This window comes from Ovis canadensis, chromosome 18, assembly GCF_042477335.2.
Source record: "Ovis canadensis isolate MfBH-ARS-UI-01 breed Bighorn chromosome 18, ARS-UI_OviCan_v2, whole genome shotgun sequence".
Lineage (NCBI taxonomy): Eukaryota > Metazoa > Chordata > Mammalia > Artiodactyla > Bovidae > Ovis > Ovis canadensis.
The window spans coordinates 41,313,071-41,531,282 of NC_091262.1; the positions used below are offsets into that span (position 1 = coordinate 41,313,071).

Consider the following 218,212-nt stretch of genomic DNA (forward strand, 5'->3'; position numbering starts at 1 on the left):
GCTGGGAAAGATTGAAGCCAAGAAGAGAAGAGGGCAACAGAGGATGAGATGGTTGGATGGCATCACCAACTCAATGGACATTAATTTGAGCAAACTCTGGGAGATGGTCAAGGACAGGGAAGCCTGGTGTGCTGCAATCCATGGCGTCACAAAGAGTCAGACATGACTGAGTGACTGAACAACAAGCACAGATTGTTCTGGTGGCCCACTACCCTGATGCCCTTGGCTCATCACTTTCCCCACACCCCAGAAAGCTCAGCCTTACCAATCCAGTCCCCAGGAGCTCTGAGAAGGCAGGTTCCTGTGCAGGGTGCAGTGCTTGTTCCAGAAAATGCTCTGTATGCAGCCAGCTCAGCCCCTAGTTCAGCCTGGAAGCCAACCCTGAAGTACACCGAGGGAGCCAACCTAGGACCATGGGGACAGGGACAGGGATCCCAGAATATGGGGTGCAGGGTGATGTCTGTTGATGCCAGTGAAAGTTGCTTAGTCATGTCCGACTCTTGGTGACCCCATGGAATTTTCCATGCCAGTGTACTGGAGGGGGGAGCCTATCCCTTCTCCAGCGGATCTTCCTGACCCAGGAATTGAACCAGGGTCTCCTGCATTGTAGACGAATTATTTACTAACTGAGCTATCAGGGAAGCCCTGATGTCCAGTTGATGCCAGAGCCCACTTGAATTTTCGGTCATGAACTGACCAGCTGCTCCCTGCAGCAGGCCTGGTCTGTGCCAGGCAGGGGTGGGGGAGGGTCCTGGACTGCAGTTGTGCTTCCAACCCACGGTCACAGCCCACCAGGTGCAGACACAGAACGGGTTTTTCCGTGATAACCTCTTGTTCTCCATAGGCTACATGCAAACTGTGAACAAACGTAAAGTAGCAATAACAAAGGAAGGCCTTGCAGGTGACCAAAGATGCCTTTTCCTAAAGCTCCATCCACACTCTCCAGGCATTTCCTGATGAGAGCTTGTTTTCTGTGTCATAAAGGAGGAGGAGGGGTGGGGAGGGAAGCCCCCTGCATACACTGAACTGTCAGGAAAACATGCACGCATTTTCAAACAAGTCTTTCTGGAGCCCAGTCTCGGTGGGAAGGAACATGTTCCCTAGACGACTGTGGTTGTGCCTTACAGAGGTAGTTCCTGGTTGCTCACAACTCCCTAGACAGCAGCAAGCAAGATGGAGCCACTTCCATACACAATCGTGTGCTAAGAGCCTGAAAGCTTCAAAAATATCGATGGGAAAAAAGCAGCCATAGGTTGTGACATCGGTCCTTTCCAAGCAGGGCCTGGCATTCAGATAGCCCCCGTCTCAGGAACCTGGGATCCCTGGAGACCCTCAAGAGGTCTCCAGTGGTGAAGAAGGCGGGGGTGTGGGGGGGGAACCAATAGGTTTTCCCAGTTGCTTGAAAAGCAAATGTACTAGCCTGTGTCCACAAACACAGCACATCAACCAGGGGGAAAGGGGCTGTACAGATGGGGCCTCAGCACCGGGTCCCGCTCCCTCTGCATTTTTATCAGGTAAAAAGCTCAAACTGAAGGCAGTCAGGTGCAGTGCTGAGGGTGTGGGGAAAGTGCATATAGGTGTGCACTGGGAAAATGACTTGGTTACCAGAGTGAGAATTCTAGCACCAGCAGGCTAACAGGATGTCAACGAGAATGTGACCGCAGCGGAGCCACCAGCATGTGCCACTCCAGACTGGGACAGACCCATCTTAGCCAACCAAATACTGAGGGGATACAGCCTGGACAGCCTGGCCTGCAGCGGATCTCTGGTGCAGGGAGTTGACCAGAGAGCTGTCTTTGAGTGGGTTGGGGGTGGGGGATGTGTCTGGTGGAGGGAGTGTTGACTGGGAGGACAGAGGCTGGCCAAGCATTTCCATCTCCTAGCACTGGCCTGCCAGTGGCCCACTGTCGGGGGGAGGGGTTCCCAGCACAGGCAGAGCCTGCCAGGACTGCCAGATAGGGATCTGGATTCTGCAGGGGAGCCTGACCGGGAGGCAAAATGAGGACACTGTATTTCGGAGAAAATCCAAAACTATCTCCTCGTGGCCTTGGCAATCCTGATGGGATGTAGACTGGCCTTTGCTGAGCTGGGCTCAAGGCAGAGGGCCTTGAGATGCAGGCTAGACTGTGCAACTTATTCCAGGCACATGAGTGGCTCAAGCAGCTCCCCAGTCAAGCCTCTTCTGTCCTCTGGGGAACTTTCTGCCATTAGCACCACTCCTAGGGCCTTCCAGGAGGAAAGCATATTGACCTGGTGACAGCCAGGGTCAGAGATCCTGCAGTAGTGGCCCCGAGAACAGCAGGTGTTGACTGAGAAGCATGGGGACCATTGTAGTTTAACATCGTGGTCACCCTCATTTAGGAACGCAGCTCCACAGGGGTGAGTGGCCCCTGAGGTGAGTCCTTTACCCCTGCCCCCTTCAGGGTGTCTTCCATTCCCGACACCTATTAATACAACGTGGCAACGAGCTATCTGTGAATTCCACAGGCGTCCTGCGTGAGTACCAGCAATAATTATCAATATGGTTTACACAGTCAATAGGCTTCTCCTTGGACCTCCCAGGAAGAGTCATCAGCACACACACCAGCCACACAAGGGCTGCCGCTTGGTGATCCATTATTGCTCTGGGAAAATGAGTATCAAACTCTGGCCCTGATAGATATAAGCTACTCCCCTCTCTGTCTGTCTCCTGCTCTTCCTTTCTTTCCTTTTTATTAATTTTTTATTGATGTATGGTTATTTTACAATGTTGTTAGTTTCTGCTATACAGCAAAGTGATTCAGTTATACATATACATATATCCACTCTGTTTTAGATTCTTTTCCATATAGGTCATTACAAAGTATTGAGTATAGTTCCCTGTGCTATGCAGTGTGTCCTTGTTGGTTATCTGTTTTATATATAATGCATGAGTCTTCAGTCGTGTCTGACTCTGCAACCCCATGGACTGTAGCCCTCCAGGGTCTTCTGTCCATGGAATTCTCCAGGCAAGAAGAGTGAAGTGGGTTGTCATTTCGTATTCCAGGGGATCTTCCTGACCCAGGGATCGAACCCGAGTGTCCTGCATCTTCTGCATTGGCAGGCATATTTACCTGCTGAACCACCTGGGAAGCCCCATCTTATGGATAGTACTATATATATGTCAATCCCAATCTCCTAATTTATCCCTCCCCCCTTTAATAACCATGTTTGTTTTTTACATCTGTGACTCTAATTCTATTTTATAAATAAGTTCATTTGATCTACTTTTTTAAGAGTCCACATACGAATGATAGCATATATTTGTCTTTCTCTGTCTGACTTAACATTTGATGACAGTCTCTAGGTCCATCCATGATGCTGCAAATGGCATTATTTAATCATTTTTTATGGCTGAGTAATAGTCCACTGTATGTAATAGCCACTCTCTCCAAGCCACGGTCTGGGGGATTTCTTCTGTGAACGTTCCATTTGGGAACACAGCTGCTAGTGTTCCACTTTGACTGCAGTGGAAGCACACACCCCAAATCCTCTGTGGCGGGGGACACGGGGTAGGGAGGCACACCCAGCAAGTGTCAGAGATGAGATCTCGCTGGGGTGGGGGGTCGAAACTTCCATTATATATATATATATATATTCCTTTTTTGGTTTTTTTGGCTGTGATAAATCTTCACTGCTACACGGGCTTTCTCTAGTTGTGGTGAGCAGGAGCTACTCTCCAGCAGTGGTGCTCAGGCTTCTCATTGCCGTGGCTCCTCTTCTCTTCTCTTGTGGAGGATGGGATCTAGAGCACAGGCTCAGTAGTTGTGGTGCACAGGCTTAGTTGTTCCAAGATGTGTGGGATCTTCCCGGACTAGGGATCACGCTGATATCCCCTGCTTGGTGGGCAGATTCTTAACCACTGGACTGCCAGGAAAGCCCCTTCTACTACACATACTCTTATGAATGCAGCAAATGTTAAATAATTAAAAAAGTTATTTGTTAAAATTACCAAAACGTTTTAAATAGCATAAATAGGAATAGGGGTAGTTAAACAAACCATGTAACATCCAGTAGGTTCCATATCCACTATATTATTAAGTCAAAAGGCAGGTTATAAAGCAACATGCAACGTATAATCTCATTTTTCTTTTTGGCCATGCCATGTAGCTTGTGGGATCTTAGTTCCCCAACCAGAGACTGAGCCTAGACCCCAACAGTGAAAGTAGAGTCTTAGCTCTTGGACCATCAGGGAAGTACCCACATTTTATTTTTTTTTTAATGTTTTTTATAGCTATGTAATTGTGATTAAATATTTATAATCACAGAAAAAAAAACTCGTAAAAGAAAAAGCTCAAGCATTTGCTATCTTTAAGTAGTGGAAAGCATAGGTTACTTTTGCTTACTTATTTGGCTAATTCTCTAAATTTCGAAACTACTCAGGTATAATGTTTGGAGAGATCTCTAGTCTTTCCAATTCTGTTGTTTTCCTCTATTTCTTTGCATTGATCACTGAGGATGGCTTTCTTATCTCCTTGCTATTCTTCAGAACTCTGCATTCAGATGGAAATATCTTTCCTTTTCTCCTTTGCTTTTCCTTTCTCTTCTTTTCACAGCTGTTTGTAAGGCCTCCTCAGACAGCCATTTTGCTTTTTTGCCTTTCTTTTCCATGGGGATGGTCTTAATCCCTGTCTCCTGTACAATGTCATGAACCTCCGTCCATAGTTCACCAGGCACTCTGTCTATCAGATCTAGTCCCTTAAATCTATTTCTCACTTCCACTGTATAATCATAAGGGATTTGATTTAGGTCGTACCTGAATGGTCTAGTGGTTTTCCCTACTTTCTTCAATTTAAGTCTGAATTTGGCAATAAGGAGTTCATGATCTGAGCCACAGTCAGCTCCCTTTCTTGTTTTTGCTGACTGTATAGACCTTCTCCCTCTTTGGCTGCAAAGAATATAATCAATCTGATTTCAGTGTTGACCATTTGGTGATGTCCATGTGTAGAGTCTTCTCTTGTGTTGGAAGAGGGTGTTTGCTATGACCAGTGCATTCTCTTGGCAAAACTCTATTACCCTTTGTCCTGCTTCATTCTATGTTCCAAGGCCAAATTTGCCTGTTATTCCAGGTGTTTCCTGACTACCTACTTTTGCATTCCAGTCCCCTATAATGAAAAGGACATCTTTTTTTATGTGTTAGTTCTAAAAGGTCTTGTAGGTCTTCATAGAACAGTTCAACTTCAGCTTCTTCAGTGTTACTGGTTGGGGCATAGGCTTGGATTACCATGATATTGAATGGTTTGCCTTGGAAACAAACAGAGATCATTCTGTCATTTTTGAGATTGCATCCAGTACTGCATTTCAGACTCTTTTGTTGACCATGAGGGCTACTCCATTTCTTCTAAGGGATTCCAGCCTACAGTAGTAGATATAATGGTCATCTTTGTTAAATTCACCCATTCCAGTCCATCTTAGTTCGCTGATTCCTAGAATGTCGAAGTTCACTCTTGCTATCTTGTTTGACCACTTCCAATTTGCCTTGATTCATGGACCTAACATTCCAGGTTCCTATGCAATACTGCTCTTTATAGCATCGGACCTTGCTTCTATCACCAGTCACATCCACAACTGGGTATTGTTTTTGCTTTGGCTCCAGCCCTTCATTCTTTCTGGAGTTATTTCTCCACTGATCTCTAGTAGTATATTGGGCTACCAACCTGGGGAGTTCATCTTTCAGTGTCCTATCTTTTTGCCTTTTCACACTGTTCATGCGGTTCTCAAGGCAAGAATACTGAAGTGGTTTGCCATTCCCTTCTCCAGTGGACCATATTCTGTCAGAAAATTTTCTTTTCTTCAAGAAAATTAGAGATACCAAGGGAACATTTCATGCAAAGATTGGCTCAATAAAGGATAGAAATGGTATGGACCTAACAGAAGCAGAAGATATTAAGAAGAGGTGGCAAGAATACACAGAAGAACTGTACAAAAAAGATCTTCACAACCCAGATAATCACGATGGTGTGATCACTCACCTGGAGCCAGACATCCTGGAATGTGAAGTCAAGAGGGCCTTAGAAAGCATCACTACAAACAAAGCTAGTGGAGGTGATGGAATTCCAGTTGAGCTATTTCAAATCCTGAAAGATGATGCTGTGAAAGTGCTGCACTCAATATGCCAGCAAATTTGGAAAACTCAGCAGTGGCCACAGGACTGGAAAAGGTCAGTTTTCATTCCAATCCCAAAGAAAGGCAATGCCAAAGAAGGCTCAAACTACTACACAATTGCACTTATCTCACATGCTAGTAAAGTAATGCTCAAAATTCTCCAAACCAGGCTTCAGCAATACATGAACTGTGAACTTCCAGATGTTCAAGCTGGTTTTAGAAAAGGCAGAGGAACCAGAGATCAAATTGCCAACATCTGCTGGATCATCAAATAAGCAAGAGAGTTCCAGAAAAACATCTATTGCTGCTTTATTGACTGCCAAAGCCTTTGACTGTGTGGATCACAATAAACTGTGGAAAATTCTGAAAGAGATGGGCATACCAGGCCATCTGACCTGTCTCTTGAGAAACCTATATGCAAGTCAGGAAGCAACAGTTAGAACTGGACATGGAACAACAGACTGGTTCCAAATAGGAAAAGGAGTATGTCAAGGATGTATATTGTCACCCTGCTTATTTAGCTTACATGCAGAGTACATCATGAGAAACGCTGGGCTGGAAGAAGCACAAGCTGGAATCAAGATTGCTGGGAGAAATATCAATAACCTCAGATATGCAGGTGACACCACCCTTATGGCAGAAAGTGAAGAGGAACTAAAAAGCCTCTTGATGAAAGTGAACGAGGAGACTGAAAAAGTTGACTTAAGCTCAACATTCAGAAAACTAAGATCATGGCATCCGGTCCCATCACTTCATGGCAAATAGATGGAGAAACAGTGGAAACGGTGTCAGACTTTATTTTTGGGGGCTCCAAAATCACTGCAGATGGTGATTGCAGCCATGAAATTAAAAGACGCTTACTCCTTGGAAGAAAAGTTATGACCAACCTAGATAGAATATTCCAAAGCAGAGACATTACTTTGCCGACTAAGGTCCGTCTAGTAAAGGCTATGGTTTTTCTTGTGGTCATGTATGAATGTGAGAGTTGGATGGTGAAGAAAGCTGAGTGCCAAAGAATTGATGCTTTTGAACTGTGGTGTTGGAGAAGACTCTTGAGAGTCCCTTTGACTGCAAGGAGATCCAACCAGTCCATCCTAAAGGAGATCAGTCCTGGGTGTTCATTGGAAGGACTGATGTTGAAGCTGAAACTCCAGTACTTTGGCCACCTCATGTGAAGAGTTGACTCATTGGAAAAGACTCTGATGCTGGGAGGGATTGGGGGCAGGAGGAGAAGGGGATGCCAGAGGATGAGATGGCTGGATGGCATCACTGACTCGATGGACATGGGTTTGGATAGACTCCGGGAGTTGGTGATGGACAGGGAGGCCTGGTGTGCTGCGATTCATGGGGTCTCAAAGAGTCTGACACGACTGAGCGACTGAACTGAACTGAACTGATGTTTAGAATGAAAGACATATAAATACCGATGGCTGATTCGTGTTGATGTATGGCAGAAACTAATAGGATATTATAAAGCAATTATCCTCCAATTAAAACCATAATTAAAAATATTTCAATAGCAGTTTTGTGTGGCTAAAAACTTGCCCAAGCTAACTTGGGAGCACCTACTCCACCACCGGGAGATGTCCACCAGCTTTCATAGCAGTGCCTTCCAGGAGAGCAAAATTTGGACACACCCAAAGGCCCCCTCGTGCATCCACATAAGGAGGGACACGTCCACTGGCTGTCTGCGCATCTGTGCTGTGACCAATGCAGAATCGAGGACATTAACCTTATGATATCCGAAAACACTGCTGCACAAAGAAGGCGAGCTGCAAACTGGAAGACTGCTGTAGCGGCCAGCTTGTGAAATCTGGAGAGCACCTGAAGCCATGACCCTGCTCCTCTAGCATCAGCATTGGTACCCATATCCTGGAATCCAGAGGACGAGGGGAGGGCAGGCTCAGGTGGCTTAGAAAGGCCCAAGGGCTTTCACAGGTACCTTCAACACAGCATGTATTTAGGAGCTGAGCTGGGTGGTGGGAGCTCTGGGGTTGTCAGCTTCTCCATATTTGCTTCAGGTGTGAAATGTTGGACAATTTTACATTGTCCACGGATGGGGCCCGTGTGTGTCATTTGGGCTCCTCCAGCAGGTCAACAGGCTGTGCCTGTTCCAGGAGGAGCTCTGCTCCTGAAATATGGGTGCTACCAGGGGGTCTGGCACCGGGAGCATAGCCACTGGCTGGGACACAAGCCATAAGCAGTGACCAAAAATAAAAATAAAACTGTGAGAAGAGGAGGCAGGCACTGGGATCCTCAGAAACAAAAGAAAGATTCATTGATATGAAACTACGGAGGATGCGGCCCTGAGGTCAGGAAGGGGTCCTGTTACCTGCTCTGGTACCTTGAAGCATCCACCTGGGGGGTGGGGGGAGCTGTTATACTTATCGTTATTCTTCTTCTTCACCCACCCCACCCCCAGCCCCTCTGGCACTGTGCTGTTAGGTAAATATTTGAAACTGGTCTTTTTTCCCCTTCTCGTATACAATAGGGTATACAGGATGCATGCTCCTTACACATGGGCTATAAAACTAATTGCAAAAGTGCCAGTGAAAATGCTTTACAAAGTAAAACAGCAAAATGTATTTACTCTGTGGATCATGGCATAGTGAACTTTGGGAGTCATGTGATCATAGCTTTCCTGTTTAACAGTTATGAATTTTAATCAAAGTAATACATATGAACAAGATTAAATAACCAAATGTGCATGTGTGTGTGCATGCGCTCACGCGTGTGCATGAATGCTGTCACGTCTGACACTTTGTGAGCCCATGGACTCTACCCCTCCAGGTTCCTCTGTCCATGTGATTCCCCAGGCAAGAATGCTGGAGTGGGTTGCCATTCCCTTTTCCAGGGGATCTTCTCAACCAATCAAATCTAACATCTCCTGTGTCTCCTGCATTGGCAGGCAGATTCTTAACCACTGAGCCACCTAAACAACCAAAGAATACCCTCCCAAAACGTAGTGATAAAATGTTTCTCTCTTCCCCACTCACCCCTGACCCTCCCCCGGAAAGTTCACCACTCCAGGGATAAGCCTTTTATATCATTTCTGTTTTTAAATATCTTGTTGGTTATTCCCTAAAGCCTCAGGGGAACATTTATCTATCCTCAGGTTTTTGTGATTAACGGGCTTCCTGATATGAAGGCAGAATCTTCTCTGTGAACCTACAGTCATCCTCATCTTGGACCATTCCAGGAAGATATTTTTAGCATCCAGGGCAAATTGGGTGAGCACATTTTACACACCAACAGTAGTTAAAAATCATATCTCATTTTAGTTTGCCTTGTATCTGGAACTTAATTTTGTAGTATACCTGTTTTTCTCTGTAGTTTTTATTTTTTAAAATTAACTTATTTACTTAATTTTGGGCTGTGCTGGGTCTTTGTTGCTCATGCAGTCTCACTCTCTGAGAGTGGGAGCTACTGTTCGTGGCAGTGCTCAGACTCTAGAGTGTGGGCTCAGTAGTTATGGTGCACAGGCTTAGTTGCTCTGTGGCTTGTGGAATCTTCCTGAACCAAGGATCAAACTCATATCCCCTGCATTGGCAGGCAGATTCTTAACCACTGGACCACCAGGGTAGTCCCTCTCTGTAGTGTTTAATGCCTTTCTTCCTTCTTGTTAGCAAACTAATAAGGTGCCTTGGCCTGAGCCTCAGTTTTAAGACCTCCTCCCCAGCCCTTTTCCTACTCTCACCCCTACCTGGCTGTGCTGAGCTGTCAACTCCGGGACTTTCTTTCCTGCCCCAGGACAGTAATTTTGGAGTCCAAATACCATGTTTTTCTGTTTTCTTTATCACTTTGCTGAAAAACATCCTCTAGTAACTGTCCAATAAAGGATGTGTGGGAGGCTTGTATGTTTTTGAATCCTTGAAGGTGTGACAATACTGACATTCTGCCGCATACGTGACTGGTAATTTGGCCGAGTACAAGCAGACCTCGTTTTATTGCATCTCAAAGATATTTTGATTTTCACAAGTTGAAGGTCTGTGGCAATGCTGCATTGTCAGATGACAGCATTTTTTTTAGCAATAAAGTATTTTTAATTATGGAAGAGGAAATGTCAACCCACTGCAGTATTCTTACTGGGAAAATCCCATGGACAGAGGATCCTGGCAGGCTACAGTCTGTCCAGAGGGTTGCACAGAGTTGGACACGATTGAGCAACTAAACAACAAACAATTTTTAACTGTGTGTGTACAATGTTAGACAATGCTATTGCACACTTCCTAAAGTATAAATATAAATTTTATATACACTGGGAAATCCACAAATTCATGTGACTCGCTTTATTGCAGTATTTACTGTGGTGGTTGGATCTGAACACTCAGTCTTTCTGAAATCTGCCTATATGGGAAACTGGGTTCAAAATACTATCTTCTTACACCCAGTGCTTTTGATGGGAAGTCTGGTCCCACTGTGATTCTTGCTCCTTTGCAGTGAACATTTTACTTTTACCCTCTGGAATCCCGCTTGAATCATGTTCATTATGTCCCAGACACTGTTCTACACCCCTGACCTGTGCCAACAAGCTTGATTCCCACAATAGCCGGTTTACAGATGAGAAGATAGAGTTGTCTTTGGACAAACACCATCTGCATGGCTGAAAGGAGAGCAAGCCTGTTCCGTGGCCACAGTGGGGAGAGTACACTCTCAGATCAGGGCACCTTCCCTGGGGAATCAAGCCACAGGCAAGACTGGGTGTTCGCCCCACCAGGGAGTATGTGCACTCATCAAAAAGCAGGGCACAGGGACTTCCCCAGTGGTCCAGTGGTTAAGATGCTGCCTTCCAATGCAGGGGGGCGAAGGTTCAATCCCTGGTCAGGGAACTAAGACCCCATATGCCTTGCGGTGTGGCCAAAAAAATAAATAATTTAAAAAAAAAAACAGGGCACAGATGGGAATAGCTAGCCTTAGAGGGTCTAAGTTTTGTGTGTGTGTGTATTTTTTTTTAAGGTAAAATGTCAAATAGTACCTATAAGATACTACCACTTGTGTAAGAAAGTAGAGGATATTAAAAAATTTTTTGTATATCAGTTTTTGCAAAAACAAGTCATGTGACTGTGGGCAGAGGGGATTTGAGTGGTAGCAAGATTTCTCTAGGTGTACTTTTTTCCTATAACAACTTTATTGAGATATAATCTATATATCATACAATTCACCTATTTGATGTACACAGTTCACTGGATTTTAGTATATTCCCAGACACATGTAACCATCACTACAAGGTTAGATCATTTTCATCCAGTCTGAAGGTGCCCCCTGCATCTACTTTTCCTTCTCTCCTCACTGCCATCGCCCTTCTCTTGTCTCTTTTTGATGTTCCCTGCCTCCCCCATTGGGCTTCCCTGGTAGCTCAGCTGGTAAAGAATCCTGCTGCAATGCAGGAGACTCTGGTTCGATTACTGGGTCGGGAAGATCCCCTGGAAAAGGGATAGGCTACCCACTCCAGTATTCTTGGGCTTCCCTCAGGCTCAGACAGTAAAGAATCCTCCCACAATCCAGGAGATCAAACTCTCTGGGCTGGGAAGATCCCCTGGAGGAGGGCATGGCAACCCACTCCAGTATTCTTGCCTGGAAAACCACAGAGGAGCCTGGTGTGCTACAGTCCACGGGGTCTCAAAGACACGATGGAGTGACTAAGCGCAGCCCAGCCTCCTGCCAAGTGTCTGCAGATGGCTTCTAGGTGCCTGGGGCAGCGTCTGATACAGGAGTAAGTTGTTGTTATTGTTGCTCAGTCGACAAGTCAAGTTCGACTCTTTGCAACCCCATGGATTGCAGAATGCCAGGCTTCCCTGTTCTTCACCATCTCCCGGAATTTGCTGAAACTGTGGGAGTAAGTGCCTAATACATATTCACCCAAGTTCACCGAGTGCAGGTATGAATAAAGGACCATGTTGAAAGCATCGCTTGGCAGGTGAGAAAACAGGCTCCTGAGCTTATTTAGCCAGTGTCATCCTTCCTCCAACCCCCACCCCTACCTTGTGAACCCCCTGGGCCTCCTCCTTCCTCCAGTCCATGTCTTGCCTTTGACTCTGCGCCCAGACAGCCCGAGGTCATTTCCCACAGAGTCGAAATTGAGAAGGTGCCTGGGGTGGGGGAGAGTGTTGAGGGAGGCCAGGGCCTGGAGGTCAGGTTAGGGCAGTGGTGTGCTTGGCAGACAGGTAGGTCACCTGGCGCTGGGCCCAGGCCACGCCCGACGTAATTACCTAATTACCGTAATTACCAGACAGGAGCCAAGCTTGCTGCTGTAAGGCGCCCATGGGGACTCCATGAGCAAGGCCTGGGGCGCGGCGCCTCCGCTCCCCTCGGGACTCCAAGTTGGCTTCTGAGCTGAGAAGTCCAGCAGGCCGCAAGCCTGGGGGCCCGGCCCTTCAGGAAGGGGCACTGGGGCGGCTCTGAGGCCACATCCCACATCCCACTCGTTTGTCTGTTCTGGTTCTGGCAGCTTCTTGGGCCTGGCTCCCCTTCCTGGCAGGCGCTGCTTCTGGGTTCCCGGCTCTGACAGCTAGCTAGGCAGTCACTCGACCTCGCCAGGCCTCGGACTCCTCATCTTTATGGGTTCGTTACCAGGATTAAATGAACTGACCTGTGTACACCTGGAAGCCAGTTTTCTTAATAACATTATTAGGGACCAAACCCGATTCTTGGCACCTCATACATGCAGAGGGATGAACTTGACAGATGAGGAAGGGGGGGCAGAGTTTGGGGACCAGTGTGGGGTCTGCAGACCCCTCCTGGGGTCCCCACCCCCTCTTCTATCTGTCTCCCTCCTGCCTTTGGCAAGACTCCTCCCAAGGCTAACACCACCTTAAATCTGCCATCCTGGCTAGCGCCAAGATTGTCTTCGTTTCATGCCGTATGGGGCCGCAGAGCCGTAATTAGCCTAATAAGGAGCCTGCTGCACGCACGTCTGCGCTTGGGCTCCGCTCCGACAACTACCCGGTAATTTGCCAGACCGCTTGACTAAGGCCTTTGCCTGGACAGGTCCCACTACTAACCAGGCCAGGTTCGGGCGGGGCTGTAATGATGTTATTTTTCAGGCTTCCCGCCCCCACGCGTGTGAGAGCCCAGCCCCAGGGAATAAGCTTCAGGGCACCGGGCTGCGAGGACCTATGACAATCGGAGGGTAACTCAGAGCCAGCTTCTGGCTCTGGTCTGCTCAGGTGGGGAGGTGGGATGGATAGTGGGGAGCCGCCCGGTGTGGGGGCCAGCCCTTCAGCCAGCACCTGGACTCCCATCCAGTGCCTGTTATGGGCAGGTGTTCAGGGTGGCTTCCCCTCTTCCCACAATGGTGCAGGAATGGCCTTGGAGGAAGTGGCCAGTGCCCACGGGCTGTGCAGCAAGTGGCCAGTGCCTCTGGGGGCTGCTCACATCCCCAGGGCCCACCCAGGACCCTCTGAGCCACCTTTGCCCTGGGGTCACAGTGTCAGGTACGTTGCCCGCAGTCTTCAGACACTGGAGAGACCAAGCAGAAAGCCCAAGTTTTAGAAGCCACAAGTCAGGAGGTAGAGACCTCACCATGGCGCCCATCTCCCCGCCTGCCCAGGGCAGCCACACATGCCCCCGTGGGCAGAAGGGCCCTGTAGCCAGGCCTGGGAAGCACAGGGCCCGCCCAGATGCCTACAAAATGCTCACTCACTGGGCTCTTTGATCCGCCCCACTGGGCAGGCCTGCATCAGCAAAGAGGTTTCCATGGAGACGGTGCTGAGGGAGACAGCCCCACCCCCAGTCCTACCCCGAGCATCTTGTGTGTTCCGGGCAGAGCCCTGCTCGCTCCCCTTCCCAGCCTTCCTGGAGGAGGTGGCGCCAAGCCCCGCCCCCCCTCTCCCTGGGCTCCTGGCTTACCCAATCCCCCTCTGACGGAACAGGGCTCCCTTTGGAAATGGAAGGGGTCCCTCAGCCCAGCCCCTCCTGAGAAGGAAAGCTCACCAGGCTAGGTATCTGCTCCCCTGGATTTTCTGGAGTCCATGTGCCAAACCACCAGAGAAGCGGCCCACGCTGGTGCCGGGCTGGCCCCAGGAGGTCCCGGCTGCTCCGGGTCCAGGCCCAGGCCTGCTGCCTTTATACCCAGACCTGGCCCAAGGTGCTGAAGACTAACTGCCATCCACGGGCTGGGTGCCAGACAGGGGTGAGCTCTGAGTCAGAGTGGCTCACCTGTGTGCATGTGCGGGGTGTGCCTGCTGCACAGCCCAGGGGCGCCAGCCACTGAAAGGGAGGGTCCTGTGGCCCAGGGAATCGTCAGGCCTCAGGCCTGGCCTGTCCTGGCACACCAGGCAGGGAGGAGCTGAGAGCCTGGCTCTGAGCCCCATACCTCCCTGCCTGGTCCTCTCAAGGGGCCTTTTCCTGGATGACCTTCACAGCTTTCATGATCCCTTTGTTCTACTGTGCTACCCATGGAGAGGGTGGTTCAGACCACCAAGCATCCATCAGTGTGGCCTGGACCCACAGGCTGCTTAAGTGGTTCTCAGTACCTATCAGGGGTGGTCCTACTCCCAGGCCACCCTCCCCTCCCTATGCCTGGGGTTTCTCACTGGGAAAGGGATGTCTTCACAGTCATTCTCTCCCAGCATCGCTGGAGTGAGGGCCACCTTCACTATTTTTTTTTTAAATTCCTCCCATACTTTTTTTAATTTTAAGATTAAAAAAAATATGAACCATTTTTAAAGGTTTTATTGAATTCATTACAGTATTGCTTCTGTTTTATGGTTTTTTTGGGTTTTTTTTTTGGTCACAAGGCATATAGGATCTTAGCTCCCACCAGGGATTGAAACCCCACCCCCTGCCTTGGAAGGTAAAAAGTCTTAACCACTAGACCACTGGGAAAGTCCCCCACCTCCACTTTCATGCTTGTATTTTAATTGGGGAAGGGGCAGTAAACCTCTAAGCCGGCATGTCAGGTGGTGATTAGGATGAAAAGAAAACAATAATGAAAAGAAGGAGACCTGAGTGGAGGGGGCTCAGCAGCCATAAAGGGGTTGATCAGGAAGGCCTCCCTCAACAGGTGATGTTTAAATAAGGACCTGGATCAGGTGAGCTAAGGAGCCTATCAGATACCTGGGCAGAGTTTCCAAATAGAGAAGGGCAAAAGCAAGCTGCAGAGGTTGATGAGGCTGGTGAGAGGAGGGCAGAGGGTGACGAGGCCCATGGGCTAGGAAGAAATGTATCTGGTCTTAGGGTTCAGTTCAGTTCAGTCACTCAGTTGTGTCCGAATCTTTGCAACCCCATGAATTGCAGCACACCAGGCCTCCCTGTCCATCACCAACTCCCAGAGTTCACTCAAACTTATGTCCATCAAGTTGGTGATGACATCCAGCCATCTCATCCTCTGTCATCCCTTTCTCCTCCTGCCTCCAATCCCTCCCAGCATCAGAGTCTTTTCCAGTGAGTCAACTCTTCACATGAGGTGGCCAAAATATTGGAGTTTCAGCTTCAGCATTTCCTTCCAATGAACACCCAGGACTGATCTCCTTTAGGATGGAATAGTTGGATCTCCTTGCAGTCAAAGGGACTCCCAAGAGTCTTCTTCAACACCACAGTTCAAAAGCATCAATTCTTCAGCGCTCAGCTTTCTTCACAGTCCAACTCTCACATCCATACATAACCACTGGAAAAACCATAGCCGTGACTAGACGGACCTTAGTCAGCAAAGTAATGTCTCTGCTTTTGAATATGCTATCTAGGTTGGTCATAACTTTTCTTCCAAGGAGTAAGCGTCTTTTAATTTCATGGCTGCAATCACCATCTGCAGTGATTTTGGAGCCCCCCAAAATAAGGTCTGACACTGTTTCCACTATTTCCCCATCTATTTGCCATGAAGTGATGGGACCGGATGCCATGATCTTAGTTTTCTGAATGTTGAGCTTTAAGTCAACTTTTTCACTTTCCTCTTTCGCTTTCATCAAGAGACTTTTTAGTTCCTCTTCACTTTCTGCCATAAGGGTGGTGTCATCTGCATATCTGAGGTTATTGATATTTCTCCCAGCAATCTTGATTCCAGCTTGTGCTTCTTCCAGCCCAGCGTTTCTCATGATGTACTCTGCATGTAAGTTAAATAAGCAGGGTGACAATATACATCCTTGACATACTCCTTTTCCTATTTGGAACCAGTCTGTTGTTCCATGTCCATCCAGTTCTAACTGTTGCTCCCTGACTTGCATATAGGTTTCTCAAGAGGCAGGTCAGGTGATCTGGTATTCCCATCTCTTTCAGAATTTTCCACAGTTTAAGATGTGGTGTATACATACAATGGACTATTACTTGACCATAAAAAAGGATCAAAACTGGGTCATTTGTAGAGATTCCTGACTTAGTCTCTGTAGATGGACTTAGAGACTATCATACGGAGGGAAGTTAAGTCAGAAAGAGAAAAACAAATAATGTATATTTAACCCATATATGTGGAATCTAGAAAAATGGTAGTGATGAACCTATTTGTAAAACAGAAATAGGGATGCAGACATAGAAAATGGACATGTGAACATGGGCAGGGAGGGGACTGTCAGATAAACTTGGAGAATAGCATTGACATATATACACCACCATGTGTAAAATAAGTAGTGGGAAGCTGCTGTATAACGCAGAGGGTGGGATGATGGGGGGTGGGGAGTGGGAAGAAGAAAGTTGGAAACAGCATTATCATCTATGTGTGTTATTGTTATTTAGTTACTAAGTCGTATCCGACTCTTTTGTGACCCCATTGACAAAGGCACGCCAGGCTCCTCTGTCCATGGGATTTCCCAGTTAAGAATACTGGAGTGGGTTGCTATTTCCATCTCCAGGGGATCTTCCCGACTCAGGGATCGAACCCACGTCTCCTGCATTGGCAGGCGGATTCTTTACCACTGGGCCACCAGGGAAATGGGAAGGAGGCTCAAGAGGGAGGGCATGTGTGTATACATATATCTGACTCATGTTGTTGTACAGCAGAAACTAACACCACATGGTAAAGCAATTTTACTTCAATGATAATAATCATAAGAATAATGAAAAAAGGAGAAGACATGTATATAATCTCACCCAGGGCCTGGCAGAGCTCCTAAACCTTTGGAATGTCCTGAGTGGTGAGTGTCTTCTGTTCTTCATCAGGAGCCCTTGGAGCCCAGGTGAATTTATGCTAATGGGGTGACTGAGGATGCGGTCAGCATCAAAACCAAGAATAACCTCTTGGTTACTTGGAACTTGCAGCCCCACCCGCTGACCCCTGGGAAGAGGTTTAGTGAAAGTCATTCAGTCATGTCCGACTCTTTGTGACCCCATGGACTATACAATCCATGGAACTGTCCAGGCCAGAATACTGGAGTGGGTAGCTGTTCCCTTCTCCAGGGGATCTTCCCAACCCAGAGATGGAACCCAGGTCTCCCTCATTGCATGCAGATTCTTTATGAGCTGAGCCACAAGGGAAGCCCAAGAATACTGGAGTGGGTAGCCTGTTCCTTCTCCAGGGGATCTTCCCAACCCAGGAATCGAATCGGGGTCTCCTGCACTGCAGGCGGATTCTTTACCAATTGAGCTATCAGGAAAGCCTGGGAAGGGGGTTGGGGCTTCAGATTAAGCTCTATAAAAACTCTTTAACGAGGAGATGGGATGAGCTTCAGGGTGAGTGAGCATGTCCACCTGTTGGGGTGTGATGCAGCCCAGCTCCACAGGGACAGAAACACTGGCTTTTGGACCCCTCTAGGCCTCCCCCAATGTACCTCCTCACCTGTGTCCTTTAAACGCCATTTACATTGAACTAGTGCTTGTAAGTCAGTGTTCCTCTGAATTCTGTGAGCAGCTGTAGCAAATTAATTGAACCTGAAAAGCAGGTTTTGAGACCCTCCAATTTATAGCTAGTTGGTCAGAAGCACAGGTGACAACCTGGGCTTGGGACTGTCTGAAGTAGGGGCTGTCTTGCAGTACTGAACCCCTAACCTGTGGCATCCGGTGCTCTCTCCTGGTAGATGATGTCAGGAGGGAATTAAATTTGTTGTAGGAAGGGGGACCCCTTCCAGGGCTCAAGAGTAGGCTGTTGTCTAACACTCGGAAATGAATTGTCCGAGGAGATACACATGCTGAAAAAGCAAGAGACTTTATTGTAAAGAGCTCCTGGGCAGAAAGAAGGAGGTTAAGAGAACCCAGAAGGACTGCTCTGCCATGTGACTCCCAGTCTTACATTTTATGGTGATGGGGTTAGGGTCTGGGTTGTCTCTGGCCAATCATCTTGCTCGGCACATGAGAGGGGACCTTGGGCTTGGGACTGAATCTTCTGAAGAGTTGACTGCCTCACATGCCTCTGGGACAGTCCTGTGCATGCGTGCTAAGTCGTTTCAGCCATGTCCGACTGTTTGTGACCCCATGAACTGTAGCTCTTCAGGCTCCCCTGTTCACGGGATTCTCTATGCGAGAATACTGGAGTGGGTTGTCATTTCCTTCCCCAGGGGATCTTCCCAACCCAGGGATCAAACCTGGGTCTCCTACATTGCAGGCAGATTCTTTACTGTCTGAGCTGCCAGGCAAGTGGTACAGAGATGCTGGGCAGACAACGTGGGCCCAGGTTCCCCTAGGCAGCCACAGATAACAAAGGCCCTGGAAAGGCAGCTTCAGTCAGCAGTGGAAAGGCTCAATGAGGGGGTGGGGGGTAGTGGGCGGTGGAGGGGGCTGAGCTCAAAGCCAGCAGGACCCAGTGCTTCCCTCCCCCAGCCAGCAAGCACATGTTCCAGACAACCAGCCTGGGATGGGAGCTCTACCCCCCACGGCAGGAAGCCCAGGGTGGAGCTGGGGAAGCAGACACTAGACAACTTGTTATCTGGAATTCTCTGCAGGGCAGGCCTCCCAGGGAAGGAAGAAACACTCTGGCCCAGCCCACAGCATTGACAGGGCCTCATCCAAACAAGGGACGGGAAATGTGGGGAAGCTGCTGTGGAAAAATCTTGCACTGAGGGGTCGGGCCAGCATCCCCGTGACCCATCCTTTCTTTCTTGGGGACTCTTGCAAGCCCAGCTCCTTCCACCAGAACCGACGCACAGGGCCCAGGCCCCAAGGAAGGGAGGAAGGGTGGGTGGTTTTCCGTTTACTTTCTCTGCACAGCACTGTCGTCAACTCCACCGGATGGCCTCCCCTGGCCCCAGTGACGTCTGGGGACACAGAAGTCCCTGATTCTCTGAGGGCTTCTTCTGCTGGGAACCACCCTGGGGGAGAACCTCCACTCCAGGCTTGGTAATGTTTTCAAAGCTTCAAAGGCTGCAATGAAACCTGGTGCCTGGCAAGTGATGGCTCATTAACTCTGGCCCCATAATAATTTTTTGTAATTAATTTATGTATTTTGGTTGGGCTGGGTCTTCATTGTTGTGCAGGCTTTTCTCTAATTGCTGAGATCTAGGGCTACTCTCTGGTTGTGGTGCGTGGGCTTCTCTTGTTGCAGAGCGTGGGTTCTAGATCACACGGGCCTCAGTAGTTGTGGTTTCTGGGCTCTAGACCACAGGCTCAGTAGTTATGGCACCCGGGCTTACTTGCTCTGCATTGTGTGTGATCTTCCTGGATCCAGGATTGAACACACCCATGTCTCCTGCATTAGCAGATGGATTCTTTACCACTGAGCCACCAGGGAAGACCCTGGCCCCAGAATTCTTGTCTCTAGATAGAGAATGACAGGCCCAGAAAGGGTGTCATCATGCTTTCCAGCTGCTGCAACAAAGCACAGACTGGGTGGTTTATGAACAACAGAAATACACTTCTCACTGTCTGGAGGCTGGAAGTCTGAGATTGAAGTGCCTATAGGGTTGGGTGAGGGCCTTCTTCTGGGTGGCAGACTTCTCATCGTGTCCTCACAGAGGCAGAAGGGACAGTCTAAGGAGCTCTACATCTCTTATAATCTCTAATGAGTAATCTCTAAACCCACTGATGAGGTCTTCACGACCTAAGCACCCACCAATAAACCATCACACTGAGTGTACAGATTCCAACATGTGAATCTGGGGGGGACAGGATGTTCAGACCATAGCAAAAAGAGGTAGGGAGTGACTGGGCCATCTGAGCTACGGACAGTGGACTGGCTGTCTTCCCAAGTGCCCGGGGCATGCAGGCCACTGGAAGAGTAAACTCAGGGTGGCGATATGTCGCCTGCCTGGGCTCCCTCAGTGGGCCCCACTATATCTACTCTTTCCTTAATGGGACCCTTGATTTTGAGAGTGATACATGGCTATCTGAACCAATTCTGACCAATGGGGTATGAGTGGCATCACCAAGAATAACTTCCATCCCAGGAATTGGGTGTTTTTTCTTTTTAATTTAATTCAATTTTATTTTCCAGGAAGTAGTTTTAAAAGGATAGGGCAAGTCCTTCCTCCCTTTTTATCCTTCTGCTGCTAGAATGTCAATATGATGGCTGGAGCTGAAGCAGTCACCTTGGGCCATGAGATAGGAATGAAAAGCTGCACGTAGGTGAGCCTGGGAGGGGTGGAGCCAGAGCCTCAATATGCTGCAGCCTCCTTAACAGACCTTCCTTCTCACACATGGAGAAACTGGTGTCTTGTTTAAGTCACTGTTGTTTTGGGATATCTTTCACTCACAGCTGAAGACAGTCCTAGCTGCTATACCACTCTCAGAGGTTTTAGAGTGAATTATATTTCTTTTTTTTTTTGCATTGGTTGATTGTTTAATGTTAAACCAATTGTGCATTCCTGGAATTAACCCAAATTAGCAGTGACATATTATTCTTTTTATATATAGATGGACTGGCTGATATTCTGTTTAGGGCTTTTTTTTTTTAACTTTACAATATTGTATTGGTTTTGCCATACATCAACATGAATCCACCACGGGTGTACACGTGTTCCCCATCCTGAACCCCCCTCCCTCCTCCCTCCCCGTACCATCCCTCTGGGTCATCCTAGTGCACCAGCCCCAAGCATCCTGTATCCTACATCGAACCGGGACTGGCAATTCGTTTCTTATATGATATTATACATGTTTCAATGCCATTCTCTCAAATCATCCCACTCTCTCCCTCTCCCAGAGTCCAAAAGACTGTTCTATACATCTGTGTCTCTTTTGCTGTCTCGCATACAGGGTTATCATTACCATCTTTCTAAATTCCATATATATGTGTTAGTATACTGTATTGGTGTTTTTCTTTCTAGCTTACTTCACTCTGTATAATAGGCTCCAGTTTCATCCACCTCTTTAGAACTGATTCAAATATATTCTTTTTTAATGGCTGAGTAATATTCCATTGTGTATATGTACCACAGCTTGAATTACATTTCTCATGAAAAAAATCATCCAGTGATTACAAGTGATCTCACTGCACAGGAGCACCATAGCTAAGCTCAGGCAGTTTACTTAGGGATGACCCTGGTCTTGTCAGGGACGAGGCCTCCTACATGTGGCCATGTTACCATGACTGTGGTGACAATGGTGTGTGTCTGTGACTTGTTCAATCACTCAGTTGTGTCCAGCTCCCTGTGACCCCATGGACTGCAGCACCCCAGGCTTCCCTGTCTTTCACTATCTCCCAGAGTTTGCTCAAACTCTTATCTGTGGAGTTGATGATGCCATCCAATTATCTTGTCCTCTGTCATCTGCTTCTCCTCCTGCCCTCAATCTTTGTCAACATCAGGGTCTATTCCAATGAGTTGGCTCTTTGCATCAGGTGGCCAAAGTATTGGAGCTTCAGCTATAGCATCAGTCCTTCCAATGAATATTCAAGACTGATTTCCTTTAGGATTGACTGGTTTGATCTCCTTGCAGTCCAAGGGACTCTCAAGAGTATCCAGCACCACAGTTCAAAAGCATCAATTCTTTGGCGCTCAGCCTTCTTTATGGTCCAACTCTGGGACTTACAGGCGCACAAGAGAAGGAAACCAGCTCAGGTGTCCAGGGGCAGACGGAGCACCCTTTTACTCTCCTCCCCTCTCCAACCCCCTGGAAATGACAACTGAGCACCATCCCAAGCAGACCTGAGGGATGGGTGAGGGGCACAGGTGAGTAACGGTGGGCTCCTGCCTGACATACTTTCAGAAAATAAAGACAGGCATGACTGTATAGATTTGTAAGCCAAGGTAGAGGAGACTGCAGCTCAGCCCATGTGCAGGAGGCAGCCTGGGTAGAGGTGCTAGGCTCCCCACCACCTGGGGAGGCTGCAAGCTCAGTTTGCAATTGATGAACAGGACTGTCTGGGGGCTTTCCTGCAGGGAAGGGAAATGATGGTGGAGGGACAGACCACAGAGCCTCAGGGTGAGCACTCCACTTGCTTGGAAGCTCCACCAGAAGGCTGGCATTGTCCGGTTTGGGCTTATAAGTGACCCTGGGGTATCACTGGCCAGGTCTCTGGGGTGAAAAGGCCCAGGCCCCTCCACTGAAGGCTGTGATGAGTCACTCTTTGGACGGAGCCAGAGCCAGCCTTCCCAGGAAGGGGTGAGGCCTGCTGAGGAAACAGCCCTAGACCACAGGGGAAGCCTTGCTGGCTGTCCAAACACCTCAGTCTCGGATGTGCAAACTGGCAACTGAGAGAAATAGTCACCACAAAAGAGAAGGACCCAGATTAACCAAGTAAGAGCCATCCTAGGAAGGCAGATAATAAAGGCGATGAGCAGAACTTAGAAATCATGGTTAATATCTCAGAGATGTTTGAGGAGGTACTGCATTCACAAAACAAGAACAGGTAGCCAGAAAAAGGAAAAGTCAAGGAACAAGAAAAAGTTCAGAGAGATTAAAAATGTGATTGTCATACAAAAAATCAGGAAAAGGACTGGAAAACAGAGTCAAGGAAACTTCCCAGACTAGGGCAAAAAGATGAAAAATATGAGAGACAGTTAAGAGTTGTGTGGTGTCAGTCCAGGATGTCCAAAATATGTCTAATAGCAGTTCAGAAACTAATAGGATTCAGCTTAAGCAGTGCTTAGGGAGAAATTTATAGCTTTAAATGCCTACATTAAGAGAGGGATTTCCCTGGTGGTACAGTGGTTAAGATTCTGTGCTTCCAATGCAGGAAGCACAGATTCTATCCCTGGTTGGAGAATTAGATCCCACATTGCCATGAGGCCAAAAAAAAAAAGAAAGAGGAAAAAACCCTCCAAATCAATAATCTAACATCTAATCTTCCAGCTAAAAACACTGGGGGAAGAAAGGAGCGAAATAAATCTTAACAAGGCAGAAGGAAAAAAATAATAAAGATTACAACAGAAATTAGTGAAACAGAGAATCTAAAAATAATAGAAAATTCAGTGAAACCAAAAGCTGGTTCTTTGAAAAGTTCAACAAAATTGACAAACCTTTAACTAGATTGACTAAAAAAAAAGAGAGAAGATTTAAATTACTAGAATCAGAAAGGAAAGAGAGGACATTACTACCAACTTTATGGAAATAAAAAGGATCATAAAGGAACACTATGAACAGCTCTATGTCAGCAAGTTAGAAAACTTAGATGAAATCAACCAACTCCTAGAAAGATACTAGGTACCAAAACTGACATAAAAAGAAATAGATGGGGCTTCCCTGAGGGCTCAGTGGTTAAGAATCTGCCTGTCAATGCAGGGTACACAGGTTCAATCACTGGTCTGGGAAGATCTCACATTCCTCAGGGCAACTAAGGTGCGCACAGCTACTGACCCTGTGCTCTAGAGCCCGTGTTCTGAAACAAGGGAAGACACCATAATGAGAAGCCCCAGCACAGCAACAAACAGTAGTCCTGGCTTGCCGCAACTAGAGAAAAGCCCTCGCAGCAACGAAGACCTAGCACAGCCAAAAAATAAAGAAAGAAAATTATTAAAAACTCATTTGCCAAAATCCAACACCCCTTCATGATAAAAATTACTCACAAAGCTAAGAAACAGAAGGAAATATCCTCCACCCAATAAAGGCATCTGTGAATCACCCACAGGTAGCATCGTACTTGGTGAAAGACTGGACCCTTCCTCCTCAGATCAGGACCAAGACTGCTTTTGCCACGTTTATTCAAAGTGTGCTGGAGACTAAGCTGTGTAGCTGTCCTCACTGGACATAAGAATGCCTGGTCAATCATAAAACCATTTCAGGAAGTGCTTCCTGGGAATGCCAGGGGCAGAAATCCAGGGAAGGGGGACCAGAAATCCAGGGAGGGAGGAGGGACTGCTGGGATGCGTCTGGCTGGTGTTGAACGCTTATAGTTTTTTGTTTGTTTTGAGGTTATTTTTTGGCCATGTAGCATGTGGGATCTTAGTTAGCCAACCAGAGATAGAATCTGTGCCCCCTACAGTGGAAGCCTTTAGTCTTAATCACTGGATCACCAGGGAAGTCCCTGAGAACTTATGTTTAAAGCATTTTTCTGGATGTTATATTATATTCACAATAAAGAGGGAAAATAGGAGGAGAGAGATGAGAGCAATTGTGAAACCCTTCCATGCCATGTTATTGGAGGCAGATGTGGAGTTGAGACTTTTTTCCCTGGTTCATGGTCATATTTGAAGACCTCTTCCCCACCCTGACCCCCTCATCATCCCCCGGGAGAGGGGACCCTCCTGAACATTGTTCCTACATCGCTGCCACCCAGGCAGACACAGCCTCTGACCCAAACAAGACGTTCTGTGCTGGCCAGCCAACCATGCCCAGCTGTCCTCCTTAGACATACGTCTTCCTGCCTCTTCTCAGGCAAAGTCATCCTATTTTTTGTTTGTTTGTTTCTAATTTTTTTCCCTTGGTTTTTAAAATTGAAAAAAATTTTTTGCAAGTTCGTCTTAATTGGATGTTAGGTAGTGTGGATTTTACCAGATTGGAGGCTTGATATTTTTGTATTTTGAGAAATATTCTTGAGGTTTTTATTCTAAGATGCAACTAAGTTACTCAGAAACTTTTTGATCTTTTTTGGTCTTGCTTTTGTGATTTGTCAGGTGAGTTTGGAGCTGAGCTCAGTCTAGACTGGAGAGTCTGGTTTAATCCTGAGCACCCACCCACTCCTGCTACTCAGTGAATCTGTTACTTAGTGAATGTGAGGTTCCAGTCTGGCTGGTGGAGGTGGAGCCCCATGTGAACACCCAGCACTGGTCTCTTCTAACAGTGCTCTTCACAGGCATGTGCAAGTGCCCCCAGGGAGCACTCTGCACACCCCCACGGCTCTGTCTCAGCAGCAGTCCCCTTGGGGTCCTCTGTCCTAAAAACTCTAGCTGTCTTTATCTCCTTGGATGTCCAGCTCCATCTTCTGAATTTGGGGAGCCCTCTCCATTCATCCAGGAGGCCTCTTGTGTGCTCTGCAGCCCATAAACCTCTCGGGCAGTGAGTGGGGCCACCACAGGTCTCACTCATCCATTTCCCATCTCCCAGGGACCACTGTCCTTCCTTGACCAATGTCCTGCTGTTCATGAGCTTGTCTGGTTGTGTTGGTAGTTTCAGGAGGGACGGTAAATCTGGCCCCTGCAGCTCCATCCTGGGTGCACCCATGGCGGGTGGGCTGTACCTCGGGTGGAACAGGAGAGAAGGTTCTGAGCACAGGGCAGGCAGGGGTCTCAGAATTTCTCTCTGCTGCCTTTTTTCACAGGCAGGAGTTGGAGAGGGAGGAGGCCTGAGGAGACAAGAGAGTACAGGGGAGAGAGGAGAGCCAGAGCATCAGGGGACCCTGCGTGATGTCAGTAGCACAGAGGCCCAGAAGCCCCTTGACCAGAGGGCCGGGCGAGCCCCAGCACAGCTCTGGCATTCAGGCTGTGGTCCATGCCTAGGTGGGGTGACCAGTCCTCGCTTTTGATCGCCAGGGAAACATGATTCCCTGGGTCTACCCCACTGAGATTCCCCTCTATAACCCTTCTTTCAAAGTCACCCCTCTTCTCAGGCCCCAGTGCTGGATCAATCCATCCAAGGCCAGCCTCTCGGCCTTGGTCCTGCCGGCCTCTCTAGTTCACAAGCCTGAGAACAGTCGTTTGTTTGGGTAAAGCCAGAATCCCTCAACAATTCTCTGTCCTGAAATTCTCAAGAAGAACTTGTTTTTTTTTAACTTGAGCCTCTGCCTGGAAAATCTGAGTGACTTCAGCAATGAAACCCTTGACAGCAGTGCGTGCATGCATGCTAAGTCACTTCAGTTGTGTCCAACTCTTTGTGATCCCATGGACTGTGGCCTGCCAGGCTCCCCTGTCCCTGGGATTCTCCAGGCTAGGATACTGAAGTGGGCAACCATTCCCTTTTCTGGGGGAATCTTCCCTACCCAGGGATCAAACTCGGGTTTCTTATGGCTCCTGCAGGTAGGTTCTTTACCACTAGGGAAGCCCCCAGCATCAGTAGGATATTCAAATGAACCATACAGACCACCGGCCCCCACCTTTCTATGAACTTCATCAGGACGTGCAGGGCTGTCTGTGCTGAGGCAGAAGACTGGCCCACAGGAAAGTTCAGCCTCTGCTGGTGGTGGCCTGGCTTCTTGTCCTAGTGCTTCCACAACATGGGACAGGGCCCAGCCCCTATTCTCCCTGGACAGATGTGTCTGGCTGTTGGTCTCCTTAGACCACATGGCAGGCCCAGTGACCCCACGCCAGGCCGAGACTGCCTCCCTCTTGGGGTCTCCCTTGGCCTGAGCATACTGCAGGGCCTGGGAATGCCGGCCTTCCATCCTCCTTCCTTCGCTGACCTCCAGAGGACGAAGACAAGCATCCAGGCTCCTCTGCCAATGGTGGCTGCCCCATGTTCACTGGGGCTGTGACAGCCCAGTGCCCTGGTCAGCACTGGCCTCTGTGGGTGAGTGTGCTTGGTTTCTCCCTGCTGGTGGGTGTGCTTGGATTCTAGAGTCCTTGAGGGCCCCAGGGATCATCAACTAAGACACACCCACACTGGATGCTCAGCCTGAGAGGTCTTCCCAAGCCCTCAGTCTGGACGCAGGCTGGCCTGGCTGGAGGAGGGCCGACGCTGATCGTCATCTTTGGCCCTGAGCCAGTCCCTCAGGGATGCAGCCACCCCAGCTGCTCCTGCGCATTCCATGGGGGGTGCTGTTCACCACAATCTGTGTCTCAGCTGCCCTCCACCCTGCAGGGTTCCCAGGCCCCAGACAGCTAGGAGACACAGCTCCTCACCTTTCTCCTTTGAGTATCTGCTGCATGCAGGGAAGATGGAATGAGGCCCAATGAGTCCTACTGCAGGAAATTATGCCTGTCAGAGGATGGAAGGCCAGTATCCTCCTAACGGCTGGTACTGGAGCCTGGGGTACCGCGCATCAGCTCATTGCCTTGCAGCTTTGATCTTGTCCCAGCTGGCATCTTGATCATCCCCATTCCACAGATGGAGAAGGAGGCTCAGAGGGTTTGTCCACTTGCTCAGACTCACACAGCCAGACAGGTGGCAGCCAGCACGGTAAAATGCCAGGTCAGTCCCAGCAAGAGACAGGCAGGGAGGGTACACAGAGGAGGTGGCCTTGACCTAGGCTCCAGGGATGGGCTTGCAGACGGAGAACAGAGAGGAAGGGCGGAGAACAAAGGGCATAGATGAATCAGGGTGCTGGCCATCCACTGAGCCTGGCCCTGGGGTATGTGGCAGGGGCAGGACGGGCTCAGGTCTGGGTACCACCCCCCTCCAACCCCAGGTCGCAGGGGTGTGGAAGGTATTCTGCTAGGTAGTGACTTCCTTCATAGGGCTAGACCTGCTGGGGCCTGAAGCTGGTTATGAAGAAAAATCTAGAACAGGTTTGTGGGTGAGTCAGTAGCTGGGAGCACACAAAGAAACAGGCCTCTTGGAGGTCTTCCCTCAGCATCTGCAGACGGGGTGGCTGCCCACACCTGCTTGCTGGATGGCCAGGACCACAGTGACCCAAGGACTAGCCGGAGCAGGTTTGCTGTGCTGCAGGGTGCCTTCCTGCGGGATCTGGCCTCACTGTTTTGTCTACAGTACTGGAGGGGGTGGGGGAAGGGATGCTGGCCCAGGCTACATCTGAGACCTTGTTCCCAACCACAGACGGGGCGGGTTGGTCGGAAAATATTCCTTTCCTGAGACATAGAAGCTCAGCCTCTTTGAATCACTCGGCCACTTCCTTCCTGTGTGTGTCTTACGCACACTGGCTGGGGGACCGGGCGGGTTCAGGGTGTGTTGTTGTTGCTTGTTTTTAAGTTTATGTCTACCGTCTTGTTCCTTTTCAAGTTGCACGCGAGAGGGGTGGGGTTCGTCCTAAGAGGCCTTTGTCACTGAAGCGGATGTCGGAGATGACTTGGGTTTTCTCTGCAAGTGAAAAACCTCTGCTTGTGAGAATGAACAGGAAGGAGGGTCTCCTTAGGGCCACAGGTAAGGACCTTCACAGGTGACATCATGCTTAGTCTCAAATCAGCCTCAAGATGCAGGTAAGACAGGTAAAGAATGTGAGGACCAGGGAAGCTGTGGTCGCATCTTGGAGCCACTGTTTCCTGCATCTTAAGTCCAAGTTGTTCCTGGACATCCATGGGCCATGTCAACATTCCCTGCAGTGTCTGTGCCACCGGGCACCCAGTCTTCCCCCACCCCTCAGCCCCACTCTGCTAAATGTGTCTGCTAATGGTTTCCTGAGATCAAGGGAACTTTGGCTTGCTAGTGTTCCTTTCTCTTTAGGTAAACAGAATACAAAGGGGTTTCTCCAACATCCTTGGCTGTGACTCACAGGAGATGACACAATTCACATGGCAACCCCATATACACACACACACAATTGTACACATGTATATATGCAGGTGTGTATAAACATGTGTACATGTGTAGACAAATGTTTATCTATAACAGAGACAATTTTCACAAGAAACACCGCTGTATGTGCCCCGCACTCAGCCTCTCTGTGATACATGCACATCTTCTGTATAGTTGCACACACACAAACGTAAATGTGAATCTATAACTGATGTAAAATTTACGAAACATCAACTCACCCTGTGTGTGATACACTTGATGTGTGATCCACCCCATTTCCTGCCAGCTGTCTCCTACTGAACTGTGTCCATACATTAGAAATCACAGTTGATGTGTTGATGGTTAGCAAGCACTGAAAGGGAAGTGGTTGTGTTGGTGGGCCTCATAGTCCCGCACCCGATCCCCTGGCACTTGCACTCCATGCAGTCAGGGATACCTCCTTGCCAACGCTTGTTGTAGTTTGATTTTTATTCTAGTTGGATCTAGTCTAGTGAGTGTGAACTAGTATCAGTTGTGGATTTGATTTGTACTTCCCTGTCAGTTAATGATGTTGAACATCTTATGACTTCTTTGTTGAAATATCTATTCAGATCCTTTGCCCATTTTTAATTGGGTTATTTGAGTTTTTGTTGTTGAGATGTCATGGTTCTTTGTATATTCTGAATGCAAATTCCCTATCAGATACACGATCTGCAGTTTTTTCCCTCCCATTCTATGGGTTGTCTTACTTTTGTTGCCTTTGCTTTTGATGCTGTATCTAGTCTAACCCAAGCTAATGAAGATTTATTTCTGTTTCCTTCTAAGAGTTTTATAGCCTTAGGTATTTCATTTGGATTTATGTTTCACTTGGAGTTAATTTTTGTATACCATGTGACACCTCAACAACTGATAGAGTCATTTCCTAGGCAGGTTGATAAGAAGTCTAGGGGGCCCCAAGGAAAGAGGGGTCTGGAATTCTCAAGGAGGAAGAAAGGACAAACCTTTTTTCCTCTACATTCCTTAGGATTATATAACAATAATGTATCCTGCCTGAGGACAGTCTCTGGATTAAACCTTCTGGCTAATTCTGTTATCTTAAAATGTAAATTATGGGAGTAGGCCTGGTCTTACAAGGATTATATAACAATGTATCCTGCTTGAGGACAGTCTCTGGATTAAACCTTCTGGCTAATTCTGTTATCTTAAAATGTAAATTATGGGAGTAGGTCTGGTGAGGTCTTCCAGACATTTTTTGGATTCATTGGAGAGTATATAACTCCATTGCTAACTCTAGCAAGAGGGGTACTCTTTCTACCCTCTTTTGATGTCTGTGTCAGAAGCTTTCTCTATCTCCTTTATACTTTAACAAAACTTTATTACACAAAAGCTCTGAGCGATCAAGCCTCATCTCTGGCCCTGGATTGAATTCTTCTCCTCTAGAGGCCAAGAATCCTGGCGTCTTTGCGTGGTTCAACAACAACCTTTCACAACCAAAGGGACTTCAACTGATTGGGTGAGGCCCATCTGTTTTCCAGAGGATAATCTGCTTTACTCAAAGTGTACTGATTCAAATGTTAATCACATCTAAACAATATGTTCACATATATATCCATATATACATATGTGTGTATATGTGTGCTTAGTCGCTCAGTCATGTCCAACTCTTTGCGACCCTTTGGACTGTAGCCTGCCGGGCTCCTCTATCCATGGGATTCTCCAGGCAAGAATACTGGAATGAGTTGCCATGCCCTTTTCCAGGGGATCTTCACAACCCAGGGATCAAATCGTGTCTGCTGTGTCTGTTGCATTGCAGGTAGATTCTTTACCCATTGAGCCATCAGGGAAGTCTCTCTCTCTCTCTCTCTCTATATATATATATATATATATACACACACACACACATATGTATATACATATATCAAGCCCCCATACATATATATATATGCTGCTGCTGCTAAGTCGCTTCAGTCATGTCCGACTCTGTGCAACCCCATAGACGGCAGCCCACCAGGCTTCCCCATCCCTGGGATTCTCCAGGCAAGAACACTGGAGTAGGTTGCCATTTCCTTCTCCAATGCATGAAAGTGAAAAGTGAAAGTGAAGTTGCTCAGTCGTGTCCTACTCCTAGCGACCCCGTGGACTGCAGCCCACCAGGCTCTCTGTCCATGGGATTTGCCAGGCAAGAGTACTGGAGTGGGTTGCCATTGCCTTCTCTGTGTGACCTTGCAAAGGGACTCAAAACAGTGAAGGCAAGTGACAAAGGAGGGCTTGTGACCAAAGAAACAAGCTCATCAAGAAGCACAATTTCAGGCTAGGGCTGTCCACTCACACAGTGGGCCGCGTCTGCTGCTGGAAAGCAGGATTCTGCTTCATTTTCTTAATGATATTTTTTTTGATGTGGACCATTTTAGAAGTTTTTGTTGAACTTGTTGCAATATTGCTTCTGCATGTGGGACTTTAGTTCCCTGACCAGAGATCGAACCTGCACCCCATGCATTGAAAGATGAAGTCTTTTAAATTTTTATTTATTTATTTATTTTTGGCTGCGCTCAGTCTTCATTGCTCTTCAGGCTTTTCTCTAGTTGCAGCAAGGAGGGGCTACTCTCTAGTTGTGGTGCATGGGCTTCTCTTGTTGCGGAGCACAGGCTCTAGAGCACAGGCTCAGTAGTTGTGGCACACAAGTTTAGTTGCTCTGCTGCATATGGGATCTTCCTGTACCAGGGATTCAACCCATATTCCCTGAATGGCAGGCGAATTCTTTACCACTGAGCCACCAGGGACGCCCAGAAGGCAGTCTTAACCAATGAACCTCCAGGGAGTTCCCAGAATTCTGCTTTTGATGTTGTATTTGATATGCACACAGTTAGCTCGCATGGGTGGAGAAGTTCTCATCCGGCATCTTCATCCGGGCTCACACCAGCCAGGACACCCAAACAACACACACACTCTGCAGAGGGGCGGATGCTGCCTTGGAGTGTGGGTGACCAGACGCCAGTTCCCTGCCTCACTGTTCTCTTTTCCTAAATCTGGTTTCCACCCCTTTTCAGATTGCTTTCCACGTCCTTCTATCATGCATGTGTAAAGTCTATTCACAACTTTATCAAAACATCTCTTTGGGGAAAAGTGAGCTTGGGAAGAAAGTGTGAACGTTGAGTCCTGTTTTTCCAAAAGACTCTCCATCTGCACCCCCACTGGACGCAGAGTCATTTTCACGAGCTGCTTGGGAATTTCCTGTTTATTTACCCGGACTTCCAGACAAACCGGGACTCCGGCCCCGCCTCCCCCTACTGCAGTCAACTTGGCGCAAGGAGATGTCTGGGCCGGGGAGCTAAGAGTGACTCACCTCAAACTTTCCCACCCCAGCGGCCCCTGCCCACCGTGGACTGCAGCAGATGGAGGCTCCGGGCACCTGGAATCAGAGGGAAACCCCCACAGGACACCTTCCAGCAAGAGAGAGGAGACAACCAGATCTCAGCCTGGAACAGAGCAGGCCTGTCGCCCCTCTATCCTCCCTGCCGCAGAATTGGGGGGTGGCTGTGGAGGAAGAACTATACCCCCCTTTCAATGGCTAAGTCAGAGGTCTCTCTTGGTAACAGTCACATCGCACTTGAAAATATGTGGGTTATTTTCAAATATCTTTTGATATTAATTTCTAATATAATTTCACCGTGATAAGAGAACAGACTGTATGATTTCATCACCTTTAGACCAGGAAATTTTTGCACCTTGTTTTACGCCCCTGGATATGTTCCAGTGTCTCCTGATTTATAGTCTATGGGAACTTGAATAGAATTTGTATCCTGCTGTTGTGTGAAAATTGTATAGATCTTTATTGTATTGAATTGGTTCATGGTGCTTTTCAGATCTAACTATATGCTTCTACTTCTCTGTCTTTTCTTTCTATTAATTTTTTGTGAGTCTGATATTGAAACTCCAGTTAAAAATCTTGATTTATTTACTTAAAAAATAATTGTAATATGTAGTGGAACTATATGTGACTTTGTTCTGTATTTTCCAAGTTTCCTGTAAATGTTATCATACTTTCATAATTTAAAAAAGAAGAAAAAAGAAACGTGCCCCTGAGATGGGCATAATGTGTACACAGGAGATCCCCAGAGAGACCAGAGACACCTCCCTGGGCAGACATGCTAGCAGGCATGGACATGCACATGTGCACACACATGCGCACGCACACACACACACAGAGGCACTCATTCCCCTCAGCCAAGGCCTGCTGTACACTCACTTCCTTTTCCTTCCATGAAGGCCACATCACAGCCAAGCTTGTGGCTGCCCTGCCAGGCCTGACATTGGTAGTCTTTTCTCTCAGAGGCTTGCAGGCAAGACCATCAGACATGCCAGCCTCACCCCTACATCCACCCTGGGGGCAGGGAGAGGGTTGTAGCAAGGGTTGGTCCCTTCCCTGCTGCTGCCCCTCCCCTTGCCTGTGGCCTCTGAGCCCATTTTGAGCCCCTGCTGCTCTGCTCTGCTATTTCTCAGACTTTAGTAAGTAATTCCACAGTTAGGAGGGAGCAGCCTCCATGGTCCAGGGCTGCAGAGGCCAGGAGGTAGATGGTCTCTCGGAGTATGAAGCCATAGGGCCCTCAGCCAGCGCGTCCTGGGTCGCCCTTCCCCCAAGCCCCACCAAGCTCACCCTGCCCACAGGCCTGTGGCTGGCCGAGCAGTCCAGTGACGGGTGATTAGCAGTGGCAGGTTCTCTTCAATTCTTTCCTTTCTCCCAGGTTGATTTCCATCTCAAGAGAAGTCCCAAGATTCAGAGGATTCAGATAGGAAGAGAGATGAATTCTAGGAACGGAGTTTTTGTGATGGTTTAACGTCAACATAAGCAGAGATGGTCCTTCTCCCACCTCTGTGCCTGGGTAGTTGAAGGGGACACCTGTCCCTCAGGTCACTAAGCTGCGCTTGCCAGAGAAAATCCTGACGCCCACATGCTGTGGTCTCAGTTTCTATGTGACAACCCTGCACCCACAATTCCTACCTTAAGCCCTAATCTCCTAGGTTATGGGATGAAGAGGGGGCCTTTGGGAGGTCATGAGGGTGGGGTCTTCATGAATGGGATTGGTGTCCTCTAAGGACAGCACAGAGGAACTTCCTTGGTGGTCCAGTGGCTAAGAGTCTGGCTCCCAGTGCAGAGACTGGGGTTTGATCCAACATGACACGTCGTGCGGCGTGGCCAAGGATAAATAAATAAATAAAATACTAGGAAGTGGGCTCTCACCACACATGACCCTGCTAGCACCTTGATCATGGGACTTCCCAGTCTCCAGAACCATGAGAAACAAATCTCTGTTGTATACAAGCTGCTCAGGCTCTGGAATTCTGTACTAGCAGCCCCAACAGATTACTGCTGCTGCTGCTGCTAAGTCGCTACACCAGTTAAATTTGAGTGGAAAATCAATGGAAAGCTGTTGTTAGTGTAAGTATGTTCTAAATATTGTCTTCATCATTGATAAGAAATTCAGATTCAACTGGGTATCCTACATTTTATTCTTTCTAATCTGGCCACCCTACCCAGACCTTCTGTCTGAGGTTCGTTTCTCCTCCAAGAAGCAGCTGACTGGCAGATGCGTGCAGCCCTCTTCCCTCAGGCCCTCTGCCCTGCCAGGGGTCGCTCCTGGTGGGTCCTGCCCCTTTGTCAGTCCTCCCAGCCCTGCTGTTCTTCATTCTGCCCAGCTGGCCCTCCCCACCCCGTCCGGCCCTGAGCCTCCGGGGACTGGCCTCCAGTGCTCCTGAAAGGTGTGCACCCTAGCCGTCCCTCTGTCCCTGCTGTCCCCTGGCCTTGCCTCCAGCTCCTCCACCCTCTCTGGGCCTCTCCTCCAGCAAAGGTCCACCGAGCACTTTCTCAGCTCCAGGCCAGGTAGAGCGGGGAGCAGTGGGGGGGAAGCAGCACTCCAGGGCCCAGGCCATCTACAGGGTTTGCAGAGGGCCTTCTCCTTGCTGTGTTCTCACATGGGGGGAGGAGGGAGGTGGAGAGAGGTGGAAGGAGAGAGAGAGAGAAGCAGCTCTGGCCTCTTCTTATAAGGACCTTAATCCCATCACAAGCTCCTCACCCCCATGACCTAATCACCCCAGAGGTCCCACCTCCAAATGCCATCATATTGGGGCATAGAATTTCCGCATATGAATTTTGATGGGGACCCAAATATTCTGTTCATCACTATCTGTAACAGAAAGCAAAGACAAAGGAGCATCGCAACTATTACCCGACCACTTTCAGGAGACAGGGATCCCCAGCAAGCGTTCTTCACAGCCAGGTTCTGCTCAGGGACCCGCTGCCCTCTCCTGAGGCATGATTTTCACCACCCATCCTTGGGCATCTGGGAGTCCAGGGCATCCACAGGAGATGAAACCCAATGGGTTTCATCCATGGTCACAAAGCACCTGCCATATGGCTGCCAGAATCACATTACCTGCAGCAGGAAATAAGCACAAGCATTGACCAAGTGGGAAAGGGCCCTAGGGGTGTTTTTGGAGGGTGGAAGTGGTGGTGGTGCTGCTGCTGCTGCTGCTAAGTCGCTTCAGTCGTGTCCGACTCTGTGCGACCCCATAGACGGCAGCCCACCAGGCTCCCCCGTCCCTGGAAAGTGGTGGGGAAGAGCCTTCAAAAAATATTCAAAGGTTAAAGCTACTTTTAAAACATTTTTCCTTTAGAGGCAGTGATTTGTGATTATATCTATTGCATCTCTCTTTCAAGCACCCAGAGAAGAACTTTTTAACACATGGTATCAAAAAATCTAACTGATGGCATCGATCATTTTTAAATAAAAAGTTGTTTTTGAAGTGCATTGCTTGGTGTCATTATTCATTTTGTTTCTCAGCAGGGAAATGAATGGATCTGGCATATCCCCAACCCTCTCATTGGTGGCAAAGAGATTGGTCTTTGTTTTATCGTAAACAAAACGTTGAGGACTTCCTTGGTGGTCCAGTGGTTAAGACTTCACCTTCTATTGCAGATAATAGGGGTTTGATCCCTGGTCAGGGAGCTAAGATCTCATATGTTTTGCAACTAAAAAACCAAACATAAGACAGAAGCAAAAAGAGACAACTCATTGGAAAAGACCCTGATGCTGGGAAAGACTGAAGGCAGGAGGAGAAGGGGATGGCAGAGAATGAGATAGGTAGATAGCATCACCGACTCAATGGACCTGAATTTGAGCAAACTCCGGGAGACAGTGGAGGACAGGGAACCCTGGCGTTCTATAGTCCCTGGGGTCGCAGAGTCAGGCATGACTTACAGACTGAACAACAATTGTAACAAATTTAATAAAGACTTAAAAAACAATCCACATCAAAAAAAATCTTTTAAAAAAATTGTGTGTTGAGTCCAAACTTCTGATTTAATTACTGTTGGGTGCACCACAATCCGTTACATATTTCAGATCACAGAGCACAAACAGCAGCGAAATCAAGACCTACAGAATTAACCAGCCAAAAGATTAGGTTTGAAAGATGTGCATGGTTGGTTTGCTAAAGACAAATTGCAGAGGTTTTTGTCCCTCTCTGTGCGTAGGAAACAAAATGATGAAAACCCTGCTGTGGATCTTCTGGCAGGCCTGATGTCTCAGGAAAGGGGACTTTGCCTGAGGGACCCTCCTTCACAGCCTCCCAGGAGCCTCAGGTCCTGACCACCAGGGGGCAGAGCTGGGCACGCCGTGGTGCCTATGTGGCCACCTAGTCTGTCTCCAGGGTGGCTGGCAGGTTACCTTCCCTCTTTTCTAGAAGAAAATACAAAATTCACATGTAATCTCCAGCTGGGTCACCTGTGAAGGGCAGAATGAATACGTTTACTACTGTAGATGTTTAAAATGATTAATCAACAGATTTAGAATTAGTCACCAATCCAAAGGACATCTTAGCCCCCAGTTGGGGCAGTGTCATTTACACTTCCCAGGACTCTTTCCAGGTGGCACTGGTGATAAAGAATCTGCTTGCCAATTCAGGAGACATAAGGGATGAGGGTTCTATCCCTGGGTAGGGAAGATCCCCTGGAGGAGAGGAAATGGCAACCCACTCCAGTATTCTTGCCTGGAAAATCCCATGGACAGAGGAGCCTTGTGGGCTACAGTCCATAGGGTCGCAAAGAGTCTGATACAACTGAAGCGATTTAGCACAGCACGCATAGGACCCATCACCTTTTCTGAGTCGCTTGCTTGTCCTTTGGGCTCTCTATCCTCTCCTCCCAACCCTCCTCCTCAGGTGGCCAGGCTTCTAGAGGCAAAGGACACACACAAATCCCATACATTCCTGAGTCCCACACACTCCTGACCCTGTTTCCACACTGAGTGGTCATTCCACTAGCTGTGCTGCTTTTACTGAGATCTGTGAGTCCAAGCGTTCAGACCACACATTTGGACCTACTGGATATCAGGGCTCTGCCAGGGCGGAGGGGGCCCTAGGAAGGCAGGACTATCCCCATCACTTTGCCAGGGGGCCTTGACCACTTCCCTGGGGCTTGTTCTAAGGCACGTCTCCTGCCAGAATGGGACCATGTGCCAGCCCTTGGTAAAGAGTGCAGACAGTGCTATGCATAGTCATCTGTGTTCCACTCCAACAGGCATGGGGCAGAGACAGCGGAGTGCAGTGCAGGGTGGGCCATGCTGTCTTCCTGGGGGCAGCCTGGGCTGGGGCGAGGACTTGCCTTTGGGGCCCCCAAGCAGGTGTGTCATTGACAGGTGGAGATCCATCAACCCAGATAGGATGCTCCTTTTGGCCCCCCACCTCTAGTGCAGGCCAGCATCGCCAGCTGCTGGACACATGGCCTTCCTAAGACCCCCAGCTTCCCCTCTCTCTCCGGGCATGTCTGGGACAAATGTGGAACTCAGGGCCGGTGGATGGCGCTGTGTGCAGCCCAAGGTGGATGTTGTTACTCTCAGTGGGCCATGGTTTCTTGGTACACAAGCTGCCATGATGATCCTCTGTGGTGGTGTAAGAGTGGCCAGGCCATGCCAGGACATCCCCAAGCCTCCTGCAGGGGCTCCCTGAAGCCTCCCCTGGTCCTGGGACCCAGGGTGGAAGTGGCCGCTGCCATGAAGCAATTGTCATTGTCCATCCTCTTGCCAGGAGCTTCTACAGTAATCAGTCACTGCCCCTTTCCTGACCCCAGGGGCAGGAAGCTGGTCTGTCTTCTTCCCAGGCAGGTCCCCAGCGTGAGTGTACCCAGCACAGGGCAGTCTCCTGGTCAGGTCAGGTCAGTGTTTCTGTAAGGAATGCTCACTCCACCTGCCGGAATACCCTTAACCCCTTCTCCATCTGATGCCACTCTCCACTCCTTATCCAGGGATTCCTGCTTGGAGCCCAGTCGGGCTCTGGGAAATGCAGAGAGGGTCCTCAGCCCCATTCCCTGGGCAGCTGCCTACTGGGCTCATCTGGCACACAGGGGAGAGCTCCTTTTCCACATGGAGGGGAAAGGTGCCATCACACCCATGGGTTGTGCCCCCTGGGCATCGGGCAAAATCAGACAGATGTCCTGATGTCCCAGAGCCAAACATGCAAGCACGGAGATGCGCTTGTGTGAGTGTGGCTAGGGCAGAGAACAGACGGAGCTCAGCTTCCAGGAGAAAGGGAGTCATGGGGAGAGGGCAGAGGCAGGAAAGACAGATGGCACAGCTCTGTGCAAACACACCACAGGGCCTGACCAGCCCTGTGCTTCTACACACATGCCCACTCAGGTGTGTAAAAGTCTGTATATGCCAGGAGTCCACGTCCACCCGGGCTGCTCCAGGGATGGGGTTGGTTGGAAGGTCGAGGGGGCTATTGCACAGGGATCCAGAAAAGATGGACTGGGTATGCTCATGTCTCAAGTAACCAAAACCATTACTGGTGGGACTGGAAATCCAATAAACATATTTAGAAACACTGTTTGGAATTTTTTTCTTTTTTTGGCCTTGCAAGATGTGGGATCTTAGTTTTCCAGCCAGGGATTGAAACCACATGCCCTGTGTTGGAGGCATGGAGTCTTAATCACTGGATTACGAGGTAAGTCCCTGGAAATTTCTAATAAAGTGAAAAATATACTTATTCTGTGGGCCAGGAATTTTGCTTCTTTTGTATTTATCCAGAAGAAATGAAACCTAGTGTCCACAAAACATGCACAAAGGCACATGGTGACTTTGTTCATAACATCCCAAACTGGAAGCAACCTGTTCACTAACAGAAAACTGGATACACAAATTGTGGTACAGTCACATTGTCCAGCCATAAAACAGCTACAGATGACCAAGACCCACATCAGTCTGGGTGAATCCCCAAAACCTGTGCAACAAATGAGAACTGGCCCCAAACAGGACATATTTGGATTCCCTTTGTGTGTCTGTAAGAACAGAGCAAATCTAGAACGGCCTGGATAAGAGCTTATCCAGATAGTGTCCAGGGAGTAGACATTTGTCAAAACGTGCCCAACTGTAGTTGAATTTGTTACAATATTGGTTCTGTGTTTTGTTTTGTTTTGTTTTGTATTTTTGGCCCTGAGGCATGTGGTATCTTAACTCCCTGACCAGGTCTCTAACCTGCACCTCCTGTATTGGAAGGTGAAGTCTCAACCACTGGACCACCAGGGAAGTCCCCATTTTTTGGATTTTGAAGGCAACCTGTGAGCCATTTGGGCCTCCCAGGTGGCGCTAGTGGTAAAGAATCTGCCTGCCGATGCAGCAGGTTCGATCCTTGGGTCGGGAAGTTCCCCTGAAGGAGGGCAAGGCAACTCACTCCAGTATTCTTGCTTGGAGAATCCCATGAACAGAGGAGCCTGGCGAGCTACAGTCCATGAGGTTGCAAAGAATTGGACACAACTGAAGCAATTTAGCACATACACATGCATGTGGGCCATTTGGCTGTGCCCTCCAAAGGCCTTTACCAAGGAACCTGTAAGGCCACCAGGTATGGGTAGAGGCCCCTGACTTCATCTCCTAACAGACCCAATGGCACTCAGTGTTTGAGGCCAATAGCGAGGCTGCAGGGAGCCCAGGGGGCAGACCACAAAGCAGAGAGTCATGTTCTGGACAAAGCCAAACCCTCCTCTCTGCACATGACAATTCCTCTTTCCAAGAAACAGCTCCTGGCTACTACTGGGTCTTGGTGGGGACTGAACGGCTGGCTGGGATGTCAGCGAAATGCAGTCCTGAGCTCAGTGCATGATGGACTGAGTGTGAGCTGGCCCACCCTTCCATGAATTCGGGTCTACATGGCGGCATTCTGTCATCTCACAGAGGTGATGCATGGGAGCCTGAGAAAACCCAGAAGGTGCATGGCACTTGAGTGAACAGGTAGCTCAAACCCTGCAACATGTCCTCTTGCTTGTGAACTATTTTCCCTCCATTGACACCTCCTGGGATGTTCCCAGGGACCAGATGGTCAAGGCAGCATGATTTCAGATTGTTCTCCATGATGCACTGGCTCTGCTGAGAGCAGGCTATGAGGGCATGACAGCCCCAATGTCAAGTGTCCCTGGAAGAAAGCAGGGAAGGGAAACCATCCCCATGGATGGAGCTTGAGCAGAATGACTGATTATTGCTTTTCTGGATTGAAAGACGGCCAGAAGAATTAAAGTACGCAAGTGATTCTTTCCCTTCCCCTACCACTTTGGAGACCTTTGGCAATGTCTGGCAACATTTTTGTTGGTCATATTTAGGTGGAGGGAGCTACTGGCCTCTAGGGGGTAGAGGTCAGCCAGGGACGTTGCTGCACTTCTTATAGTGCACACAGGACTTTCCCCTAAAAAAAAGGATGGTCTAACCCCAAATGTGATTAGCGCCACTGTAGAGAAATCTCGATCCAACATATATATATATATATATATATATATATATATATATATATATATATATATATACATGGCTGAGTTCCTTCACTGTTCACCTAAAACTAACTCAACATTGTTAATTGGCTATACCCCAATACAAAATGTTTTCGGTGTTAAAAAAATAAGATTTAAAAAAAAGAGAGAGAAAAAAGAAATCCCAATCCACACTGATTTATGGGTAGGGGAAGACAGTTTACTGGATGGTCAGGAACTTGAAAAGAACAGGATTCAAAGGTCTGTGACCAGCAGATGTGGTAACAAAGGAAGACATCTGTAAGACAGCTCTCTTAACGTATGGAAATATTATGTCCCATGTTTATGCTCATTACAAATACCTCATTCAGGGACTTCCCTGGTGGTCCAGTGGTTAAGACTCCAGACTTACAGTGCAGGGGGCTCAGGCTCCATCCCTGGTCAGGGAACTAAGATTCCACAAGCCCAGGTGGCCAATTTCTTTTCTTTTTTCTTTTTTTAAAGAAAGAAATAGAGAGATCTCAGGCTGCCACACACTTAAGTCACAATCTGCTTTAAAGATTCCAGGGGACTTGTGTGCATCTTACAGTTCCAGAGGCCTTCAACCTGAGAGGTAGGCTGTCTGGAGATGCCCATTCTGCAGTCCCTGGCAGTTCTGATGATGTGTGAATGTCGCTGTTGAGTTGAGGGTGTGGGAGGAGGTTTTGCTTATGAGATGGAGCCAGTGCTCCTAAAGGTGCAAGTGGACATCCAAGCCCGAATGCCCGCCGCCGGTACGAGGCTCGCGCACTCCTTGAGCTTGAGCACCAGCTCGGTGGGCAGCCGGCCGGTCAGGCCCCGCGAGCCCCGCGAGCCCTCGGCCTCTGGCCTACCCGGCGGCCGCTTGATCTTAAAGGCAGAGAGGGAGGCTTCGCGGCGCCACTGCTCCTGAAGCACTCCTCCGCGCAGATCAGGTAGTAGCCGATCACCTCTTCCTGGAATTGGTGCCGGTGGCTGGTGAGCAGCAGGCCCGCGAAGATGAACCTTTGTTCGCCCTGCACGGCGGCGCGCAGGATGCTGAGCTCAGCTTCACGTCCATGCTGCACTTCCAGCTGTCGCCTGGGGCCCGCCGCCTTGTACGTGGGCGACGGCACGGTCTTCTCTAAGGACACCCACGACCACGTCACGATATAGCCCAGGATCTGGACTCTGGGGCCACACTGCCACCGACTGACACTTGTGCAATCAATAACACGGGGACCTGCCTTGGGAGCCTGTGAAGACGAGATACACGAAAATGCTGAAGGAGGAAAGCGCCCCGGGGAAGTGCCAACCTGTCCTGGGTACTGACTGTGTGCCAGTCATGCCCCTCACTTGCTTTCCTCTTGAAACTTAAAAAGTACTGGTTACGGGACTTCTCTGGTGGTCCAGTGGCTAAAACTCCGAGCTCCCAGTGCAGGGGTCCCAAGTTGGATCCCTGGACAGGGAACTAGATCTTGCCTGCTGCTACTAAGATTCGGTGCAGTCGGTCAGTTCAGTCGCTCAGTCGGTTCCGACTCTTTGTGATCCCGGGGACTGAAGCACAGTCAGGCTTCCCTGTCCATCACGGACTCCGGGAGCTTGCTCACACTCATGTCCATAGAGTCGGTGATGCCTTCCAACCATCTCATCCTCTCATTTATGTTTGACACGGTGCAGCCAAATATAAATAAACATTTTTTAAAACATTGGGTAGGAGAGCAATTGTTTGTAAGCTGCTTCTTTTTTTAAAGCAAATCCTTTTTCCTGGGGCTTTACTATTGAGATCGCGCGCGGGAATCAGTCAGATACTTTGAGCAACCGGAGGCATATCGAACATGGGTCCTCCCTGAGGGTAGGGGGGTGGAGTTGCAGGGGGTGGAAGGCACCTTTCTCACTGCCTTCCCCTCCCGGGAGGAGGAGAAGAGAAGGAGGTGTGCCCAAGAATTACTCCCTCGGTTCCCAGCTTTTCTCAAGGACCCACACAGTGTTATAATTAATTCCCCTCCGTGGCAGCATATCGCGTTCCAATCTCGGCAGAGAGAGTTTTGGTTGTGACTTGCCTACGGTTTGTTTTCTGCATAGGCGTGTTTATGCCTCTCCTTCTGGAGAAACTAAGGGGACAAAAACTCCCCTAGCCAGAGCGCGCGCCTACGTCCCGACCCGCCGCACACAAGCGCACAGGCACGCGTTCCAGACGGAGCCCGGGCGGCGGCGACCGAGGGCAGGCCTGGGAAGCCCCGCGTGGAGGATGCGCCCCGCCCGCCGGTCCGTCCCGGCGCGCGCCAGGCTTCCCCGGGTCTCGGAAGGGATCCATAAACGCGTCACATTGATGCACCTGCGAAGAAGGTCCAGCTTAGCTTCTAGCGACAGGATCAGGATCGGTGTTTGTAGAGAGGCACACTGAGTGAGACGGAGCCCAGCTCTCCAGCGTGTACCCCGGCCGGCCGCAAGCCGGCCAGCCCCAGGCACCGCCCCCAGCCTCTCTACAGAAACCTGAGACAGCCTGCCGCCCTGTATGGCGCTCGGGGAGGCGTCATAGGGTAGGATCTTATTAGGCCCGCCCTGCGGGCGTTATCCCACCCCTAGTCCAGCCCAGTGTCCACTGCAAAGTGCAGAGTCCCTCAGAGGGATCCCGGCTGGAACGCAAAAGAGAGAGACCTGTGTCAGGTGGCCCAGGAGGAGACGGAGGCTCAGAGCCTCTGCAACCCTCACTGAGGACAGGAAAGGGCCACAGAGACCAGATGTCTCCATGATTAAAGAAACTGTATGGAGGGCTTCCCGAAGGAAGCTCCAATGCAGGAGCCACATGTTCAATCCCTAGGTGGGGAAGACCCCCTGGAGGAGGAAATGGCAACCCACTCCAGTATTCTTGCCTGGGAAATCCCATGGACAGAGGAGTCTGGTGGGCCACAGTCCAGGGATTCCTAGAGTCGTGACTGAGCGCACACACACACACACACACACGCACAACACACTGATTTAAAGGGAAAATTCATTAAGTGATGCTAGGTTTCCAATTGAATGATTGCTTAATTTCAGAAGATAAGAATGCCCAGAAAGGGCCTCCGTGTTGGCTCAGTGGTAAAGAATCTGTCTGCCAATGCAGGAAACACAGGTTCAATTCCTGATCTGGGAAAATCCCACATGCAATGGAGCAACTAAGCCCAAACCGCAGCTACTGAGTGTGTGCTCTAGAACCGGTATTCCACAAGAGAAGCCACCACAATGACAGGCCCTTCCACCCCAAGTAGAGAGTAGCCACCGCTCACCACAACTAGAGAAAAAACCTGTGCAACAAGGAAGACCCAGCACAGCCAATAAAAATAATAAGGAAACCAAATGGAGGTGTACACAGAATGTCTGCATCTGTATGAGCATTGTGGCTAGAGCCTTCAAAACCACCACTAGCCGTTTTAAGTATTTCCTCTTTACTGTGGACACTAAAGAACAGTTGGAGACATCACCTGGCTGAGACGTGGGCTGAAAAGCAGGTGCCTTCCTTGGGCAGCAGACCAAAAAAGCTGTTACTGCTGCTGCAGTTTCTGAGGAAGGACCTGGGTCAGATGGAGTACCACACATGGTCACCCAGGAGGGGGCTTGGGGCCAGGCCTGCCCATCTCCTCCCAGAGAAGGGGAGAGAGGGCTGGCGGCCCACCTGCTCCTACATTCATTCATTCAGCAAATGTGTGTCGGTGCGGGACCCAGGGATCCAGGAACCCTGGCCAGAGGAGCTCACATCCTGTACCCAGGACAGGATAGACAGGTGGCACACTGCTCAGCTGTCAGGTGGTGAACTGCAGACCTAGGGAGCTTTGGCAAGCCTTTCTAGGGCAGGCCAGCCAGCAAGCCTTCCCATGAGAGAGTGTGTAGGTGGATAAGGCAGCGACGATGAGAGATGGGCCCCTCTCTGCCGCGATGGATTGATTTAGGCTGGGGGGAGGAACCTGGGCCCACATCAGAAAGGCTGGGGTGGAGGCCTGTTTGCAGGTTTGTCTGGGATCTGAGGGGCCCTTCTGGGCCTAGTGAGATCAGCACCCTAGTGATGTGCTGACCCCTGCTGTCAAGGGCAGAGAGAATGGGGAGAGAGAGTGGGAGTCACCCCATTTCTGCCCTTGAACCAAGCAGCAGCCTCGCTGGGGGGTGGAGGGGCAGGCTGTACTAAGATGCCCTGCAGACCCCCTGCACAGCAGGCCCAGCAGAGCAGCACAGCCCGGAGCCTGGCCAGGCCACTGCTTGGTTTGCTGGAGGTGGGCTTCCAGGCTCTGTGCCAGTCGCTGGTGGAGGGAGAACTGGGTGTGAAATTCTGCTGGGGATGGTACACGTGGGTGCAGGGTCTTGTTGCAGCCTCACACAGGCCCTGCCAGGACCTCCACCAGGAGGTCTCACCTCTGCTGTCCCACTGGCTCAGGCGGCAGGTGTGGCTGGGCCCATTCATCATTGGGGAAGTGGATGAGGAGCTGACAGCTGGTGAGGTGAGGGAGCCTCCCTGTTTTGGGCTCACCCTCACCTGTTCCTGCCCTGGAGCTCCTCTCTCCCATCCTGACTGAGCACCTGGGGTCTTTTGCATGCTGCTTCCTTTGGCACCAAGAACCCCATCTCTGACACTGAGCCCCGGGGCACCCCTCCAGGAAGTGGGACCCGGCTCCTGCTGAGGTTTACCTAACATCCTCTTCCTTACTTCTCCTCCTCTTCCCCATCCCCAGGTGCTGGCCTTGAGTCTGTCATTTCCCCAAGATTCATGGCAAGTGTGTCACAGCATAAAAAGAAAGACAAATCAATAAATAATAAACACATAAAAATCCAAGATCGAATACCATGAATAGTGGATTTTCTTGTAAATCGGAAACACTGGCTCAGTGCTGCCCTCTAGTGTTGACAAAGTTACATAGATAATCCTCTTAACCAACTCATCCCCTCCCCATGCCCTCCTCCCATAAGGGAAAAACAGGTTTGCCCCTGGATTTTCCTTTCCAGGTGGATGGAGCTGGGCGGTACTGTGCTCAGGTTTGGAAGATAGAGGGCGGCTTGCCCTGCCTCAGCCGCAGACTGGCTAGGTCCTGCCTCGGTGTACTGTGACACACAGGTCGCCCCTCCCAGGGCTGAGCTGCGGCGAGTCAACGCCCAGGGAGACTGCCGGCTGGTTCCCAAACAGCCGCCCTTGGACCACTCCCAGGAGCCACTCCCAAAGTTCCAAGAGTCACCAACAGAGAGGGTTGGCCCAGCATCCCACCCGTGGGTGGGGGCAGAGGGTAGAGGCTCCCTCTTTAGATGGGGCGCATGGCTCCCTGGAGCGCTTGGTAAAGGCGAACGGACCCAAGGACTCTTTATTTTTTTCTTTTGAACTTTTTATTTTGTATTGGGGTCTACCCGATTAACAATGTTGTGATAGTTTCAGGTGAACAGCAAAGGGACTCAGCCTTATGTATACATGTATCCATTCTCCTCCAAACTCCCCTCCCACCCAGGCTGCCACATAACACTGAACAGAGTTCCATGCCGAGCACTCTAAATAAGCATCCTCTATGGGTCTAATCAAGGCTATGGTTTTTCCTGTGGTCATGTATGGATGTGAGAGTTGGACTGTGAAAAAGGCTGAGCACCGAAGAATTGATGCTTTTGAACCGTGGTGTTGGAGAAGACTCTTGAGAGTCCCTTGGACTGCAAGGAGATCCAGCCAGTCCATTCTGAAGGCGATCAGCCCTGGGATTTCTTTGGAAGGAATGATGCTAAAGCTGAAGCTCCAGTACTTTGGCCACCCCATGCGAAGAGTTGACTCATTGGAAAAGACTCTGATGCTGGGAGGGATTGGGAGCAGGAGGAGAAGGGGACGACAGAGGATGAGATGGCTGGATGGCATCACTGACTCGATGGACGTGAGTCTGAGTGAACTCCGGGAGTTGGTGATGGACAGGGAGGCCTGGGGTGCTGCGATTCATGGGGTCTCAAAGAGTCGGACACGACTGAGAGACTGAACTGAACTGAACTAATGGATCTTCAAATCAAGCCAATCTGGGAAACACTGTTCTAGAACAGTCATCTGTTAGGAGCAGTTTCTGTGGGTTCCACATGGGTTTGTGACTGTCATGCATGGCAGGTGATCCAGGGGCAGCAGGTACAGGTTTCACCCTCTAGCACATTTTGCTAGGGGTGTGTTTTAAACTTCAAATTCATTTTATTTTATTTTGTATTGTCTTTAAAGGAACATCAAGTGGGGTTCGACCTCAAGTTAAACAGTGTATTTTGCTTTGTCTCTCAAAAGGGTATATCATGCTTTAATTTAGCACTAAAGCATCCCATCCGTGAAGGAAAACCTAGAAGCAGAGACGTATGAGCCCACAGGGAGATGTGAAACAAAAGTTGACTAAACTCAGGGTAAAAGCAAACCAAAAAAAGGTTAAAATAATTTCAGAGATGAAATCCAGTTATAAGGGAGCAGAGAGAGAACAGGGACAGCCAGCATAGTAAGGACTGTAAAAAATGAAAATTAGTAAAATGAACAAAAGAGAAGAGTAATAAACTAAAGTGAAAGTGAAAGGCGCTCAGTCATGTCCGACTCTTTGTGACCCCGTGGACTACATGATCCATGGATTTCTCCAGGCCAGAATACTGGAGTGGGTAGCCTTTCCTTTCTCCAGGGGATCTTCCCAACCCAGGGATTGAACCCAGGTCTCCCACATTACAGGCGGATTCTTTACCAGCTGAGCCACAAGGGAATGAAGTAAAGGCTAAAGGCAAATGGCACAGAAGAGACTAGAGGTAAAGAAGGGCTTCCTAGGTGGCTGCCTATGAGTGGAGGAGATGCAAGAGACACGGAGATATGGGTTCAATCCCTGGGTCAGGAAGTTCCCCCGGAGGAGGAAGTGGTAACCCACTCCAATATTCTTGCCTGGGAAATCCCATGGACACAGAAGCCTGGTGGGCTACAGTCCATGGGGTCGCAGTGTCGAACACAACTTAACAACTCAACAACAACAACAATCACCATGCCCATATATGGCTTTATCTCATCATTTCAGAAAAAATTGCTTGCACACAAATGTAAATACTAAAAGAATTTAAAATGTACAATCCCCTTAATATCCTTTCATTAATTAAGAAGAAACAAAATGAGGGATATATGTACAAAGATGGCTGAAATACGTTGTTGTACAGCAGAAGCTAACAATATTGTGAAGTAAGTATACTCCAACAGTAAAATTTTAAAAAATAATTAAAAGAATAAAATAAAAATATATGATGTCTGTGTTGGAAAAGAAGAGACAAAAATGGTTAGCCATCATAGAGTGATCTTGGATATTCAATCAGGGAAAAGCGGAGGAGAATCAAGAGCAGCACAGATGGCAGTTTTAAAAGAGAAATCTAAGACCAGCACTCACAGATTTAGCCTTTCAAAAGACAGAACTTCTGATGTAAACAGTCGATCTACACACTGAAAGGGCACACTGTATATAAGGAAACTGTCCTAATATAATTGACACCACGATATAGACTCATAATATTATTAAGTTTTAAAGATAAAAGAGAATTATTTGAATATGTTAGCTACAAAGAAAGTCAGGCTGGTAACATACTTCTTGGCAGCCAAATTCAATGCCTGAAGACACAGGGGGCCACATTTACAAGATACTGAAAGAAATAAAGAGGTGTGAGCTGAGAAATGTTTATACCCATCTAGGCTAGACTGCAAGGAGATCCAACCAGTCCATTCTAAAGATCAGTCCTGGGTGTTCTTTGTTGGTTTTTTTTTTTTGAAAAGCAATTTTTATTGAAGAATTTGGAGGGAAGGTCTCATAATAGTAAAAATACTAAAGTTGAGTATTAAAAAACGCCTTGGTGTAGCGCAGCGTCTGGCCAGGAGGCACACAGGACGCATCGATGGCCCCTGCAGAGGGCGCCGGGCAGGGCCGGGGCGACAGCGGGAGTGAATCTTCCAGAAGGACAAGTGCTACCAGGGGGAGCCATCGGGGAGACGGTCCCAGTGGGAAAAAATATGGAACGCGTCACGAATTTGCATGTCATCCTTGCGCAGGGGCCATGCTAATCTTCTCTGTATCGTTCCAATACAGATACATGTTTAGTATATGTGCTGCCGAAGCGAGCACCTGGGTGTTCTTTGGAAGGAATGATGCTGAAGCTGAAACTCCAGTACTCTGGCCACCTCATGGGAAGAGTTGACTCATTGGAAAAGACTTTGATGCTGGGAGGGATTGGGGGCAGGAGGAGAAGGGGACGACAGAGGATGAGATGGCTGAATGGCATCACCGACTCTATGGACATGAGTTTGAGTGAACTCTGGGAGTTGGTGATGGACAGGGAGGCCTGGCGTGCTGTGATTCATGGGGTCGCAAAGAGTCAGACATGACTGAGCGACTGAACTGAACTGAACTGAGGCTATTTCTTCATGGATAAAGGCTACGGACGTATCATTTAAAAACATGTATGAGTTCTGGAAATACTAATCAAATGGATGGATCTTTCATGAGAAGATTACTAGAAGATGAGTTCCAGTGGGTCAAGAAGGAATGGAGTTTTGGTAAAAGGCAGTTGAAGCAAAGGGTGCATCCAACCACAGGGGCCAGAATGGGCAATGCACCCATGTCCCCACAAGGGGGAAGCAGACGGCCAGGCATAGTCTGTGAACAGCATGAACGAAAAGGATGTAAAATTGACACACATGAAAAACAGCTTTCATGCAGAAACAAAAGCCGGATGCTTTTGAATTGTGGTGCTGGAGAAGACTTTTGAGAGTCCCTTGAACTGGCAAGGAGATCAAATCACTGAATTCTAAAGGAAATCAACCCTGAATATTCTTTGGAAGGACTGATGCTAAAGGACTCATTGGCCAATACTCTGGCCACCTGATGCATACAGCAGACTCATTGGAAAAGACCCTGATGCTGGGAAAGATTGAGGGTAGGAGGAAAAAGGGATGACAGAGGATGAGATGGTTGGATGGCATCACCAACTCAATGGACATAGTTTGCAAACTCTAGGAGATGGTGAAGGACATGAAGGATATGGGCATGCTGCAGTCCATGGGGTCACAAAGAGTAGGACACGATTTCATGACTGAACAAGAAACAAAAGGAAGTTAGAAGACATAATGAAAGAGCATATTTCATTTATAATGTTAATTAAAGCAAAAGTATTGAGAAGTGAACTTGAGATGTGTGAAACACATATATGGGAAAATTATACTATCGCCAAAAGGCACACAAGTAGACCCTCACACACTATGTCCTAAATGTGGAAGACTGTACTTATTGTTTCTTCCTAAGCTCATTTGTAGATTTAACATGATCCCATAAGAAATAGAAGCACTTTTTTTTCTTCTTGCAGTCAGACAAGCTGATTTTAATGTTCACTTGGAAAATTAAATGAGAAGCTCTATACGGTAAAAGACGCTTCTCTAGTGGCTCAGATGGTAAAGAATCTGCCTACAATGAGAAGACCCAGGTTCAATTCCTGGGTCGGGAAGATCCCTAAAGGGAATGGCTATTCACTCCAATGTTCTTGCCTGGAGAATCCCATGGACAGAGGAGCCTGGTGGGTCCATGGGGTATCAAAGAGTCAGACACAACTGAGTGACTAACACTTTCACTTTCATACTGTAAAAAAGAAAACAGAAAGATAAAAGTGTCAATAGTACATACACTATGAATTTCAGACACAAGAGATCAAATTGACAGTATTATGAGAAACATTGGCCACAGAGACAAAGGGTGAGGGGTTCAGAACAACCCCCAGGGACACGGGCACGTGAGGCTGGACTCTAGACTTGACTCCATTCACTATTGCCACCTGCTCCCCTCCCATCACTGCCTGAGCTGCCACTCCCTTTATGTCCTAGCCTGGCATTCTGGTCTGACCCACCAGATCAGGTGCTAATTCCTTGAGGACTGGGGGACTCAGGGTGGGAGGTGCTGGTTGCCAGGGAGCGGTGTCTTTGGTGACAGGCATGGGGCACCTGCTCTCACTCTTGGTGGCACGACTCTTCCCACCAGATCTGAGATAGAAGGAGGGCATGGAGGCCTGTCCCCACCCACTGAACCCATCCTGCAAGGTTCAGGGACTGACTCAGTCTACTCCAGAGGTGAAGACTGGCAGTCTGCAGGTTACAAGTGACCCACAGGTGGGTTTTGTTCAGCCAACACATTGTCAACATTTGTTAATCAGGCCTTTCTGCTTAAAATCCAGATTTCTGGTTCCTTTTTACATAAAGTCAGAAGAGCTGGTGGTGCTGGGCCTGCCTGCCCGGCAGTGGCTCCCCTGAGGTCAGACCTCTAGTCTCTCAGGCAGCCCTGATCCCTTCACATGTCTGCCTGGCCCTGGAGCACCAAGCCCTTCCAATGATACTTAATTCCTTTTCAGCCAACCAAGACTGAGGACAATGCTGGGCCATCATCTCTGGACCTCCCATCTCTCACAGTGTCTTTAAACGTTAACTGTGAGGGACTTCCCAGGCAGTCCAGTGGTTAAGATTCTGCACTCCCACTTCACGGGCTGTGGGTTTGATCCCTGGTTGGGGAACTAAGATCCTGCATGCTGAGCAGCATGGCCAAGAAAAAAAGAAAACCAAAAAGTGCATGTGGCATCCTGGAAGCTTGAAAGTCCACTGGGCTTTGCTCTTTCTAGCCCAATGTGGCTGGAGCATCTAGTGCAGGAGGGGATGGGTAATCAAGACCAGAGAGGTAGACTGAAGCAAGAGCAGGCCAGGACCACACAGGTCTTGTTAAGGTGTTTGCACCTGGGGCTTGATCCTGAGGCAGTGGATGACCTTGGAGAGTTTTAACGGAAATAGAAGAAAGATGGTGTTGGCTACAAAGATCTCCCCAGACCACTAAGGAGTGGGGTTTAGCTTCGGCTAGTACACCCAGAGGGAGGAGAAAAGAAGACAGGAGTACCAGGGTCTTCAGAGTGCTCATCTCAGCCATGTCCATGGTGACAGTGGAAGACGCTACAGTTTCCCTCAAGGCAATTTTCTTATTACAATTTCAAGAGTGTTTGGATTGCAGACACACTTCAACCCTGGCTTCACCTTCTTCTTCTGAATACAGACAGGCAAACTGAGAATTGGAGGGAAGAGAGGAGGAAATGCTGGACTGGGATGCAGTGAAGCAGAGGGGTCCCAACCATGCCACCAGGCCAACTGGTGCAACCTTGGCCACCCATCCTCCACCCTCTAACTCTAGGGGTCCCCAGGCCCAATATCCAGTGAAAATCAAGTTGTGCATTTCCTTTTTGTAATAAAGAAAGCTTTCCTCCTTACACTCAGTGAGACTCAAGGAAGGGCAACCAGCACGTTTGTGGTAGCTTAGACGGTAAAGAATCTGCCCGCAATACAGGAAACCTGGATTCAATCCCTGGATCAATAAGATCCACTGGAGGAGGAAATGGCAACCCACTCCATTATTCTTGTCTGGAAAATCCCATGGACAGAGGGTCCTGGTGGGCTACAATCCACAAAGAATCGGACATGACTTAACGACTAGCACTTTCACTTCACTTTCCCAGGTGTTCACGAATTTCTGAGCTTCTTAGACCTCCTTAAGCCCTGCCTTATCTCAGCCTCCCCTCTCATTTCATCTTTCCCCTCCGTCTCATATTTTGTAGAAGAAGAAACAGAGGCCAGCACTATGGAGGTGACTTACATTAGAGGCTAAAGTTCCAAAGGAACTTCCTCCAAAGATTACACATAGAATTACCATGAGATCCAGCAATTCTGTTTCTGCAAAGACACCCAAAGGAACTGAAAGCAGAGAATCGACTGGATATCTGTACACCACATTCAGAGCAGCATGATTCACAGGAATCAAAAGATGGAAGCAGGGGGACTTCCCTGGTGGTCCAGTAGCTAAGACTACATGCTGACAATGCAGGGGGCCTGGGTTCAACCCCTGGTCAGGGAACTAGATCTGACATGCCAAAACAAAGATGGAAGATCTTGTGTTCCTCGACTAAGACCTGGCACAGCCAGATAAGTTGTGATGGTTTTAGTTGCTCAGTCGTGTCCAACTCTTTGTGACCCGATGGACTGTAGCCTGCCAGACTCCTCTATCCATGGAATTCTCCAAGCAAGAATCCTGGAGTGAGTTGCCATTTACTTCTCCAGGGGCTCTTCCCAACCCAGGGATTGAATTCAGGTCTCCTGCATTGCAGGCGGGTTCTTTACCGCTGAACCACCAGGGAAGCCCCGGGTGCAGCCAAATAAATAAATATTTAAAAAGTAGAATGGTGGTTACCAGGGGCAGAGGGGGAATAGGGAGGTGTTTAATGTTTAAGAATCCACCTGAAATGCAGGAGACCTGAGTTCTTCCCTGGGTTGGGAAGATGCCCTGGAGAAGGGAACAGCTACCCACTCCAATATTCTGGCCTGGAGAAGTCCATGAAATGTATAATCCATGGGTTCGCAAAGAGCTGGACATGACTGAGCAACTTTCATTTTTTCAATGATTTTAAAATATTTTGTATTCAAAATGTTAAAACAAGACATGTACCTCAGAGTTTTGGTGTGGTGGTGGGGTCGCCAGGAGGCCCCTGCCTCTTTCTTTGATAGATGCTATGCAGAAAAAGGGAGTGAGGGTTCTTTGTGGGTTTCTGTGGTCAGAGAAGAGGTTGTATTAAGGGAAAGTTGAAGGAAAAACTGTAGTCAGATAAATGAAGAGGGGTCTGGAATTCATGGGGTGCATAGCCTGTTCACAAGAGGGTTTAGAAAGCTGTGAGGACAAGAATAAAGCCTGGAGGGACAGCTGGGGGCTGTTTGGACTTCAAACACCAAGGTAAGGACTTTGGGATGTGTCCTCTTTAACCGTTTGTTGAGCATCAGTTCATCATTCAGCCTGTCTATGCAATTCTCACAGGAAACCGATGGGAAGGTAGTCTTATTCTCCCCATTTTGCAGCTGAGCAAACTAAGGATTTTTTGAACAGGTGAACGACAGGAGAAAATCCTTTAAATTCTGTGCTCAGTCTCTCAGTCGTGTTTGACTCTTTGTGACCCCATGGTCTACAGCCCATCAGGCTCCTCTGTCCATGGAATTCTCCAGGCAAGGATACTGGAGTGGGTTGCCATTTCCTTCTCCAGGGGATATTCCCCACCCAAGGAGTGAACCTGCAGGTGGCGCTTGTCCTGCATTGCAGGTGGACTCATGTATATTCAATAACAGCACCTAACTGTCACCTAATAACAATTAAGTGACAAAAAATTGCACAAGTAAGACAGGTACAGAACCCCAACATCGGTATCATGTAGTGTTATTCACGGTCGCCTCTTTCAGCAGCAGGCAGAGCTCCATTATCTCAAAAAGCCAGAGGCTGACCTCTCAGCCTGCCCAGTGTCACCCACTTCATCCCTTTTCCGCAGGACCCTGGTGAAGGGAGGCGCAGGACCCCACAGATGGCCGTCAGTCCCACCAAATAAAATGGCAATGAGCTTGCTGAATAATGAAACATCCAGAGGCAGACTGCATGACCTACCCCCTTTCTGGCCAGATTGCTGGCCCTGAAGCTTACCTGTGCAGAAGCTGCTCAAAATGCTATTGACAAGGGGCTTCAGAAGCTGCTGTTTCTCTCTGGCCATTCCCAAGCCCACATCGTTGCAGTCCTATATTGCCTATAGACTTCTGCATCTGGGCTTTTCCCCTACTTTTGTTTGGGTTAGGCAAAGCCTCACTTTCCCTCGCCCTGACAATAATGCAAAATCAAATCTAGGCTGTAATTAGAGATACCAAGGGAACATTTAATGCAAAGATGGGCACAATAAAGGACAGAAATGGTATGCACCTAACAGAAGCAAAAGATATTAAGCAAAGGTGGCAAGAATACACAGAAGAACTACATTAAAAAGATCTTTATGACACAGATAACCACAATGGTGTGATAACTCACCTAGAGCCAGACATCCTGGAATGCGAAGTCAATGGGCCTTAGGAAGCATCATTACGAACAAAGTTAGTGGAGGTGATGGAATTCCAGTTGAGCTATTTCAAATCCTAAAAGATGATGCTGTGAAAGTGCTGCACTCAATATGCCAGAAAACTTGGAAAACTCAGCAGTGGCCACAGGACTGGAAAAGGTCAGTTTTCATTTCAGTCTCAAAGAAGGGCAATGCCAAAGAATGTTCAAACAATTGCACTCATCTCACAGCTAGCAAAGTAATGCTCAAAATTCTCTAAGCTAGGCTTCAACAGTACATGAACCGTGAATTTCCAGATGTTCAAGCCGGATTTAGGAAAGGCAGAGGAACCAGAGATCAAATTGCCAACATCTGCTGGATCATCAAAAAAGCAAGATAATTCCAGAAAAAACATCTACTTCTGTTTTACTGATTACGCCAAAGCCTTTGACTGTGTACATCACAACATACTCTGGAAAATTCTTCAAGAGATGGGAATACCAGACCACCTTATCTACCTCCTGAGATCTGTATGCAGGTTAAGAAGCAACAGTTAGAACCAGACATGGAACAATGGACTGGTTCCAAATTGGGAAAGGAGCATGTCAAGGCTGTATATTGTCACCCTGCTTATTTGGCTTATATGCAGAGTACATCATGCGAAATGCTGGGCTGGATGAAGCACAAGCTGGAATTAAGATTCAGTTCAGTTTAGTTGCTCAGTCGTGTCCAACTCTTTGCAACCCCGTGAATTGCAGCACACCAGGCCTCCCTGTCCATCACCAACTCCCGGAGTTCACTCAAACTCATGTCCATCAAGTCAGTGATGCCATCCAGACATCTCATCCTCTGTCGTCCCCTTCTCCTCCTGTCCCCAATCCCTCCCAGCATCAGAGTCTTTTCCAATGAGTCAACTCTTCGCATGAGGTGGAGTTTCAGCCTCAGCATCAGTCCTTCGAATGAACACCCAGGACTGATCTCCTTTAGGATGGACTGGTTGGATCTCCTTGCAGTCAAAGGGACTCTCAAGAGTCTTCTCCAACACCACAGTTCAAAAGCATCAATTCTTCAGCGCTCAGCTTTCTTCACAGTCCAACTCTCACATCCATACATGACCACTGGAAAAACCATAGCCTTGACTAGATGGACCTTTTTCGGCAAAGTACTATCTCTGCTTTTGAATATGCTATCTAGGTTGGTCATAACTTTCCTTCCAAGGAGTAAGCATCTTTTAATTTCATGGCTGCAATCACCATCTGCAGTGATTTTGGAGCCAAAAAAAAAAAAAAAGTCTGACACTGTTTCCACTGTTTCCCCATCTATTTCCCATGAAGTGATGGGACAAGATGCCATGATCTTAGTTTTCTGAATGTTGAGCTTTAAGTCAAGTTTTTCATTCTCCTCTTTCACTTTCATTAAGAGACTTTTTAGTTCCTCTTCACCATAAGGGTGGTGTCATCTGCACATATCTGAGGTTATTGATATTGCTGGGAGAAATATCAATAATCTCAGATATCCAGTTGATATCACCCTTTTGGCAGAAAGTGAAGAGGAACTAAAGAGCCTCTAATGAAAGTGAAAGAGGAGAGTGGAAAAGCTGGCTTAAAACTCAACATTCAAAAAACGAAGATCATGGCATCCAGTCCCATCACTTCATGGCAACTAGATGGGGAGACAATGGAAACAGTGACAGACTTTCTTTTCTTGGGCTTCAAAATCACTGCAGATGAAATTAAAAGACGCTTGCTCCTTGGAAGAAAAGTTATGACCAACCTAGACAGCATATTAAAAAGCAGAGATGTTATTTTGTCAACAATAGTCCTTATAGTCAAAGCTGTGGTTTGTCCAGTAGACATGTATGGATGTGAGAGTTGGACTATATAAAGAAAGCTGAGCAATGAAGAACTGATGCTTTTGAACTGTGGTGTTGGAGAAGACTCTTGAGAGTCCCTTTGACTGCAAGGAGAGCCAACCAGTCCATCCTAAAGGAAATCAGTCCTGAATATTCAATGGAAGGACTGATGTTGCCACCTGATGCAAAGAACTGACTCATTGGAAAAGACCCCGATGCTGGGAAACATTGAAGACAGGAGGAGAAGGGGACTAGAGAGGATGAGATGGTTGGATGGCATCACTGACTCCATGGACATGAGTCTGAGCAAGCTCTGGGAGTTGACGATGGACTGGGAAGCCTGGTGTGCTGCTGTCCGTGGGGGTCACAGAGTCGGACAGGACTGAGCGACTGAAGGGAATTGAAGTGAAAAACGCAGGCGCCTCGGGGGCGGGGGTGGGGGTTGGGCATTGGCATTAAGGGTGGAGAAGTGGGGAGGCCTCCGACCCTGCCTCGCCTCGCGGTACCCCTCAAGGGCGTGGGAACTACCAATCCCGGCGTGCCCCGGTTGGCGCGGGCGCAGGGGCCCGTGGGCGGCGGGCAGCCGTTGGCTGGACCAGCGGTTGCCTGGGTTGCGGAGATGGGCTCTGCGGGCGGTGGCAAATCCAGCCTAGTATGTAAAGTTGGCGGTGCCTGATGGCGCCTCTGACAGGAAGCTGGGTGGGGTAGAAAGTAGAGGGCTGTAGTTGAGGCAGGTGGGAGAAGGAGGGAGGCGGCGGCGAATCACTTATAAATGACTCCGAAGCAGGACCTGGAGACTAAATTCCAGGAGGGTGAGTCTGAGCCCCTGGGGAAAGGCATCTAACGGCGCCGGGATGGCGGGGGTCGCGACCTGGGGACCCGGTGGGCAGGACTTTGTGCGGGGGAAGCGCATCGCGGCGGGGTATTTCTGTGCGTCGTGAGGATAAAAATATTTTGGGAGGCGGAAGCGTTAGGCAGGCGTTACAGTGGTAGAGGGAGCACTTGCCCCGCGGCACAGCCTTGGTACCGTGACTGCCGTTGAGAGGAAGAGGGCGCGGAGAAGGTAACCTGCTGTAGGGTGGCGGCGGCGGCGGCTGTTTCGGGCGCCGTGCGGGGCTCTCCCGTCCGCGTGGGCGTTCGAAGGTTGGCGCTCCGGGGCAGCCGGAGCCGGGAGGTGGGGTACCTCGCGGAGAGCAGGAGCTTTGCCCCTCGGGGTGGGAGAACTGTGTTTTAAGATGGCCGCCCCATCACAGGCGCCGGCGCCTGGGTTCCCGGCTCGCGGCTGCACACGCGGCTTTAGGGCAGAGGAGTGCCTCCTCCTTCCCCCGCCTCGGAGCGGGAACTCGTTCTTCCGCAGTGGCCGGCGGGGAGGTGGGTGGGGACAGGAGGAAAAAGCGCGAGCATCCGACTCGGCTTTGTGTCGCCCGAAGGTATCCTTTTGCCTTCCGAAAACCCGAGTACCAAGGTCCTATGGGAACGTGAGCGCGCTCTCGGCGCGCTGTGGATTGTAAAACAATAACTGAAAACTGCCTTAATATGTTTTCATTTTGAAGTCCCGTTGCCTTGATGTCAGCCTTTTAAGTACGGTAGTGGTTTGGCTAATTGCGGTAATATTTGATCAACAGTGATTTGAAAGTTGAGTTTTTACTGTCTCTGATCAACGTGTAGGCTGACTGTAGAGAGCTTGATTTCCAGGGGAAGACAAGCGCTGTGATTTTCACAATTACTACCATCTATTAATTTACGTTGAAGTGGAGACTTAACAGTAAACTTAAGTGGAAGTAAAGTTTTGTAAGGCTAGCAACTTTAAAATTCTCCTTCATTATTATTGTTAGTACCATGGATGTCAAGATGTCTGCAAAAAATTGTAGGGATTTTCAAACTTTAATGTGCGTTAGAATTACTTTTAGTCATATACACAAAACCCAAGTGTATTGTAACTATGGAATATTTAAGAGGTTGACAAGTTTGTTTTCCCCGTAACTGACTCTTAATACCTGCTTTCTCCCACTCGGAGAAGCTATGTGACTACTTCGGTGGATAGCTTTTTTAAAACCAGATGTTTTAGAGCAAGGATTCTTGATGTAGGGTGTTTATAATTCAGAACACCCCTTGAACTTGGACGGGAGAAAGTTTTTTTTCTATTTTCTAACTAAAGTTTGTAGTTCAGTTATGACTAGGTTTCCTCCCCCACAAAAAAGCAAAACAACCCTCCCACAGCAGTATTAGCTATATGTTTTCACATCCCAGCATAAAGCTGTGGGAGATACATTCAGGTGTAATGTATGCTGTTCCTTGTTTCATAATTGTGGTAGTTCGTGGATCAGCAGCTAAATGTTTGTTGTAGCAATTAAGGAGCTCATAGAATACCACAACACATGATATTCTAAATGCCTTTATAACTCTTTCAATACAGTTGGTTTCTTTTGTAGTACTGTTTTACATGTTTGTACAAAAATTCTGGGTAAATGCCCAAAGACAACCAGACTGTGAAGGATCCATGGCACAAAAAATTAATCCTCACTGTAGGACATCAAAGGAAAATGATGCAGATTTGGGATAGTTAAGGATATCTTTCTGGAGGAAGTGCTTTACCTCTAAACTGGCTGAATGATAGTGGGAGAGGAGATAGAGTAAAGGGGTATCCTTACTGCAGCAGTGAATTAGAGAAGAGGGCTGCAGAGGATGAGATGATTAGATAGCATCACAGACTTCAGTGGACATGAATTTGAGCAAAGTCTAGGAAACAGTGAAGAACAGGGAAGCCTGGCGGTGCTGCAACCCATGGGGTCGCAAAGTTAGTTAGTTCCTTTCTCGTAAGGAGAAAGGAATATTCTTTTGGAACTAACAATTTTATGAAAACACTGAAGAAGAATTGAGCTTCTGTAATGGTGAAAATATGCATATAACTTAAACAAGCAGGGTGACAATATACAGCCTTGATGTACTCCTTTTCCTATTTGGAACCAGTCTGTTGTTCCATGTCCAATTCTAACTGGTGCTTCCTGACTTGCATACAGATTTCTCAAGAGGCAGGTCAGGTGGTCTGGTATTCCCATCTCTCTCAGAATTTTCCACAGTTTCTTGTGATCCACACAGTCAGAGGCTTTGGCATAGTCAATAAAGCAGAAATATATGTTTTTCTGGAACTCTCTTGCTTTTTTGATGATCCAGTGGATGTTGGCAATTTGATCTCTGGTTCCTCTGCCTTTTCCAAAACCAGCTTGAACATCAGGAAGTTCACGGTTCACGTATTGCTGAAGCCTGGCTTGGAGAATTTTGAGCATTACTTTACTAGCATGTGAGATGAGTGCAATTGTGCGGTAGTTTGAGCATTCTTTGGCATTGCCTTTCTTTGGGATTGGAATGAAAACTGACCTTTTCCAGTCCTGTGGCCACTGCTGAGTTTTCCAAATTTGCTGGCATATTGAGTGCAGCACTTTGAGTACATCATGAGAAACGCTGGGCTGCAAGAAGCACAAGCTGGAATCAAGATTGCAGGGAGAAATATCAATGACCTCAGATATGCAGATGACACCCTTATGGCGGAAAGTGAAGAGGAACTAAAAAGCCTCTTGATGAAAGTGAAAGAGGAGAGTGAAAAAGTTGGCTTAAAGCTCAACATTCAGAGAACGAAGATCATGGCATCTGGTCCCATTACTTCATGGGAAATAGATGGGGAACCAGTGGAAACAGTGTCAGAGACATTACTTTGCTGACTAAGGTCCGTCTAGTCAAGGCTATGGTTTTTCCTGTGGTCATGTATGGATGTGAGAGTTAGACTGTGAAGAAGGCTGAGCACCGAAGAACTGATGCTTTTGAACTGTGGTGTTGGAGAAGACTCTTGAGAGTCCCTTGGACTGCAAGGAGATCCAGCCAGTCCATTCTGAAGGCGATCAGCCCTGGGATTTCTTTGGAAGGAATGATGCTAAAGCTGAAGCTCCAGTACTTTGGCCACCCCATGCGAAGAGTTGACTCATTGGAAAAGACTCTGATGCTGGGAGGGATTGGGGGCAGGAGGAGAAGGGGACGACCCAGGATGAGATGGCTGGATGGCATCACTGACTCGATGGACGTGAATCTGAGTGAACTCTGGGAGTTGGTGATGGACAAGGAGGCCTGGTGTGCTGCGATTCAAGGGGTTGCAAAGAGTCTGACACAACTGAGTGACTGAACTGAACTGAAAGCTTTTTTCATGATTCTTTTTTAAACTTCAAGGTTTCTCTTGTTAAACAATAGTACAACATATTTAAGCATGGAATCAAGATTGCTGGGAGAAATCTCAATAACCTCAGATACGCAGATGACACCAGCCTTCTGGCAGAAAATGAAGAAGAACTAAAGAGCCTCTTGATGAAAGTGAAAGAGGAAGGTGAAAAAGTTGGCTTAAAACTCAGCATTCAAAAAACTAAGATCATGGCATCCAGGCCCATCACTTCATGGCAAATAGATGGGGAAACAATGGAAACAGTGACAGACTTTATTTTGAGGGGCTGCAAAATCACTGCAGATGGTGACTGCAGCCGTGAAATTAAAAGATGCTTACTCCTTGGAAGAAAAGCTATGACCAATCTAGACAGCATATTCAAAAGCAGAGACATTACTTTGTCAACAAAGGTCCATCTAGTCCAAGCTATGGTTTTTCCTAGTAGTCATGTATGGATGTAAGAGTTGGACTATAAAGAAAACTGAGTGCCGAATAATTCATGCTTTCAAACTGTGGTGTTGCAGAAGACTCCCTTGGACTGCAGGATCAAACCAGTCAGTCCTAAAGGAAATCAGTCCTGAACATTCATTGGAAGGACTGATGCTGAAGCACCAATACTTCGCCCACCTGATGCAAAAAACTGACTCATTGAAAACGACCCTGATGCTGGGAAAGATTGAAGTGAAGGGGACGACAGAGGATGAGTTGGTTGGATGGCATTACAGACTCGATGGACATGAGTTTGAGCAAGCTCTGGGAGTTGGTGATGGACTGGAAAGCCTGGTGTGCTATAGTCCATGGGGTCACAAGGAGTCGGACAGGACTGAGCGACTGAACTGACTGACTGATAATTTGCTGAGTAAGCACTGAGTAGTTACATTAAAGATAAAACTAACATTTAAAATGAGTACATTTAACTTTTATTTGTTGGATTATCTGACAAAGTTTGAATCTTGGAAGGTTCCTTTTCTGTGTATTGATGTTATGTTTAGGTAATAAAAACTGATTTTACATTTAGCCAGAGATAAATGGGATGATGCTTTAATAGTCTTAGTATTTTGTTTCTGTTAACGTTTAGCACAGATATTTGAGACGTGTCAACTATATTTGACAGTTGTAGTTTTTTTTTTAAATAAGCGGTATAATAAACAGTGTAATATTGAGTTAAAGGCAATTTCTATGTGTGTTCTTGGTGAATAGTTTTTGTCTGTGAAAAACAGCCTTAATTGTAAAGTGTCAATGTTGCTAACCATTTTACTTATTTTGAATACATAATAGATGTATGTTTTTAAAGTTCTAAAATGACTGAAATTGGATTCATGGAGATAGTCAAGAACTTTATGTGTGTGTACATATATCTTAATGGTATAATACCAATACAGTTTATAAATGCATTTTAAGTCCTATCAATGGTTTATGACGTTAAAAGTTGTTTCTGTTGTTGCCAGCTCCTGGCAGGCTCTACTAAACTGGTAACTTTTTCTGCTCTGGTGGCAGAAACATACTGGGTAACAATTTTAAATAGGGATTGGAATAACTTAAACTATGTGGTTCTCTTGGTTTGCCTCTGATAAAAACTTTTAAAATCCCAAACCAGATGGTCATCACTTTTTCATGGTTAATGACTTCCTCTATTAATTTAGTTTAATTTGTTTGGCTGCTTTTAAGAACATGGAGCTTCCCAGGTGGTGCTAGTGGTAAAGAGCCTGCCTGCCACTGTAGGAGATATAAGAGACGTGGTTCGATCCCTGTGTTGGGAAGACCCCCTGGAGAACTGCATGACAACCCACTCCAGTATTTTTGTCTGGAGAATTCCATGGACCGAGGAGCCTAGCCGGCTGTGATCCATAGGGTCACAAAGAGTCGGACACGACTGAAACGACAGCCCACAAGAAGAACACAAGATGTTTTTCATCTGTCACTTTGCTGGTTGCTGATAATCTGCAGCAGAATAGTTTATTGACTTGTGTAAACTAATGAACTTTTAAAATAACGTGGTATAAGTATTTTTCTTTAACTGAATTTGTTTTTGCATTGTAGCTTTTTAACTAGTTGGACTTTGAGAAAGCATAACTACACCTTTTGTTAGCTATTCTTGGATAGCTTATCTAGCCCATTGATTTAAAGGTTTAGGGTGAGCTTTTGTGCTTATGGTGCTTCAGATTTGTTGGACTAACTCCCAACAAGTGACTTTATGACTGTTCGGCAGTATGACTTTGAATACTTAAGTGGTGTAAAGGCTTAAATGATGTTCTTTTCAAGAGGCTCATTAGGCTTATTTTGGCCACTAAAGAGTTTCCGTGTAGAGCTTGTCTTTGAAAGATAACTGTACTCAGGTAGTCTTTTTTTTTTTTTTTCTTCAGTATTTCTGAGTTATTTTTTTCTTTTTTATTTCAGTTTGTAAAGGTTGCCATAAAGGATAAACAAGTGAAATACTTTTTACATTTCAGTGGTTGGAATAAAAAGTACTAGATTTTTTAAAGCAATTTTTATTTATAATTTACAAGGAGACTTTGTGTTATAAAATGATAGAAGCATATGCTTCTTAGTTCTTGCACAGTTGTGGTGTAAATATATATTGGAGCAAAGCTGAACCATTTGTAGTTTGATGAAAATATTATAGAAACTAGGGTATACAGCTGTTTTGTTTTACATTCTTTGGCATGTTTCTTGTGTTCTGGTATAATATGTAATCGTTTTTCAGTTCAGTTGCTCAGTTGTGTCCGACCCTTTGCGACCCCATGGACTGTACCATGTCAGGTTTCCCTGTCTATCACCAACTCCCGGAGGTTGCTCAGACTCATGACTATTAAGTTGTTGCTGCTAAGTCACTTCAGTCGTGTCCGACTCTGTGCGGCCCCATAGACGGCAGCCCACCAGGCTCCTCCGTTCTGGGATTCTCCAGGCAAGCACACTGGAGTGGATTGCCATTTCCTTCTCCAATGCATGAAAGTGAAAAGTGAAAGTGAAGTTGCTCAGTCTTATCAGACTCTTAGCAACCCCATGGACTGTAGCCCACCAGGCTCCTCCATCCATGGGACTTTCCAGGCAAGAGTACTGGAGTGGGGTGCCATCGCCTTCTCCAATAAGTTAGCCCAGCCATTTTCTGGTTTTGATACATTTTATGACAGCTGGAGTTTTTTGCCTTAATACAAACTTTAGTGACTAAAAATGGTATTTCAAGCAGTTTATACTCAAACCTCAATGGGTTTTTCTACCAAGAAAGGGGGGAAAGATTTTAAAATTGCCTAATTTGTTTGACAGACATATTGACCAACTCAGGTTTTGAACTCTGGAAGCATAATTAAATACTAACAAAGTGAATTCACATGGTTGACTCTTAGCATATGGTTTAACACAGGTACAGAAATTTAATCCCAGACCTAATTTTCCAGTCAAAAGAGCTATTTTTAAAAGAAAGCAGTGGTGTATCGATGTTGCTGGGTGTCGACAGTGGTTGTAGACTGGACATATTCTACAATATTCAGCTTGTGTAGCTCTTTGTTCATGATGGGTCTTTCTTCTTGGGGCCCACAAATAACACATCTGATAATTTACTCATTTTTGGCGTTTGTAATTGAATAGCCTGTAACATTTACTGTGAGAGATTTTTATGTATATGTATGGCTGAGTCCTCTGCTGTTCACCTGAAACTATCACAGCATTGTTAATCAGCTATACCCCAATACAAAAGAAAAGTTTAAAGTTGGAAAAAGAAATGTTGTGTAGTTTTCCCCGGGTTGGTCTGTCAAAGTCTTAGAAAAATCCATTATTTGGAAACTAGGAAACCTGTTCGCTGAGCCAATGCCTGTGTTTAGCAGTGATGGATTTCTTAACCCACCCACCCCACCCCCACTGGGCAGCAAGGGTGCACGTTGCTCCAATGAAACGCGGTTTGTGTTCTTGGGTCTTCCAGTGTGATGATGGGCCGTGTGTTCTGATATCTGTGCATGTCACCCAGAGCCGGTGACAGCTATGGGGTAGGGAATTAGGAGGTCCAGGAAGCCGCCAGCAGCTGCTGGCCAGCAAGGGCCTCCTCCTGAGAGGGGCACATTGAGGCCTGCTCTTTGCTTCTTGCCAGCCAGCCGCTATGGCGAGGATGGAGCAAGACCAGAAATAATGTGCATGAAGGTCTGTTACAGTAGAGTGCCTGCTAAGTGTCAGTCGTGTGTTGTGTGTGTGTGTGTCCCAGCTTGCCTGCCAGGCCTACACACCAGGATCTACCTTGGATCTCTAGCTAGAGAGTGAGTTCTGATGCTGCCCACCTGGCCTGACTGCTCGATCGTGAGTCCCTGAGGTAGTCCTGACCTCAGCCCGCCTGGACGTGCCTTTTTCTGTGTCCGTGTGCAGCAAAGATTCTACCTGTGACCTTTCCCTGCTCTTCAGGGGGCAGACAGGAGGGAGCTGGTGTGTGGCAGGGTGGACGGTGCCGTCTGCTCTTGAGGGAATGTCCCTGCGCTGCAACTCTTCAGAGCAGGAGCCCCTCCAGACAGAGCTCTTGATTGTGTGTCTCCTTTGGACTTTCACAGTTTTTGGCTTGTCAGTTAATTGTGTTTCCTCAAGGAATAGTTTTCTTCTTGATCACAAGCTGGTCAGTGCTTAATCAGCAGTGAGAAAGGTGCAGCTTCAATGGCTGTGACACGCCACAGTCAGAGGCAGAGACATCTCTCACTTGCGTTGACTTAATGAGGGAGCTGCCCTGGGGGCTCCTGGATATGGCAATGTTCACCCTACTCCCAGCTTTGGGGACCCTGCCTTAACTCTGCATGTGTTGCTCTTTCATCTATTATGAGATGACTTGTCTGATAATGAAAAAAGGGGTGCCCGGCACTTTAATGGCAGCCCCTAGCATTCCCTCCCAGCCCTCTCATCTGTGAGGTCTCTGCAGTGCTAGTGCTGGGGTGGGTGCCTTCTCTTTAGTTACCCCAGAGCCCCTTTGCCAGGGGCTCCATCCAACCATCCATTCATTCATCTATCCACCCACCCATCCACCCATCCAGCTGTCTGTCCATCCAACCATCCATCCATCCATCCATCAATCCACCCATCTACTCACTCAGCCATTCATCCATCTAGCCATCCACTCATCCAAACAACCATCCACACATCCATTCAACCATCCATCCAACCATCTTTCCACCCTTCATCCATCCATCCATCAGTCTAGCACCTGTCCATCCACCCAACCATCCATCCATCCTAGAGCTCGGGCCAGAAGAGCCTCCAGGCAGAGGGGCCAGGCTGAAGTGGGGGTACCTGGTATGGGGGTGGGGGCCAAATGTCTGGTGGTGGGATAATGTGCTTTGGGCAGGCCAGAGCCAGAGATGGTGGGTCCTGACTCTCAGGGGCTTGAGCATCCTTGGAGATGTGAGGGCGTCTTGGTGTGGTTGGGGCAGAACAGGTGGGGTGACGCACACTGCCCAGTGACATATCTAGGAAGTGTTTCTGAACCCCACTTACTGAAGAAGACTGACTTTTCCTCCTTTGTTGAAGATTAATTGTCCATAGATGTATGGGTTTATTTTGGGTCTCTCTATTCTGTTTCATTTATCCAACTGTCTAATTTTGTGCCAGTACCATGCTGTTTTGATTACTGTAGCTTTGCAGTATTGTTTGAAGTCTGGGAGAGTTAATGCCCATTGCTTAACTCTCTGGCATAATGATTGCACTTAGGCATCATACAGTTTTATTTATTTATATTTGGCTGCCCTGGGTCTTATTCCTTCACACAGACTTTCTTTTTTTTTTTTTTCTTCCATCTTTTTTTTTTTTTTTAGTTTTTTATTTTTTAAATTTTAAAATCTTTAATTCTTACATGCGTTCCCAAACATGAACCCCCCACCCACCTCCCACCCCATAACATCTCTCTGGGTCATCCCCATGCACCAGCCCCAAGCATGCTGCATCCTGCATCAGACATAGACTGGCGATTCAATTCTTACATGATAGTATACATGTTAGAATGTCATTCTCCACACAGACTTTCTCTTGTGTTAAGTGGGGGCTACTCTTTGTTGTGATGCATGGGCTTCTCATTGCAATGATTTCTCTTTCTGTGGAGCACAGACTCTAGAGCATGGGCTCAGTGGTAGTGGCGCACGGCCTAGTTGCCCCACAGCATGTGAAATCTTCTCAGAGCAGGGATTAAACCCATGTGCTCTGGGTCAGCAGGCACATTCTTAGCCACTGAGCCACCAGGGAAATCTCAGTAAATTCTTTTAAACACTCTTGATTATGTGGACATTGATATTGCCATCTGGTATAGGTAGCAGCTAGTATTTGTGTAAAAGCTTTTCTTCGACTAGGACAGGCAGCCTTTACATTGGGATTTCTTAGCTAGGAAAAAATGTCTTGGAAATGAATATATTAAAACTATGGAGAAACCGATGATCCTGTAGATCTATGCTGGTGATTCAGAACCCCTGAAAATGCTGCAATAGAGAGAGGGGGCCAGTGAGATCCTCTAGCCTCGTCTATTGCACACGAAGAGCTTCAGTAACTTGTTCTGGGCCTCCTGGCTGACTGGTAGCAAAACACATTCGGAGTTTAGCAGATACCGCCAACAGTCTCAAGGTGGTGTACTAATTCACTCCAACCAGTAGTATATGATGGTCCTGGCTTTTCTATATCACCAACACTGATCAGGGGTTAATATCCAAAATATACAAAGAACTTACAGAACTCAATGTTAAGAAAACAACCTGACTGAAAAATGGACAGAGGACCTGAATAGACACTTTTCCAAGGAAGACATACAGATTGTCAACAGGCGCATGAAAAGATGCTTATTTAACATCACAGTCAAATGGGAAATGAAAATCAAAACCACAATGAGATAATCACCTCACAACTGTCAGAATGGCTGTTGTTAAAGACAAGAGATAACAGGTATTGGTGAGGATACTGGGAAAAGGGAAGTCTTGTGCATTGTTGGTGGGGATATAAATTGGAGTAACCACCATGGAAAAGTTGAGGATCCCTCAGAAGATTAAAAATAGAACGACGAAGGACTTCCCTGGTCTTCCAGGGGTTAAGAATCTGCCTTGCAATTCAGGGGATGTGGGTTTGATCCCTGGTCAGGAAACTGAGATCCCATATGCCACAACTGAAAGATCCTGCATGCTGCAATGAAGATCCCACAGCACTAAGACCCAGTGCAGCCAAATTAAAAAAAAGAAAAACACAAACTTCCAGTTACAAAATAAATGAGTTACAGGTATGAAATGGACAGTGTATAGAATGTCAGTAATTATGTAATACCTTTGTATGGTGATATATTGTAGCTAGACTTATTCTGGTGATCAGTTTGAAATGTATAGAAATATGTTCACAAATATTCACTATGTTCTCTAGCAAGAATTAACATAGTGTTATGAGTCAATTATATTTCAAGAACAAACTCATAGGAAAACAGATTAGGGTTTTAGCTTACCAGAGTCTGGGGTGGGGAGAAAGGAGAATTGGATGAAGGCAGTCAAAAGGTTTTATGTCAGTTTTGAAAGTTGTTTAATTTGATTCTTAATTTATTTTTGGCTGCCCTGGGTCTTCGTTGCTTTGTGGGGTTTCTCTAGTTGCAGTGGGTAGGAGCTACTCTCTAGTTGCAGTGTACAGACTTCTCACTGCAGTGGCTTCTCTTGAAAAGCACCGGCTCTTGCAAAGCACGGACTCCAAGGCACATGGGCTCAGTAGTTGTGGTGCACAGACTTAGTTGCCCCATGGCATGTGCAATCCTCCCAGAGCAGGGACTGACCCCATGTCCCCTGTATTGGCAGCCAGATTCTTAACCACTGGACCACCAGGGAAGTCCAGATTAATTAGTTTTAAGATAAATAAGTAATAAGAATATAACATACAACATGATGGAGAAGGCAACGGCAACCACTCCAGTACTCTTGCCTGGAAAAATCCCGTGGATGGAGGAGCCTGGTAGGCTGCAGTCCATGGGGTCGCGAAATCGGACACGACTGAGTGACTTCACTTTCACTTTTCACTTTCATGCATTGGAGAAGGAAATGGCAACCCACTCCAGTGTTCTTGCCTGGAGAATCCCAGGGACGGGGGACCCTGGTGGGCTGCCATCTATGGGGCTGCACAGAGTCGGACACGACTGAAGTGACTTAGCAGTAGCAGTGGCATACAACATGATAAACATAGCATGACTGTATGTTATTTATGAAAGTTGTTAAGAGATTAATACTGAGTTCTCATCATAAGAAAAGTAATTTTTTGTTTCTTTAATATTTTTTTACCTATATGAGATGATGGATGTTTACTAAACATGTTATACACTTCATGATGTATATAAATCAAATCATTGTGCTGTATACCTTAAACTTACACAGTGCCGTATATCAATTATAGTGTAATAAAACTGGAAGGGAAAAAAGAATATCAAATTCATAATAAACTCCCAGCTGTTTTATAGGCGCTGACATTTTTGTCAGTGTTTTCTTTAAGAAAAGCATTTAAAATTCTGTATTATACTGCTGTAGGTAGAACCATTGAAGTTCAGATTCTGAGTGTTATTCAAAATATTGAATTTCCACAGTATAACATGATACTTTGCTTTGCCAGTGTTGTTTTGTTGGAGGGGGAAGGATAGGGGAGTAGTAAAAGATGAGTTAAGTTGAATGCTGTTTCCAATTTTTTTATGCTTGACCACACTAAGAAACTAGTTTTGGTTTCTGTAAATACTGTTTTTAGACTGCAGACAGTGGCTTCTGTAGCTGGCTTCTCTTGCTTTTTAGTGAGGTCCTGGCAGAGGAGTCTATGGTATGTCTCCAGAAAGCCCTGAGTCACCTTTGGGAAATATGGGAGTTGATTGGGATTCATGTTAACAAAGAAAGATTGGCCATTTGTTAAATACTGAAGCTGGGTGATTTCATTGCATTCCAATAGTCTGCTTTTGATTGTTTGAAAACTTCTATAATAGGTTAACCAAAAACAGAAACAACAAACCTTTGCTCGAGTTTTTTTTACTGAGCTTCCTCTCACTCCCTCCCCTTTAGTTAGATCAAATCTCAGCTGCACAGAAAGGAAGAAGCTGCGATTCGCAGATGAGTGACACATACATCCTCCAGATCACAGGGACTTGAGTCCCTTCTGTCGTAAGTTTGCTAGCCTCTTGAGTCTGGCCCCAAGGTTTCTGTGAGTTGCCCATTCCATCCAGAGTAACTTTCACTCCAGCTTCGGTGATCTTGTCATCTGTTGCCTCCTCCAGCAGATGCCACACCTGTGCCCTCTAATGCAGCTCACCCTCATCCAGTATGATGTGAAAGTCCTTCATGGTGTCAGGAACTAGGACTGACTGGGGATAGGGCACCAGGGAGTCCTCTGACCCCTGCCCAGTGAATCCCTATTCCCTTGTCCAACCTCCCAGCTTGGGCTGGGGCAGTGGGGGACCAGGGAGGAGAGAATGACAGTATCCCCAACACCTCAGTGCCAGTGGATTAGGATCTGAGACTCTGACCGTATAGAGTAGGGACCGGTAAACCTGCATGAAGTGTAGGCCACCTTAATGGCAAATATAAAAGGCAGGGCTTTCTGCCATTGTGGATTGACTGGTAGGTTGGGCTTCCCAGGTATAGTTAGTGGAAAAGAACCTGCCTGCCAGTGCAGGAGACATAAGAGACATGGGATGGATCCTTGTGTTGGGAAGATCGCTGGAGGAGGGCATTGCAACTCACTCCGGTATTCTTGCCTGGAGAATTGCCATGGACAGAGGAGCCTGGTGGGCTACAGTCCATAGGGTCGCAAAGAATAGGACACGACGGAAGTGGCTGAGCACACACATCAGGTTTCCCAGCCATTTCTTCATTCACTCAACCAATATTGAAATCTATGTTGGGGGAATTCCCTGGAGGTCCAGTGGTTAGGACTCCATGCTTCCATTGCAGGGGACATGGGTTAAATCCCTGGTCAGGGAAGTAAGATCCCACTTGCCATTCAGCTAAAAAAAAAAAATTCTTAAAAATGGGAAAAAAATCAAACACAACTATGTTGGGGGTGGAACTACAGCAATGAAACAGGTCTCCTGCCCTTTTGGGATCTACTTTCTAATGGGGCAAGGAAGGTGATGATGAATTATGCATTACTAGTATATTTCAAATACTGGGAAAAACTAATCTAGGTGTGGTGATAGTTAAGACCATGAAGGGAGCTGTTTTAGACTAGGGTGATTAGGGAAGGCCTATGAAAGTAACATTTGATCTGAGACCTGAGTGGTAAGGACACAGCCAAGTGAAAATTTGGGGACAACAAACTAGTAAGTAGAAAAGCCTGAGATCAGCATTTATAAGAAAGTGAAAGTGAAGTTGCTCAGTCGTGTCCGACTCTGTGCAACCCCATGGACTGCAGCCTCCCAGGCTCCTCCATCCATGGGATTTTCCAGGCAAGAGTACTGGAGTGGGGTGCCATTGCCTTCTCCAGGGGATCTTCCTGACTCAGGGATTGAACCCAGGTCTCCCACATTGCAGGCGGACACTTTACCCTCTAAGCCACCAGGGAAGCTGGAGAGCAAAAGATTTAAGCTAGTGAGCATTAGGATGGTAGGGGATGAGGTAAATAGAAAACATCCAAGGTAGGAGTAAATGCTTCTATTTCTTTGTAGTTCCCTAGGAAAGGGCAAGTCAAATGATGCGCAGGAATTAGAAATGCCTATTTAAGCAGTCAAATAGCATCTTGCTGCTCTAAGGTTCTAATGGCAGATTACGTTCTAACATCGTAAAAATACCATTGTTTTTATTGTAAGTTACATGAAAGTGACAGAGTGGTGAGAACACAGGCCATGTGTGGCTACTGCTCTGTTACCAGAACCTGAATTCCTTTGACTGGCATGTTACACGGCCTTGCCAACTTATATTGAGCAAATGCTCCAGTTAACAGCAGTCAGTGATAGTATAATTGCTATCAATGACATTTGAAATAGCAACAAGATGCATGAACAGACTATCAATGACAGGTTTGGGATACCAGTGTTTTCATTAGAAAAGCATTCTGTATATATCTAATGCATATATATTAAATTCTGACTAGCCCATTTTTGCTGGTAAATTGTTAAAATGAGACATTGTTGAGAACTGTCATTGGACTCTTATGTTGCCTGAATATGCCTCTATTTGTCTTTTGATAGATCACTTTCTGGTGATTATATTCATTAAGTATTTCTAAAAGAAACAGTAAATTAACAGAAATTATGCCAGGATTCCTGAAATTTTAGAAGCCTTAAATTAAGAGTGAGACCTGGGTTCAAGTCTCAGTGCTGTCATGCAATCAGAGTTGCATGGCTGTGGGTATATCCAAAAACCCTTGAGACTGAATTTATAAAAGTAATCTGTTATCTGTTCTGCCTAGAGCCTTGTAAAAATCTGATAAAAACTGTAAAATATGATTCTGCTTAAGCTTTTGGAAGTGGCAGGAGGTTATGCTGAGAGCCTGTAAAGCTTGTGCCTGCCCTGTATTTTTTGTGTTTGGACAGACCCCCACACCCCAATCTTTTTCAGAGCCCCAGCAATTAAAAGAGGATCAGCTTTATACTGGGTGTTTGCTGCTGCTAAGTTGCTTTAGTCGTGTCAGACTCTGTGCAGCCCCATCGATGGCAGCCCACCAGGCTCCTCCATCCCTGGGATTCTCCAGGCAAGAACACTGGAGTGGGTGGCCATTTCCTTCTCCAGTGCATGAAAGTGAAAAGTGAAAGTGAAGTCGCTCAGTCGTGTCTGACTCTTAGCGAACCCATAGACTGCAGCCTACGAGGCTCCTCCATCATTGGGATTTTCCAGGCAAGAGTAGTGGAGTGGGTTGCCATTGCCTTCTCTGATACTGGGTGTTTCAGTTCAGTTCAGGTCAGTCACTCAGTCGTGTCCAACTCTTTGAGACCCCATGAATTGCAGCACGCCAGGCCTCCCTGTTCATCACCAACTCCCGGAGTTCACTCAAACTCATGTCCATCAAGTCAGTGATGCCATCCAGCCATCCTATCCTCTGTTGTCCCCTTCTCCTCCTGTCCCCAGTCCCTCCCAGCATTAGGGTCTTTTCCAATGAGTCAACTCTTCGCATGAGGTAGCCAAAGTATTGGAGTTTCAGCTTCAGCATCAGTCCTTCCAATGAACACCCAGGACTGATCTCCCTTAGAATGGGCTGGTTGGATCTCCTTGCAGTCAAAGGGACTCAAGAGTCTTCGCCAACACCACAGTTCAAAAGCATCAATTCTTCGGCACTCATCCTTCTTCACAGTCAACTCTCACATCCATACATGACCACTGGAAAAACCATAGCCATGACTAGATGGACCTTTGTTGGCAAAGTAATGTCTCTGCTTTGGAATATGCTATCTAGGTTGGTCATAAATTTTCTTCCAAAGAGTAAGCGTCTTTTAATTTCATGGCTGCAATCACCATCTGCAGTGATTTTGGAGCCCCCGAAAATAAGGTCTGACACTGTTTCCACTGTTTCCCCATCTATTTGCCATGAAGTGATGGGAACAGATGCCATGATCTTCGTTTTCTGAATGTTGAGCTTTAAGCCAACTTTTTCACTCTCCTCTTTCACTTTCGTCAAGAGGCTTTTTAGTTTCTCTTCACTTTCTGTCATAAGGGTGGTGTCATCTGCATATCTGAGGTTATTGATATTTCTCCCGGCAATCTTGATTCCAGCTTGTGTTTCTTCAAGCCCAGCGTTTCTCATGATGTACTCTGCATATAAGTGAAATAAGCAGGGTGACAATATACAGCCTTGACGTACTCCTTTTCCTATTTGGAACCAGTCTGTTGTTCCATGTCCAGTTCTAACTGTTGCTTCCTGACGTGCATGTAGGTTTCTCAAGAGGCAGGTCAGGTGGTCTGGTATTCCCATCTCTTTCAGAATTTTCCACAGTTTATTGTGATCCATACAGTCAAAGGCTTTGGCATAGTCAATAAAGCAGAAATAGATGTTTTTCTGGAACTCTCTTGCTTTTTTGATGATCCAGTGGATGTTGGCAATTTGGTCTCTGGTTCCTCTGCCTTTTCTAAAGCCAGCTTGAACATCTGGAAGTTCACGGTTCACGTATTACTGAAGCCTGGCTTGGAGAATTTTGAGCATTACTTTACTAGTGTGTGAGATGAGTGCAGTTGTGAAGTAGTTTGAGCATTCTTTGGCATTGCCTTTCTTTGGGATTTAGGGGGGCCTAATATCCAGTTTTTAGGTGTCAAAGTCCTTCACTGAGCAGGGCTGATAAGTACAGAGCCCTTTTTTGGTGATTCCTCTGGCCACATCTCTCTCCCTACATTTAGGCACTCTGTGCCTCTTCCCTTCCCTTCCCAGGTAAACTCTCCCAGTCCCACAGAGTACAAATTAACACAGACTGCTATGTTACATTTTGCTTCATTTTGCACATAATGAAGATAACTGATTGACTAAGCAGTTCCAGAACTGTGTGTTCATTAATCAAAAAGAATGCTTCCCTGGTGGCTCAGATGGTAAAACAAAAAGAGGTGATCTCCTCCCAAACATATTGCAGGTATCATGGAAACATGTAACAACACGTGCAGTATGGGTTGGTTTCAACACACAGCGCAAGGGAGAAGGGTGAGTCCTGAGGATCCATGTGGATCAGAGCAGGGGCTGTGCTCCAGTAGGCTGGACTCTACCTGGCTGGTCACTGCCCCACTCCCAGGCACATCTGCTCTGTGAAGTCCTCTGCCTTTTGTCAGATTCAAACCGTTCATCCAACATTTCATGCTCATCGTTTCCCCTGCTTCCCAGGTGGATAATCCATACACAGAAACCCAGGCAGACCAAATATACTTGCCTGATTGTGTGTCACATGGCATGTCTCTGACTCAGATTCTGTACTGGAAGTTCCCGTTGCTGTTGCTGTTGAAGAACTCTCGTCTCCTCTGCACAACTGTTGCTGAAGATCTGGTCCCCTGTCTTCAGCTCTTCCAACCTCTGGCGCCCCCACAGCCGCTGGTGGGGTGACCTAGAGCAACAGCAACAGGCATAAAGCTCTTCTCCCCTCCTCCAGGCCCTGGACTCCTTTATTCATTTCCTTCTGTCTCCTTGATCATTGAGTGTTCAGTTGTATAGCTTTCAAAGCTGTGCTGTGACCATGGCCTTTGGATGAGGCTTCATCCCTGGGCATCAGTAAAGAGCCCCAGTATAGACTGGCCTACAGAAAGTAGTTTGGAGCAATCCCTAGGGCCTGGGAACTACCGGAGCAGGCGGGCAAGCCCGATTTTCTTGAGAACTTTTTGAACCTACTTCAGTTTCTATTCAAATGTGGGTACAAACTTGCTTTTTAAAACCCTTTGGATCACTATGGTGCTGATATCACAGCTTTCACCCAATCTGGGAACTGACCAAGACTGCATATTCCCTGTGTAAATACCTATGAAAAAAAAAAGCAGGTTTTCCATCTGTGAAGACGTCTCCTATCAGAACAGTTAATGAATAATGTGACACTCGTGATAAATACATGAAAAGAAGAACTCTTCGAAAAACTGCAAATGCAGTCTCTGTCTTGCACCACTAAATGGCTACAGTCCATTCTTCTTTGCTGACAGCAGCACCCAATTGCTCCTAGTCATTTCATTTTATATCAGTTGGATTCCTCTCACTGCATGGCAGGTTCCAGTTAGATCCTGGGGATGCAAGAAGAACAGGCAAGTCTGTCCCTTCAAAGAACATATGATTCAGACATCCCTGATAGTCCAGTAATGAAAACTCTGTGCTTCCAATGCAGGGAGCTGGAAGATCCAGTGCAGGTGAGTTTGATCCCTGGTTGGGGAACTAAGATCCTGTCTGCCCCACTAAGCACCCAAAAACAAAACAAAAAAGACTGCTGTGTTGATTGAATGATACAATGTTTAATAAATATCCAGCCCAGGGCCTATCCCTAAGTAGACATTCCAAAAAAACACATGTAATCTGGTGGTGGAGACAGATGTATTAACACATGGCAACACTTATGAGAAGAATCCCAGCAGAGGATGCTAGGAGAGAACTGGGGAAGGAAAAGCAGGGACAGGCTACCACCACACCTGTGTGGTGGCCCAGGAATTGCTTCAGGAAGTCCACGCTAGAGCTGGTCTGAAAACCAGCAGTTGTAAAAAGCTGGCAGAGGGGAGGAGAGGAACAAGGGGTCAAAGTAACCGATGGTAGAGCAGGCAGCAGGTGAAATACAAGGAAGCACATCACCTTTGTTGGAAGGAGCTCAATCTGTGTAACAGTGGGAGCTGCAGGAAGACCATGCCTCGCTCAGGCATTCTGGAGTTTATCTCAGAGCAACAGAGAACAAAGGAAGAATTTTAAGCAGCAGAATGCCATGAGCAAATTTTCATTTTGAAGCTCAACCCAGTGAAGTCAAATAGGGGGCAGTCATTAATTAGATTCCTTGAACTATAATCTGTATATTAATGAGTAATAATAACCTGTAACTTGCTTTCACTGACCAAGAGTGCTTTAATTGTTCCTGCAAACTGCATACCCTCCCAGCTTCACAGCCTAGAAAATATATCATACAACTCCTCTAACTGCCCCTTATAGTCAGCACTTCAGCTAAGGGGTCGATGTAGTAATAGTTGCTTGTTACTCAGGACACGGGGCTAGTTTTGCCCAGCTCAAACTAGTTGAGACCACTGAACATTCACCTGGGCCTGCACAAGTGTCCATTGAATGACCTGTCAATGTCAGTAACCTTTCCTGAAGCTTCAAATCACCCTGCTTCTCTTTTTTAATGTCTGTTTATTTGACTGCCCTGGGTCTTAGCTGTGGCATGCAGAATCTAGTTCCCCAACCAGGAATTGCACCCTGGTCCTCTGCATTGGGATCATGAAGTCTTAGCCACTGGACCACCAGGAAGTCCCGCCACGCTGTTTCTTTACCCCATAAATATCCTAAGCCTATCCCTTCAGGGAGGCCAATTTGAGATTTGTTCTCCCGTCTCCCTGCTTGGCTGCCTGTAAATAATTGCTTTCTCTGCTGCAGACCTCAGGGTCTCAGCACTGGTTTGCCCTGCATCAGGCAAACAGATGTGGTTCAGTTACCTGGTTCAGTAACAGTGTTTCTTTTTGTTGAAGACCAGAGGTGGAAAGATCAGGCAAGAGGCTGTCAGTAATTCAGGCAGTCTGAACTGAGGCGGGGACAACGAGAGCAGAGGAGAAAAGAGACTTGAGATATATTTTAAGAAAACCAAATGGTTGTACTTGGTAAGGAACTAAATATTGGGTTAAGAAATAGGCTGAGAGTCAGTAGTTTTAGAGTGGGTGATTGGTGGGACCATTCAGGGATATAGCAAAAACAGGAGCAGAGTGAAACTGTCAGGAAACAAGAGTGATTCTATTTTGTACACGTTGAGTTTGAGGAACTTGTGTGACAGCCATACAGCAATGTCTAGTGCACAGCTGACTATAGATTCAGAACGACAACTTGGCCCGGACACAACGGATCTGGAAACCAACAGCAGAGGTGGTTGAAGCCACCTGGCATCAGGCAGAGTGAGATAAAACAACCCAGAACACAGCTTAAAAAACTGCAGGCACAGGAGGAAGAAGGGAAGCCCAGGGAGGAAACAGAAAACCAGTCCTACCAGTAGGTGAGTGGTCCCCTGGGTCAAGAGAGAATTCAAGAATGCAGACAAGGTCAAATGCTGAGAAATGTTAGGCAAGCTCAAGTTTTGAGAGTCAGTTATTCCTAGCACTGAGGAAGTCACTGATATATTTGTGAGCAGTTTCATTAAGAGCAGGCAGCCAGGAGGGAACTAAGGAGGGAGTGTGGTGTAGCCTTGACAGCTGGGTTTCATTTTTTTTTTTTTTGTAATCCAAGTGACTGACTGAAGCTTTGCTTGCAAGCTTTGCCTGCTCTTCAAAGATGGCTGTCTTCAGTAAATACACTGCCAGGCATACAACAGATAAAAGACTGGGTGCTGCGCCGCCCACCCCCCCCCCCTGCCCCCGCCCCCCAACACACACACTGAGGCACCTTTGTTTTAGAGATTTATGCTGCTGCTGCTAAGTCACTTCAGTCGTGTTCGACTCTGTGCAACCCCATAGATGGCAGCCTACCAGGCTCCCCCGTCCCTGGGATTCTCCAGGCAAGAACACTGGAGTGGGTTGCCATTTCCTTCTCCAATGCATGAAAGTGAAAAGTGAAAGTGAAGTTGCTCAGTTGTGTCCGACTCTTAGCGACCCCAGGCAAGAGTACTGGAGTGGGGTGCCATTGCCTTCTCTGAGAGATTTATGGTTGACTACAATAACCGCTAACTACTTGGGCCACTTGCTTTTTCTCTTCCTATGCCTTAAATTCCTGTTAAATTCACCAATAAAGAGTGAGGCCTCAAAACCATAGGATCCACTCCCCAAAATAAAAACCTCCAGGCCCCAGCAATCAACCCCAATAAAAACAGAACTCCAGGCCCTTGTTCTCTCTACCCATGACCGTGCGGTGTGGCCTCAGGTTTGCCGTGTAATTTCCAGGTCCTGTAAGTGTTAAACTTCCCTCACCCACCACCATAGTTTCTTGATGGTTATTGAAGGGAATCTTGTAATCTTCAGACCTGCAAGGGCTGGTCCAGCCACAGCACTGGTTATTGATAGACTGAGTCCCACCCACAACACCGACAACAGTAAGTTGACAGATGGAGGTCTGTGAGGAATTAGGTAGTAATTTGACCTAGAGCACCCAAAGGACAGGTCCTAGATAAGTGAAGGACAGCCACTTCCCCAGTGATGTGAATAGAGTATAAGATTGAGAGTGGAAGGTAAGGAGGAGGCCAAGAGCCTTTAATAGCTTTTTTTTAACCTAATGGCCTGACTTTTCTCCGAAAAAAAAGTGATTTACTGATCCCCAAAGGGGAGTTGACAGGTAAGAATTTGGAAGAGTTGAAAAGGCTGGTATTCAATACAGGAAGTTGACAGAAGAGAGGTGTTATAGGCTCATAAAATTGTGATCATCTTTATAAAACACCCTTTATTCTAAATCTCAACCCCAAAGTTACTCTGATGAGAATGAAAAGTGGAACATGACTTAAAGAAGACTATTTAGCAATATTTATCAAAATGCAAATCCATTTACCTTTGGCTTCAGCAACCCTACTTCTGGGAATGTGAATAACAGATACTTCTGGCAGATATGTAGATTGATGTGCACACAAATTTATGTACTAGAGCACTATTTGTTAGTGAGTGAGTGAAAACAATTCAAGTGCCCACCATAAAAGACCAGTAAAATAAACTACAGTTTGTTAAGCATCTACAAAAGAGAATGAGGAGCACTCTTTTGAGAAGTGGAATGGAATGTATTGAGTGAATAAAGCATAGTATAGAAAAGTATTTATAGATCCTGTTTCAGACTACAAAAGTGAAAACATTCTATATTATGAGCTTGCTTGTATTTTCAGAAGGAAACCTAGAAAGTGACACAAAAAAATTATTAAAAAGAGGATCCATAGAACACTAGGAGGGTTAACACTTCTCAAAGCATATGCCCCATTATATTGTTTCAGTTTTGAGCCATATGTAGTGTATTATGTATTCAAAACAAAAAACTTAGTCTGTCTCGGAGCTGCTCCATGGCTTCCCATGACTGGGTCCTGGGCAGGGCACCTGGCACCTCCATTTATCTCTGAATTTTCTGGAACTGGATGGCTTTTTTCTGTTGTTTCAGGGCATTGGGGAGAGAACTCTTAGGTAGGAAGTTAGGTAGAAGCAACAAGGAGAGGCTTGGCTGAAAGGGATGCAAACCCATCTCTAAACTCCCATCCCAGACACACCCAGGAGAGCTCACAGATATGCTGCAAAATAACCACAGGGACTTTTCAACTCTTCTGCAGGCTCCCTAAGCACATAATGGATAGAAGTGGGACTCTCCAAGTAACCTTAGGCATTAAGGGCTCATGAATATTCTACATCTAATTATAACAGATGGAATTATGGGAAGATATAAACAATATTGCTTGCTGTTATATAACTTGTAATTGGCACTGGGCACAAGCAGGAGGAGACTGGACATGTTAAAGGGGAAAGCCAAGCGGGATCAATAGGAAGAATGAGGAGGACTTCTTCGGTTGTGTTGGACTAATAAAAGATCTGTCTGCTTGAGCTGAACTGAGCTGTAATTTGTTTGTTGTTCTACACCTTTTGGTTCATAGCTCTCAATTTTTGTGGCGACTAGACAAGAACCGAGGAAGAGAAATAAACCATCCTGACATTTGGTGCTGTGACATTTGCTGGGGGTGGGGGGGGTGTGTGGTGTCTCAGCTTTATAATTTACTATACTTCAAAAAAAAAAAAACCTTTCTATTTTTTCAAGATGGAAAGAAAAGAGTCTGGTAGAATTGATAACCCCATTTCCTCTTTCCTCAAGTATCGGGCTTCCCCTCTACCTTGCTGAGGAGCAATTCAGATTTGGGATCTGCCCCCACAAGGCAGACAGAGAAGGTCGGGCACAGTACCTGGCACACTCCTCCCTGGCCTTGGAAGCAGCTGTTCTGGAAGAGGAAGCCAACGTGCTTAAAGAAGGGCGGTACTTCCCCATGTAAGCCCTGGTATCACCCCAGGTAGGAATCCTCATGGTGTTGTTGGTACAGCTTCATCGAGTGGATTTGTTCTCACCTGTGGAATGAGTCAAGGAAGGACTGTGAGAATGTTCCCCAGGGAGAATAAGTGTAACCTGGAAGGACTAATTTTTAAATTTACACTGGGGTCTGTTTCTATGACTTTAACACTTTTTGTTACTGTAAACATTATAATGGCCTGCAACCTGAGCCACCCACCTGTGAAAGACTGTCCATTTTAGGGGACATTTGCAAGGATTGAATAGTCTCTTTACTTTTATTTCCTCACCCACCTCTACCACCCTTCCATCTCAGATCCATAAAAGAACCTGGCAACCAGGCCCTGACAAGATGGTAATTTTGAGGCGATAGCCTGCCATCTACTTGGCCAGCTGGCTCCCCGATTAAAGTTCCTTCCTTGCCTCAGCAACTCGTCTCTGGAATTCACTGGCATGTGATGCGTCGAGCAGAAGGAGCTTGGACTTGGTAACAGTTTGGCTTAGCCAGCCAGGAACCTTGCTGCTCCTGGCTAGCCGGCCCCAATCAGGGAATATTAGGGCAAGACTCTAGCAGTTGTTGGGACCAATTGTTGTCCTGAGGTTCTCTGCTTCAAAGTTCCCTGAAGCAGCACTGGCTGCCCCTAGTGCTTAGCAGTTGAGACGAGGAAAGGACAAACTTCTGGAGTCAATGGACTCAATTTATTTTGTAGGGTGAGTCTGCCCGATTCAATAGCTGGTTCAGCCAGTCTGCTTGTTTTGTGTCCTTTTGTGTTAGAGCCGAGGGGCTCCATTTTGGAGGGCAAATTGCCCCCGTGTACACACCAGGAACATTTTTCCCCTTCGATCTGGGCTTTTCCTTTACGGGACAAGCCAGTTTGGAGGCCTCGCTGTTTGTGTGTGTATATGTATGTGTGTGTGTGTGTGTGTGTGTGTATATTTGAATAACATTGGCGTGGTTCATCTGTAAAAAGAGCTCTATTTAATTGGCTTAAGTAATAGTAATAAACGCTTATAAACCAAACAATTCTAAATACAAGATAAAGGAGTTTCAGGTTCACATGAACTGGGAAGTACTTAATCTTAAATTAGTACCTGGTATAAATTTGTTGATCTAATTATAATAATATAGACAGGTCTTATCATCAATGTATTAAATAAGACAATTATTTTGAGGCACCAGCCTGCCATCTTCTGGGTCTGCTAGCTCCCCGATTAAAGTCTCTTCCTTGCCTTGCCTCAACACCTTGTCTCTCAGATTCACTGGCCTGTCACTAGGCGAGCAGAGAGAGCTTGGACTCAGTTAACACCTTTGCCCCTTTGGAAACCCGAGGTGGGGTGGTTCTCCAGCAGAGCTTGAGTGTTGGTCTTCCTTCCTGCATTCACTCCTGCTGCCTGATGCAAGGAGTACAGGGGTTTGCTGCAGCAAGCGTGCAGAGGCAGGGCAGAGAGTGAGGGCTCGGACCTCAGCTGCTCTGTGTCCAGAGTCCAGCATGGAGGGCAAAGTGTATTCAGTCCACGAGCCATTTAACAACTCTTTCCTGTTGCAGAGATAACCTGGCTCAGGGTTAAAGAGGGTAGCACAGATCCTGCCAGGATTTTGGCTTTGGCCTTGCTGGCTTGGCTTTCTGCAGTGGAAAGATGGGTCCCCCCTGAGTTGGTATTCGCAGAAGAGACACAATCACCTCTTTCCCAACCTTTTTCCTGATTACCAACACAGGGGAATGGCATCACATGCGTTCCTCCAGCGTCTTTACTGTTTGGTATTGTAACTGGTGTGTTTACTTGTCCATGTCCCCGTTACATGTATTGACTGCTAGGACTCTTTCTGCAATTTGTATCACCAGGATCTAGTACATGCTGCTGCTGCTGCTAAGTTGCTTCAGTCGTGTCTGACTCTGTGCGACCCCATAGATGGCAGCTCACCAGGCTCCGCCGTCCCTGGGATTCTCCAGGCAAGAACACTGGAGTGGGTTGCCATTTCCTTCTCCAATGCGTGAAAGTGAAAAGTGAAAGTGAAGTTGCTCAGTCGTGTCCGACCCTCAGCGACCCCATGGACTGCAGCTTACCAGGCTCCTCTGTCCATGGGATTTTCCAGGCAAGAGTACTGGAGTGGGTTGCCATTGCCTTCTCTGGTCTAGTACATAGAAGGAGGTAAATAAATGGTTCCACTCCCTCCCCTGTTCCCATACTGTTGGCAGCATCATAGAGTATTTGGGGAACACCCCAGCTGTAACGTTTGTTAGTGGGACTTAACCCAGGTCAGAGTGACCAAGGCTAGTTTGGCATACTTAAGGCTCAGGAGCCTGACTTTGGCTTTCAGATGTCCAGATGTCTTCACTGACAGTGAGCAGGGGTCGATGGCTGCTGGATCTCTTAGCCAGGTGACATTCTGCAGATGGCACCTGGAGTGATGTGGAATTTTGAACTTTACATTGCTAGTGTGTGAAATCGTGAAGTTGTGCGGTAGTTTGAACATACTAGTTGTCAGTCAAGATAGAGAGCTCATGTCTTGTAAGTGAGACAGCCCTTGGCTGGATGTCATTACTAGAAACAAGCACGCTTTGGAACAGATGCAAAAGGAGCCAAGAGACCCTTTCCCAAGGCCCAGGATACACGGCTTTTCCCGGACTCCACTGCCAGACCACCCCATTAGTTTCCTCGGCTGTGGTCACCACCATGTGCCGCTACAGCCCTTGTTCCCTTGTCCGGTGAGACCCTGTCCAGGGACCCTCGCCTGACACTCGGGGCGGGGGGGGGGTTCTGGACCTGTTGCCTGAGGTGTAGCGTGCAGGTGAGCTGCTTTACACTCCCCAGACTTTGGATGAGAGTTTCCCTTTGAAGCAGGGCCTTCCTGTGCTCCAGCTCCTCCTCTCCCTCAGTTTCTTTCAACTCCATAGCGTCCAGGTGTACTGGTAGCAGCTACAAGGTACATGAAAGATGGATGCCGGATCTCCACAGATGAGTCCCCTGTCATCTGCAAGGATCCTGCCCCCTCTGCCTCTGTCCTGTCCCTGACCTTTGTGGAAGGTTCCCTTTGCTGTCTACTTTCGCATCTCCTGCTCCAAAAGGTCAGATTCAAAGTACTGATTAGGGAGGTTGAACCTGAAACCTCCTCATGTCCATGAATTGTTCCACTGAGACAGAGCAGTCTGTTGAGTGCACAGGCCACCCTTCGTCCTTCCCCACCTCCTTGAGGCCACACATTTGGACTGCCCAGCACACTATGGAGAGAGGGAGGTTAGTGGAGTCAGCCTGGGTGCTGGAAGCAAGCCATGGGACATTTGGACTGCCCAGCACACTATGGAGAGAGGGAGGTTAGTGGAGTCAGCCTGGGTGCTGGAAGCAAGCCATGGGACATTTGGACTGCCCAGCACACTATGGAGAGAGGGAGGTTAGTGGAGTCAGCCTGGGTGCTGGAAGCAAGCCATGGGACATTTGGACTGCCCAGCACACTATGGAGAGATGGAGGTTAGTGGAGTCAGCCTGGGTGCTGGAAGCAAGCCATGGGACTGCAGCTGGCTCAGGGAAGGAACAGACCTGACTGGAGAGCAGGATGAACAGGGCAGGCAGTTCTTAACCTCAGTTCTGCAGTTTAGTTACCACTGTGACAATTCCAAGTTCGTGAGGCTGTTGGGGCCCTTCCAAAATCTGTTCTGAAAACTAGAGCCTGGCTCTCTATTCTGTCAGTTCTCTCAAGTAGGAGGGTTTCTGGCCTGGGGAGCTGACATTTGGAAGGGGTCACACTGGTAGCCTAGTACTTTGGGGACTCCTTGCACAGATGCCATTGGAGATAAATAGAGGAGGACATGACTAAACTAGCTGGTGATTTTTCTTCTTTTTTTAATTGCTGAAGCCCCCACAAAACATGCCTTGAAAACACAGTTTTAACCTGGTCTCGTTGCATCGCTGATAAAAACCTATGAAGGAGGTGGGGGTGATGGTGATTTTTATTTTTCCTTGTCAGCTAACTGGAGGTTCCCACTCTAGCATTGAGAGTAATTGGAACAGTGATGTTTCAGCTGTCGGTAGCTGGGCCAGGAGGCTCAATCCAGGTCATAAGTCAGCCTAACGAGATCTAGGGGCTGGGAGCAAATCGTGGGACATCTTCTGAGTGAAAGCTGCAGCCCAAAATATCCTCTGATGCCCAGTGGTGTGAGTGATGAGCTAGATGCTTACCACTTTCATACTTGCAGTTATTCTGACTCATGGCCAGCTATGTGGAATGGAGGAAGAGCAGAAATCAGGCAGAGGGAGAAAAGGACCCTGGGGTGCCAGGCACCCAGATGAAGAGATCACGCACAGATGAACAGTGCAATTTATGTTCTCTGGAAGCCACTGAAAGGAAAGACCTTGCATGCGAAGTGGCTTCAGTTGTGTTTCTTTGCAACCCTGTAGACTGCCAGGCTCATCTCTGTCCATGGGATTCTGCAGGCAAGAATACTAGAGTGGGTTGCCATGTTGTCCTCTGCTGGATCTTCCCGACTTAGGGATCTAAGCTGTGTTTACTGCATTGGCAGGCTGGTTCTTTACCACTAGCACCACCTGGGAAAGACCAGGATAATGTAAATATGCTGAAATACTAAACCAAGCCATCTCAAATGGTTCTGGATTTTGTTGTACCAAAAGGCTAATGATCTCTGTTTCCTGTCTTCTTTCCCCGGCTAAAGGGAAGACTTTGAATCCCAGCCCAGCTGCTGAAGGGCAGAGGGTTACCCTCTGGAGACGGGCAAGTGAGGGGGTCAAGGGGACGGTTACCTGTGTTTTGGCCATCTCTTTCTTCTCCCACCTTCTGAATCATCTGGCTCAGATGGGGTTATGATTTTCTTTGGAATTTTCTTGGGTACGATGGAGAAAGGAACTCCATTCCTAAATGCATTATAGCCAGCCTTTGAGAGTGCCTCCTTAGATGGGTTGGAAGGGATAGTACCTTCCCCTTCAATACATTCCTCCTGGGAAGCCTCTTCACCATCCTCTTCCTCTGATTCACTGGTCTTAACAGGTCTTACAGGCCGTCACCATGGACATGAGGGCGGGCCCCCATTAGAGAAGAGTTCTGCGGGTCAGTCAGCTTTAAAGCAATTACAGAAGGTAGCCCTTCACCTCTCTGCTTCCCATGAGAATATGGGAATACAATCTGACGGGGGAAATGAAACAGAAGAAAAGGAGCAGGGCACAATCTTTTAAAGAATGACATAATCTAAGGACATTACACAGGCTGAATATAGTCAAATAATTTCAGGATGGTAGACTAGACAGTTTCCAATAGACCTTGAGCCTCAGTACACTCTTTGTAACATATCAGGAAGCTAACTGATACACCCACAAGTGGGTGGAGGCCCAATTTAAATGTGAAAAAAACTTTTAGAAATATGTTTTAGGATCTTTTCAGATATTCTAAAACTTAAAACTTAAAGTGCTGAAATAAGTGATGAAAGGTTTGTAGAAAATGGACCCCAGAAGGGGTTTTGTAGGTGATCAGTCAGGATTGACTAAGTCTAAAATAAGTTATTAATTCAGTAAATGAACCTTTAAGCTGGTGTGAAATGGAAATTTGGTTTTTCTCTGTTAAAACAGACAAGTTTTCTGAAGATGCTAAACTGCCTTTAATAACAGATTTCAATTTATTTACCTTTTAAATAATCTGTATTTGCCTCTGGGATCTTTTATTGTCACTTTGGCTGCTTCACAGTGACCTATGGCCTTGCTGTATTTTAAAATGTTTGTGTGTTCCTTTGACAGGGCTTCCAAGATCAAATTATAATAAAGTTCCTTTGACCTCTAACTAAATTTGAGGTGCTTCAAAGGGCCCCTGAGGGACCCCAAAGGGAGATACTAAACTAATCAAGGTCATTTGGTATGTTAAACTATAAAGGAAGTGTTTTCCAATAAATAAATAAGTTTTATGGTAAGTGGTACAGATATTCTAGAGATTGTATAAAGTTCCTAATAAAATATTATTAGTCATAATTTTTGTTATAAAGGTGTTGTATGTCACAACAGTAATCAGATTTAAACTTGCTTCCTTAAGTTTTGTTAATATACACAGTTATGGTTTTACTCTAATGTCTTTGCAAAATGTTTCCTCTTCATATAAAAAGGACTTTACAAGTTTCTGACTTTTAGAACATACTAATGAACTGAGTAAAAATAATTGAAGAATTGTATTGAGAAAACTGATGATTTCATAAAGCTGTTAACAGAAAGGATTAGTTACATAGAACTGAGTAAATTACTATATGTAGTTGTATATGGTATCTGTCTTAAAGAATTATTGGTTTAAATCTGTGTTTTCCAGGTGTATGTAAAACTCCTTCAATTAATTATAACTTGCAGTAGTTTGGTAGATTATACCTTTTGGAGCATCTGTCTTTTTCTCTGTACCTGGCTGATCGTGCTAGTAACATATGCTTGTCTCAGAGATTAAGTCATAGATAAGTGTGCATGGCCAATACAGTGAAATTGCAGATAGCTCATTAAATCAGTTACAACTCCTTTGGTCACTCAGTAATTATAACTGGATTATAACTAGTAATACCAATCATTAGTGAAATTTGTTCTTTGTTTTCAGATTGTGCTTTGTGTGTCTGTGCTATACTATGTCATTGTCTGTATGACTTATATCCTCTTTAGTTTAGATTGTTGTCTCTTAACAGTAACTAGTGTGTAAATCAGGCCTCCAACAAAACTAATATGACTAAACACTTTGAGAAAATAATTGTAATAGTGTGATTTTAGGTATGGGAAGAAACAACAAGGGATAATGTCTCCTGGATTACAGTTAGAATCCAGAAAATTTTAATTATTGATTGGGCCTGGTCCAAAACTTAACACCTGGTGTGACATCAAGAATTTTTTGACTGAATTGGGATGAACCTTCCAACGCCTTGGGACAAAAGTTGATCATGAAATGTTTTCCAGATAATGGTCATTCGTGACCAGGAAGGAAAGACCTGAGACATGGAATGAGCAATTGCAGCCCTTCAGTGTGAGTCAGTGGGCCCTGAGAAAGGGGAATGCCTGACACCTGGCCTTCATTCGACTACAGCCACTCCAACCACTCCCTATGGTGAACCTAGAGGAAACTGAGAATGCAGGATTACAGGCCCCAGTTACCTAAGGTATATAAAATATGATTTAATGAGCCCAGAATCTTGCATCTTCCCATGCATAGAAAGATGCTAAATTTCTTAGTTTGAGATGCTACCTTTATGTTTGAAGTTCACTATTTCTAAATTTGCAGGTGTAAACTGCTCTTCCTTTTCCAAGAGGAACAAAGGAAGACTAGTCTTGACATTTAAAAACACCAGCACTAATGGCAGGCACTCCCAGGAAGATCCATCTGACAAGCAAAATGGCCCCCCTTCTCCCACAAGATTGTGAGATGGACATTGAGAAGGGGAATTTTATCCTGGAAGGGTTCATCTTACATTTATACTGGGTCTGCTTCTGTGACTTTAACCCTTTTTGTTATTGTAAGCATTATGTATGGCCTGCAGCCTGAGCCACCCACCTATGAAGGACTGTAAAGAAGTGAAACTTAACACATTCCCCTGCCTTCCCATTCTAGGGGACATTTGCAAGCACTGAATAGTCTTTTTTACTTTACTGTGTTTCCTTACCTCCCCCCATCCAATTAAAAAAACGTAGCAACCAGGCCCTGAGGAGGTGGTTATTTTGAGGTGCTAGCCTGTTATCTTCTTAGCTGGCTCCCCGATTTTAATTTCTCTTCCTTGCCTCAACACCTCGTCTTTCAGATTCATTGGCCTGTCATGCAGTGAGCATAGCTAGCTAGCTTGGACACAGAAGGCTGTCTGAGGCTCTTAAATCTAAACGCTGTAAAGGTCTATCAGCCAGACTTACACATAACAAGCCTTGGTCATCTGAACAAGAAACCTTAATGCATACCAACTGCTTATAAACTAGTAAGTTTATATTGTAATACCTGGCTCATAACTAAGCATTTAAATGAAGCCATGAGGCTATTAACATCAGGCTATGGTAATTTACATTTTAAAGCCTCCTCTGTGCTGGAAACAGTTAAATCATACTAAGGATAATCAGTCTAGTAATACTAGAAAACAGGCTGGGTGCCTTATGGACAATATATAGTTTCCCTAAGAAATAAGGATTGGTACAGAACAAGCTAAGTCAGATGACTTTGGTATATACTGGGCTACACCTAATGGAAGTTCTTAAGTTCTTATTTATGGCCTTGCTATTAACTGCTAGCTATTTTGTTTTATATTGTTTTGTATATTGCCTGTTTCATAAGTGTTGTCCCTTACATTACTAAGTATTTGACTGAGTCACTGATAAAATGATAGTATACAGTCCCATATAAGATCAGTAATTGCAACAGTGTAACTCTAGATATGGGAAAAAAGAACCAAAGGGAATATTTTCCTGGACCGCAGGAGATTCAGAAGCACAGGTAGTCCAGAGAGTTTTGAATACTGTTTTATGGCCTAGTCCAGTGACAGCACATTTAGTGGCCTATCAACAAAATCTTCATAAGACTTGGAATGAGCATTCCTAGCACCATGGGACAAAATGGTCATGTAATGCCCTCAAACCATAGTCAGCTTCATGAACCTGAAGGGGCTCAGCCAGTTGGCACTTGCCATCTATCTCTACAGAAATTAAATCATGGCCACTGAAGCTGCTGACCTTCAATACCCCCTGAAAGGAAGTCAGGGTGGAAATTAGGAATGAGGCACTCTGCTCTGGAAAAATTGTCAAAAGAGCCCTTCAGATAGTTAAACACTTTCAGGAGTAGATATTTTGTAAGCCCTGAGTCTTGCATCTTCTTGTACCTAGAGAAACATTAACATCATTGACAGGGACAGTCGATTTGGCTATTTAAGGAAAAATTATAGTTAAAATCAACATAGAGTAGCTATGGAACTGACTAGGTGACACTATGGTGTGATTTCAGACAAGTCCTTGTATTGTTAACAACTTGAGTTTTCTGACCTGTGTTAGACTTAGAATACCGTCAGCCATTCGAAAAATAAAAGCAGCAGATAACTACAGCCTTACTTTTTAAAGAAAGAAAAAGAAAGTGAAGTCACTCAGTCATGTCCAACTCTTTGCAACCCCATGGACTTTGCAGCCCAGCAGACTCCTCCGTCCATGGAATTTTCCAGGTAAGAGTACTGGAGTTGATTGCCATTTCCTTCTCCAGGGGATCTTCCTGACCCAGGGATCCAACCTGGGTCTCCTGCATTGCAGGCAGATGCTTTTACTGTCTGAGCCACCAGGGAAACACTCCACTTTTTAAAGGTCTCTTCTTTTAACTCTTACATGTGTAGAATGAGAAATTGCTCTGGACTGTATGTTGCACAGAAAAAAAAAAATGCATGTGTAATGATCAATACAAGGTTAAGACCTACTTAAATAAACCTAGACAACCAGCTACCTGGCTACAAGTCTCCTTGAAGTGTTAAATCTAAATTAGGATTCAGGCTTAATTTTTTCTATTTTGTCTGTTAATGTTGAGGTTGTCATTCCTCCAACTACTTCTGAGTCCAAATGGCTCCATTCCTTTGGACAGGATGACCTAAGCACTGACTCTGCCTAGACCACAATCAAAATTGTCATCAAACAAGACTTGGTTCTTACTCCTGCTTTGATTCCCTAGCTGCAGTAACAGTTTTACTCATCTATGCCTCTGTTTTGTTTTTCTTTTTTTTTTTTCTAGATACCTGTTTCGTTTTGTCTCTCCAGATGACACAGATTCACATCAAGATAAAGATGATGTGCAAAGAAAACCCATGCCCCCAAAGAGATTGCAGCCACTCCTCCAAACATCCAGTGGGAATAACCACAAAAGTCACGCTGGGGCCCCTTAATAGAACAGGGTGAGAGCTCCATGACCCCAACTAGGTACGGTCTATGAGTTCTGTGTCAGCATTAAAGAAGTTATAGAAGACTGACCATCTGTCCCTCATCACCCCAATAAAGATTTCTTGGGGTTCACATCTCAAGGAAAATTTAAAGTAGGAGATAGATGGTCCCTGGGCTGAATAGCTGGTGATTTTCAAATGGAGCAAAACTGAAGTTTGTCCTCAGCCAGGCAAGAATGACGTATTTCCCTTCCTCCATTGTTAGGAGGGAATAAACTGATGGGGGAGTTGTTGCAGTAAAAAGGGAAAAAGAGGAATGAGTTTTTCTTTTTTACTTCTCTGAGAGCAAAGAAGATAAAGAAGAACAGTGAGCAGGCCTGAACATTCCTAGTTTATTTTACTTTAACTGCTCTTGATTCCGAATGTCTGTAACTAAGTTTGCTTTTCTGCTCCCTAGCTCTGCAGGAGCTACGCTTCACTTGACTCTATACTAAATACATCCTCTATCTGATGTTTACCTTTACAACAGCCTTCCCCTTGTAGTTACATGTCAGAAAGAAGGCCTCAGAGCCACCAGACTGCCAGATGCAGTTATGGGTTACTGATGCCGGTTTATGACTGTCTTTGACATGATGCAAGAGGAAGAAATCACGATCCTATCACCTTTGTTTCCTCATAACCGACTCCTGACTGCTCCTGACTGTGAGCACCTGCCTTAGGGACACAGTTCTTGAGGCAGGAGCATGCTGTGTTCCCCTCTCCACTACCTAAGAATAAAAGGCACCATTCTGTTTCTTCCAAATTCTGCCTCTCTGGTTTTCATTCGGCTTCGGTGGGCAGAGAAGACCAAGGTGTTGGCCAGCAACAGAAGGAGGTCAGTCAAAGACAAATATTGTATTACTTACAGGTGGAAGCTGTATATTCATACAGATGAACTAACTTACAAAATAGGCTCAAATGTAGGAAACCAATTTATAAGAAAATGTTAGTGGAGAGGCATCAATTTAGAGTTTGAAATTGACATATATACACACTGCTGCTGCTGCTAAGTCGCTTCAGTCGTGTCCGACTCTGTGCGATCCCATAGATGGCAGCCCATCAGGCTCCTCCATCCCTGGGATTCTCCAGGCAAGAACACTGGAGTGGGTTGCCGTTTCTTCCTCCAATGCATGAAAGTGAAAAGAGAAGGTGAAGTCACTCAGTCGTTTCTGACTCTTCATGACCCCATGGACTGCAGCCTACCAGGCTCCTCCGTCCCTGGGATTCTCCAGGCAAGAGTGCTGGAGTGGGGTGCCATTGCCTTCTCCGATTGATTACAGTGTGTTCAGTAGAGTTCACAGGGCTATTCTTTAGGCCCTTTTTGATCATCTATTTGATATGAATTAGTGTGTATATATCAAATAGATGATCAAAAAGGGCCTAAAGAATAGCCCTGTAAACTCTACTGAACACACTGTAATCATCTATATGGGAAAAAAAAAACCCGAACAAGAATAGATGTTTATAGATTACTGAATCAAGTTTCTGTACACCTAAAACTGACAACATCAGAAATCAACTCTACTCCAATATAAAATAACAAATTACAAGAAGAGAAAAGGGACATGAAGAAATGCTGCCACCTTGTGGGCACTTTCCAAAACAACAAGCCTGTGCTGATGGGTGCTTAATACTTATAAGGCCTATGGAGCTGTGGTAAAAAAACACCTGTGCGGGAAATATCCTAGTGGGGGTCAGCAGAAAAGAGTTCAAAACAAGGCAGATGGTCAAGGAGTCAATGTCAAGAGGTAGATTTAGCTCACATCTTTTTAAAAAACATCACATGAAAAGATGTCAATGTTATTAAATATTAGAGAAATACAACTCAAGATTGCAACAAAGTATCACTTCACATGGGTCAGAATGGCCGCTGAAAAGCTACAAACAATAAATGTTGGAGAGGGGAAGAAGTAAAGGGAACCCTCCTACACTGATGCTGGGAGTGGAAATTGGGAACAGCTACTGTGGAGGACTTCCCTGATAACTCAGTTGGTGAAGAATCTGCCTGCAATGTGGGAGACCTGCGTTCAATCCCTGGGTTGGGACGATCCCCTGGAGAAGGGAAAGGCTACACACTCTAGTATTCTGCCTGGAGAATTCCATGGACTGTATAATCAATAGGGTCGCAAAGAGTTGGACACGACTGAGTGACTTACAGCTCACTGTGGAGGATAGTGTGCAGGTTCTTCCTAGGAGGAAAATGAGAATAAAATTAGAATATGTCATAACTCAATACACAAAAATACACCTCAAATAGATTAAAGATCTAAATGGAAAAATGGATGCCATGAAACTCGAAAACAAGCAGAACATGCTTTGATAAAAATAGCAAATTCTGAATGCAATAAACGTGGGACCCAATTAACCTTAAAACCATTGGCACAGAAAGATCATAAATGAAAGAAAAAGACAACCTTCCTAATGGGAAAAAACATTTGCAAACAAAGATACCCACAGGGAATTATCTCCAAAACACGTGAACAGCTAGTGCAGGTCAATATTTTTTTTTTTTCAGTTCAGTTCAGTCGCTCAGCCATGTCCGACTCTTTGCGACCCCATGAATCGCAGCACGCCAGGCCTCCCTGTCCATCACCAACTCCCAGAGCTCACTCAGGCTCACGTCCATAGAGTAACCCAATTTAAAAAATGTGTCAAAGATTTCTCCGAAGAAGGCATAAAAGGCCATAAAACATGAAAAGATACTCGGCAACACTAATTCTTAGAGAAAGGTAAGTCAAAAGTACAATGAGGTGGCACCTCATACCCGTCAGAATGGCCGTCTCAAAAAATCTACAACAATGAATGCTGGAAATGGTGTGAAGAGAAGTGAATCCTACACTGTTGGTGGGAACTTACATCCACTAGGGAGAACAATGCCAAGGTTCTTTGAAAAACTAAACACGAAGTGCCATGTGACCCAGCAATCTCACACCTGGGCATAGATTCAGAGAAAACCAAAATTTTAAGACACCTGCACCCCAACAAGCATGGCAGCACTATGTACACTAAGATACGGAAGCAGCCTAGGAGTAGAAGGGCTGATGAGTGGATAAAGCAGATGGGGTACCATACACAATACAGTGTTGCTCAGCCATGAATAAGACGAAAGTATGCCGTTTCCAGCCACAGGAAAGTGTTAAGAGATGATACCAAGTGAAGTAAGAGAGGGAGAGGCAAGTATCATGATGTCACCTCTAGATAGAATCTTGAAATAGATATAAATGAAGTTTACTAAATAGAAACATGCTCACAGAAACAGAAACAGGCTTTCCTAACAGGAGAAATGATGGGGGAGCAGGGAGAAATTAGCTGGTTCTGATTAACATACGTACTCTACTTTTTATAACAATATAATAAAAAAGTACCCACTCTATAGCACAAGGGGTCCTGTGCAGCCCTCCGTAATAAACTGAATGTGAAAAGAACCTGAAAAAAACACATATACATCCATATTTAAGTGAATGCTTTCTAGATGACTCGTTTAGGTAAAGAATCCGCCTGCCAATGCAGGAGATGCAAGAGACTCAGGTTTGACCCTTGGATCAGGAAGATCTCTTGGAGGAGGGAATGGCAACCCACTTCAGTATTCTTGCCTGGAGAAACCTGCAGACAGGGACCTGGTAGGCTACAGTCCATGGGGTCACAAAGAATAGTACATGACTGAGGTGTCTTTGCATGCGCACATGCACCCTGGCCAGTCCTGGGACTGTGTGGACATGGTGGGTGGCCAGGTCAGCACACAGGCCACCTCATCCCTTGGTGTCCCAGGCAGCTCCCTGCACAAGGTAATCACGCCCATGGCCCAGCATGTCAGGTGCCTGTGAGTTCCTCTTCACGGCTCAGCCCCCGGGGATGAGAGTCAGGATGCAAAGAGAGGGCGGGAGTGGCCAGTGTTCACAGAGCCCTTGGGCAGGTGGGCTGGTGGACACAGGGGAGTGAAAGGGAAGCCGAGAGGGACCTGGGCGGGGGCAGGTTGGGGATCTGGTGATGATGAGCAAGGGCAGGTAGCAGCAGGGGTCGAGGGCTGGTGACAGAGCAAGGACAAGGGGGGCCTGAGGCAGAGACAGATCCTGACTTGTCTTCCCGCTCACTCTGGCGCCCCCTGGGAGCCCCCGCCTTTCTGAGCCTCAGTCTCCCCTCCTTCCTGTCTGAAATGGGCATGATGGCAGTGTGCATCTGACAGACAGGGATGTTTATGCAGAAAGAGGAAGCAGTTGATCAACCGCCAAGTGCTGTTCAGCTCCTCTTGGCTGTGCTGCAGGAGTGCAGGCTCCAGTGCTCACAGGACACACCTGCGTGTGCTGGGTGCTGGCCTCGAGGCCATCTGAGCCTGTGCCCAGTGTGCCCGGCCAAGGGGACAGCTGGGTCCTGCCTGCAGGGATGTCACAAGGGGTGGGGTCAACGTGGGGACCTGGGCTGGGATCTGTCTGCCTGGCACATTCTGTCTCCTTCCCCATCTGCATGGGCTAGGGTCTGAGGCTGCATCCAGATGGTCAAGTTCAGGTGCACTGGCCTCTGCAGGATGGCAGCCCCTCCAGGTGACCACCATGGCTGGACTCACACATCACACAGTGGGTTTGCTGCCTGGCTTTGCCCACTGCTGGCTGGCTGGATGGAGTGTGGGGGCCCTGTGAGGGCTACTCCCCAGAGGGCACTGCACTAAGTCCTGGAGCTGCACTGTCCTGGGTCCTACACATAAATCTCAGTAGAACTAAGCTGCTCTTCTGAAGCCACATAGGATATGGAGTTGGGGTTTTTTCCATTTTATTGATGTGTAGTTGACTTGCAAATGCTGTGTTAATTTCTGCTGTACAGCAGAGTAACTCAGTTATACACATGTGTACATTCTCTTCATGTTCTTTTCCATTATGGTTTATCACAGGATGTTGAATGTAGTTCCCTGTACCATACAGGTCTTGGTTATTGAGAATAGTGCTGTTATGACCAGGTGTATGTCCAGGAGTGGGGTTGCTGGATCGTATGGCAATGGAATTAGTTAAGATGAAACCAGAACCTTCCTTAGGATCCTAAACTTTCTCAGATCACAGCACCTTTCATTTTGCCTTAATTTCACATAGTCTCCAGGACAAAAGAAATACCTAACAGCTCTGCTTATTAAATAGTTAGGCTGAATGATTTAGTATTTGTCCTAAAAACTTTGAAGCTGATTGTAAAGTAACATTGAAACAAATTTAGTTCATCCTCACCCACAGTTGCTCACTAGTGAAGGAGAGTCTTGTTAGAAGTGTTTGGGTATCACCCTCATTTCCTGGTCAGTGTTAACTTTTGTGTGGGACTCGCTTATTGGAAAAAGTTTTCAATGCTTTGTATTTATTTCTCTTTTATTTTTAAAATTTTGAAAGTATAATAACACATTTACAGGAGACTTAGAAAATACAGAACAAAGTTATATATAGTTCCACTGTATATTACAATTTTTAAGTATCTAAATTAAGATTTTTAGCTGGAGTTTCAATATCAAACTCTCAATAATTAATAGAATAAACATACAGAGCAGAAGGATATAATATACCTGAAAAGCACTATGAACCCATTCAACATAATTTTTTTTGCACTTTGTCATATGTCCCTAGATCTGTTCCAGTGTTCCTAGTTTATAGCCTGTGGGAACTGGAATAAAATTTGTATCCTACTGTTGTGTGAAAATTGTATAAAACAGATATATTCAGTGCTTTTTTAAAAACCTGTGGTAAAATACAACATGAAATGGACTCTTTTCACTGTTGTTAAGCGTTCAGTTCTGTGGCATTAAGTACATTCACATTGTTTGCAGCCATCACCACCATCCATGTTCAGAACTCTTTAATCTTGTGAAACTGAGACTTTCTCTCCGTTAAATATTAACTCCCCTAATCAGCTCTGTTACCCAGAGAGGCCTGGAAATGGTGGCCTCGCCAACAGCAGAAAGATACCCAGACCCCTTGATGGTGGGTTTGAAATTCAATTTTCTGCTAAAGGAAACTAGGACTCCTCGGACAAATGGCAGATTCTGGGTCAAGAATAGAAACTATTCAAGTTGTACCTGGAATATTTTGTCAGAGCAGAGGAACCTTCAGACCCACTGGAATGGTATTAAAAGGATCTGGGACTTGAAGAGACCAAAGATGGGACACTTTGAACATCAGCAAGAGGAAAAACTGCAGCAGATTGAAATGCATCTAAGTTTAAATCTGGAGTTTGTTTTTTTAAAAAATTGAAGTATAGGTCATTTACAATGCTGTGTTAGTTTCAGGTGTACAGCACTATGATTCAGTTATACATGTATCTATTTTGTTTCAGATTACTTTCCATTGTAGGTTATTAACAATATTGAGTAGAGTTCCCTGTGCTATACAGGAGGCCCTTGTTGATTATCCATTTTATATATAGTAGTGTGTATATGGCAATTCCAAACTCCTAATTTATCTCTCTTCCCTTTCCCCTTTAGTAAGCATAAGCTTGTTTTCTATGTATGTGAGTCTGTTTCTGTTCTGTAAATAAGTTTGTAACTTTTTTTAGATTCCACATATAAGTCATGTGTTCATGCATGCTACGTTGCTTCAGTCGTGTCTGACTCTGTAATCCTACGGACAGTTGCCTGCCAGGCTTCTGTGTTCATGGGATTCTCCAGGCAAGAATATTAGAAAAATGTGAAAAGTGAAAGTCTCTCAGTTGTATTTGACTCTTTGAAGCCCCATGGACTGTAGCCTGCCAAGCTTCTCTGTCCATGGAATTCTCCAGGCCAGAATATTGGAGTGGGTAGCTGTTCCCTTCTCCAGGGGATCTTCCCAACCCAGGGATTAAACCCAGGTCTCCTGCATTACAGGTGGATTGGAGTGGGCTGCTATTTTCTCGTCCAGAGAATCTTCCTGACCCGGATCAAACCCTTGTCTCCTATGTCTCCTACATTGGCAGGCTGGCCATTTACCACTAGCACTACCTGGGAAGCCCTGTATAAGTGATATTATATGGTATTTGTCTTTCTCTTCCTGTTTGTCTGGCTTAACTTCACTTAGTACGATCATCTCTAAGTCCATCCGTGTGGCTGCAGGTGGCATTAGTTCATCCTTTTTATGGCTGAGTACTGTTCCGTTGTGTATATGTACCGCATCTTGTTCACCCATCTCTCTGTTGGTGGACATTTACGTTGCTTCTTTGTTGTGGCTTTTGTAACTAGTGCTACAGTGAGCACTGGGGTGCATGTATCTTCGAATTAGAGTTTTCTCTAATTTTTCTCTAGAGTTTCTCTAATTCAGTAACTTCTGAATGATCCTGAGGAAAAAAAAAACAACCTAATTGGTCACCTTTGGAGAATGATTTTTTTGAACTTTGGTAAATAACAGAAAAGATTGAATTGTTTGTCTTGCTTCCCTGTATGAGCTGCAGCACTGGGCAGCCCGGTGGCAGGTGAGAGAGTTTCTGTGTTCAGAAGGGGTCCAGCATGTGGATGCATGAACGGACACCCTGGGTGGTGGTGCTGATGCCAGGGGATGTAGCAGAGAGTGGTGTCCGGAGCTCCTGCCTCTTGAGGAAGGGCACCACATTGCCAGGAAAGTCGTTTGCCTCCGGATTCTAATCTGAACCCGACTCAGCCTCCATTTCCTACCACCAGTCTGTTGGAGTGCAGAGGTCAGGGGATGGTGTTCTCAGAAGTAGGGACAGTCATCAAAGTCTCAATCAAGGGAAATGCCCTCCCGACAAATGATTCAGTGTCTGCAGTGAATAAATTGCAAGGGTAAATAGAAGCCAATGGATTGAAGGTGATGTAATCAGTGTTGAGGGCTGGGTGCTCAGTGGAAAATGATTAAGGAGAAGTGAGGCAGTGATGACCACAGAGTCAATGTGGTCAGGGCGCACATGGTGGGGTCTTGGTGTCTGAGCAGCATTGGGGAGGACTCGGGTGGCCGGCAAGGTCTATCTCTTTACCTGGCTGGGGTTGCCAGGGTGTTTAATAGTGATGTATCAGGACTCCTAGGTGGTGCTAGTGGTAAAGAACCCGCCTGCCAGTGCAGGAGACATAAAGAGACATGAGTTCAATCCTTGGGTTGGGAAGATACCTTGGAGAAGGGCATGGCAACCCACTCCATCCCCTGGACAGAGGAGCCTGGTGGGCTACATTCTATGGGGTCGCAAAAGAGTCGGACACAACTGAAGTGATGTAGCATAGTAGGCTAAACTATTTGCCTTATGCTGTTTTTTTTTTTTTTTTTTTGCTTGAGGATTATTTTGACAAAAAAAAAAAAGAGGTTCAGAAAGTCTTGAGGTTGAGCAGTCAGCTGATCCTAGGGGTGTAAGCTTCTCCCCTTCCTGCAACAGTAGTTGCTGCCTCTCATATTTTCTTAGAACTTTTAATGTAAATTTACCCACAAATATAGTTGTGTCTTTGGTTCTGTGCTTTCTAAAGGGTATTGGAGTTCGTTTTTTTGTGTGTATGTGACTTTTATTCTTTTTTGTTTCCTGTAAGGAACTGTGTTAGGTCAGGTCCTCTGAGAAGCAGACCCAAGACAGGATTAAATATGTGTGGATATTTTTGAGGGAGCGCCCTGCAAGGAAACTGGGGAGAGGGAGTGTCAGAAGGGAGGGAGGGGGAGGGAGGAGGTGTCAGTTGCAGCCCAAGGAAGGCAGAGGCTGAGATGGCTGGACGGCATCACTGACTCAATGGACACGAGTCTGAGCAAAGTCTGGGAGATAGTGAAGGATAGGGAAGCCTGGCATGCTGCAGTCCATAGGGTTGCAAAGAGTTGGACACGACTGAGCGACTGAACAATAACAATAAGGAAGGCAGAGCTGCCTGAATGTGCCCACGCAGGGCCCATGGGCATATAGCAATATGGATGGACCTAGAGATTATCATACTAAGTGAAGTAAGTCAGACAGAAAGACAGATACCATATGATATCACTTATATGTGAAATCTTAAGTGTGATACAAAGAACCTATCTACAGTACAGAAATGGACTCACAGATCCGGAGAACAGAGTTGTGGTGGCCAAGGAGGGCGGGGGGAGAAGGGTTGAGAGATTGCGGTTAGCAGATATAAACTATGATATCTAGGATGGATAAACAACAAGGTCCTACAGTATAGCCCAGGGAACTGTATTCAATATCCTGTGATAAACTATGATGGAAAAGGATATGAAAAAAATATATAGACCTTAAATCACTTTACTGTGCAGCAGAAACTAATAAAACATTGTAAATCAAGTATATTTCAATTATATACATAAGCAGAGACCGTCAACATGTTTGCCTACAGCCCCCACCACAGAGGCGGTGAACACTTTTCTGGCCCCACACTTCCTAGGCCTTTTCTGAGGACCGGACCTCACAAAGTTTTTTAAAGGTCCTGGTTAAAGTCCTGGAGGGCAGCGAAAGGCCTGGAGCATATCCTTACGGAAACACCAAGACACTATTTATAACACAAAAATAAGACGCAGTTTGTGTATTTCATAGGGGAAGAGTCAGACGACGTTTACTGGGACAGGAAACATTATATAGCCATTAAATAATAGAGGATTTCTACTGCATTCTATTTCTTTGTGTTTCACTTAAAATGTTTCTCAGGACTTCCCTGGCAGTCCAGCAGTTAAGACAGCACTGCCAATGCAGGGGGCCTGAGTTCAATCCTTGGTCAAGGAACTAAGATCCCATATGCCATGTGGTGCGGCTGAGAGATTAAAAAAAAAAGTTTCTCCACTCCTTGTATATAGTAGGAAAAAAAGCGTTCATGGGATTGAAGCTGGTGTGGGTTGCTCTCCTGTTCACTCCTGTTCAAGCCCAGCAGTCAGGACCGTCATTTCTAGTTTCCCAGGATGAGAGGGCCATCCATCTGTTCATTAAATATAATGCTCAGGGTCTCACAGTAAATGGAAGTCTGAATTGAAACAATTGAAGACCTCCTGTCTTCATCTTTAATAGGAGACTTTCTCTTACACCACAAGTGTGCCATAGGTTAATTCTGCAGACCTTCAACAACGCGACCTCCGTCCTGGGCAGCCAGCCTGGGTCCTCCCATTTGTATCCATGGTCGAGAGAATGGTTTGCACCATCAAGCACTGGAAAAGCTGACAACAGCACTGTATTTAATGGGGGAAAACTTTGCTCTTAATTTTGGCCATGACAGGTCTTTGTTGCAGCTTGTGGGCTTTCTCTAGTTGTGGGGCACGGGCTTAGTTGCCCCTTGGCATATGGGATCTTATTAATAGTTTCCCAACCAGGCATTGAACCCTCGTCCCCTGCATTGGAAGGTGGGTTCTTTTTTTTGTATGTAATTTTATTTATTTAGTTATTTATTTATGGCTACGTTGGGTATTCACTGCTGCATAGACTTTTCTCTAGTTGTAGTGAGCAAGAGCTGCTCTCCAGTACGGTGTGAGGCTTCTTATTGCAAGTGCTTCTCCTGTTGCGGAGCACTGGCTCTAGGACACTTACGCTTCAGTAGCTGCAGTTCCTGGGCTTAATTGTTCCACAGCAGGTGGGATCTTCCCAGATCAGGGGTCGAACCTGTGTATCCTGCATTGTGCAGCTGGATTCTTTACCACTGAACCACCAGGGAAGTCTGTAATGGGGAAAACTTTAAAAAAAAAAAAAAGTTCATTCACAGAGGCCAGCCAAGCCCTATTGGAGCCTGGAGCCCAAAGAAACAAATCAGTAATAATCAGTCTTTTAATATCTTGTTCATCGTGGATGTTTTTGAATTAATTTTTAGTTTTTTTTTTAAGTTTTGCATTAAAATTGTATCTGTTTTGATTCCTGAGTTTTTTGACACCCTGTTAAATCTTGCGCCCAAGGTGAGGGTCATGCCTACCTTACCATGGACCAGCCCTGGTTAAAAAATAAAGGCATTTTCCTTAATAGATATTTGTTTTTTTCTTCTGACTCACTTCACTCTGTGTGAGTACTCAGTTGTTTCAGTCATGTCTGAGACTGTGTGGACTACAGCCAGCCAGGCTCTTTTGTCCATGGGATTATCCAGGCAAGAATACTGGAGTGGGTTGCTATGCCTTCCTCCAGGGATCTTCCTGACCCAGGAATCGAACCCCCATCTCTTATGTCTCCTGCACCGGGAGATGAGTTCTTTACCACCAGGACCACCTGGGAAGCCTGTATGACAGTCCCGTGCTCTGTGGTGACCTAAATGGAAATCCAAAAAGAGGGGGTATATGTAAACGTGTAGCTGATTTACTTTACTGTACAGCAGATACTAACAACACTATGGAGCAGCTACAATGAAAATTTTTTAAAAGTAAAGGCATTTTCATTACAATTGGGAAAAAGTCAGGGATGCCCCAGTACCTCCATCATGTAACTGAAAGGGCAGGGCAGCCAGACAGAATGCTGGAAAAGAGAAATGGTCAACTATAAGTATTAGAATTTCAAAATGGGCTTTTAAGGCTTCCCTGGTGATCCAGTGGTAAAGAATCTGCCTGCTATTGCAGGAGACATGGGTTTGTTCCCTGATCGAGGAATATCCCACATGCTGTGGAGGAACTAAGCCCATGTTCTTCAATTATTGAACCTGTGCTCTAGAGCCTGGAAATCAAAACTAATGAGCCCACATGCCTCAGCTAGTGAAGCCCATGCACCCTAGAGCACGTGCTCCCCAACAAACGAGCACATGCTCCCCAACAAACGAAGCCACTGTAATGCAGTGAGGAGCCCGAGCACTGCAACTGGAGAGTAGCCCCTACTCGTAACTAGAGAAAAGCCCTCGCAGTAAGATGCAGAATGGTCAAAAGTAAACAAATAAAAAGACTGATACAAGATCAGAGTTTTTCTTTCTTTTTTTTTTTTAATGTACCAGCAACAGGTATATAAGAGAAAAATCTGTTCCCCATGGCTACAGCTATGTAGAAATCCACAGTGCTGTTGACATTTAAGGCTTGAATAAACAGGGAGACATATCTTGGGTGAAAAGACCTGATGTCGTGTCTAGAAAATACCCTCACTGTTGGGCAGTATGAAGTAGGGTGCGAGATGATTTTTCAGCAGACTGGCTGCAGTGACTTGGCCACTTGGATTTCTTTGTTGAGGCAGGAGAAGGAAGGAGCTTCTATTTTTTAAATGTGGACAGAGGTGGGCTGTTCTAGGCCACATCTCTTTGCTTCAGGGGACAACGTGCACGCCACTTGGGAGGCTGGAAGTGTTCACTCAGAAGTTCCCTGGCCTGTGAGCTGTGCCACTGCCCCAGTTGCCAGGAATGCAAACTCCCCATGAGAGGGACTGGACATTACCCTTGGAGTGGGTAGGTCTGGCCACCATCTGTAACCTTGATTCGTTTTGTTTTTTACACAAATGCATTTATTTAATATAGATATGTATTTTCATAGATGAGTATAGTATTTTACAACCTGTATATTTTACTTATTGTATTTTTCATGAAATAGTTGTAATATTTTTAATGACTATAATCTCATCAAACTATTTTATTGTAATGTACAAATTGCATGTTATTGGACATTAAATAATTTTGCTTCTCCATATTTTAAACAGTGTAATGGTGAGATGGACATCCTTTTTTTTCCATTTTATTTATTTATTTTTTAAATTTAAATTTATTTTATTTATTTATTTATTATTTTTTTTAATTTTAATATCTTTAATTCTTACATGCGTTCCCAAACATGAACCCGCCTCCCACTTCCCTCCCCATAACATCTCTCTGGGTCATCCCCATGCACCAGCCCCAAGCATGCTGCAACCTGCATCAGACATAGACTGGCGGAGATGGACATCCTTTTTAGGCTATATCTTTGTGCATATACATGATTGTTTATCTAGTGTACATTCCTAGATTTGGAATTGACAGACCAGAGGGCATACATCTTTTGAAAGGCTTTTAATTTCCATTTGCAAATTACTTTCCAGAAAGTTTATGCTTTTTAAAAATTATAACCATTTTCATTTTTCTCCTCTGTCATCTTTTTATTGAACCGTAATCGCTTTACGATGTTGTGTTAGTTTCTGCTGTGCAGCAAAGTGAACATGGGAAGTCTGCTGTAAAGTGATGCTCTGTACTCTTGGTGCATCCTCACAGTCACCTGTGTTCTAGGAAACACTGGACACCTTGCCTCTCCCTGGGAGCAGGTCTCTTAAATGTTCCCATCAGTTTCAGGTTTGGGGATGGGGTGATTGAGGAGGATGCTCAGACCCTGCAGGGTCCATCTCAGTGACAGTTTTCCTGCTGTGGGACCACGTCTGGTGTGTGAGCTGTTCTGCGGAAGCACTGTGGATCCGCCAGCATCTAGCGATGCTGTAGAGACAAGACCACACATGAGCTGCTCACATTCCCTAGAGGACGGGAAGGGGGTTTCCACTGACCTCCCTTCCCCCAGGCACCCATCCTCTACTGTCTCCCCAAGGGGCTGAAAGAGAAATCCTGTAAGTCTTGTGCCTGCTGAGAATTGCCCAGGGATTCTATGGTTTGTGGGATGAAATGTAGGGTTCTGGATGGTGAGGTTCAGGACCTCCCTGGTTTGGGCCCATGGGATCTTTGCAATGCCCTGCAGTACCATAACCAGTACCCCTGAAGTGGCAGCTGCATCCATTGCACCCTCCTGGGTTCCCTCTTCTGGTGGCTCACAGTGCTGTCCTCTCTCTGGTGTCCCCCAATCCTGGACCCCGGCCGCATCAAGCCTGTGAGGCTGGGGCTCACATCCAGTGTCTGTGTGGCACTCAGCCTGGACGGTTCCTGGCAAATCCTGTCAGTGGTGTTTGGAGCAAAGAGGAAGCAGAGGCTGTGAGTCAGAGGGGAGTGGTAGGGAGACTGGAGATGGGCTCCAGGGGCAGCAGATTAGACTTGTAAGGGCAGGAAACCTCCTCCCTGGCTTCATCATGTTTTTGGAACGAAGGCTTCTCCTTTTCTCTTTGAGAGTAAATAACCTGATCTTATGACCATTGCCTTGGTCACCTGGGCTCTTCCACCTAGAAACCATCTTCATGAAGCCATTAGTGAGATGGCCAGCAAGCACATGAAAAGATGCTCAGCATCACTGATCATGAGGGAAATGAAAATCAGAACTACAGTAGGGTACCATCTCACACTGGCCAGAGGGCCCATTGTTAGACAGTCTACAAATAATAAATGCTGGAGAGAGTGTGGTGAAAAGGGAACCTTCCTACACTGATGCTGGGAATGTCAATTGGTGCAGCCACTATGGAGAACAGTATGGAGATTCCTTAAAATACTAAAAATAGAGCTATTATATGATCCAGCAACCCCACTCCTGGGCTTATATCCAAAAAAGACACATGTACCCTGTTGTTTAGTACAGCACTCTTTACAGTAGCCAAAATGTAGAAACAACCTCAATGTCTATCCGCAGATGAATGAATAAAGATGATGTGGTACATAAATCCTGCGGAATATTACTCCACCATAAAAAATGAAAGAATGCCACTTGCACCAATATGGGTGGACCTAGAGATGATCATATTGAGTGAAGTAGATAAAGACAAATATCACATAATATCATCCTATTTAAAAATGACATAAATGAACTTATTTACAAACCAGAAACAGGTTCACAGATATAGAAAATAAACTATGATTACCAAAGAGGAAAGGGTGGGGAGAGGAATAAATAGGGAGCTTGGAATTAACAGATACACACTACCATATATAAACTAGACAATCAACAAAGGCCTGTGGTACAAGATGGGGAAACATTCAATATCTTGTAATAATATATGATGGAAAAGGGTCTGAAAAAGAATATATATATACACGTATATGTATATAACTGAATCACTCTGCTATATACCAGAAACTAACATAGCATGATTAGTTAACTGTATGCCAATTAAATAAAAGAGAAGTCATGAATGAGCAGGGAATTGAGGGGAAGGAGCAGGTGTCCTGGGGAGTCACCAGGATCCCCTTTTCCTCCTCCAGCCCTGGTGCCCTCATGTCTCTTTGTCAGGGCTTGCAATGGTCCTGACACCAGAGTCAGCTGAGGTGGGGTGTCCTGTCATCTGAGTGGACACGAGTCACATCTCCTGGGCGCGCTCCTCGGGCCAGGTTCTGACTCTCCTGTCGTCCTTCCTCCCTGCAGTGGCTGCCGCCTGGTGACGATGGCCATATGAGCCCCACCATGGCCCCTCCGGAAGCGTCAGAGCACAGTGAGCAGCCTGCTGGACCACAGGGCGAGGCCAGGCCCAGAGCCCAAGAGCAAGGACGCAGAGGATCTAGCCCTGGGAGAGTACGTGCCCACTGGACTGGAGCTAGCAGCCATGTGGCCTGAGAGGCGTGCCTGCCCAGAAGAGTGGCCCTGATGGGTACTTCAGTGCCAACTAGAGTAAACAACACCTCGGAGGAGGAGGACTATGACGGGCTGCCCGAAGAGGAGGAGGGCATCACCTGTTACATCCGCTACTGCCCCAAGGACAACAGCTACCTGCAGGGGATGGACTGCAATAGGCAGGGCTACCTGACTCAGGACACACGCCACCTGGAGATGGATGAGTGCCAGGAGGTGGTGGAGGAGTGGACGGAGCCAGGGCCAGTGACTCCCCAGAGGTCTGCCTACTTGCCAAGTTTGGCCACAGCCCCAGCAGACACAAAGGCAGTCCCAAGTTGCTGAACCTCCCTCCTGAGGCCAAGCACCCTGCCAATGCCCAGAGGAGCTTCAAGACCAAGAGCAGGACCCTGGAGGAGAGGCCTAAGTGGCCCCAAGAGGAGGTAAGATTCTGGTTGGCCCTGGGGAAGCGGAGGGAGGGGACGAGAGCAAAGGTGTCTGTGCAGCCCACAGGTCAGAACTCGAGCCAGCGCTCCACGTGTTCAATTATGCGTGGACTTCCTGGCCACTCCTGTTCACCCATTGGATGCTTGTAGTAAATGCTGAGGCAATCTTGTTGAGGCTGATTGGCAGCCAGGGCTCCCAGCAGACACCCAGCTCCCCAGCAGAGCTTGGGTCCTTTCCCTGCTTGCTCTGGATTTGCTCGGGTAGGGGTGGTACCTGAGACTGTTGTCCCTCCCCAGGTGGTTTCAGTGAGTCACAGGGATCTGGTACTGCTGGCAAGTGCAGACAGCTGCAGCCAGTGGTTGGGGCAGCCCAGCAGCAAGGGGCAGCGACTGAGTGCATTTAACAGTGTTAGGACCAAACTGAAGCCATGACAGGCTCTAAGGGGCAGGCCCGCAGGCAGTGTAGCTAGACCAATCAAAAAAAATCCCCGTAGCCCCCTGCCCACGCCAGACCTGAGCCAATCCAGATAGGAATGCGAGGTTTAAAAGTCCCACGCGCGTAAGGTTTAACCAATCAGGTATGCTGTTACAGAAACGAAGAACCGTCTGTATAAAAGTATATGTGATTCAGAGCTCGGGGCCTTTGTCGGATTCCACTATGCTGGATGAAACCTGGGCCCTGGCTCGAGGTAGTAATAAACCCCTTTATGCTTTTGCATTGCTATGGACGTCTTATTCTCTCAGTTTTGGGGACTCGGACTCTGGGCATAACACACAGGGGCGGTTGAATCTGATAACACTTCTCTGAAAGCCTGGGGGCCTTGGTGTGATTGGCAGTTCGCTGTAAATAACCAGTTTGCAAATAATTATTTGGAAGTTTGACAGTCTTAGAGAGGAAATGCATGCTAATGAGGCCAGTAGATTTAAGTGTAAGTGTACTTTTTCTTAATTATAGCAAAGTAAGTGTGTATTGTAATAAAACACTTTTGAAAAGCTGCTTTTCAAAATAAAACTCACATGTGTATAAAAAGAAGATATGATTATTATATGTGTCTGAAGGAACTTCTATTTGACTAATTCTGTGGGCAAATGGGAATGAACTGCTTTCATATTTTTTTTACTGGGGTATAGTTGCTTTACAATGTTGTCTTAGTTTCTGCTGAACAACAAAGTGAATCTTCTATATGTATACATGTATCCCCCTCAGTCTTGAACCTCCCATCCCACCATCCCACCCCTCTAGGTCTTCACAGACCATGGAGCTGAGCTCCCCGTGCTATACAGCACCTTCCCAGGGTAGCATACGTACCTCAATGCTACTCTCTCAATTTATCTCACCTTCCCCTTACCACTGTGCCCACATGTCTGTTCTCTACATCTGTGTCTCTACTCCTGCCCTGCAAATAGGTTCATCTGTACCATTTTTCTAGGTTCCATACATATGCATTAATATACAATATTTATTTTTCTCTTTCTGACTTCATTCTGTATGAAAGACTGTAAGTCCACCCACATCTCTACAAATGACCCAATTTCATCACTTTTTATGGCTGAGTAATATTCCATTTCATATATGGGGCTTTCGTATTTTTTAAAGCCTTCATGAATATTATTTTTTTCCCCAGAAGAGTTCATAAATTTGAGAAGTTTAGATTGTGAGAGGCTTGTGTTTGGGCAGTAAGTCCTATTGACTCACTGTTAGATTTCTGGAAGTTCCCTTTGATGTCTTTTGGTTTTTTTAAAAGATTGTTAAGCATAAGTTGACTTCACTTTCGGGGTGTTCCTGTGATTCAAGGCAGTTATGTGTGCACTGGGGGCTTCGGGCTGTAAAGAAACTGCTGTTGCATTAGCAGGTGTGGGGGAACCCCGCTCCTTATGAGGATGGTGGCTCCGGAGTTTCCAAATGTAACTTGCCTTCCTTCAGAGCTCACTCTCCCACTAACACCACCCCAATCTCCTGGCCTGGCTGCATCTGCAAGCCCTCCATGTGGCCCAAGAAAGTTGGCCTTGTCACATGCTAAGCCCTGGGGTACAGAGATGAAAGTGACTTGAGCTTGCATGGAGAACCTCATTCTAGAGGGAGAAACTCCCCGTCCATCTGGGTAGGGCTGGGTGCTTAGTGGAGGCCCCTGCCCAGCCCATGAGTCCCAGGCAGGCTTTCTGGGGACAGGTTCCCTTGTTGCCGGGGGCCGGAGTGAGGAATCCCGCCCATGACAAGGTCATGTGGAAGGAAGCCTGACAAAACGCAAGGACGTGATCGGCTTCAGGGGTTCCCCCTGGAATTTCCTGAGCATCCACCCTCCAAGACCAGAATCTGCCTGCTTTACTGTGTTATGCTTTCCACCTACTCTTCTGACATTAACAGGGGTCTGTCCCCCCTCCCCCACCTTTTTCTGGAAAAAATTAGAACTTTTAGATTATAAGTCTCCTGGGCATAATACAAGTGTTTCAATCCAAAAACCCCTCTGATGGCTTTCTAGCCTGCCTGCAGGACTTATACAGCTGCGCATGTGATTGTTTGAGGCCTCCCGACTGCGGGAGGCACAGGAAGCTTAAAACATCCTAGGAATGTAGGGGCTTCCGAGGAGTCAAAATCATTAGAATAGGACTGATTAAAGGTTTCATTTGTTGAGCCAATACTTGCTGCCAAATTTTCATATCTTTTATTTTTAGATATAGTTGGTATATAGAAAAACAGGTAGTAGACCTGGTATTAGCAGCATTAGATCTTTGAGTTAAGTACTTTCTTTGTTATAACACACTGCACCTTTGTTCTACAGGAATGTAACTTTATTTTGTACTTTGAGGGTGATGCAGAGTAAAGAAAAAACACTTCTAGGAAAAGGAGTTTTCTGGACAATTATCCAGGAAGAGAGCCATAAAAATGTTAACAGGCCTCTTGGCCAGAAGATAATGTAAACCACCTGAGACCTTTTGTATACGGGAGGGTATGCAAAAAGAAAGCCTTGTTTGTCTCAATGAGGGTCAGGACTGCTGCCCCTGCATAACTCTGCATATTCCACTATTTCTTTTTGTACAACTTGGGGTATATAAGCTTGTTAGGACCAAACAGGCGCCATGACAGGCTTCAGCGGGCCAAGGTAGGCCTAAGTCTCCTTTACAGAGGGGCTGAGTTATTGCCAAGGAGGAGCTGAGATCATCCTCCACTGGCGCCAGGACTCAACCAATCAGTATACTCCCTGTAGCCTGGTTCAAGCTTATCAGGACAAGGACGAAACCCACCACCCCCCGCCACCCAGAAAGCCCGCGCACGCGAAAATCTAGCCAATTAGCAGATGTTAAGGAAGCCTTGCAACCAATCCGCCCCTGCCAACTCCCTGTCTTTGTCTTAACCCTATAAATACTGCTGCAATTCAGGGCTCGGGGCAACTTGGGCCCTGGCTCAAGCTAGCAATAAATTCCCTTTTTGCGTTTGCATTGCTGTGGATGTCTTGTTCTCTCAGTTCTGGGGATTGGGACCTTGGGCATAACAAAGCTGATTTTGAAAAATAAAGTTTTTGGAGTCTTGCACCGATGCTGGGCTTCCCCATGTCATTCTTTTCTCCCCTTTTTCGGCTGAATTCCCATCTGGAGCGGGGAGGCTCACCATGTCTACTTACTTGCCCTGGCTGCTAAGACCCATGCGAAAGGGAGCCTAAGGTGGGGCACACTTCGATATTCAAGTGGGCACCGTGGCCTAACGTAGATGGTGCAAGCTCCGTGTCTGGAACTTTATTGGTTTTCCCCGTAAACCAAGTTATTCAGCCTCTTTTTCTCCACCTAAATTTCCTACTATACTATTTCTTCCTAATCTACTCTTATATTTCTATATTAATAAATATATAAGTCTCTCCTTGCCAACGCCGTCCCTGCTTCGAATTCCCTGGATCCAGTGGGGCTGGACCCTGGCACCTTGTGAGTGATAAACGGGGAGGCCTGGGACTTGGAGGGGGGCTTTGGGGAATCCACCAATCAGGCAGGCTGAACATAGAGGTTGTGGGTGTCCTCAGTGTGCAGCAGGGTCTGTGGTTGTGACAGGGCCAGGAGAACAGGTAGAAGTGAAGGACCTGGCTTGAGGATAATGACGAGAGAAGGACAGAGCTGGGCCGTCAGGGGGCTCGGAGCCTAGAGCGGGCTGAAGGGCAGGACATCGGGAAGGCCCTGAGCATCTCAGGTGGATGGCCAGGGCAGAGGCTCCTGAGTGGGAGCACCAGGGGGTGAGTGGGCAGCGTCTATAAGAACAGGTGCCAAAGAAGAGGGCGCCTGCCGTGTGTGGAGCTGGAATTGCACTGCTTTGGCTCAAACAGCACGGATGTGTCAGCAGTGGGTGTCCAGGGCAGATTTCAGGGAACAGAGAGGTGGGTGGGGGACTGGGGCACGGTGCTGGCCCCCCTGCATCTTGCATCCCTGAACACCATCACCATCCCCTACGTATTCCAGGAACTTGAGACACATCCCAGAGGATCCGTTATTCTCATGACATTCCCCAGGAAGTGCAGGGCTCCATAGGAGAATATATTGCAACAGCTTCTGTTCAGGGAGAAAGACCACATTGCCGAGCATGAGATTTGAAGATGGAACAGCATGGCAGAGGCAGTCACGGGGTTTGTACACCAAAGCACTCAGATTGTGTTCAGTGCTAATCAGTGACTAAAAAAGACACAGCCCTGTGGTGATAGGAAGCTAACCAAGAATAGCTCCCAGCCCTGCATTAACGCATGCCATGGACAACTCAGGAGAACTCAGCACAGCTCAGAAAGGCTGAGAAAGGGGTGTGGCACAGGAGGGCACCCCAGGACCGAGAGTGGACTCCAGATCCTGCCAGGACCACCGTCAGCCTTCACAGGAGAAAAGCTGGTCTCTCCACCTGAGAGCAAGCCCAGGCCCAGACTGCTGGAGTGCACGGATGCCTGGATCTGGGCTTGTCGGTTCCCTCTGGTTGGTTCCAGCAGCAAACAGACGGTCCTCTTCAGGAATGGTGACTGAGCTGGCCATGCGCTGTCCTTGGTACTGACACAAGTGTTGGGTCTGCCCCTCTGCTGGCCACTTGCCCTGTGCTGGGTGCAGCCAGGCTGGATAGGTCAGAGAGCCTGAGCTAGAGTTTGGACGAGGGTCTGTGGCTCAGGACAGTGCTGGGTGGGGGGGCACCACATCAGCTTGGAGGGAGGTTGCTGATGGGGGCGTTGCCTGTTTACCCTCCTTGGTCAGTCCTCTTCTTCATCAGCCCGAACACTTGCAGATGGCCTCAGATTCTGCCTCTGTTGCCCATTTTGACCGCTGGTGCAGCCCTGCCCCACCCCGACCCCTCCCTCTTAGTCTTTGGGTCTCAAGCTTCCCCTCAAAGCAGTCCCAGGTGCCGGCTAGGAGACCCATGTCCCTGACCTTGACTCCAGGAGCCTCTGGATCTCTGACTGTGAATGGTTATGCTCTGCTGAAGACTCACCCATCCCAGTGTCTTCCTCAGAAGGGCTCAGACCCAGACCACTCCCACCAGAGCCAGGTCTCTAGTGCTTCTGGGGTTCTCTGGCCACCGCAGCTACTTCTTCCTCCTGTGTGTGTCTGTCAGCTCAGTTGTGTCCAACTTTGGGACACCATGGACCCCAGGGACTGTAGCCCCCAGGCTCCTTTGTCCATGGGATTCTCTAAGCAAGAATACTGGAGTGAGTTGTCATGTCCTCCTCCAGGGGATCTTCCCCACCCAAGGACTGAACTCTCATCTCTTATGTCTCTTGCTTTGGCAGGTGGGTTCTTTACCTCTAGCACCACCTGGGAAGGCCTAACAAATTTATTCAAATGAGTGTATTTTTCTCACAGGTAAGTTGCCTTTGCCCTCAACAGTGGTCCCTGCTCCTGGTGTTTTGTGTCCAGCCTGGGCTACCAGATAGTGTTCTGCTCTCAGGGCTCCATGTAGGACAGGCTCGGGGGTCCCTGCCACATTAGCATATTTCAGTTCACACATTTCACTCGGTTCTCCCCACCCAGTGGTGGCCGGTAGGATTTCCAGTGGGTGGCGCCAAAACCCCCTCACTGGAGTTACTTAATGAGAGATGTGTCCCGACTCTCTGTGTTGGCTGTGAAAGTCAGAGGTAACCCTGGCCGGCATTTTATTTTGAGGTGTGCCTGGCTGCTGTGCCGTGGGGAGGGCACAAAGGGTTGAATAGCATCTTCCTCTAAGATGCCAGGACCCCACATCCACGTGGGCCTCCAACCATGCCCATTTTGGACACTGTGTCACCTGCTGTCAAGCCTCCCACCCCAGCTGTGAGATGAAAACGTGAGCACCAGATGGGTTCTCCCAAGGAAAATCAGCAGAAGCCGCACCCTGCGTCTCTGGAAACAACCCTGGCTGTTTATCATGAGATGTGGTTGCATGGTGATGAGAGGTCCAAGGGATTTAGAGGAAATGTTGCTCCAGAGGGAAGTGTCCAGGCTGCGGAAGCTTTGGGGAGAAGCTGCCCTTTTACGTGGACCTGAGGCCTTGTGTCGCCCGTGGTCACTGCGTGCTGCAGCCCTATGCTTAGGTATTGGGGTGGGGAAGGGATAGTGTGAGGCACTGATGTCCAGCCAACCTGGGTTCCCCCTACCAAGCCCAAACTGCATCCTCCAGAAGGGGGATCTCTTCCATTTCTCAGAGGCACCCAACACAAGGCAGGCAGCAGAACTGGAGGTACTATTTCTCCACTGTGTATCTGGCATCTTGATGAGAGTTACCCCACGTGATGGTCCTCTTCCTGCCAGAAAAATTAGGTTCCAGCCCGAGCAGTAACATTCGTGAAAGGAGTTCTTAGTCCTTTCAGGCTGCTAAACCAGAGTATCATAAACCAGGGGACTTAGAAACAGCATGCATTTATTTCTCTCAGGTCTGGAGGCTGTTAAGTCCAAGGTCAAGGTGCAAGCAGATTAGGTGTCTGGTGAGAACCTCTTTCCTTAACAGCCATCTTCCTTAAAAAAAAAATAATATCTTAAAAATAATGTTATTTATTTATAAGTAAGTGTAAGTATAATGTATATGTATGTAACAAACACCCTCTTCCAACAACACAAGAGATGACTCTACACATCGACATCACTAGATGGTCAATCCCAAAATCAGATTGATTATTCTTTGTAGCCAAAGATGGAGAAACTCAAAACAGACAGCAAAAATAAGACTGGGAGCTGACTGTGGCTCAGATCATGAACTTCTTATTGCAAAATTCAGGCTTAAATTGATGAATGTAAGGAAAACCACTGGGCCATTCAGGTATGACCAAAATCAAATCCCCTATGATTATACAATGGAAGTGAAAAATAGAATCAAGGGATTAGATCTGATAGAGTGCCAGAAGAACTATGGACAGAGGTTCATAACGTTGTACAGGAGGCAGGTATCAAAACCATCCCCAAGAAAAAGAAATGCAAAAAAGACAAAATGGTTGTCTGAGGAGGTCTTACAAATAGCTGAGAAAAGAAGAGAAGCAAAAGGCAAAGGAGAAAAGGAAAGATATATCTATCTGAATTTAGAGTTCCAGAGAATAGCAAGGAGAGATAAGAAAAACTTTTTAAGTGAACAATGCAAAGAAATAGAGGAAAACAATAGAATGGGAAAGACTAGAGATCTCTTCAAGAAAATTAGAGATACCAAGGGAGCATTTCATGCAAAGATAAGCACAAAGAAGGACAGAAATGGTAGAAGATATTAAGGAGAAGTGGCAAGAATACATAGATGAATTATACACGAAAGATCTTCATGATCCAGATAACCACAATGATGTGATCACTCACCTAGATCCACACATCCTAGAGTGTGAAGTCAAGTGGGCCTTAGAAAGCATCATTACGAACAAAGTTAGTGGAGGTGATAGAATTCCAGCTGAGCCATTTCAAATCCTAAAGATGATACTGTTAAAGTGCTACACTCAATATGCTAGAAAATATGGAAAACTCAGCAGTGGCCACGGGACTGGAAAAGGTCTGTTTTCATTCCAATCCCAAAGGAGGGCAATGCCAAAGAATGTTCAAACTACCATACAATTGTACTCATTTCACATACTAGCAAGGTAATGCTCAAAATCCTTCAAGCTAGGCTTGAAGGTCAACCTAGTATGTCAACCAAGAACTTCCAGATGTACAAGCTAGATTCAGAAAAATCAGAGGAACCAGATATCAAATTGCCAACATTGGTTGAATCATAGAAAAAGCAAAAGAGTTCCAGAAAAACATCTACTTCTGCTCCATTGACTACACTAAAGCCTTTGACTGTGTGGATCACAGCAAGCTGGAAAATTCTTAAAGAGATGGGAACACCTTACCTGCCTCTTAAAAAACCTGTATGAAGGTCAAGAGGCAACAGTTAAAACCAGACATGTAACAGTGGACTGGTTCCAAATTGGGAAGGAGTACATTGAGGATATATATTGTCACCCTGCTTATTTAACTTATATGCAGAGTACATCATGTGAAATGCCAGACTGGATGAAGCAGAAGCTGGAATCAAGATTGCCAGGAGAAATATCAATAACATCACATATGCAGATGACACCACCCTTCTGGCAGAAAGTGAAGAGGAATTAAAGAGCCTCTTGATGAAAGTGAAAGAGGAGAGTGAAAAAGCTGGCTTAAAACTCAACATTCAGAAAACGAAGATCTTGGCATCTGGTTCCATCACTTCATGGAAAATAGATGGGAAAATAATGGAAACAGTGAGAAACTTTATTTTCTTGGGCTCCAAAATCACTGAGAACAGTGACCACAGCCATGAAATTTCTAGCTCCTTGGAAGAAAAGCAGTGATAAACCTAGACAGCATATTAAAAAGCAGAGACATCACTTTGCCTACAAAGGCTCATATAGTCAAAGCTATGGTTTTACCAGTGGTCATGCATGGATGTGAGTTGGACCATAAAGAAAGTTGAGCCCTGAAGAATTGATGCTTTTGAATTGTGGTCCTGGAGAAGACTCTTGAGAGTCCTTTGGACATCAAGGATATCAAACCAGTCAATCCTAAAGGAAATCAACCTTGAATATTCCTTGGAAAGACTGATGCTGAAGCTGAAGCCAAATCTCCAATACTTTGGCCACCTAATGTGAAGATTGAACTCATTGGAAAAGACCCTGATGCTGGGAAAGATTGAAGGCAGGAGGAGAAGCGGACGACAGAGGACGAGTTGGTTGGATGGCATCACCAACTCAATAGGCATGAGTTTGAGCAAACTCCAGGAGATGGTGAGGACAGGGAAGTCTGGTGTGCTCCAGTCCATGGGGTCGCAAAGACTCAAACACTACTGAGTGAATGAACAACAACTGTTATGCAGCACATACAAGTAAGCTTATTGAAGATGGCCTTGAGATCAGGTACACATATGAACAACGTGAAGGGATACACAAAGATTTGATTCGGCCAGCTCAAGCTATCCCTTAGTCATATACGGATGAGAGTGTTGGGCCATAAAGAAGGTTGAGCACTGAAGAACTGAAACTGTGGTGCCGGAGAAGACTCTTGAGAGTCCCTTGGACTGCAAGGAGATCAAACCAGTCAGTCCTAAAGGAAATCAACCCTGAATATTCATTGGAAGTACTGATGTTGAAGCTGAAGCTGCAATACTTTGACCACCTGATGTGAAGAACTGACTCATTGGAAAGGACCCTGATGCTGGGAAAGATTGAAGGCAGGAGGAGAAGGGGGTGACAGAGGATGAGTTGGTTGGATGGCATCCCTGACTCAAAGGACATGAGTGTGAGTAAACTCCAGAAGATAGTGAAGAACGGGGAAGATGGGCGTGCTGCAGTCCATGGGGTCGCAAAGCATCGGACATGACTGAGTGACTGAACAACAACAAGCTCAAGCTGTATTTTTTCATCAGCAATTGGGAAAATGTTTGTTTTAAATATAGGTTTTTCTCTTTTTTATTGGAATGTAATTGCTTTACAGTGCTGTGTTAATCTCTGCTGTGCAACAGTGTGAATCAGTTGTATGCATATATATATCCCTTCCCTCTTGAGCCTCCCTGTGACCCTCCACACCCATCCCACCCCTCTAGGTCATCGCAGAGCACAGAGCTGAGCTCATTGTGTTATACAGCAGCTTCCCACTGGCTATTGTAGTGTGTATATGTCAGTGCTACTTTCTGAATTCTTCTTATCCTCCCCTCCCCCACCTGTGTCCACAAACCCATTCTCTATGTCTGTGCCTCTGTTCCTGCCTTGCAGAGCTCTTAAGATATTCTTTGTATTACTAATGTTACTCTTTCTCTACTATGTGTATTGGTATTGATTTGTCTTTATTCTGCTTCATTCTAAAGTGCATTTTTACTTTGAGAATTCATATCTCTCTTTGATTATATAGAATTATTGAGTATCTCTTCAAATATTTCCACTGTTATTCCATCTGGTCCCTTTTTCTTTAGCTCAGGTTTGTTAGAATATCTGAAGCTGTACACCAGACCTCTTAATTTCACTCTAGTATATTTTTTCTGTCTCCACCAGTCCCTGCTGTGTGCATGTGGCCTCAGATGCCAGTGGAATGTTGTCCACAAACTTGCACCAAACTCTTGTTCAACAGGCAACACCAGGGAAGCATAGTTTATCACCTAATCATTGATGAGAGCCCATTTCCCTTCTTATAACCCAAAGGTTTATTAGTATGGGAATGACTAGGTCACCTTTTGTATTTCTATAAAATAATTGTTTAGGATACTATGTGGTAGGTTAAAAGTTGTTTACCTGTATATACTGACATGGAAAAATTGCTAAGATATCTTAAATATAAAAGGAAACACAAATAATGCATACAGTAGACATCATGTGCACCTGTACATACACACAATGTATGTGTGTGTGTATATATGTATATACACACACACACATATATGTACAAGTGTACATGGCAACCTACTCCAGCACTCTTGTCTGGAGAATCCCATGGACTGAGCCTGGAAGGCTATAGTCCACAGGGTTAAAAAGAGTCAGACATGACTGAAGTGACTTAGTATGCATGCATATATATGTAAACTTTAATTAATATGATGCCTTTTAGACTGTAGTCAGATGGCTGGCTGCAAAGTCAGCCATCAACAAAGAATTGATGCTTTCAAATTGTGGTGCTGGAGAAGACTCTGGAGAGTCCATTGGACTGAAAGGAGATCAATCCCAGTCAATCTTAAAGGAAATCAACCCTGAATATTCATTGGAAGGACTCATGCTGAAGCTGAAGCTCCAGTACTTTGGCCACCTGATGCGGAGAGCTGACTCATTGGAAAAGACCCTGATGCTGGGAAAGATTGAGGACAGGAGGAGAAGGGGGCAACAGAGGATGAGATGGTTGGATGGCATCACTGACTCAAAGGACATGAGTTAGAGCAAGTACTGGGAGATAGTGAAGGACAGGGAAGTCTGGCATACTCCAGTTCATGGGGTTGCAAACAGTTGAACATGACTGAGTGGTTGAACAACAACAACAAGATTCAGGTTTAGAAGACACACAGTCCTCCAGAAGACCATCCTCCGGCGATACCATCTGCAAATTTAGGGTTTTCCAAACCCACCCTCGTGCTCAGTACAGTTCAGTTCAGTTCAGTTCAGTCGCTCAGTCATGTCCGACTCTTTGCGACCCCATGAATCGCAGCACGCCAGGCTTCCCTGTCCATCACCAACTCCCGGAGTTCACTCAGACTCACATCCATCAAGTCAGTGATGCCATCCAGCCATCTCATCCTCTGGCATCCCCTTCTTCTCCTGCCCCCAATTCCTCCCAGCATCAGAGTCTTTTCCAATGAGTCAACTGTTCGCATGAGGTGGCCAAAGTACTGGACTTTCAGCTTTAGCATCATTCCTTCCAAAGAAATCCCAGGGTTGATCTCCTTCAGAATGGACTGGTTGGATCTCCTTGCAGTCCAGTAACTCCCTAGAAATTCTCACAATTCCCTAGTTGGGGAACTAGGATCCCACATGCTGCACTGCACAGCCAAAATAAAAGTAATAATCAGACAGTTGAGCAGAAGGGAGGTTTGGAGATTAGGGACGCACTCATATTTGTTGAGTACCTTCTGTAAATTGTGCTAAAACTTATCTGTTATCTCATTTTGATCTCTTGGCCATTTATATGGCAGGCCTCATCTCCCTCTTGTAAATGAGGAACCCAGGGCTCTTAGGAAGAATAATTTGTGAAGAATCATCAATAGTGCTGCCACAGGAACATGCTATGGAGTGGAGCGGACATCATTTAGGTCCTAAGGAGAAATGTTTACTAATGGAGAAAATTCTTCAGCATTGTGGTTTCTCACCTAGGAAAATTTAGCAACCTCTTATGTGGTCTCTAGAAGTATTAAGCTGATTTTTGTGATGGTTAAAGACTCGTTCTGCCCAAAAGCAGAGGAGTTAGACACATGAGTTGGCAAAGTTTTTTCTAAGTCTTATGATACCATAATTTGGTGTTATTTTGTGATCTCAGAAGTGTTCTTGTTTATTTCCTTTTCTGAAGGCAGATAATATAAGAAGCTATGATGGATTTGAAAGAAAAGAAGATTCGTATTCTAAGTGAAGAGGCCAAAATAGCACATAGAAAACTACTGATCTTTCTCTATCCCAATGACTGTGGTGGAGTCCTTGTGGAATTGGAGCAAGCATGATGAATAATCTACAAGAACCTCATGGCCCTGAAAAAACCTTACCACAGGGTGCTTCAACATTGAGTCCTTCACTGCTTGCATCACTTAGAAGTCAGAACTAAATTATGGAAAGAGATTTTTAAAATTATATGTGTGTATATACATATATATACACACAAAATATTTGCTGATTACTTTGGATTCTTTTTTCCTGATTTAGAGAAAGCTTTGATTACTGAATACTTATTGAATATTATTAAAATCATATCCATAGAAATAAATTACTCCTGTTCTGAAATGGGGTGGTTGAGTACAGTGTGTCTGCTATGTGGAAGTGGGGGCAGGATGAAGGCATAGAGGACAGCTGACAGCCTCAGGGCCACGTATCTGGGACCAAGGGCTTCCTAAGGATGTTACGGAGAGTTTTTTTAGAGCAAACTGTTTAAGGATAAGGAGTCTTGACCTCAGAATTTCTGTTCTTCTGCAGCGGCGCATGTTCATGATTTCCTTATGTTGGGGGCTAGTGCTGGAGTATGAATAGGAAGTTTCGTGGCAAAGTTGGTGCCTAATCTAGTGAGTACACAGATAAGTGATTTTTTTTTAAAGTTGGTAGACATAGAAAATTAGAAATATCAAAGGAACATTTCATCCAAAAATGGGCACAATAAAGGACAGAATTGGTAATGACCTAATAAAAGCAGAAGAGATCAAGAAGAGATAGACAGAATACACTGAAGAACTGTACAAAAAAGATCTCAATGACCTGGATAACCATGATGGGATGGTGTAGTCTCTCATTCAGAGCCAGACATCCTGGAGTGTGAAGTCAAGTGGGCCTTAGGACGCACTGCTGCCAATAAAGCTAGTGGAGGGGATGGAATTCCAGCAGAGTTATCTAAAATCCTGAAAGATGATGCTGTTAAAGTACTGCACTCAATGTTTCAGGAAATTTGGAAAATCCAGCAGTGGCCACAGGACTGGAAAAGGTCAATCCTCATCCCAATCCCCAAGAAGGGCAGCATTAAGGAATGTTCAAACCCACTGGACAATTGCAGTCACCTTCCATGCTAGTAAGGTTATGTTCAAAATCCTCCGCTAGGCTTCAGCAGTATGTGAACCAAGAACTTCCAGACAATCAAGCTGGAATTAGGAAAGGCAGAGGAACAAGAGATCAAATTGCCAACCTTCGCTGGATCAGAGAGAAAGCAAGGGAATTCCAGAAAAAAACACCTACTTCTGTTTCATTGACTACGCTAAAGCCTTTGACTATGTGCATAGTAACAAACTATGGAAAATTCTTAAAGAGATGAGAATACCAGAGCACCTTACCTGTCTCCTGAGAAACCTGTATGCGGGTCAAGAAGCAACAGTTAGAACCCTGTATGGAACAACTGATTGGTTCAGGATTGAGAAAGGAGTACACAGGGATGTCTGCTGTTACCCTGTTTATTTTAACCTATATGCTGAGCAAATCATGAGCAATGCCCGGCTGGATGATTTACAAGCTAGAATCAAGATTGCCAGGAGAAATAGCAACAGCCACAGATGTGCAGATGATACCATTCTAATGGCATAAAACGAAGAGGAATTAAAGAGCTTCTTGATGAGGGTGAAGGAGGAAAGTGAAACAGCTGGCTTAGAACTCAATATTAAAAAATACTAAGATCATGGTGACTGCAGGCATGAAATGAAGAGACGCTTGCTCCTTGGAAGAAAAGCTCTGACAAACCTAGACAGCGTATTGAAAAGCAGAGACATTACTTTGCCGCCAAAGTCCATATAGTCAAAGCTATGGTTTTTTCCAGTAGTCATGCATGGATGTGAGATTTCTTCTTCTCGGGCTCTAAAATCACTGTGGATGGTGACTGCAGCCATAAAATTAGAAGACAATTGCTTCTTAGCAGGCAAGCTATAACAAACCTGGACTGTGTGTTAGAAAGCAAAGATACCACTTTGCCGACAAAGGTCTGTATAGTCAAAGCTATGGTCTTTCCAGTAGTCGTGTATGGATGTGAGAGCTGGACAGTAAAGAAGGCAGAGCACTGAAGAATTGATGCTTTCGAACTGTGGTGCTGGAGAAGACTCTTGAAAGTCCCCTGGACAGCAAGGAGATCAAACCAGTTAATCCTGAAGGAAATCAACCCTGAATATTCACTGAAAGGACTGTTGCTGAAGCTGAAGCTTCATTACTTTGGTCGCCTGATGTGAAGAGCTGAGTCATTGAAATGAAGAGACGCTTGCTCCTTGGAAGCGTCCATAAATGGATTCCCTATTCTCTGTGCATTTTCACTGTTTCCTTTCTGCAATATGTTCAAGATGGCCTTTCACACTGGTGCAAAATGATCCCTCATTGTGCTCTTGATTCTCATGCCTCTTATAAATCATGATGTTCAGCACTTTGGCAATTTTTTTTTAAACAGCGTGATGAGAATTTATGGTTGAAAGTATTTTTGTTGAGAGTCTGCCAATTTTTAACTTGTTTTGATGGGATTCCCTTGAAAGTTTTTTAAGTTTATGTATCATTTAGACCCCAGCACTGCTTGTGAATATGAAGTAACTTAGAGCAATATTTTTAGGTTGCTGTTTTGAAAAATGGGCACAAGGCAGAGGAATGCCTTCATGCCCAAGTCTTGTTACTATGGTATCCAAGGCTTGAGTTGTAGCCTTAGAGCCCAGTTGTAAACTAGAGTGGAGTATATGAGAAGAAGCCACCCAAAACTTATGTCTCTTTAATACTTTTGTTTCTCCTAGTAATACGTATTTTTTAATTGGAGTAAAAATGACTTACAAGGTTGTGTTTGTTGTAGGTGTACAAAAATCTTGTTCAGTTATACTTACTTCTGTATCTATTCATCTTTTGGGTTTTTTTTTTTTTAACATGTAGGTTATTAGAGTGTGTTTAGTCCAACACCCTTTCTCAAGTAGGCCCATATTGATCATTTATTTTTTATGTATTTGTGGGTATAATTTAATTCCTTCCTCCTAATTTATGCCTTATTCCCACCATTCCCCTTTGGTGACTATAACTTTGTTGCCTAAGACTATTTATTTCACATCAGTAAGCTCATAGTACTAAAGCAACTTAGCACACACACATGCACGCAATGAGTACCTCTTTCCTGCCTGTACATGATATCGTATAATAACTCTCTCTCCATCTAACTGACTTTACCTAATTATATTACCTCTAGATATATCTGTGTCCCTGCAGTTGACGTTATCTCAATTTTTAAAGTCAGAGCCATATTTCTTTGCATGTATTCCTTTTTCTTTATCCATTCGTCTGTCCATGTATGTTTGCCTACTTCCATATCTGAGCTATTTTGCAATCTGCTGTGGTGCATGCTTGTGTGTGTGGGTTTTCCAAAATCTGATTTTCTCCACATACATTCTCAGCAGTTGGACTGCCAGATTATATGGTTTGTCTATCTCAACCATTAAAATGCACATCTAAGTATGTCCTCATAGCAACAGTTACCAATAAATATTCACCAGCACTATCTAAGGGTCTTTTTTCTTCACCCCGCTCTCGCGTTCTTAGTTTTTTGAAGGTGGTATTTTGGACTTCTCTATGGCCATACATCGTTGTCATTTTGATTGTCCTGTGTCTAATTATTCACGTAATTGAGAACCTTTTCCTGTGCTTTCTTAAGAAAATCTGCTGCTAAGTCACTTCAGTTGTGTCCGACTCTGTGCAACCCCATAGACGGAAGCCCATCAGGCTCCCCCATCCCTGGGATTCTCCAGGCAAGAACACTGGAGTGGGTTGCCATTTCCTTCTCCAATGCATGAAAGTGAAAAGTGAAAGGGAAGTCGTCGCTCAGTCGTGTCCAACTCTTAGCGACCCCATGGATTACAGCCCACCAGGCTCCTCTATCCATGGAATTTTCCAGGCAAGAGTACTGGAGTGGGGTGCCGTTGCCGTTCTAATAGATTGTATTTACCTCTTGATATTTTCTTCTGACAGTTTGACCCTTTTTGCATCTTTTACTCTTTAGCTCTGGAATCTTCTTGACATCAAGTGTCATTTAGAGCCCAGCAATTTTGGTGAATATTAAGTACTCAAAAGCGAAACCTTTAAGGTTTCTGTTATGGGGAACTGCCAGACGACTACAGGATATCATCATGCCCAAAGGTGGTGACCCTGCCAAAGAAAGCTTTAGACAGTTTTAATTTGGGTCTGTACAATATTCTGGGCTTCTCTGCTGGTTCAGACAGTAAAGAATCTTCTGGCAATGCAGGAGACCCAGGCTCTATCCTTGAGTCGGGAAGATCCCCTAGAGAAGGAAATGGCAACCCACTCCAGTATTCCTGCCTGGAGAATCCCATGGACAGAGGAGCCTGGCGGGCTACAGTCCATGGGGTCACAAAGAGATACTACTGAAAGAATAACACTTCAGACAACATTCTGACACATACTTGAACCAACATCCAAAGCTTTATTTTAAGAATGTGGTTTGCCTACCAGTAGCATAGGAGTGTTCCATTTTCTCCAGCCTCTGTTACCCTGGTATGACATCTCAAAACTCAAAAACTGTTACTTTTTGATATGAATATCAATTTCATTTTAGCTCAGTTTGAACAGAGAAGCAAAAAAAATCAGGAGGCCTCTTTGTTCAAGTTTCTTCAGGAAAAAAATGAAACTATTAGAAGACAAAGGACATGAAGCTTATGGGCTCTTTGAGTTACTAGTGTTTGCAAATTCAATACTTTTTTGTATTGAAAATACAAAAAAATTCTTACTTTTTTTTAATCTGTGACCTTTCATTCATGTAAGAATAAATAACATAATTAGAAGAAACTAATTTGAAATGATGGCTTGTTTCTACCCAGAAAATCTGAATACAAAGGACCCAATGACAACTGCAATGATCAGAATGCCAAGCTTCTAAGAATATTTTAGGTTTGCAAATAATAACTAGTATGCTTGCAATTTCAACAATATATTTTTATTCTGATAAAGTATATACTTTTCCAGAAGGCTTCCAGTGTGGCTGTCTCATGCTGGAAGCCTGGGATGCTGAAATCAGGCCACTTCCTGTCTGTCTTTACAGGACACTGGGCTGCATAATAAGAAATTCCTGGATCTCCCCTGGATCCTGACCATCATGTGCCCAGAGAAATTTGTAACATTGTAACATTGTTGTTTCGAAATATGTAGTGACACACACCTTTCACCTTCCTGATATGGGTGGTGTGGAGCCCAGTGATGATTTCTTCAAGAAATGTACATCCTAGTTCCCACATGAGAGTGAGCCCCCCGTCCAACGATGAGAGACCCTGCATGTGTGTGACCTGTGCCTGCTGGGAGACCAGCCCTAGACTAGTCTGAACCTGACCGAGTTCTGTCTACATGGTAGGTTTAGACCTCTCCAAGTCCTGTCTACACTAATGCGCTTTCTGCAGTGAAGACATTTAGGCCTGACTGTTCTGTGTGCGCTGGGACATGGGGACCCGCGTGAAGGCCTGGCCTGGCCTCTGTCTGGAAACTCTGTGCCTGTGTCTGAGCGTCAGTGCTCAGATATCTGGGCTCTGGGGCTGGATGGGCTTCTCTGGGAACCGTGCTCTCCTCTGAGTGGGCTTCCCTGGCCCTCCTGGGGGTCAGTGCTGCAGTCGGGCTCCTAGTCTCTCCCCCTCCAGGTTCATCTCCCTGGGGCTCCTGGAGACGCCTCAGGTGGGCTACCTGGTGATCATTCCAATTTTCCAGCACATTCAGGTTGACTAGGGAGGCAGGTTCACCTGGTAAATTGATTCCAGGGCACAGGAATCAGGCAAAAAGTCAGTGGGCAGCAGGTGAGGTTGCTGCTGTGACCCCCTTCCAGTCAACTCTCTCCTCCAAAGAGAACAGAGCTGCCCCTGGTCTTTCAGCCCAGCTCTCCTGTGTTATCTCAACACCTCAGCAGGACAAGAAAGAGTCTACCAGAACCAAGGTAGCGTGTTCACCTCTAGCATGAGCTTTCAAACCAGCAAAAAAATCACACAGAACCAGAGTGAAAACAGGAGGGGCCTGACTTCTCATGGATGACTGGGAGAAGAGATGGACCCTACACTTCTTTCTAGGGTCCCAGCAGGTCCCAGGGACGTGGCTTGTTTACACATTGGGGGCCTGCTGACCACAGCCATGGTGTCCTGACCAAGGGGACGTGTGACCCCAGGTGGGTGGTCTGGGGACTGTGTGAGGCTCACTCCGTTTTCATGGGACAAGATCATGGGAGACCACACACAAACACACAACTAAGAAAAAGGGATGAATACATGAGAACTTCACTTGTGTTTAGTAATTAATGCTTTACAGTATTCATTCATTAATGCTTTACAGTATACAGGCCTGTGCCTGTTTGCCTCTTTATCCCTGTGAGGTACACCTTCCCTGGGGCTCCTAGAGACTCCTCAGGTGGCTACCTGGTAATTACTCCAATTTTCCAGGATAAACATTGCGGGAAGGGAGGCAGGTTCACCTGGTGAATTGATTGCAGGGCACATGGATCAGACAAATGCCCAATGGGCACCAGGTGAGGTTGCTGCTGTGATCTCCTTCCAGTCGACCGTCCCTCCTCAGCAGAGACCAGACCTGGCTCTTGCCTCCCAGCTCTCTGGTGTGTTTTCTCAACACCTCAGTGGAACAAGAAAGGACTGAGCCTGCAAGAACCAAGGGAGTGTGTTCAACATTATCATGACAGCTGTAAAAACAGTTAATATCACACAGAACCAGAGAGGACTTCTATGGGGCAGTATGGGGGGAGGAGACTGACCCTACGTTTCTTTCTGTGATCCCAGGGGGTTACAGGAAAGCACCTGTTTCCACCTTAGGGGCCCAACCAGCAGAGACATGGTGTCCTAATCAAGGGTCATGGGACTCCCGGTGCAGAGTCTGGGGATTGTGTGGGTCTCACCCCATCCACCTGAGTCAGGATCCTGTGTACATAGAGACAGTGTATCTAGTCTTTGCCTGCCGTGTGTCTCGTCCCCTCGGAGACTGCCAGCATCTGAATTGAGGGTGTTGCCCTGTTTAAACTGTGGTCCTTTTTGTTCTCTTCACCGTGTCTCATTCACATGAGGTCAGGCACCTTTGTGTGGGTTGCTGCTCTGTGTTCTGCTGAGTGAAAACCTTTGGTGGTGTCACATTAATATCACAGCATATGACATGTCTAATCCACAGGGTCACGGCTGTCTGGTTTCCCTTAGACCGAGCTCAGGTAACTTAATTTGTAATTGAATTGTTATTTTATATTGGAGTAGAGTTGATTTCTGATGTTTTGTTTTAGGTGTACCTGAACTTGATTCAGTTTATACATAGACATCTATTCTTTTTCTTTTTTTTCTCATACAGGTTATTACAGTTTGTTCAGGAGAGTTCCCTGTTCTATTCAGTAGGTCCTTTTTCATTATCAACTTGATATATATTAGTGTGTATATTTTCATCCCAAACTCTTAATTTATCCTTCTCTTCTAACTTTCTTACAATAATCAGAATTTGCTATGACCAGTGCATTTTCTTGGCAAAACTCTATTAGTCTTTGCCCTGCTTCATTTCGCATTCCAAGGCCAAATTTGCCTGTTACTCCAGGTGATTCTTGACTTCCTACTTTTGCATTCCAGTCCCCTAGAATGAAAAGGATATCTTTTTTGGGTGTTAGTTCTAAAAGGTCTTATAGGTCTTCATAAAACCGTTCAAATTCAGCTTCTTCAGCGTTACTGGTTGGGGCATAGACTTGGATAACTGTGATATTGAATGGTTTGCCTTGGAGACGAACAGAGATCATTCAGTCATTTTTGAGATTGCATCCAAGTACTGCATTTCGGACTCTTTTGTTGACCATGATGGCTACTCCATTTCTTCTGAGGGATTCCTGCCCCCAGTAGTAGATATAATGGTCATCTGAGTTAAATTCACCCATTCCAGTCCATTTTAGTTTGCTGATTCCTAGAATGTTGACGTTCACCCTTGCCATCTCTTGTTTGACCACTTCCAATTTGCCTTGATTCATGGACCTGACATTCCAGGTTCCTATGCAATATTGCTCTTTACAGCATCGGATCTTGTTTCTATCACCAGTCACATCCACAACTGGGTATTGTTTTTGCTTTGGCTCCATCCCTTCATTCTTTCTGGAGTTAAACCATACTCGCTGAAACCATACTCACAGAAAACTAGTCAATCTAATCACACTAGGACCACAGCCTTGTCTAACTCAATGAAACCAAGTCATGTCTGCAGGGCAACCCAAGACGGGCGGGTCATGGTGGAGAGGTCTGACAGAATGTGGTCCACTGGAGAAGGGAATGACAAGCCACTTCAGTATTCTTGCCTTGAGAACCCCATGAACAGTATGAGGGAACCAGAGCCTTGGGGAAAGTCCTATTCCTGGATTGTGAGAGTGGAAAGTGCCAGAAGAAGCACTTGAGGCTTGTGTCCCATTCCTTCTTCCTTCCTTACCCCTGTCCCCTGGACAAATCCCAATTCCTGCAACACCACTCTGGGAAGGGTGCTTTCATCCATAGGTGGGGTGACCCTAAGGAAGGAGGTTGAAGGTGGGAACCCCAGTACTAGGAGACATGGAGCCCATGGGGATTTTCAAAGCTCTTCCAGCCCAAAGTCTCCACATCCTTTGGGTGCAGTAGGCATAGTTTTAGTGCAGGAGGACCCACCTGGATCTGGAGGTTGTGGGTTGCAGCAGAAGGGAACAGGCTCACCAGGGCCATGCAGCAGAGCTCATTGGCTGGCACACCCTCCCCAGCTCCATCAGCCCCATGACAGTCCATCCTTGGGAAACAAGCCTGCCCAGGCTTCAGGGATGTGACAGCAGCCCAGGTCACCAAGGCCTGAGGGGAATGGAGTTGACATTCACTCTTTGAATTTTGTATTGATATATAGGTGACTTATGGTGGTGTAGGGTATGTTTGTTTTTGTTTTAGGTAGACAGCAACATGATTTACTTATGCATAGATGTGTACATGTGCTTTATTGATTTCTTTCCCCATTTAGTTTATTATGCAGTGTTGATTAGGGGACCTCGTTCTTTGTTTATAAAGAGTAGTGTGTGTATGTTCATCAACACCTGCTCATTTTTCATCGCCCACCACCTTTCCCTTTTGGTAACCATAAGGTGCTTTGCTATGCGTGGGGCTATTTCTGTTTGGTAAAGAAGTTCATTTGTATCCATTGTTAGAATTCACCACTAAGTGATATCATATGATACTTGCCTTTGTCTCACTTCGCTTACTATGATCGTCTCCACTTCCTTATTGCTGGATGTGATATGATGTCATCCTTTTATGACTGAGTACGTGTCTGTCTGCGTGTACCCCATCTTGTTTACCCATCCATCTGTCCTTATCCACTTAGGTTGCTACCATGTCTTGGCTGTTGTACATAGTGCTGCCATGAACGTTGGGGAGCACCTGTCTTTTAAAATTATGGTTTTCTCTGAATCTATGCCCAGTAATGGGATTGCTGGTCCTATGGTGCTTCTCTGTTTAGTTTTTAATGAACCTTTGTCCTCTTCTGCTTTGTGATTTACTGACTTTCATTCCCACCAACAGGGAGGAGGGTTATTTTTTCTCTATACCCTCTCCAGCATTTATTGTTGTAGATTTTTTGATGCTGACCATTCTGACCTGTGTGAGACGATACCATATTGTACAGCTGATCCACAGTTCTCTAATACTTATAGATGCTGAGCATCTTCTCATGTCCTTCATGGCCACCTGTATGTCTTCTTTGGAGAAAAGTCCATTTAAATCTTGTGCCCCTATTTGATTGGTTTGTTTCTTTGTTATTGAGGTGCATAAGCTATTTGTGCATCTTGGAGATACATTCCTGAGGGTGTCTTCTTTTGCAAATATTACTTTCATTATGAGGGCTGTCTTTTTGTTGTGTTTATGGTTTCCTCTGCTGTTACAACACTTTTAAGGGTAATTAGGCCCCATTTTTTTTGTTCGTTTGTTTTATTTTTCATGATTTTAAGAGGTGGGTCAGAAGAGGGCTTGCTGCATTTTGGGTCAAAGTGTGTTTTCCGCTTTTCCTCAGAAGTTTCATTGTATCCATACTTTAATGGATTTCTGCCCTTATGGCAGAAAGTGAAGAACTAAAGAGCCTCTTGATGAAACTGAAAGAGGAGAGTGAAAAAGTTGGCTTAAATCTCAACATTCAGAAAACTAAGATCGTGGCATCTGGTCCCATCACTCCATGGGAAATAGATGGGGAAACAGTGGAAACAGTGTCAGACTTTATTTTTGGGGGCTCCAAAATCACTGCAGATGGTGACTGCAGCCATGAAATTAAAAGACACGTACTCCTTGGAAGAAAAGTTATGACCAACCTAGACAGCATATTAAAAAGCAGAGACATTACTTTGCCAACAAAGGTCTGTCTAGTCAAGGCTGTGGTTTTTCCAGTAGTCATGTATGGATGTGAGAGTTGGACTATAAAGAAAGCTGAGCGCCGAACTGTGGTGGCACTATGGTGCTGGAGAAGATTCTTGAGAGTCCCTTGGACTGCAAGGAGATCCAACCAGTCCATCCTAAAGGAAATCAGTCCTGAATATTCATTGGAAGGAGTGATGTTGAAGCCGAAACTCCAATACTTTGGCCACCTGATGCAAAGAACTGACTCATTTGAAAAGACGCTCATGCTGGAAAAGATTGAAGGTGGGAGGAGAAGAGGATGACAGAGGATGAGATGGTTGGATGGCATCACCAACCCAATGGACATGAGTTTGAGTAAACTCTGGGAGTTGGTGATGGACAGGGAGGCCTGGTATGCTTCAGTCCATGGGGTCTCAAAGAGCTGGACACAACTGAGCAACTGAACTGACTGATCCTTCTATTTAGGTCTTTAATCTATTTGGAGTTTATTTTTGTGTATGCATCAGGGAGTATTCTAATTGCATTCTCATTCTCATTCCTTTAGAAACCGGCACACTGTGGCTGTTACTAATTTACCTTTTCACTAATGTAGGAGGGTTCCCTTTTTCCCACACTCCTAGCACTTATTGTTTGTTGACTTTTGGACAATGGTGATTGTGACTCATGTGAGGAAATACCTCATTGGAGTTTTATTTCCATTTCTCTAATATTTAGCGATGGTGACATCTTTTACTGTGATTTTTTTTTAAGGGTATGAGTTAAACTTACCACCTGAAACTGGCCACCAATTTGACAGGTGAAATTGAACACCTGTCTTGTTTTGAATTCTTTTTCAATGACCACTCCTAAGACATTGCTTGAGTGTATGTGTGTTGTTTTTCTTTTTTGTATAGATAATTACACAGTGTTGCATAAGTTTCCTTGTGTTACACAGTAGATCCTGGTGACTTTATGAGTAGTAGTATACCTATATTAGTCTGAAGCAGCTCGTTTCTCCCTCACCCATAGCTTTCTATGTCAGTGAGCAGATGTTACTTTTCTAAGTCTGTGAGGCTGTGTCTCTTTAAGAAAAAAGTTCATTTTCATCCATATTTAGATTACACCTAGAAGAGATATCATATGATGCTTGTCTGTCTCTGTCTCCCTTACTTCACTTTGAATGATCATCTCAACTCTCTTTTCTGTGACTGGTCTTGGCATTATTTCCTACTTCCTTATGGTTGAGAAATATTGCATTGTATATTTGTACCTGATCATGTATCCATTCATCTGAAATTTATACAATTAGCTTGCTTCCCAGACTTGGCTGTTGCACTTTGTGGGCCAAGATTGCAGGGGTATCTTTTACATTTTTAATTCTCTCTGTATTTATGCCCAGGCATGGGATTGTTGAGTCCTAAGATACTTCTGTGTGTAATTTTTCAAATGACCCTCCATACTGTTCTCCCTACTGGCTGAACCTATGTACATAGTGATCAACAGTGCAGGAGGGTTTCCTTGTCTCTACACCCTCTCCAGGATTTGTTCTTTTCTAAATAATTTTATTTAATCATTTGTCTTTGGTTGCACTGGGCCTTGATTGCAGAAATCCAGCTCTCTCTATCTGGAGTGAGTGGGGGCTACTCTCTAGTTTCACTGTCCAGGCTTCTCATTGTGGTGGCTTTGGTTGCAGAACGTGGGCTCTAGAGCACCAGGCTTCAGTAGTTGCGGTGGGAGGCCTCCGTAGTTGTAGTTTAAGGGCTCTAGAGCACAAGCTCAGTAGTTGTGGCACATGGGCTTTGTGGCCCTACTTACGTGGAATCTTCTGAGACCATGGTTCCAACCCGTGTCTCCTGCATTTGCAGGCACATTCTTAACTGCACCACCAGGGAAGCTTAGCATTTATTCTTTAAAATGTTTCCAGATGACCATTCTGACCAATGTGAGTGCTAAGCTCTTTGGACTTTGATTTGTGTTTTTCTAATAATTGGTGATGCTGATCACATTTTCATGTGCCTAAGTGAATCTGTAGACCTTCCTCAGATAAATAACCATTTCAGTCTTTGGCCCATTTTGTTCTTGGTTGTATGTACTGTTGATATTAAGTTGTGCAAGCTGTTTGTATATTTTGGAGATGAATCCCTTGTGAGTATCTTGGCAAATATTTTTTCCTATTCTGACGATTATCCTTGTCTTTCCTTGAGGGTTTGCTTTAGGCGTGCAAATGCTTTTAAGGTTAATTCAGTCCCACTTTGTGATTTATGGTTTATTTTTCATTAAGAGCTGAATCCATAAAGAACTTGCTGTATTTTACGTCAAGTTGTGTCCTGTTTATATTTTCTCAAGAATTTCATAGTATCCATCATTACATTTAGATATTTATACTCTCTGGGGCTTATTTTGTGTTTGGTATTAGGATGTTTTCTAATTTCATTCTCATTTTCATGGTTGAAGGAATCCTGACAGTGTCCTCCAGAGTGGCTGTTACCCATTTACATCCTAAGCATCAGTGGAGGAGGGTTCCCTTGTCTGCACACTCTCTCCAGCATTTACTGTTTGTAGAGTGTTTGGCAATGGCCATTCATACCAGTGTGATGTGATACCTAATTGTATTTTAGAATTGCATTTCTCTAATGTTTAGCAATGTTGACATCTTTTCATGTGATTTTTTTAAATGTGTGACTTAAACTTACATCTTGAAATTGGCTTCTTTAATGCCTGCCTTGTTTTGGATTCTTTTTTTGATGACCACTCAGGATATTTCTGGAGGGCAGGTGTTTTTTACTTACAGCCCCTAGACCCTTGTGAATGTTAAATTCACAGCAGCACAGCTCTTTATAGCGTTATTACAGATAATGCTCACAAGGCGGCAGCACTCCTTCATGCCACTTTTTTTCCCCCTGTAAATTCTTTGTTATTTTCTGTTGGAATAGAGTGAATTTCTGATGTTGTGTTTGTTTCAGGTGTACAGGAACTTGATTCAGTTACACATAGACGTTTATCTATTCCTTTTGGGTTCTTTTTTGCTTATAGGTGATTACAGTGTGTTCAGTAAACTTTCCTAAACTATTCAGTAGGTACTTTTATCATCTATTTGATACATAGTAATATATATATATATATATATATATATATATATATATGTTAATTCCAATCTCTTTAATTTCTCCTGCCTGTATCTGGAGGTTGGGGGCTCTCCAGAGGGCAACAGGCACTCCAGGTCCATTTTGGAGACACACTGCCTGCTACATGCTTCCAGCTCCCTCAGCCCCAGGACACTCCAGAAAGAAAGAAAGTGAAGTCACTCAGTTGTGTCCAACTCTTTGTGACTCCATGGACTATAGCCTACCAGGCTCCTCCATCCATGGAATTTTCCATGTAAGACTACTGGAGTGGGTCGTCATTTCCTTCTCCAGGGGATCTTCCCAACCAAGGGATCGAATATAGGTCTCCTGCATTGTAGGCAGACACTTTACCATCTGAGCCACCACTTGGGACCCAAACCAGTCAGGCTCCAGGGATGTTACACCAGTAGGTCCTGAGGGGAATAGAATCAGAATTTCCTTTCATTTTCTCTGTTTTCATCTCATCTTTTGAACTGGAGTGCACAGTGAATTACAACCTTGTGGGTGTTTTGATTTTTCCTTTTCTTTCTACTGCAAATTGTTTTGCATCTACATAGGTGTATATGTGATTTGTTGGGGTTTTTTTCTTTATAGAATACTTCAGAGTGTGGAGTATGTTTCCTTGTGTTACACAGTGGGTCCTGGTCACTTGTTTTATCAACAGTTGTTGGTCAGTCGCTCAGTTGTGTCTGATTCTCTGCGACCCCATGGACTGCAGCATGCAGGCTTCCCTGTCCTTCACTGTTTCCCAGAGTTTGCTCAGACTCATGTCCACTGAGTCAGTGATGCCATCCAACTATCTCATCTTCTATTGTCCCCTTCTCCTGCCTTCAATCTTTCCCAGCACCAGGGTCTTTTCTAATGAGTTGGCTCTTCCCATCAGGTGACCAAAATGTTGCAGGAAGGGGGACCCCTTCCAGGGCCTGAAAATGGGCTCTTGTCTAACACTCGGAAATGAATTTTCTGAGGAGACACATGACAAAGCAAGAGATTTTATTGGGAAGGGGCGCCCGGTGGAGAGCTGTAGGATAAGGGAACCCAGGAGAACTGCTCTGCTATGTGGCTTATAGTCTCGGTTTTTATGGTGATGGGATTAGTTTCCAGGCTGTCTTTAGCCAGTTATTCTGACTCAGAGTCCTTCCTCGTGGTGCACACCTTGTTCAGCTAAGATGGATGCCAGTGAGAAGGATTCTGGGAGGTGGTTGAACACGTGGTGTCATTTTTTTATCTTTCCTGAGCTCTCCCTGTTGGTGGTGGCTTATTAGTTCCATGTTTTTTACCAGGACCTCCTGTCATAAAACAACTCATGCAAGTAGTTACTATGGTGCCTGGCCAGGGTGGGTGGTTTCAGTCAGTGTGATTCCCCTAACAAAAGTATTGGAGCTTCAGCTTCAATATCTGCTGGGGTCCAGCCCTGGTGGATCCAGGGAATTCGACATGGGGACAGAGTCAGCGAGAAGAGACTTATTTATTAGATATATAAAGAGAGACTAAGAAAGAATAGTGTAGTAGGAAAATTAATGGAGAAAAGAGGCTGAATAACTTGGTTTATGCAGAGAACCAATAAAACTCTGAGACAAGGGGTTTGCACCGTCTACGTAGGCCACCGGTGCCTGCTTGAATAGCGGAGGGTGCCCCGCCTTGGGCTCCCTCTCGCGTGGGTCTTAGAAGCCAGGGCAAATAATCAGACACAGTGAGCCTCCACGCTCCAGGTGGGAATTCAGCCAGAAAAGGGAGAAAAGAATGACATGGGGGAGCCAAGCATCGGTACCAGACCCACAACTTTATTTTCAAAAGCAGCTTATATGCCCCAAGTTGTACATAAAGAAATAATGGAATATGCAGTGTTATGCAGGGGCAGCAGTCCTGACCCTTATTGAGACCAGGCTTTCCTTTTGCATACCTTCCCGTATACAAAAGGTCTTAGGTGTTTTTACATCATCTTCTGGCCAGGGGGCCTGTTAACATTTTTATGGCTCTTTTCCTAGATAAATGTCAATCAACCAGAAAACTCTCTTTCCCTTGAAGTGTTTTTTCTTTAATCTGCATCACCCTCAAAGTACTAAATAAAGCTACATTCCTGTAGAACAAAGGTGCTGTGGGTTATAACAAAGAAAGAACTTAACTCAAAGATCTAATGTTGCTAATACCAGGGCTACTACCTGTTTTTTCTACATACCAACTATATCAACAAATAAAAGATATGAAAATTTGGCAGCAAGTATTGGCTCAACAGATGAAACCCTTAATCAGTCCTATTCTAAATGATTTTGACTCCTTGGAAGCCCCTACATTCTTAGGATGTTTTAAGCTTCCTGTGCCTCTGGTGGTCGGGAGGCCACAAACAATCACATGTGCAGCTGTAAGAGTCTGGCAGGCAGGCTAGAAAGCCATCAGAGGGGTTTTTGGATTGAAACACTCTTATTATGCCCAGGAGACTTATTATCTAAAAGCTCTAAATTAACTTTTTCCAGAAAAAGGTGGTGGGGGGACAGCCCCCTGTTAATGTCAGAAGAGTAGGTGGAAAGCATAACACAGTAAAGCAGGCAGACTCTGGTTTTGGGGCAGATGCACGAGCAGATCCAGCGAGGCTCCCTTAAGGCCCAACTCGCCTTTGCCTGTCGGGCCCCTTAACCTCATGACCTTTGTCCCCTTTGTGGGACGCCTCGTGCTGGCTCCCGGCAAATATCAGTGCTTCCAATGAAATTTCAGGGTTGATTTCCTTTAAGATTGAGTGGTTTTATCTTCTTGCTGTCTGGGGACTTTCAAGAGTCTTTTACAGCACTACAGTTTGAAGGCATCAATTCTTTGGCACTCAGACTTCTTCATGGTCCAACTCTCACATCCATACATGAAAAACTAGAAAAACAATGGCTTTGACTATATGGACCTTTGTTGACAAAGTAATGTCTCTGCTTTTTAATATGCTATGTAGGTTCATCACTGATTTTCTTCCAAGGAGCAAGAAATTTTATGGCTGCAGTCACTGTCTGCAGTGATTTTGGAGCCCAAGAAAATAAAATCCGTCACTGTTTCCATTGTTTCCCCATCTATTTGCTGTGAGGTGATGGGACCAGATGCCACAATCTTAGTTTTTTCAGTGTTGAGTTTTAAGCCAGCTTTTGCATTCTCCTCTTTCCCCTTCATCAAGAGGCTCTTTAGTTCCTCTTCACTTTCTGCCATAAGGGTGGTGTCATCAGCATATCTGAGGTTGTTGATTTTCTCCTGCAGTCTTTTTTATTTTAATTGAAGGATAATTGCTTTACAGAATTTGTGGTTTTCTGTCAAGCATCAACAAGAATCACCCATAGGTACACCCATGTCCCCTCTCTCCTCAACCTGCCTCTCCATCCCACCCCTCTAGATTGTCACAGAGCCCCTGTTTGAGTTCCCTGAGTCATACAGCAATTCCCATTGGCTATCTATTTTATGTATGGTATTGTAAGTTTCCATGTTACTCTCTCCATATGTCTCACCCTCTCCCTCCTCCCCTCCCCTCATGTCCACAGGTCTGTTCTCTATGTCTGTTTCTCCATTGGTGCCCTGAAAATAAATTCATCAGTGCCATCTTTCTAGATTCCATATATATGCATCAGTATATGATATTTATATTTCTCTTTCTGACTTACTTCACTTTACATAATAGGCTCTACGTTCATCCATCTCATTAGAACTGACTCAAATTCATTCCTTTTTATGGCCGAGTAGTATTCCATTACACACACACACACACACACACACACACACACACACACACCACAGCTTCTTTATCCATTCATTTGTCAATGGACATGTAGGTTGCTTCCATGTTCTAACTATTGTAAATAGTGCAGTGAACATTGGGGTACATGTATCTTTTTCAGTTTTGGTTTCCTCAGGGTATATGCCTAGGAGTGGGATTGCTGAGTCATATGGTGGTTATATTCCTAGCTTTCTAAGGAATCTCCATACTGTCTTCCGTAGTGGCTATATCAATTTACATTCCCACCAATAGTGCAAGAGTGTTCCCTTTCCTGCACACCCTCTCCAGCATTTATTGTTTGCAGACTTTTTGATGATGGCCTTTCTGACCGATATGAGGTGATATCTCATTGAAGTTTTGATTTGCACATCTCAAATAATGAGTGCTGTTGAGCATTGTTTCATGTGTTTGTTAGCCATCTGTATGTCTTCTTCAGAGAAATGTCCTTTTAGGTCTTTTTCCCACTTTTTGATTGGGTTGTTTGTTTTTCTGGTATTGAATTGTATGAGCTGCTTGTATATTTTGGAATTTAATTCTTTATCAATTGTTTCATTTGCTATTATTTTCTCCCATTCTGAGAGTTGTCTTTTCCCTTGATTATGGTTTCCTTTGCTATGCAAAAGCTTTTAAGTTTAATTAGGTCCCACTTGTTTATTCTTGTTTTTATTTCCATTACTTAGGAGGTGGGTCATAGAAGATCTTGCTTTGATTTATGTCACTGACTGTTCTGCCTATGTTTTCCTCTAAGTGTTTTATAGTTTCTGGTCTTATATTTAGGTCTTTAATCCATTTTGAGTTTATCTTTGTGTATGGCATTAGGAAGTGTTCTAATTTCATTCTTTTGCACACAGCTGTCCAGTTTTCCCAGTCTCACTATTAAAGAGGCTGTCTTTGCCCCATTGTGTTTTCTTGCCTCCTTTGTCAAAAATAAGGTACCCATAGGTGAGTACCCTGGGTTTATCTATGGGCTCTCTATCTTGTTCCATTGGTCTATATTTCTGTTTTTGTCCCAGCATCTTGATTTCAGCTTGTGCTTTATCCAGCCATATATCCAGGCATTTCACATGATGTACTGTGCATATAAGTTAAAGAAGCAGGGTGACAATATACAGCTGACATAATCCTCTCCCAATTTGGAACCAGTCTGTTGTTCCATGTCTGGTTCTAACTGTTGGAGGCAGGTAAGGTGGTCTGGTATTCCCATCACTTTAAGAATTTTCCACAGTTTGTTGTGATCTACACAGTCAAAGGCTTTACCATAGTCAATAAAGCAGAAGTAGATGGTTTTTTGGGATTCTCTTGCCTATCCTGTGATCCATTGGATGTTGACAATTTGATCTCTGGTTCCTCTGCCTTTTCTAAATCCAGCTTGTACATCGGGAAGTTCTTGGTTCAGGTATCATTGAAGCCTAGCTTGAGGATGTTGAGCATTATCTTGCTAGCATGTGAAATGAGTGCAATTGTGTGGTAGTTTGAACACTCTTTGGCATTGCTGTTCTTTGGGACTGGAGTGAAAACTGACCTTTTCCAGTCCTGTGGCCACTGCTGAGTTTTCCAAATTTGCTGGCATATTGAGTGAAGCACTTTCACATTATTTTTTAGGGTTTGAAATAGCTTATCTGGAATTCTGTCACCTCCACTAGCTTTGTTCATATTGGTGCTTCCTAAGGCACACTTTCCAAATAGGAAAAGGAGTACGTCAAGGCTGTATATTGTCACCCTGCTTATTTCACTTATATGCAGAGTACATCATGAGAAATGCTGGACTGGAAGAAACACAAGCTGGAATCAAGATTGCTGGGAGGAATATCAATAACCTCAGATATGCAGATGACACCACCCTTATGGCAGGAAGTGAAGAGGAGCTAAAAAGCCTCTTGATGAAAGTGAAAGAGGAGAGTGAAAAGTTGGCTTAAAGCTCAACATTCAGAAAACGAAGATCATGGCATCTGTTCCCATCATTTCATGGCAAATAGTTGGGGAAACAGTGGAAACAGTGTCAGACTTTATTTGTTGGGGCTCCAAAATCACTGCAGATGGTGACTGCAGCCATGAAATTAAAAGACTCTTACTCCTTGGAAGAAAAGTTATGACCAACCTAGATAGTATATTCAAAAGCAGAGACATTACTTTGCCGACTAAGGTCCGTCTAGTCAAGGCTATGGTTTATCCTGTGGTCATGTATGGATGTGAGAGTTGGCCTGTGAAGAAGGCTGAGCGCTGAAGAATTGATGCGTTTGAACTGTGGTGTTGAAGAAGACTCTTGAGGGTCCCTTGGACTGCAAGGAGATCCAGCCAGTGCATTCTGAAGGAGATCAACCCTGGGATTTCTTTGGAAGGAATGATGCTGAAGCTGAAACTCCAGTACTTTGGCCACCTCATGTGAAGAGTTGACTCATTGGAAAAGACTCTGATGCTGGGAGAGATTGGGGGCAGGAGGAGAAGGGGACAACCCAGGATGAGATGGCTGGATGGCATCACTGACTCGATGGACGTGAGTCTGAGTGAATTCCGGGAGATGGTGATGGACAGGGAGGCCTGGAGTGCTGCGATTCATGGGGTTGCAAAGAGTCGGACACTACTGAGCGACTGAACTGAACTGAAGGTACACTTGACTTTGCACTCCACGATGTCTGGCTCTAGGTGAGTGATCACATCATTGTGGTTATCTGGGTCATTAAGACCATCTTTGTATAGTTCTTCTGTGTATTCTTGCCACTTCTCCTTAATATCTTCTGCCTCTGTTAGGTCCATACCATTTCTGTCCTTTATTGTGCCCATCTTTGCATGAAATGTTTCCTTGGTATCTCTGATTTTCTTGCAGAGATCTCATCTTTCCTATTGTTTTCCTCTATTTCTTAAACATTATTTACTTAAGAAGGCTTAGCCCTTGTGGATTATTTATTACAGTGACAGATTTCTATGTATATGTTAGAGATAAGTATTTCTGTGTACTTGTGCTGAAAGAAAAGAAGGGAGGCAAGAGAGAATCCTTGTGGATTACCTAATACAGATACAGATTTCTGTGAGTATGTTAGAAGTACAGATTTCAGAGCATATCTGGAAGGGAGGAAGGAGATAATGATCTTGGATTAACTATTACAGATAGAGATTTCTCTGTACATGTTAGAGATACAACATGTACAACATTCCTTTCTGTGTATATTTGAAGGAAGGAAGGAAAGAAAGATAATCCTTCTGAATTATCTATTACAGATCCAGATTTCTGTGTATATGTTGGCTCTGATGTCATAATTCATCCTTGTTCTTTCACTTTTTCTTAGAAACTTGTTTGTGTTTGAATTCTCAGAGTCACTTTTGTGTTGTAAATTTGTTCCTTTGTATCTTTTTTTTTTGTCTACAATGGAGAGCATATGCATTTTCTTTCTCTGCCTGGTTGACTTCACTTAGTCTGTAATACTTCAAGGTCCATACTTGTGACTTTTAGTGGCATAATTTCAGTAGCCTTTTTTCATGGCTGAATGAGTCCATTGTATATATGTACCACATGTTCTTCAACCTTTAATGTGTCAAAAGACATCTTGCTGGTTCTGTGTCTTAGCTCTTGTGACTAGTGCTGCACTGAACGCTGGGGTGCGCGTGTTTTTTTGAATGATGGTTTTCTTGGATATAGGCCTAGATGGGGGTATGTCGGATTCTAGGCTTAGTTTTTTGAAGATTTTTTCTAGCATGTGAAGGCTGTACTTTCTAGGGCTTTGGCAATCTCCATTCCCACTGACTATATCAGTAAGTTCCATCACTATCTGGCTCTCTCCCACATTTATTGTTTGCAGACTTGTGATGACGGCCATTCTGATAGGTTGGATTTGATTTCTTGTTGTCATTTTGATTCACATTTCTCCTGTAATAATTAGGGATGCTGAGTATCTTGTCCTGTGGTCGTTTGGGTTGTTTTTTTCTTTCCTAAGAGGGTGTGAGGCAAATTGACCTTTGAAATTGGCTTCTTGAAAGTTGATTGTGCTTAGAATTTATTTCTGCAATACCTGCCGCAGGACCTTTCCTGAGGGCAGCTGTCATTTACAGCCCCACTGGCCTTTTGAATTGGAGGTGCCAGAAAGCATTGATGGGCAAGTTGTAGTTCCAGGAAATTTCCACAAGGTGGCAGCACTTCTTCATGTCCAACTCTAGTTCCCCTTGCGACCAGAGCCTAGGGAAAGATGGCTTCCTGGGATTAGAGTGAAATGCGAGCAAACACCCAAGAACTTGTGTCTCACTACTTATAACCCCTAAAACTCCACCAGATTCCTACCCTGGGGCCCTGCCCTCCAGATTCCTACCCTGGGGCCCTGCTCCCTGTTGAGCTGTCTAGGAGGCTGCACTCTCAAGAAGGAGGCTTGAACTGGGAATACCAGTACCATAATATCTGAAGTCTAGGTTACTTTTCCAAGGTTCGAGGCTAGAGGTACTCGCCATCCTTTGGGTGCATTTGGGGCTCTGGTCCCAGCCAGAGGAAACTAGACAGTACAGGTTTAAGAGGGGGCTCAATGAAAGACACCCTGCCTAGCTCTCTCAACCCGACTCCAGGTCAGTCATTGGACCAAGCCTGCTCAGGCTCCAGGAATGGGAGAGCAGCCTACGTCAGGGATGTCAGGGGGAATAAACAAGTCATTGAATTGTTTTTCCTTTTCTTTAATCTCATGCCAGGGCTATATTGGAGTATAGTTGATGTGCAGTTTGTTGCCTGTCTCAGTATATTGCTGCCTGATTTAATATGACATATACATACAGCATCTCTCTCTCTTTTTTAATTCTTTTACCACAGAGTAATTGGCAAAGGTCTAGTAGACTTTTCTGTGCTGAACATCAGGTCTTTGTGAAGTATCTATTAGAGATACAGATTTCTGTGTATATGTTAAAGATACAGATTTTGGTATATATGTTAGACATACAGATTTTTGTTAATATGTGTAGGAAGGAAGCAAGGAAGAAGATAATCCTTGCAGATTATCTATTACAGATGTAGATTTCTGTGTCAGTCGTGTCTTACTGTTTGTGACCCCATGAATCGCAGCACGCCAGGCCTCCCTGTCCATCACCAACTCCCGGAGTTCACTCAGACTCACATCCATCGAGTCAGTGATGCCATCCAGCCATCTCATCCTCTGTCATCCCCTTCTCCTCCTGCTCCCAATCCCTCCCAGCATCAGGGTCTTTTCCAATGAGTCAACTCTTTGCATGAGGTGGCCAAAGTACTGGAATTGTGTGTATGTTAGTGATATACATTTCTGTGTATTTTTCAGAGATTCCGAGATTTCTGTATTTGTGGAAGGAAAGTTAAAAAAAAAAGGTGAAAGTATTAGTGACTCAGTCATGTCTGACTCTCTGCCACTCCATGGACTGTAGCTCACCAAGGCTTCTCTGTCCATGGAATTCTCCAGGCAAGAATACTGGAGTGGGTAGACATTTCCTTCTCTGGGTATCTTCCTGACCCAGGGATTGAACCCAGGTCCCCTGCATTGCAGGCAGATTCTTCACAGTTTGAGCCACCAGGGAAACCCATTTGTGGGAGGAAGGGGCAAAGAAAGAAGAAAGGAAGGAATCCTTTTGGATTATCTATTTTAGACACTGATTTCTGTGTATATGTTAGTCCCGTCCTCCTAATTCATCCTTGCTCTTTCAACTTTTTTGGAACCCTCTGTGTTTGAGTTCTCAGAATCTCTTTTTGTGTTCCTCTATTTCTTCTTTTAATTTTGCCTGGAATTCACAGCATATGCTATTTTCTTACTCTGTCTGCCTGACTTTATTTAGTGTACGATCCTCCAAGGTCCATCCTTGTGACCAGTGGAATAATTCCATAATTTCAGTGGCGGTTTTTCAAGGCTGAGTAACGGTGCATTGTGTATGTGTACCACATCTTCTTTAAGCTTTACTGTGTCAGTAGACATTTTCCTGGGCCTGTGTTTTGGCTACTGTATGTAGTGCTGCAGTGAACATTGGGGTGTATGTGTGTTTTGGAATGATGGTTTTTCTTGGGATACAGGCCCACATGTGGGAACGTCAGATCCTAGGCTTAGCTGTCTAGAAAGGTTGTTTTTCCCTGTCATGGGGAGGCTGTCCTTTCTAGTGGCTGTTGTTGATGTCCATTCCCATGTACTGTGTAGGGGGGGTTCTCTCTCCTCCTGGCTCACTCCAGCGTTATTTTTTGTGATGTAAGAGCGGCCATTCTGAGTGGTGGGATTTGATTTGTCGTTGTCATTTTGATCTGCATCCTCCTGTAATGATTAGGAATCTTGAGCATCTTATCCTGTTGCAGGGTGGGAGTTTTTTGTTTGTTTCCCTTTCTTCTTTTCTTGAAAGATGTCAGGAAAATTTACCTTTTGCAATTGGCTTCTTGAAAACTGTTTATGTTTGGAATTTACTTCTGCAGTACCAGCCTCAGATCCTTTCCTGAGGGCAGCTTTCATTAACAGCTCCAGAGACCTTGTGAGCTGGAGGTGTGAGTAAGCACTACTGGTTAACTTGTAGCTTTGTGTTAAACTCTGGTTTCTTGAGAAACCAGAGCCTTAGTGAATGTCAGTTTCCTGGGCTGAGAATTAGAGTGGAAGGTGCCTGAGTAAACACCCAAGGGCTTGTGTTCCACTACTTCTTCCCCCAAAGCTTCACTCTTCACCTCTTGACTCATCCCTGCCTTGCCCACAGAACCCTGCTGAGGTGCCTAGGAGGCTGCACTCTCAGGAAAGAGGATTGATTTGGGGACTAGGTTACTTTTCGAAGCTCAAGGCCAGAGGGTTGGGCAACCATTATTTGGTTGAGCTAGGATGTCTGGTTGCAGCCAGAGCAAACCAGACAATATGGGTTAAAGAGGGGACTCAATTAGGGATACTGTGCCCAGCTGTTCAGTCCCGCTCCAGGCCAGTCATAGGATCCAAGGCTGCTCAGACCAGGGATAGGATAGCAGCCCAAGTCAGGGAGGTGGGAGGAAATTAACCAGGCTTTGATTTTCTTTAATCTAATGGCGATGCTATATGGGAATATGGCTGATCTGCCATTTGGTTCTTGTCATCAGTATACAGCCACCTGGTTCAAAATGACATATATTAACATCCTCTAGGAAGATCCGCTGGAGAAGGAAATGGCAAAACACTCCAGTATTCTTGCTTGGAGAATCCCATGGACAGAGGAGCCTGGTGGGCCACAATCCATGGGGTTGCAAAGAGTCAGACATGACTGAAGTGACTTAGCACCTATTAACATACTGTTCTTTTTTTGGGTTGTTTCACCCTAGAGGTTATCGCAGAATTTCAAATAAAGTTCCCTGTGCTGAACCATAACAAGTGCCATAAAAAAGCCTGAACGCCAAAGAGTTGATGCTTTTGAACTGTGGTGCTGGAGAACACTCTTGAGAGTCCCTTGGACTGCAAGGAGATCAAACCAATCCATCCTAAAGGAGATCAGTCCTGAATATTCATTGGAAGGACTGATCCTGAAGCTGAAACTCCAATACTTTGGCCACCTGATGCAAAGAACTGACTCATTTGAAAAGACCCTGATGCTGGGAAAGATTGAAGGCAGGCGGAGAAGGGGACGACAGAGGATGAGATGGTTGGATGGCATCACTGACTCAGTGGACATGAGTTTGAACAACCTCCGGGAGTTTGTGATGGACAGGGAGGTCTGGGGTGCTGCAGTCATGGGGTCGCAGAGTCAGACATGACTGAGCGACTGAATTGAACTCCCTGTGCTGAACATTGGGTGTCTGTGCACTATCTGTTAGATATACAGATTTCTGTGTAAATGTGGAGGAATGAAGAAAGGAGATAATCCTTGTGGACTATATATTACAGATACAGCTTTTTGGGTATATGTTAGTGTTAAGTGTTAGTTGCTCAGTTATGTCTGATTCTTTGTGAACCCATGGACTGTAACCCATCAGGCTTTTCTGCCCATGGAATTCTAACAGGAATACTGGAGTAAGTTGCCATTCTCTTCTTGAGCTCCTAATTCATCCCTGGGTTTTCTTTTCTTTTTTCCCTTTGAAATTCTTTGTGTTTCAATTCTCAGACTCTCTTTTTGTGTTGTACATTACTTCCCCTTATTTCTTTTTAAAATTTTGCCTACAAGGGACATATATTGCTAGTTTCTTCCTCTGTTGCTGACTTCACTTAGTGTCAGTTCAGTTCAGTTCAGTCGCTCAGTTGTGTCCGACTCTTTGCGACCCCACGAATCGCAGCATGCCAGGACTCCTTGTCCATCACCAATACCCGGAGTTTACCCAAACTCATGTCCATCGAGTCGGTGATGCCATCCAGCCATCTCATCCTCTGTCGTCCCCTTCTCCTCCTGCCCCCAATCCCTCCCAGCATCAGGGTCTTTTCCAATGAATCAACTCTTTGCATGAGGTGGCCAAAGTATTGGAGTTTCAGCTTCAGCATCAGTCCTTCCAATGAACACCCAGGACTGATCTCCTTTAGGATGGACTGGTTGGATCTCTCCTCCAAAGTCCATCCTTGTGGGGACTGTTGGCAGAATTTCGTAATTTAAGTGGCAGTTTTTCATGTCTGAGTAAAGCCCATTGTATATGTGTATATATATGTACCACATTTCTTTAAGATTTAATCTGTTGAGGGACATTTTCTTGGATCTGTGTCTTGGTCATTGTAAACGGCACTGCAGTGAACGTTGGGGTGCATGGGTCATTTTGAATGACTGTTTTTCGTAATATAGGCCCAGGTGTGGGTTTGTCTAGGCTTAGCTCTATTGAGATTTTCTTTCTGGCCTGTGGAGGCTGTCATTTCTAGGGGCTGTTGCCAATGTCCATTCCCATGGAATATGAAGGAGGGTTCGATCATCTCCATGGTCTCTCTCATATTTATTGTTTGCCCATAGTCAGGATGGGCATTCTGTCAGATGGGAATTGACTTCTTGTTTTGGTTGGCATTCCTCCTGTAATAAGTAGGGATGCGGAGTATCATGTCCTTGGGCTGATTGGGTCCTTTTTTTCCTCCCTAAAGGGTGTGAGGAAAATTTACCTGTTACAATTGTCTTATTGAAAGTCAGTGGTGTTAGGAGCTGATTTCTGCAATATCCACTGCATGACCTTTCCTGAGGGCAGCTGTCACTAGTAAGCAGTGGTGGGCAAGTGTAGTTCCAAGAAATGTCCACAAGGTGGAAGCACTTATTCATGCCCAACTCTGGTTCCCCCTACACCCAGAGTCTTAGGGAATGTGACTTCCTGGCTGTGAATTAGAGTGGAAGGTGCCTGAGAAAACACCCAAATGCTTGAGTCTCACTACTTCTTCCTCCTGAAGCTTCACCCCTCCCTTTCAGGCTCATGCCTACCTGGGGCACCACTCCCTGCTGAGGTGCCTAGGAGGCTGCACCCTCAGGAAGGAGGCTTCAGTTGGAGACCCCAGCACCAGGGCCCTGGATACTTGGTGACTTTACCCTGGCCCTTGAGGCCAGAGGGTCAAGCCACCATCGTTGGGGTGCACTAGGGAGTCTGCTCCCAGCCAGGGAAAACCAGACAGTACAGGTTTAAGAGGAGTCTCTATGAAGGGCACCCTGCTGGGCTGTCTTGACCCCACCCCAGTGCAGTCCTGGAACTCTAGTCTACTTAGAGTCCAGGGATGGGATAGCAGTGCAAGTTAGCGAGGTCAGAGGGGATATAATAGGCATTACTTTTCTTTCTTTTTCTTTTCTTTAATCTCATACCAATGCTATGTTGTAGTCAATTTGCAGTTTTGTGATCTCAGTGTACAGTCAACTGATTCAGTTAAGACATAAATATATATATATATATATGCACAGCATATCTTTTTATCAATTCTTTTGACATAGAAGCTATTGAACAAGGTTGAGTAGAATTCCCCGTGCTGAAAATCAGGTCCTTGTGGAATATCTATTAGAGATACAGATTTTTTGTATATGTGGAAGAAGATGATCCTTCTGGATTGCCTATTACAGATACATATTTCTGTGTATAAGGTAGTAGCAACCTCCTAATATGTATCCGGCTCTTTCCTTTTTTTTTCCTTTGGAATTGTTTGTGTTTGATCTTAGAGTCTCTTTTTATGTTGTAAATTACTTCCTCTGTATCTCTTTTCTTTTCAATTTTGCCCTCAAAGGACATCATCTGCTATTTTCTTCCTCTGTTGCTGAATTCACTTAGTGTATTTTCCTCCAAGGTCCATCCTTGTGGGAACCATTGGCATCATTTCATAATTTCAGTGGCAATATTTGAAATCTGAGTAATAGCTCCTTGTACATATGTGCCACATTTCTTTAAGATTTTATCTGCCAGTGGACCTTTCCTTGGGTCTGTCTTGGCAATTGGAAGTACAACTCCAGCGAAGTCTGGGTGGTTGTGTCATTTTGAATGATGGTGTTTTGTAATGTAGGCCCAGGTGTGGGTGTTAGAATCCTAGCTTTACCTCTCTCGACTGTTTTGTTCTGCCTCGTGCAGGCTATCCCTTCAAGGGGTTGCTGCCAATGTCTGTTCACAGGGAACTTGAAGGGGGATGCCATTATCTCCCGGCTCTCCTCTCCATGTACTGTTTGCAGACTGTTAGGATGGCCATTCTGTCAAATGGGATTTGATTTCTTGTTATCATTTTGATTGACATCATTCGTGTAATAATTCAGGATGCTGAGCATCTTGTCCTGTGGTCGTTTCAGTTCTTTTTTTCTCTTTTCTTTTTTTATTTCCTTAAAGGGTATGAGGAAAATTGACCTTTGACATTGGTTTCATGAAAGTCAGTTGTGTTTGGAATTTATCTCTAATACCTGCCACAGGACTTTCCTGAGGGCAGCTGTCATTAACTGCCCCACAGGCCTTTTGAATTGGAGGTGCCAGTAAGCACTGGTGGGCAAGTTGTAGTTCCAGGAAATGTCCACAAGGTGGCAGCACTTCTTCATGCCCAACTCTGTTTCCACCTGTAACTTAGAGTGTTAAGGAAAGTCGACTTCTTGGGCTGTGAATTAGAGTGGAAAGCGCCTGAGCAAACACCCAAAGGCTTATATCTCACTACTTCTTTCCCACTGAAGCTTCAGCCTCCCCTCTAGCTTCATATCTACCTGGGGCACTGCTCCCTGCTGAGGTGCCAAGGGGGCTGCACTCTTAGAAAGAAGGCTTTAGCTGGGGACCCCAGCGCCAAGGCCCTGGATACTTGGTGACTTTACCCTTGCCTTTGAGCCCAGAGAGTCAGGCCACCATCGTTGGGGTGTACTAGGGATTCTGGTCCCAGCCAGAAAAAAATAGAGAGTACAGGATTGAAACAGATCTCAATGAAGGGGACCCTGCCTGGCTGTCTTGACCCCACTCCAGTCCAGCCCTGGGATCAAGCCTAATCATGTTCTCGGGATCAAATAGCATCCCGAGTCCAGCAGGTCAGAGGGAATAAACTAGACTTTAGTTTCTTTTCTTTAATCTCATGCCAATGCTACGTTGAAGTATAGTTGATCTGCAGTTTTGTGCTTGTCCTCAGTGTGTTGCTGGCCGAAATCTTGGCCTCTCTGCCCACTGAAGCCAAATGAAAAATATGGAGACAAAGTCTGCAGAAAGTAGAAAGGTGGCTTTAATTCTCATCTGGCAAAGAGCGGAACACAGTAGTGTTATGCCTCAAGAACTGTGCCCCCGCTCCATGAGGAGTCTGGGGGCTTATATAAGATGAGGGACAAAGGTGACAGGATCTTGATTTCTACCTCATGCATTGTTTTGTCAACTATAAAATATAGTCACAACCTGAAAATAGAGAGTTATTTTATTTGGTGGGAATGTTTAGGACTTCAAACCCAGGAGACAGCATCTCAGTAGCTCTGAGAAAACTGCTCCAAGGAGGCAGAGGGTAAGTCAGGCTATATACTGGTTTGCAACGCAGGGAGCAGGCAGTCTGCACATCAAAGGTCAGCTATCAGGTTAAGGAATCTAGCATTCTGTGTGTGGGAGGTGCAGCCTCGGGGTCACTGCCTCCACTCCTTTCCCATGACCTCAGCCATCGGGGCCAGTCCCGTCTCCTTGCTCACCTTGCTTCCTGCACCCCTAGCCCCTCAGCAATCACCAGGGGGTCAGGTGGCAGCAGCATCCCCAGGATCACAATCTGGGGAGCCTTCATTCACATTTGGGGGCCAGAATTCACTGATGGCGGTGACATTTCTTTTCATTAATATGGCAGGAGATGTTTTCATTGAACAATTTCAAAGACAGTCACAGGCTGGAGTCAGTAGCTCAGTCATTGAGTCTGGCCATTCAGTGGCTCTGCGGCCTTCTTTCTGATATATAACACAAGGGCAAGGGTGTTGTAAGCAGATAGGGGGTGTATTTAGCATAGAGTCTAAAGAAAAACGTGAACTGTAACGCCTGCAGAGTTAGGCTGCAGAAAAGCAAACTTAGTTACAGACATGCTGAGTTAGGAGCAGTTAAAGTAAAAAAAAGTAGGAATATTCAGGCCTGCTCACTGTTCTCTTTATCTTCTTTGTTCTCAGGAAAGGGAAAGAGAAAAATTCTTCTTTTTTTTTCCTTTCACTGCAGCAAGTGTACAACAGACTGATTCAGTTATGACTTAACCATATAGCATATTTGTACTTTTTATTGATTCTTTTGCCATAGAGATTATTGAACAAGGTGGAGTAAAGTTCCCTATGGTGAACATCAGGTCCCTGTGGAGGAACTATTAGAGATACAAATGTTTTTACATGTGCAAGGAACGAAGGAAGGAGATATTCCTTGTGGATTATCTATTATAGTGACAGGTATTTATTTATATGTTAGATATAAGTATTTCTATATATATATAAAGAGAAGAAAGGAAGGCAGGAGATAATCTTTGTGGATTATCTAATACAGATACAGATTTCTGTGGGTATATTAGAGATACAGATTTCAGTGCATAGGTGGAAGGAAGGAAGGAGATAATCCTAGTGGCTTATCTATTACAGATACAGATTTCTGTGTTTACATTAGTACTGACCTCCTAATTCATCCCTAGCCCTTCTCTTCTTCTGGATTCTTTTTTTTTTGTGTTTAAAGCTCTGAGTTTCCTTTGGTGTTGCAAATTATTTCCAATGTAATTCTTTTTTTAACTTTGCCTACAAGGGACATCATCTGCTGTTTTCTTCCTCTGTTGCTGACTCCACTTAGTGTTTGATCCTCCAGGGTTCAACCTTATGGTGACCAGTGACATAATTTCATAATTTCAGTGGCAGTTTTCATGTCTGAGTAATGGCCCACTGGCTTCAGCAATATGTGAACCATGAACTTCCAGGTATTCAAGCTGGTTTTAGAAAAGGCAGAGGAACCAGAGATCAAATTGCCAACATCTGCTGGGTCATTGAAAAAGCAGAGAGTACCAGAAAAACATCTATTTCTGCTTTATTGACTATGCCAAAGCCTTTGACTATGTGGATCACAAGAAACTGTGGAAAATCCTGAAAGAGATGGAAATACCAGACCACCTAACCTGCCTCTTGAGAAACCTATATGCAGGTCAGGAAGCAACAGTTAGAACTGGACATGGAACAGCAGACTGGTTCCAAATAGGAAAAGGAGTATGTCGAGGCTGTGTATTGTCACCCTGCTTATTTAACTTCTATGCAGAGTACATCATGAGAAACGCTGGGCTGGAAGGAAGCACAAGCCGGAATCAAGATTGCTGGGAGAAATATCAATAACCTCAGATATGCAGATGACACCATCCTTATGGCAGAAAGTGAAGAGGAACTAAAAAGCCTCTTGATGAAAGTGAAAGAAGAGAGTGAAAAAGTTGGCTTAAAGCTTCAGAAAACGAAGATCATGGCATCTGGTCCCATCACTTCATGGGAAATAGATGGGGAAACAGTAGAAACAGTGTCAGACTTTATTTTTTTGGGCTCCAAAATCACTGCAGATGGTGACTGCAGCCATGAAATTAAAAGACGCTTACTCCTTGGAAGGAAAGTTATGACCAACCTAGATAGCATATTGAAAAGCAGAGACATTACTTTGCCAAAAAAGGTCCGTCTAGTCAAGGCTATGGCTTTCCCAGTGGTCATGTATGGATGTGAGAGTTGGACTGTGAAGAAAGCTGAGCGCTGAAGAATTGATGTTTTGAACTGTGGTGTTGGAGAAGACTCTTGAGAGTCCCTTGGACTACAAGGAGATCCAACCAGTCCATTCTGAAGGAGATCAGCCCTGGGATTTCTTTGGAGGGAATGATGCTAAAGCTGCAAGTCCAGTACTTTGGCTACCTCATTCGAAGAGTTGACTCATTGGAAAAGACTCTGATGCTGGGAGAGATTGGGGGCAGGAGGAGAAGGGGATGACAGAGGATGAGATGGCTGGATGGCATCACTGACTCGATGGATGTGAGTCTGAGTGAACTCCTGGAGTTTGTGATGGACAGGGAGGCCTGGTGTGCTGCGATTCATGAGGTTGCAAAGAGTCAGACATGACTGAGGGACTGAACTGACTGAATGGCCCACTGAATATACATACCACATTTCTTTAAGATTTAATCTGTCTATTGTAAGTAGCAGTACAATGAAGCTAGGGGTTCACATGGCTGTTTGAATGATGGTTTTCTCAGGACATTGACCAGGTGAGGGAACGTCAGATCTTAGGGTTAGCTGTCTCAAGGGGCAGTCTCTATCCCACCCTAGACCTTCTTTCTTCCTTATTTATTATCTGTTTATCTTTTTTCCCCAATTTTGTGTTTCAATCCTTGCCAAATTTTAATGGAGCTGTTTGGTATAATTTGAGTATAGATCCTTTATCTGTTTTGGAAATAGTCTCTTTCAGTTTGTGGTTCATTATTTGATTTTCTGAATAAGGTATTTCATAGAGTAAAAGTTTTTAATCTTATAAATAATTTTATAAGTTTTATTTTTCTGAGGAAGTTTTTACTCATATGAAAGTGAGTAATTGTAAGGAAGTAATATGAATGTTATTAATTGTATGAAAGTTAATAATTTATGAAAGTTATTCAATTTATGAAAATTATTAGTTTTATAGAAGCTTTAATTTCATGGATATCTATCTGCATATATATATATATATTTATCTACTGAGAGATATAAAAGTGTCTATCTACCCAGAGATGTTAACATCAATATAGAGATGTAAAAAGTTGTATCTTGATAAAAATATCTATATACATATCTGTTTATATTCTTTGGCCAGGTGTGTTTTTCAGTCTTTGCCAAATGTAAATTTTTTCTAATTTGAGTACAGATCCTTTATTCGATATGTGCTTTGGAAATGCTTTCTTCCAGTCTGTGGTTCATCTTTTGATTTTCTGAATAAGGTGTCTCATGGAGTAGAAATTTTTCATTTTATAAATAATTTTATAATTTTAATATTATGAGGAAGTTTTTAATTTGAAGTAGTTTTTAATTTCATGGTTTTAAATTTTCAGAAACATCTTCATTTTATGAATGTTTTTAATACTTTGTTGTTGTTATTCAGTAGCTAAGTCGTGTCCAACTCTTTGTGACCCCATGGGCTGCAGCATGCCAGTCTTCTCTGTCCTTCACTCTCTCCTGGAAATTGCTCAAACTTATGTCCATTGAGTCAGTGATGCCATCTAATCATCTCGTCCTCTGTCGCCCCTTTCTCCTCCTGCCCTCAATCTTTCCCAGCATCAGGGTCTTTTCCAATGAGTCGGCTCTTTGCATGAGGTGGATGAGGCTTCAGCATCAATGAATATTTAGGGTTGATTTCCTTTAGGATTGACTGGTTTGATCTCCTTTCTGTCCAAGGAACTCTCAAGAGTCTTCTTTAGCACCACAGTTTAAAAGCATCTGTTCTTCGGTGCTCAGCCTTCTTTATGGTCCAACTCTCACATCCATACATGACTACTGGAAAAATCATAGCTTTGACTATTACAACCTTTGTCAGCAAAGTGATGTCTTTGCTTTTTAATATGCTGTCTAAGTTTGTCATAGGTTTTCTTCAAAGGAGCAAATGTCTTTTAATTTCATGCTGCAGTGAAATTTCATGAAATGTGAAGTCCAGTGATTTTGGAGCCCAAGAAAAGAAAATCTGCCAAACATGCATTTTTTCCCCCATTTATTTGCCATCATGTGATAGGACTGGATGCCATGATTTTAAGTTGAGTTTTAAGCCAATGTTTTTACTTTCCTCTTCCACCCTCATCAAGAAGCTCTTAGTTCTTCTTCACTTTCTGCCACTAGGGTGGTATCATCTGCATATCTGAGGTTGTTAATATTTCTCCCAGCAATCTTGATTCCAGCTTGTGATTCATCCAGCCAGGCATTTCGCATGATGTACTCTGTGCATATAGCCTTTTATACAGTTCATGAGGTTCTCACGGCAAGTATACTGGGGTGGTTTGCCATTCCCTCCTCTAGTGGATCATGTTTTGTCAGAACTCTCTGCTATGACCTTTCCATCTTGCGTGGCCCTGCACAGCGTGGCTCATAGCTTCATTATATTACACAAGCCCCTTCACCACGACGAGACAGTGACCCATGAAGGGGATCCTTCATGTTGTTGACCCTTTTTCAACAACACAAGAGATGACTTTACACATAGACCTCACCAAATGGTCATTACTGAAATCAAATTGATTACATTCTTTATAGCTGAAGATGGAAAAGCTGTATACAGTCAGCAAAAACAAGACTTGGAGCTGACTGTGGCTCAGATCATCAGATTCTCATAGCAAAATTCAGGTTTAAACGAAAGAAAACCTAGGAAAAACACTAGGCTAGCTAGGTATGACTTAAATCCTATATGGATTCACAGTAGAGGTAATGAATAGATTCAAGGGACTAGATCTAGTTAAGAGTGTGCCTGAAAAACTATGGATAGAGATCCATAATACTGTAGAGGAGATGGCAAACAAAACCATCCCAAAGAAAAAGAAAAGCAGAAAGGCAAAGTGATTATCTAAGGAGGCTTTACAAATAGCGGAAGAACGAAGAGAAGTGAAAAGCAAGGGAAAGAGGGAAACGTGCATCCAATTAAACACAGAGTTCCAAAGAACATCTAGGAGAGATAAGAAGGCCTTCCTCAATGAACAGTGCTTAATAACAGAAGAAAACAACAAATGGGGAAAGACTAGAGATCTCTTCAGGAAAATGGGAAACATCAAGGGAGCATTCTGCCCAAAGATGGGCATAAGAAAAGATAAAAATGGTAGAAACCTAGTAGACACCGAAGAGATCAAGAAAAGATGGAAAGAATACACGGAAGAACTGTATAAAGAAAGATCTTAATGAGCTGGATTACTACAATGGCGTGGTTCGTCACCCAGAGCCAGACATTCTGGAGTGTGAAAAGTGGGCCTTAAGCACTGCTGTTAATAAAGTTAGTGGATGTGATGAAATTCCAGCAGAATTATTCAAAGCCCTAAGGATGATGCCATCAAGGTTTTGCCTCCATTATGTCAGCAAATCTGGAAGACCCAGCAGGGGCCACAGGACTGGAAAAAACTCATTCCAATTTCGAAGAAGGGTAGTACCAAAGACTGTGCTAACCATCAGATAACTCATCTCTCATGCTAGTAAGGTCAGACTTAAAATCTTGCATGCTAGGCTTCCGCATTTTGTGAATCAAGAACTTCCACATGTCCAAGCTGGGTTTAGAAATGGAAGAGAAACTAAAGATCAAATTGCCAACATTCACTGGATTATAGAGAAAGCAAGGGAATTTCAGGAAAACATCTATCTCTGTTTCATCAGCAGTGCTAAAGCCTTTGACTGTGTGGATCATGACAAACTGTGGAAAGCTCTTAAAGAGGTGGGAATACCAGACCATCTTACCTGTCTCCTGAGAAACCTGTGTGCAGGTCAAGAGGCAAAGTTAGAACCCTGTATGGAACAACTGATTGGTTCAAGATCGAGAAAGGAGTATGACAGGGCTCTCTGCTGTCACCCTGTTTGTTTAACCTATACTCTGAGAACATCATGAGAAAGGCCAGGCTGGATGAGTTACAAGCTGGAATCACGATAGGCAGGAGAAACGTCAACAACCTCAGATATGTGGATGATACCACTATAATGGCAGAATGTGAAGAGGAACTGAAGTACTTCTTGATGAGAGTGAAGGAGGAGAGTAAAAGAGCTGGCTCAAGACTAAATACTAAAAATCTAAGATCATGTCACCCAGCCCCATTACTTCATGGCAAATAGAAGGGAAAATGTGGAAGTAGTGACAGATTTCCTCTTCTTGGGCTCTAAAATCACTATGGATGGTGACTGCAGCCATGAAATCAGAAGATGATTGCTTTGGCAGGAAAGCGATGACAAACCTAGACAGTGTGTTGAAAACCAGAGGCATTAACTCTGCTGACAAAGGTCTGTACAGTCAAGGCTATGGTCTTCCCAGTGGTCATGTATGGTCACGAGAACTGGATTGTAAAGAAGGCAGAATGCCAAAGAATTGATGCCTTCTAACTGTGCTGTTGGAGAAGACTTTTGAAAGTTCCTTGGACAGCATAGAGATCAAACCAGTCAATCTTAAGGGCTGCTGCTGCTGCTGCTAAATCGCTTCAGTTGTGTCTGACTCTGTGCGATCCCATAGACGGCAGCCCACCAGGCTCCACCATCCCTGGGATTCTCTAGACAAGAACACTAGAGTGGGTTGCCATTGCCTTCTCCAATGCATGAAAGTGAAGTCGCTCAGTTGTGTCCGACTCTTAGCAACCCCATGGACTGCAGCCTACTAGGCTCCTCTGTCTATGGGGATTTTCCAGGCAAGAATACTGGAGTGGGTTGCCTTTGCCTTCTCTAATCTTAAGGCCTGCTGCTAAGCTAAGTCACTTCTGTTGTGTCCGACTCTGTATGACTCCATAGACAGCAGCCCACCAGGCTCCCCCATCCCTGGGATTCTCCAGGCAAGAACACTGGAGTGGGTTGCCATTTCCTTCTCCAGTGCATGAAAGTGAAAAGTGAAAGTGAAGTCGCTCAGTTGTGTCCGACTCTTCACGACCCCATGGACTGCAGCCTACCAGGCTCTGCTGTCCATGGGATTTTCCAGGCAAGAGTACTGGAGTGGGGTGCCATTGCCTTCTCCACTCTTAAGGGCGATCAACCCTAAATATTCACTGGAAGAACTGATGCTGAAGCTGAAGCTCCAGGATTTTGGTCATCTGATGCAAACAAATGACTCATTGGAAAAGTCCCTGATGCTGGGAAAGATTGAGGGTAGAAGGAGAAGAGGGCATCAGAGGATGAGATGGCTGGATGGCATCACCAATGCAATGAATGTGAACTTGGGCAAACTCTGGCAGATGGTGAGAAACAGGGAGGTCTAGTGTGCTGCAGTCCATGGGGTCGCAAAGAGTTGGACACGACTGGGCAACTGAACAACAACAACACTGCTTTGAAGTTAAATAAGCAGGGTGATAATATACAGCCTTGACGTACTCCTTTTCTAGTTGGAACTGGTCCATTGTTCCATGTCGGGTTCTAACTGTTGCTTCTTGACTTGCTTGCATCCAGGTTTATCAGGAGGCAGGTAAGGTGGTCTAGTATTCCCATCTCTTTAAGGATTTTCCACAGTTTGTTGGGAATCATGCAATGAAAGACTTTAATTGTTTGAAAATTTTTAATTTATGTAAGTTTTTAATTTTATGATATAAAAATATATACCTCTATTTTCATATATGACATATGTTCCTATACTGTCATATAAGAAATATATACCTGTATTTTCATATAAGACATACATATCTGTATTGCTATATATGAAATATATACCTCTTTTCATATATGAAAGATGTATAGCTATTACTCAGCAAATAGCAAAATAAAAGTGGGAGATTTTTTAAAAATAGATTCCATTAGGAAACTAATTTTGATGAGAATTTTTTAAAAAAAAATCACATAATTTTTGCAGGTGTAGCCAATGAATCTAATTACAGGATAAATATGTTTTTTTTTAAACTTAAGTTCCTCTGTCGGTGTTCTCTGAAAACACATTTTATTTTCATTATTTTTGATACCTACATATTGATTTCAGTTTGCAATGCCCTGTAAATGGAAATCACTTAGCAATGTTCTAGTTTCAAAGTAAAACTTTCGTATGTATTAAGATGTAAGACAGTATCCTTGAATTAGAAGGGTTATCTTCAGTCTCTAAAAGCATCACTCAAAAGACAGTGAATTTCTTTATGGTTCCTGGACTGGTATTTGCAAGTCTACTAAATCAAAAGCTCTGGAACTTCATTCTGACAATTTGGGTTCATAAATCCTCCAACTGATTCTGAAGCACCCCGAAGTTTAAAAACTACTGCCATAGAAGTCCCAGTGAAACACATCTTACCAAGCCCAAGTTGTAAGAATTATTATCATTACAAGTTATAGTAAAACTTTGATTCTTTTGGTTAAAGAATAGCAAAGGATCCTATACTCCAAATATATATACTCATATTTTCATATATGAAATATATACCTAGCTTTCATAGGTTTTCATATATGAAATATATACCTAGGTTTTCATATGTGAGATACATACTGAATACTACTCAGCTATAAAAAAGATTAAAATAATGGGTTTTCAGCAATATAACCCTAGACATTATCATAGTAAGTGATGTAAGTCAGACAAAAAGAAATACCGTGTGTTATCACTTCTATGTGAAATCTAAAACATGACACCAATGAACTTATCCATGAAACAGAAACAGACTCACAGATAGAGAACTAGAGGCTGCCAGAGGGGAGGGCGGGGAGGGGCAAGACGGGTGTCAGGGCCAGAGACAGAAACTGCTAGGTATGAAGTCAGTAGCTATAGGCATATATTCTACAGCACAAGGAAATACAGACTCTGTAATAACTTTAAATGGAGTATAATCCATAAAAATAGTGATTCACTCTGTTGTACACCCAAAACTAATACAGTGTTGGAAATAAACTGTACTTCAATTTTAAAAAATTGTTGATGGCTCTCTACAAAAACAAACTAATCAAAAAAACTGGCAAAACAAAAAGGGGAATTTTTAAAAATAGAGATTCCATCGAGAAACTAATTTTGGTGAAAAACTCCCTTAGGCTTATGGTGTAATCCCCGTGTCCTGGTGTCACTTTAAGACATATATCTTGCTGTCAGAGGGCTGTTAATCTTACCGAATCCTAAAACATCATTAACAACTCACCTAGTCATACAGAAAGAGGTGAAGCTGTATCAGCAGGGCAAATGGAATGGTCAATCTGAGGCCTGAGATGTGGGAAATGTCAGCTGACATGGTGGTCTCACCATGAGCCATCCGGTCAGTGACTGAATTTGCTCAAGGAACAGCTTTTATTGGGAAGTAGACCTTGGTCCTAACACAATGGGACCTTTATAGGGAGCAATGCAGGTCTCTAAAACTGCTCAAAGGTGCACGTGTGTGTGTTAGTCGCTCAGTCGTGTCCGACTCTTTGCAACCACATGGACTGTAGCACGCCAGGCTTCCTTGTCCATCATCAACTCCCAGAGCTTGCTCAAACTCATGTCCATTGAGTCGGTGATGCCATCCAATCATCTCATCTTCTGTTGTCCCCTTCTCCTCCTGCCCTCAATCTTTCCCAGCATCAGAGTCTTTTTCAAAGAGTCAGCTCTTTGCATCAGGTGGTCAAAGTTTTGGAGCTTCAGCATCAGTCCTTCCAATGAATATTCAGGACTGATTTCCTTTAGGATTGACTGGTTGGATCTCCTTGCAGTCCAAGGGACTCTCAAGAGGCTTCTCCAACACCACAGTTCAAAAGCATCAATTCTTCAGCACTCAGCTTTATAGTCTAACTCTCACATCCATTCATGACTCCTGGAAAAACCATAGCTTTGACTAGATAGACCTTTGTCGGCAGGGTAATGTCTCTGCTGTTTAGTATGCTGTGTAGGTTGGTCATAGCTTTTCTTCCAAGGAGCAAGCATCTTTTCATTTCATGACTGCTGTCACCATATGATCCAGCAATCCCACTCCTAGACTTACATCCAGACAAAGCTATAATTTGAAAAGGTACATGCAGTATTCTAAAAGAATTTGTGAATACCTTGCTGTGTATCTGACAAAAAACCTTTACTCTCACATCTGAGATATCAGATTTGTTTTCACATATTGCCTGCTATATTTAGACCCTTGGTTCATACTCTATATTTTTCACATACTGTCATAATTAAGTCCAATTTGAGTTTTAGCTTTATTTTTATGAAGGCTTTCCCTCCAGCAGCATAGGAGCATTCCCTTTTCTCCAGGCCCTGTTACCCTGGTATGACATTTCAAATCTCCAAAATGTTACCTGTTGATATGAATATCAATTTCATTCTAGCTCACTTTAAACAGAGAAGCAAAAAATCAGAGGGCCGATGTTTTCTGTTTTCTTAATGGAGAAAAAATGAAACTGTTAGAAAAAGTTCTTGCAGCTCATGTGGTCTTTGAGTCACTAATTGTTGGCAGGAATTTTATTTTTAAGTGTGATTCTTCATTCATATAACAAATAACAGATGAAAGTAGTTTGAAATGATGGCTTGCTTCTACCTAGAAAATCTGAGCCAAAGGAAACAATAGAAACCACAAAGATCAGGGTTCACAAAGATCAAGATTTTAAGAATATTTTAGGTTTGCAAATAATAGTTAATATGCTTGCAATTTCAAGAATATATTTTTATACTGATAAACAATGTATTTTTCCAGAATATTTCCAATGTGGTCACCTCCTGCTGGAAGCCTGGGATACTGGAATCAGGCCACTTCCGGTTTGTCTTTATAGGACACTGGGCTGCACTCTGAGAAGTTCCCGGATCTCCCCTGCACCAGATCATCATGGCCAGAGAAATTGGTAACATTGTTGTTTTGCCTGTTGAAGTGTTTAATGACACAGCTTCTTTCAGTTTCCTGATGTGGGTGAAGTGTGGAGCCCAGTGATGATTTCTTTTTCAAGAAATCTACATTCTTGCTCCCATAGGAGGGTGGGCCCCCGTCCAACGGTGAGAGACCCTGCATGTGTGTGACCTGTGCCTCCTGGGAGACCAGCCCTAAACTAGTTTGAACCTGACCAAGTTCCGTCTACGTGGTAGGTTTAGACCTCTCCAAGTCTTGTCTACACTGATGTTTAGACGAGACCGTGTGCTTTCTGCAGTGAGAACATTTAGGCCTGACCTTGTACTCTCTGCACTAGGACATGGAGACCTGGGTAGAAACTCGGCCTGGCCTCTGTCCTGGAAATCTCCGTGCCTGTGTCTGAATGTCAGTGCTCAGATGTCTGGGGTCTGGAGCTGAGATGGGCTTCTCTGGGGAACCATGCTCTTCTCCGAGTGGGGTTCCATGGCCCTCCCAGGGGTCAGTGTTGTGGTAGGGTTCATAGTCTTTCTCCCTGCCAGATTCACCTTCCCTGGGGCGCCTTGAGACTCCTCAGGTGGGCTAACTAGTAATTATTCCAATGTTCCAGCACATTTAAGTTTAATAGGGAGGCAGGTTCACCTGGTGAATTGATTCCAGGGCACAGGGATCGGGCAAAAAGTCAATGGGCAGCAGGTGAGGCTGCTGCTGTGACCTCCTTCCAGTCAACTCTCTCCTCCAAAGAGAACAGAGCTGCCCCTCGTTTCTCAGCCCAGCTCTCCTGTTTTCTCAGCACCTTAGCAGGACAAGAAAGACAGAGCCTGCCAGAACCAAGGTAGTGTGTTCACCTCTAGCATGAGCTTTCAAACCAGCAAAGAATCACACAGAACCAAAGTGAAAACAGGAGGGGCCTGACTTCTCAGAGACAATTGTGGGGAGAGGAGATGGTCCCTACACTCCTTTCTAGGGTCCTAGAGGCCCCAGGGTCCAGGCTTGTTTACATCGGGGGCCACTGACCACAGTCATGGTGTCCTGACTGCAGGGACATGTGACCCCAGGTGGGTGGTCTGAGGACTGTGTGAGTCTCACCCTATCTCCATGGGTCAGGATCATGTGTGTGGGGAGACCATAAGTACAAAGCTAAAAAAACAGGGAGAATACATGAGAGCTTCACGTGTGTTTAGGAATTAATGCTTTATGGTGTTCACTTTATACAGGCCTGTGCCTGTTTTCTTCTTTACCCTCTCGAGGTTCACCCTCCCTGGGGCTCCTGGAGACTCCTTAGGTAGTTATTCCAATTCACCTGGTAATTATTCCAGTTCACCAGCACGGGCATGGCGGGAAGGGAGGCAGGTTCACCTGGTGAACTGATTGCAGGGCACATGGATCAGGTGAAAAGCCAGTGGGCAGCAAGTGAAGTTGCTGCTGTGATCTCCTTCCAGTCGACCGTCCCTCCTCGGCAGAGACCAGACCTGCCGCTCGTCTCCCAGCCCCGCACCTGGTGTGTGTTTTGTCAACACCTCAGTGGAACAAGAAAGGACCGAGCCTGCAAGAACCAAGGTAGTGTGTTCAACATTATCATGACAGCTCTAAAAACAGTTATTATCACACAGAACGAAAGGGAGAAGAGGAGGACTTCTCTGGGAAAGTTGTGGGGAGAGAAGACTGACCATACACTTCTTTCTACCATCACAGAAGTTTACAGAAACTCATTCATTTCACTTTAGGGGCCCAAACAGCAAAGACATGGTGCCCTAACCAAAGGTCGTGCAACCCCAGGTACAGGGTCTGGGGATTGTGTGGGTCTCACCCCATCCACATGGGTCAGGATCCTGTACCTGGAAACCCCATATCTGTTCTTCACCTGCAGTGTGTTTTGTCCCCTCGGAGAGTCCCAACGTCTGAATTGAGAGTGTTGACCTGATTAACCTGTGGTCCTTTTTCTTCTCTTCACCTTGTCGCATTCACATGAAGTGAGGCACCTTTGTGTGGGTTGCTGCTCTGTGTTTTGCTGAGTGAAAACCTTTGGATGTCATATTAATATCATAGCATATCCCTTATCTAATCCTAGGGGTCACCACTGCCTAGTGTCCCCTACACTAAGCTCAGATAATTTAATTCATAATTTAATTGTTATTTTATATTGGAGCACAGTTGGTTTCTGTTGTTTGTTTAGGTGTATATGAACTTGATTCAGTTATACCTAGATGTATACCTATTCTTTTTCTGCTTTTTTCCTCATATAGGTTATTACAATTTTTCCAGTACAGTTTCTTATTCTATTCAGAAAACTTGATATATTATCAATTTGGTATATATTACTACATATATTTTCATCCCAAACTATTAATTTATCCCTCTCTTCTAACTTTCTTTTGATAATTAGAATTTGGTTTTCTCAGGCTGTGAGTCTGTGTAGTACATTAGTTCACTGGTATGAATTTATCGATTCCACCGGTACATATCACATATTTGTCTCTCTGACTTACCTCACATAGAATTATAATTTCTTGGTTCATCCATGCTGCTGCCAATATCATTATTTCATTTTGTTTTATGACTGAGTAGTATTCCAGCGTATTGATGTACCTCATAGCCTTCACATTTCTGTCACTGGATATTTTGGTGGATTCCATGTCTTGGCTGTTGTAAATAGTGTTGCCCTGAAAATCGAGGTGCACGTGTCATTTTGAATAATGATATTTTCTGGACATGAGTCCAGGAATGGGATTTCAGGATCATATGATACCTCTCTGTTTAGTGTGGAGGAACGTCCATGCTGTTTTCCACAGTGGCTTCACCATTTACATTCCCACCAAGATTGTAGGAGGCTTCCTTTTCCTGTACATTCTGTATGGTATTTATTCTTTGTAGATCTTTTCGATGATGGCCATTGTGACTAACGTAAGGCAATACCCTATTGAAGTTTCGATTGGCATTGATTTAATAATTATTGATGTGGAATATCTTTCCATGTGCTTTTATTATTTTATGCCTTGTGAGTACAGTTTACTTCTTGAAACTGGCTTCTAGAAACTTGACCCTGTTTGGAACTCTTTTGCGATGATTTACCTCAGGACATGTCTTGAGTGCAGGTGTCATTTAAAGCCCTGTTGGACTTTTGACTATTAAGAGCCCTTGAACACATGGCTTACAGCTTCCCTGCTGGATCCGCGGTAAGGAACCCACCTGCAATGCAAGAGACTTGAGGAGACACAGTTTTGATCCCTGGGTCGGAAGATCCCCTGGAGAAGGAAACGGCAACCCACTCCAGGCTTCTTGCCTGGGAAATCCCATGACAGATGAGCCTGGCAGGCTATAGTCCATGGGGTTGCAAAGAATTGGACATAACTGAGTGACGAAACAAAACAGCAGCTGTTTTAATGTGTATATATTGATCTGAACCCCCTAATTACTCCCTGACATTTCTTTTTGGTAAACATCAAGTTTCTTTTCTAAGTCTGTGAATCTGTTTCTCTTTTGTAATGAAGTTCATTGTATCCATTTTTAGATTCAGCCAGAAGGGATATCCTATGATGCTTATCTCCCTGTTTCACTTTCTTCACTTAGTGTAATCACTTCTGGTTTCATCCCTGTAACTGGAAATGTCATTGTTTCATCCTTTTTTATTTCTGAGTAATATTGCATTGTGTATATGTACCCCATCTTCTGTGTCCATTCATCTGTCTTTGTACACTTAAGTTGCTTCTGTGTCTTTGCTATTGTACCTAGGGCTGCCATGACCTTTGGGGTGCAGGTGTCTTTTTATATTTTGGTTTTCTCTGGATCTACCCCTAGGTATGGTATTGCTGGATCACTCGGTACTTCTATTTTTAGTTTTCTAAGAACTTCCATAATGTTCTTCCTAGTGGGTATACCGATTTACATTCCCACCAACAGTGTAAGAGTTTCCCTTCTCTCCACCGCCTCTGCAGAATTTACTGTTGTAGGTCATTTAGATCAACCATATTGCCTTTCCAGTGACAAAGAAAGTCATGCCAAAGAACGCTCAAACTACTTCACAATTGCACTCATCTCACACGCTAGTAAAGTAATGCTCAAAATTCTCCAAGCCAGGCTTCAGCAATACGTGAACTGTGAACTTCCAGTGTTGGGGACCAAACGACGGGCTCTAGGACCTGAGTCATGTTTACCAAAAAGAGACAGGATATGCGCTCATCCTGCCTGGCAATCATGTAACGCCAGCTACTCCTGTAACTGAGACAAAGAACTGCCTATATATAAGCCGCCATACTCCTTTGTTCGGGGCTCTTGTCGGATTCCCTTGTGTGGGGTGAGACTTGGGCCCTAGCGCGCTAGGAATAAACAAACTCCCTTCTTGCTTTTGCATTACTGTGGTGGACTTGCTCTCTCGGTCGGTTCGGAGATACGGGCTCGGAGCATAACACCAGATGTTCAAGCTGGTTTTAGAAAAGGCAGAGGGACCAGAGATCAAATTGCCAACATCCACTGGATCATTGAAAGAGCAAGAGAGTTCCAGAAAATCATCTATTTCTGCTTTATTGACTATGCCAAAACCTTTGACTCTGTGGATCACAATAAACTGTGGAAAATTCTGAAAGAGATGGGAATACCAGACCACCTGACCTGCCTCTTGAGAAATCTGTATGCAGGTCAGGAAGCAACAGTTAGACTGGACATGGAAAAACAGACTGGTTCCAAATAGGAAAAGGAGTATGTCAAGGCTGTATATTGTCACCCTGCTTATTTAACTTATATGCAGAGTACATCATGAGAAACGCTGGGCTGGAGAAAGAACTAGCTGGAATCAAGATTGCTGGGAGAAATATCAATAACCTCAGATATGTAGATGACACCACCCTTATGGCAGAAAGTGAAGAAGAACGAACCTCTTGAGGAAAGTGAAAGAGGAGAGTGAAAAAGTTGGCTTAAAGCTCAACATTCAGAAAACGAAGATCATGGCATCCAGTCCCATCACTTCATGGCAAATAGATGGGGAAACAGTGGCTGACTTTATTTTTCTGGGCTCCAAAATCACTGCAGATGGTGATTGCAGCCATGAAATTAAAAGACGCTTACTCCTTGGAAGGAAAGTTATGACCAACCTAGACAGCATATTAAAAAGCAGAGACATTACTTTGCCAACAAAGGTCCGTCTAGTCAAAGCTATGGTTTTTCCACTAGTCATGTATGGGTGTGAGAGTTGGACTATAAAGAAAGCTGAGTGCAGAAGAATTGATGCTTTTGAACTGTAGTGTTGGAGAAGACTCTTGAGAGTCCCTTTGACTGCAAGGAGATCCAACCAGTCCATCCTCAAGGAAATCAGTCCTGAATATTCATTGGAAGGACTGACGCTGAAGCTGAAACTCCAATACTTTACCCACCTGATGTGAAGAACTGACTCCTTGGAAAAGACCCTGATGCTGGGAAAGATTGAGGGCAGGAGGAAAAGGGGATGACAGAGGATGAGATGGTTGGATGGTGTTACCAACTCGATGGACGTGAGTTTGAGTAAGCTCTGGGAGTTGGTGATGGACAGGGAAGCTGGCATGCTGCAGTCCATGGGGTTGCAAAGAGTCAGACACGACTGAGTGACTGAACTGATGAACTCATGAAATTGAGCATATTTTCATGTGCTTTATAACCATGTCTATCCCTTCTTTCGGAGAAGGCAATGGCACCCCACTCCACTACTCTTGCCTGGAAAATCCCATGGGCGGAGGAGCCTGGTAGGCTGCCGTCCATGGGGTCGTGAAGAGTTGGACACAACTGAGCGACTTCACTTTCGCTTTTCACTTTCATGCATTGGAGAAGGAAATGGCAACCCACTCCAGTGTTCTTGCCTGGAGAATCCCAGGGACGGTGGAGCCTGGTGGGCTGCCATCTATGGGGTCACACAGAGTTGGACACGACTGAAGCGACTTAGCAGCAGCAGCATGCCTTCTTTGGAGAAATGTGCATTTAGATCTTTGTCTGATTTTTTTTATTGGATTGTTTGTTTTCTGATATTGTGCTGTACAAGTTGTTTGTATGTGCTGGAGATAAATTCCCTGTGAGTATCTTCGTTTGCAAGAATTTTTTCCTTTCTGAGGGTTTTCTTTTTTCTTTCACTTGTTATTTCATTTTCTGTGCAGTTGCTTTTAATGTTTATTAGGTCCCATTTGTTTATTTTTCATGATTCTAAGAGGTGGATCACAAATACTGCATTTTATGTCAAAGTGTGTTCTGTTTTGTTTCTTCAGTGTTTCATAAAATCTGTCCTTTCATTTAGATCTTTAATCTATTTGCAGTTAATTTTGTGTATGGTGTTAGGGAGTAGTCTAATTTCATTCTCACCTTCGTGCTAAGGAACCTGCCCCGTGTCCTCCACAGTGGCTGCTCCCAATTTCCATTCCCAGCATCAGTGTAGGAGGGGTCCCTGAGCTCTACACATGCTCCAGCATTTACTGCTTGTAGAATTTCTGCCTGTGCCCATTCTCATCAGTGTGAGGTGATACCTTATTGAAGTTTTGATTTGCATTTCTCTCATATTTAGTGATGTTGACATATTTTCAGATTTTTTTTTAAACAGTATGAGTTAAACTTACTTATTCAAGTTAGCTTCTTGAATGAATATTCAAAATGTCTTCCCTGCTTTGAATATTCTTCCGATGATCTCCCTTAGGACATTTCTTGAGGGCAGGTGTTTTTTACTTACAGCCCTGCTGCTGCTGGTGCTGCTAAGTCGCTTCAGTCGTATCTGACTCTGTGCGACCCCATAGACGGCAGCCCACCAGGCTCCTCCGTCCCTGGGATTCTCCAGGCAAAAACACCGGAGTGGGTTGCCATGTCCTTCTCCAATGCATGAAAGTGAAGAGTGATAGTGAAGTCGCTCAGTCGTGTCCGACTCTTAGCGATCCCATGGTCTGCAGCCTATCAGGCTCCTCCACCCATGGGATTTTCCAGGCAAGAATACTGGAGGGGGTCGCCATTGCCTTCTCCAGGCCTTGGTAATATTAAGTCCCCGTTAGCAATGGTTTCAAAGTTGTTATTATGGAAAATGGCCACAAGGTGGCAGCATGTCTTTATGCCCAACTCTCGTTACTGAGGGAACCAGAGCCTTGGGGAAAGTCCTGTTTCTGGATTGTCAAGAGTGGAAAGTGCCAGAAGAAGCACTTAAAGCTTGTGTCCCATTCCTTCTTCCTTCCTTACCCCTGTCCCCTGGACACATCCCCTTTCCTGCAACACCACTCTGGGGAGAGTGCTCTCATCCGTAGATGGAGGACCCTAAGGAAGGAGGCTGGAGGTAGGAGCCCCACCACCAGGAGACATGGAGCCCACAGGGTTTTTCAAAGCTCTTCCAGCCCAGAGGCTCCACATCCTTTGGGTGCAGTAGCCATAGTTTCACTGCAGGAGGACCCTCCTAGATCTGGAGGTTGTGGGCCCGGGCAGAGGGGAGCAGGCTCACCCGGACCATGGGGCAGGGCTCATTGGCTGGCACACCCTCCCCAGCTCCATCAGCCCCATGACAGTCCATCCTTGGGAAACAAGCCTGCCCAGGCTTCAGGGATGTGACAGCAGCCCAGGTCACTATGGCCTTAATGGAACAGAGTCAGCCTCTTTTGTTGTTTATTCTGTTTTCATCCTGTCATTTGAACTCTGTTTTCATTCAAAGTTCGTCTCATTTTTCTCATGGTGTATGTATTTTTGATATCGAGTGGCAGGGGCTGTTTGTATATTTTGGAGATGAATTCCTTGTGGGTATCTTCATTTGCAAATATTTTTTCCTATTCTGAGTGTTTTATTTTTTATTTCCTTTGGTATTCAAATGCTTTTAAGTTTAATCCTTTTTTCTGGTTTGTAGTTTATTTTTCATTATTCTAAGATATGGATGCACAAGGACTTTGCTGTAATATATGTCAAATCATATCCTGTTTATATTTTCCTCAAGAATTTTATGGTGTCTGTCCTTACTTTTAGATATACTTTTTGGCATTTGAGTATGGTGTCAGGGAGTATTCTAATCTCATTCTCATTTTCATGGCTGAAGAAACCTTCAGAGTGCCCTTCATAGAGGCTATTACCAAATTACATCCCAAGCATCAGTGGAGAAGGGTCCCCTTTGTCTCCACACCCTCTTCAGGATTTGTTGATTGTAGAGTGTTTGACAGTGGCCATTCCTCCCGGTGTGATGTGAAACCTCACCACAGTTTGGATTTGCATTTCTCTATTATTTAGCGATGTTTCCATCTTTTCACGTGATTTTTTTTAAAGGGTGTGAATTAAACATACCTCTTGAAATTGTCCACTTAAATGCCTGCTTTGTTTTGAACTCTTTTTGATGACAACCCCTAGGTCATTTCTCCAGAGCAGGTGTTTTTACTTACATCCCCCCATCCTTGTGAATATTAAATGCCCAGCAGCTCTGCTTTTTGTAGCTTTGTACGGATAAAGGTCATAGGGGAAGAGCATGACTTCATGCCTCACTGTTCTTTTCCTCCTCTTATTTCCTGGTTATTTTATGTTGGAATAAAGTTGATTTGTATTGTAGTGTTTGTTTCAGTTGTAGAGGAATGTGATTCAGTTATATGTAGATGTTCATTTCTTCTCTTTTGGCTTTTTTGCATGTAGGTGACTACAGTGTGTACATAAACTTCCCTATGCTATTCAGTAGTTAATTTTTGACCATCTACTTGATATATATTAACAGTATCTGGTAACTCAAGACTCTTAATTTCTCCCGCCTGTATGTGGAGACTGTCAGCTCATGCAGAAGTCAAAAGAGACTCCGTGTCCATGGTGGTAGCACACTACCAGCACATTTTCCCAGCTCTCTGAGACTCACTACACTCCAGACATGGGACCAAAGCCAGTCAGGCTCCAGGGATGTGGCACCAACCCAGGTCACTATGGCCTGAAGGGAATAGTCAGCATGTTTTCCCTCTGCTTTTATCCTGTAATTTTCCTATAATTTGAATTACAACCTTGTGGGTTTTTTTTTTTTTTTTTTTGTAGTCTATTGCAATTTGATTCACTTCCACATGGTTGTATACATGGTTTGGTTTTTTTGGGGACTGTTTTCTATATAGGTCATTACAGAGTATTGTAAGCTTCCTTGTATTACACAGTGGGTCCTAGTGGGTTATTTTATAAAGAGTAGTGTGCATTTGTTAATCTGAAGCAGCTCGTTCCTCCCTACCCCACATCTTACTTTCTTGATGACTGAAAGTTTATTTTCTAAGTCTGTGAGGCTTGTCTCTTTGGGAAAGAAGTTTATTTTTATGCATTTTTAATTACACCTTGAAGTGACATCATATACTTGTCTGCCCCTGTCTGCCTTACTTTTCTTGGAATGATCATCTCTACATTCTTTCCTGTGGTTAGACTTGGCATTATTTCCTACTTTCTTATATTTGAGTTATATTGCATTGTGTGTACGTACTTGATCGTCTGTATCCATTCATCTGTAATTTCTACAGTTAACTGGCTTCCCTGACTTGGCTATTGTACCTAGTGAGGCCAAGAGGGAAGGGGGACCCACATCTTTTAACATTTTTTCTATTTTCTCCAGATTTATGTCCTATCATGGGATTTCTGGGTCTAAAAGTGTTTCTATGTTATTTTTAAAATGAGCCTCTATAGTCTTCTCCCTACCAGATATATCTATGTACATTGCAATCAGCAGTGCAGGAGGGTTCCCTTCTCTCCATAACCTCTCAAGCATTTATTCTTTAAGATGCCTTTTCTAACAAATGTGAGCTCAATTCTCATTAGAGTTTTGATTTCCCTTTCTCTAATATAAGTGATGTCATGTATGGATGTGAGAGTTAGACTGTGAAGAAAGCTGAGCGCCAAAGAATTGATGCTTTTGAACTGTGGTGTTGGAGAAGACTCTTGAGAGTCCCTTGGACTGCAAGGAGATCCAACCAGTCCATCCTAAAGGAGACCAGTCCTGGGTGTTCATTGGAAGGACTGATGCTGAGGCTGAATATTTTGGCCACCTCATGCAAAGAGGTGACTCTTTGGAAAAGACTCTGATGCTGGGAGGCATTGAGGGCAGGAGGAGAAGGGGATGACAGAGAATGAGATGGCTGGATGGCATCACTGACTTGATGGACATGAGTTAGAGTGAACTCTGGGAGTTGGTGATGGACAGGGAGGCCTGGCGTGCTGGGATTCATGGGGTTGCAAAGAGTTGGACACGACTGAGCGACTGAACTGAACTGAATATTGGTGATGCTGAGCATCTTTTCGTGTGCCAGATTGGAGTCTGTTGGCATTCCTCAAAGAAATATCCATTTTGATATTTGGCCTGTTTGTGTGTGTGTGTGTGTGGGGAGGTGTACGTAATTTTAACATTGAGTTGCACAAGCTTCTTGCATGGTTTGGAGATGAATTCCTTGTAGGCATCTCATTGCAAATTTTTTTTTCCTATTCTGAGTGTTGTCCTTGTCTTTTGTTTAGGGTTTTCCTTGCTATGCAAATCCTTTTAAGGTTAGTTTGGCCTGGTTTCTGATTTGTAGTTTATTTTTCTTTATTCTAAAAATGTGGGTCCACAAAGAACTTGCTGCATTTTATGTCAAATTATGTCCTATTTATATTTTTCTCAAGGATTTCACAGTATCCATCCTTATATTTAGATATTTATACTATTTGGAGTTTATTTTTGTGTATGGTGATAGGGAGTATTCTAACCTCATTCTTCCTTCCATGGCTGAGGGAACCTTCATAGTGTCCTTCATAGTGGTGGTTTCCAATTTACATCCCAAGCATCCGTGGAAGAGGGTTCCCTTGTCTGCACACCCTCTTCAGCATTTATTGTTTGTAGTGTGTTGGGCAATGGCTATTCCCAGTGTGGTGTGATACTTCATTGTAGTCTAGAATTGCATTTCCCTAAGGAAAGTTATGACCAACCTAGATAGCATATTGAAAAGCAGAGACATTACTTTGCCAACAAAGGTCCATCTAGTCAAGGCTATGGTTTTTCCAGTGGTCATGTATTGATGTGAGAGTTGGACTGTGAAGAAAGCTGAGCACGGAAGAATTGATGCCTTTGAACTGTGGTGTTGGAGAAGACTCTTGAGAGTCCCATGGATGGCAAAGAGATCCAACCAGTCCATCCTAAAGATCAGTCCTGGGTTTTCATTGGAAGGACTGATGCTGAAGCTGAAACTCCAATACTTTGGCCACCTGATGAGAAGAGCTGACTCACTGGAAAAGACTCTGATGCTGGGAGGGATTGGGGGCAGGAGGAGAAGGGGATGACAGAGGATGAGATGGCTGGATGGCATCACCAACTCAATGGACGTGAGTTTGAGTGAGCTCTGAGAGTTTGTGATGGACAGGGAGGCCTGGCGTGCTGGGATTCATGGGGTCCAAAGAGTCGGACACAACTGAGCAACTGAACTGAATCTTTAGTGATGTTGATGTCTTTTCATATGATTATTTTTAAAGGGTGTGAATTAAACTTATCTCTTGAAGCTGGGTTCTTGAAAGCCTTCGTAATTTTGAATTCTTTTTCAATGACCACTCTTAGGACATTGCTGGAGGGTAGGTGTTTTTTACTTACAGCCCCTGTATCGTGAATATTAAATACCCAGCTGCACAGCTCTTCATGGTGTTGTTACAGAAAATGGCCACAAGGCAGCAGCACTTCTCCATGCTACAATCTTCCCCCGCCCCACTTTTTTTTTTTAATCCTGTAATTCCTCCTGAGAAATCTGTATGTAGGTCAGGAAGCAACAATTAGAAATGGACATGGAACAACGGACTGGTTCCAAATAGGAAAAGGTGTACATCAAGACTGTATACTGTCACCCTGCTTATTTAACTTATATGCAGAGTACATCTTGAGAAATGCTGGGCTGGATGAAGCACAAGCTGGAATCAAGATTGCTGGGAGAAATATCAGGAACCTCAGATATGCAAGTGACACAACCCTTACGGCAGAAAGTGAGGAAGAACTAAAGAGCCTCTTGATGAAACTGAAAGAGGAGAGTGAAAAAGTTGGCTTAAAGCTCAACATTCAGAAAACGAAGATCATGGCATGTAGTCCCATCACTTCATGACAAATAGATGGGGAAACGGTGGCTGACTTTATTTTCCTGGGCTCCAAAATCACTGCAGGTGGTGACTGCAGCCATGAAATTAAAAGACATTTACTCCTTGGAAGAAGAGTTATGACCAACCTAGACAGCATATTAAAAAGCAGAGACAGTACTTTGCCAACAAATGTCTGTCTAGTCAAGGCTATGGTTTTTCCAGTAGTCACGTATGGATGTGAGAGTTGGACTATAAAGAAAGCTGAACACAGAAGAATTGATGCTTCGAACTGTGGTGTTGGGGAAGATTCTTGAGAGTCCCTTGGACTGCAAGGAGATCCAACCACTCCATCCTAAAGGAAATCAGTCCTGAATATTCACTGGAAGGACTGATGTTGAAGCTGAAACTCCAATACTTTGGCCGCCTAATGTGAAGAACTGACTTATTTGAAAAGACCCCGATGCTGGGAAAGATTGAAGGCAGGAGGAGAAGGGGACACAGAGGATGTGATGGTTGGATGGCATCACCAACCCAATGGATATGAGTTTGAGTAAACTCTGGGAGTTGGTGATGGACAGGGAAGCCTCGTGTGCTGCAGTCCATGGGGTTGCAAAGAGTCGGGCACGACCGACTTGCTTGTAATTTTATACCACAGTTGATTTCTGATGGTTTTGTTTCAGGTGTCCAGGAACTTGATTCAGTTATACGTAGATGTTTATCTGTTTTCTTTCAGGTCTTTTTCTGCATATAGGTGATTACAATGTGTTCAATAACCTTCCTTCTGCTTCTCAGTATTTAGTTTTGGATCACCTGCTGCTGCTAAGTCACTTCAGTCGTGTCCTACTCCTGGCGACCCCATGGACTGTAGCCCACCAGGCTCCTCCGTCCATGGGATTTTTCCAGGCAAGAGTACTGGAATCGAGTGCCATTGCCTTCTCTGTTTGGATCACCTATTTGATATGTATTAATGCATATATGTTAACTCCAAACTCTTGATTTCTCCTGCTTGTATCTGGAGGTTGGGGCCTCTACAGAAGGGAAGAAATACTCCAGGTCCATTTTGGAGGTACATTGCCTGTCACAAGCTACCAGCTCCCTCAGCCCCAGCACATTCCATCCTTGGAACACAAGCCAATCTGGCTCCAGGGATGTGACACCAGCCCAGGTCACTATTGCCTGGAGGGAACAGAGGTAGTACTTTTCCCCCTATTTTTTCTGTTTTTAATCTATGATTTGAACTAGAGTATAAAGGTGAATTAAAATCTTGTTTTGTTTTGTTTTTCTTTTCAATGTGCTGCAACTAGTTCATCTCCACATAGATGTAAACATATTTTCAGGGGTTCTTTTCCATAGAGGTGATTACATAGTGTTGTGTAAGCTTCCTTGTGTTACACACTGGGTCCTGGTGTCTTACTTTAGAAATAGTTACGTGCATATGTTAGTCTGAAGCAGCTCATTTCTCCCTGCCCCACATCTTACTTTCTTGGTGACTGGAAGTTTCCCTTCTAAGTCTTGAGGCTGTGTCTCTTTTTGAAAGGCCTTCATTTGTATCCATTTTCAGATCACACCTGAACTGACATCATGTGACACTGGCATCTCCCTGCCTCCCTCACTTCTCTTGGAGTGACCACATCCCCTTCCTTCCCTGCGGCTGGACTGTGCATCATGTCCTGCTTCCTGTGGTTGAGGCCGCTGCGTTGTGTGCGTGTACCCCACCCCGTCTCCATTCAGGTTGCTCCTGTAATTAGCCCGCTTCCCTGTCTTGGCTGTTAGCTTTGACTATGAAGACCTTTGTCGGCAAAGTGATGTCTCTGCTTTTGAAAACACTGTCTAGGTTGGTCATAGCTCTCCTCACAAGGAGCAAGTGTAGTCTGCCAGGCTCCTCTGTCCATGGAATTCTCCAGGCAAGAATACTGGAGTGGGTAGCCATTCCGTTCTCCAGGAGATCTTCCCAACCCAGAGATCAAACCCGGGTCTATATTTCTATATTTCATGTATGAACATATAGGTGCTTATTTCATATATGAAAGTAGAATTTTCTGTATTTCATATATGAACATATATACGTGCATATTTCATGTATGAAAATAATTTTCTGTATCTCACATATGAAAATATAGGTGTGTATTTCAGTATGAAAACTGATTTTTCTATATTTCATATGGAAAATATAGGAGCATATGCCACATATGAAAGTGGAGTTTTCTATATTTTATGGATGAAAATATAGGTATTTGCATTTGTAAAGTTAACTCATTTGCTATTGTTCTTTAAGCAAAAGAATAAAACATTTACTATAATTTATAATGATACTAAGTCTTACGACTTGGGCTTGGTAAATTGTGAGTTTCACCTGGATTTCTAGGGCAATAGTTCTCAAACTTCAGTTTGCTTCAGTGCTTCAGAAGCACCTGGAGGGCTTATGAATTCAGATTGTCAGATGGCAGGCAATTCCAGAGCTTAATACCAGTCCAGGGACCAGAATGAAAATCATTGTGCCTTTTGCATAATCCTTTTAAAGACTTAAAATAACTCTTCTAAATCAATTATACTGCCTTACATCTTAATACATATGAAAGTCTTAATTTGAAACTAAAGGATTGCTAAGTGACTTCTATTTATATGGCATTGTGAACTGAAATCAATATGTAGGCATCAAAAATAACATTAAATAAAGTGTTTGTTAGAGAACACTGAAAAAAGAAACTATGAAAAAACCATTTTTATTCTTTAGTTAGATTAATTGGCTTGACTTTAATTAGTTCCTTGTGAAGCAAATTCTAAAAGACTAAAGCTACTTATATAATTACTTAAAATGTCATCAAAATTAACTTCTTGATGGATGGAATCTTCTATTTTTAAAAATACCTCAGTTTTATTTTCCTATTTTTAAAATTATTTTATGTGTTTGTAGCTGGCCATCAACTATATTTTTAAACTGAAGTACAGTTGATTTATACCCCTATATTTGTTTTGGGTGTAGAACATAGTGATTCGATACTTTAATGGAATGTACTCTAGGTGAGGTTACTGCTGTGCTCTCCTTCCCGTCAACTCTCTCCTCCGAAGAGAGCAGAGATGCCCCTCGTCTTCCAGCCCAGCTCTCCGGTGTTTCTCAACACCTCAGCGGGACAGAGCCTGCCAGAACCGAGGTAGTGTGTTCACCTCTGGCATGAACTTTCAAACCAGCAAAACAATCACACAGAACCAAAGGGAAAAGAGGAGGACTTCTCTAAGTCAAGTATGGGGAGAGGAGACAGACCTTACACTTCTTTCTACCATCCCGGGAGTTTACAGGAACCCACTTGTTTCCAGCTTAGGGCCCCAACCAGCAGAGACCTGGTGTCCTAACCAAGGGTCATGCAACCCTTGGTGCAGGGTCTAGGAAGGTGGTGTCAATTTGAAGAGTGTGGAAGTGTGTCCCCACGTGCAGGCTCTGGGGATTGTGTGGCTCTCACCCCATCCTAGTGGGTCAGGATCCTGTGTACACAGAGACCACATCTCTGCTCTTTACCTGCAGTGTGTCCTGTCTCCTCAGAGATTCCCAGCATCTGAACTGAGGGTGTTGTCCTGATTAACCTGCGGTCCTTTATCTTCTCTTCACCTTGTTGCATTCACATGAGGTCAGGCACCTTTGAGTGGGTTGCTGCTCTGTGTTTCGCTGAGTGAAAACCTTTGGAGGTATCATATTAATATCATAGCTTATCACATGCTAATTCATAGGGTCACAACTGTCTGGTTCCCCCCTAGACCAAACTCAGGTAATTTAGTTTGTTATTGAATTATTATTTTATATTGGAGTAGAATTGATTTCCAATGTTTACTTTTAGGTGTACATGAACTCGATTCAGTTACACATGGCTGCACATACATTCTTTTTCTGTTTTTTTCTCACATAGGCTATTACAGTTTGTTCAGGAGAGTTCCCTGTTCTAGTCAGTAGGTCCTTTTTCATTATCAACTTGATATATATTCATGTGTATATTTTCATCCTAAATTCTTAATTTATCCTTCCTTTCTAACTTTCTTTGGATAATCAGAATTTGGTTTTCTCAGGCTGTTTCTGTTTTGTGCATTAGTTCATTGGTATGAATTTATAGATCCCACCTGTATGTGATATCTCTTAAGATATTTATCTTTTTGTCTTTGACTTACCTCACAGAGAATTATAATTTCTTGGTTCATCCATGCTGCTGCCAATATGATTATTTTGTTCTGTTTTGTGGCTGAGTAGTATTTGAGTGTACAAATGTATGATGTCTTCATATGTGTCAGTGGTAATTTCGGTGGGTTTTATGTTTGGGCTATTGTAAATAGTGCTGCCCTGAATATCAAGGTGCATGTGTCATTTTGAAGGATTCTTCTTTGGATCAAAGCCCAGGAATGGGATTGCAGGGTCATATGATACCTCTATGTTTAATGTTTCAAGGAACCTCCATGCTGTTTTCTATCATGGCTTCAGCAGTTACAGACCCACCAAGACTGGAGGAAGATTCCATTTTCTGTACATTCTCTACAGTATTTATTCTTTGCAGGTATTTTTGATGATGGCCACTGGGACTAGTGTAAGGTGATAGCTTACACTGAAGTTTTAATTGGCATTGATTTAATAATTATTGATGTGGAGTATCTTCCCATGTGTTTTTATTATTTTACACCTTGTGAATACAATTTACCTCTTGAAAGTGGCTTCTTGAAACTTGGCCCTGTTTGGAATTCTTTTGGAATGATTTCCCCCGGACATTTCTTGAAGGCAGATGTCATTTAAAGCCCTGTTGGACTTGTGACTATTAAGGGCCCTTCAGCACCTGTGTTACGGCTTCCCTGCTGGCTCAGTCCACCTGCAATGCAGGAGACTTGCAGGAGACACGGGTTTGATCCCTGGGTAAGGAAGATCCCCTGGTGCAGGAAATGGCAACCCACTGCAATATTCTTGCCTGGGAAATCCCATGGACAGAGGAGCCTCGCAGGCTACAGTCCCTGGGGTCACACAGAGTCAGACACGACTGAGTGACTAAACAACAGTAGCACCTGTTTTAATGTGTATATATTGATCTGAACCAGCTAATTACTTCCTGCCCCTCCACCTTTCTTTTTTGGTAACCATAAGTTTCTTTTCTAAGTCTGAATCTGTTTCTCTTTTGTAAAGAAGTTCATTTGCATCCTTTTTTTTTGGTCCTTTTTTTATTGTGAGAAAATATACAGAAGATGAAATTTAATGTTTTAAAATATACAGTTCAGTAGTATTACAGATATTCACCTTGTGTACCACCATCACCACCATTCATGTCCAGAACTCTGCCTTCTCAAACCGAAACTCTCAACCCATTAGACAATAGCGTTCCATTCCCTCCTTCCTCATCCTTGGCAGTAACCATTCTACTTTCTGTCTCTGTGACTCTGACTACTCTTGGTATCTCATTTACATGGAATCCTACAGCATTTGTCCTGTGCCCCAGGATTATTTCATGTAGCTTAGTGTCTTCAAGATTCACTTATGTTGTAGCATGTTTCAGAATCTTTTTTAAAGGCTGAATAATGTTCCATTGTACATATAGATCTAGAGCTTTGTAGTTTTCCCTCACAGAGATCTTGTACTTATTTTGTTACATTTATACCTAAATATTTGTTTCTTCCTCTTTCTTGGTGCTAATGTAAATGGTATTGGGGTTTTAATGTTATTTTTTTTCTTCTTTTTGTTTCTGGGTTTTAAATTCTAATTGTTGATTACTGATCTATAAGAAAGCTATTAGCCAGCCATTGCACCCTTAATTTGATGCTGCACTTCCCCTCCCTAACCATCCTTGACTCAAGGCAGCACCAACTCCCATAACCAGGAGCATCACTGCCTCCCCAAGAAGCCCCAGGCTCCCACACACCTGCAGGGGAGTAGATGGCACTCTGGGTCTGAAGCATTCTATCTTGTGCCAGGTCCATGCTGGAATGTGCAGAAACAGGTGAACTCCCACCCAGTAATGAGAGAGGGAAGTTTAGGGGTCCTCACCTAACATGCTCAGGTACTCAGTTGTGTCCGATTCTTTGCGACCCCATGGACTGTAGCCCACAGACTCCTCTGTCTATGGGATTTTCCAGGCAAGAATACTGGAGTGGGTTGCCATTTCCTTCTGCATCCATTTTTAAATTACACCTAGGAGTGATATCATATGATACTTGTCTGTACCTGTCTTCCTTCCTTCACTTGGAATGACCACCTTGACTTTCTTTTCTGTGGCTGGACTTGGAATTGTTTCCTATTTCTTTATGGCTGAGAAATATTGCATTGTGTATATGTACCCCATGATGTATCCATTGATCTGTAATTTAATCAGTTAGCTTGCTACCCAGATGTGGCTATTGTACCTTGTGTAGCTGAGATTCCTGGGGTTCCCGTATCTTTTAAATGTTTTATTTTCTCCAGATTTGTGCCCAGATGTGGGATTGCTGGGTCCTGAAGTACTTCTATGTTATTTTTTAAATAAAACTCCATGTGTTCTCCCTACTGGATGAACCTATGTGCATTGCAATCAACGGTGCAGGAGGGTTCCCTTGTCTCTGCATCCTCTCTAGGATTTATTCTTTTTAAAATGATTTCATTTATTCATGTATCTTTGTTGCACTGAGTCTTGGCTGCTGAGCGTAGGCTTTCTCTATCTGCAGCAAGTGGGGTCTACTCTCTAGTTTCACTGTGCAGCTTCTCCTTATGGTAGCTTCTGGTTGCAGAATGTGGGCTGTAGAGTGCTAGGCTTCGGCAGTTGCATCATGAGGGCTCAATAGTTGTGGTTCAAGGGCTCTAGAGCACAGGCTCAACAGTTTTGGCCCATTGGCTTAGTTGTTTCACGTGTGTGGAATCTTCCCAGACCAGGAATCGAGCCCGCATCTCCTGCATTTGCAGGCTGATGTTTAACCACTATGCTGCTAAGTCACTTCAGTCATGTCCGACTCTGTGCGACCCCATAGATGGCAGCCCACCAGGATCCCTTGTCCCTGGGATTCTCCAGGCAAGAACACTGGAGTGGGTTGCCATTTCCTTCTCCAATGCATGAAAGTGAAAAGTGAAAGTGAAGTTTCTCAGTCGTGTCTGACCCTTAGTGACCCCATGGACTGCAGCCTACCAGGCTCCTCTGACCATGGGATTCTTCAGGCAAGAGTACTGAAGTGGGTTGCCAGTGCCTTCTCCTCCTATAGCTGAAACCCACACAAACATCAAAGACCTCACACATGAAAATGTCTGCCAAATAGCTCAGATTTCATGTGATAAGATTTAGACCATTAAGAGTTATGAGTTCCCACATCTTTGACCACTATACCACCAGGGAAATCCTAGCATTTATTCTTTAAGATGTTTTGAAATGGCCATTCTGACCAATGTGAGTGCTTAGCTCATTGGACTTTTGATTTGCATCTTTCTGATACTTAGTGATGCTGAGCATCTTTTCATGTGCCTGACTGCAATCTGTAGGCCTTCCTTGGAGAAGTATCCATTTCAGTCTTGGTTCACTTTGTTCTTGGGTTGTATTTATTTTTTTATATTGAGTTGCATGAGCTGCCTGTATATTTTGGAGATGAATTCCCTGTGGGTACCTTCATTGCAAATCCTTCTCCCTCTTCTGAAGTTTGTGCTTGTCTCACGGTTAGGGTTTCCTTTGGTAGACAAATGGTTTTCAGGTTAATGAGGTGCTATTTTCTGATTTGTGGTTTATTTTTCATTATTCTGAGAGGTAGATCCACAGCAAACTCGGCTGCATTTTATGTCAAATCATGTCCTGTTTATGTTTTTCTCAAGAATTTCATAGTATCCATCATTACTTTTAGATATATAATATTATTTGGAGTTTATTTTGTGTATGGTGTTAGGAAGTTTTCTAATTTCATTCTCATTTTCATGTCTGAAGGAACCCTCACTGTGTCCTCCATAGTGGCTGTTACCAATTTCCATCCCAAGCATCAGTGGAGAAGGGTTCCCTTGTCTGCACATCCTCTCCAGCACTTACTGTTTGTAGAATGCTTGGTAATGGCCATTCTGACCAGTGTGATGTGATGCCTTGCTGTAGTTTAGATTTGCATTTCTCTAATGTTTAGTGATGTTGACATCATTTCATGTGGTATTTTTTTTTAAAGGGTGTAAGTTAAGCTTACATCTTGAAATTGGCTTCTTTAATGCCTGCTTTGCTTTGAGTTCTTTGTTCATGATTACCCCTAGGACACTTCTTGAGAGCATGTGTTTTATTTATTTTTTTTTTACAGCCCCTACCTAGATCCTTGTGAATATGAAATGTCCAGTAGCATATGCAGGTCAGGAAGCAACAGTTAGAACTGGACATGGAACAACAGACTGGTTCCAAATAGGAAAAAGAGTACATCAAGGCTGTATATTGTCACCCTGCTTATTTAACTTCTATGCAGAGTACATCATGAGAAATGCTGGGCTGGAAGGAAGCACAAGCTGGAATTAAGATTGCCGGGAGAAATATCAATAGCCTCAGATATGCAGATGACACCACCCTTATGGCAGAAAGTGAAGAGGAACTAAAAAGCCTCTTGATGAAAGTGAAAGAGGAGAGTGAAAAAGTTGGCTTAAAGCTCAACATTCAGAAAGCGAAGATCATGGCATCTGGTTCCATCACTTCATGGGAAATAGATGGGGAAACAGTGGAAACAGTGTCAGACTTTATTTTGGGGGGTTCCAAAACCACTGCAGATGGTGACGGCAGCCATGAAATTAAAAGACGCTTACTCCTTGGAAGAAAAGTTATGACCAACCTAGACAGCATATTGAAAAGCAGAGATTACTTTGCCAACAAAGGTCCATCTAATCAAGGCTATGGTTTTTCCAGTAGTCATGTATGGATGTGAGAGTTGGACTGTGAAGAAAGCTGAGCGCCAAAGAATTGATGATTTTGAACTGTGGTGTTGGAGAAGACTCTTGAGAGTCCCTTGGACTGCAAGGAGATCAGCCCTGGGATTTCTTTGGGAGGAATGATGTTGAAGCTGAAACTCCAGTACTTTGGCCACCTGATGCGAAGAGTTGACTCATTGGAAAAGACTCTGATGCTGGGAGGGCTTGGGAGCAGGAGGAGAAGGGGACGACAGAGGATGAGATGGCTGGATGGCATCACCGACTCGATGGACGTGAGTTTGAGTGAACTCCGGGAAATGGTGATGGACAGGGAGGCCTGGCCTGCTGCAATTCATGGGGTCGCAAACAGTCGGACAGGACTGCGCGACTGAACTGAAACTAAACTGAGCACAGCTCTTCATGGTGTTATTACCGAAGATGGCCACAAGGGGCAGCACTGTTTCATGTCCAACTCTGGTTCTTCAGGCAAACTGAGCCTTTGGGAAAGTTGGCTTCTTGGGCTGAGAATTAGAGTGGAACTCGCCTGAGCAAACACTCAATGCCTTGTGTCTCACTACTACTTCTTCCCCTTAAGGCTTAACCCCTCCCTTTCAGACTCTTCCCAACCTGGGGCACTGCTCCCTGCTGAAATGCCTAGGAGGCTGCACTCTCAGAAAAGAGGCTTCAGCTAGAGACCCCAGCACCAGGGGACCTGGAGGCCAGGTGACTTTTCAAAAGTTCTCATGGTCAGAGGCTCAGGCTACCATTCTTTCAATGTACTAGGGTCTATAGTCCAAGCTAGGGAAAACTAGATAGTACAGGTTTAAGAGGGGCTCAAAATTGAGAATACCTGGCTCTACTGTCTCAAATCCTCTCCAGTCCAGTCATGGGACACAAGCCTGCTCAGGGTCCAGGTATGGCAAATAGCGCATGTCAGGGAGATCAGAGGGAATAAAATAGGCATCACTCTTTTCTGTTCTTTAACCTCATGCTGATACAATGTAGCCCTATATTTGATTTGCAGTTTTGTTCTTATTGTCAGTATGTAGGCTCCTTATTCTGTTATGCCGGTACTTTTGCTGGGAAGGTCCCATAGATGGAGGAGCCTGGTAGGCTGCAGTCCACGGGATCGCTAGGAGTCGGACATGACTTCACTTTCACTTTCACGTGTTGGAGAAGGAAATGGCAACCCACTCCAGTGTTCTTGCCCGGAGAAGCCCAGGGACGGGAGAGCCGGGTGGGCTGCCGTCTATGGGGTCGCACAGAGTCGGACACGACTGAAGCGACTTAGCAACAGCAGGCTCCTTATTCTGTTATGCCATATACATACAGCATATCAGTTCTTTTTTCAGTCATTTGCCAGAGAAGTTATTAAACAAGGTCCAGTAGACTCCTTGTGCTGAACATTATGTCCTTCTGAAGTATCTATTCTGACTTTATGGGACCCCAAGGACTGAAGCTCACTGGGATCCTCTTTCCATGAATTCTCCGGGCAAGAACAGGCCTCTAGGTAGACACTCAGCTCATTGTGTCTATGAGGCCTCTAAGCAGAGGCTCAGCTCGTGTGTGACTATGAGGCCTTGAGTCAGACTTTTAGCTTCTTGTGTCTGTGGCACCTCCAGGTAGACGCTCAGCTTGTGTCTCTCTAGAGGCCTTAAAGCTGATGCTCAGCTTGTGTGCATCTGAGGCCTCTAGGAAGACCCTCAGCTCATGTGTGACTAAGTGGCCTCAGAGCAAATGCTTACTTTGTGTTTAACTATAAGGCTTCTAGGCAGATGCTCAGCTCATGTCTGGCCTCAAGGCTCTCGTTCAGCTTGTGTGTGTCCACGAGGCATCTAGTCAGAAGCTCATCTCGTTGTGTCTATGAGACCTCTAGGCAGATACTCAGCTCGTATATATCTAGAGGCCTCAAGCCTCTTGCTCAGATCGTTTGTGTGTATGAGGCCTCTAAGCAGATCCTCACCTTGAGTTGGACTATAAGGCTTGTATGAAGACACTCAGTTCGTGTCTATCTTGAGGGCTCAAGACTGATGCTCCTCTCGTGTGTGTCTATGAGGCCTCTAGGTGGATGCTCAGCTCCTGTCTATCTAGAAGCCTCAAGGGTCTTGCTCAACTTGTGTGGGACTGTGGACATCTAGGAAGACTCTGAGCTCTTGTCTACATCTTTTCCTATGGCCGTTTGGGTTCTTTTTATCTTTTTTTTTCTTTCCTTAAAGGGTATGAGGAAAATTGACCTCTGAAATTGGTTTCTTGAAAGTCAGTTGTTTGGAATTCATTTCTGCAATACCTGTGGTAGGACCTTTCCTGAGGGCAGCTGTCATTCACTGCCCCACAGGCCTTTTGAATTGGAGGTGCCAGGCAGCCCTGGTGGGCAAGTTGTAGTTACAGGAAATGGCCACAAGGCAGCAGCATCTCTTCATGCCCAATTCTGGTTCCACCTGCACCCAGAGCCTTAGGGAAAGTCGGCTTCCTGGGCTGTGAATTAGGGTGGAATGGATACACCCAAGGACTTGTATCTCAGGACTCCTTCCCCCATGAAGCTTCGCCCCTCCCTCCCCTCTAGCCTCATGCCTACCTGGGGCACCGCTCCCTGATGAGATGCCTAGGAGGCTGCATTCCCAGGAAGGAGTCTTGAGCTGGGGACCCCAGTACCAGGAGACCTGGGGTCTGGGTGATTTTCCATGTTCCTCCAGGTCAGCAGGTCCCTATTAGGATTTGTGGTCACTAGGGATTCTGGCCCCAGCCAGGGCAAACCAGACAGTGCAGGTTTAAGAGGGTTATCATGATGGGCACCCTGCTCAGCAGTCTTGACCCCACCCCAATCCAGCCCTAGAACTCAAGCCTACTCAGGTTCCAGGATTCGGATAGAATCCTAAGTCAAGCCAGTCACAGGGAACAAACAAGGCATTACTTTTCTTTCCTTTAATTTCATGCCAATGCTATGTTGATATCTAATTGGTTTGCACTTTTATCCTTATCCACAGGGTACAATGGACTGATTCAGCTATGACATATACAAATAGGCTTTAGCATTTTTTGTTGATTCTTTTGACATCGAGGTTATTGAACAAGGTCATTGTGTAAAGTTCACTGTGCTGAATATCAGATCCCTATGGGACATTTATTAGAGGTACAGTGAGTAACTGAACTGAACTTCCTTGTACATATGCAAGGAGCAAAGAAAGGCAATAATCCTTGTGGATTATCTGTTACAGCTACAGATTTCATTGTATATGTTAGAGATAAATATTTCTCTGCAGATGTGTCTGGAACAAAGGAAGGAAGTATGGAAGGCAAAAGATAATCCTTATGGATTAGTTAATAGGCATACATGTCTGTGGGTACGTTAGAGATATCAGAGAAGGAAAAGGCAACCCACTCCAGTATTCTTGCCTGGGAAATGTCATGGGCAGAGGAGCCTGGCGGGCTACAGTCCATGGGATTTGCAAAGTGTTGGACATGACTTAGAGGCCAAAAAACAATGAGAGAGATACACATTTATGTAGAAGGAAGGAGATAATCCTTGTGGATTACTATTACAGATACAGATTTCTGTGTATAGGGTAGTAACAACCTCCTGATTCATCCCTGGCACTTTGCTTTTTTTTGGAATTTGTTGTGTTTGAATCTCAGAGTTTCTTTTTATGTTGTAAGTTACTTTCTCTGTATCTCGCTCTTTTCTTTTTTCAGTTTTGCCCTCAAGGTGATAGGTTGTTGCTGAGCCTTGAAAGACGCTTGGATTCTTGGCCTCTGGAGGAGAGGAATTCAATCTGGGGCCAGTGACGAGGCTTGATTACTCAGAGCTTTTGTGTAGCAGAGTCTTATTAAAGTATGAAAAGGGACAGAGAAAGGTTCTGATATAGACATCAGAAGGGGGATGGAGAGTGCCCCAATCCCTAGTCTTAGCAAGGGAATTATATACTTTTTAATTGGCTATTACAATAAATCAAAAGACTGTTTCAAGGTTGTAAAGATCTAACTAGACTCACCCCCATTATATACATTTGGCTTCCCTTGTGGCTCAGCTGGTAAAGAATTTGCCTGCAGAGAGGGAGACCTGCGTTTGATCCCTAGGTTGGGAAGATCCCCTGGAGAAGGGAAAGGCTACCTACTCCAGTATTCTGGCCTGGAGAATTCTATGGACTATATAGTCCATGGGGTTGCAAAGAGTTGGACATGACTGAGCGACTTTCACTTTCTTCAAGATAACAGGATTAGTCAGAGCAAGGAGAAATATATCCTCAAGCAGGATACGGAATGTAGGAAAAAGTTTGTCCTTTCCTCCTCCTTGAGAACCCCAGATCCCTTTCTCCTCCTCGGGGACCCTGGACTTATCAACCTGCCTGGGAATTGACTTTCTCAAAGGAACATCATCTGCTGTTTTCTTCTGTTGCTGACTTCACTTACTATACTTTCCTCCAAGGTCCATCCTGGTGGAGACCATTGGCATAATTTCATTATTTCAGTGGCAATATTTCAAGTCTGAGTAATAGCCGCTTCTATATATGTACCACATTTCTTTAAACTGTCAGTGGGCCTTTTCTTAGGTCTGTGTCTTGGCAGTTGGAGGTACCACGGCAGTGAAGGTTGGCGTTCATGTGTCATTTTGAATGACAGTTTTTTGTAATGTAGGCCCAGGTGTGTGTATTAGAATCCTAGGTTTAGCTCTCGACTTATTTTGGTTCTGGACTGTGCAGGCTGTCCCTTCAAGGGATTGTTGCCAATGTCTGTTCCCAGGGACCATGATGTTGTGGGGGGAGCGGTGTTTCATCATTTCCCAGGACTCTCCTCCATGTACTATTTGCAGACAGTTAAGATGGCCATTCTGGCAGGATTTCATTTCTTGTTTTCTTTTTGATCAGCATCACTTTTCAGGATGTTGAGCATCTTCTCCTGTGGTGGTCTTGGTTCTTTTTATCTCTTTTTTTTCTTTCCTTAAAGGATGTGAGAAAATTGACCTTTGAAATTGGCTTCTTGAAAGTCAGTTGTGTTTAGAGTTTATTTCTGCAGTACCTGCCACAGGTCTTTTCTGAGGGTAGCTGTCATTAACTGCCCCACAGGCTTTTTGAATTTCTGACTAATCCTGTCAGTCAGTTGTTGTTACAGAAAATGTCCACAAGGCGGCAGCACCTCTTCATACCCAACTCTGTTTCTACCTGCCCCCAGAGCCTGCCTGGTCTGTGAATTGGAGTGGAATGTGAATGAGGACAGAGAAGGCAATGGCACCCCACGCCAGTACTCTTGCCTGGAAAATCCCATGGATGGAGGAGCCTGGAAGGCTGCAGTCCATGGGGTCGCTGAGGGTCAGACACGACTGAGCGACTTCACTTTCACTTTTCACTTTCATGCATTGGAGAAGGAAATGGCAACCCACTCCAGTGTTCTTGCCTGGAGAATCCCAGGGACGGTGGAGCCTGGTAGGCTGCCGTCTATGGGGTCGCACAGAGTCGGACATGACTGAAGCGACTTAGCAGCAGCAGCAGTGAATGAGGAAACACCCAAGGGCTTGTGTCTCACTACTATTTGCCCCGTGAAGCTTCACCCTTCCCTCCCTTCTAGCCTCATGCCTACCTGGGGCACTGCTCCCTGATGAGGTGCCTAGGAGGCTGCACTCTCAGGAAGGTGCCTTCAGCTGGGGACTCCAGTAACAAGAGACCTGGGGTCTGGGTGATTTTCCATGTTCCTCCAAGTCAAAGGGTCGGGCCATTAAGATTGGGGTTCACTAGGGATTCTGGCTCCAGCCAGGGAAAACCAGACAGTACAGGTTTAAGAGGGCTCCTATGAAGGACACCCTGCTCTGCTGTCTCAACACCACCCCAGTCCAGCCCACCAGGTTCCAGGATATGGATAGGATCCTAAATTAAGCAGTCGATGGGAATACACTAGGCATTACTATTCTTCCCTTGAATTTCATGGCAATTCTATGTTGAAATCTAGTCAATCTGCAGTTCTGTCCTTGTCCACAGGATACAGTTGGCTGATTCAGCTGTGACATACGCATACAGGCTTTAATACTCTTTATTGATTCTTTTGCCATTGAGGTTATTGAACAAGGTCAAGTAAAGTTCTCTGCTGAACCTCAGATCCCTATGGGACATTTATTAGAGGTACAATTTCTTTGTACATGTGCAAGGAACGAGGGAAGGAGATAATCCTAGTGGATTATCTATTACAGCTACAGATTTCACTGTATATGTTCAAGACAAATATTTTTCTGTATATGTGCATGGAAGGAAGGTGGAAGATACTCCTTGTGTACTAGCTAATACTGATACATATTTCGGTGTGTATGTTCAGATCCTGGAGAAGGAAATGGCAGCTCAGTCCAGTACACTTTGCTGGGAAATGTAATGGGCAGAAGAGCCTGCCAGGCTACAGTCCATGGGGTTCACAGTGTTGTACACAACTTAGCAACCAAACAACAATGTTAGAGATATATATTTCAGTGCATCTGGAGAAGGAAGGAAGGAGATAATCCTTGTGGATTATCTATCACAGATTTCTGTGTATAGGTAACAACCTCCTAATTCATCCCTGGCACTTTTTTTTTTTTTTAATTCTTTGTATCTCAGTCACTTTTTCTGTTGTAAATTACTTCTTCTGTATCTTTCTTTTTCAATTTCACCCTCAAGGGACATCACCTACTATTTTCTTCCTCTATTGCTTACTTAGTGTATTTTCCTCCAAGGTCCATCTTCTTTCGGACCATTGGCATAATTTCATTATTTCCATGGCGATATTTAAAGTCTGAGTAATAGCACCTTGAATATATGTACCGTATTTCTTTCAGATTTAATCTGTCAGTTGACCTTTTCTTTGTTCTGTGTCTTGGCAGTTGGAGGTACCACTGCAGTGAAAGTTGGGGTACATATTGTCATTTTGAATGATGGTTTTACATAATATAGGTGCAGGTGTGGGTATCAGAGTCCTAGTTCTCTTGACGTTTTTTTGTTGTGACCCGTGCAGGCTGTCCCTTCAAGCAACTGTTGCCAATGTCTGTTTGCAGGGAACACGAGGGAGAATTCCGTCATTCCTGGCTCTCTCCTCCATGTACTGTTGGCAGACAGTTAGGATGGTTGTTCGGTTAGACGGGATTTGATTTCTTATTGTCATTTTGATTAGCATCTGTCCTGTAATAATTTGGGACACTAGCATCTTGTCCTTGGCCATTTGGGTTCTCTTTTCCTATTTTCCTTTTTTTACCTTAAAAGGTGTGAGGAAAATTGACCTTTGAAATTGGCTTCTTGAAAGTTGGTTGTGTTTGGAATTCATTTCTGTAATGTGTGTGGCAGGACCTTTCCTGAGGGCAGCTGTGACAGGATATGACCTTTAGGGGATACTTCATCTTGTATGGGTCTAGGAGGCCTCTAGGCAGATGCTCAGCTCCTGTGTGTCTTTGAGGCCTCTAACAGATGCTACGCTTGTGGATATGTAAACACCTCTAGGCTGATGCTCAGGTCGTGTGCAACTAGGAGGCCTCTAGACAGATGCTCAGCTCGTTTCTCTCTAGAGGACTCTAGACAGATGTTCAGATCATTTATGTCTATGAGGCCTCCAAGCAGATGCTCAGCTTCTCTGTGTCTATGGGGCTGCTAGGCAGTTGCTCAGCTCACATGTTTATGAGGCCTCTAGTCAGACACTCATCTCGTGTGTGTCGGGCAGCTAGGCAGTCGCTCAGCTTGCATGTATCTATGAGGCTGCTAGGCAGTAGCTCCATGATAGCTCAGTTGGTAAAGAATCCACCTGCAATGAGGGAGACCTAGGTTGGAAAGATCCCTTGGAGAAGGGAAAGACTACCCACTCCAGTGTTCTGGCCTAGAGAAGTCCGTGGACTGTATAGTTCATGGGGTTGCAAAGAGTTGGACACGACTGAGCGACTTACACTTTCACTTTACACTTTCAGGCAGATGCTCAGCTCCTGTGTGTCTCTGAGGCCTCTAACAGATGTTAAGCTTGTGTATATCTAAACACCTCTAGGCAGATGCTCAGCTCATGTGTGTATGTTGGGCCTCTGGAGAGATGCTCGGCTTGTGTGGAGATGAGGCCTCTAGGCAGATGCTCAGCTCATGGGTGACTATGAAGCCAGACTGTTTAATTCTGAGCCATTCAGGGACTTTGTTCTTCTGATCTTAACATATCTAATTTTCCTACTTTTACCAGCTGTGTAACGCCAAACACAGAAGACACAGATTTCAGCATTGATGCATCCAGTCCCAGACTGGGTAAATCAATTTACCCTATAAAGCAAATAAACTAACTAGGCTACCCACCCCTACAAGAGCTACCTCCCAAATGAATCCATTGCAACTAGACCAGTTCCCAAATCAGTAAATAAATTTACCCTGTGAAGTGAAAGTCGCTCCAAACTCTTCATGGAATTCTCCAGGCCAGAATACTGGAGTGGGTAGCCTTTCCCTTCTCCAGGGGATCTTTCCAACCCAGGTATCAAACCCAGGTCTCCCACATTGCAGGATGACTCTTTACCAGCTGAGCCACAAGGGAAGCCCATTTACCCTACAATTGAGCTAATTGCAACTAGGGTGGGCATGCCCCATGAGGACTAGTTCCTAATTAACTGGTTAAGAGTAGAGTCCAACAACACCTCCTCTCTGCAAATAGGTACCAACAAAATTTGCGTATCCCATTAAGGAAAAGCCCAGATTGAGGGAAAAATATATTCCCGTGTGCACACCAGAGTGACTCACCCTCCAAAATTGAGCCTATCGGCTCTTATCACAAAAGGACACACAAAACATTGTACTGGCTGAACCAGCTATCAAATTGCATATACTTACCCTACAAATGAAATTGAGTCCCTGGACTCTAGAAGTTTTTCGGTTCCTTGTCTCAACTGCCAAGTGTTGGGGTTAGCCAGTGGCACTTCAGGACAACAAATGGTCCCAGTAGCTGCTAGGGTCTTGCCCCAATATTCCCTGATCGGGTCTGGCTAGCCACAAGCAGCAAGGCTCCTGGCTGGCTAAGGCAAATTGTTCCTGAGTCCAAGCTCGTTCTGCTCACCGCATGATATAGGCCAATGAATCCCAGAGACGTGTTGAGGCAAGGAAGGGATTTTAATTGGGAAGCCAGCAGACGGAAAGGATAGCAGGCTAGTGCCTCAGATTAAATGCTGGGTTGTTTTATAGATCAGCGAGAAAGCAATGAGTAAAGTCAAAAGGCAGAAGGGGAGGGAGATGCAGTGAGGAAGTGCAGTGAGAAGGCCTTCAGTCTGAAAAGGGAATGAAAAGCCTTCAGAAGGGGTGCTACTCTCTTCTACCTCCAGGAGGGCAGGGACAAAGTATCTCTTCCTGAGCGGAACAAAGACACTGGAGTTTATAGTCAAGCAGGAGGATAGGGGCCTCCAGACAAGCCACTGAGTACGATTATAATAATTAAAGAACGAAAAGCAAGTCAAGTTTTCAACATGGAGTCAGAATTGGCTTTCTCCCTGCAGCAAAATGAAGGAACCCGTTTTCATGTTCCCTGGGAACAGACATGGGCAACAACCCCTTGAAGGGACAGCCTCCACAGGCAAGAAGAAAAAATTTCAAGACAGCTAAACCTAGAATTCTAATACCCACACCTGGGCCTATATTACGAAAAACCATGTTTCAAAATGAAAAATGCACTCCAGCGTTCACTGCAGCGGTACCTCCAATCGCCCAAGATAAGGGCCCAAGATAAGGGCCAATGACAGATAAAATCTTAAATGTAGTACATATATATATTATTATTAAAATGGAGTTGAAAAACCAACACTGAAATTAGGAAATTAGGCCAATGGTCCCCACAGGGATAGACCTTGGTGGAGTGTATTCTAAAAGAATTTACAACATAGACACTCTGAGATGCAAACACAAACCCAGAATTCCAAAGAGGGGGGAATAAAAAGGGAAAGAGCCAGGGGTGGATTAGGAGGTCAGTACTAATGTATCCATGGAAATCTCTGTAATAGATAACCACAAGGATTATCTCCTCCTCCCATCCTTCCTCCATTCTTCCCTCCTTTCACACAGGCACTGAAACTGTATATCCAACATATATCCAGAAATCTGCTACTGTATGAGCTAATCCACAAGGCTTATCTCTGGCCTTCCTTCCTTGCATGTGTGCAAACAATCTGTATCTCTAATAGTCCACAGGGACCTGATGATCAGAATAGAGAACTTTACTGGACCTTGTTCAATAAACTCCATGGAAAAAAACAACTACACATATGCTGAATATATTTGTCATAACTGAATCAGTTCAGTGATTCATTGTACACTGAGGACAAGCACAAAACTGCAAATCGACTAGACTTCAGCATAGCATCGGCATGAGACTAAGAAAAAGGAAAGGAAAACAAGAGTAATGCCTACTTTATTCCCTCTGAGCTCCAAGACTTGGGCTCTTATCCCATCCCTGAACCATTAGGAAACTTGAGTCCCAGGGCTGGCCTGTGGTGGGATCTAGATGGTCCAGCAGGGTGCCCTTCATAGAGATGCCTCTTAAACCTGTACTGTCTGTTTTTTTCTGGCTAGGACTAGAATCCCTAGTGTACCCAAGCAATGGTGGCCTGACCCTCTGGCCTCGAGGATACAGGGTAAAGTCACTGAGTATCCAGAGTCTGGGCATTGGGGATGCCAGCTGAAGCATCCTTCCTGAGGGTGCAGCTTCCTAGGCACCTCCCCAGGGAGTGGTGCCCCAGGTAGGCATGAGTCTTCAGGGGAGGGGTAAAGCTTTATGGGTAAGAAGTAGTGAGGCATAAGCCCTTGGGTGTTCGCTCAGTCATATTCCACTCTAACTCATGGCCCAGGAAGCCTACTCTCCTAAGGTTCTGGTTGCAGGTGGAACTGGAGTTGGGCATGAAGAAGTGCTGCCACCTGTGGACATTTCCTTTAACTACAACGTGACTCTGGTTCTATGTGCACTTTCAATTCACAAGGCCTCTGGTGCCCTTAGCAACGGCTGCCCTCAAGAAAGGTCTGTCAGCAGGTTTTGCAGAAATAAATTCCAAAAACAGCCAACTTTCAACAAGCCAGTGGCAACAGGTAAATTCTCCTCATACCCTTTAAGGAAAAAAAATCCAATCAGCCAGAAGACAAGATGCTCAGCAATCGTAATTATGACAAGAGGAATGGAAATCAAATCGCATCTGACAGAACGACCATCCTGACTGTCGGCCAGCGGTAAATGGTGGAGAGAGCAGGGAGATGATGGAAACCCCCAACAAGTGCCGTGGGAATGGACATTGGCAACAGCCTCTAGAAAAAGATAGCCTCTGCAGGCCAGAACTAAAAATTTCAAGAGAGCTAAGCCTAGGAATTTAAAATCCACACTTGGGCCTCTGTTACGAGAAACCATCACTGAGAATGATTCATGTACCCCAACGTTCACTGCAGTGGGACCTCCAGATGCCGAGACAGACATGAGAAGAGGTTCATCCACAGATGAAATCTTAAAGAAATGTGGTCTATTAATGGGCTATTACTCAGACCTGAAAAACCGCCACTGAAATTATGAAATCAGGCCAATGATCCCCACAGGATGCACTTTGGAGCATCATACACTAAGCGAAGCCAGCAATGGATGAAGAAAGTGACAGATGATGTCCCTCCAAGGCAAAATAATGAAGAGGTACAGGGGAAGTAATGTACAACACAGTAAGAGAGTCTGACTTTATAACACAAAGGATTCCTCCCAGCCAAAATTAAATAACAGGAAACTACCAGGGATGAATCAGGAAGTTGCTACTAACCATACACAGAAATCTGTACCTATAATAGATAAACCACAAAGATTATCTCCTTCCTTCCTTCATGTATGCACTAAAATCTGTATCTCTAGCATGCTTGTTGTTGTTTGGTCGCTAGTCATGTCTGACACTTTGTGACCCCATGGACTGTAGCCCACCAGGCTCCCCTGCCCATGGGATTTCCCAGGAAAGACTACTGGAGTGGGGTGCTATTTCCTTCTCCACTATCTCTAACATACCCACAGAAATATGCATCTCTATTAGCTAATCCACAAGGATTCTCCTCTGCCTGCCTGCCTGTTTCATCTCCCTCATGCACGTATACAGTACCCAGGAAGCCAACTCCCCTAAGGTTCTGGTTGCAGGTGGAACCAGAGTTGGGCATGAAGAAGTGCTGTCCTGGAGAAAATGGAATCTTTCTATGCTGCTGGAGAGAAACCACATCCTAAAAATAAGGCTAAAATTGGATTTAATTATGACAGTATGTGGTTACATGGAGTATGAACCAAGAGACTAAATGTGGCAGACAATATGTGAAAACAAATTTGATATCTAGGATGTGAGAGTAAGGTTTCTTGTCAGATCCGCAGCTTGTATGCACATACTTCATGTATCTTTTCAAATTCTAGCTTTGTCTGGATGTATGGCTAGAAGTGGGATTGCTGCATCATATGGTAACTCTATTTTTAGTTTTTTTGAGGAACCGCCATACTGTTCTCTACAGTGACTGCACCAATTTACATTCCCACCAACAGTGTAGGAGGGTTCCCTTTTCTCCACACCCTCTGCAACACTTGTTATTTGGAGATTTTTAAATGATTGCCTTTCTGACCATTTTGAGGTGGTACCTCATTGAAGTTTTTATTTGAAGTTCTCAAATAATTAACAATGAGGAGCATTATAGGATGATTCTTTAATTTTCAGATGTAAAATAGGTTTGACATCTCAGTTTGACAGTTTTCTTACAGATAAGGATTAAATAGTTATTTCCTTTCTAGTCTAATGATAGGGACATGCATTATCATGTTACTTAAGGCGATGGGCTCAGTTTTGCGTCTCTGAACAGTTTTAAAGATGTGCACTGCTCCTTTCAAAGGGAAGGCTTAGTTTTGGTGGGGCCAAGTTCCACCATCCAATAAAAGCTGTTCCTTGAGAAAATATAGTCACTGCCAAGGGGGCACATGGTGAGACCACCATGTCTACTGACCCTTCCCACATCTCAGGCCTCAGTGTGACTATTCCATTCGAGGTTTAACAGTTTGCCCTGGTGATACAGCTTGACCTCTTTCTGTATGACTAGGTAAGTTGTTAATGACTTTTTATGATTCTACTGGGGCTTCACAGGTGGTTCTAGTGGTAAAGAACTGCCTGCCAATGCAGGAGACATAAAGATGCTGGTTCAGTCCCTGGGTCAGGAAGATCCCTTGGAGGAGGGCATGGCAACCCTCTCCAGTATTCTTGCCTGGAGAATCCCATGGACAGAGGAGACTGGTGGGCTATGGTTCATAGGGTCACAAAGGGTTGGACATGATTGAAGCGACTTAGCACTCAGACACTCTCACCCTCAGGAAAGGTCCTGCAGTGAATACTGCAGAAATAAATTGCAAACACAACCAACTTTCAAGAAGCCAATGGCACAAGGTCAATTTTCCTCATTCCCTTAAGAATAAAAAACCCCACACTGCCACAGGACAATATGCTCTGCATCTCTAATATTACAGGAGAAATGCCAATCAAAATGACAACAAGAAATCAAATCCAACCTGTCAGAATGGCCATCCTCACAAGTCTGCAACAATACATGTGGGAGAGAGCTGGGTAGTGATGGAACCTACCCAACACAATCAGTGGGAATGGAGATTGCCAACAGCCCTAGAAAATACAGCCTCCACATGCTAGAAAAAGATCTTCAGAAAAACTAAGCCTAGAATCTGACATACCCTCATATGGGCTTATATACAAAATACCACCATTCAAAAAGACACATGCACCCCAACATTCACTGCAGCCCTACTTAAAATAGCAAAACTCAGACCTAGGAAAATGTCCACTGGCAGATTAAAGCTTAAAGAAGATGCAGTACATGGATAAAATGGACTATGGACTATGAAAAACTGCCACTGAAATTATGAAACTATGCCCCAGGTTGCCACAGGGATGAACCTTGAAGAATCTTACACTAACCAAGTCAGCCAGTCAAGAAAAGACAATAGTATACTGTCCCCCTTCTATGCAAAATGAAAAAAGAGATGCAAAGGAACTAATTTACAATGCAAAAAGAGACTCTGAGCACTCAAACAGAAAGTGACCCCTCCCCTCAAAAAGTGAAGGGCCAGGGATGAATTAGAAATAGGGGACAAACATATACACAGGAATATGTGTCTTTAATAGATAATCCACAAGCAGTATCTCCTACCTTCCCTCTTCCGTTCCTTCCTTCCACATATACAAAGAAATCTGTATCTCTAACATATATAGAAATCTGTGTCTGTAATAGAAAATCCACAAGGATTATTTCCTTCCTTCCTCATACGCACATAAACCAGTATCTTCAATAGATAATCCATAAGGAGTATCTCCTTCCTTGTTCCTCCCTCCCACATAAACACAAAATCTGCATCTCTAACATATACACAGAAATCTATATCTGTTAATAGACAATTTGCAAGGATTATCTCCTTCCTTCATTCTTTCCACATTTACACAGAAATCTGTATATCTAACATACTCCACAAACACCGGATGTTCAACACAGGGAACTTTGTTTGAAATTCTGCAATAACATCTAGGGGAAAACAATCCAAAAAAGAACAGATATGCTGTATATATTCATATGTCATAACAGAATCAGGCAGTTGTATACTGATGACAAGCAGAAAATGACAAATCAACTATATTCCCATATAGCATTGGCATTAGATTAAAGAAAAGGAAAGGAAGTCAAAGCCTAGTTAAATTCCTTCCACCTCCCTGACGGGCTGCTACCTCATCCCTGGAGTCTGAGCAGCCTTGGAACCCATGACTGCCTTGAAGTGTCAAACAGGTGGGCAGGGTGTCCTTAATTGAGTACTGTCTGGTTTGCTCTGACTGGGACCAGAGTCCCTAGTAAAACAAAAGGATGGTCGACCATGTGGCCTCAAAACCTGGAAAAGTAATCCAGATTCCAGGTCTATTGGTGCTGGGGTCCCCAATTCAAGCCTCCTTCCTGAGAGTTCAGTCTCCTAGGCACCTCCCTCAGCAGGGAGCGGTGCCCCAGGTAAGCATGAGTCTGGAGGGGAGGGGTGAAGTTTCAGGGGGAAGTAGTAGTAAGACACAGGCCCTTGGGTGTTTGCTCAGGCACATTCCACTCTTAATTTACTGTCCAGGAAGCCTTCTTTCCCTGACTCTGCTTGCACATGGAACCAGAGTTGGGCATGAAGAAGTACTGCCGCCTTGTGGACATTTTCTATAACTACAACTTGGCCACAGGCGCTCACTGGCATGTCCAATTCACAAGGTGCAAGGGGCTGTTAATGATAGCTGCCGTCAGAAAAGGCCCTACGGTAGATATTGCAGACATAAATTCCAAACACAACCGACTTTCAAGAAGCCAATTGTGACAGGTAAATTTTCCTTACACCCTTTAAGGAAAAGAAAGGAAAACACACCAAATGGTCATGGGACAAGATATTCAACATCCCTATTTATTACAGGAGGAATACCAATTAAAATGCCAAGCAATCAAATTCCATCTGAGAGAATGGTATTCTAACTGTATGCAAACAATAAATGGGGGATAGAGCTGAGAGATGATGGAATCCTATTTCACACTCCATGGGAATGAACGGATATTGGCAACAGGCTCTAGAAAGGACAGCTTCTATAGGCAACAATGAAAAATTTCAAGAGCACTAAGCCTAGGGTTTTAATACCCACACCTGTTGTCCCATGACCATTTGGTGTGTTTTCCTTTCTTTTCCTTAAAGGGTGTAAGGAAAATTTACCTGTCACAATTGGCTTCTTGAAAGTCGGTTGTGTTTGGAATTTACGTCTGCAATATCTACCGTAGGGCCTTTTCTGATGGCAGCTATCATTAACAGCCCCTTGCACCTTGTCCTGGCCTATATTATGAAAATCCATCACTCAAATGACACATGCGCCCCAACATTCACCGCAGGGCTACTTCCAACAGCCAAGACACAGACCAAAGAAATGTTCCATCAACAGATTAAATCTTGAAGAAATATTGTACGTATATACAATGGGCTATTACTCAGACTCAAAAAAAACCCCATGAAATTATGCCAATGGTTCCTGTGAGGAAGAACCTAGGAGGATCATAAACTATGCAGAATCAGCAACAGAGGAAGAAAATAGCAGATGATGTCCTTCTAGGTAAAATTTTAAAAAGAGAGATCCACAGGAAGTATTTTACAATATAAAAACAGACTCTGAGATTCAAACACAAAGAATTAAAAAAATAGGAAAGGGCCAGGGATGAATCAGGAGGTTGGTACTAACATATAGACAGAAATCTGTAGTTGTAATAGATAATCTGGAAAAATTATCTCCTTCCTTCCTTCTACATAAGCACTAAAGTCTGTATCTCTAACATACCCACAGAAATACGTATCTGTATTAGGTAATCTACAAGGTTTATGTCCAGCCTCTCTCCTTCCTACCATACACGTATATGCAGGAATATATGCATATCTCTAACATATACAGAGACATCTGTAGCTATAATGGATAATCCACAAGGACTCTTTCCTTCCTTGGTTCTTTGCACATGTATAAAACAATCTGTGTGTCCAATAGATATTCCACAGGGAACTGATGTTCAGCACGGAGAACTTTACTCAACCTTGTTCAATAACCTCTGTGGCAAAAGAATCTAAAAAAGGACAATTATGCTCTATGTATATGTCATAACTAAATCAGTCCATTGTACACTGAGGACAAGCACAAAAGGCAAATCAGCTATACTTCAAAATAGCATCGGCATTTTGAAGAGTAAAGAAAAGAACAAGAATGAAAAGTAAAGCCTAGTTTACACCCACTGACCTTCATAATTTGGGATAGTATCCGATCCCTGGAATGTGGGTAGTGTTGAGTCCCATGGCTGGAATGGGGCCAGCAGAGTGCCCTTCATGAGACACCTCTTAAACCTGTTTTGCCTGGTTTTCCCTGGCTGTGACCAGAATCCATAGTGCACCCAAAAGATGGTGGCTTAACAATCAGGCCTGGGGACCAAGTGAAGTCATCAAGTATTCAGGTCCCCTGGAGCTGGCGTCCCCAGCTGAAGCCTCCTTCCTGAGTGTGCAGCCTCCTAGGCCCCTCCGCAGGGAGCGGTGCCCCAGGTTGGGATGAGTCTGGAGGGTAGGGGTGGAGCTTTGAAGGAAGAAATAGTGAGACTTAAACCCTTGGTTGCTCAGGCACATTCCACTCTAATTCAGAGCCCAGGAAGCCAACTTTCCCCAAGGCTCTGGTTGCAAGTCGAATCACAGTTGAGCATGAATAAGTGCTGCCTCCTTGTGGACAGTACCTGTAACTACATGTTGACCATGCTTGCTTCCTAGCACCTCCAACTCACAAGACTTGTGGGGCCTCAGGAAAAGTTCTGCGGCCAGTATTGTAGAAATAAATTCCAAACACAACCTACTGTAAAGCAGCCAATTGGAACAGATAAAAATTTTTCTCACGCCCTTCAAAAAACAAAAGTAAAATAAAAGACCCCTAATGGCCCAGGACAAGACACTCAATCATCCTATGATTAATATAGGAATCCTAATCAAAACGACAACAAGTAATCAAATATCCTCTGACAGAATAGCCACCCTGACTGTATGCAAACAGTAAATGGGGGAGAAAGCCAGGAAATAATGGAACCTCCTACATGCTCCATGGGAATGGATATTGGCAATAGCCCCTAGAAAGGTCAGCCTCCACAGACGACAATGAAAAATTTCAAGAGAGCGAAGTCTAGGGTTTTAATACCCACACTTGAGCCTATATTACAAAAAAAAACACCATTAAAATGACACATGTACCCCAACGTTCACTGCAGTGCTACTTCCAATAGGCAAGACAGACCAAAGAAACGTTCCATTGAAAAATTAAATCTTAAAGAAATGTGGTACATATATACCTTAGGATTTTACTCAGACATGAAAACTTCCATGAAATTATGTCACTGGTCCAAACAAGGATGGATGTTAGAGGATCATATATGTAGTGCAGTCAGCAACATAGAAAAAACATAACAGATGATGGCCCTTCTCCACAAAAAGAAGACATACAGGGGAAGTAATTCACCACACAGAAAACCCTAACTTTCAAACACAAAGCTTTTGGAGAAAAAAAAAAAACAACCGAAAGGAATGAGCCAGATATGGATTAGGAGGTCAGTATTAATGTATAGACAGAAATCAGTATCTAATACATAATCCACAAGAGTTCTCTCTTTCCTTCCTCCCTTCCACATATGCACTGAAATCTGTATCTCTAACATACCTTCAGAAATCTTTACTAGGTAATTCACAAGGATTATCTCCTGTCTTCCTCCTCCTTTCTTTTCTTTCTTCTTTCCTTCCATGCACATATACAAAGAAATCTTTATCTCTAACATACACATAGAAATCTGTAGCTGTAATAGATAATCCAAAAAGACTATCTCTTTCCTTCATTTCTTGCACATGTACAAAATATCTGTATCTCTAATAGATACTCCACAAGGATTTGATTTTCAGCACTGAGAAATTTACTCCACCTTGTTTAATAACCTCTATGGTTTTAAGTACAAAGATGCTACATGTATATGTCATAACTGAATCAGTCCATTGTACACTGAGGATGAGCACAAAACTGCAAGTCAACTATACTTCCATATACCATCAGCTTGCGAGTAAAGGAAAGAAAAGTAATACCTAGTTTATTCCCTCCAACCTCCCTGGCTTGGGATGCTATCTGATCTGTGGAACCTGAGTAGGCTTGAGTCCCAGAGCTGGAGTAGGGTGGGGCTGACACAGCCAGGCAGGGTGCCCTGCATTGAGACCTCTCTTAAACCTTTACTGTTGAGTTTTCTCTGGCTGGGACCAGAATCCCTAGTGCACCCCAACGATGGTGGCCCGACCCTCTGGCCTCGAGGACCAGGGTAAAGTCACCAAGTATCCAGGGCTGGCACTGGGACCCTAGCTGAGGGCTCCTTCCTGAGGGTGCAGCCTCCTAGGCACCTCAGCAGGGAGCGGTGCCCCAGGTAGACATGAGTCTGGAGGGGAAGGGTAAAGCTTTGGGGGGAAGAAGTAGTGATATTTAAGCCCTTAGGTGTTTGCTCAGGCACATTCCACTCTAATTCACGGCCCAGGAAGCCAACTATACCTAAGGCTCTGGTTGCTTCGACCAGAGTTGTGGTCATTTCCTGTAACTGCAACCTGACCACCGGTGCTTACTGGAATCTCCACTCCAATTTACAAGGCCTACTGTTGCTATGTTGCATCAGTCGTGTCCAACTCTGTGCAACCCAATAGACAGCAGCCTACCAGGCTCCCCTGTCCCCAGGATTTTCCAGGCAAGAACACTGGAGTGGGTTGCCATTTCCTTCTCCAATGCGTGAAAGTGAAGTTGCTCAGTTGTGTCCGACTCTTAGCGACCCCATGGACTGCAGCCTACCAGGCTCCTCTGTCCATGGGATTTTCCAGGCAAGAGTACTGGAGTGGGTCGCCTGGGGGGCTGTTAATGACAACTGCCCTCAAGAAACGTCCTGCAGTGAATTTGGCAGATATAAATTCCAGAAACAGCCAACTTTCAAGAAGCCAGTTGCAACAGGTAAATTTTCCCCACACCCTTTAAGGGAAAAAAAACAAAACTCAAAAGGCCATCAGGACAAGATGCTCAGCATCCCTAATTATTACAGGAGGAATGCCAGTCAAAATGACAACAAGAAATCATATTCCATCTGACAGAATGGCTATCCTGTCTGCAAACAGTTAATGGGGGGAGAAAGCAGGGAGATGATGGAATACCCCTACAGGCTCTAAGGGAATAGACATTGGAAACAGCCCCTTGAAGGGACAGCCTCCACAGGCCAGAACAAAAAACTTCAAGAGAGCTAAACCTAAGATTTTAATACCCACACCTGGCCTATATTATGAAAAAAACATCATTCAAAATGACACACATATGTACCTCAACCTTCACTGCAGTGCTACTTCCAATACTCAAGATACAGATCCAAGAAGAAGTCCATTGACAGGTTAAATCTTCAAGAAATATGGTACGTATATACAATGGGGTATTACTCAGACATAAAAAACCACCCCTGAAATTATAAAATGATGCCAATTTTCCCCACAAGGATGGACCTTCAAGGATCATACACTAAGTGAAGTCAACAACAGTGAGTAGCAGATGATGTCCTTTCTAGGAAAAATAGAGATACAGGGGAAGCAAATTACAGCATGAAAAGAGACTCTGAGATTCAAACACAAAGGCATATCTGATTTAGATAATCCACAAGGATTAACTCCTTCCTCCTTTCCTCTGCCTTCCTTTCATGCACATAGTCACAGAAATAGTTTTCTCCAATATACAAAGAAATCTGTAGCTGTAATAGATACTCTACAAGTTCAGCACAGATAATTTTATTCAACCTTGTTCAATAGTATATGTCAAAAGAATAAAAAGAGTACAAATATGCCGTATGTATATTTCATAACTTAATGAGTTGGCTGTACACTGAGAAGCGCAAAACTGCAAGTTGGCTATATTTCAAAAGAGCATTGGCATGAGATTAAAGAAAAGAAAGGGAAAGAAAAGTAATGGCTATTTTATTCCTTCCAGCCTCCCTGACTTGGGCTGCTCTCCCATTCCTGGAGCCTGAGCAGGCTTGGGTCTCATATCTGGACTGCACTGGGGTCCAGGCAGCCGAGTCATGACAACCAAAATTTTAATAGAGACAGGTAACCATATGAGTTTCACCTCATGCGGTACAACAACCAAGATAGGGAAGCAAGGTAATTATAGAAGCACATGAATGGAAACAGGATGGGGCACATGTACACAGTGCAATATTGCCGACCATGCTAAGTGAGAAACAATGCCAAGTCCAGCTTCAGCAAAGAAAGTAGAGAGAATCATCCCAAGTGAAGTAAGGGAGACAAGGACAGGCAAGTATCCTATTGTTAGGCAGGTAGAATAGGAGACAGGAGTCCAGAATGGCGGTGGCTAAAAGACAAGGATGGGAAAAGCCCACGAAAATAGAAGGAAGGCAGGCCTGAGGACCGGAGTGAGGACCTCAGGGGGGACAAACAGCACTCCTGGCCAGCCCAGTTTACATAGGGCAGGACCAGGGGGAGGAAAAACATAGAAAAAGAGGAGCCAAAGGGCCAGGGCTCTCTCTTTTTGCGTTTTTGGGTGGGCATGGCCCCACACCTCGAGGATGTATTTTCCTGTTATTTTCTAAAGAAAAGTGAGCAGTAACACAGAGCTGTAACACTGATCTGTCCAAGAGCTGTAACACGGGTCTGTCTCAGAGCTGTCTCACGTTGAGGGCTTTAACATCCATTGCTTCAAATTTTTGCTGAGACAAGACAGAACTGAGGAGATTACACTCCCCTGACACTATGATATCACTTCTAGGTATAAACTAAAGTTGGATACAAATGAGCCTATTGCCCAAGACGACTTAGAAAGGAAACTTTTGGTCACCAAGATACAAAGGTGTGGGGCATGGAGTATACACTACTGTTGATAAAATAAGTGACCAGGACCCACTGTGTAACACAAGGAAACTTACTGCATGCTCTGTAATAACCTATAAAGAAAAAACCCCAACAAATCATATATACATCTGTGTAGAAATGAAACAAGTTGTAATAGAAGGAAAAGGAAAACACAAAACACCCAGAAGACTGTAATTCACTGTATACTCCAGTTCAAATGATGGGACGAAAACAGAACAAAAAAGACATTCTGACTCTGTTCCCCTCAGGACATCCTGAGCTGGGCTGGTGTCACATCCCTGGAGCCTGATTGGTTTGGTTCCCAAGGCTGGAGTGTCCTGGGGCTGAGGAAGCTGGGAGCATGTAGCTGGCAGTGTGCCTCCTAAAAGGACCTGGTTGGGGACTGTCTGGAGAGCCCCCAACATCCAGGTACATTTGGGATAAATTAAGAGACTAGAATTAACATATACACATTAATATACATCGAGTAGTTGATAAAAAGTACCTATTGAATAGCATAGAGAAGTTTATGGTTGATTACAGTGTGTTCAATATGCAGAAAAGAACGCTAGACTGAATAGATAAATGTCTATGTATAATTGAATAGAGTTCTTGTACACGTGAAACATATACAATATCTGAAATCCACTCTATTGCAATAGGAGATAACAAGGAAATGGGGGAAAATAAAAGTGTGGCATGATGTAGTGCTGCCACCGTGTGGCCATTTTCTGTAAGAACACTATGGAGAGTTCTGCTGCTGGGCAGTCAGTATTCACAAGGATCCAAGAGGGTAATAAAAAATAGCTGCCCTAAGGAAAGGTCCTAGGGGTTATCATCGAAAAAGAATCCAAAACAAGGCAGGCATTAAAGAAGCCAATTTTATGACGTAAATTTAACTCACACCCTTTTAAAAAAAATCTTAACAAAATGATGTCAACATTGCTAAACATTAGAGAAAAGCAAATCTAAACTACACCAAGGTATCACATCACACCAGTCAGAATGACCACTGTCAAAATCTGTACAAACAATAAGTGCTGGAGAGGGTGTGGAGATAAAAGGGACACTCCTCCACCCATGCTTGGGATGGAAATTGGTAAGTCTTTATGAGGGACTCTGAGAGGCTTCCTTCAACCATGAGGAGAATGAAATCAGAAAACTCCTTCTTAACACTATACACAAAATAAACCCCAAATAGTATAAGTACCTAAATGCAAAGACAGATGCTATGAAATTATTGAGAAAAAATATAAACAGGACATGATTTAAAATACAGGCAGCAAATTCTTTGTGGATCCACCTCTTAAAATAACGGAAAATAAACCACAAAGCAGAAAATGGGACCAAATTAACCACAAAACATTTGTGTACCAAAGGAAACCCTAAACGAAGGAGAAGAACAACCCTCAAACTAGGAAGAAATATTTGCAAAGAAAGATACCCCCAAGGGACAATAATAGCTGCCCTCCGGAAACGGCCTATGGCTGGCACTAGAGAAATAAATCCCAAACACAGCTGACTTTCAGGAAGCCAATGCCCAAAGCTAAATTGCCCTCATATCCTTTAAGGAAAAAAAAGAAAAAGAAAAAACAAACTCAAACCTCCCCCACCAAACAAGATGCTCAGCATTCCTAATTGCTGCAGAAATGCCAATCGAAAAGATGATGGGAAATCAAATCCCACCACTCACAATGGCCAATGTCACACATCCGCAACAATAAATATGGGATGGAATCTGAGGGAGAAAAAATCACCCTAAACTCTCGGTGGGAATATACATTGGCAGCGGCCAGTATCATGCCAGTCTCCGAATGCCAGAAACAAAACGATCAAGTCCTGCTGAGCCGAGAATCCAACATCCCCCCACCTTGGCCTGTATCCTGAGAAAGCCATCGATCAAAAGGCACAAGCACCACAACAGACCTCCAGCATGACTTCCAGTAGCCGAGACGCACAACCACCAAAATCTCCAACAAGAAGTTAAAGCTTAAACAAGAAGTGTAGATATATACAGCAGACTATTTCTCACTCATTAAAAATCACCACTGAAATTAGGGAATTAGGACACTGGGAGCCACAGGAATAGACCTTGAAGGATCATACACTAAGGGGAATCAGGCAGAGGAAGACCATGGTATATGAGGTACATTCCAGGCAAAATAAAAATAGACATGCAAGTCAACAAATTTACAACCCAAAAAGAGACTCTGAGGATTCAAAGTCAAACATCAGTCAGTTCAGTTGCTCAGTTGTGTCCGACTCTTTGCAACCCCATGAATCACAGCACGCCAGGCCTCCCTGTCCATCACCAACTCCCGGAGTTTACCCAAGCTCATGTCCATCGAGTTGGTGATGCCATCCAACCATCTCATCCTCTGTCATCCCCTTTTCCTCCTGCCCCCAATCCCTCCCAGCATTAGGGTCTTTTCCAATGAGTCAACTTTTTGCATGAAGTGGCCAAATTATTGAAGTTTCAGCTTCAACATCAGTCCTTGCAATGAACACCCAGGACTGATCTCCTTTAGGATGGACTGGTTGGATCTCCTTGCAGTCCAAGGGACTCTCAAGAGTCTTCTCCAACACCACAGTTCAGAAGCATCAATTCTTCAGCACTCAGCTTTCTTCACAGTCCAACTCTCACATCCATACATGACCACTGGAAAAATCACAGCCTTGACTAGATGGACCTTTGTTGGAAAAGTAGTGTCTCTGCTTTTTAATATGCTATCTAGGTTGGTCATAACTTTCCTTCCAAGGAGTAAGCATCTTTTAATTTCATGGCTGCAGTCACCATCTGCAGTGATTTTGGAGCCCCCCAAAATAAAGTCTGACACTGTTTTCACTGTTTCTCCATCTATTTCCCATGAAGTGATGGGCCAGATGCCATGATCTTCGTTTTCTGAATGTTGAGCTTTAAGCCAGCTTTTTCACTCTCCTCCTTCACTTTCATCAAGAGGCTTTTTAGTTCCTCTTCACTTTCTGCCATAAGGATGGTATCATCTGCATATCTGAGGTTATTGATATTTTTCCCGGCAACCTTGATTCCCACTTGCGCTTCCGTCCAGCCCAGCATTTCTCATGATGTACTCTGCATATAAGTTAAATAGGCAGGGTGACAGTATACAGACTTGACCTATTCCTTTTCCTATTTGGAACCAGTCTGTTGTTCCATGTCCAGTTCTAACTGTTGCTTCTTGATCTGCATACAGGTTTCTCAAGAGACCCATCAGGTGGTCTGGTATTCCCATCTCTTTCAGAATTTTCCACAGTTTATTGTGATTCACACAGTCAAAGGCTTTGGCATAGTCAATAAAGCAGAAATAGATGTTTTTCTGGAACTCTCTTGCTTTTTCCATGATCCAGTGGATGTTGGCAATTTGATCTCTGGTTCCTCAGCCTTTTCTAAAACCAGCTTGAACATCTGGAAGTTCATGGTTCATGTATTGCTGAAGCCTGGCTTGGAGAATTTTGAGCATTACTTTACTAGCTTGTGCTGCTAGAGATGAGTGCAATTGTGCGGTAGTTTGAGCCTTCTTTTGGCATTGCCTTTCTTTGAGATTAGAAGGAAAACTGACATTTTCCAGTCTGTGGCCACTGTGAGTTTTCCAAATCTGCTGGCATATTGAGTGCAGCACTTTCACAGCATCATCTTTCAGGATTTGAAATAGCTCAACTGGAACTCCATCACCTCCACTAGCTTTGTTCGTAGTGATGCTTTCTATGGCCCTCTTGACTTCACATTCCAGGATATCTGGCTCTAGGTGAGTGATCACACCATTGTGATTATCTGGGTTGTGAAGATCTTTTTTGTACAGTTCTTCTGTCTATTCTTGCCACCTCTTCTTAATATCTTCTGCTTCTGTTAGGTCCATACCATTTCTGTCCTTTATCGAGCCCAACTGAAGGGTTGTGAATGAAATAGGAGGTCTGTACCTACACAAACAGGAAAAGTATATCTGCAGAAGATAATCCACAAGGATGATCCTCTTCCTTCCTTCTTCCTTCCACATATAGACAGAAATATGTATTTCAAACCTATACACAGAAATCTCTTTCTTGAAGAGATATAACACAAAACTTAACTATCTTCCTTCTTTGTAGCCACAGAAAAGTGTATCTGAGATGGATAATTTCAAAGGCCCCTATGCTCAGTGCTCTGCTCATTATTCTATGCCAAAAATCCAAACAACCATAGACATACCCCATAGAAATGTGACACCTGAACCCCGTGATGTCCACTGACAGTGGTCACAACGTGGCAAATCGGCAGTGCTGTGCTGTAGCATCGACAAGATGTTCAAGAAAGGTAAGTAAATCAGCGTCTTTTCTATGATCTCCAACCTCCCTGACACAGGATGCTATCCCATTGCTGGAGGCTGAGCAGGCTTGGGTCTCACTTTGGCTCTGGAGGTGGTCGACACAGCCTGGCCGGGTGGCCTGTGTTGAACCCTACTGAAATATCTACTATCTCCTACATTCTGGCTGGGGTCAGGGTTGTGAGTGGCATCAAGGCCTCAAGCAATTGCAGGCAGGGCTCAGCAAGCCTAGTCCTTGCATGATGCTGGGATTCCCAGCTCAAGGCTCATTCCTGACAGTGCAGCCTCCTAGCACCCAAGCACCCTCAGCAGTGTGCTGTGGACCCTGAAGGGATTAGCCTGGACCGGGTATTTGTGTGATCCTTTAGAGGGAAAAAGTCCTGAGACTCAAGCCCTTTCATGTTTGCTCAGACACATTCCACTCTATTCCTCTTCCCAGGAAACCAACTTTCTCTAAGGCTTTGGTTACTCCAGGAACCAAAAGGAGGCCTGAATAGTGCTGTCATCTTTTGGACAATTTCAGTAAGTACTATTTTATCTCCAGAGTTCACTGGCACCTCAGTTCACAAGGACTGCTGCTGCTAAATCACTTCAGTCGTGTCTGACTCTGTGCAACCCCATAGATGTCAGCCCACCAGGCTCCGCCGTCCCTGGGATTCTCCAGGCAAGAACACTGGAGTGGGTGGCCATTTCCTTCTCCAATGCATGAAAGTGAAAAGTGAAAGTGAAGTCGCTCAGTCATGTCCAACTCTTAGCGACCCCATGGACTGCAGCCTACCAGGCTCCTCCATCCATGGGATTTTCCAGGCAAGAGTACTGGATTGGGGTGCCATTGCCTTCTCCGTCACAAGGACTGGGGTTATGTTAATGACAGATGCCCTGAGAAAATGTTCTGGGACAATACTGGAAAAATAGTTTCCAAACACAGCCAACTTTCAGGAACCCAATTGTCAGATGCAAGTTGTCCTGACACCCATTAAGGAAAAAAAAAAAACAAAAAAACACCAAACCTCCACAGCAGAACAAGGCGCTAAGGATCCCTAATTACTGAAGGAATGTCAGTCAAAATGACAGCGGTAAATCAAGTGTCACAATCACGATCACCACAAATCTACAAGCAATAAATTCAGGAGAGAGCCTGGAGGGAAAGGAAGGCCCCTAAAGGTCTCTGTGGATAAATACGATGGCAACAGCCTGGAAAATGGACAGTCTCGAACGCCTGGAAAGAACTCTCCAGAGAGGTTAAGTGTAGGATCTGACATTCCCACGCCTGGGCCTAGATCCTGAGAGAACCCCTGATCAAAAGGCACAGGCACCCCGAGGAGCGCCGCAGCGCCGCTCCCAGTAGCCGAGACACACGGCCACCAGAATCCCCAGTGAGAAGTCAAACTTAAGCATGATGCGGTGCGTGTATCTGGTAGGCCATTTCTCATGGAAATTGGGGAATTAGGACACTGGGAGCCACAGGGATGGACCTTGAAGGATCCTACACAAAGGAAAGTCAGGCAGGCAGAAGAAAACTATGGTACATGAGGTATGTTCCAAATATAAACATACAAAGCAACATACTTACAATTCAAAAAGAGACTCAGAATCCAAAGTCAAAGTGTTCAAGAAGAAAATAAATAAATAAATGAAGGGCCTTGAATGAATTAGAAGTTCCGTACCTACACAGACAAGAAATGCGTGTCTGTAACAGATAATCCATGAGGATTATCTTCGTCCTTCCTTCATTCTACATATACACAGAAATCTTTATCTCTAACCTATACACAGAAATCTCTAAGATATACCTCAAAAATTAACTATCTTCCTTCTTTGTATACACAAAAAAGTGTATCTGGGATACATAATCCACGAGGACCTGATGCTCAGCACTCTGCTTGACATTCTGTGGCCAAAATAAAAAAAGAATAGAGATACAACATGATGATTAAATACCTAATCAGGAGCTGTATACTGACAAAAATCACAACACTTCAAATTGACTATACTGCAAGGTAGCATCTGGAAAATGTTAAAGAAAAAGAAAGAATAGCAGTTCCTACTCTATGACCCCCCAACCTCCCTGACTTGGGATGCTATCCCATCCCTGGAGGCTGAGCAGGCTTGGGTCCCACTGCTGAATCAGGGTGGGGTCGATACAGCCTGGCAGGGAATCCTTCACTGAACCCTTTTGAAAGGTCTACTGTGTGCCCTGTCTGGCTAGGACAAAAGTCCACATGGCATCTAGGTCCTGAGGAATTTCAAGGCAAAATTCAGCTAGCCTCAACTTCCCCTCGGAGAAGGCAATGGCACCCCACTCCAGTACTCTTGCATGGAAAATCCCATGGATGGAGGAGCCTGGTAGGCTGCAGTCCATGGGGTTGCAAAGAGTCGGACACGACTGAGCGACTTCACTTTCACTTTTCACTTTTATGCATTGGAGAAGGAAATGGCCACCCACTCCAGTGTTCTTGCCTAGAGAATCCCAGGGATGGGGGAGCCTGGTGGGCTGCCGTCTATGGGGTCGCACAGAGTCGGACACAACTGAAGCGACTTAGCAGCAGCAGCAACCTCCCCTGGTGCTGGGGATCCCAGTCCAAGCCTCCTTCCTGAGAGTGCAGCCTTCTAGCACCTAAGCACCCTCAGCAGTATACTGTGGACCCTGAAGGGATTAGTCTGGACACAGTGTTTGTGAGGCTTTAGGGGGAAAAAGTAGTGAGACTCACCCTTTCCTGTTTGCTCAGGCACATTCCACTCCATCTCACAGCCCTGGAAGCCAACTTGCCCTAAGGCTCTGGTTGCCCCCAGGAACCAAGGTGGGTCTGAAAAAGTGCTGCCATTTTGTGAACATTTCCTGGAACTACAACTTGATCACTCTTGCTTACAGGCATCTCAGTTCCCAAGGCCTGGGGTTCTGCGAATGACAGCCACCCTCAGGAAATGTCCTGCGACCGGCACCAGAGAAAGAAATTCCAAACACAGCCAACTTTCAGGAAGCTGAACCAAAGCTAAATTGTCCTCACACCCTTTAAGGAAAAAAAAAAAGACAATACAAACCCAAACCTCCCCGACCATACAAGATGCTCAACATTCCTAATTGCTGCAGAAATGCCAATTGAAAAGATGATGGGAAATTAAATCCTACCACTCCCAATGGCCAACAATTAATATGGGATGGAGTCTGGGGGACAAAGAATCACCCTAAGCTCTCAGTGGGAATAGACAGCAGCAGCAGCCAGTATCATGGCCAGTCTCCAAATGCCTGAAAAAAAAAAAATCAAGTTCTGCTAAGCTGAGGATGTGACATTCCCCCACTTTGGCCTGTATCCTGAGAAAACCATCGATCAAAAGGCACAAGCACCACAACAAACCTCCAGCACGACTTCCAGTAGCCGAGACGCAAACCACAAAATCTCCAACAAGAAGTTAAACAAGAAGTGTAGATATATACAGCAGACTATTCCTCACTCATTAAAAATCACCACTGAAATTCGGAAATTAGGACACTGGGAGCCACAGGGATGGAACTAGAAGGATCATACACTAAGGGGAGTCAGTCAGGCAGAGAAAGCCTATGGTATATGAGGTACATTCCAAGCAAAACAAATACAAACATACGAGGCAACATATTTACAATCCAAAAAGACTCTGAGAATCCAAAGTCAAAAGTCTTCGAGAAAAGTAAGTAAAGGGCCTTGAATGGATTAGAAGTTCCGTACCTACACAGACAAGAAATGTTGTAATAGATAATCCGTGAGGATTATCCTCATCCTTCCTTCATTCTACATGTACACAGGAATCTGTATCTCCAACCTATACACAGAAATCTCTAAGAGACGTACCTCAAAAATTAAGTGTCTTCCTTCTTTGTATACACAAAACGTGTATCTGGGATACATAATCCATGAGGACCTGATGCTTAGCATTCTGCTTGACATTCTGTGGCCAAAATAAAAAAAGAATAGAGATACCACATGATGATTAAATATCTGATCAGTGAGCTGTATACTGACAAAAATCACAACACTTCAAATTGACTATACTGCAAGATAGTGTCTGGAAAATATTAAAGAAAATGAAAGAGTTTCAGTTCCTACTCTATGGTCCCCAACCTCCCTGACTTGGGATGCTGTCCCATCCCTGGAGGCTGAGCAGGCTTCTGTCCGACTCCTGGACTGGTGTGTGGCAGAGCCTGGAATGTGGAATGACAACTGCCCTGAGGAAATGTCCAGGACAGATTACTGGAGAAAAAGTTGAAACACAGCTGACTTTCAGGAAACCAACTGCCAAAGGTAAATTGTGTTCATACCCTTTAAGCCAAAACAAACAAACAAACAAACAAACAAAAACCTCAAACAAAACAAATGCAAATCTCCACCACAGGACATGATGCTAATATTCCCTAAATGCTGGAGGAATGTCAATCAAAATGACAATGGGAAATCAAATTTCACCACTCACAATGGCCATCATCACAAGTCTACAAAAAATAAATTAGGGAGAGAGCCTGGAGGAAAAAGAATCATCCTAAGCTGTTGGTGGAAGATACAATGGCATCAGCCAGTATAATGCACAGTCTTTGAATGACTGGAAAAAAACTATCAAGGGGTACTAAGCCTAGGATTTGAGAAAAGCTTATATCCTGAGAAAACCATGTGGCTATGTTAAACACTGCACTGCAATTTGAAAACATATACTTAATGTATAGCTACAAACACAATAGAAAAGCAAGAAGAAAAAACAACATGAAGAAAAGCAAAATGAAAATAGGATATTTCTTACAACAGAAGATCTGATTGAGAAGTTTCCTTGCATGAGATTATTTTTAAAACAAAACTAGATTTACTGCTTTAATCTATATTTCAAAAAGAACTAATTAGTCAAATGAGGCCAATTAATCTACCAACAGGATAACAAATATGGACAAGAAGGCAGGTGAAAACATTTTACCAGACACATTTTATGACATTGTGATAATACCACTAAAAAATACCGAAAAATTTTAATGATTTTCTTTAAAGAATGAATCAAAAGGAGTTTATTACTCTGAAGATGTAATTTCCATATTTTATATGTGCCAATATTTTCCTGCATGAAATATGGAAAATTTCATACTTCATGCAGGAAAATCTATGCCCATAATTTCCTCTGTGGAATATGGCAAACTTCATATTCCATATAGGAAAATCTCTGCCCATAATTTCCTGTATGAAATATGGAAAATTCTGATTGAAATTATACTATTTTCAGGAAAATGAATCTACATATTCTCATACTAAGGCAAGGTTGCCAGAAACACACAGAAAACGGCCATTAAAAACCACACTTGTGTAGAATCTAAAATACAAGACAAATGAACCTACCTCTGAAATAGAGATGGAGAAGGAAATGGAAACCCACTCCAGTACTCTTGCCTGGAAAATACCATGGATGGAGGAGCCTGGTAGGCTACAGTCTATGGGGTCACAAAGAGTCAGACACTACTAAGCAACTAACACACATACACACATGAAACAGAGAGAGACTCACAAACCCAGGAGCTAATGGTTGCCAGACTGGGGTAGAGGTTAAGAGATAAAATCACTATCTGAAATGTAATAAAATAATAGGATATAGTATGCAGCAGAGAGAAATATAGCCATGATTTTGTAATATCATTAAATGGAGAATATTCCATTAAAATACTGAATCACTATGTTGTATCCCATACTTCAGTGGAAAAAGAAACAGTGGATTGATAACTCTAAACACAAAACATAATCAAGAATGAAGGTTACCAAAATAAAAATGGGAAATTTTAGAAATAGAAATTCCCATCAAGAAATTAATTTGGATGAGATTACTAAAAATGTCCATTGGTTCATCCACGAGAATGAACAACATGGAGAATCTTGAAAAAATGAAACACAGTAGTGCCTTAGGAAACAGCAGTCACATGCCTGGGCATAGAGTCAGGGAGAAGCAACATTTTCAAAGACAAGGGTACCCATGCCATCCCTGCCAGACCGGTTTCCATAGCAAGGACACTGCTGCAACCTAAGTGTGGAAGGACACAGAGATGAATAAAGAAAATGGGTTATACACACACAATGGTATATTAATTGGAAGAATGAAACAATGTCATGTTCAGGCACAGGGAAGAAGGTAGAGATGATCATAGCAAGTGAAGTGAGAGAGACAGGAGTGACAGATATGAAACAGATGATCTCAGCAAGCATCCTAGTGGTGGTCATCAGAAAAGGACACAAAACAGGGCCGAGTTACCAGAAGCCAACCTTGAGAGGTGAGCTGGACTCACCCTTGAAAGCAAATCACCTGAAAAGAGGCCAAAGTCACCAAATATTAGAGATACAAATTGAAACCCCATGAAGGTATCACCTCACAGAAGGCTGAATGGCATTGTCGGAAACTCAACAATCAATGCTGATGAAGGTGTGGAGAAAAGGGAATGTTCCTCCCCTGATGCCGAGAATATAAACTGGTAACAGACACTGTGAAGGGAGAGCAACAATTAAAATGATCAATCTAGCTTCTTTTAGTAGTCTCATTTAAATTAATTTCTTGATTGGATTTCTGTTAAGAATTTTCCACTGTCATTTTGCTACTTTTTTCTTCTTGATTTTCTTTCATGTTTTTAGCTATCCATTTCTTTATTAAAATAAAGAAAATGAGAATGAGGTTAGAATACTTTTCTAACACAACACAGGAGATTAACTTCAAATAATAGAGATCTAAAGTTCAGGAGAGATTCTGTGAGAGTCTTAAGGAAAACATAGGCAGGACATGCGATGATAAAAACTGTAAGGTCTTTTTTAATCCCTCTCACAGAGCAATGAAAAAGACACTGAAAATAGGAAAACATGACCTACTTCAATTTAAAAGCAGGTGCCAGGCAAAGGAAACCTTAAGGAAAGACAAAAGCAATCCAGAATGGGAAGAAATATGGGCAAACCCAGATACCCACAAGGAATTCATCTCTGCAACCAACAAACAGCTCATAATTTTGCAATATTTAAATAGAGTTTAGGACTTGCCAGGTGGTATTAATGGTAAAGAACCCACCTGCCAATGCAGGAGGTGTAAGAGATGTGGTTTTGATCCCTTGGTCGGGACGATCCCATGGAGGAGGGCATGGCAACCCACCCTAGTATTCTTGCCTGGAGAATCCCAGGGACAGAAGGGCCTGGCGGGCTACAGTCCGTAGTGTCACAAAGAGTCGGATAAGACTGAACAACTAAAAGACACTATATGTATACACACGTTTCCAGGCACACACACATGCACAAATGAATATTGTTCATTTGAATAATAAAATAACTGAATATTCAAAATAATTGAATATTCAATAAAATATTGACTCATTATGTTGTATCAAAAAACAAATAGAGTTATGTTAATTGACTGTATTTCAATTTAAAAAATACTTGATGGATAGCTACAAACATGAAAGAAAATCAAGAAGAAAAAAGTAGCAAAATGACAGTGGAAAATTCTTAACAGAAATCCAATCAAGAAATTAATTTAAATGAGACTACTAAAAATCACAGAAGCTAGATTGATCATTTTAATTGTTGCTTCCAAAAGAACTAATTATTCAAAGCAATCCAATTAATTTACCAACAAGATAAAGATGGCCCAGAAGGCAAGGATAAACCCACATTTTACCAAGCCCACATTGTGATAATTAGAACCATTATAAGATATAAAATTTTTTTGACTATTTTCTTTAGAGAATGATTCAAAAGAAGTTCATTCTAAAAATGTATTTCCCATATTTTCATATGTGCCCAGATTTTCCTGTAGGAAATATGGAAAACTCCACTCATGTTTTCCTTAATGAGGCATGCAACTTTCATGTTTTCTGAGGGAAAATCTGTGACCATATTTTCTTGTATGAAATACTGGCAACTTCTATATATCCTTCAGGAAAATCTGTGTCCATATTTCCTGTATGGAATATGGAAAATTCCGATTGAAATAAAATCGCTATTTTGAGGAATATGAAACTACATATTCTAAGCTATATACTAAGCCAAGTTTCTCAGAAAGACACAGGCAACTACCATATGAAATAATATTTATGTTGAATCTAAATTATGACACAGATGCACTTATCTATGAAACAGAAAGAGACTCACAAATATAGAAACTAATGGATGCCTGTGGGGATTTGTCTGCGAGAGTTGCCAGACTGGGGTAGAGATTAAGAGATAAAAGCGCAATAACAATGTAAGTAAACTAATAGCATATAGTATGCAGCAGAGGGAAATATAGCCATGACTTTGCAATATCTTTAAATGGAGTATATTCCATTACAATACTGAATCACTATGCTGTAACCCAAAGCAAATATAGTAGTATCAATCAACTGTAGTTCAATTTGAAAAGAAATAAGGGATGGATAGCTTCAAACACAAAACATATTCAAGAAGAAACATTAGCAAAATTCAAATAGGAAAGTTTTAAAAATAAAGATCCCACCTAGAAGTTAATCTGGAGATTATTAAAAATATCCATGGTTCATCCACTAGAAATAAACAACATGGAGGTTCCTCGAAACTAAAAATAGAAGTGCATTCAGAAACAGCAGTCATGTGCCTGGGCATACAGTCAGGGAGAAGCGACGTTTTCAGAGACAAGGGTACCCATGCCATCCAGGCCAGACTGGTTTCCATAGCAAAGACACTGCGGCAACCTAAGTGTGGAAGGACACAGAAATGAATAAAGAAAATGGGATATACACACACAATGCTATATGACTCAGCCAATAAAGATCAATGAAACAACGGCATCTTCAGGCACAGGGAAGAAGGTAGAGACGATCATAGCAAGTGAAGTGAGAGAGACAGGGAGTGACAGATATAACACAGATGATCTCAGCAAGCATCCTAGTGGTGGTCATCAGAAAAGGACTCAAAACAGGGCCGAGTTACCAGAAGCCAATCTTGAGAGGTGAGCTGGACTCTACCCTTGAAAGCAAATCATCTGAAAAGAGGTCAAAGTCGCTAAATATTAGAGATACAAATTGAAACCCCATGAAGGTATCACCTCACAGAAGGCTGAATGGCATTGTCGGAAACTCAACAATCAATCAATGCTGATGAAGGTGTGGAGAAAAGGGAATGTTCCTCCCCTGATGCCGGGAATATAAACTGGTAACAGACACTGTGAAGGGAGAGCGAGGCTTATTAAAATAAAGAAAATGAGAATGAGGTTAGAATACTTTTCTAACACAACACAGGAGATTAACTTCAAATAATAGAGATCTAAAGTTCAGGAGAGATTCTGTGAGAGTCTTAAGGAAAACATAGGCAGGACACGTGATGATAAAAATTGCAAGGTCTTTTTTAATCCATCTCACAGAGCAATGAAAAAGAAGCCAAAAATAGGAAAACATGACCTACTTCAATTTAAAAGCAGGTGCCCAGCAAAAGCAATCCAGAATGGAAAGAAATATGTGCAAACCCAGATACCCACAAGGAATTCATCTCTAAAACCAGTAAACAGCTCAGAATTTTGTAATATTTACATAGAGTTTAGGGCTTCCCAGGTAGTGTTAGTGGTAAAGAACCCACCTGCCAATGCAGGAGATGTAAGAGACGTGGGTTCAATCCCTGAGTCAGGACAATCCCATGGAGGAGGCCATTGCAATCCACTCCAGTATTCTTGCCTGGAGGATCCCATGGACAGAGGAGCCTGGTGGGCTACAGACCATAGCATCACAAAGAGTCAGACATGACTGAAGACTAAACAATAGCATATGTATACACGTGTTTCCAGGCACGCACACATGCACAAATGGAGTTTATTCCATAAAAATATTGAGTCATTATGTTGTAACTGCAAACAAATAGTTACGTTAATTGACTGATTTAAATAAAAAAAATACTTGATGGATAGCTACAAACACAAAAGAAAATTAAGAAGAAAAAAGCTGCAAAATGAAAGTGGGAAATTCTTAACAATAGAAGATCCAATCAAGAAATTAATTTGAATGAGATTACTAAAAATGACAGAAGCTAGATTGACCCTTTTAATTGTTGCTTCAGAAAGAACTAATTACTCAAAGCAATCTAATTAATTTACCAATGAAACAAATATGGCCAGAAGGCCAGGATAAACTCACATTTTACCAAGCCCACATTTTGATAATTAGTACCATTATAAGATATAAATTTTTTTTACTATTTTCTTTAGAGAATGATTGAAAAGGAGTCCATTCTAAAAATATATTTCCTATAATTTTATATGTGCCCAGATTTTCCTGTATGAAATATGGAAAACTCCAAATTCCATGCAGGAAAATGTGTGCCCAGATTTTCTTGTAGGAAATATGGAAAACTCCAAATTCCATGCAGGAATATCTCCATCCACATTTTCCTGTATGAAACATGGCAACTTTAATATTTCCTGTAGGAAAATCTGCAACCATATTTCCCATATGAATATGGAAAATTCTTATTGAAATAATGCTATTTTGAGGAAAATGAAACTACGTATTCTCATACTAAGCCAAATTTCTTGGAAAGACACAGGCAACTTCCATATGAAATAATATATATGTTGAATCTAAATTATGACACAGATGCACTTATCTACGAAACAGAAAGAGACTCACAAATATAGAAACTAATGGATGCCTGTGGGAATTTGTCTATGGGAGTTGCCAGACTGGGATAGAGGTTAAAAGATAAAAACACTATAAATAATGTAAGTAAACTAATAGCATATAGTATGCAGCAGAGGAAAATATAGCCATGACATTGCAATATATTTAAATGGAGTATATTCCATTAAAATACTGAATCACTATATTGTAACCCAAAGCAAATATAGTAGTATCAATAAACTGTAGTTCAATTTGAAAAGAAATAAGGGATGGATAGCTTCAAACACAAAACATATTCAAGAAGAAACATTAGCAAAATTCAAATGGGAAAGTTTTAAAAATAAAGATCTCACCTAGAAATTAATCTGGAGATTATTAAAAATGTCCATGGTTCATCCACTAGAAAAAAACAATATGGAGGTTTCTTAAAACTAAAAATAGAAGTGCATTCAGAAACAGCAGTCACGTGCCTGGGCATACAGTCAGGGAGAAGGGACATTTTCAGAGACAAGGGTACCATGCCATCCAGGCCGGACTGGTTTCCATAGCAAAGACACTGCTGCAACCTAAGTGTGGAAGGACACAGAAATGAACAAAGAAAATGGGATACACACACAATCCTATATGACTCAGCCAATAAAGATCAATGAAACAATGGCATCTTTAGGCACAGGGAAGAAGGTAGAGATGATCATAGCAGCTGAAGAAAGACAGTAAGCAACAAATGTAATATGATATCACTTCTAGGTGGAATCTAACAATGGATACGTGTGAGCTCCTTGAGCAAAGATATACAGTTCACAGACTTAGAAAAAAGAACTTACTGTTAGCAGAGAAGAAACGTATTGGGCCCATAGAAAAGAGCTACTTGAACTAACATATGCACACTACTATTTAGAAAATAAATCACAAGGACCCACTGGGTAACAAAAGGAATGATGCTCCACTGTCTGTGCTAACCTATACAGGAATAGAATCCAAAATGCAACATGTACACACCTATGTATGAGTGAATCAAGTTGCTATGAATTAAAAAAAACACCCACTGAATTGTAATTCACCTATATGCTCAAGTTCAAATAACTGGATAAACAGAATAAATATATAAACATACGAAGACGGTGTTCCCCCATCCCATGGTTACCTTGGCTGGTATCACATTTCTGGAGACTGGGCAGGCGTGGGGGCCCACGGCTGGATTGCTGTGGGGCTCAGGGTCCTGGGAGGATGTGGCAGCCCAGTGACCCCGCGATGTTCCTGGAGTGCCCCTTGCCCTCTGCAGGAGTTCTCAGTCTCTAGATAGAGGTGAAGTAAATTAAGAGATTTGAATTAACATAGACACACATATGTATCAAATAGATGATTGGGAAAATACCTACTGAATAGCCGATGGAAGTTTACTGAATACTGTAATCACCTAGGCTAAACCTAGGATCTCACGTTCTCACACTTGGGCCTATATGCTGAGCAAACCATCAGTCAAAAGGCAAATGAACCCTGTCAAACACTGCAGGACTACTTCCAATAGCCGAGACACACAACCAGCAAAATCTCCACCGAGATTAAAGCTTAAGCAAGATGTCATACATATATATGGTAGACTATTTCTCACTCCTAAAAAACTGCCACTGAAATTAGAGAATTATGACACTGGTAGCCACAGGGATGGGCCTGGAAGGATCACGCACCAAGGGAAGTCAGTCAGGCAAAGGAAGATGATGGTATATGAGATATCTTCCAGGAAAAATAAAAAGACATAGAAGGCAACAAATTTACAACCCAAAGAGGGACTCTGAGAATTCAAAGTCAAACAAAGGGTTCCAGAAACAAAAAAAAAATTGAAGGGTTTGGAATGAATTAGGAGGTAGGTACATACACAGACAAGAAATCTGTATCTATAACAGATAATCCACAAGGATTACCCTCTTTCTTCCTATTTTCCTTCCTTCCACATATACACAGGTCCATATCTCTAACCTATACAAAGAAATTGTTATCTCTAAGAGAGAATTCACAAAAATGATCTACTACCTTCCTTTTTTGTATCACAGAAGTGTATCTGAGATAGATATTCCACAAGGACCTGATGCTCAGCACTTTGCTTGAACTTCTACGACAAAGGTAAAAAAAAACAAAACAAAACAGAGAGACCCCATAGATATGTAATACTGAGTCAGGCAGCTGTACACTGACAACAGTCACAACCCTGCAAATCAACTATTCTGCAACGAAGCATCGGCAAGAGGTTGAAGCACAGGAAAGAAACGGAGTGCCTGCTCTCTCATCTGCCTCTCTGACTTGGGATGCAATCCCATCCCTGGAGGCTGAGCAGGCTGGGGTCCCACTCCCAGACTGGGGTGAGGTTGACACAGCCTGGCATGGTGCCCTTTGTTGAACCATTTTTAAAGGCCCACTGTCTGTTACGTTCTGGCTGGGACCAGAGTCCTACATGGCATGAAGGCCTCTAGGAATTTGAAGGCAAGATTCAGCTAACCTTGACCTTTCCTGGCACTGGGGTTCCCAGCTCAAGCCTCCTTCCTGAGAGGGCAGCCTTCTAGGCACCTAAGCACCCTCAGCAGTATGCTCTGGACCTGGAAGGCATTAGTCTGTACATTAGCTTGTGTGAGGCCTTCAGGGGCTGAAGTAGTGAGTCTCAAGCTCTTTCCTGCTTGCTCAGTCACATTCCACTCCATTTCACAGCCCAGGAAGCCAGCTGGCCCTAAGGATCTGGTTGCCCCAGGTACCAATGTTGGGCAGGCAAAAATGCTGCCTTCTTGTGGACGTTTTCTGTAACTACAACTTGATCAGGGGCACACATAGGCACCTCAATTCACAAGGGTTGTGGTTCTGTTCATGATAGCTGCCCTCTGGAAATGCCATGGGGCAGGTATTCGAAAAATATATCCCCAAACCAGCCAACTTTCAGGAAGCCAACTGCCAAAGGTAAATTGTCCTCACACCCTCTAAATAAAAAACCAAACAAAATCAAACCTCCACTGCAAGACA

The 218,212-nt window shown here is 44.6% G+C and overlaps 2 long non-coding RNA genes and 2 pseudogenes across 2 annotated transcripts; 2 read left to right on the forward strand and 2 right to left on the reverse strand.

Moving 5' to 3' along the window:
• Positions 1-48,449: 48,449 nt before the first annotated feature.
• On the reverse strand, positions 48,450-48,550 carry LOC138424057 (U6 spliceosomal RNA; annotated as a pseudogene).
• Positions 48,551-56,913: 8,363 nt separating this feature from the next.
• Positions 56,914-207,874, forward strand: LOC138423293 (uncharacterized). The gene is made up of 7 exons (XR_011250215.1): positions 56,914-57,022; positions 104,882-105,507; positions 157,879-158,023; positions 159,465-159,582; positions 204,398-204,602; positions 205,052-205,134; positions 207,485-207,874. It is a non-coding gene; the product is annotated as an uncharacterized lncRNA (long non-coding RNA).
• Positions 57,167-90,591, forward strand: LOC138423292 (uncharacterized). The gene is made up of 4 exons (XR_011250214.1): positions 57,167-57,273; positions 86,863-87,062; positions 88,927-89,090; positions 89,645-90,591. It is a non-coding gene; the product is annotated as an uncharacterized lncRNA (long non-coding RNA).
• On the reverse strand, positions 72,884-74,765 carry LOC138423725 (neugrin-like; annotated as a pseudogene).
• Positions 207,875-218,212: the final 10,338 nt, after the last annotated feature.